Source organism: Pezoporus wallicus, unplaced genomic scaffold (assembly GCF_028554395.1).
Source record: "Pezoporus wallicus isolate ANWC-B61680 ecotype Strahan unplaced genomic scaffold, APGP_CSIRO_Pwel_v1 contig_5767, whole genome shotgun sequence".
In the NCBI taxonomy this organism is placed as follows: Eukaryota; Metazoa; Chordata; class Aves; order Psittaciformes; family Psittacidae; genus Pezoporus; species Pezoporus wallicus.
In genome coordinates this window covers 3,298,713-3,535,149 of record NW_026640599.1, presented here as the reverse complement: position 1 = coordinate 3,535,149, position 236,437 = coordinate 3,298,713, and the positions used below count along the sequence as shown (strand labels likewise).

The window sequence follows — 236,437 nt, the reverse complement described above, 5'->3', positions numbered from 1 at the left end:
TTGCATATATTTAGACAAACAGGAAGTATTATTAAGGAAGTGTCCCGAGTTATGCTGTAAATTCTTACAAATGCAAGACCGATTGAGGAAAATAGGATGAATCTTTGATGACATACAAAAATGTTTATTCACAATCGATAGCAAAAGCTATAACCAAACCATCCTTTCTTATTAGAATCCAGATGCTGCTTTCCTGCTTCTCTCCATGGAGATGATGAAACAGGAACGCTTTGTCTTTCTGTTCTTACGAAGTCAGTGCTCCGTATTGGTGTTACTTGGAAATCTCTCAGGATGAATAAATTTAGTAGGAATAAGTGTAGAGCTCTCACCAGTCTTGGAGCCTGAATAAGTCATTAGCCAGTTTCAAGGCTGAGTTACCATGAAGTTATGAATGCTTTCATGTATTTTTAACTGTGCCAGAAGAAACATGTAGCATTAACCAAAAAGTGACAAATTTTAACTAGGTGTGGGAATAGACATCATTCTGTCCAGTTACAAAGCAGCTATTTGGTACAGGGGCAGGAAAATATGAGTTTGTATAAAGCACCTGCACTGGTGCCGGTTCTCATGCGCACAGAATTGCTGTAGCCCTAGGTCCTGACAGTCTTTTATCTGTCTGTGGAATTCAAAAGCTCTGCAGATCATGCTGAGGGTTGGGTTGGTGCATGTGGGTACCACTTTCCTTAAAAGTGCTTCCACTGGCCCACATTTTCCTGCTTCCCTGAAAGCAGAAGTAAAGGCAAGCCAGCTCCCAAATTTCTTCAGCTCTACTTCCCTGGCCTTTCTCATGGGAGCAACAGCAAGGCCACAAGTGGTCCTTGACTGCACATCTTGTGTGGCAATAGAATTAGGCTACTAGTCAGGCTCCTCTACCTGGGGGATCTGACTTCACAGAGAGAGAGGTTAACCTAGCACCACTAGCAAGGCTTGGACATTTTTCAAGCAGCTTCATCAGCTTCTGCTATAGTCAGGAAATGCATGGGAATCTGCTGCAGGACACAGTGTGAAGATGACACATCCTCTAAAGGCATGTCCAAAAGGATCAGAAAGAAAATTTTAAATGGCATTCATCCTCATGAGAAGGTTTGCATAAGAAGGCTGGGATACATCTTTCCGTGTTTCCATGAAGGCATGGAAAGCTGCCTCCTTATGGCTCAGGTTTGGTAGCATTTATGGACCGGCAAGCCTCTCAGTTAATTTTGAAGAGTGTTGTGTTTTTCTCCCCACTCTCTTAGAAGTCTGACAAATGGGAAGAAAAAGTTATCATATTCCACTGCATGAAGGCTCATATCACTGGTCTTCATTGTCAAAAGGAAGACAATGCAAAAAGAAGCAGCCAAACTTGTGTGTGTAAAATTGTTATTTGTTACAACTGACGTATCTGACGTCTCTGACAGATGTTGTAATACTAGCAGAAACAAAGTGGAAGATTTATCATGACTGGAACTCTGATAATGAAAAATAAAACTAGAAGTTGAAGACAGAAATAAAATAATTAGGGAATGCACCTAGGAAGGCAAAACCAGAAAGGATTGCTACCATGAAGAAATGAATCTGGTAGAAGCTCATCTGGAAGACTGCATATTCTGGTCTACCATTAAGAAAGGTAATATTCATTAACACAGGATCAGAAAAAGGATCATTATAAGGGAAAGCCAAAGGAGAGCCTAGGTTAGAAGGAGAGATGTATATGTGGTTTAGTTAGTCTGGCTATTGATGGCTGAATGGAGATAATGTTGTTGTGTCTGTAAGTATATGATTAGGTGTAGCACCAGGAAAGGAGCATAACAGTTTGTAAGTAAAAGTCAATACTGATACAAGAATAAATGTCAACCTGTTTAATGGACAGTTAGGTCTGTAGAAATAAAGACGGTTACTTCAGAGAGTGGAAAGAGTTAAAAAGGAGCCTGCTGTTTCTGAGACAAAGCTTTGTGGGTGAGATTAATCGTATTTCAATCTAAATGCACAAATATTAGTTGACTAGGCTAAACATATTTTCTGTGCATCTTCTATAACAAATGGGAAGCAAATAGCATCTCCAAATATTTATCGCAGATACTCTAGCAACCTAATTTGTAGCAGGAAGGATCCCATTCCATGATCGATCTTTCATCATTAGCCGTATGAGGAGTCGCAAACAGCTGACATGTACTCAATATCTGCCTTTTAGATACCTAAAGGCAGATCAAGAGACTACCACACTATGTATGTAGCATATGGGATGTCAACATTTTTATAGTGGTGATTATAGAGTAAATCCATTTCTTTGGATATAATACATAAATTTATAGACTGTTTCTGACTCAAAAACCTTGCTGTGCTGCAGCAAGCAGGCAATTTTTCTTTGGCCTCAGTGAAGTCTACATTGTGCTTCTTAAATATGAACAAGGCAAAATATTGTAAGTCAAAGTCATACTAAATGTAGATATCTCCTGTAACCAAAGACTGTTCTAGCCCCTTAGCCCTTGTTTTTATAAAGCAAGTAATTTATAATAATGCTTCAGTAATATGGTCATCCAAGCAAAATCAACAAATAAAAATGCATCTGTTTGACCACAGAACAAACCACCTTGGAGCTTATACATGCTTGTATGCAGTCTGTTGCACTGATGGTGTGCACAAGTATTTTAGACTCCAAACTGGGTTGCTTATCCAATGCTGCAGAATGCTGTGTATTAATAGTTGGTGTTGTTCTAGCATTATTCCTAAAATTTGTTTTAATAGATGTCACAATCAGATCTGCTCTGGCATTTCTGCAATTCAACATGTAACTGTAAGATTGTATCAAAGCTAGAATTGTTTGAAACCTGTTGACATGGCGGCATCATTCATTCCTCACGATAGTAAGCATGTATCAGTATGATAGACTGAATACAAGTATTAAACTCTCAGTGCCTGTGCCAAGCAGATATTTTTATGGCATCAAGAGGTCCTCAGCATAGTTCTCTTCTAGTGGTAAAGTAGCCAATAATTTTAAGTAAAAAGGAATGTATAAGAGAGAGCTAAGAAGTGCTGGCTCTTTAACACTCAAGTCAAATGCTAAGGTCAAAAGTACTGCTTTTACTATGTAATTTATTTGCATGTTCTGCAAAGGAAATAGGGTTGGTTCTCTGAAGCATAACTGAGAGTCTTTTTGATATTCGTGGCAGATTGTTTTGGATGGCTACCATCCAGAAAATCATAATGGTGAGAAAAAAATACTCTGTGGACAGATGTAAATATCCCTTTTTCCAGGGCTTTATCTTAGACCCACCTCTTTACACTGTATAGGTTACTTTCAGAGGTTTCTTTTTATCTGTTTCTAAACAGCATGAGTATTTATCTAATGATTCTGTGGTGAGGTGTGATTCATCCTTCAGGTTAATAGACTGCACAGATGAAAATACCCTTCACATGCAAAGTATTGTTAACTGCTTGTGTTTCATAAAAGGGAAGGAAATTACTCAGGCTGGAGAAATGTTATAGTAAAGATTATCGGTGCTCTTCAGCTGACAGAAAAAGAATTGCTCAAATAAAAGGTGAGAGTTTCTGCAGGAAGCACTTTCTGATGGGAAAAGGATTAGAGGTCCAGGAAGAATAACTAAGGAAAACTGGCAGAAAATCACCCAAACTAGGCAAATATTTTGGAAATGGCTTGGCAAAGAGGGATTTAATAGGGTTCAAGTCACAGTAAAAATTAGAATATGGACAGGACTGACACAGTCTTCCGTGCTTTGGAGGGACCAATCTCAGGATTTCTATTCGCAGGGAGTATGGAATAACTTGTGAAACTGCACTAGCCTGTCTTGCTTAGGGGTCTCGAGAGTTGGAAGCAGCAGCAGCAAATAAAGGAACTGAAATACAAGTCAAGAAAGAAGGAACTAGGAACAGTTCCTTTTCTACTCATTATTAAAAAAATAGATTTGAAACATCCAACAGCAGGAAACAACACAACATGAAAAACTTTTGTAAAACAACAGTCTTTTTTCTTATCTTTGTGATTTGTAATATCAATGGCTATTAAACTGGAGACAGCTTTTAAACTGTAATTTATTTTCACTGGTTATGGGAACTTGCTTCATTACTTTTGTTAGTTTTCACTCCTTCATTTCTGCTGCCTAAATCAGTCAGCCAACGACAAAGAATTTATAAGCCATGGGCCCTCACAATATCATGGCAGGAACATTTTTCCAGCTGCAGCTGACCCTACCAAAGTTTTTGGTAAATGATGTAACTAAGCAGGTACTGTGTCCCTGTGAGGCCTGTAGGTTTGGGAGCTTAGTGGGTTGATCTGGCAAACGTAAGGCTGATTTGTCTTTTATACAGAATCAGGCACTGATTAAATGGTTAAAAGCGACGATGGATGGTTTTGTGCTGAATTGCTGGAACGGAATGTGTCTGAAGGGTGATGAGGACGTTTGATGCTGGGTGATGAAGAAGTTTTGCCAAGATTGGTGAGGTTGTACTATCAACAATGTTAATGAAATGTAACTACAGTCACTGTAATCCTAAAGGATTTTGACAAAATCTCTGGAAAGTTATTGTTTTCTGAATGGTGTTAAAATATGGAATTTATGTAAGTATAAATGAATTGATGCTTAGTTATTGGAATAAGATATTGCAGATGTATTGTGGGATATACATAAATGAATGTGTAATCTAGATTATTTGAGTTATAAAACATGGTGCTTTAGCCATCTGTTGGTGATTTTCTTCTATCAGGCTAAGGAAACTGCAGATATGACAAGAATCAACTTATTAGTAAGTTTTGGATTGTATGAATGTGTCTTGCTTTTCTAATAAAGAATGTTAACTCTACCTCTTAATTTCTGCTGAAGTAAACCTGTCACTTTCAGTAACTATTTTAATTTGGTCAAAATCAGCAAAAGTAAGAGTGGCAGTTAAGACTTATCTGATCTCAATTTAGGATAATGGTCAACAGACTAGTAATTTGTTTATGAATCACTGTCTCAATAGGGAATTCCCACTGAAGGGAAATCACATGCTATATGCAGCTGGAGGCAGCTTCCCAGAAATTTATCCCAGTGATAGCCATGAGGAGAACGGTGAAAGCTCTAGTGAGGAAAAACTTGAGGTCAACACAAGTAGATTTGCCTGAGTTTTTTATGACCAAGGATAGAAGCCTTCGTGGCAAGGGGAAGGGAAGGACTCCCAGCCTCACACCCTCACATGGAATCAAGGTGACTTCCTGAAACCAGGCCACTCTTCCCTGCTCACACAAGCTTTCTCCTTACATGATTTCACAGGAGGTGACACAGTTTTGGAGCAAAATCATATTGTCGTATAGAACTATTGAAGTCAAGGATAATAACAGCAAAGCTAAACTTGGAGAGGTGCACAAGTAAGGGAAAGAACAAAGAGGGTCTTTACTGGGATTAATAAACTGTGGTCAAGATGAGTAAAATGAAGTTCAGATTATTTTTTTCTCTCCCTCATAATCAACATAGTTTTGGGATTATTTCTGACTCACAAATTCCAGACAGTAATGTTAAAAAAAAAGTTTAATTTCACTTTTAGCTGAAAGATGGCTTTTCATCACATTCCTGCAGCCTTGCCTTAGAAATACCCTATCCGAACTTGTTCAGAACTGCTTTGCGAGCTCATGCTAGAAGAATCACACCTATTAAGTCACCTTTTATTACTGAAAATGAAAATTATATAAAGTATATGAGCCAACTACAATACAAGATTTTATAAACTCAACACTTCCTCCTGGCAAAGGCATGACATGCTACGTAGTTAATCATTCCTGGAATTAGCATGTTTTATAATCGTTTTAGTCAAGGGACACTCTCAGTGAATTCAGTGCGCCTGCAACTATTGCAGTCCTGTGATGGTGTTCCATCAACTCTCTCAGGCAGGCTAGGCCATGTCCAAGTGCTGGGAATGCTGAATCCCAGTGTGAAGAGCACATCCTTGCCCTTCTCAGAGTAGGTGTGGAACCTCATTACGATGTTGTGTCATATCAGCACAGATAAAGAGGTTTAACTGCACACATGGGCCTACTGAATGAGCTTAACTGAAGCTAATTCTGACACCAAGAGCCATAAACATCCAAATACAGCAGTTAAGCAACATTTCAGTCTCTGGGCTTGAAGACTGATACCACATCCCCTACAGGGTTTTTTTTAATATTTTTTTTTAGTTTAAAAGTCTTAGGTGATTCTGGTTTTCCCCACAAATTATGTTTTTGGAGTTTTGACATGATTTGTATTGCTTCCTTATTGCTTCCAAAATTCCTATAATTGTGGATTATTTTCAATGGATCTACATTGCTGCTACTACAAAAGCAGGGCTGAAAATGCATACAAAATTTGGTGCAAAACTTCAGCAGCTGTTCAGAGCAAAAGAATAAAAACAATCATCTTTCAAGTCTTCAAACCCCGATATAGTGCTTGCCTTTCTCATGACACCATGGCAGTGTTGAATACCATACCATCACAGTCACTGCAATCCCTGTAGACTCTTCAGGAGAGCTACTTCCAGTCTGTCTTCACCTTGTCAGGACCATGTGTGTTTTTAATCCCACCTTGCCAGGATCATGTTTGTTTTCAGTCCTGTGCTGCAATGAATTTACAGTCTGGCTTTGTTTCAGCTGCAAATGTAATAAATATATCCTCTGTTCCATCTCTTTTGGGTGTCTGAGACCTAACCAAAAAGCCTTCAGCCTGAGACAGACCCTCTCTTCCTCTGAGGAAGTGCCACTGTTATGACAATGAACTTAATGATAGCTACTCTCTGAGCAGGGTTTTTCTAATGACTCTTAGACCTGTTTCTGATAGTTTCAGTCTGATAACATTTCCCTTGTTTGTTTCTAAGATTGTCAAGGGGGCAGTGCTAGAAGCTTCACTAAGTACTAACTCTGTGACAAGTACTGCCTCTCATCTCTTCCCAGATCTGCTTACCCTACTGTAGAAGGAAATAAGATTTGTCAGATATATTTGTTCTTGACAAATGCATGTTAACTGCTACTCATTTTAAAGCTATTTTCTTGGTACTTACCAATTTATTTTACATGAACCGGCACACAGAGAGCTGACAATGACAACTGTTATCCTAAAAAAAAATATGATTCTTTTTCAAAAACCAGGTGTTTTCTCCAGCTTTATATACAATATAAAACAAAGAAACAAACCATTTAAGAGCAGATGAAAGAGGAAACAGATATTCTATGAGATACATAGCTCAAAATGAAGACATCTAAATGCCAACATGGAAGTGACTAGTGCCTAAGCATAGGCGTCTAATGCCATTTGAGGAACTCCAGGACAAGGGAGATGGGGGCTAGCAGATGTGCCACAGGATCTGTAGGAGACATGACTTCACCAGAGCAGCAAGCAATGTACTCCAGACACATAAACCAGCCCATAGTTAACAACTGAGTCATTCCTTGGTTAAACTATATTAATTGACCTTAATTTTGTCATTTTAATTTGTAATGGAATCTCTGCTCATTCAGTTTTATGTTACTGCTGAAGTTTGACCGCCTGGTTTTGGTAGGTTCTCTTGGGTATACATCTTGAGAGTCAGGCTAAAAGAAAAAAAAAAAAAAACAAAAAAACAAAACACAACAAAAAAAAACCCCAGAAATTTCATTTTATTTATTTCCTGTCCTTTTAGAATACAGTTATTTTTACGTACAATGGGAAGGAGGAGAAGAATCTTTTTCCTTTGCTATATCCTCCTCATAGCAGACTTATCAGTAGCTCTACTTAACTGCCTTTGTGAGAGTAATTACAGTGAGTCAGAAGCATTCCCAGCACTGCTGGTTGCATTTGAATTACTGGTGCTCTCTCAAGTTTTGAAAAAATGCAGAAAGGAAAGAAAGGGGATTCACATACCCATCTGAGTTTAGAAAAGTCCTTAGTGGATACAACAAATCACTAGCCTAATCTAGGAAGAAAAGAAAACATGAAAAGACATCTCATACCTTTGGGAGTCTTTGACAGCACTGTGTTGCAAATGGAGAATCTTACAATGAGAATATGCACAAGGAAAAAGAAAGAGCTGTGGTTATTTTTACTTTCACAGAAGAATCTAACAGGCCCCTTCTCACACTTAAAGAAGTATAAACCGGAAGGCACAAATTCCTCCATCTACGTTGTGTGATTTATTAAAGGCCAGATCTTTATTAGCGCGATGGCTGGAGGTGCACAGAGGTTTGGTACGGCCTCACGCTGCTCTCCTCCACACGAGCTGCAGAGGGGGAGACTGATTTGTGTTCGCTAGGGGACAGGGCGCTCCGCGTGAGAAAAGCAAAATGCTCTTTGTGCACCCCGAACAGAAGCCACTTCCGCGCTCAGGATGCAGCTGCCAGACCTGGCTGGCTGGCTGGCCTGGCTGCTTACAGCCTGGAGAGCCCTGCGGGGGGACATCTTCTGCAGCACTACCGCCAGGGTGTCAGCCCCGGCCCGGGGCTCCTGCTCACCTCCATGCACTCTGACGGCTCTCACAGCTTGGGGCTTGCCTCCCACGTGCCGTGCACGTGTGGGGATCGAGACTAATGACGGCTGCACGTTGCCTTCAGCATTAGCAGGGAGACCATCTGTGCGGCAAGGGCCAATTACACCCGTAATTATGTTCTCTCTCAGGTACGTCCACTTTGGCGAATACCCAGCTGTTAAGCTGACCATATACAAGTCAGTTGTGGTCTGGAAGCCGCAGATTTTTGCTAATGTTGGACTTTCCCAAGTTAACGTACAATGTTAGGAGGCAAAGTGGAAGAAGTGAATTGCTTTGTTGCAACGTAATTCCCATGCTAGCTGAGCCATGTACTTTTCCAGCTGAGGCAGGCTTACAGATGACACTCCCAGAGCGTGGGTCTTCTCTAACTGTTTGTGCACCCATGCTTCCATTAACATCTCATCCATCGACATAAGTGAAATACAAGCTAAGTCTTCACAAAATGGATTTGAAACAAAAACATTTTTAAGTGTCCTGGCAACAAGACATAACAACTTTTTTTCCAAATATGCTTCTTTTAAAAAACCCACAAATTTGTAGCCTCACATTTTTTCCAGAGTTATATCAGTGAATGGAATCCAACTTCCCATCTGCTATGGAGATGTCTTTTCTTGTGTCTTAACAGGAAAAAAAAAAAAAAAATTTAAGAAAAAATACAGTTAGAAAGTTCAAATTATTTTTTTTTTCAGGATCAATTTTAATTTTAATTTAATATCAGAAACTGAAGAGGCACGTGTATGCTGTGATTCCTGATCAGTCAATAGCTATAACATGTCAAGCAATCTTTAATGTGCTCCACTTGCTAAGAATCTCATCATTTTCACTGTGAAGCTGCTTAAATTGCAGAAGGCTCCTCTTCTTTCTTTTCAGTGTCCACAGGCCAGAGGCTGCCAGGTTAGCACTTCATACTTTGTGAAGTGCTCGGCAGTAGGATGAGTTGTGTCTGTGAGGAGAAGGTGCTTGCAGAGCCTTGGTAAGGGTCTTAAGCCATCTGAGGAACACTTTTATTCCAGTCTACTAGTAAATCAGGGCATAGATTCCGTAAATAAATGTGTATATATTCACACTATGTATTACCTACCTGTGCTATTTTGCCTAAATAAATGAAAATTTCATGCGGATGGATACCTAGCCTGTGCAAAGGCTTAAGGAAGGACTATATGCAGTTTTTGAGTACGCAGCATGTATTTATCGGCTAGTAAGTACTCATACGCTCACCGGCGAAGCTGTGCTGGCCCTGCAGCCACCTGTCAGGCAGGGAAGTGCCATCCCTCATTGCATGGCTGAAGCTTTAGCTTGCTCAGTTGCACCATCTGCCTCTCTGCTTACCACATCCACACAGTTTCACAGCCTTCTTTAGCTTTAGCTTAGGAGAGTGCTCATGGACCCCCCCCAGCAGCACTTCTGCAGGAGCAGCACAAAGCCAGGCTCATGGCAGAGCCTCACAGAGCTGGCCCTGGTCTTATATTACCCTTGGCATTAAAACACACTTTAATTTGTTGATTCACACCAGTACCTTCCAGTGTAAGCATGTCTCCTAAGCATGCACTCAGGGTGGGTTTAAAGATTTCAGTAGATGGAGAGTTTTTATATTAAAATTGTTCTAGCCATGAATAATGATTTTAAAAAGTAAATCTTACCATAATTCCACTTCTAATTAACCTAGTGTTAGCTTTACGTGAAAAAACCACAATTCAAGATTTCAACAAATCAAAAATCCCGTTTTGAGAAATAGGCGTACCTGAAACAGTGGAGGTGGAAAACTTCTTAGAAGAATAATGGTTTTAGAACTTGGCATTATACTTATGCTTGCTTGGAGAGAAAACCAAAAGAAGCATTTTGGAGAAAATTATCTTTTCCCCCTCCTGTTTAAACCATCAGATAATTCAATAAACAGAAGAGTGCCTCTCTCTGCTTCTCATATTCTCAATTTTAATCTCAGATATAAAAAGCTAGTCCATTGTTAAAACATCTTCTGTGAAAGGGAAATCTAATAGCCTTTGCTGTATATACACCAGGTGATTTTCCTTAACAAGTGCTGTTGATAGAGTGATGTTTAATCTTTGATGGTAATATCTAGGATGTACTGAAGTGCAATAAAAACACTTTCCAGACAGAAATAATATAATCCCAGGATTATAAAATCTATGGATGAACCATATGGTTCTGTACAATGGCATTAAATCATGGAATCATAGAATGGTTTGGGTTAGAAGATCATCTAGTTCCAACCCCCTGCCATGGGCGGGGACACCTTCCACTAGACCAGGTTGCCCAAAGCCCCATCCAGCCTGGCCTTGAACACTGCCAGGGATGGGGCAGCCACAGCTTCTCTGGGCAACCAGTGCCAGCACCTCAGCACCCTCGTAGTGAAGAACTTCTTCCGTATATATAATTTAAATCCACCCTCTTTCAGTTTAAAGCGATTAGCCCTTGTCCTATTACTACACGTACCTGTAAAAAGTCCCTCTCCAGGTTTCCTGTAGGCCATCTTCAGGTACTGGAAGCTGCTGTGAGGTCTCCCCACAGCCTTCTCTTCCCCAGGCTGAACAAGCCAAACTCTCTCAGCCTGTCTGCACAGGAGAGGTGCTCCAGCCCTCTGATCATCTTTGTGGCCCTCCTCTGGACTTGTTCCAACAGGCCCATGTCCCTCTTGTGTTGGGAGCCCCAGAGCTGAATGCAGGACTCCAGGTGTGGTCTCACAAGAGTGGAGTAGAGGGGGAAAATCACCTCCCTTGACCTGCTGGTTATGCTTCTTTTGATGCAGCCCAGCATACGGTTGGCTTTCTGGGCTGCAAGTGCACACTGCTGGGTCACTTTTAGCTTCTGATCAACCAACACCCCCAAGACTTACTCCTCAGGGCTGTTCTCAATTAAATACTGACTAGTAGTGCCAGGGAAATTTAGCTAATGTTGTAAGTTTGGTCTCTTATGTGGGAAAAATCCAGAGGGTTTAATAGCTTTATTTAGTAGCAAGATTTTGTTCCTACATATCAGGTCAGCAATAAATTCTTACATTACTACTGTTATAAAACAGTAACAGAAACCTGAAGCTGTATTCTCTAGGAAGGGTCAGTGATTCACTTTCCTCAGTGCTGCACAATGACGGTAGGAAGCACCAGATTTAAACAAAAAATTAGGAAGAACTGTCATCTAAACTAGTACTACACAGTTGCAATTTAATGTACCACTATTGAGAAAATAATTTGATTAGTATTATCAAAGTGGATTCTCACAGAAAGCCAAATTTGGGGGGCAAAAAAATGTTATTGAAATACACTGAAAATTCTGCATGAGCTGAAAACGAAGTGGAAGAGTGAAAGGAAGAAAAGGCCAGAGGCAGAAGGTAGAGTGATTTGCACTCTATCTCATGTGACATTCTTGATCAGGCATCTAACTTGTTCATAATTTTAAAAATCCTATCTCAATCTAGTATTATTTTTAATCGTTATCCCGCAAGGCCATAAATGTCTGTGGTTCCGTCTTATGCCCTGAAAAAAAGCAGGAAAATCACTAGATTTCACAACATAAAACTCTAAATAACAGAACCCCAGATTAAAAAAACATCTCATTTGGTTTAGGGCCTTTGCTTAGGACATCTTTGTGTCTCTGTAAGACCTAGCTCATTGTTACCACTGAAGAGTAAAATCCAAGTTTCAAACCAGCCATGGCCACAAACTGGAACCCAGGAGAAAGTTAAGCTAAAGGGTGGCTCCAGTATGCCTCTGTGTTCCAAAACACGAAACATGCCTTATTTGCACCTCTTGGCAATAGCAAAGTGTGTTACAGAATTCACAGGAAGGCATTAAGCATGTTGTAGCCAGGGAAGTTTTAAAATGAACTGGGATTAATCCTGCCTACCAATTAAAAGCTAATCATTTAGCCTAAACTTTTAGCTTTCTGCTATAGCCAAGGGAGAAGGACAGACACTTCTAAAGAGTGATTATTCCACCCTCTAGTGAATACCCAGGGTGGGATGAATCACCTTTCATAAATGTCTGTAAGACCGCAGAATGGAGAACTAGTGTAGATGATTAGCTAAATGCACAACTTTATTTTAGGTCGTCTTAAACTCAATGACATTAGTTTCATCAGTGGTGATTAAAATAAGGCATTTTTTCACTGCTAGCATAAGTTGTCCAGGCAATTGTCAAATGCATCCACTTCCATCCATTTTGTAACTGGAGTGTGGTATTTCAGGTAGTTCATTCTTCCAGGTAGCATTATAGTCTGAGTCAGCGGCTTTTCCTCCAGATGCTGATTCCCCCTAGAGGGAAAAGCAATTTTACAATATTTTTGGCTACACCAGAGAATTATCAGCCTCCTGTGGGCTTGACATGACATAACGTCCCATCACAATCCTAAATATTATCTTTATTTTTTTAAAACATTAAAAAAAAAAAAGAACATTGGGCTAGAAAGACTATTGCCTGCCAGGAGTCATGGACTTTAGTTAAGAAGGAATAATTAAAACCATGGTAATGCAAATTACTCCAGGTGGGACTCTTGAACTTACACTTTGCAGTTCTGGCGCTGCAGAGAGCCAAACAATAGGAGATTTAAGATGTCAATACTAAATTATATTATATAGCACCTTGAGGATAAATTCAGCCCAATTATGAGGCATGGTGGCAGATTGTCACATGCTTTTCATTCTCTGCCTTTCCCAGGTTGGATATAAGAAAATGGGTGATGTGGCTTTTCTAACTTCCCTATACTTTTTGAAACGATGGCAGTTTTCTGGGAGCTTGACAAGCTGGCTTCTTTGAAGAAGGTGTTGATAATTTCCATTAGCAGCAGACAGGAGTTTTGCCGCTGGCTTTCACCAGCTAGGGATAGTACAAATCTGCTTTGTAAGAGACAGCTCACATAATCCTAGGGGCTTCTAGGGTTTCGTTGTGTTTGATTGAGTTTCATTATACTGGGGTAGTGAGGTGGTTAATACCTACCAGACCAACTGAAAGTTCTGCCCCTGTGAGTTCCTGTCGCATTTAGTTTATTTCTTCTGCAAAGTAAGATGAGAGTTCTTTGCAACAGGCTAGTCTCAGGTTTAATTAAAAAATATTCAGTCTTTGAATGTCAGCTGTAACTGGCCTTTACTGATTACTGGTCCCACTATGCTTAAGGAGAAGTGAAAATACAGATAATAGATACAGTTAGATAAAGATAGATAGATAGATAGATAGATAGATAGATAGATAGATAGATAGATAGATAGACACATTCACACGCATGGTGCCAAAAATCTGTTTTTCTGAAGGGAAAAAATCATTTAGCTAGCCTGTTAACTAAGCAGCTAGCCACTGCATGTGCACAAAAAGGAATCAGTGTTCCCAGCAAAAGCTGTGGTCACCCAAGGAGCCGAGATCTCCCCGTTTTGTGGTGAGTTATATAGCAAGGCAATACCAAGAATGGCAAGGCCTCTGTTGGCCCTGCCTGGGGTCTTGCAGTTGGTGTGTGACTATCCTTCTTGATAATTTTAGCTGACTATCATTTATCTTTTATTATTGTAGGAGTTGTTACATTCTGCTAGTGAGACAAACCACAGGGCACAAGAAAGTAAAAGAAATCCACCTTGTGCTCAGGACCAAGAGGCATTTCTCTCTACAGTGTATCAAATCTAAATCTAGCTGCTCTCAGCAATGGCTACCCTTCATTGTTACCCCACGGCTCTTCACAGCTTTGGTTGGGATTTTGTATAATTATGTTGTAAATCTGTCATCATTGTCCCTTCTAATTTTGAATTACTTTTCATCTGACAACATGTCTAAGGAAGTGTATATCATGGACCTTTTTTTCAGTACCAGATGAAAGGCAGATGAATTCTTTTTCTTAGTTACCACTCATATCTCTCTTCCTCCTCAGAACGTCACAAACATTCTTTCTTCATCTTTCTGCTGTATTTTTTCCTGCTGTATTTTTTCTCCAAATCTCATAGGACTCCCTTTTCCATGATCATTTGAAGTCTTGACTTCTTTTTCTTCCTCAGATGGTCTTGCAGATGGGGGCCTCCATCCACAGAGGAGGGAGTCTTCCACTGCTGCTGCTAACTGCTCCTCCACATGCCACCATGGGGCTCAGTCTCCAATGAGGAGCTGCCTTTGCTAGCTGCACACGTTCTTCATAGCTTGCTCAGGCTCCATGTAGGTTATCTGACAAATCCCTCTCCATAAAAAATTCCGAGTATTTATAGCACACCATCACATATTTTATGCATGCTTACAGAGAAATGAACTCAAGCTAACCTGTTGAAGCATTGCTCATAGTTTTGTCCTTGCTCTTCTGTCTATATATATAATATATAAAGAATTGATTAATAATGTAGTTATACTGAAAATACTTTTGCATACATAAATAAACTATTAAATAAATGAAATTACACACACACACATACACACATGTATGCCCATGCACATGGGGAACCATTCAATAAGACAGGCATTCAGCACATGACAATGTGAGAGGTGTTGCCACAATGCCTGAAATCCCAGAAGACAAATTTTCCAGGCTCAGGAGCTTAAAGAGAAGAAACTGCAACTAGAGATGACTTGCTCTACCAATAAGGACACTTGGCTTTTGCAAGTGGAACTAGGCTAGAAATTTGCCAGGACTAGTAGCTGGTTGTTTCTTGCTACGTGCTATAATGGTGTACAAGTAGTGTAATGGTGAGACAGTAAGTGTTAGCAATCCAGCCACCACTGAAATATTCTTGAAAAATCTCTAGGATTTTCAGGTTTGTGAAACTTTGTGAACTTTTTTTTTTTTTTTAAATTATTTTGAGACTTTTCCTGGAAGACTCCTTCCACATCTAAGAAAAAAATGTTATGTTTTCTGAGCTGTTTTTGGGGTAAAAACTTAATTAGCAACAGAACAAAAGAAACAGATGCACAGTCACATCAATGTGCTACAAAAAACTTACCTGTGAAGTTTAACTGTGAAAACTATATACAGCAAATCAAACACAGAATTAGCAATTGTCTGTCATGTTTTCCAGACCAGAATGGGTGTTAATTACTGAATCGTATATCCAATTTTGTGCTGAATTTTTCAAGTGTGGGATTCTGAGATTTCCAGAGACGTCTGTATCCTCTCAGAGAGACTGGTATTGTGTTTCTGAAGCAAATTTCTTTCAGCACTTCTGCACCTTTAAAAGTCATTGACAAAAAGTAATATCTCTGAGACATACTGCTGAACTGTGGTCCAGTCCAATTAGTAATTTCCTTGTCTGTGAATGACTGTTCCCTCTACACTCTTTATAAATTGTGTAGCTCAGCCTGGCTTTCAAATGACCTCAGAGCCTTTAAAAAATCTTGGTGACAGAGCTGGACACACTGCAGTCATAGAAATACGCCTCAGTAAAAGAAAAATTTTATTGACCTTTTGAATATTCAGGAATGCATTGCAACAGTGCATGACTTAAATTATGTAAAACTTGACATACAATTAAATGTCCTTTAAGCCTTCTTATTGGGAGTCTGCATCAGAGTTCAAACCAAAACTAGTATGTCAATGCATTTATTGTCTGCCAGGAACATAACATATGCTTTTGTCAGGTTAGGGGACCAACAGCTAAGGAATTAATTGTTAGAATGGTGAAAGATTATTTATCCATGATGTGATGGACCTAATTTAAGAGTCTGAACTGTCAGAGAAGGAAAGTATGTTAGAAGTCTCATTTTTATTATTTCAGTGAGTCATTCTGGATTCACACCAGGCTTCAGTTTTTCACGTTCTAAGCCTGATATGAAGATCCCATTACAACTGTAATAAAGCGTCTCTTATAGTCCATTAAAACTTGCACTTATTTTTGTGGTCTTCCCTTCAACACATCCTTTAGCATATGTTGTCTCAAACTGACCATTTGTTTAGCATATAACCAGGTGGATTTATATTTTTAGGCTAGTTGTTGTGGAGAAGTGAGGATCTTGAGTGACATTCTTAGTATTTTCTTCAGGTTTGCCTAGCTGAGCAGCTGCCTTTGGCATCACTTCTACAGTTGTCATCCAAGAAACTCCATGAGTTGGGATGAGATTTGGGTCTTACTCTATAACCACCCTTTCCATGCCACATGCTGATCAAGCTTTTTTCAGTTGTAAGCTCTGCGAGTGTCAGTCAGCCTTGGGGCTCTGTCCTGAGCCCTTCAGATCTTTCATTAAATTTAAGTCTCCTTGAAGCATTGATTGTGTCATATGGCTTTCATTATCATAAGCACGCTGATGATATTCAGATTTGTGGTTCACGTTAACCTTTCCTACTGAGGTCAGTAACAGTATCTCTGAGCATCTAACAGCTGTCTCCCTGTGCATGTCTCATAATTTTTTAACATTAGACACAGGCAGTAGAAGGCTCTGTTAATTGTGTCTGACAGTTTCTATTCTTCTTTTGGTTTGCTTTTCACGGAATCTGCTCAATACCTTTAGCTGGGAACTTGGGTTTTACTCCTGACAATAATTTGTCATTTACAGCTCTTATTTTTTATTTCACCAGAAAAAAAATGTTGTTACTTAACACCTCACAGATTTGCCTGCATTTAATCATTGCATCAATAAAAACATCCGTCTGTACACTTGTGGTTTTGTGTTTAGAGTTTGCCTTTACTCAAAAACATATTGGTTGTGTCAACATATGCATATTCTTCTGCTTTTAGCATCTCTCCTTATCCTGCTGACATCTCTTGTTATACTGGATCTGCCAAGGCCAGTGGGCTCAGTGACAATGCATATGACCTTGGGCACAGTGCCCCCCTAGTGCACAGGGCACATATCTTCTAGGCTGGAGCATGTTTGGCCAGGTTGGAGTATGGGCAAAGAAGCCAGTCAGAGACAAACATTTTAGTCATTTAACTAAATTGCCTCTGTAGGCATGAAAGAAGAGCACATGGTCTGCTCCTTGCTTCTCAGTAGGGGCTTTTGCTCTTGAGCAGAGTATTAAATAAAACAGTACAGTCATTCTCCAGTGGTCCTTGAAGTGATTAGAGGAATACTGTTTTGTGTCCGGCCAGCAGCTCCTCTCCTGAGGAGGGCAAGTAAGAAGTTTTAGTTCAAACAGATCAGTAGAGGGAATACGCATGTGGTTTTCCCGTATCAAAGGTTAAAAAAAAATAAAGAAAGAAGTATTAAGTTTTTTATTTAGTGGCTACTGAGAAGTGACAGAGATGGTTTTAGTTTTCTGTTTGTGCTCAAATAGGTGCCAGTTGTCCTGCCAGAGATGAGATAAAATGTTGTTCTCATCTGGGCAAAGACCAGTTTGTACTTTTTTCATTTAAAAAGCACGACCAACAGAAGTATTACCTTCATCCTGTAATGAATAAAATCAACGAATTACAAAGACTTTGAAGTCTCGAAGGCCTGGAGATGGAGTGTATTGGTCTATATAGTCAGGTACCTGTGAATAATGGTGAGTATCAGGAAAATGGTATGTGAAATTTTTTTGGTGTCACGTGACTTGGATGTCCTTGACAATAGTGAGACCCAAGAGAGATACAGGAAGGAAATTTGCCTCATGGTAACGGACATAGTAAATTCTTTACAGTCAATACTGTGCTGCTTTCCACCTACTCAGCTCTCTAAGACACAGCTCAACTCTCAACTCAGTGTCATCCCTCTCCAAGCAGCTTTCCAACAGGGAATGAGGGAAAACATAAAGTCCGATATGTTCTAAGAGCAGTGTGCTTACACAGGCACAAAAACTAGCCCTGAACTGAGTAGGTAGCAGAGTACTGTCTGGGGAAGTATGTCAGAAAAGCATGACAAAAATCAGTGCTTGATCTATTCTCTGAAATCTTAAAGTTGTGTCAGATTTGATAGCATCAGGACTGCCACACTCTCAGGCTTCCTGCTGCCTACTTGCACCAGCAGCACCCACAGAGGTGACTTGCTGCCTCTTCAGTTCATGTAGAGAGGGTGGTACGCAGCAGTGCTACCCTCCAGGAGGCAGGCTATCAGTGAGAAATATCCCTGGGAACATTTGGTTGGGCAGATTTGCTTCTTCCTTCTAAGCAAGTGGACACCTCTGCCACGCACCCTCACTTGAAGCTTAAGGCAGGACATTGCTTTCCCAAATAAACTCAGAGGTAATTGCAGCACTGGGGATTTTCACCTTCACATGCATCCACTTTCAGTGTAGGAGCAAGGGTTATCTGCTTATTTGAAACTGGGATTTGAACCTCGGTGTGTCACCAGAGTGCCCCAGCTCCTATGTTATTCAGAGGCAAATGTCTCCTATTACAACTAGGCATTTGTTATAAGCAGTCGTTATCCCATGAAGCAATATGATAAAAGTGTCTTGCCGACCAGGCAGTGATAAATCTTACTTTTTATGCCTTCACCTGCTCAATAAACATGAAATAATTCTGACATTTAGAATCAAAAAAGAGCATTAAAAAATAAGTATTCCACTTTACTCCACAAAGAAATGTTTCATTTTTTATGTATTTATAATTATACAACTGGGAATCAAAAGAAGCTAAGGCAGTATTCCATGTTCAGCAAGATATTTTGTGGATGAGGACAGAAGAGGAAATTTGGGGAAAACCATGATATATATTTCTCTTCTATTGTGATATCCTCTTATTTAGTTGGAAATAAGTTTGGTTTCTCCACTTCAAGAATGGCATATGGCACCGTGAATCTTCATCTGAAAAAGACTGTTTCAACATGACCTGTGGCAGATGGAATGAAAGTCATTACAAGCTGAAGGAATGGAATCAGAAATATTTTTAACAATATTATGCTGCAGAAAAAAATAATTTTTAACAAGTCTAATACTTTCTGGGGGAGCAGCGCAAAGATTTGGGAGAACTGCGTGGGAAGTTTGATGGACAGTTAATTGGAGGAACAGGTAAGGATAATGGGTTTATATTCTAATTTTATAGCATTACTTAAAGCATTACTAGCAGCAATCTGGAGAAAAATAAAAGAACAGAGAAAAGATTACAACACTGATTATGAAATTAGAAACCCCAGAAGAAACTTTCGCTGAATTTAAATGCCTCTACCTCATGCAGCTAGATCATTTGCAGACATTGTCGATGGCTGCTATAGTTACTTTTTTTCCTATGCTTTTGGGCAGACTTTACCTTGTTTCCCAGATATCTTAAAAGAATTTATGTATGTTTGGCAAGTAGAAAGATCATATGAAGGCATAATAAAAACAGTCACATTGAATGAATCTATGAATACAGATTCTGAGGTAAAAAAGTACAAACGACTCTTCCCATTTATTTTCGTATCTTCTGCATATTTCACTGATGAAGGTGTTACTAATACCTCAGTGCTGGACACATCTATTAGCTTGAATCCTGTGAGGATTTTCCCTGCTTAGACTGCTTACAAACAGTTTCTAGGGCAATTTTCTCTGTCAAAATATTTAAGTCCTTTTCACTAAACTATAAATAGTTTTTGCATTTCTTCCTTTCTAAGGTCATTCCCATATGGGAATACCCAGTAAGAGCAAGAGCAAACAGTTCCTGGGGACTATCTGGAAATAAATGTACGTCCAAATTCTCCCTGGAGCAGAGTGGTTTGAAGATGTTTGTTGAGAAAGCCCTTAAAATGCAGTTGTAAAATTTCCTAATCCCAGTCCCATTTCTCATTATGGCCAATAAAACTTTTAGGAAAAACTAGTGTATAAGCAAAAGCATATAAATATATAGACCAAAATATGCTATTGCACTCTTCTGCGAAAGAGCTGTCTCTGTAAAACATGAGTTTATACAGCCTTTACTTCCCATATTAACTATGTACAGGTACCCTACCTGCTCCAAACAGCTAGGGGTTTTGAACAACAATCTGATAGAGAAAAAAAAACAAATACTCCTTTTGCCATGTCTCTGCGGTGTGTCTCAATGCTCATTGCTCATAAATGGGTTCTTGAAGGATTGTAAAGAGTATACCAACACAAGACCCTTGCAATGAACTGCTGAAGACAGGATAGTATTCTTCGTTGCATTTTTACTACCTTCATTATACGGCAGTGCATCACTGGCACATGTATAACCTTGAGCATCACAATAAGCTTACTTAGAAGGCAAAATGAAATTAATTCTGGTCATGGGAATATTGGTGTAATCTAAAATGTCATCGCCACCATTCCTATTGCAAGAAATTTTTGCTAAAAAGAACAATGTATGGCCCAGACTAGAGTTCATATATTTCCACATTTCTTTGCTTCTGATAATATTTTTCTTAGACATTTTTACTCTAGCAAAATTTTAAAGAGTTATTCTTGCCACTTCACTAAGCCTAAGTTCCACTTTACTAAAGATAAATTAGAAAAAGAAATCTAAAATACATGGTCTAAAATGTTACATACATAAAAAATGTGAAGTTAGAAAAATAATAAGCTAACCCTGAAGAGGTTTTATTTCTATAAAAATAGGCACATAAAAACATTTAAATTCAAGTTAAACCAGAAGTAGTTAGGGCTAGTTTAGCCATTCTCATAAGACTGACAAATCTTACATATGGGAATTATAAATTTGGTAAAGAAAGGAATGACTAACTGAAACCTAATTTGTTTCATTTGACTTGACCATATAAATGAGAACTACATTTTTCCCACCTTGACTACTATAATATTTTTTGTAAAAGTTGTTACTCAAAGTTATCTTTGTTTGCTCATGTAAGCAAGCTTGTATTGGAAATTTTCCTTTTAGCATCTTTTGTCTATGCAGGGGCAGATCCACAAAAACCCACCAAGAATTCCAAAATGTGATGTGAAACTGAAAAAAAAAACCAACAAAACCCCCCAAAAATAGAAGAAAAAGAAGAAGGAAAAGAAAAAAAGAAAAAGAAAAAAGAGAAAGAAAAAGAAAAAGAAAAAAAGAGAAGAAAAAGAAAAAGATAAACCCCATGGTTTTTGTGCATTCCAGGACCACTCAGAAAATGATCTGTGGTACCAGAACCACAGATGATGTGGGGCCAATATCAGTAAAGACCTAAAGCATATAGAAGTTGCATAAGGTGTTGCAAATTTGTTGAATGCTTGATTTTCAGACCATGAACTGAACAGTAGAGTGAAGACTTGGAATGTCTTCTCACTGCATGAGTCAAGCAAGATACTCCAGCAGAGCTTTCCAGAGAAACCCATGCACTGAGGAAGCTGAATATTCTCTTCCAATCTAGCAGAAACAGTCATTTCATTTACACAACAAGTCTTTGTGAGGTGGCTCATTTTGACGAGGTGTCCATACGAGTGTCACCACAGAGGGCACAGCTCCATTGAGGAGCAGAGCCTTGAAGCAGAGGACTGGCAGAATGTTCCTCAGCTGGGACATTCCTCCAATTGCCATTGAAAAGTGCCTAGGCAGGAGTGGGTGTTTTATGCACTACATGTGGATCAGACACACATATACAAAGATTTTTTGCTGTGCAAAGACACTTACAAAGCCCAGGTATCCAACTAGAACAATTCAATCTTTTTTGAACTCTGCACTGCCTTGCCTGCTTGATGTGTTTTAATATGTTAGAAAATTTTTCACTAACCCTTGCAAACACCAGTCTTTTGCTGTGTTCACATATACCTTGGAGATGTAATGTCATTTTGGCATTGCTCAGCCTCCCCTTAAAAACACTCTACCCAATCCAAAATATAGCGACTATAAAATGTTGTGATACCTTTCTTTTTGTAGTCATACTGATTTCTGTTAACAGTACCTAATGTACTTTTATTTTCCAGTTGCGTTTAACCAATGGCTTGCGATTAACAAACTCTAGGGCTTAAGGGGTTCTTTTTGTTTGTTTGTTTTTTCCTGATAATTTCCAGATGTTCCCCATGGTGATTTGTTCTGTGGTGCATGAATTCCATCTGTTCCTTCCTATACATCAACTGTATGTTATTTCACATCTGTATCACATTGTGATTCAGAGGGTTTGAATTAGTACCTTTTATTTGCTGTACCGCCTATTTATCATAATTTCTGCATTTGCAGATTGTCTCTTCAACTTGTCTGAATTACTTATTGCAACAAATAATAAATAATTCATGAAAATCTATTAGGCACTTTTCTATACACTTCAGTGTACTTCTAAATTCTTACTTGAAACTCCTTGCAGAAATCTAATCCTGACCTTAACAGATTTCCAAAGATAGTGGGTATTTGAAAGGTGATAATTATTAAAGACACTTAGGGTAACATTAATACCTAGATATGACAAACACAGAGCCATATAGAATATGACATAGAATATAGACCTCCATTTACTTATTGCAAAATAAGACAAATTAATACTCAATTTACTGCTGAAAAGCCAGGAGATCTCTGAAATTTGTGAGTAGCACTGGGAAGTACGAGTTCATGAGCAGGACATTTTATTTATCTTCAGTAAATACTGTGTTTGGAGGGAAACCCTCTGCTTGGGTTAGACTTCAGTTAGAAGTTAGACTCCAACAGTCAGGCAGCAGTTGCAACATGTGCTAAAACTGACACCTTGATAAAGTTTATTAATCATAAGAAACACCAGCTGGGAAGAGTTCCTTAGTAATGGATCACTCTGCATGGAACTAAATATGTGAGAGGACTTTTGCCTTTGTGCATTATCCTGTTTAGAAGAAAAGTATCCCCACTGGATAAAATGTCAACAGCATTTTAGTTGACATAGCAGTAGCAAACCTTTACAGAGCTTACCAAAACCCAGAATCAACAGGCGTGTTTTTATCTATCTCCGTCCAACTCTTTCAACTTATTAATTACTTTAATCCTTGCAATTATTATAGAAGTATTTATGTTACAGTTTTCTCATGTTAAATATGATTTTAGGATGGCTGCCTACACCTGAGAAAATTTCTTCTCAAAAAAAGCATTTCTAAACAGATTATTGATTCATTCTTCTCATGTCCAGAACCCCCCACGAGACTGGGCAGCAACAAGCTGAGATGCGGGGGGTCAGTTTGGTTATGCAGGGTAGCAGCCTAGAGAAAGCATTTTGATGACTGTAGTATGTCTGGTATGAGATAGGATGTCTATATCATGGAAATTTTCTTGAAATTTTAAAGTTAGCTTTCAAATTTCCCACACAAATCCTTGGACTTGTAAAGAATGTAAAGCTTTCCTTTTAAAATTAACTTAGCTGGTTAAACTCAGTCAGAACTACGATCAATAAAGGATAAGCAAGTACTGACTGAAATTACGTATGTAAGGATGTGAGGTGGTTGACTGGGGCTAAGAGACAAAGATTGCATTCAAACCTCTAGAATGCTCCCAGGTAATTACCTTTTACCAATTTTAATGCATTTACTTCATTCAATGCCTTTGTCCTCATCAGCAAGATGTCAGCTTTGCTATATTGTTTTCCATACAGGCTAATAGATTTTGTAATACAAAGTGTGAATCGGTAGTAGTGGCTGAAGGAAATCCTGCCTCATGCTCCAGCACAAGTCTTTGTGCAGCTGTTCTGAACTCAAAAAAACCCAATACCCAAGCATACCCTAAAGACCTGCCAGAAATTATGTTAAACTGATTGGCTCCCTAATGGATTTCACAGTCTATCCATTCAAGAAGCTGCGCAGGTGAACTTAAGATCCTAATGGGAATACCTGTAGCCAGTATTGGTGCCAGTGACATTATGTTGTGGAACCACAGGTCCTGCACGTTCCTGAGGGCAAAACTTCTCATTGACATACCCTGGGTTTTTATGTTCCTTTTTGAAAGCTTTAAGTCATGTCCTCATACTTTCTTTGTCATTCTCACTGCTTTAGGAAATAATATTCAAGAATTAACCTCTTAGATTTTGTGTGTTACTTGTTATTCAGTTAAACAGATCAGACCCACCTCTTCATTGACCTGGTATTTCCGTCAGTGTTGTTAGTGCTCCAGTACTGGTATTTTAATGTATCTCTGAACTGCATGGTATCAGAATGACATAAGGAATTTTACATTTATACTTTTTAAAACTTCAGGTTTTTACCGTCTCCCCAATGAATATTAATCTCATGTCCAGAAGGTCATCTAGAAGTTTCTCTCTGTTCAGTGCAATCTATTGGTACTAAACATAGTCTTCTCTATTCAAGGGATTTCTCAAACACACTGGTTTGCACACTGCTAATGCAGTAAAGACCAAACATTTGGATTGTATATGTGAATGTGATTTCTATGGCCTATGTTAGTAACTTGGATTTACTAGCATATTACTGGTATGGTCATCCAGAATTCCATTTTGCTTGAATAATTTTTAATTTGCATTTAAAGCAACCTACTGAGTTGTTATTGTTTCTGACCATAGTGTATAATCTCTGTTTTGGGCACTCACAAATAGTTGAAATATGTAAAGACCCCCCCCCCCCCCCCCCCCAAAAAAAAAAAAAAAAAAAAAAAAAGCCAACAAAACCAACAAAAAAGCCAACAAAATTACAGAAAAGGAAAGGAAAAGGAGGGGAGGGGAGGGGAGGGGAGGGGAGAGGAGAGGAGAGGAGAGGAGAGGAGGGGAGGGGAGGGGAGGGGAGGGGAGGGGAGGGGAGGAAGGGAAGGGAAGGGAAGGGAAGGGAAGGGAAGGGAAGGGAAGGGAAGGGAAGGGGAAGGGAAAGGGAAAAGGAAAAGGAAAGGGAAAAGGAAAGGAAAGGGGAAAGGAAAAGGGAAAGGGAAAGGAAAGAGGAAAGGAAAGAGAAAAGGAAAAAGGAAAGGAAAAAGGAAAGGAAAAGGGAAGGGAAAGGGAAGGAAAAGGGAAGGGAAAGGAAAGGAAAAGGAAAAAAGAAAAGAAACTGGTGGATGTATTGTTTACCCCAAAACATTGAGCGTAAATCCCCAAATATTCACATAAGTTTTGAGAAGCTTACTTCTTCATTATTATTTATTATATTTGTTCTATTATTGTTGCTTTATTGTATTCAGCTTCATCATTACGTCTTGTGTTCCCTCAACCTAATAAGGTATAAAGCCTTATTTATTCCTTCTTACCCTTTGCTGTGGAGAGATTTCATCAGCGGAAACCCAATACAGCCATTCCTGTCAATTTACAACAGAAATCCTTTTCCTTCCTTCCTTCCTGCCTTCCTGCCTTCCTTCCTTCCTGCCTTCCTGCCTTCCTCCCTCCCTCCCTCCCTCTGTTTGTTGCTTTTTTATGTAAACTGTTTAGAAAGGCAACTGAGATTAGGCTGCTCCTTCTATCAGTAGGCATTGCTTTCCCAGAGTGACAGCCTAATTTCCTCCTTTTCTCCTGCCACCCTTGCACCCTGCTAGCACTGTAGTGGGAACTGGAGAGTTCACCATTAGCATCCTGAAAAGTTTTACCTACATCTTCATTTGTATGCATTTGCAAGTGAAAAATAGAGGAATTAAATAAATGCATGGGGTATGGAATGGGGCTTTACTGCTTCAAGTGCTGGAAATCAAACCTTCTGTGACAAGATTGTAACGTTTAGGGCTCTAACACAAATACAGGTGTTTTGCAAAATGTAAAGAACTATGTAATGGCAATATTTTCAAAAGTATGAGTTTAAAACCGGTTTAGAGGATATTTTTATCAGAGGACTGAAATCGCCTTTTCTGGGGGAAAATCTGAGGTAGTACACAGCAGTCTGACAAACTGGCACACTGTGGCTCTTCCACCCAGCATCACACAATTTAGTTTGGTTTCTATATCTACATCAGAACGTCAAACTGTGAGTTTTCAAAACTGGGCTAATACAGGAACATCAAAGAGAGAGAAGGGGATATGACCAAGTGCACCGCTACTGGTTTTGTCAGCACTGGGTCATTAGATGCCCATTATCAGGTCCTTGCTCAGCTGTGAAATGTGCTGCAGGGAGGAATGGCCTAACTGAGCTAAAAGGCATCTCACCAGTTTCCCTTCAGGGCATGTTCTGCTCCATGAATCCTGCCACAGAGGATGGTCTTGGAGGGGTCTTGCCCTGTCCTGGCATGTAATACAGCCTGCAAGAGCACTTTCTTTTGTTACTGGGTGATCGCTGTAGGAAAGTAAATAATAAATGACGTTTTGATTTCAGCTGTTGCCTCACTCCAGTGAAGTTCTTGGTCATACTCAGATGGGTCAGAAGGAGATTCTGAACCAAAATTAGGTATTCTCCTTTTCCTAAAAGCTAAAGCTAAAAAGTTTCAGCCAATTGCTAACTTCTTTTACATTTTATTCCCCCAAGCTCACTTTTAGCAAATCACAATCTTATTCTCATATTGATTATGCCCTTGGCACAAAGCTCCGTTTCAAGTTCACAGTAAATTGTAGCACTGATCTCATTGATGGCTTGGCTTTGCGAGCGAAGATTTGGGAAGGGCTTTAACCAGGCTTACTATAAGCACGATGGCCAAGGGCATGTCGGATATGCAAATCTGGGTGGAAAAAGGTGCTTAAGCAATCAGGGAGTGTCTGACCAGGACCGTCATCTCCTGAGTAATCTCGAGCTACCCACAACTGAAAGCCCTTACCTTATGCGTTGATGTCATACCCTTTTCTGATACACAGCATTAAAACTGTATGTATCTGATATCAACCAGATACATGCTTCTTACGTTCTGTGACCATACCATGGTTAGAAATCCCTTGAAGAACTGCTGGTTTGATAACATTTTTATTCAAACTGTGTGAGATCTTCCTGACAGCAAAATACTTCACAGTTGAGTTAGGATGAGCCTGGACTAGTACTAAAATGTAGGTGACATTCAGTATTTTTACAGTAAAATCCACAGAAATCTTATCTGAAGTACAGAGGAAAATTAATTAGCACAGCAATTTAATTTAGTACAGCAGTACGTGCTGATTTCTTTTATTTGCTTTCTGGCACCTAGATACTATAGGTAAGTAAAGACACACTACTCAGTCTAAACTGTCCAGCTACCCAAGTACCAGAGAGTTGGAATAATATTTTTTAAATCTATGTCTTACAGAGAGAGGTGGGGATGGTATTTGCCTGCAGCAAGCAGATTTTCCCCATGTGTTTTGTGTAAAAAAAAATTGAAACAAAGAGGTTCCTTTCAATTTTCCGCTATGGTTCCTACTTTTAAGGATTCAAAGTATGGTCCAGAGGCAGTCACAAAATTAGCTTGGGTGCCTTTATTTAAAAAGCCAAAAAACAAACAACAACACCCTTCCCTCTTCCCAGTTTTCGGAGGGTGGAAAAACAGTTCTTGTCCTGAAATTGTTTTAAAGGGTAGAACCATTCTTTCTTTACAAAGAGATTACTATAGCTTGGCAAAAGCAATAACCAAAGGTAGGATCCTGTCTCTAGACCTCTGGGCAGCTTCTGGAGTGAGACCTTCTCATGCAGGAGAATTTGCATCTACCTGCTGAGATTTTCTTTAAATGACAGTAAGAGACTGTAGAGGAGCATGACTGGCTGATTCAATCTCTAGGAAACCTGTATAAGAGTATAAAAGCAAAAGGATTTGGTATTGAAATGGGGTTCTGTTACAATTACCCAGGAATTTAATGCATTGCTAATACAAGCCCACCAAGTATTTAACTTACAACAGGTGGGCAATGAAAGCAGAACAGCCTGGCATATTATTACATAGAAGTCTTCTTAAGTTCAGTGAGTTGAATCCTCTCTGGACCCACATTTGTTCTCATTAAAAGTTAAAGATATTCCTTTGAACTCAGGAGATGTTATCCAAACCAATACAAAAGGAAGAGCTGATACGCTAGAATAACAATATACAATGCAGATGGCATTTTTCTTATCTCCCCTTTGTTGTTTTCCTGTAAGCTTTTCATATAGGTTCCCCCTGTAATCAATGAAGAGAGGGTGAGGTTTGTCTGCAGAAAGGTTCATTCCACACTGAATAAACAGATAAGGCAAGGGTCTCTGGAAGCATCTCTCTCTGCTCACGAAGGAGGGAGTTGAGACAACCAGCTTAAACACAGGGCTTAGCCAGAAATTTAGTTCCAGATTCAGACTCTTGTGTTCCTGTTACAATTAACGGAAATCGACAGATCCATTCAGCTGCCCTGGCTTAGCACGTAGAGCCTTTTAAGATGCTGTAGGTAAGATACTTTGGCTGCCTACTGGCTGCCTGTCCATCATAGCCTGGGTCTCTCATAAGGCCTGACCCATATTTGCCAAACCTAAGTAGATCTTCCTGACATCTTGAGTCCTCTGAAATGGCCAATTTTTAGGCCAACCTTATTTAGGCAACTGAATTTAGCCTCTAGTAACCACAGTAAGCAAAAGGGGAGATTCAATTACCCAGACTTTGTCAGATAGTGCCAAATGAGATGCCCAAGGTCAACCAAGACCTTCACTGCTTGGGGCTGGCAGATCTGGCCTCTGACATTTTGCAGCAGCAGCTGCAGCCATGCAGAATAATTGAAAATGCCTAAACAGAGAAAATGTTTACCATCTCAAAAGGCCTGTTCAGGTATTTAATTGAACTTTCTGCCTCCCTGGATCTAAAAAGCTATTCAGTTGGATAAAAGTTGGTGAAAATTCTAGATACTGGGTTCAACTTGCTGTAATACCTTACATCCAGAAGGTAGGGAGGACATGTAAGGTGTTTGAATATTTGGTTTTGATCTGTAAATTCATTAATTTTAGATGAAGCCCACTGCAGTTGCTTTATGTAGATGAAGTTATATATAAACCTTTGCTGATCTGGCAGTGATTGCTAAGATTAGAATTTGCAAAGTACACGTTTCTACTGCCAATTATAAAAAGAATACCTCACAAAATATGCACATTATTTAACATTATTTTACTTGCTAGCACTGATAGTTATGGTTTGTCAGCATTTCCCTTTACCTTTTGTGAATCTGACTCTTCTCAGTGAGTTTTAGAGCACTGGAATAGTTTCTTTTCACTTAAGTTACACCCTGCTTTCCCTGTCATCTGCCTAAATACATTTTTAACCAAACATTATAAATCAGGGAAAATATTTTTAACCTCAGGCAGGTTAGGTCCTCTAGACACATTGTTGGCATGCTATATATAACAATTTGGGCTAGAAACAGAAATTTGGCATCACAGTTTTAGTTCTTCTTGAAGTCTGGATTAGGTTGAACAACCTTTTTAGAAGTTGTAATCAAGGCTAAGTCAAAACTTTCTTTTCTCACTTAGGTATAAACTATTTGGAGGATAGATTAATTTTATTTTTTTTTTCCAAAAGCCAGAGTTATTAGTTTGAAACTCTAAACATTCAAACTGTTATCACTTATTAGAAACAGTTCTGGCAACTTGAGACCATTTTTTCATTTCATTTCATTGGGTAATTTCTGGTTCCACTTTTACTTCCTTACATGATAGTGTCTTACATGTATACAGACATGCTTGTGTGGTGCTAATCAATTATTGGTTACCAGGTTAGCAGTTCTATGAAAAAAGATTATTATAGATGTTGGAAAGGGAAAACAAGAAAATTATGTGAAGTGCTTGTAGGTACAAGGAAAAGGTCTAGAATGTAAGTACGAGTCATATACCACAGCCATAATTATGACTTTGCTTCCAGGGTTGTAGAAACAAGCATCTCAGATCTCTTGCTCTTGGATGAATTGAGGTCCTGACTATCTTCCCTCATTAGGATGTATAGCAGATGTGACATGCTAACTTAATTGTTGCAGTGGACGCACAGAAATATGACATGGGGAAGCGTGTTTTTCATTTTAGAATCATAGAATAGTTAGGGTTGGAAAGGACCTTAAGATCATCTAGTTCCAACCCCCCTGCCATGGGCAGGGACACCTCACGCTAAACCATATCACCCAAGGCCTCGTCCAACCTGGTCTTGAACACTGCCAGGGATGCAGCATTCACAGCTTCCTTGGGCAACCCATTCCAGTGCCTCACCACCCTAAGAGGAAAGAATTTCCTCCTTATATCCAATCTAAACTTCCCCTGTTTAAGTTTTAACCCGTTACCCCTTATCCTATCACTACAGTCCCTAATGAAGAGTCCCTCACCAGCATCCCTATAGGCCCCCTGTATTTTCACATATAATGTTCTAACTGGACCAAAATAATTACCTCTAGAACTTTTACTCTGAATGCCACTTTTTTCTTTCCTTTTCTAATTCTCACTGCGTGGTTTTGGCAAATGACCAAGATGATACAACTTTACACCTGACTAATAAAATGAAACTGACCCAGAAAGGACTTAATATCCACAGCTACATAATATTGTGTCTTTGCTTAGATAGACAAAAAGCATTCCCGTGGAACCCGAAGACATTTGTTGCTGCAGTTGTTTCAACAATGGATGAGAAGGAAAGTCTCAATGCTTACTGAAGTCCTAAAGGAAGTCCATATGAGAATTGCTGATCTCCTTGGAAAGGATGTGACTGCAAGTTCTGGGAAGTGACTCCCTGTTTGTGGTTTCCAGTGGCTGGGGTCACAGTTCCTCAATGCCAGATGCTCTCTCTCTGTGCTGCCTCTTTGGACCCCATCACCTCCCAGCATTCCCCTCAGCTGTCTTCTGCATCCAGCTCGCTGCGGGAAACTGCTGGCAACTTGCATTTTAGAGGCACCAGGCTGCTACAGAACAGATAACTCTTTGTGAACTGGACTTTTTTTTTGTGCTGAAAAGATGATACTCTTTGCAGTAAAAATACACTTCCTATCTGCAAAGGCAGTCATGTTCCCCAAATGGGATAAATGGTGGCTCGCCCATTTACTTAAGTGTTGCTTTGATTCTTCACTGGTTGGAAGGGACAGAAACTTTGCAGAAGAACCATGCTGTCTGCTGAGTAGATTAGTAATTTTGCAGCTGAATCTATCCTTCTCCCCAGTATATGTATTTATTGTCTGTGATATGCAACTGTATCACCTCTTGCTGAAGATCTTGAATAGTTTGTAAGAGTCTAGTTACTTCAGCTTAATGCATGTAGGACTAAAACACATAAGTTTTCAATTACTATATGCCATATTCTTGCATGCATCATTTTTGTCTTCTAGAAAGCTGTTTTCATAATATGGAGGGAAAGGTATCCAACCAAAATCACTACATTCTGCAGCTAGTGAATCTAATGAGAATTACACCTTCTCTATCAAATCTTAAATTCCCATGAAAAGTTCGTAGCAAGTATTACCTCTTATATTCTAGACTACCTTAAAACAGATATTACTTTCTTTCTGACTCCTGGGGAATTTTCATAAGCACTCTTGGCTGAATCCTATTTTCCTTATTCTGAGATTTAGTCTGGGTCTTACTGAAATTACCAGGAATGTTTCAATGAGTAAGGCAGGAAATATTTTATGCTATCCCCACAAACTATGCGATAGGGAAATTTGTCAGCCAGGCTTTCCAGGAATGATTGCATTGATTTATCTTCAGCACGGTATGTCTCAACAAGATTTCTTCAAACACTTCATTCTTAAAGCTATTTCCCTTTAAGATACTCTTGACATCTGCAGCTTTTATAGCTTGAAGCACTAGAAGGTTGCTCCTCAGATGGTCATTACTTCACAAACAGTCGTGGTTTTGACAGTCATGGGCTATGCACTGCAGAATCCCAAATATCTGCATCGCAGACTGGAATTCTTCTTTCAGAGAATAATTCTCCTGACTTTCTCCAATGCTTTCTTGTTTTATTTTGTTAGTTTCTTGTTATACTTTCTGGAGCCAAAAGGGGGCTCTTTATCCCTTCCCGTGAGCTTCCTCCATGTCAGGCTTGTGAATGTGTTCTCTCCTCTGCCTATCCTCCCAAAATCTTCTCTACCATGCAGTTGGCTACAAGCGGAGGATAAAGAACAGCAATATCCCCTAGGGCCCTTAACTCCAGGGTAAATCTGGCATGGCAGCAGTAGTTACTGCTTGCCCAGGAGAGCTGCAGTGGGACAGATAAGGCATGTGGACTCTGGTGAGAGCCTCCACAGAAGCCACGAGGCTCCACAAAAGTGGAGCTCTAAGCACCAAGAGGGAAACGCCTGGGATACGTTCCATGCAGACTAACCAGCAAACAAGGAGGTATCCTGATTCTACTGCAAGTACAGCATTTTTTTCCATTACAGACCTAATAGCTTGAAATTATTCCCATTTAATCTGGAGCCTCCTCTATTAAGACCACAGTGGCATTCATTCTGAGCTGTGAAGGGAAAACTTCTGAAAGCTGAGGCTTGGCAGCTTTGTCTGGAAAAGCTTCGCTGCTGCCATAATGCCCTGGGAGAATGACAAAGAAAATTTAGGCTGCTAAAAATTAAAAGGATGAATAGTGTAAACAAGCTGATTAAATCCTGTAACCTCTCCAACTTCATGGCTCTAGGGTGGCTTACGTCCTGCTAAAATGGATGGATTCTGCAAGCCGGGAGAAGGAAATCAGAGTTGGCTAACAGAAAAAAAAAAACCCACAACCAAGCAGTGCGCGGTATAGGAAGACACAGATAGCTAAAGAGAAATTGCTATTTTATTTTATCCATCTGGTCTACCCTTGTCATGATCTGCCTCATTATTTCATGGGGTAGGATATGCTAAGTGCCTACAGACAAGGCTTTACAGAATGCAGGTAATTTTTTCTACCTAGTTATCTGATCCTGTTTAAATCAGGTTTGAAAGACACCATGACCAGAGCACTTTCCAGGGCAGTTGTGTCTATCCACAGCTAAAATACGTTAAGATCTAATACAACAAAATTCCTATTCTGTCCTATTTCAAAATTCCTGAGATACGAAGTGTCCTTAAATTAAGAGTATGAAAGATAAAACTTATTGACAGCCATTCCTTTATAACACAGCCTTATTTTCACACAGATTAATGAGTATGACTGCACATAGTAAGGTAGGACAGAGAGATTAAATATAAACTATTAAACGTGCTGCAGGTGGTCATTTTTATGTGTGTGAATTTGAAGAGGCATGGGACAGTTTACATCTCTGTCATTTACCAAAAGTTTTGTAAGGTTGGGAAGCTTTATCTTTCCTATGTCCAAAAAGAACCTAGACAATTTCAATCCCATGAAGTTTGTACCCACTTTGTCTGCAGCTGGGCCCATAGATACAGATGAGCTGTCTTTGGCATTACCGTTAACATGCTTGATAACCCCTGTGGAGGGTAATATAAGGAAACTCATGGCCTCAGTTTCCCAAGGGATGCCTGAGGTTAAGATTTGCTGTCCACTGCAGAACGTGTGAGCCAGTAAGGGTGTGGATGAGCAGCTGGCACTGCTGTCTCAAGTAAGAAGTACAGGTGATGGGAAGTCATATTCTGAGCATGCCAAAATGAAGTATGTGTACCCATGGTAGTGGGATAAGACACAGAAAAATTCCCTTTTCCTCAGGAAAGTGTGGGGAAAACCATCACTGAAAGAAATCTGTGCAAGTCTTCAGCTGGTAATGTCATTAGCAGAGGAAGAGGTCAGATAGAGTAGAAATGTACTGACAGATCTACACCTACACAGTCAACACACTTGTAGAGAGACACACCAGCTCTGGAGAACTGCACACTTTGCTGTGAAAAAGGATGATGAAGTTACCACTCTGGAAGTCTTGGATCAGAGCAGAACAGGATGTAATGAACTGAAATGTCACATGAAATTATCAGTCTTGTTTATTCTCTCTCATATCATGGATACAGCTAGTGTCCCATGCAAGGAATTCCAGCCAGGCAGAGAACAACTGAGAAGGGTTGAAATACTACCCTTGAAATAAGAACCAAAGCAATAGAGGGACTTCAATGAGTTCAGTCCCCTGCCATTTCTGGCAGTCACATCATGTAACTCCATAGGTTTATAAGTGATCAAGCTCTATTTTACAGCTAATTAGATTTTTTTTTTCCTTAATGCCTCCAAGTAGAAAGCTATTCCAGATTCTTCACTGTAATAATGTGTTGAAGTCTTCTAATTATCAGAGTAAGCTTCTTTATGGCCAGGTTATATTACTTCCTTAACCTAAATAACACTTTCTTCACCATGGGATTTCCTTTGTTAATATATTCATGGAGACTAACCATAGCCCCTTTAGGCATTAGTGGGCACCTAAACAAACCAAGTTGCTTACTTTCTTATTATTTACATATGATATCCTTAACAAGTAGAAGTGGGAGAGGGAGAGATGGGAATCTGGGGACACAAGCTGCATTAAACTTGATATGAGTCAGAGGGTTAAACCTCTGCTTATCACTCAAAAAGGAAGCATCTCTGAGTTTCCTCCCTTTCTAAACATGTGGAAGAGTTAAATAGCACAGACAAAACTCCAATTGACTGAATTACACTAGATGCCTAGATGTTGCTGTTCATATAAATTAAAAATGACCCAGCTAATGTTACCATCATTGTAAACTCATGGGAATGAGTTTTCATACATCTAATGTACTTTCTCTCATTGATTTCTTATTCTGGTTTATCTGATCTTCATTTGTGTGTAATAATAGAGGGAAGAAAAACCTGAACTGCTTTTCCTATTCAATGTTTAAAGTGTTTGTAGAATTTCAAGCACGTAAGAGATGATACCATATTATTAATATGTGCTTTTATAAATTCTTTGAAAACTAACATAAGTGGCACTCAGTTTAGACATCATTTACATAGAGACAACCTTTTACATAACAAAATACAGTGAATGGAATCTGGAATGAAATAAAATCAAATTAGAAGTACAATATGAGATTGCAATAGCCAGAATAGGTGAACACTGGGACTGGTTATTTAGAATAATGAAAGTTTCTACAGCAGCAGCTATTTTAAAATCAAGACAGCATACTTTTGTACATGTGTTGCTTTACAAAAGAAATTAATTTAGTGAGGTATTTAGGTTATACTAAGTGTTCATAGTAATCCAATTTGTTCAAAATTATTGGATGTATTGTAGGATTATTCAAACTGTTCTAGGCTAGAGGTGTAAAAAATGAGGTAACTCCACTGAAGTGAAGCTAAGAAGCTGGAATGGCAACAAACAAAAAAGCTTATACACAAATAGAAAATAGTGATGCTTCATTTTAATGACTGATTCCTATTATGATTAGCAATTTCTTCCAGAATAATTAATACAACAGTTAAGGTTTTCGGTGTTATGGGTAGCTAGGGAAACCAATAAGACTTGCAAGGACAGGTCCAATTAATGCTTAAAGGAGAAATTCCTGGAATTGAAAATCCTTGTGAAACCTCTCTACAGGTGTCAAGGACGCTGGAAGAAGCTGATTGTAAGCTTTCCACTACACAAATTTTGAACAAAATGCCAATGATGTGACAGGTTTATATTGAGTATAAACATGCCCCAGTACACCAGACCTGCCCTTTCATGTTCAGCATGAACAAAGTGTTGCCATATTGTAAGCCAGAAATTCCGAGAAAATATATGGTGATATTAAGCAGATGCTGAGCTTCAGTCACCAAAACATACAGTTGTAGAAATGCTGTTTGGAGAAAGCCTCTGGAGTCATCTAGCCCAAAGAGCTGGGCTACTGCCAGTCCTCAGCCTTGGCATTGTCTTGCCACATCTTGAAATCCTCTTGAGAGGGAGATCCCACAATACCTTTGGGCACCTGTTCCAGCACTGCACTGCCCTTCTGCATTTTTCATACATCCTGACTTCCAGAGTTTCCTAACACCCAAACTGAACTCCTATTCCATGGGCATTGCCCTCTGCTTTACTTTAAACTGAGAGGGTGTGGGTCCACCATCTTTGTAGCAATCTTTCCTTAGCAGAATTACCCCTTTGTCAAGTTTTGACCTCGTTTACTCTTCACTTATACTCATATAACTTTTTCTATCTCTTTATTGCCTCACATTCATTAATTATATTTCTTGACACTCCTATATTTCAAATTCTGTGGCCATTTTAGTAATCTTTAATGGGGAAAAGCATAGCATTTCCCCTTACCTTGTGACGTTTCTAATACGTAATTCTCAGTTCTACTTGACTCACGAAGCATTTGAGGGACCAACTCAAAGTTCACTGAAATCTTATCTCAAAAACAGTGATCTGATTTCAGCTTCAGGTGAGTAATTCTGACCTTCTTGAAACTATTGACCATACCAGAAGTAAAAGTAGAATAAGACTGAAGAGCAGCAAGGTTCCCCTCATGTAGCTTGAGGCTTAGCAACATCAAACTGATGCAAGGGTAGTGATTTCACTCCTCTGTCCAAGTAGATGTGATCCAGGACTTCCTTATTGCTTAACAAGGGGGCAAAATATAAGGAATTTTCTTTTTAATGTAACGGCGATGGAGTTTTTGACGATAAGTATCAACTAGTTTCATGTTTCTGCAAGATGGGGAGAGAAGAGCATAAGACAAATTTTTACTAAGTGCTACTCCATATACAAGGTACATTCTTTTGAAGTGTCAATGCTCTTTTAGAGCATCTGTTCTTCAAAGGAAAAAACGCCAACTGGTTTGAATAGGAAGCCTTAAGCCCTAAGCATAATAGATGAAGAATGTGAATGTCTTTTGATGTAACCAGAAGTCTTTGATGTATTTATAAAATCTTGCAACTCATCTTGTATTTTCAGCCAGTTAATATATGGATTAAAACAATTAGTTATAACTAACACATTTTACAATGTTTTTAAGCTGTTCTTCTGGGTCTTCCCTTTTCTTCCTTCACTGCTGACATGCTTGCTACTTCTGGAAGCCATATCACTGGTCTCTATAGTCAAAGGCAGATGTGTTAATACAGAAATGCTTAATGACCCAAATAAACCTTCCTTAGCACAAATGGAAATTAAAAGCAGAGTGTGTGTTGGATGAGGGAAACCAGGCTGCTGCTATGCGGCTGGTTTCACTTATTTACAGAGTTGACAGTTCCCTTGCTTAGCAGAGCAAGAGCCAAACTGTACTTTCATTTCATGACACAATATTATAATCCACACTAAATCCACTGAGGTCAGCAAATTTATTCTAAATTCATCTCTTGGGGAGCAGTGTTTGGCCTTCACTAGGACAGGATTTCATTTGCCGCCTTGGAAGATAAATGTGTTGGAAATATTTAAGAAAAATCTAAATTGAAGCTCTGTAGAGGTAGCAGTGTTATCAAAATCATCTTATTCCTTTTCAGTGACTGTCTTCTATGAAATAAAAAAAACTCTTCCTCTGGGTCTGGGGAATTTTTTCTGACCAGCACTCTCCACTGCTGCTGTCCTGCATTCTGAGAGTAATAGCATCCCTGAAGCCCTACTTTAATAGCTCCAGACCTGTCTGGTGCTTCTAGTTCATAGAAAAGATGTTGCCCTTAGAAAATATCAAGAGCTCTTTTGGCTTTGTGGCCACTCGTGACTTTATTTTTCACAATAAAATCAACTGTTTTCAAATCAGCAAAGTGTAATTTTATGTGCTGAGAAAGTGTTCATATCTCCTCTGCTATAATGAATGTGTCCCAGGGCTATGGTATCTATCTACCCTTTCAAACTGCCTGCTTAATTTCCCGTGCAGCAGCCCAGCACCTGCTGCTCGTTTCACCACAGGGACTTATCATGAATTTTTCTAATAATATTCATGCATCTGTCCTGCACACTTTCTTATGTGAACATCTCTATTACTTTCCTTCAGTCAACCTACCTTTGTTTCTATGACCTTTCCTTTATGAAGAACTAGGGACTTTGTGGTATGGGGGTTTATCATACAAGTGCCACCTGGTCTTCAAAGCTGTCCACATGCCTGAATGGCAGATGTGATATACCAAACCCATAAATAGGACAGAAAGTCTTTTGGTCTTCAGTTCATGTATTTTATACTTTTAAAGATTTTCCATGTAAAACCATGATTTTAGGGAATGTAGGGAATAATGTCAACAAAATGCACCTTCTGCTTCGTATCTCTTCTGCCTTACTGTCCTCCCATCACTTCTTTTTTTGCAGGTCAGTGCAACTTCTCCAGCTGAATTACTGTCAGTCATTACTGCTGTTACTAAGTAATGCTTCTGCTCATTGCTTGATTTATTGCTTTGTTAGAATTCCACAGGTAATGTCACTGTTTTTTTCCCCATCAATGCACTGGACAATATGGGGGCAGGATTCAGCCTGAGATTAAGACAGGTGAATTGAGGTGCCTGTGTTTGAGTTACAGAAGAAAATCAGTTTCTAAACTCAACCTGAAGGTAGGTGCTTAATGTCAACAGAGGCACGCCAGGACATCCAGCATACCCATAAAGAACTGTCAGGCATGGCACAGAAGTCCTGTGTCTGGAGACCAGGTCCAAGCAGAAGGCCTTATAAGCATCTAAAATGATGCCTAAACCGTCTACCATCAGGCAACTGCAAGCCTGTTGCTAATACCACCTTTTTTTCACATGTCCAAATCTTGAACTGAATCCTGCCTTATGTTATACAAGAGGGGTTAATCCAGCATGCTTATTCAGGCAAGAACTGCTCTGCTGGTGAATGGGCTTTTTCCTGAACAAGGCCAGTTGGGTTGGGTTTCTAAGTATGTGTGTGATAACATTTGATTACGTACTTGAAATATTCCATTTTGTTTTGAATAGCCTCTGTTATAGCCACTTTTGGTTTGACAATTTTGAAAGTTTTTCTTTTCCATTCTTACACAGTAACCTTCAATTTTTGCTTCCTAAGTCTAGCATATAGGTTTCTCATTATTTCCCTTTTAATTGCTCCCAGATACATCACAGGCCACATCTGCACTCTTGTTGAATAGCTGTCATGAACAACAGATTTTGCCCAGCACTTTTTGCATTTTCACATATTTTCTGTGGAAATTTTGCAACATTATGGGGCAGATCTGGCTGTGATGATCATAGAACCAGCACAACTCATAACCAGTGTGAGAAGGGCAGTTTCACAGATTTGAGTAGTGCATGATGATCCAGCTGATGCTTTTCAGACCTGAACCATATTCTTATTGCAGCTGGCCTGTTGCCTTTAGACCACATTAGAAAAGGGGTTACTCTGGAACAGCCTCATTCAAACTGTTCAGATCCCCCATCCTCTTCCTCCTCAGCAAGACCAGGAGTGTTGTGGATTGTCACAGGAGCTCCTGCTCTGGAGTCTCTGCCTGACTTCAAGGCACTCGGGGCTAATCAGCTACACTGACGGATAAGGTCCTAATACTTCAGATTGTCTCTGGGAAAGTTTTATTCACTTTTGACCTTACAAAGATGAATTAATCATAGCCTTTGACTTCTGATTTTGACCAGGAATCCTCCCCCCTGGATTAAGGAAAAAAAAATTAAAAATCCCAGATGCTTGGTTTTAATAAAAGTGACTTATCTTCTCTTGGATTTTTTTATGAATGTGACTTTCCTGGTTTTGCAAACTCCTCAAATCTTCTGTTGGTGTCCTATCTACATACATCATGTGGATGAGTAGAAGATGACAGGAAGAAAAACTACAGTGCTTCACCAAAGCTGCATTATATTTCATCTTCTCCAGAGACATAATGCCTTGAAAGAATGAGTAATGCAGTGGACTGAAAGGAAAAGCTACCCAGCGGAATTGAATGAATTTATGAGAAATAGACAAATATCAACATGAAGAAGAGGACTGAAAAGAGAATAAGGCATGGAATCAAGAGAAGACAGATCAGTGAATCCCATCTTCAACCTTTAAACATGATCTTTTCCCCCTTTAAATAAAAATAAAAAGCTAGAAAGGAAAATTCTGGAGGCCTCCTTTAAGAAGCTTAAAAAAGAAGTTAATCAAATGGCAGGAAATATGAAAGTTCAAATGAGGAGTAAAGGCTTGGAAAAGACTTTTCGAATAACCGAGTCTGATCCTCTGCCATTTCAGATGATCCTTCTGATAAACTGAGCAACCACCCTTAAATTAGCTGAGCTTTTAGTCCATTCACTCCTAAAGGGAGGTCACTGCAGAGTTGCTGATTTTCTACCTTTATTTGTCCAGATTAAAGCGAACCAGTGAATTCTTTTGTCAGCATTATTAATTGACTCCAATGTCCTCTAATATTCACCCCGTATGAATTACTAATGCATGCAAACTTTTTCTAAAAGCAAGTAGTTTTAAATTGCTCCTTTATGAATACTTGATGATCATAAAATTTAAGTAGTAAGCATTTTCTTGTGTGTAATACATGCACCAAAGATTAAGATTATGATGATGTTATAATAAGATTTTAGAAGAATGTTTAATAAGACTCCTGATGAAGAAATCATGCCATAACCCACAAAAGGAAGAGATACAATCAAACAATGCATATTTCTGGAAACTGAAGAGCATGGATGATGCAGGCTAAGATGGGTGACAGTTTCCAGCACCCATTTTAGCTTAAATTTCCCCTGTGGCCTTGGAATATCTTTTGCGAACCTGTGCTGTGCTGTCCCCATGTTCCCTAAAATGGGGATAGCAGCATGTCACAGAGTCACCATGACAGCAAAGGGTTTCAGATCCTGTGTTCGTCATATTTTAAATAGACTGGCAACAGGTGTTCATAATGAAAGCATTGCAGCCTTAATTCTTATATGAGACAGACATATGTTTCATATACATTACATAAAGTGTATGTCATATTTCATATAACAGCAGACTGCAGTATATTAAAGCTTCTTTATTATAATGAGTTACTCTATGATCTCATATAAATTCAATCTGTGAAACATTTTCAGTGACTATAATGTTTGTAGAAGTACTTGTACCATATGAACTGCAGTTCATGCTACCTAGCAAAGAGCATGTAGCATCCTATTCACATCATGGCACATAAACACATTAATAAACAGAAAATTCTTGTAGTGGGAACCTAGAATTAATTTAATACTGGTTGTGAGAGCCTGAACTGTTAAATAACCCAGAATATTTATATCATTTGCACATTAGAATGGGCTGCTTGCTCATTCCTGCAAAATGCATTTAACCAAATAAACACGTGAGTGGAAAAGAGGAAAACCTTTCATTTCCCGTAATTAAGGGAAAGTAAAAAGATTTAATTACCACAATCAATCATAGAAAAATTTAAATAAAAATAAGATGATCCAGGGCAAAATTTTCCTATGTTCATGCAAAGGAACACCTGACTTGGCCGGGAGTTTCATAGATTGCATCAGCTGCTTTTCGTGTTTGCACCTTTCACAGTCAGTAAAGAGAAGCGGATCTTCTGGGCAGGACTCACGGCATTTTAGATGCAGCTTTAGAGTGGAAAGAGTCGTGCCTAGTTCTGACCACTGGCTATAAGGTGAGATTAGACATTCAGATAAGAGGTAGATATACGCCCACATTTACAGCAGGATTCAGTTGCCTGAAGGTAGGCATGCAGGGTTGTTTTAGGCACTGTTGGGTGTCTCACCTACATCCTGCTGCTCCAGCCAGACACAGGTTTCCTAGCTGGCCTGTGTCACGCCTACTGTTACTGTGCACGTACCGTGGATAAACTGTGTCATCCAACACAAAACTGTGTGCTTGTGTTTAGGCAATTAAATGGCCTTCAAAGGTTCATGGCATAACCGTCCAAGGAGCATATAAAATGTGAACAAAAAGCATAGGAGAAAGTTTGGGGGGAAGGGAAGGAGAAGGGAGAAAATGAACAACTTCGAAAGTACCATATGCACTAAGCATATGCAAAAGGATTTCCTGGATACTTAAAAGCCTCAGTGATTTAACATGTCCTACATCTGGAAGTCCAAATCTATATGCTGATTAACCTAGACTACAGTTTTAGCTCTTTAAATAAAAAAACAGGCGTTTACCAAAATAAGTGGGAAAATTCTTGCAGTCTAATTGTAAACTTTGACCACTCACAGGAAGAATAAGCTATTTTTAATGTTTTATAGAAAAAGGAAGGCAAATCTAGAATGTGTTGAACTGAAACACATGGTAATATTAGGCTTTGCCTAAAGGAGTAATTATTACAGAAAACAAATTGTTATGACTGCTTTTTCCTACATTGGATATGAAAGTTCTCTTATTGAATGGGTATGACACAGTTACATTTGAAATTGTCTTTGTATGGGAAAAAAATCTTAGTATCTTTAAATCCCTATGCCATGTAGATGAATTTTTGGGGAGGTTGATTTTTGCAGGAAGAGGAAAGTTGCTTATTGAGCTGCATAATGAAAATACTAGCACATGCACTTAGTGAAATAAGATAAAGGCTATCTTCATATAACGTTTCTATTAAAGACTTAGGCACTTGGCAGGTGAAGCAAAGAATTTAAAGGATTTGTCTTATCAAGGTCTTTCAATTGCTGCTTCTCCATTGTCGTGGTTTAACCCTAGCCGGCAACTAAGTACCACACAACCACTCACTCACCTCCCACCTTCTCCCATGGGACAGGGAGGAGAATTGGACAAAATGTAAAACCTATGGGTTGAGATAAGAACAGTTTAATAAGTAAAATAAAGCATAATATAGCACTACTATTAATAGTAATAATAATGGAAAGGAAAATATCAATCCACCCCCCCCCCCCCCCCCCCCCCCCCCCAGTTTATATACTGGTCATGCTGTGCTGTGGTATGGAATACCCTTCTGGCTAGTTTGGGTCTGGTGTCCTGTCTCTGTTTCTTCCCAGGTTCTTGTGCCCCTCCTCACTGGCAGAACATGAGAGATTGAGAAGTCCTTGATCAGGGTAAGCTTTACTCAGCAACAACTAAAACAGTTATCAGCATTGTTCTCAGACTAAAGCCAAAACACAGCACTTCACCAGTTACTAGGAAGAAAATTAACTCTATCCTAGCTGATATCCATTTAGCCACATGGGTATAGAGCATTAAAAGCACTGATCTTCTGTGGTAATGAAACTTGTCCCAGTGGCTTTGCACAGTTTACCTTCAGGCAGCTGACTAACCTTCAGAAGTCACCTGACTCTCTCCAGTGATTAAACAAGGATGTATGTTTCAGTGTGAAGTACTCTGAATCATGTGTAAGGTAGACGTCTAAAACCATCTTCTCACAAGTGTCCTGAAGCTTTATATACCTTTTTTCCACCTTGTCCTACCCTGGGTTCATGGTCAGCAATGGCATTTTCCTTCATTGATTTATTCAGTCTGTTTGTTGTCACATTTGATTCTGGTTTCTACAACATTCTGTGGCAATAAGTTTCACTTTTCTTAGTAAGTACTGTGTGAAGTAAATAACTGTTTTGACCTAGGCAAAATCAAGGTGTGATAAAACTTGCCTACAGCCCTCCTTATGCTCCTCCTTGCCTTCAAGACTTAAAAAAAATAAATGTCAGAATTTTTACGTTGCTTTTTGAGAGCTCTTAAAGTGACTAGGTAAAAGCACGGTGATTTTTTTTCCTAAAATCTCTAAGAATTGGACAATATTGGAACCTCACAAGGCTGAAGTAACCTATTTTTAACTGTCTACAGCCTGTGTGAAAAGTAAGCCCGTTGAGTTGCAGACAGTCTTCTTATTACAAGGGTATACAGTGCCTACCACAAGGGAGACATAACTCCTGGCTCTTCCTCTGTGGCTTTTTTATTCTCCCTGAGCAAATATGTTCTTGTCAGCGCTGCATCTATGGTTTGGCTGAGTGTGACAGGATAGCTTCTGTATTTTTTCATTGGTTGGCCATTTGTGTTGAAATTAGCATTTGTCTAGTCATCTGAGACAGTGTCAACATCTGGAAAATGTTAGTACATTGGGGACGTTGAGTTTGTACTTTTCCTCATAGCATTGCCTGCATGCCTTAATATGAACTATTTTAGTTGCATTTTTAATATGAATTTACTGAATGTGGAGTAGATTGATAATGATTCTATTTTATGATTTTAAATATCCATATGTACAACAATATTTTAAAGAACATGCTTTCCAAGAGTTTATTTCACCTACTGTTTCAATTATGGCTATGAAATAATTCTCCAAATGGATAGTTATAAACATTGCGGGTGTTTGGAGGAAGTTTTTTGTGGCTGACTGCAAGAATCAGGAAAGCTGCAATACTTTACTCAAAAAATATGTTCAGACCTAAGATGCCTACTTGACAGGGAAGGTTTTCTGGATTGGATCTCTCTGATGCATCTCATGAGCATTTTCTACAAAGGTCCTAGGTGGAATTTTACATCATTATTTCATGTTTTTATGGGTTGATTTAATAATTTCTGTACAAATACAGTTTATTTTTTTTAATGGGTACTGGCCCCAGTTTCTTAGCTTTTTTTTTAAAGAGAATTTAAATATTAATTGTTAAGATACCTTTATCATAGATGATCTTTCATGCTTAGAGTATTAAAAAGCTATTGGCAAATTTTATGTTTGTATAGTACATCATATCAAATGAGTCAGTTACCATCTCCGTGCTGGAGTTTTCTCACCTATCAAACTAGGGACAATAATCCCTACTGATCTCATTACACGATATGACGTACAGGTCTCTAAATACATAAAATATAATGTGTGATTGTCAGTCATTACTATTAAAAATGCAATGGTTTGAAGTAGATCACTTCTCACATTATATCTTTTCAGAATGTGATTTTATTGATATTAAATATATACTTCTCTGCCTCTGAACTTAACTGCGCATAGCACTGAATTGTTATTGAAGAGAACTAAATTGTCTTAAACTAGAAGGAACTCTGGTTTTGAAAGTGAACAAGTGAATTTAATTAATGACCTGACATAGAAAAATAAAGGAGGCTGCAAATACTCTGGTGCATTACCCCTCTTCAAATTGCTTTAAAACCTCATTTTATGCAATCTTCAGAGAAATGCACCGAAGTCTTTCATAAAAGGCTCTGTATGCTCGGGGTAAACACTCTCATCACATGCTAAAGGCCCTTTGTCTTAAGACAGCAGTACATTTTTTAAATCAAGCAGCTGACTAATAAAAGAAAGAGTACAAGAGTCCATAAACCCTTTTCTTTTTTTCCAGGGCTTTTTTTTTTCCAGTTCATTCTAGCTCCAGGCCTTAAACAACAGAGTTTCAGTTGTTTGTAAGTGCCTGTGATTCATAACACTTGTTTTTAATTAAGAGAATTTCTGCTTTGATTAGGTTTTTCGAATACAGTGTGAGTGTGGGCATGTAGCGCTCCTAAACTTCCTCCGGAAGCTGTCCCACCATGCTGCCTGGCTGGAGGAATCCCTGTTAAGTTCACATACAGCAGTGTATTGCTATCACAGGAAAGGAACTTGCTCATGACCTGCTGAGTGGAAATCTCTCTGCATCTCCTTCCATCCAATTAGCCAAACCGAAACAAACTTTTGGATGTGCTGCTTACAAAAAAAGTTCCTTCCACAGAGCTCTATGCAGACAATAAGCTCAGAGAACCTTTACAAGCACTCCTTCCTTTTGTAACGCTACCACCTGCCTGACAGTGAAGTGATCCTCAGGACCCGTGCCTTCTCAAACCTGTACAGCTTTGGGTCTTTCCAGGTTGTGGGACATGTATGTCTCAAGTCCTACACAATATGTTTACGGTGGATTTTAGGGCATATTGGAAAAGGAAGAGAACAAAATACCTCTTCCTAATGTTTCATAAAAAAAAAAAAAAGAAAAGAAAAAAGAAGAAAATAGGTAACAAAATAAGAGGAAGACCAAATACCTTAAAGAAGCTAAATTCTGAAGAAGCAAAAAGAAAAGAATGGTTCAGTGATGTGAAAAAGAAGCTTCTGGAGTCTGATTTTATATCAGAGCTTTAGTAAAAGGTGAGATCTTGGGACAAATGAACAGATGCCAATCTCAGGTGAAGAAGTAACATAAGGCTGCAACGCAGAGTGGGCATTCAATAATCCATTTGCAATCAGAAGACCATTTAGGAGGCTAGAGAGGAGGTGATACTGAGTATGTCTCTCTTGTCTGCTGAAGGCATTTGTGCAGGTAACAAATAAACAAGCAAATGTGCTCATAGAATAGTGGAGAAATACCTTACGTGACATAAGACAACCTATCTGTCTAAGTAGGCATGGTGGGTTTGCATTGGGCGGGGTATCTACAGCTCATTGGGATGGCCTGTCTGCATGTTATTTGTAAGATAGTCCCATGGAGAGGAAGTGGAGCAAATTCTTAGCAAAGCTGCTTTGGAGAGGTCTTTTTTTGAGCCTTTATAGCTTGTTGGAAGCTGTTTGAAATATGAAGTCTGCAATTTAATAGTGTGTCCCTTTGTCAGAAAGTGGAGAAAAGAATTAAACCCAGATAGATATAAGTGCATATATTTGTAAGGAAACAGATCAAGTAGCTACTAATTCCCACAGAAATCAGATAAAGGGAAGTACAAAGTAGGAGAAATAAGGGAGAAGAAAAGGAACTAATCTGGAAGGAAAACAAGGGTGAGAGAAAAATAGAAGACAATGATAGTCATGTATGCATTGATTAACACTGTTTAAAGTCAGACTAGTATTTTTTTTTGTCAGGCATGCAGGTAAGTTACTTTGGTTAAGTTACTTTGTTTTTTCTATTAGGTTTTCATCCAAAATGCCGATAGTTTACATGTTGCCTGAAGTTGAAGAGAGCTGCACAGGGTAATGGGCTAAATAGGCAGCCAGACTTTTGGGACTTAAATAAATTCCTTGTCTTTCCGTGCAAACAGGTTAGTATTACTTTTATGATTTTTTTTCTAAATAAAGGAAAATATTTCAATCCTTGAGTTTATGCACTTAAAGAAGAACACATGACTTCACCAGGCATTAAACTAGTAAATATTAACTATTTTAAGAAATCATTACTAAGAGCTCTCTGTCTTAGCTGAATGAGCAGCTGCCTTTAATAGCTTAAAACCTGCCTGGAAAGTCTGCAGTGTATATGTATTTAAGAGGGATATGAAGAGGTAAGAAGAAGTACTCATGAAAAAACATTCTGAATAAATATCCAGCACCCACGGTCAGGCCAAAATGCAGAATAAAAACAAATATTGCAAATATTTCCTAATGTAAAATGTTTCGTTTGAGTTCTGATCTAAAAGGTATAAAAAGTATACAGTCTGTTTAAAGCTGAGACTGCAATACAGACAACCGCATTACCCTCAGAACCACCACCACCATAAAACAGAACATTCAGTGAGATACGTAGTTCAATCTAACTTGGTGTACTTAAAAATGCAAAAATGAAAATAAAAAAAAACAACCCAACAACCCTCACCCAAACCTAAGCAAACTACTTTAAATATTTTACACTGATTTTTTCCTAAGATAGTGAAAGGCAATAAGACTATATGATATTACAAATCAATACAGACTGGTTTTATGCATTCCTTCCACTCCTAATCTTATTCTAAAATATCAGAATGAACTATCCCAGGCTTCAGGAACATTAAATCCCCAGGACACTGGTGATTCCAAGAAGAGAGTAAGAGTTGATCATAAAAATCAATGCCAATAGTCTGGTTTTTGTTATTAACTACTAGCAGCAGTACATCCTCACCTTCCCTCATTTCTGCACCCACCCACATATTAGTTGAGAAAGAAGTAGTCAAACTGATGTTAAGATTTTAAACAGCTTTGCGCTCTCTTTCTCCTTTTCCTGTAGCCTAAGAGATCCTAGTCTCACACTGGAACCTGGCAAAAAAGAAACTAATTTTATTTTAGACATATCCCTTTTAACTTTAATTTTTATTACTACTGCAGTCTCCCATAGTCTCAGTGCAATTGATGCTAGCAGCATCTCAGCTGTCTTGCCCTGGCCCTGAAAGGCACTAATGGGGTTACTGTGGGACTCTGCTTCTCTCATTTTGTCAAAGCAAGTGTCTAGGAGCTGCAGTGCTGAAATTTTGGTGCTGTCAGAAAGGAGCCTGTCACAAGTGCCCCATGGCTCCCACAGCCTTTTGAACACACCCTGTCAAATCCACGTATATTTTCTCCCACTGTTAGTTGTACCATGAGTCCTGTTGGTTACAAGACATATTTTTGCAGGGTTTTGCAGAATAAACATAATGTCTAGACACAAGTTGTCTCACTCATTTTTATTCTGGCTCACGACAAGTTTAAGTATATACTAGACATATATGTTACATGCTCTTTGCTCTTATCATCCTACTTTATTTTTTAACTCTTCATGTCAGTGTCTCTTATTTACACCTGAGTAATGACTTTACTGAATGAAGCAGCAAAAGGGACATAGGACATAGGTGCTGCTGTCATATGATTTGGTAGCCACTCAGAGTCCCTTGTCCCACCCACAGTACAATACTCTCCACTTCCATGCTCATTTTAATGACACCAGTCACCAGTGCTCTGCAGGCTTTCCTTCCCAAAGCAGCTTGGCTCAGCCTCCAACAGCAGAGAACTCACGCTTCTAGGCTGTGGTAATACCCCAGACCTGAGATGTCTGGAAAAAAAAAAAAAATTATGGAGAAAAAGACTACCTCATTCCTCTTTTCCATCTCTAGGGATGAGAGAATTTATTCCTGTCTTTTTGTTTCCTTGCTTAACTTTGAGAGGGAGAATGTGTGGATGATGGGGAGATTGTCTCACAATGTCTGAAGGAAGCAAAGTACCTCAGACTTGGAGGAAAGAGAAGAAGGAGATCTTATAAAAGATAAAGCAAAGTGCCTTTAGTCACCATTTGCCTTCTATCCCTTCCATGCTTTATCTCCCCAGAACACAGTACTGTTTTCTCCAGGTGCAGGGGACAAGCTATTATTAGATGCTGTAAAACATTGCCTGAGTCCTCCATGTTTATCTTTAGTTGTCCAGTTATCTTTCCTGATTGCAGAAACATGACTCTGTTTCTTTCCCTGCTGCTTGTAAAGAATTTCCCAGGCTGTTATGTCCTTCTTCCTGTAATCAAGGTTGAGCTTGGTTGCTACAACTGATTCCATGGATCATTAACAAATAGAGCTGCAAAATTTCTAATGTGACACTGTTGAGCCTTCGTAAGTATTCAGTCTGAAGTACTGAAAGATAGTATTTCTTTGGTGGTGGAGCTGCCTGTGTTATAGTTGTACGTGAAATTGCATGGTCAATGCATCTATCAGAGATGGATATTTTTCTTTATAGTTTGAAAAAATAATGTTAAGCCTAATACAATATTTAAGGAAGTTTAAGCCAATTGCAAAAAGTACTGGTGTCTAAATACGCTCCATCTTATATTAAAGTTGAAAGTAATCCCATAGTTGCTGCTTTTTTGCTTCTTTTTCTTTTTGTATGGCCTATGTACAAAACATAAATGTAACCCAATCCACAGAGTATTTAAATATTAATGTCAGCCCCTGAAAATGAGATGCTGAGTCTCAAAAACCTAAGCCAAACACTTTTGGTCATTGGATTAAAATAAAGAAGAAAAAGAACTCTGCAATTATAGGTCATGTCCAATTACCTAGAAGGTCAAACAAAAAACTATTGAGAGAAACTTGTAGGCAGAGAGGGTTGTTGCAGAAGGAATCTCACTTAATGGAGCCCTTCAGCACAAATGTGTGAGGCTGTTTGAGATAACCATGGAGTGTTTGATAAGAAATGTTAATATGCTTTTGCTCTGAGCTACTTCTCCAGCTCTTCACCAGTTTACAATGGAGCCAGTCCCCCTGCATGAAAGCTTTGACAGTTTTGCCAGAAATTGCACCCTTTTGGATGTCCCCTGCAGCCTACCTGTCTGTTCCCTCAGGATTTGAAAGCTGCATAGCACAGAGGCCTCTGTTGCTTTAAATGTTTTCTTCCCATTAATCCTCTCTGAAATAGTGTTCCTGACCAGCTAAAGGATTAAAGCTGAAGAAAACCAGAGACTACCAGCTTTGTCCCTGATGCTAACCAGAGGATTTCTCCAATCAGCAGCACTTATGATCAGCCAAGAAACATGAATTTCCAACATCAAATATGTTATGGGGTCTTACATACTGAAGGCTCAGAATTAGACCCCAGTAACATGTGAGGCATTTTTCACTAGTTACAGTGGAGTTAACACAAACTTCTTCTAACAGTGAATGGGCTCGAGTCTTTAGCACAGTCCTTTGAAAATTACCTCTTTTGTCTCGTGTGATACCTAATGAGATGGGATGCTGAGCCATGGAAGACATCTGAGAGGATGGTAAATCAGAGCTGTATGTGCATGGGGTCTGTAGACCGTTCTGTAATGTTTCCAAGGGGTTGCCAGAGATATGTGAGGACAGAGCTTCCCTGTTCGGGGGGGGGGGGAGATGAATGGAGGGAAGAGAAAGACCTTTCAATAAAATACATTTTGTAAAGCTTTAATTTAGAACAACACCTATGAGAATCTGGACAATTTTCATTCTAATTTTTGTTCTTTATCAGATTTAATTTCCATTATCCTTTATTTTCTTATTCCTCAGTAGAAAATGAATCCCTTCATGGGGTGTTCTTAGAAGAAAAATGACCTTGACCAGTTGAGTAGAGGGGCACGAAGTGCTCAAATGCAATTCTCCAGAGACACCACTGCTACCTCAGATCTTTTACATTCTTCAGTACCAGATATACAATTTTTAATAAGAACTTTCAACTGATATAAACAATCAACATTCTGCTTTTACAAATATACAGCTTAAAAATTATGTTCTTCTTTATTTCTTGTGGAATAACATCTTTTAAGGAAACTTCCACCTCCTATTGTAGTATTTCCTTTTCATCTCACTATCCTACAAATTGTTCCTTCAAATTGTCAGAAATACCTGGCCACAGCATAGCTGCATAATTCATATATGATCCTTTGAGAGTAATAGAACTGGATTGCTCTGGGCAGTTGTGTACTCTGAGGAAGTGAGTGCGAGGTGGAATGAAGCAGAAGTGTCTATTTCTGGTTGTTCATGTGGGAAAATAAAATGAGTGCAAAGTTGACAAGACACCTGAGTGCATCTGATTTATCAAGACTCTGCTTGCCATCAGGTAGCTTCCCCATCAGTCAGTTTTGCCTGCTCTTACAGGGTTGCCATCTCATTAATTTTAACAGGGTTGCTTGCTTGGCTTTGGGGGTCAGCACTGATTAAAATTGTTTCAGACTGTTGCTGATAAACTGGAGCCCAGCTGTAATCCTAATGAGAGGTCAAGAAAGCTCGTGAATCAGATCCTACTAGTTTTGGACAATTGGGCCAAAAATAGTCAGAAGAGGAGGGAGTGCACCTAATAAGCTCTTACAAGTGACCTAATAAAGAAGTTACAAAGGAGCAGCAGAAATACAGAGTCATATATATAAAAATCATAATCAGAGGTATTAGTCATGAGGCCTAAAGTACCAGTACTGGCCATTGAATTACGAAGCTTTATTCCAAGATGACTCCTCTGTCCTTCTTTCTCTCTTTTTGTGATACAAGCATAGCACTGGATAATTACACCTCAGGTAAACATCCCAGGCTCACTTTGCAGTCAACAGAAAGATATTCTTCTAAGTGCAATTCATCATTTTGTAAAATCTCAAATAAACTCAATGAATCACACCACAGAGGTTTTCTCTGTTGACTGCAAAGAAGCTTAAGACAATTCGGTAATATCAGGTGCAGGTATCTTCATTGTTACTATCCAGAGACAGGAGAGATGAATCTCACTGAAATATACTGTACTTGTGAAGATACCCTGCTTTTATTAATGGAAAGTACCAGACTCAAGGAATGTGTTAGTGTATTAAAGACATAAACAGGCAGAAAAGCTTTATGATAACTGGTGATATAGCCCATACTGCTAGTGCTGGCCAGAAACTGAAGAGCTCTTTCACGGAAAATTTTGTTTTTCCTAAACTTCCTGTAAAATAAACAATCCCAGCCTAATTAGTCATAGCAATACCATATGTGCAAAGAGGGTGCCTGGTCTGAACAATGCACCTTTTGATGGTCAACCAGTTAGAAGTCCAGACCAAACTACTTCAGAAAATGTATCTTGTATTTGTTTTCAAATACTTACCAAAAACAAAGACTTTCAGACAAAGACTTTCAGACCTCAACATACCACATTTTTGAATTATTTTTTTAATGGGAGCATTTCCAAATAGTTCAGCGGACAGAATATATCTCAGCTCCAGAAAGCAGCTGGAAGCAGCTGTTGAAAACTGTCCATGAGGGATGTAGCTGGGCATTTAAGGATGACACATTTCACCCTAGGTTAATTAAATAAAAAAATCAGTGTTTGACTTTGTTTATTATGCTTATTCTATATTCCATTGCTGAGCTGTCAAAGTCTGTCTTCCTATCCTAAAGCTGTGCTACTTGTCTTAACTATCCATTTTTGGAACTGACAACCTGTCCCTCGAAGTCTCTCTCTATACAAAGTTAGGTGAGATGAATTAAAATTTAAAATGCCATGCAATAGTTTGAAAACTCAGAATGGTACATTCAACCTAATTAAATCTAGCAGTGTGAAATAATTTATCTAGCTTTGACTTCACCCTCTTTTGTTTCAGTCACACTATTTTCTGTTCTTCCAGTAGACACCAAGTACCACAGCGAGGTTTGGAACAAGAAGCAATTTTGGCACTATAAATAGATACATTTCCCAAGCAAAGATATTTTGACTCTGATATCAAGAACAAGCGGTCAAGGAGAGGAGAGTAGGGCAAATGGGAAAGCCATCCTGCAAACACATAGTGAAATCATAGTAGCTATGCTTTACATTCCTTGAGGTTGCCAGTGTCTGATGTTCATGTGGGAAAGTGATATTTAACCTGATAAAAAAATCAGTTTCTATAGCACTGATCTAAGCTGTAGCAATGCTGGAAGACACAGGCAGCATGATGAGGCATAGTGAATGGAGACAATTTCCTTTATACGCAGGTTCTCATGGTTTGCTATGATAGATTGTATCATTTTAGTACATCTGGGTTGTTCGTCCATATTTTTGTCCATTGCCAAAGAAGAAATATTTCATAAATAAATCCCTGCTCCTTAACATTTAATTCCAGTAGCTCAAAGTGACATTGGCAGCCTGGTAGAAACTCCAGCACCAGACTTCCTCAGTTCATCTTTCACATCCTTTCTTTTGACAGGTTTATAATTTCTAGCTATCATATATGCACACAGCCAAAGTAAACACAGGTGATAAGGTCTTATTCATGCCCTGTTCTAGACACCTTTTCAGCATGCCCGCATTTTTGCTTTGGACTCCTTTCTCCTCTCAGCCAGAGAGAACTCCAGGTCACAGTAAACACACACAAGATCTTGCTTCAAAGTTTTCCCTAGATCTGCTGTGTATCCATGTGAGGTTGCTCATGGTTCTGGTATCAAGTTTCCTGCTGCAGTGTTTGGCTGCTGTTCAGCAGACAGCATTTATTCCAACTTTCTTTTTTCCCCCCTTATTTCTTTCACATCAGAATTTATATTTGAGAGAGCTGCCTTCTAGCACATTGTAGTGCAGTGGAAATCCTGATCAGCCCTTTAACAACTTCTGGTCAGGGTTGTTTCTTGTTGTTTGGTTGTTGGTTTTTTTTCTTTCCTCTTTTAACATGATACTGAAAAAGAACATCCCAGACTTCCCTGCATGGTTTTCTGAAACACTCGCTGGCACTGAAAACATGATACTGATTCCAGCCACTATTGTAATATCTTTGATCTGCAATTGGGACTACTCCAATAAAAACATTTTCAGTGCATGATGCACTGTATTTCTTTTTCATCTGGTCTGTTTCATTTGAATACTTTTCTCTCTGTACATTGCTTTTAACTCTTTAATATTACTATTTTAAATGTTATGCTCTAACCAGTCCATATTGATTTTTCTCTGCTTCTTAACACAGTCATATAAAACAAGAAATAGTATGAAAAAATTATTGGAAACACATCAACAAAACTCATTTGAGATAATAAAAAAAAAAAAGTAGCCTAAGTCTCTTGAGACTTCATTTAGAAATATATAAGGTACACGTGCTTTTAAGTAATGAATGTTATGTTCTAAACCAACACATTGCTGTAGCAAGAAGTTTTAGTGCAGGACAGAAGTGTTTCAGTAACAAGCATGATGAAACAGAGTAAGGACGTAAGGATTTGCTTCCAGTAGTTTCAGGGCAGGCATAGCAGCAAAACTGCATTCTAAATGCCAGAATAAATATTCCATGCTCAGAGACCATACCCAGTGTATGCAACACCAACCTATCAGTTACACCAGCCATTTGTTACTGCATTTGGATTACAGGTTTTAAAATGAGATGGCAATCACATATTACTGTCAAGTTATCAAGGAACAAGTCAGGGACAAAAAAAAAACTTATAGGAGAATAGGTAGATTTTTTGAAAGAAAAATTACATAAACAATTCAGGAGCACAAAATGCAATGATTTATGTCTTCTTGCCATGATGCATTTTCACTTCAACAACAGATTTCTTTCTGAAGGCTTCCAACAAAGGGTGACAAGTTTACATATGTAATCAAATATCAAGGATAAAATAAGACATTTGGGGAAATGTTGAAGTGCCTTATACCAGGAAAGAAAACTTGTTTCTAGCAACTTGATTTTGTACTCCTAAATGAGGTAAGCATATTATAACATTCCAGTTATTTTCTAAACCCGTTCATCTTTTTGCAGACATCAATGCATTTTTTCCACACTACGCTAGGAATTCAGTCAACAGGACACTCAAATGTGATTTATCTGACCAGATGTAGACGTTTACATCTGCGTTGGTCATCTGGCAGTACTACCTAGCAAGGACTGGTAACTGGTGAAGTATGTCTGGAAATAGGTTCCTCCCGTTTCCTTCATAAGATGTATTTCTATGCCTGCTTCAAGAGCGGAATCCTAGGAGAACCTCTTTGTTTTCTCTGGCTGTGAAAAGGAGTACAGGTGAGCAACCCAATTGTGAGCGATTTTATGGTAGACAGGCAGGATGTCTGTCTGAGAGTCAGTTCCAGAAAACACACTACCCATATCATACCACAGAAGCACAATCAGTCCTCATTTCCTGATAAGACAGGAGCCTTTCATCCGTATCTTTTATCAATCTAAAGCAGGGGTGATGAGCTCATGACAGAGTGTACTCCAGCTAACAAATCTCATTCAAACAAAGGACACTGTTTCAGTGTGGAGGGTAAAAGCAGTGCTAATTTCACAGGGCCAAGGGCAGGATAAACCAATACATTATTGATATCAAACCTGCATTCAAAACTATGATCCTTATTTTCTCCCTTTCTGGCAAGAGCTGCACACTTGACCAAAACCCTCAAACATAATAGGCCACCATTTTGTTCTGGTTTTGTTTGCCTTTTTTATTAAAGATATAGTAGTATCAAACAAATCCCAGTAGATAAGGGATTTTTTTTTTTTGCCTTCTGGGACATTTTTAATATTCCCAGCTTCCCTGTGGTTAAAAGGTGTTTCAGCCGCACTCACTGGCATGTCTGCATCCTCTCTGTTAGTATTCCCAAAAGTGATGCCTTTTAAGCTTTTTTCCCTACTTTAACACATTTGACAGCTCTGTCTCCATTTCAGCCTCAGTGCATTATCAAGGCTGCCTTGTGCAACACAGTTAACTTCTGTCTGGTTTGGGGATATTTCCTGGGTAAAACATAAGATGATTTGTCATTCAGGCTGTGCTGCAAATTGGAAGCCTTATTATACCTGGCAGCAGCTGAAGAGAGCTGCTATGAGGAGGGAAGAGCTGCCTGCTGTCCCAGGCTGGCTGGGGCTGGACAGAGCAACTCAGGGGCTGGTTGTACTCCTCCAGGGTTGTGGTGATCACATCACACAGGGTTCCTGTGCCCACTGCCCCTCTGCTCTTTAACGTCATGTAGTGCAACATATTATGTTAGGATTCCCTTTTGAACAAGGCAGGGAGAACTGGGAAGTACTCCGGGCGGTTTTCTTTTCAAGAAGGCACCCTTCTTTCAAACTCAGTCAGTCCCAGATTTCTGTGGGTATGATTCACTTGCTAGGTCCTTGTTTGAAGGTAATCATTTTGTCCTTTTACAAAGCAGGCATGAATAATGAAAGTACAAATTCTTAATTTTCTAATATAGCAAAGTGGTTACAAATATAATGCCATTCCAAACAGCAGCTCCAATTCTTTTCACCCAATGCTTTTTCTTCACTGTCCATACTATAGGAATGAAATTCATACTCTGAAAAATATGCTTACTCATATACATATTTGTGGGAAAATGCATATATCAGTACGTCCCCGAGCAGCATCTTTACAATACGCAGTGAAGCAACTGGGAAATTGCTATTAGTCTTGCATATCTCTTCTGGAATACATTTACTTCTTCGTGCATGATTGCTTTTATATGTACTGCTTGTGATCTTGACTTTGTTTTAATTAATTTATTCACTGTTCAGAAAACATTCAGATATTACCACCTGGCTCAATCTTAATTTAAATATGTAAAATAGAATAAAGACAAACAGAACAAAATAGAATAGAATGAACATGTCACTGTAATTAATATAGGATATTCTAGCATTCATTACATTTTAAAGTACATAGTGCATTTCACTCACCCTTATTTTAACTTTTCTCAGCAATCATAATGGCCATTTTCTTTAAAAAAGTCTTGCATATTGGATGACTTCAAAACATTTATAAGTAGTGTGAATTATCATGAGATCTCTCAGAAATTGTGATAGTTGGCATTGCTATTTAGAGTACCAAGATTTAACTAATTTTTTGCTAATCTAATTGACTATTTTAAGAAGTAAGACTTCCTCAGCCGTCTTTGTCTATTTGGAGCAAGATGAATAATTTATTTTTAATGGTTTATACCAAACTTGTCTAAATATGTTTAAATAAAGATATTTCTTTGGAAGAAGTAGTCTTCATTCCCAAATCCTTTGTCTGGAAGGCTGAGTGTGATGACGCTGGGTAACAGAGTTTTTGCAAACACTGAAGGAGTAAGATTTTGGTGTTCTTGATATGGGTGCCTATAAACTGGAGTCTTTGCTTGGCTGATTTTGTCTGATCAGGCTTTGTCTGTATGGTCTGTCTGCATTCAGTAGAGTGAAATAATCACCTCCAGGCACATCCTATCATGGCAGCTGAAGTGTCCTCTCGGGGTGCCTACGTGTCTCCATAGAGGGTACCTTGATGAACACTGAGAATAGATAGACAGCTTTTACAGAGGAAAAAGAATTAGACGAGATGAATCCCTCCTAATTGATCATGAGGGGAACGAGCCCTGCCCCCTTCCTGAGCCAGTGAAACCTGCTACAATAACTCATCCGGGCTTTAAACAGTCAAAGTGCTGGCAATCCTGCATTCCTCAGTACATGATGTGGAGAGCTTCAAAGGGAGCTTGTTCTTCACTCAGACTTCAGCAAAAATACCAGGTCAAAGGTTGAGGGTTTGTAAACTAATAACCCCCAGATGACAGGACTGGAGCCCTTACCAAAATTCTTTCCCTCCTTTTTTTTTTCCCCCTCATTTCTTTTCTTTATGGGGACTATGTCTAAAAATGGTCAAAGGAAGAGAATTTTTAACACAAGCAGCAACTCTCTAAGGGTAAGGAGAGAAAGAATACACACACATTTTCACACATGCATTTTAAAAAGGAATATGCATGAGTGTAGAAGAGGCTTATGGTACTACTCACTGAAGACTGCATTAGCCTTTGCAGGAATGTCAATTTTTATTGTTTTCTGTCTGTCCTCTTTTAGTTGTCTTGGAGCCACCTGAATTGTGCACTAAAGAGGAAGAACAGGAATTCAGTTGATATTCCAACACTTTTTTGATAAATGAACGATTAAAATATACACAAAACAAAACAGATCCTCAATGCAAATTTCAGTACCCAGTCTGTACACAAGTCTGCTTTTCTAACACAAGACATAGAAGTTTCCTATGGAAGACTTTGTACACAAGGAATACAAGTGGGAAGTTTGCATCAACCTGAAGTGCTGAAATAGTCTTTAGGAGAGCAATTTCCAGCCAAAGGCATCTGTTGTTTCTCAGCCAGCAATCCTAACCTGTGCAAGATCAAAAGTTTATCACCAGGAAGTTTTGTCCAGCCCAAGCTCCCACAGCTCAAGCACACCAGTCTCTGAAGAAACATGAAACAAAGCAGCTCAGTTTTTCACCCATCTCTCCCTCACTACTTGGTCTGTGAAAGAACTTATTTACTGGGGTTTCTATACATGTAAATAGGTAATCAAGACATTTACAGCTACATTGATGGAAAGAAAGTGAAGCAAGCTGTGTGAACAGCAATGCTTTCCCAATGTACAACCTCTTCAACACATGCAAGGTGCTGCAGAGCAGAGCAGGAGAGGATGACAGCCACTCCAGCAGCTACTGATATGGGGAGGTATGAAATTTCCTAACTGCCCAGAGACAGAGGTTAAAGAGATTGGACTACATTAAGGCCTGAGAAAAAAAAATTGAATTTTTCACACAGTCGGTCTTTGACTCCTACCACAGGGTTTTTTTGGACCATTTGATGTTAAGAGATAAGGTCAGATCTGATGACAGTCACTCTGCATACGGGACTCAGCAAATCTGCTGCCAGGCTGTCTTGCAGCTAGAAATGTGGGTAACAGAATGAATATAACTGCATCAATTTGAAGGTTAGATGCCCTGTCTGAGCTGGTTATCCATGCTCTACTTATAACTACAGAGGTGAAGAAGAAAAAAAGAATTTTGTTAGCAGCTCTTCTCATGCCATCTGGGAATTATTAATTTGCAAACCTTCATCCTTTGAATTTGTACTAAAGTCTGAGTGGGAAATAGCTGCTTTGAAGCTCTTCTCAACTCCGTGTGCTATGACAACCAGATCTCTATAACTCAGTCTGTCTGAAGCAAACATGAATTACTGCAGCAGGCTTTTCCAGCTCAGGACAGGTTATTTATGTTCATACTGCCTGCACCAAGTGGGAGCCATCTTCATTTGTCAAAAGGAAGAGCTGGTTTAACCTTTCAGACTTTGCTTAAAGAAATGCTAGAAACATTAAAGGGCAGCTCAGCTACCTCTCTTGGACACCTGTTTTAGGACCTGTTGAACTGCCCTCAAGTTGCAGCTCTCCCTCTTTCCCTCTTTGCAGTGACCACAAGCAGCTATCAGGGAGCCAGCCCAGAAGAGGTACCTTCTCCAAGGACTCCAATGAGCTACTCAAAGAAAATGACGAAGAGGTGTGGAAGAGGAAGACAAGAACAGTGGCCATAAAGCTAAAGAGTAAAGGGGTTATGGCACGTAGTGCTTCACAGATGGAAAAATAAGCTGTTTATCCATTCGTTTAGTCGCATACAACTGTTTCCTACACAGTGCTGCTGTTTTTTCTGATGGGGACTTTGCTCTCCACAAAAACACTTCAATTTTTCAGAGAAATAGCTTTGTCTGCAATTTTTCTTTTGTCTTTGTGAGCAGAAACCAGCAGAAGTTGAAGGTATAGCCACAGAATGGTGGCCCCTGACCACGTATTCTACATCCAGCGTAGCCAGTGTGCTTTTCCAAAGAAGAGCAAATTTTTCATACAGCAAATACACGTTACACTCTGTATGGCTTATCTTAGCCAAAAATACATGACAGAGGCATGACCTGAGAAAAGAAAGTAAAGGCTTAGTATTACAAAATCAACAGAAGTCATGGGCAAAAAAAAAGTAAGCAATTTATTACTAGTCTTTTTAGTCTTCTATTACTAGTCTTATTACTGTCATATACTATTATAATCTATTACTAGTCTTTTTACTATCATTCTACCAGTTAGAAAACCAGCCATTCAACCCGTTGGTTGTAAGAAAGCAGGGGAGTTTAATTGTAGGGAAAAAAACAGTCGATCTTTTACTGAAATCTAAAGGATCAAGGAAATCATGGCATTGAGCCTGGCCTTAATAACCTTCAATGACATATGAACCCTAATTTTCTTCAATAGAAAGGTATTTATTCTTCAAGAACTATTTTTTTCTCTTGGACAGGTGTTTGACTACTGTAGAACACATAAGACACACAAGCAGCCTTCAAGTCATTTTTTTATAAAGCATGTGATGTCTAGATTCAGAAGAAAATTTATAGAACTGAAAGACCCTGAATATACATTTTTAAAATGTTTTTAAGAATTTTCTAACCCTTCTGTGGTAAATTCAGTGAATAATTAAAAAGTATTTTAAGTTGGTATAACTGGCTTCTATGGAAATAATGAAATTTGCAGCTCTAAAAGTATAAAACTACATTGCCCTTTAATTTAAGCATACCCAATATTTTATAGATCTCTGACCTTTAGTTCTTTTTTCTAGTCTATCTGTCCCAATTTTTCCTTGTCTATTTTTTTTTTTTCTCACTGGCTTATCTGTGAGGAAAATCCCTGCTGTTGTTAAATCCAAGTACAGTTGAAAAAAACAGACCTTTGAATTTTCCCACAGCATTTCCGCTTCTACATTTCCTAGATGATGGATGAGGACTGGTTTGAGTCCAGGAGCTTTCCTGCGCACTATGCCATGAAAATGTGGAGGTGAAACAAACCAGGAGAAATCTCAGCTTGGTTTTGTTGGTTATGACCTATGTTTCCTTCTTGTACTCCCATTGTATACACAAAAGTTTTGCCATTAAATTCTATTCTCGCGTGCACTCTGCGAGCCATACTGAAGTCAGCTGAAACTGAAATATCTCTATGAATACATGCAAAATTAAAAGCTGTCTTTTGAGCATCTATAGACAGAACCAGTTCTTCTGAGAGAGGCTAACACACACTTTATCACATGTATGATGCTGGGAAAGGTTAGAAAAAGCCCAGGGAATAAATGTTAGCCTTGCCATTAGCTCTCTCTTCTGTTGTTCCTAGAATCATCCTATATAGGGGCACCCTCATGCAGTTAACTAATAAAAAGGTTTTTTTTGTTGTTGTTTTTTTTTTTTTTTTTTGTCAGGAAACAGTGCTTCATTCAGCCTTGGGACCCCAGCACAAGAAAGACATGGACTTGTTAGAGTGGGTGCAGAGATGGGCCATGAAAATAGTCCGAAGGCTGGAGCGCCTCTGCTATGACAACAGGCTGAAAGAGTCGGGGTTATTCAGCCTAGAGGAGAGAAGGCTCCAAGGACACCTTATTGTGGCCTTTCAATACTTAAATGGGGCTTATAAGAAAGATGGAAACAAACTTCTTAGGCTCTTTTTAGTAAGGCCAGTTGTAATAGGACAAGGGTTAATGGATTTAAATTTAAAGAGTGCAAACTTAGATTGCACACTCTTTACTGTGAGGGTTGATGAAGCACTGGAACAGGTCACCCAGAGAAGTCATGGATGCCCCATTATTGGGGCTGTTCAAGATCAATTTGGATGGGGCTTTGAGCAACCTGATCTAGTGAAAGGTGTCCTTGCCCATAGCAGAGGATTTGGACTAGATCATCTTTAAAAGTCCCTTACATCTCTTGCCTTTTTACATTTGTGCCAGTTTCGTGCCAGTATCCTGGTTTCATTTTATTAATCTTTCTTTCCCCTTTTTTTAATTCTCTCCCTGCCCAAACAAAAATTCTTTAACCTACTATACAATGGAACTATTAGAAAATATGATTCTCCAATTCCTATTTGGATGGAAAACAAACCAAACCTCACAAATGGTCAGAAGAGTGGGAAAGACTTTCCTTTGCAGTTTTGTTGCTGAAGTTACGTTTGATATAATGGTGAAATCTTGATTCAGTGACACCTGTACCAAAAAATTCAACTGATTTTAGCTGAAGCTGCTCTCACATTGTATCTTACATTTGCTGAATATCCAAAAATATGATTCTCTACCATCAAAAGATAAGAGAGACTTCTCATCAGTATTAATCTAGATATCACTATTTCAACTTTGATCTGGAGGTCCTACAAAAGCAAAAAACTTCCTCTCTGTTCGGTAAATTATAGCTAGCCTAGCTAGCCTGCTATAACTAGGGATATTTCTTCTGAACTGCAGAACAAAACCAGTGTCCTTGATGCTGAAAAACTGTAGAGCAGCATGGGTTTGTGTGCATCTGGATGAATTTTATTATACATTTAAGAGATCTTGTTACATCTCTAAAGCCAAAGAAGATACAAACACCAGAGTCTCTTTAAAGACATCAATCTTGGTACTCTACCTGACAGTGCCAACCATATGATTAATTATATAGGTGTGTCAAGTGACTTGCAGTAATGTTAAGTGATCAGAGTAAAAACTTGCTGAATTTCAACCAGCTGGAAATGGCTGCAGGCTGGCCTGCTGATTTGGTTGGATTCTAGTATAAAATCAAAAGGTATGTGAGTGAGTGTTTGAAGATTCCCAATGGTTACAAATTGTAATATGCCAAAGGGAGCGTGAATGACTCACAGGTATTTTGTGAAGAATTTGATGCAGCAAACTTAAAACCCTTATGATGAATTTATAACTGCATTTTTTTTCAGTACTACCTCCTGCTATAAAAAGGTGCAGAAATTATTTCATCTCTCTCTTGCTAGAAGAAAGGCCTACATGAACAGGGTAATTTTAAACTCCAGGAAAATAAAAGGCAGCACAAAGAAAGGGAAAAATGTTTTCTAATTATAGTCTTTTAATGAATGACTTGAAACAACTTATTTAAGCAGATAGTACACTCTTAAAGTCCAAAAACATTAGCTAATTGTATTGATCTCTTTCCTGTTGTAGTAAACCACTACCAGCTTCACATAAACTGACTATAGTTTGACCATCTCTGTGACAATACCTTTTCAAACCAAATCTTTGGAAGCTAAGTTCTACTGCTGCTCATTACTGCCTTAAATTCCACTGGAAAAATGACATCATACTCTCACATAGGCAATCATCAATGTTTACTCCAGGGACCTTTGACTTTGAAGAGAACTAAATGATATGGTTGTTTGCATGCATAATATCCTAATATTTGCACAGACTATATATATTTGCACAGGGCTGTCTTTATACAGGTTCCTGGCTGAAGTGGCTACCTAAAAACAAACTCCCTTATGAAAGCTACACAATCATGTCAGCTGAAAAGATGCTGGGTGAAATATGTCAGGCAGAGGCTTTTTGGATCTGAGCTGGTTTCAGAGGGCCAGCTGCCTCAAAACAGGGGCATCTTGGTCTTGCTGTACTTCTCCGTGCAAATGCACCCAAGGGCTGCAAAGAGACGTGTTTGAAGGCATCTCTGAACACAGTCCTAAGTAATGTGTTCTAGGTGACCTTGCTTGGGCAGGGAGGTTGACCTAGATGACCATTTTGTGATCCTGTGTATCTCAGCTGTGTGTCAGCTTTTGTGTCTTCAGGCAGATGGAAAGGCTGCAGTAGGAAGGGGTATGGGCTGGTGTATACTCCTGCACCCCATTCTCACCTGGAACTGGGGTGCTGCCAGTTTAGAATTAGCCTCTATGTTTTTACTGGAAGCTGAAATCCAGGCTTACATAGAAACACATTCGGGACTGGCCAGGGCCTCGGCAGCAGTGGCTCCAGAGTGCCTCTGGTGCGTGCTGATGGAGTGGGGCATGCAGGCATAAGGGATGCCAGAGCCTCCCCGCTCTATCCTCCCAGCCCAGTGGATGCTCAGCTGGTGCTGAGCAAAGAAATGAGCACAGAGGACTTAACAGGAGGTGACCTCAGGGAGGTATATTGAGGCAGTATGATGGCACACTGCAGTGGGGAGCTTTCCTCCTCTCCCCATGCTGTGCACACCAGCTGCCTGGCTGTGCTCCTCAGGAACAGAGATGCATCATCTTGAACTCATTAAAATTGTCCTTGCCTCTTACAGCTTTTTTTCTTAGCACAAACAAACTGTGTTTTCCCTTCCTTCATCTACAAAACAAGGGTGGTATCCAGCAATCTGGTAACCCCTCAAGATATTTATTTTAATACACTGGCCTTTCACTTTTTAACATTAGAGAGTCCTCTGGGGGACAAGAAAACCTTAAGAGTGAAATTCAAAGGGACATGGAAATGTTTTGGTTTGAATTCATTAAATACCTTACATGTGTGAAAGACTTCTTCACTAGTTTTTCTAGTAAGGCCAACACGACACGTTGTATTCTGAAACTCAGTTTGATCCAAAACATTTCTCCTGTTAAAAATGTCCAGCTGAGTAGCAGGCAGAGGGATGACCTCTCTGCCCCAAGACTCAATACCTAGCAGGGAGGGCTCTATTTTTGTGAGGGAGAAAAGGAAAATGCTGTGGGGAAGTAGCAACCATCAGGATATGTCTAACCTGTTCCATGGGCAATTCTGCAAATACCCCTTCAGCTCCCCAAATGCAGAGAGCTGTGCTGGCTCTAGGGCAGACGTGGGTCCTGCAGGAAGTGTTTCTGCCCTGAGACCTCTCCTCCATAATGCTGGTACCGCTTTAGTGTTAAAAACTGCAGCCTTCAGAAATTAAAGCTGTAACTGTTCCTTCCCAGCTATGAATGCTTCAGCTAATGGCTTTGGCAGGAGCAGGTGCCCAATTAGTCAAATAAAGAGTGGCCACTCACCCCTGCATACAGCACAGATACCCAGAGCAGGGATGAAGAAATCCAAGGGACTTGACACAGTTTTAAGAAGTAGTTTTGAAGAAATGTAAGTACATCCATAAAATCCCCAGTGGATTCTCTTCTTCAGTGAATAAATTCAGATGCCACTTGTCTCCTGTTAAAGCTTTATATGGTTTCTGTCACACAGAAAGGCTGCTGAGATATTTCTTTTTAAAATGTGGCATTAAGAAATCACAGTCAAAAGCACGTTGGTGGCTTTTCTGTCTGGCTGCTGAATGGCTTAGAAAGTATGCAGTTCTATTGTTAGGGAGGAAATGGTTTTATGGATTAAAATTCAAATTATAAGGTAAACAATTTCACATAATTCTTTACAGCAAAAGATGATTTTTCCCTTCAGCGCAGGTTACTGTTTTCACAACAGGCTGATGAAAGAGGCCCTCGCTACTTTTTTTTCCTGTATAAGCTGCATAGGGTCTCTCAGCTGAAGTAATAAGACACAGAAAAGCAGCATGAGTGCATATAGAGAGAAGGGAGAGGTAAAGCCAGAGAAATTAGCTTCTGATAGTCAAATGTCCCAGCTGGAATTAGATTATGCCACTTGTGAGTATTTCATAGTTACCAGCTGAAAGACATCTAGTCAAGCAATTAAAGCCAATCAGTGGAAGACCTGAGTGTTTTGCTTCTCAGCCAGCTAAAATAAGCTATGAGTTGTATTAACATTTTAGGGGATAAAAAAATAAAAACAAGATACTTCTTCCTACTGGCAACAGGAAGGAAATGTGGGTACAATTTCACCAGGAAGCATGTGTTGGTGAGTGGTAATTACCTTCACTGGTTAAGGGAATGGCTCAGGGTCTCCTGTCAGAGGCGATACGCGAAGGGAGGGTGGGCATGCATCTCTGTTATCCTGGTCTGTGAGGGGGTATCAGGAAAAAAACCCTCTTCCCACCTGACTAAAGCATGTTGGAGGATGTTTGGCTAGTTTAGAAGTCCTTCCCCTGAATCCCATCTCTAAGCTAATCTCTCACTGATGTCAAAGGCAATAGTTCAAAAGAGAGGAAGCAGGAAAACTTGCTCCCGGCCCAAACTGTGCAGGGACCTCAAGCTTCCCCTCCAGCTTATGGAGGAAGGAAGGAGGCCGGAAGTTGGGAAATGTTAAAAAAACAACAAAAAAAGGAAGAAGAGGACAACTGAAAGCAAGGGGCTTCCTCCTAAACCTGTTGTCCCTGGCCAGAACCGCTTTGCTGTCCTGCAGGGGGCTCACGAGGAAACGCACTAGCACCAGAAACAACCGGCTGATGCACTGATAAAGAAGATCTCTGCTGGTGCTGCCAGGAAAAAGCGGCGGGTCGTAGTAGTAGGGGACTCCGCTTTGAAAGGGACAGAAGCACTCGTCTGCCGGCCTGACCCCGTCTCAAGGGAGGTGTGTTGCCTACCAGGGGGACGGATGAGGGATGTGGCAGAGAGGCTGCCTGCTCTAGTAAGTCCCACGGACTATTACCCACTCCTGGTGATACATGTGGGTGCTAGGGATATAGATAGTAGCAGCCTGGGGAACATAAAGAAGGACTACAGAGCCCTGGGGGAGGTGGTTAGGGGCTCTGGAGCTCAGATAGTCTTTTCATCAATTCTCCAGGATACAGGGGAGGACCTGAAAAAAGCTAGGAGGATTAGCCAGGTCAATAACTGGTTAAAAGGCTGGTGTCATAGTCAGGGGTTTGCGTGTCTTGAACATGGGACCCAAGCTTGTAGGCCAGGTCTAGTGGGGGCTGGTGGAGCTGCTCTACGAGAGCAGTTTTGGTAGAAGGCTTGCCAGACTGGTCAAGGACGCTTTAAACTAGATGTGTTGGAGGAGGGGGGCATCATTCCATCCCAACACACCCAGTCAGTTGCCAGAACCTATAATAAATGCTCAGAGCAATGTAGAAATATCCCATCCACTCCAGCCAACGAGCCAGCTTCATTTGGAGCTCGGCTCAGATGCCTCTACACAAACACACGTAGCATGGGGAACAAACAAGAGGAATTAGAGATGTGGGCATGTCTACAGGAGTATGATATAATAGGCATCACAGAAACATGGTGGGATGGCTCCTACGACTGGAGTGAGTGTTGGAATGGAAGGTTACAGGCTCTTTAGAAAAGACAGGACCAGCAGGTGGGGAGGGGGAGTTGCCCTTTATGCTAGGGATAGGCTGGAGAGTATGGAACTCTGTCTGGGGACAGGTGAGCAGTCCACAGAGAGTTTGTGGGTCAGGGTTAAAGGGAATATAGCTATGGGAGACATTCCTGTGGGGATCTGTTACAGACCACCTGACAAAGGAGAACATGCAGATGAAGCATCCATAGACAGATAGGAAAAGCCTCACGCTCACAGGCCCTTGTCCTCATGGGGGACTTCAACCACCCTGACATCTGTTGGAGGGATGATACAGCCCGGCACAAGCGATCCTGGAGGTTCCTTGATTGTGTGGAAGACAACTTCCTTCTGCAAGTAATAGAGGAGCCGACAAGGAGAGGTATCATGCTTGACCTCGTGCTCACCAACAGGGAAGGGCTGGTGATACTTCAGGGCAGCCTTGGATGCAGCAATCATGAGATGCTCGAATTTGAGATCCTGAGGACAGTGAGAAGAGCGTGCAGCAAGCTCACTGCCCTGGACTTCAAAAGAGCAGACTTTGGCCTTGTCGTGGTTTAAACCCAGTCAGGTAATTCGTTCGCTCACTTCCCCCCCTTTCTTGCCCTCCCCCTGCTCCCGGAGGGACGGAGAGGAGAATCGAAAAGAATGCAACTCCCACGGGTTGAGATAAGAACAGTTTAGTAACTAAGGTATAACACAAATCACTACTGCTACCACCAATGATAATAATGATAAAGGAAATAACAAGGGAAGAGAATACAACACCTCAGCACCAGCAGACCGATAACTTGCCCCCCCTCAGCCCGACCAAGCACTGACCGATACCTCCTCCAACCCTGCAGTCTCACAGCCCTTCTGGCTAACTCCCAGTTACATCCTGGGCATGACGTGCTGTGGTATGGAATACCTCTTTGGTCAGTTTGGGTCAGGTGTCCTGTCTCTGCTTCCTCCCGGCTTCCCCTCCTCCCTGGCAGAGCATGAGGCTCACAAAGTCCTTGGCCAAACCAAAACATCGCTATCAGCTCTGTTCCCAGGCCGAAAGTCAAAACACAGCACTGCACCAGCTACCAAGAAGGAGAAAAATGACTGCTACTGCTGAACCCAGGACAGGCCTCTTCAGGAACCTGCTTAGTAAGGTTCCATGGGATACAGCCCTAGAGGGCAGGGGGGGCCAAGATTCTTGGTTGATATTCAAGGATCACCTGCTACAAGCTCAGGAGTGTTGCATCCCAACTAGAAGGAAGTGCAGCAGGAGGGCCAGGAGACCTCCTTGGATGGATAAGGAGCTGCTGAGGAAAATTCAAATAAAAAAAGAGGCTTATAAAAGGTGGAAGCAAGGGCAGGCAGCCTGGGAAGAGTACAGGGATGTTGTCCGGGAAGCTAGGGACCAGGTTAGGAAAGCTAAGGCCCAGTTAGAATTAAACTTGGCTAGGGATGTTAAGGATAACAGGAAGGGATTTTATAGATACGTAGCGAATAAAAAACAGACTAGGGACAATGTAGTCCCCCTCAGGAAGCTGTCAGGAGAACTGGCTACCCTGGATTTGGAGAAGGCTGAGGTTCTTAATGACTTCTTTGCCTTGGTTTTCCCTGGCAAAGGCTCTGACTGCCCCACCCAAGTCTTGGAAGGCAAATGCAGGGACTGTGAGAATGAAGACCTTAGGCCCACTGTAGGAGATCTGGTTTAAGACCATCTTAAAAACCTGAGTGTACACAAGTCCATGGGTCCTGATGAGATCCATCCACGGGTCCTGAAGGAGCTGGCAAATGAAGTTGCTAAGCCACTGGCCATCATATTTGAGAAATCATGGCAGTCAGGTGAGGTTCCCGACGATTGGAAAAAGGGAAATATAACCCCCATTTTCAAGAAGGGGAAAATGGATGACCCAGGGAATTACAGACCAGTCAGTCTCACCTCTGTGCCTGGCAAAATCTTGGAGTAGATTCTCCTGGAAGGCATGCTAAGGCACATGAAAAACAACAAGGTGCTTGGTGACAGCCAGCATGGCTTCACTAAGGGGAAATCCTGCCTGACCAATTTGGTGGCCTTCTATGATGGGGCTACAGAATTGAGGGACAGGGGTAGAGCAGTTGATGTCATCTACCTGGACTTGTGCAAAGCGTTCGACACTGTCCCACACGACATCCTTGTCTCTAAATTGGAGAGACATCAATTTGATGGATGGACCACTCAGTGGATAAAGAACTGGCTGGCTGGCCACACACAAAGAGTTGTGGTCAATGGCTCAATGTCCGGTAGGAGACCAGTAATGAGTGGTGTCCCTCAGGGATCGGTGTTGGGACCGGTCTTGTTCAATATCCTTGTCACTGACATGGACAGTGGGATTGAGTGCGCCCTCAGCAAGTTTGCCGATGGCGCCAAGCTGTGTGGTTCGGTTGATACCCTGGAGGGAAGGAATGCCATCCAGAGGGACCTTGGCATGCTTGTGAGGTGGGCTGATGCCAACCTCATGAAGTTTAACCAGGACAAGTCTGACCCAACACCTGGGTCGGAGCAATCCCAGGCACAGCTACAAGTTGAGCAGAGAAGAGATTCAGAGCAGCCCTGCAGAGAAGGACTTGGGGGTGCTGGTTGATCAGAAAATGAACATGAGCCGGCTTCAGTGTGCGCTCCCAGCCCAGAAAGCCAACCATATCCTGGGCTGCATCAAGAGGAGCATGACCAGCAGGTCGAAGGAGATGATCCTGCCACTCTCCTCTGCTCTTATGAGACCTCACTTGGAGTATTTGTGCAGTTCTGAAGTCCTTAATATAAAAAGGACATGGAACTGTTGGAACAAGTCCAGAGGAGGGCCACGAGGATGATCAGTGGCCTGGAGCACCTCCCTTATGAAGACAGGCTGAGAAAGTTGGGGCTGTTCAGCCTGGAGAAGAGAAGGCTGCATGGAGACCTCATAGCAGCCTTCCAGTATCTGAAGGGGGCCTATAGGGATGCTGGGGAGGGACTCTTCATTAGGGACTGTAGTGACAGGACAAGGGGTAACGGGTTAAAACTTAAAAAGGGGAAGTTTAGATTGGATATAAGGAGGAAATTCTTTCCTCTTAGGGTGGTGAGGCACTGGAATAGGTTGCCCAGGGAGGTTGTGAATGCTCCATCCCTGGCGGTGTTCAAGGCCAGGTTGGACAAAGCCTTGGGTGACATGATTTAGTGTGAGGTGTCCCTGCCCATGGCAGGGGGGTTGGAACTAGATGATCTGAAGGTCCTTTCCAGCCCTAATTATTCTATGATTCTATGAAAGAGGCAACAGAATCAGAGCTTCATGCTGCAACCCAGCCTGTTTTTCTCCGCCCCTGCTTTTCTTCGGATGTGATGCTGGGGCCATAGGGCAGATTGCTTGCATTAAAGAGCAGAAACAAACTTGTTTCCTGTTCACAGGCACATCAGGAAAAACTAAACCTAATACTCGTTTTCTAGAACAGCATTAAGTTCTATGAAGAAATGAATTGTTCAGCTGGCCTCTTAATCTAGATGACAGTTTTATTACAATTAAAATATTACCTCTAGTAGGCCCTTTGTTTGCATTTGACAGATTTTATTGTGTTTATATAGGCTAATGAAGCAGAATGAAATTATGCAGCTTATATTAAATTTAAATGACTGATTTATTGTATTTAAAACCCAAAATTTATCATGCATGTTTTTTAATGCCACACAAACTACATTAGTTCACTGCTGGTTTCTATTCTACTGTGGTGATTTGCCCAATTGAATAAGGTTTTGTGAGCGCACTAAAATAAAGTGTATTAATGTTTGAATAGTTAAAACAGAAAAGACTATCTTTAAGCATTTCAGAAGGGTAAAAATGTTGTGACGCCAGGTCGCGCCTGTGCTTCAGATCAGTGAATCTAATTTCATGGGTTACTATCATGATTTCACTGAAGGGCTTTAATTTGAGCCTTTGCCAAATGTGCTCGATTTCCCACACACTTATTTTTGTTATTGAGCTTTCTTTTTACTTATTTTTATTGATCTAGAAAACTCTGTTATTCACAATTGACTATTCAGCTCAAATAGTCCCTACTGCATCCAGTATTCAATAGAAAGAAACAATGAGGATGCAGGTTTCCATGTAATGACTGAGCAGATTACTATAAATCTGAATGCAACCTGATTCATGTTCATCTTAATATTTCCTGATGATGGAACTCCTCTCACTTTACTTTAGATTTCTGTCCCATAGAGGCTTGCAGCCCATCTTGTTACTCCCTGTTTTCTCCTTTCATTAGCAGAGAGAATTAGATATATGGTGAGATTTACTGGATACGTATTTTAGATGTTGACTTTAGGATGAGGTGGGTTGTGCTGTAATGCTTCTATTCTTTTCCTTATAGAGGAAGCCAAAGGTGATTACTTCAGATATAGAAAATCTCTATTTTAGTCTGTTTAGTCAGATTAATCCCATGACTAATATCTGAAATATTGCTAAGATATATTCCAATCACAGTGAATACTGGTACTTATTATTGTCAATACAAGCATAAATGAAGGGCTTGGGATAAAGCGTTTTGTAAATCAATCTCCAAAACAAATGACTGGAATTACTGCTATTAGTGAATTCCACTAATAGAATCAGATAATTCTAGGAAGCTTTAAGTAGACCAAGAAGTGCTATTTAAGAGTAGCAATTTTACTGAAAACTTGACTTTCATGGAATAAATTAATTTCATATAACCAGTTTGAATCAGATAACAAATTTTGGCTAAAGGAACTACATAAGAAGAATTTCAGATCATTTTTCTTCTTTAACAACAGTGTTTGGTGAACTCATGACATCACTGATTTATTTTCCTTTGTAGTATAACTATATCTTCAGCTTGGCTTTCCACTTTGGCTATTAGCTCATTCACATATATTGTTTCATACGTAATACTATGGGGAAAGAAAGATATTGGGGCTGATTTTCTGCTAAGTTATTAAAAAGGTATGAACAAGTGAACAACTTAAATTATTTCTGTGATTAAATGTATTGTGTAACAATAGAGATATTTGTGGGCATGAGTAAATTGGACCTAGGAGTCAGCTTTAGTTTCTGTACCTATGTTCACGATGATGAATCTCTGCCCTTGTCCTTCAGCTCCCAGCTGTCCTTATGCAGGGTCTGTAGCATATGGATTTGTCTTGCCTGGTGGTGACACCCACCAGTTTCATCAGCAGAAAGCTTTGTGTAATCTCTAGGACTCAACTATGCCGATACCAGTTTCTGTTCAGGTTAAGCAAAGATTCAGTAACTTGCGTTTGTTCGTGGTACCTATTTGAACTGTAGAAAAGTATGCCTAAGCAGGAAACAAGGTAGAAATAGGCTTCTGGCAAATCGTTCTGACTTCTTGCTAACTCCTCATTCAGCCATGGAAAATGTGTAGGTTCACAGACTTTTTAAGTACCTGTAGTGCACAGGGATTTGGCAGCTGCCATGCATCCGAGGTAGGGAATCACAGTGAACAGTATCTTCTTTAAAATATTAAGACTGATTCTGAAATACTTAGGTTTTATATCTGATATGAGGAGCAGCTGTGTCTGGTCATACAAGTTCAGTATGAATTTTCCTCTGCGTGACTCACTTGAGGAAATAACACTTCTCCCCCACTGAATTTCCAGTGAGAAATGTTAATGCACCAAGTTAGGACACACACAACCCAATATTGAAAAATACAGCTGCTTTAATATACCATAGTTATCCTCTCTAAAATCAAGGTGTCAGGTTATGGCCCATCCTGCAACAAAGGGCCTAGACCAAAGTCCCATATGTTGCCCCTTTCATAGAATCATAGGGTGGTTTGTGTTGGGAGGGACCTTAAAGATCATCTAGTTCTAACACCCGTGCTATGGGCAGGGACACCTTCCACTAGACCAGGTTGCTTAGAGTTTCTAGACTGAGGATGGATTTGTGTCTCTAAGACAAACCCAGGATCCTGCCCATGAAATGCATGAAGAGCCAGAAGGCCTCTCAATCCTGGATAGCTCATTAGTGAATAATATGGGTTGCCATGGGAGACTCTCTTATTTTTATTTTTTTTTTAAGGAAAAGAAAACAAAAAAAGACTAATATGTCTTTGCGTGGGGGAACAACATCTTCCTCCCTAGAGCAGCATCACATATTTCTTACTGTCTGATTTGTCTGACTTCTGTCGTTTTTGCGCTGCATAAATCATAGTGATGCAATAAGCCTTAGAAGCAAAGTTGTTCCTGTGTGCTAGTGACGTGCTTGCCCACTTCACACTGTTAAATAATGTCTAGTTAAACTGTTGTATTTTGCAGCAGATAATTTGTTGTAAAACAAGCATCAGTTTGCAAAAAATGAAAAAGTTCTTTCTGGGAGCTTGTGTGACTATCTGCCAATGAAGAGTCTTGTTTTTGAGTATGGATCAGCTATGAGCTGGATATGATCTCCTTAAAATTGTTGAAGCTGTTCAGAGTTAGAGTCATGAAGAAGTCTATAGAGATGTTTGATGCTGTAAAAATTGCATGGCCAGACTGAACTGGGATAGGATTTTGGTGCTTTCTTTAATAATTTCCTAGTGTCTTACAAAAAATTAAATTTTTATGCAACTTTACAAATGGAAATATGTGATCATCTGCTGCTTTCCCTCTCATTTTTGTGACATGATGAGTGACTCATTGCTTTTCATTCTGGAAGTGTTGGGTGCAAGTTGGACAAGACAGCTTCACAGAGGGCCCGAGGACCTTAGAGGACTGTCTTTACTCCAAACTAACAGGACAAAGCCCTAAAGGTTTTAAATCTTTATTGACAGCTCATGCTGTTAGAGATTCCATACTTTCATTTTTCTCATTTTCATGAAGTTATTTGAATTAGGAAAATAAGACATTTTATTCTGGGGTTTACAGGCAGAAATCTGTATGTTGGTGTATTTAGTCAGCCTGTTACAACCATTGAGGCTGTACAGTCCAGGCTGTATATGGTAAGGCTATAATGGAGCAGAAATGAATATGCCAAAAACATAGTCAGCCCCTGCAGTTGCCAGAAAAGGTGTTAATATTTTCCTCTGTTCTAGTAGAAGCTCATTGGGATATGCAAAACTTGTTCATTAAGCACCACTGCAGAGTGACAGATGCTGACATATATAATTTGACAGCTGCAAATACCGGGTACTAGAAAGTGTCATTTCCCATAAGTATAAAATAATGGGTCATTATTCCCTGACAGATTAAAAACCAAGTACTATGAATAAATGAATCAGTAATCCTGCGTACTTTAAAAGAAAAATAGAACATTCTTTTTCTTCTTCCAGAAATAAAGGTACTTTCCTTTGTTCTCCTCTCACCTGTGTGCATTGCCACCAACTGCCAACCCACTGAGGAGGTGGAGCAGAGGAGGGAGTTGATTACATGATCTACTTAAGGCATTTAAGACCTTCATGTTTCCAGATGAGAAATGCAGGCTTCTAGATAGCCAGTGCAGAAAACTGCACATACATCCAGCAGACAGTTCAGAGGAGAGGCTTACAGTCTTTCGGGTTGCAAGAGGGTTCCAGGAGTGCAGGTGCCCAGGCTAGGTGCCTGACATGAAGGATGTGAATATTTGCCTCTCAGGGGTTATCTTTCTTGCTTTGTGCTGACCGATAGGACTCATGCTGTTACATGGTCCTATAAGAGGGCCTCAGCTGTGATGGCTTCTTGCCTTTAATTCTGCGCCTACGTTTCTACTGCTGGAGCACTGACAGCAGTGAGTCTCCTCAGGCAAACAGGTAACAGTGGGGGAACCCCTGAGATTTCAGAAGGAACTGTTAGAGATATTTGTCTTCCTCAGAACAGTGGGGAAATCTGTTCACTGGCTGAAAGTGAAGTGCATGAAGGGAGCAGGGATGGATCACACTCAACAGATCTGCTGCTAGGGTTGTTGCGCTTGCTGGGCTTGCCAAGTGGATGCATGTCTGTGGGAGCTGCAGTGATGCTCAGCCTGATGCAGCCTGAGTCCTAAAACAAGCCATAAGTTCCCAAAATGAATGCACTTAATGTATTTAACAGGAATCTAGTTGGCAGGTAATTGGTTTCCAGTGCCTGTCTGTACTTACCAGCCTTGCACCTACAAGTATGGGTACTCTGCAGTTAATAGTTAAAACATGGCTATGATGTATCTTCTTTCCTCCATTCTATCTGGTTATCAAACCCATCATCACTATAATATTATATTGCACTATATGTTGCTGAGACTAAAGGTTGCTCTCCAGCTGAGGCAGGGGATATTGTCCAATCACAATAACTCCATTGTTATCATGGAAAGGAGCATGGCAAAAGCTATGGCAATGCCATTGAGTCATCAGAGAAGTCACTTAAAAAGAGGATATCCTCTGACATCCAGTTAGTAGGCTCTGACAACCCTTTCCAGCAGCTCTGCAAGAGCCAAGCAGCTCTTTGCTGCTTGAGAAAAGGGCTCTTTGGTGACTTTTGGGACAATGTTTTCTTTTGTGCATCAGGTGCTTTCAAAAAGAAGCATTATTTATTAATTTATTTCATCTTCTTTAAATCTGTATGCCTCAGATGTAGCTCAGGATAGGGCCATTACATCTGTCAAGTTTAAGCTTTTGTATAATGGAGACCCCACAGAATTTCGCTCTAATTCCTGCATTAGGGACTTGCTCTTTTTTTCGTATCAGCACAATCACTCACATAAAAGACAAATGAAATAATGTCTTCACCTGTTACTCACTGAATCTATGTTGGTAAGGTTTTTAATGGAATACTTGGAGCTTTTTAATGAATTCTAAAATGTGACATTCATTATACTGCCAGAGCAGTATAGAGATTTAAATGTTTTGGCAAATCATGCCATGTTTGAGGTATGTTCTTTGTGTTGATTTTTAATAAATTATGCTTGCTACTGTCTTTTTGTGTAGCAGATTAATTAGAAGCATGATAAAACCAACTGGGAAAACAACATTGAATTTAATGGGTGGATTTCCATAATTTTGGGGGTTTGAGACATTTTTTTCATGCTTTCTACACTTAGCACAGTAGCCTTCTGGTCTGTGTCTGGGCTCTTAGGAGCTATAATCCTATAAAGAATAATTAGATGGAAGTTAAAAACAGCATGACTGGACTGAACAAATATGCATGATTACAAATGAGTTTTTATCAGTGAGAGTGAAAGAAAGTGAATATAGATCAAATGTTCTGATTTTAATACCTCATTACTCAGAGATCATAAATATTTATATAAGGGATGGATTAAAGAGAACTCTTCCCCTCCCCCCAACCCAGTTGTTTCGTCTCCCATATTTAACAATTGACAGCAGTTCAGAGAATTGCAGGATTTGTTGAGGTTTCCCCATGTTTCATTTCTAGAAAAGTTTATCTTCAGGATGAACTGGTTAAAGGGAACATTTCTGGGTGCCTCACACCAGTATTTGTGCATGCAGCCTCGTGCTATCCATGGCATAAGATGCTGTCTTCTAGCATCAGTTTTGTTCAAAGATAGACACTTGGACTTTTGGCTGACAGTGGGGTATACGCTCCGCTTCAAGAACATACCTTCAAAGTCTTTGAAGACAAGAAGCACTTAGAAAAGTTTGCAGATACGAGATTACAGACAATGCTGTGCAGCCAGCATTGCAGAGATGAAATCCAGTGTCTTAAGCTCCACACTAATCAAGTCAAATATTAAAGAGCTGTTAACATTGCTATTGACAATTACATAGGGAAGGTCCAGACTTCTATGCAGTTATATGTGGGATACGTGTAGTTATGGTAACATTGATTAACTTCCAGAGAATATAGGTAATATTTTGTCTTTAATTCGTATATCATATAGAGTTTAATGCATTTTACAACTCCAAGGGCCAAGATTTAAAGGGGGAAGAAACAAAAAAAGGCAAACCAGAATGTAAATTTAAAAGCTTTTATTGAGGGACCTGGGATGCATGCCTACATATTGTCATTTTCTGCATTTAGTTCTAGGCGTTGATAACTGAAATTCCCCCTTGGTACAGCAGTTGGCTGTAGTAACAAATGTCCGTCTCCTTAGTATTTATTGGCAGCCTAGTTTGCTTTTGTGTGTACAGAGTAGAAAAGGAGCTTTAAAGCCAGTAGCTCAGGATGTGTGGTGCATGGAGCGCTAGTAAAGTGGTTAAGGCACTGCTGGCAGCAGGAGTCTGCAAAGAAACCATCATATCAGAATGAAAACAGCTGTCTGCCAGCACCATAAACTTTAGGAAATGTTGTGGATGATTAGTTGCTGCTCCTAATGTGTGAAAGTTGGCCTGTCTGCATACAGGCAAAATAAACTCCCTTTTGCTTCTTGCCACTCATACATAGAAATCACAGGACATGAATGGGATTGATTATATGCCATAAAAGCCAGGAAGTTCAGGTTTAGAGTGAAAACCATGGCAATGACAGTCTCTTTCTATTTGGATGTCATTGCTTGAAAAGCTAAGGTGAAATGAAAAGGAACAGGAAAGAAACCTCAGATGGGAATGGGACAAAAAAAAAAGGGAAAAAGCAACTTGATCAGGAAGGAACATTCAGACTTATAATATAAGGCACCTGGCCTCTCTGAAACTTTTGGGGTTTTAAGCAAACCTTAGTGGTCCTGGAACAATAGCATGAGAATGGTCCAGAAAACACACATTCTGCTGAGTGCCACATAGTCTTTTTCCCCAGAGACAGACATCCTTCCCATTTCCACCATCTCAGCTAGCCAGAATATTCTGAATAAACACCACTTCAACAATAGCAAAAAAGAATCTGGATTGATTGCAAAGAAGAGACTATAAAAGTGGGTTTTATTGTGAAACCCTTCGGTTACATTTATTTGGGATAAATGGTTTTAAAGGCCATTTCAAAATTGAATCAACTGTGACTGTAAATCTGGGAATTTAATATGGATTAAAATTATCCCTTTTTTGTGCTGCAAGGCAGTTTGAGTGTTTTCTTTCTATGAGGGATTTCTCTCCCTGAATTGATTATGAAATAGATGTGAAAACCAAGGGCAGAAGGTGGGACTACTTAATATTTTTCTTTTATATACCTTTGAGTCTTCTGCTTTAAGCAATCATAACAAAGATAAATATTTATATAGCACCTGCCAGTCTATGGCTTAAAAGCACTTAACACACTCTAATATATACTATTGCACAGAAATATAAAGAACTTCTAGGGCTAAAGGTAATTCTAGCTGATAGCGATGCTGAAAAACAGAAAGTAAGAAGAGTTTGCTTTCAACTAGTAACAAGTCAAACTAGGAATTGACTAGAAGAGCAAAGCTCAGACTTCCACTGCTGCAAAATTTGTCAGCAGGCATTTCAAAGCCTGATTTTGCTTATCTTTCATAAGCGGTCTCTAAATCTTAGGCCCCGAAAAGTAAACAGATGGTTTAGTAATTACTCTAACAAAGGACAAGATTTCATTCCCCCAATTTAGTAAGATACGGCCTTAGAAGAAATGGTAAGATCTGACTGTAAAGCGCCTGCAAGGGGTTAAGAGGGGCTGTAGAAATGACTGATGTTTTTGCCTAAGTAATAAAACTGAATTCTGGAGTAGGGGGAGACCGCAATATTTTTGAGTGCTTTTTCCTCACAAAAATGTCACAAAAAGATTTTCTTTCATTCAGCATGATTCACTTCATTGTATTTGGAAGAAAAGTAAAGGAAATGAAGACTTCTACTCTCAGAAATGCCATTTTCGTTTTTTAATGCTAGTCAGCAGCCCAGTCATTTAGGTGTCATCCTCAGGAGAATTCCAGGACTAGCAGATGATATACTTTATTTTTTTCTATCCTTCCTGGTTAACATTGAATAAGTAATTACAATTCACTAGAGAAAGCTAGGGAGCAGTAGAACCATAGGCCTTAGATAAAAGTCCTAGAGGTGATTCCAGAAAGTCACTCTAACCTGCAAAATGCATATTTGGTATTTGTGGAAAGTAGGACACCTCCAAGAGGAAGGCATGAAAGAGCCCTGCCTCCAGATGCCCTGGCTCACAGGACAGGTTTATTTCCTAAACATAAGCAAACTGCTAACTTTTACACATGTAATCTTAATTATAACAGAATTTAAGACTTTTTTTTCTTTTAAGCCAATTAGATTTTTTCTGCTTACTGGGGAATCTATTTTAAGAATCAAATTAAATATCCCAAATGACTGTGTATACATAGCACAAATATGCTAAATTTAACCTTTGAAGTAGCTCTTAGATCTTTCAGTTCCAAAATGAAATCAACTGAAATTAAAATGAAATCCAATTGCTCTGGCAATAAAGAGGCATACCTGTATTTCATTCTTAGCAGAGTATCAGCCCATAGCATTAAGAGTACCTGTTTTGTAATAAGTAATTTTGTCCCCTACGACTTCAAATGAGATTTCACAAAATCTCAGGCTGGAATGCCCTAAGCCCTCATTTTCTGCTTCCTGCTCAGTGCTCTAAGTAAGATGTGGGGGACAGCACCAGAAGGATTTCTACAAGTTCTCAGACATTTTTCCCAAGAGAAACTAAGCAAGTTCTCTGAGGCTTTGCTCAGGTATATGACCCCAAGGGACAGGAGAATCCTGTGACCTCCAGCACAGGAAAGAGGTGAGATTTCAAGGTCTTCTCTTTTTTTTTTTTCAGAAGTTAACATCAGTTTTTGCCTGCTCTGTGTGGTAGCTACAATGAAACCTCTTCCTTAGCACTTAATTCTTATTACACTTTGAAAAGGGTATTTAAGCACCTAACTTGGGGTCGTAAATTGCACAGAAGCCTAGAAGTTACATATGGTGATTCTGCCCACCAAGGAGTCTATACTCTTTTCAAGATCTGTCCAGATGCTTTACAGGGCAGGCCTTTTACTTAATTCTCTAGTGGTGTTTACATATGTTTTAGGATTGTCATTGCAAAGTAAGAGATTTGCATGCTCCATGGGCTTCTGTGCATTCCCTACACAGATTTTCTTATACTGGGGGAAATGCTTGTGCAGATAGGAATGATGGTAAAGAAAGTGGAGAAGAAAAATATCAGGACAGAAGAACAAAATTGCATTTCTTATAGCTTCAGCAGCTTGGCCATATTTTCTTCCTAAAAACGACTTTGAAATGGCAAGAGAATTCCTTCTTCCAACTCTTCACGTGACATAAATGCATAATTGATGAAAATGTATTGGTTACATGAAAGCCTGACAGAAACCACCAGGAAAGCATTGCAGATTATTTTTTCCTCATTTTGCCATTATGTTTTTACAGATGTAATATGGTTTAAGAAGCCAAAGCAGACAGTCATGCTTTAGCCTTGCCAAATAGTCCGAACCAAAAGGTTTCTTTCTCTCCTTTCACTTTCTTTCCTGAGCATCAGTATATCAAGCTGAAAAAAAAAAAAAAAGCTTTTATCTAAGAAAATTTATGAGAAAAACTATGCGTTTAGAGCAAAAAATTAAACAGCTGTGATTCCTGCACGAATCAGAAGTCAGTGGACAGCATGCCCTGTCAGCCTGCTCATGGCTTGTGGCACCGATGCTGTGGCAGGCCACCTAGAGGGCTTCCCAGCCTGAGCCCACAGGAGCCATTGAATTAAACCCCTGCTCATTAGTCTGACACTGATTAACAAATATTGCTGAATATAGAGCTTGGATCAGTGGATCACAAAATACGCCGAGTAGTTGGTGCAGCAGCAGCAGGAGATGGTGGAGCCTTTACCCCAGCGTATTGAAGGGGTGCCTGAAATTTCACCTGCTGATCCAGGGGCAGCACAGAGTACCCATGCCCTACGGCTGCTTAGTTCTTTTCATGTGCACAAGGAGCTGGGCCTCTCTGAAGTGCCCTCTGGTACTTGAATACCCTTACAATTTGTAAGATCTTCTCTTTGAAGCTTATAGAAAAATCTACATGCAGTGATAACTGTGGGAACCTTTTGGCATTGCAGGAAAGGTGTGAGGATAGACAGTGGCTGATGGCTGTGATAAACAGCCCTTCCTGCTCAGTGCAGATGGAGCTGTGGTAGATGTAATAATGGATTTGATTTTCCATTGATCTGAGAAAGGCAGACCACGTGCATCTGTAAGAAAATATGCTAACTGCAAATCCTGGTATGGTTGTGTAGTGTGATGCAATTAGTCATTGAATACTCCTTCCCTGACAAGCTGTGAGTTTAGTAGGAAGGAGCAGTGGGAAGAAAATGTTCAGCCAGACCTTCTGAGGACCAGGTGAAAAGTCAGTCCCAAAAGAGAGGATCCTCGGCCAAGTATCACAGTTCTTCACTTTTTTTCCTTTGCATTCCTGTTCTCGGAGCCCTACAGCGCCAGGACAATGGAGATGGGAGGAGGTGGTGGCAGTGGCAGCCTCCACCTGTACTGGGGGAGAGCTGTCTGTCCTGCAGTTCCAACTCCTCTTTGCATGTCACTCTAGGTAGAGAAGAGTACCTGGCATTTCTCTATGTGGGGTTTGGTGTGCTGGTGGTTTGTGGGAAAGGAGTGGTGCAGATTGGGCTTTGCTGGAGGGTCTTTGTGCTGGGAAACACAGGAATGAGCACGTCAATGTATTGCTGAGGAGTATACGGTATGAAGGCACTACCCCGACAGAGGCAGGAGCGGAAAGGGGCAATTGATTGTTTCTTTTCCCTTACCTTGTGACAATAGTGAGTTGCAATTCTCTGTTTAAGAAAGAGTAACCTTCTGTAAGGAGTGGGAAGAAAGTGCTCACCCTTTTCAGAGCCATATCATGTGATCCACAGAAAAGCAGCTTCCGTACTAGTCCATGAGGGGCTGGCCACATTTATTCTACCTCTAATTAAATTACCGCTTCAGTTAGTTAATGGAGTAAATAAATAACATGATGAAACAGGTGCTTAAATATAGGACAGAGATTAAAACTCATTAATTATTACCAATCCAAATGATGATTGGTCTCAAGCAGTGACTGCATAGAAGAATAAATATCCTGGTCAATGACAAATGCATGTTAGATGTTCTGTCCTTCACCTTATTTTGTTGGGTTTTTCAGCCATTTGACCATCTGAATATTCTGTGCTAGTGAAATACCTTAAGGAATCAGAAACTGTGAACCAACTGTTTAGAAGTCTGGAAACCAGGATTTCAAAAGTGAGGAATTTTATATGGACTTTGCCCATTCTGGTCTTGTAACTGTACAGAGCCTGCATCCCAACACTCAGAATAGGGAGCTGAGACATTTCCAAAGAGAAGTCTACAAATGCTTGAAGGACAAAGGTCCTGGCTTGCCTGAAAGTCAAACACAGCAGCACTTAGCAAAGAAGGAGCTGCACTGGGTAAGCGGGCTGTGCTTACAGCAGGAGGTCAGGCGTCCACTCAACACCTTGAAGGCCTCTATTGGGAGGATTAGGGCATTTGCTTAATGCTATAATTGGGTTCCATCCCTACCACATCCCAACAGCCTCTAATCATGAGGCTACTGTTAAAAAGGCTGGTGATGGTATCTCTTTTACTTTTTTTTTTTTTCCCTGGATTTCAAGAGTCTGGTTGCTCCCTTTAACTCATGCAGAAATTTTGGTGCCTAATTGTAATCTAATCTGAGAGGTGAGTAAAATTTGTCTCCAGGAAAAATGTAACTTTGGCAATGATCTAAATATATTTTATAAATCATAAGGCTTCATAATAGGGAAATAACTTTTCAAGTTACCTGGTGGAAGTAGGCAGCTACATTTCATCTCACTTTTTAATTTTTTGGAATTGTCCTTTCCCATGGCACAATTATCACAGCCACTCATGTCTGCTTTTATCAAAGGATAAACTCACAGCTAGCATTTGATGCGCTTGCCCTGCAGCACTCAAATTGTGTGCGGCACAGTCACAGTCTGTTCTCACTAGAAACTGTTGAAAGAGCTTACTTTCGAAGGGGTAAAAAGTTATCTTTTAGAATACATTAGGAAAGAAAAACAATAACATTGATTGTACTTGGTAGATATGATTTTACCTTTACTTTAGGCATTACTTCCTCCTAGTGATGAAACTAGTCAGCAAACACATCACAGGGGGTGGTTTTCCTGAGAGTTAGATGCACCATGGATGTAACTTTGAGGAAACAAAGCAACTCTCCTTAGCTAATATAGTCAACTGTCTAGTTTCCTAAGCAATCTGTACATTTTTTCCATGCCCTTTTCTGAATCTTTGTGGATTAAAAAAGGCTGGTTAATCTGTAGGGTATGTGCTCTATAATCACAGCTGGCCCACACAGACATTGCTCTGAATGCTGTGCAAGCCAGGAATGGACCGCAGGGGCTTTGCAAATCCCCACAAAGAGCCGCGCACTGATTGTTCAAGCTGCAGCATCATTTCTCAAATGAAACACAGCTGAAGTGCCAAATACTGACTCTCCCCAGTCTGGCTGTTACATATGGTAGTGTCTTCCTAACCGCTTAACTGCTGTAGCTGGGGAAAGCACTGCATCTGTAGGAACACTCAGATTGTTTTGACCCTGAGCATACAAGATAATTCTGAGCATAGCAAGGGTTGAAATCATTAACTGTGTTCAAACTGTGCTTATAATGTGCTCAAACTGAGCATATTAGTTATGCTCAGAATGCAAGAAAGATTAAAGGGGGGATGCAGACATGACCAAATGCTGCAGCTACAGATCAGCAATTTCTGTCTCATTCTGCCTAAGAGCTCGTAACTGCTTCAGGATGCATTTCTCAGTCATGTCCCTGCTCTTGATTGCCTTCACTGTGAAGCCACTGATTAGGACGATGAACACATATAGACTGAACTTTAGTTTCTGCATGCCTGATGCCTCCTGGCTTTTCAGTGGCTGCATTAAGTCATGTTAGGGCCATGGCTGGAGGCCTGAGGATTCCAGTACCCAGTTCTGAAATGAGTAACCATAACCCTAACTTAAAATAGGATATTGCTGATATATCAATTCTGTCAAACTTGTTCTCTGAAGCATGTCTTGAAACCTGTAATGCTCCTTTAGGATAAACCATTAATTAATGTCTCATTTGCACAAAGCCCCAGTCTCTTTCTACTTGGTTAGTACATTAGTCAGGTTTAAGCCCATATTCTTTGCTAGTACCTAAAAGCTAGCTTCTGACAGAGATTTAAAGGATGTTTCATGCAATTAAAGGGACATAATTGAACTTGCCATTTTCAGTATTTGAGCTTAGCTGTGAACTAAAGTGCAACTGAAAACTTTATACAAAACCTGAAATCATCAGGGCGTTGCAATACCTAGCTTAAAAGATCTTTCATGATTATCTTAAACAGAACAATCCAGCAGGAGAATTTTTTTTTTTTCCTTAATAAAGGATTTATGAAGCTTAAGGGGGGGGGGAAAGGAGGGGGGGGAAGCAAAAAAAACCCCAACATTTCTCTCTGAAAATTAGACAGCCAACTGTCAAGGCTGATTCTTTGAAGTCTACTGCATAAACTTTCCTAACTTCCTACTTAGTATTAGCTAACCCATAACTCAATTAGATATCCTAAACCATTCATCAGGCTTGAGTTATTCCTATAGCTGGGACAAGGAAACATCAAATTCGTACAGAGACATTAACTGAAATACTTCTCCAATTGATAAGATCTTCACAAAATGTTTCCAGTCCTGTAAGTCAGTTTTATTTAAAAAATAGAGTCCAAACATTGTTTTTCAATAAGGTGCAACATAGATACTCTTTTCTACAATAAAAACCAAAAAAGCCAGCTGAAAACAGAGCAATACTGTATTCATATTCTCATTCCAACACGGAGTCAGTGGGTCTCCTGCAATTCTTAAACATTTTTTTTTCTGCTTCATCAAAGCATAAGTATTAATAATCAGTATTACTGTGACAGCCAAAGGGTCTGGCTCTGGCTAGTATAATCCACATTTTGTACTTTTACAATAAACTTTCTGGTACAGATTGCTTCAAATACACATCAGAAACTGAATGTAACAGAACATAGTTCATGCAAAACAAAGGTACAATACTGAACTTGCATCATTCAGAGATTTTTATTTTCTTGTTTAGCCTGACATCTTTGAAGTCCAACTGCTTGAATATGAGGATTGAGCTGAGGTTGCATAAAGTGAGCACTATGTACTGAAGTACTTACGTAACTCTAAGATTGATCAGGCTACGTGACTATCTTGAGCTCTACAAATTCAAATAAATACTTAAGGCTGAGATCTATGTCTCTTGGAGTCTAGTCAGCAACTTCTGAGACGTATTTGGGAATACAGATGGAAAAAAGTGACTGATAATGGGCTTGTTATGTGGAAATACATTGAAACATTACATCATAACTGCATTTTCTGAGAAAAGCATGTTATTAATTTGTATTAGGAGTGTTCCCTATTCAGATACTCATACTAAGAGCAATGAAGACTGTAGTATGGAGGAGGCTTTCTAATTAGCAAAGTCTGTCCAGTTTCAAAGCCCTCCGAGGTCATCCTAGCATCACCTCAGCCTTGATAATGCTGAGCAGCTGAAGTTAGCAATGACTATGCCATTTCTGGAAATCAAAATATCTGTCCCTGCTCTAAAGGGGCCAAATGTTTTTTGAACAGACATTGGAACAAGGAGCAGAATTACACATCCAAAGCTTTTTTCCTTGACCCATTAGATATTTAAACCATCTCATCTAAAGAGGAATACAATTGATAGAAAAGAGCTATATACCTATTTACCTGCCTTCTGCTTGGATAGGAGTCCCAGGGTCAAACTGCACCCACAGTAAGTGCAGAAATCTCAATTCCCTCTGTTGTTTCTTACAAACCACTATGATGGCTTTATGGATCCTGTTCTTATGCCCTGAGGGCTCCTCATATACAGTCTAATGAGACAAGGCAACAGGCTATTGCAGGGTTTAATGTTGGTTTTAGTGGATCAGGTGTCTGGGTGTTAATGGGAATTAACCACACAAGTTTATGCCTATGCATAGCCACAGACTGAGCTTAAGCTGATAAGTAAATGCCCAAGTTAAGTTTGTATTCAGGGCTCGTTTAACCTCAGCTAAGTGACTCCAGGTCTTTTTTTCTGGAAATAACAATTTTTTTCAGTGTTAATAAAACATCCTGGCTCCTGTTAGCAAACATTGCCCTCAGTACTGTGAATGCTTTTCAGAATTAGCTCTGCTATGGACTACGTTATAATGCCACATGGACTGAAATTTCCTTCACTAACAGAGAAGGTTTTAGACCATTTTAAGACCACTTCTTTCTCCTAACACATAGGAAGCCTTGAGTTTGACTTCAAATAGCAGATGAATTCACTTCCCAATTTACCTCTCTTGGCTTATGAGCAAAAGAGGTATTTAGAAGTGTTCAAGTAGGAAGTGTATGCCCTCTTGTCTTCTATGTAAACATAAAGGAAGATTGAGAAGTGTTCATCGAACATGTATGTCTTAACATCAAGAGCTAGAAAAGTGAAAAGTAGAACACAGTTTCTGCTTTAATTTCAGAACAAGACTGCTCTCAAAGACTGATATTTATAGCAATCTAAATCTAAAGATTGCTATTTATCTCAGCCCAAATCCCTTACATTTTAGTGGTTCTGGGTAGAAACTGACATTTGTACTAAGCTCTCCTTGGGTTTAGATGTAGAAATGAACTGATTTTATTTCATTATGGCATCTGTTCAAATGAGGAAATCCAATGTTTATGAGCTTGACTGTTGACTAGGTTGGTTTTTACGAGTTTGAATGATGACAGCTTCACAGAAAAATATAAGAAACAACAACATTTTGTTGTATTTCCTATTTTCAGAAGGAAAGGGTTGCTTAGTTCTGTAATTTACATAGTTTTAACAATATCCCTTTAATAATACATTGTACTGCAGATGTTCAGTTAACAAAAAGTATGCACTGAAATATTTATGGGCTTTGGCCAGAGCTATGTATATTTATGTCAGTCTGTTGTGAATGCTATTGTTAAATGGAGTACTTAGCAGATTAAAATTATCCCATTACTTCCATTTCTTTTACTTAAACAATTTGGGCCATACTTTGTGTGAATGCAGTGGGACATGCCAGAAGGAAGCAGGGTTACTGGAGATAAGAGGTGGAATTTGCGACATGAACCTTCAGCCATCTAACCTAGGCTACACCTGGCTAGTTGTCTCAGTTCAGGCACACAATTATCATGCACACTGCCCACAAGTTGGATCGACAGTCTGCCTTTTGTCTGGAGTAAGAAACAGGCTCTTCTGGCATGAGAGGTCTCCACTCACCTCTTTCCATGAAGACCATCTGGATGCAATGGATGTGAGCTACCAGTATCTGTATGGATTTGAATAAAAATAACTGAAGTCTTAGATGTCTAAATGAAGGGACCAGACTCTCAGAGGGTCTGGAGGGGATTCAGGGCACCTAAGTTAAAATGCAACCTCTCTCCAAGCTTTAAGCTTATAAAGAAAACACTGGGCAGTGTGGATTATGTGTTACTGAGAGTACTGGTATTCTGTTACCGATAGCAGTATTGACCAAAGTGCTAGTGTATTAACACAGAAAATGCTGGTTCTGTGCATCTCACATAGAACCTGAACAAGGGTTTAGGGCAATTTACCATTTTTACCTGAATGACTTGGAGGTTCCTACCACGGGCTGTTAAATCTTGTGTTCTTGGTGCAAACAGATCAGTAGTTAAAGCTTTGCTATTGTCGTTTGAATTCTCAGGCCCTTTGATCTTATCCAGGGGTAGTGTTACGGGGAGGGCTTCCATAGTCCTGTGACTGGCAGATGCATAAAAAGTAGATCTGCTACAGAATAACTTAAATTAACTTCAGCAATCTCTTGACAGGTAGAGACAAATGCCAAGAAATAGTGGTGACGAAAAGAGAATAAATGGAGAATGAGGAATCAATGCAGAACTTCATTAGTTTGTGAAAAATGATGACGTACACAAGGGGAGACAGATGGGAGATCTCATGTCTTGTCATTAACATTGATGAGAGATGGATGCCAGTCTCCCTTTAATGCCTTTGAAAATTCCTCCATGGGTGTCTATGTTTTTTCCTGTTGCCACAGCAAGCCACATAATACTAAATATTATAGTACCTGTATGCAAAATTGCATAGAGAAATAATAAATCCTTACAAATAAGTCACATTTCAACATTAATAAAGGGAGGTTGATTGACATAAATGATAAACTGTATAAAATTCAAGGACTAAAGCAGGGAGCAGGGGACACTGCATTTTAAAGTGAATTGAAGTGTGCTCTTGCTCCGTTACCGCCAGTCTCGATTCACTTAACTTTTACAAAAATAAATGAAGATGACAAAATTTTTCATTTAAAATATGACAACTTTTTCCCTCACGAAAATGGTATAATTCAATAGCATATAAATAGCCATGACTTCAGTAACAAAAACGACTGAGATTGCTCATACACACTCTTTAGTTTGGAACACAGATCTTTATACCTCTTACATAGCTTATACACAGACAATGTCTTGCAAGTCTTCACACCTGCCTCAAGAGTTACACTGAACACTGATGCATCCCACTGGTGCTCCTGGCTCTTTGTCTCTAAGCACTACATCATTTACTTACACCCACCAATGCTCCAATTGAGCTGTTGGGAATCTCATTAAGGAAACACAGCTTGATGTCTGCAGCTGTTCAGAGTTTCTAAACTGCCTTCCTCATTAAATAAGTGCCATCCTGCATACGCTCCCACTGACAGAGGCATGTTGGGCCATTCTTCATACACATTACATTTTCTCTTCAAACAAAACGAAACACCAAACATAGCCTTTGTGTTAATCTAGAAGGGATTCCTTTGGGGTTACTTTCTTCTTCCCTTACCAGTCTAGTTAAACATGATAGATTCAGGGTCCTGGTTTGCCATTTGAGCCATATGTCTTAATACATCCTTTTTAGTTATGATACCCAGCAGCCTCCTAGAAGAGAAAAAGAAAGGAAAGGTCAACAATCATCTCATATATCATCCTTTTTTTTTTTTTTCCCTGTTCAACTGCAGGGACGTTTTGTAAGTAAGAGCTTCCATATAGCACTGTCCGTCTCATCCATTCCCCAGTGATTATCTTTTGTAAAAAGCATTCTCACCTCATGTATTTTTACACCAGTCATGATCATTAAGTGAAATACTTCGGGTTGTTACCTTTTCTTATTGGGAACATGACTGAGTGAGGAGCTACAACTACTGATACTTTGTACAACAAAATAATGAGTTTCCTTAGGCACAGGCTGCTGAGGACTAACAGCACAAAACCAAGGCACCAGTGCACTGAGCTAGGGCATGGGGTTTAGTAACACATGAGCTAAGATAAAGCACAGGCTTACTTTCATAAACGCTCTCTGGCAGCATAATTCCTTCAAATCTGAGTGATAATTTCTCATTTATGTGAACCTAAATGAATTACATATATATATCTGTCAAGAAAAATAAGGCCTGTGGGTTGTCTAGCCCCAAGAGTCAAAAATTCCCTAAGCTCCAGCATTCAAGGGCTTTCATTTCCAGTTTTTAAAGGCCACAAGGCACTGAATTTTGCAACTATGTAATAGTTATTATTTTTCCACCTTTCATTTCATGAAAGTGCTAGAACTCAAGATCAAAATTTCCAAATGCAAGCACCTGGAATCAGCACCAACCTTTGTCCTGAAAATGGCACCTATCTTCTTAATACTGAGGACACTGCATCGACATAACAGCTGATATGCAGTATTTTGAGTAAAAAAAAAAAAAAAAAAGGGAGGGGGGGGCTTTTTGCAGAAGACTAAATTTTAGTGTTCTGCATTTAAAAATTTTTGCTCTGTTTTTGCTACCCTGTTGTAAAGTTTCTTCTTACTACTAGATCCTGGGATGAGCAATGATCCCAAAATAGCTCAAATCCCACTGGAATAATGGGGTGCTATTTCTGGTGCTCACAGTGCAGCTTTTTACTCTCCTAATTTTATGTTTGCCCTCACTTCTTCAGCTGGTTTTTGTGGACTTTTGGTTTATATGCCTTTCCGGTTTCCATTAAAGAAAGCTGAACAGATCAATTTTCTTCCACTGACATCATTTTCACAGTCTTCACAAGCATCTAATCTAGAAACATGTGTTTAGAAACATACACATTCTTTGCAAACAATTGCCAGGTCTGCCTCTGTTGAAAACTGAACAATAGTGGAAGCCAAAACAGTTTCTTTTGTATTTATCATTACCTTATCTGAATGACAATACACTAAGGATTTCAGAGAAATAATCATAATGAAACCTAACACCCAGCAAGTGCCATTTTGCTTCTGAATCCTTATTCTTCTAGTCAAGAAACAGACAAAATCAAAATAGTCACTTGATTGTCTCAAAGGTGCCAGTTAATTAGCTACTGTCTATACTTGGCCTTAACCAGGAAAAACAGTGGGTTTAGAATCACAGAATCAGGTAGGTTGGAAAAGGCCTTTAAGATCATCAGGTCCAAACTTTACCCCAGTATTGCCAAGTTCACCATTAAACCACGTAACTAAGCACCACATCTACACGGTTTTTGAACTCTTCCAGGGACAGTGATTCCAGCACTTCCCTGGGAGGCCTGTTCCAATGCCTGATTACTCTCCCTGTGAAGAAATTTTTCCTAATATCCAATCTAAACCTCACCTTGAGGCCATTTCCTTTTGTCCTAACACTTAGAACTTGGGAGATAGCCACCTCCTTGTTCCATCCTTTTTTCAGGTAGCTGTAGAGAGCAATAAGGTCCCTCCTGAGCCTTCTCTGCTTCAGACTAGAAAACCCCAATTCCCTCAGCTGTTCCTCATAAGTCTTGTGCTAAGAAAATCTCCCCACATTCTCTAAGCATGCTTGACTCAGCATCTACTCACCCACTGCGAGTGACAAGACACTGCCGGAGCCCGAGTTTCCGGAAAATATCTACCACGGTCTCCATTGGTGTATGGTCAGTGACAGTGAAGGGGCTCAAATTGAGAATACGCCGCAGCTTCAGTGGATGGGGACTGTTGGGTGGTAGTTCGGGGGGGTCTTCAGTGAAGTACACAATGGAGTTGCTCACCACCCCATCCTGACGCTGTCTTGCATTCTCTGTACAATAGAAAGTTCAAGGCAGAGAGTGAGTTAGGTTTGATAACAAAACAAAAAAATACCCTTCTTTGGAAAGCAAAGATGGTAAATGCTTTTTGTCTTTAATGTATTGAGATCCCAGAAGTTCGGGTTACTCAGCAAACTTGAGTTTCCTTGAGACATTGTACCCTTGAAGCAATCATGAGTGATATTTTTAAAAACGCATATTTTTTCTTGGTTAGGATAATATTTTTCTGAATAAATATGCAGCTCATTGCATTCACAAACATCAGTAATCCAGTTTCTGTCAAACTCAAACGATTATAATGTCATTTCCTCCATTGTGACAATCACAACGGAAGCTTCTATTATATGCCTGAAGGAAGGGTGTCAGCAGCTGTGTATGGTCCCAGCTGGCTTGAAGCAGTTTGTTTGTTCCCAGACATTCTCAGTGGAGTTGGGAAAATCTGGGCATGGTGAATGGATTTATGAACACAAAGCTAGGGAAAGACCAATTCACATCCCAGGGATGTGGGTTGGTATGGGTGTTGTTCTAGGCCAGCAAATCTCTCTGGCATGCTGGGGGGAATTTTATGGGTTTGCACTTAATTCCTTAAGTAGTGTTTGCATATCTACATTTTAATAGGGCAGAAAAAAATAGCATCTTACTTAAAAGAAAATAGTAAAGGGAGGAGCAATATATACCAACAAATGAGTCTGATACATTTTTTCTTCGATGGTACATATTTGACAAATTCCGAAAGTTCAAAAGCTACCACTCATACTTTGATCAAGCTGTGAAGTGAAATTCACACTACATCTGGAGTTTACATCAACAAAATAAGCCTTTTAGTTAAAAGTATGCTCCAAGAAGAATTCTTAGCATCAAAGGGGTTTATTTTCTTTGTATTTTTTACCTGATTTCTACTTTATACAACAGGACACAAAAAATATATGAGATGGATTTCCAAATGATAGACAACTTCTCTGTCCCCGAATAAGCATATTATGTTTGGCTCTAAGGGTTTAACTCTGCCTTCTTTTTCCCTTTTTTTTTTTTTTATAAATTCTTGGAAATGGTTAGAAGAATTATCTTTGATTAATATAGGTTGCTCCTGTTCTTGAGAGGTACAGCAAATCAGACATACTCAACCCATGTGTATATGTTCTTGGAGAGCATGGCCATCAATCAAAGCGTAGAAACCTGCTCCTGTGACTTGTAATGTGTAGACAGTAATGGTTTCCAACATATTCCAGCTGCATTTTTTTTTCCCTTTAATGATCATTGTCTTGTAATATTTCTGGAACTGGAGCAGTGCTGGCTCAAACCTAATATCAGTACAGTATATGATTTTCAGCCTTCTCACCCCACATATTACAAGGCCTATTGCAATTTATAGGAATGATGCTAACTCTGTCTCGTTTTGTTTCATACATCTAATTTCAAGTGTGAATATGCCTGCATAGCTCTTTGATATATGATCTGTGCTAAGAGGTAACATTAATCAAACTGAACATTATTTCCACCCTTTGATAAAAAACCTTGACAGCTAGGTATTTCCTTTCCAAAGCAGCACCCAAAGCAATAGGCCCAAGCATTTCAGTTACCACATTGCTGTTCCCAAGGCAGCAATGACCCTGGACAACAGTGATTAGCCAAAGCCATGACTTCACTCTTCAAAGTCAAACATCTCTCTGGAGAAATCTGAATGATGTAGTACTACTGAGCAAATTCTGTGGCATCAGGAAAACGGTGGACTTTGTATGCAGTCTCACAGGATGGGAGAGTTAGAGTAAAAGGGAAGAACAGATCATTTTTGCAGTCAGCAGGTAAGAAAAACCGACATAGCTTAACAGAAAGGCAAAGAAAATGGATGATGATGTCTGTTTTTACAAAGTAATCTATGCAGAAGGCTTTTGTCATAGCTAGACAGTGAATTAGTTCTCTGAAGAGCAAAACGGCCTCTCATACCCAGGAGTTCACAGTTCACAGCCTATGTTAACTACATTGCTCTCTCAGCTCCACATTGGGAAATGTACATTGTACAGGCCACCTGGCTTGTGTCCAAGACTCTGACTTTTGTACAATGCCTCTTATGCTGGCCAAATTTAAGAGCAGTTCTACAGGGTCAAATACACACCTTTGTAAGACTGTAAAGTAGGTGCCATCTTAAATGTAGGCACCTGTTCTCAGAGGGTGACTGTGCTGACCTGACCTGCATACCTGCTCAACAAGGACCAGTGGAAGGACGCAGTCCTCCTCAAGATGCTTCTGAGCAATTGGAAGTGGCATTGCTGTTCACTTTACAGGAACCGGATGCATTCCTAGAGCATGCTTAGCCCTCCACCCAGTAAGAAAAAAAATACATAGGTGTAAATCATGAGGAAGAGCAGTGTTTGAACAGGTATTGGATGTGAGACTCCATAGCTGTTGCCTTCATCCAAGAAGTCAGTTGTGTGAAGAAAGTGGAGTACTTCTGCAGAGTATTCCCTGGGCCACCACACTGCTGATGCACAATGTATTGGTCCAGAGAAAGAAGCTGAAGCTTCTTGGTTGAAAGCACATCTCCATGTAGCGTCATGCATTGTCATACTAGTTCAAACTGAGAAGGCATTTTGCGGGGCATAATGCACTGAAAGAAGCGATACTGTTGTGGGCTTTTCAGAAGATCTCATTCCCTGGCTACAGTGCTGCACAAAAGGGGCTCCTACTGTTCACAGACATCCCTCCAATATCTCTGGATGCTGTCAGGCTGAGCAGGAGATATGAACCTGAGCCGAAGATAAGAACCTGAGCAGGAGATAAGAACCTGAACAGGAGAATAAAAAATGCTTTCCCATATGTGAAGTTTACCTCTTGGTAAGTAATTTTATAGTTTATGAAGACCTAGTGTACGGCTCCATGAACACAACTATGAAGCAGGCTGAGGTGAAGGTCTGCCACACATTAGCTACTCTGTGGTAATGAGCAGCAACGACTTCTGCAATAAATGCAAAGCAACTTTGGCCTTCAAGTGAGAGAGGATTAGCTATCAAAAAGTTGCTAGCATGGTACAGAACTAATGTTTTGCCCTGCCCTGAACGGAAAACATGTACTATGTCTTTTGGGAAAGTGAAACCAAATCCAGATTTTAAATCACAAAGACACAAACCATACTGGAAAGATTAACTGTTTATCACAGAGTCAGCACAGAATGACATCAGGAGCTGTCATACTCAGCCAAAGAGAAAAAGGGTCACCAAAGGTCCCTGACAGCTGGGGATTTTAGGAAAACTAATGTATGCAGAGAAGGTTTTGATTTTTTAAATCTCAGTTCTGCCTTAGATCTTATGAATGTTCTTAATTAGAGCTGATCAGGAAACAGTACCTTTTCCTCTGGAAAATGTGGATGCCAAAGAAAGTTTTCGAACAGGAAAGTGTTTTGATCTAAAATATTTGCTGAGTTTATTTTTAACTGATTTCTTTGTTATCAGTACATAGCTAGATACTTTCACACATCTCCTAGCAAGCCCATTCAGCCATGTTGCTATTTATGACCTGAATCAAAAGATTCAGTTGCCCAAACTTCTCCAACTTCCTTCAGACAGCATCTGATCTTTTTGCTTTTAAAGTGAGGGCTCTGCATCTTCACTCCATGCAATTTTCCCACCAATCTACAGTACACCAGTACACTGATATTCTACTCACTTATCGCAAGAATCAGCTCTCGTCTCTGTGCAAACCCAATAAGTCTCTCTGAGTCTTTCGAAACCACTACTGGAAAGCCATTGTAGTCAGTCTCCTTGATTAGTGTCTCAACATCCTCCACTGTCATGCTGTCCTGTGTCAGAACAGAGAGAGGAGCTTCACCGCGCCTTGGTCTCATGACATCAGTTGCCAGGGTTCGGTGGGTGAATTCATCCTTCACATCCAGAAATGGGTAGCCATTCAGATGAATGTGAGCTTCATAGATCCCTTCTTTCCCAAAGGCGTCTGCCACCCACTTGCTTGTGACAGCTGCAGCCATAAGAGGTACGATGTACTCCAGGCCTCCAGTTAGTTCAAACATAATCACCACCAGAGAGACTGTCATTCGAGTAACACCACCTGCCAATAAGGAAAGCAGTCAAGTTTCCCTCAGTGTTCTTGAAGTATACATACTATGCAACTCATTTACATTTTTTAGTCTTACACTCACAAAGGCATGAGATTATTCATGCTGAGTACTTTCCCTTATACTTTATGAAGTATTTTGGGCTTATTTCACTGAAGAAAGAGAACATTAATCTACTGCAATTTTCATCAAAAAGATTGAGTGAACTTGCTCAAGCCAAAGATGATAACACTGAAAAGCAAATAATGAATGCTAAAAGACTGAGCTAACAAACTAGAAAGCATGCTAAAAAAAAAAATCAGCTATATTGGATACTTGAGAAACTGAAACTGAATCCTGCCATTAGCCCTCTGAAGTAACTCCAAGAATCAGCTGAGTACCATGAGGGGGTCAGGTAGGAGCACTGGGAGGTGGACTTCATATTGATTAACCGATCGCGTTCATACTGGAGTGAAAGCTAAGCATTATCTTTGGGTATGACACAGTTACAAAATCCTGTGTAAGGGTAGTTTAGGGCCACTGCAAGAGCTATGTTACAGCTTAAACCCTAGCTTTTGATACGAGTATAATACACAGTTTGAACTGCATACAACTTGTTCTGAGGCCATATAGGCATGCAGCTGGAGACAGGCTTGTAGCTGTATTTTTCAACCTAGTCTTTATGTATTAATTTCATAAGCAAGCTCCTTACTCCTTCAGTTTACATTAAAGGATAAAAATAATCACATAACTGCAGACAAGTGCGTGTATATCACTGAATTATTAGGTAACATTTCTTTGCCTCTGTTCAAAAGGTAAATGTAATAAATCTACTATTTTTAGGCCTCAAAATACAGCACCATTTTAGATGAGAGAAATCAGAAACAGGTCATTAAAAGATGCTTTTAATCTAGCAGCATACAGGAAAATTAAATTGTTGATTATTTAATGTGATGATCCGGATATGACTTTCATCTGGGGAATGCCTTAAACTTCTGACTCTGAAAAGCTGAGAGCAGATACTAGAGTAAGGAGCATTTAATACTTACTCTGTATCTCTTACTTGAAGAGAGACAGATCTTGAGCTTAAGAATGAGCAGTGACCATTCCATTAAGGTCACTGCACCTCGATTTGGAACTTTTAAAAGAGAAAGTGATTGCTAACTAGAAGATCAAATGCAATACAAGACAAAAATTTTTGTGCATCATTTGTTTTATGGACAAGGGGAAGTGTTTTAGTGGTTTTGACAGTAAGATTCATCCTAGCTATTTAATGTGCCTGCAGTGCTGTAGGTGTTCACATCAAAAGGGGTGATCCAGGTTGCCTTTATAATCTCTGGAGGAAAACAGGCATTTTTGAGGCCAAAAATCTTTTCATCTGCTAATTTGCCTGGTTTTAGATGTCTGTTGCCAGATAATAGTGATCATTCCAGCATCTCATTTTTCTGTTTTGCCTGTGAAGGGTATCAACACAGCTAGCTCAGATGCTGACATCTACATTACAGACATTAAATTTAGACAAGCAAATCCCACCTTTCCTTTCTTCCTCTATAATTGACTGCACAAGTGATCCTGCTTTTCAAATATGAGACTCCAAGACTGATTTTTTTCTAGCTTTTCCCTGAATATATCTTCCATTTCAAACCTATCCAATAATATTAATCATGTCTTATACTTTCCCACTATTATTTCATCATCTGATGATTGTGTCAACAGCAACAAACAGAGGAGGCAGAACATGCAAGTACAGAAGGGGAAAAGTATGATCAGGCAAAAACATGTTCAAATGATATGCTTGTAACATTCCTGTTGCATCTAAGACCAGAAATTTGATATGTCAGGTATTATCCAATGATCTTGCTTTAATAGTTAACAGATCATTCCTGTTACATTCAATAAATCCCATCGATTGGATGTAATCAGATATTGGCCTATGGTTAAAACTAAACCAGGATACAGCTCAGTTGGCCATATGTGACACACAGCCAAAATAAGACCCATAATTTTTACCTCTTTGTAGCTTAAAATTTGGCCAGAACTGGGAAGTTTGTTTCTTGCACTGAGAGAGAGCACAGTCTAAACATGGAAGTAGCTTTAGTCCAGCTACAGTGGATTTCACTACATCAAAAGGGCAAGAACAACAAAAATCCAACAAACCAACTCCAGAACAAACCAAACCAAACAAACAAAAAAGCAAAAATACTCTTCCTTGAAAACCTGTCTCCTAACTTCAATTTTTCTCTTAATTTCTATATGTTTTTTGGCAGGAGGTATTTTTTACAAGGAGTAGGCGTTGGTAACTACAAGCCTCTGTTGTTAACTACCTGGCAGATTCCTAGAGAGACCACTCTAGAGAAAGCTGCCCATGCTTTAGCCAATCACATCTTGATTTCAACCTCTAATACGTGCAGAAATGCCAGCATAGCATAATAGTTTTTTAACACAGACACAAAGCCCTCATAAACAATTTGTAGGTCCCCAAACTTCAGTGTTATTCATGCATGATCAGCAGGTACTGTACCCAAGCAAGCTGCAGCTCCCACCATAGCGTAAAGTCCTGGTGTGACACAGTCTGCCCCAGGTCTGCACCAGTTCCTGAAGATGATCCAGTCATGATGGTGATATGCCAGCTGCTCTACTCCAATCCCAACCATCCTGCCAGCCATGGCTCCAACAGCCATACTGGGAATGAAAAGGCCTGAAGGGATCTTGAATAAAACACAGACACATAAGCACGTTGACAAAAATGACTAGTAATTTACTTATTGATCAAACAATTAATCATTAGTGGTAAGAGAACCCCATTTCCGTATTGAGTGTTAGCTCAGAAAGCCATAGCCTTATAGCAGCCTACAGTGATGTTCCCTGTGGTCCAAGTCTGGTTTCTGCAGTGACTAAGTTTGTGTGGCTACATGTGTATTAACAATGCTAATGCTTTTTTTTTATTTTTATGTAATTTTGAATCCTACCTGCTGCATTACAGTGAATTTGATAGCTAAATGGTATTTCTGAATAATAGTCTGCTTTTAAAGTCAAGATGCTCTTGCTTTTGCCTTTGTTGCTTTCTCAGCAGGAAGATGGGAGCTGCTGATGTTCTGTTCATGGGCTTGAGAATTAGCTTAACTGAAAATCACATCTTGGTTTCACCCCCTCTACCACATGGAGTACTTTATAGTTTTATTACTACTCTTTCAGGCTAAATCAGACCAGATTTTAAATTAAATGTCAAATGCAGAATAAAAATTCACAGAAAGGACACTGATTGGCCAGGGGCAGCTATTTCTTCATCTCAGTTTGCTACAGATTTTCCAGGAAGCTCTATGAATCATTACCTTGCTGTGGCAAGGGTTTGCATGGAGTTTTTACTGGTTTTAGAGTTGAAAAGTGGTTATATGTTTTTAATTCTGAAAATATGCCTTGAGCTTCCTAGAGAATTAAACCAAACCTCAGTAAGGCCCCGAGGCCTGAGGGCTGATAACAGCAAGCACTATCTCCCCCACCGTATAGTGTTAATTTGGTTGATACAGTTGGATTGAGTCTTCTACATTTGGTGGGTAAAGATATTTAGTCTGTTCTTTTGCACAGTAGCTGAAACTGTCAATTGCTTCTAACAACTTTTAAATATATAGAGTAAACAAAGAACCACAGATTAAACAAAGAACCAAACTCAGACGCTTTTAAACAAACAAACAAGCAAAACAACTGATTGCCAGACATAAATCAGTTTCTGCAGTGAAGGGCATCTCATTCCAAGTCCTCCTCCAGAAATATATCTATCTGCAACATCCAAGTGCTCTTAAACTCCTATTTGCTCCCCCTGCTCAAGAAATCAGCAGGACTTACTTAGTCACTGGTCCTGAGTGACCTTCTACCATTCAGTAGTTCTTGTCTTTAGATGGAGAAAAACACAAAAGAAAAGCAAGACTCCAACAATTTCCTATTATATTTCAAGTAAAAGACCTTCTAAAAGATGGATCTTCATTTCAAGCACAGTGTTTAAGAAAAAGATGAGATGCTTCAGCTTGGAGTGTGATATAAACTACAGTGTACAATTTAGGAAAACTTCCCATTGTCTGCTGCAATCAGATCAAGAACTAAATGCACAGATAATGGGAACCACAGGCAGACAGATATGTATTTTATATGGACTCTAGAATTCAGACATATAAAACTCACCACTAACAGTTTTGTATATACTGAAACCTTGAATAAATTGTTCTTGGATCTTTCATCACCCATTTATGGGGAGGAGGAGAAGGAAAAGGTTGCAGACTCAGAATAATGAAATCATACATCCATACATGCCACTCATTCCCTCTTTTTTTCAAGCTATGGTGTTTTAAAAGATAAAAAAAAAATAGAGCTTTTCAGCTACTTTTATATTTTTCTGAGATTTTAGATGTGTAAATCAGTAAATTTAAAGCTATCGTTTCCCCGAGCATAGCTACCTTGAGGCACATTAACACATTAATTCAACAAGACAAACAGCAGTGTAAATAACTCATATTCCCAAGAGAACTGAAAGACTGCTGCAGTGGGAATCATTTTGAATTTGCCTATTGGCAATAATGGATTTAAATTCCCACACAGATTTCTGTTTCACTTAATAAAACTGCAGATGACTAGAAAGTGAAAAAGCGGGCTCATCCCTCTGCTGCAACAGGGGCCCATAAGGCAAGGTAGATGAACCAACAGATATCTCATCAACACTTGCATGGCTACGTGTAGGTCAGAGGTGCAAAAGCCCTGCCAGATAGACCACAGCTGCTGATGACAACCCATCTGCGCCTTGTGCTCATGACAGCTTCTGTGCCTGTCCCCAGTTTACCTTCATGCCGAAAGTGAATATTGTGATAACAATTTTAAACACCAAGGCCAAGGCGAGCTGCCACATGGCAGTGTAGACTCCAGGGCCAGCAGGTCTGTCAGGAATGTCATCCACTGGCCGGGTCATGTTTGGGTCATTGATGTAGTCGCAGAGCTGGGAGGACTCCAGTGCACCGCAGTCATTGAAGAGCTCCGAGATCAGCTCACTGGTGCTCCTCCGCGTGTAGGGGTTGGGATAGGCAATGATGGCAGTGATAGCCGTTATCACTATGACCTCCAGGACTGGGTATTTCCCAAGTCTGGTGGTCTTTCTCCTCCTGCACCAGGCAATGTTGCATCGAATAAAGAGGGTCCCCCAGAGGCCGCCGAAGACACCAAGCAAGATGAAGGGGAAGAGCTCGGCCATGTACCAGGGGGTGTGGTACTCCACGTAGAACAAGACCAGCCGGCTGTTTCCAAAAGGATTGATGGACCTCAGCGTGAAGGCAGCCACGAGAGCAGCAAAAAATGACCTCCAGAGAGTTTTCAGAGGAAAGTAGTAACTGACCTAAAACCAAGCAGAGACCGTAAACACTTCATGAATGTGACAGAGAATGTTTGCTTTAATTACTATCACCACATGTTTCATCTGTGGCTCTACATCTGACTTTACTGGAAGCACTAGTCCTTACCACAGCCAGAATGTTTTCACAGAGGTATGAGAAAAGGCATTTTTAGATTTCAGGTAGGGAGCAGCAATCAGTTAAAAATCAATAAACCAAAATCCAAAGTTACTGGCTAGAGATGGTAAGAAGGATGCTCGACAGCTCAGCCCATGTGCCAGCTAAAGAAACCTCAGCACACGGATACATTTCCAAATTGATTCATTTCATTTGTTTCCAGAAAGCCAATGCTGCTGCTTTACTCAAATTAGGCTAGAATATCTGGTTATTTCTTATTACTAGAAATCAAAGATAATTTTTGCTTCAGAAGAAAAATGGGCATGTAAGTGATTGAAAAATAAAGAGGAGTCTTAGAAAAAGGTATCAAATGAAAATATATTTATTGAAACAAGCAAACTGCTGGGTCTCACCTCTTCCAGACTAAAAAGCACACCTCCAATTGGAGCACCAAAGGCAACAGAAACTCCTGCGGCGGCTGCAGCTGAAAGCACCTGCAAGGCAAATATTTACATACAAGGCATGAGTCCTTTGAAACACCAAGTATTTGGAGAGGGAAATTAGAGATGATGGGAGTCAACCTCACCTCTCTTCTCTTTCCTTCGTTCTTGCTGTACTTTGAGAAAAGGCTGCTGAAGAAGTTTCCACAACAGCAGGCCACGTGGACTAACGGCCCCTCTTTCCCAAGGCTGAGGCCTGAAGATACCACCAGAACCAAGGTGACTGTTTTGATTAAAAGTGTCCACTTTCCCAGGTAGCCCCTAATAATGAACCCACTCAAGATGGTTTTTATCTGGAAAGCAGGAAGAACATGTTGAAGAACTTAAGAAACCTTTTCTACTCTGAACTTGCAAATGGAGTTAAAATTCCAGCGGAGTTAAAATAAAGAAATTGCAGACTGCTTGAAAAGAGACAGTGAGGGAGAGAAAGTAACCGTAGGTAGGGCAACTTTCCCACAGCGATATTTGAGCAGGGGTTAAGCAGACCACACTTTTACTCTTGTTACGGGTGGTCCCCCGCTTTGGTAAGGAGTCTCGCAGAGATCAATAGAAATATGAAACTCTTGCGTATCTCCTTGGCTTACAGATCAGAGTTAAGCTAGACTCAACTTTAACAAAGCCGAAAAAGAAGCAAATAAACAACCACAGACTTTTCCCAGTTAAAACAAGAGAAAAAAAAGTTCTCAGTATTTGGAATGGCCATGCCATAAAAACATGCAAATGTTATGAAATAAGAAAGTCCAGGAGATCTTATTTTTACAGATTTCCTCTTAATTTTGCATATGAATGGCTAGAATGCAGCACAATGTACATGCATGACACACAGGCTCCAAGGTGGGATTTGGGTTTGGACTGTAGCCCTGGAAACAGGCTGAAACTGAGCATCACCTCACATGAGATATTTATCACTTGGAAACTAGATTTACAGTTAACCATGAAAACTTTTTAAAACCACTTATATATCAATAATATATATATCAAATACATAAGAAACACATACATGTGAGTAATTTGAAACATGGAAATTATTTAAATATTTCAAATTATTGGGGAGGGGATGTCCTAATTGACCATGAAATATTTGAATGGTTCTCCTAGAGATTAAAAAAAAAAGAAAAGAAAGCCAAGATTCCTAAAATTTGGGCTGTTGATTCTGTCTGCCAGATTCTTACTAATCCCAGTGATCCTATAGCACTTCTAACAGAAGACTTCTCTGATTGAAAAAATCTTGAGTAGTTATGTTGCTTGAATTACAGGATTCCTCATTTTAACAGCTTAAATATGGGCCGACACTCAGTATGTAAAATATTGAAAAGCAAGTAAGATTTTTGGCTGCCATAATGCTGGCACAACAGCATAACATTGTCTACAAGGACGCAATTTGCAGAAGATGAAAGCCAGACACTTTTCAGGCATCCCAAATGATTGGCATCTTGCATCTTCAGCAGCTTAGGAAACCTCTTCATTTTATTTTGGTTTCGTTTAAAGCCTAGACTAGAAAATGACTGAGTTTGTAACTGGGCCAAGTAATTTAACCCAAAGAAAATTCTGTAGAATCTTATGGTGAGTATGTGTCTCAGCCACAAAAATTTGGAGCCCATAAAGTGATGACTGGGAGCTGCTGATTTTTAATTCAGGCTCTGGCAGTGAGGTATGATGTGCATTAACCTGTCACAGCAGCATTTGAACTTCTTATACAATGAACGATTTTGATAAGCACCATAAAGGCATGTTAGAGGAATGAAAGCAGATGAGACAGAAAGGCAATCTTCTTGTTCCTATACTATCTCACAGGACAGTTCTGAAATCAGAAAAGGTGTCAAATTATTATTTCTTTGGTTTGTTTGGTATTTCAATACCTACCCACAAAGAGAAACTCACCTCTGGGATTCCAGAGCCACAGGCATAGGGTGCAAACACTCTGACCAGGGAGACTGCCAGGAAAGCAAAACATAGAGCCCACATAATGTATAGAAAATAGTTTAGAATGTAAGCACTTGCACCCTAGAAAAATAACAGTAACAAACATTGTTAGACAAATGCAGGATGGTAAAACTCACACTTCTACTAGGGATTATGATGGCATGGAACCTGGTCTTTTCATTTATATGATAGCTGTTGCTTTTCCTCAGGAAGGAGAAATTATTTCATACAGTTCAACAATTCTATTACTCATGGAAAGAAGCAGCATTCTAATACATACTTAGACAGGTCCATACAGTCCGTTTGCAAGGGACCCAAGCACCTTAAAAATATCTTTCAAGGACTTAAAAATTAAGCCAACCACAAAAAGTTGCAAAATGTCAAACAAGTCTGTCATAAGGGCAAAAATAATTAGTGATAAAAAAAGCACCTAATGATGGAAGCTGCTGTGTTCATCCAATGATGGATGACAGGGATACATCTTTTTCTGAGGGCTGGTATTAAAAGGCTACCTCTCCATGCAGATGCTGATCTTTTAAAACGACACCCCTGTGTATATCAGTAGCTAGTTCACAAATGGTAAGGGTAAAACCATACATTAATCCTTTCCTTCTACATGATGCTATCTATGATAGGGTTGAAAAATGTTTACAAACGCAATAGCTTGGCAGATACAATCCAGACACATCTCAGCCATTTTTGCCCTGATATTTTAAAAACATTCTAGTCAATAATAAAACCTGTCTTCAAACTAAATAGCTTTACTTCACTGACAAAATAGAAATGCCAATAATAATTAGCGTCAGTTGACTGTGCAGTGCCATAGTGAAGGCATAGTCAATAGTGACCTTCAAGCTTTCTACCTGTCTCTAGTGGCCAAGTCAAAACCGTTGTTAAAATCTGGCTTAGAACCCCTTCCTATTCACAAGCATAATTTTTTCGATTAATTTCAAGCACTCTACCTACACATACAACACAGAATCTAGTCAGAGGCATCAAACTGACACACATTAAACCTTTTTAAGGAGATTAAGCCTTCAAACAATCTCCTCTAGCAACATGACACTACAGAATAAAAACCAAGATGAACTTCAGTGCATGAATTGGTACGAATCCTTCACCTTTAACTGAACTCTTCCTACCGGATGCAATCCCAGCTGCTCAAGAACATGGGGGCCCCTATCTTTGCTCTGCAGAACAGCAGCCTGGATATCAACATTATGATAAATCGAGCAGGAAAACAAGCATTAATCACTTGTATTGTGTCTTCAGTTAACAGAGCTGACAAAACACAGTTCCCAGTCATAAAAAATCTAGAGCTGAGAAGACTCCCCTGTTTGCAAACTTGCAAGGAATCAACTTTTAACATGGATGCTTGCTGGCCTCATTTTCCAGGTCTCTGTCCATGTGAAAAGGCAGTAAGAGAACCATTGCTCTTATCCTCATGGATTTCTTTGGAAGAACGACAATTTGTTAAGGTCCTCTTGTGCTTGCTGAAGCAGGCTTTGCTGATAACAGCAGAATAACAGCAGCAATACAGTGCCATTCTCCAATGCCCTGAGACTGAGCAGTCATGGATCCCATGCTTACAGTGACTGACATCTGTCTGTAGTAACCATGGATCTTTGTTGCTACAGCTGAAGACAGTCTTGTCTTCATGAATGTCTTCTCCTAGTGCTTTCAATTACAAACAGCTATGACAATATTTACTCTTCCTGTAGAGAAAACTCTGGACATGTTGCCCCAGGGCAAAATTCTCCTGTCAGTGTGAACTGGAGTAACTCCAAAGAAGACCAACGCCGTTAGAACAATTTGATCCTACAACATTGAGTGAAAGCTGCAGTTTTGCTTCTAAACTCACTGGAGTCAAATTAACTTTGTTTCTTTTTACTACTTCTTCTTTCACATCTGATGAATACTGCGTCAACGTATTACTGCAGTCAACACATACACCTAGTGCACTGTGGCAGGACCCCACAAGAGTCTACATGGTGAGTTCAGTCCTATCCACTGGGACAACTCTCACTGTTACATTTTCCAGATACCTGGCATTCTGCAGGTCCAACTGCAGCAGTTTATAATGATTAATAATAATGAAAAAACACAAACCTTTGGGAAGTGAAGTAATAGTAACTCGGTATAGCAAATGGCTCATTTCTCATTCATTTACATGCCATTCATTACTAAGGCCCTGAATCAGTCCTAGGAATGTACATGGGAATCAGAGACCAAAAAAAGCTCACCAGTAAAGATGATCCCGCCAAGATCTTTTCCACTCTGCTAGTGGCTCGAAGGATTTACCCTGGCAGCAACAGTAACAGAGCAAGTACAGGAACTGAGAAAAACGTTGTGTTTTAGTTTGCAAGACCAAGCAGTATTTCAGATCTGGCGTCAGTCCAGTTCAGGTACAAATGGAACACAACTGAAAACAACCCTCCCAAACTCAGAATGCTGAAATAAACCACATCCCTCAGGATGCTATCCAATGTTTGTTTCCTCCAGAGACCCAAAGCTCTACTGTAACTCGGCTGGGGAATCTCACAGTTTGCAGACGCCCTCCTGTGGACATTACATCAATGTGTCTCCTCCGGGCTCTCAAGACTGAGAGATTCAAGGCTGCAAAACTGGATTCCAGGTATAAAGGGGCTTCCCTGTCTTGCAGGTCTCAGCTTCATGACAGGAGATCCAGAAGCCCTGAGATGGGAATCCAGTCTGTCGCCGGACACAGCATCACGAGACATGGAAGACTTGGGGTCCTTTCCTTTACCCTGGATAGCTGTAAGGCACCAGAAATGTGGTCCTCAATTCTAGTGAAGCTAAGGTTGGGACCTAGCTGAATCTGCAGAACAGGGGAAGGTCCAGGTCACCAGATACTTGCCAGAGATCTACCTAAAGTGGGTGGCACCTGATGTGCTTTAACACATCCTCTCCTCCAGTGAATTTGAGGGTTTGAAACAGTCTTGCATCAAAAAAAAAACCCACTTCACCTGCTCCTTGAAAGCAGTTTAGGAACAGAGAGATGAAGTATATAATTCACCTACAAACAGCGATCAGGGAAGAAAACTTAGCCTGGTATGTATCTGATGTGCTATTATGTTTTCCATAATAATCTACATCAAGACTCTGCTTTGGGCTCATTTTATAGGACTAAAATTAAAACATTTTTCAAGAGATACCATAGAACATGTCACAATTCTCAGTCAGAACATATGTACATGGTTTATCATAGCCATAAATTGTCTAAATCACATGGAAGAACTGATCTAAGTCTTAGTCCTCTGAATGTCAGTTTCTTTGGCTATGATGAGAAGACATTTCTGACCAAAGTACCCTTAAGGATACTGTTCCAAAGCACATTTGTCTAAAATGTGCTCCAAATTAGTCCTTCTGTCCACTGCTGTTTTATAAGGGCTGTTATGCAAATGTCAGGCACAAAGTGAAGCAATAAAAAAACAAACAAACAAACAAAACCCCCCAAACCCACCACCAACAAAAAACAAAAAACAAAAAAAACAACAACAACAACAAAAAAAAAAAACAACAAAACCCCCAAAAACCAAACCACCAAAACAAAACAAACTCGTAAAATTATCCTGAATCTCAGTCAAATTCAGTGTATTTTGATCCCTCCTCAAGTCCTCTACAGCTACAGGAATAATGCAAAACTTTCCCAAATCCTAAGACTTTTGCTACCAAACAGAATTTTTACTTTCCATATTTACATTTTTGTTGGGCTTTGCCTGTGATTTCAGTGTAACAGCAATAGACAGCTTTATTATTAATATTTATAGCATTCATTGGGCCATGGCAGCCAAAACCCCACAGAACTCAGAGGCCCATTTGTTTTGAGAAAGAGCCTAAAACTAAGCCAAGATGAACCCTTTTTTTCATCATGACTAGGGCATGAGAAGCTCAGTGTGAACACAGTAAAGTTTCACAGTGCCCTCCTAGCTGATACCTTCCCTATAGGCCACAGCATACAACAGTCATGATTGCTGATTTTAAGTAGTAGCCAAAAGCAATAAATTTTCTGCAAGATATGCTCTGTTTTTATATTCCAGCTTTTCATAGTAACAGCATGTCAAACACATGCACAGGATTTCCAAATCCCATAACAATTTTAACAGTCTCCTCTTTTTCCCCTTCCCACGTATTTTTGTCCTCTTAAATTACAACATCATCCCCAGCCCTGCAACTTTATACCAGGGTAATATTTCTTCAGTGTGACAGACACAACCACGCAAACCATCTGCTGATGAAGACTAGCGCGAACCTAGCAAACCTCTGGCAAAGGGAAGCTTGGCGCTGTGGACTGGCAACAGTGCAGAGACTTTTGCCTGCATTAAATGGTGGAAATATTCAGGAAGAGTGAGCACCCCACTATGGCTTTTCAGAACTATGGAAACTGGGCTATACATATTCACAGAAGCCGCTTGTACTGTAAACCCAAACCAGCACTGAAGGAAAAGTGAATGACAAACTTGTATGATGATGAAGGTGCCCTCATTCTGCAGCACCAGACTACCTCCACACAAGGGGAAGACCTGAGACAACCTCTCCACGTCATCCATTTTTTAATTGCCTGGCTGGAGATTATCTATGCCACAGAAGTACATATTTTCCTCTCCTATTATTGACCAAACTGCACTACCAGATATTTTTTAAAAGCCACATTACATACTTAAGCCAGTTCTCTTCAAAGTCACATTCATCCCACCTCCATGTCATATTCAATTTTTGTTACGCAGATCTTACACAGCTCACACTACTACTCACAGCATTTGAATACATAAAAACCATCTGCAACCCCAAACATTTCCTCTTAAATGTATTTGTCAGGGATCACCATTTTTGTCCCATAAAGTTGTGTTTAAAAGACAAAAATTGGACAGCAGCTCAGGTCCCCTGGTGATTATGAGTGTTATGAAACACTTTTGGTTCAATACTGATAAAAAGAGTGATCTTGCAGTTTTCCATTATACACAACACTGGAACAATAAGACCTCTTCCAAGTTAAGCACATAATGGCTGTGGAAATGTCTTTTTTTGCAGCGTACTTGGTTCATTACTTTCTCTTTCAGAGCAGCTCTCTGGAGAGAACATCAGGAAGTAAGAAAAAAGGCATTGCTGGACTGCTGTGACCACAACCTAATCAGGTCTCCCATACCTCAGACTGGCTTACAAGAAGTTCAGACCATTTCTGCCACTGGGGACATTTGTCCCTGTCATCAAATGTCGTTTCATTAGACGTCCAGCAGCACTGCTCGTGGCTGTACCAGAAGGCAGACAGGCAGACACCCTCCTTCAGGTCTGTCATCCAATCCACAGCTAAATCTATCACTCCGGCTAATGTGCCTGGGAAAAGAAATGCAGAAAAAGAAACTGGCATTAAAAAATATCAAGTTGCAAGGAAAATAAATCTAATTATAACAACAGCCAAAAAAAAACCAACCCCACAACTATGATTTGGGGAAGCAGCTGCAATGTAAGCATGAATATACCAAAGAACAGAGGGCAACAACGTGTGCAAAGAAACAGCCAGCTTGTTGTCTGACCTTCAATACTCTCTCATTAGCTTTTTATTTTAAACGTTATCATTTCCATATTTACTGACTGCCAAGTAGAGAAGGCATAACTGATATAGAGCCTGATCCTGCAGTCTGTCCCAGGTAGGGGTACCATTTGACTGAGATAAGGAGGACTTCATCCTGAGCTGCAGGTCTCAAACCGCATTCCGTATTTCAGGTATAGGGGAGGAGGAGGATACATTATGTTTTCCTATAGCTTTGCTACAACATTTTAGAAGGAAGATTTCAGCGCAGAAACAATATAGATTCTGACTTATGAACTTAACGGAATCGGGCTCCCCATACGTACATTCACTAGCAATCCGAGAACGCAGAATAAAATTGCCCTTCAAATCCTCCGTGTAGCTAGCAGATTCCTTGCAGATTTCCCCAGCATATACAGAGCTACAGTGACACCCGGTGGTCAGCGGACACACACACGGAAAACTTGCCGGGGCCAGACACAAGAAAAGAAAATCCTGTTTTTCTGGGGCGTTTCCACCAGCGGTAATTCCCAGCCCCCGGGATCAGATGTGTCCTCCCGAAACCAGCACCAGCAGGAAGGGGAAGGCTGGGAGCGACCAGAACACAGAACGGCAGACCTGTGTTCGGTCCGCGTGTCCAGAGGCTCTGGAAAGCATTAAGCCACCAACTGATTGAAGAGTCCTTTAGTATTTTCCACACCCCTCTCATATACAGTGGAAAGTAGAAGTCATCATTATTTTTGCACGTCATTTTAAATACAATTTCAGGAAACCAGTAATAGATTTGGAAGAGTTTACTGGGGCTAAACCACTGAAAAACAATGCATTGGCAAATGCAAAATGGTTTAACGTTTCCAAAACTTTTAGCTTTGTGGCTCCTGCTAAAATGCAATTACATGAAGCAGTGGTGGGGCTGCTCCCCTTTATCCTAGCAGCTGGGGCACACAGGTGGGTTCAGGAGCCAGTTTATTTGACCTGGAACTAAAGTTTTCTGAGTTTCATTTCTGTGCAGGAGGAAAAGAAAACCATTTCAAATAATTCAGGTACATGTAACTTGTCTTTTATTCTATAGGACAGAAAACAAACTAGTGTTCGCAGAGGCTTACATCTAAGTAAATATTCTCACCCCCTTAAGAAGGATCCTTGTCCCCACACTGAGCAGCAACGTGACTAGGTAACAGTGAAGTCTTTTTGTTGTGTGGGAATACTCTGAAGAATTAAGATATACACTAGACAAGGCCAACAAAAAAGGCTGCAGAAGGGAGTAATGATGTCTGTACCAATTATTTTCTTTCGTGAAGACCTTGCCTTTCTCTTGCTTACTCGCTTCCATTTTCCCAAGTTTCTATGGAAACAATGAACCATATTCTTAGATGATGATAAATCACTGTGTCGCTGGTAATGTCAGTGTGCACAGCTTACTGAGCTTTGCAGCAAGCTCTACGTTCTCTTCCAGTTTTCTGAAAGTTTCAGGAAACTGTACAAAGAATCGTCATCCCCTGGACATAAGCACCAAATGCTGTGCCTCTTGCATCTCTCCATGGACCTTTATCATCCTCTGTAGTTGACCCAATCTTCAAAGCTCACATCACACTTAACCAGGCAACTGAGTACTAATGCTTCATAGAGTGCAAAGAAGGTGCAAAGGCAGGTAGGCTTTTGACCATTTTTCCCCAATAAAGTTAACATACAGAGTGAGGAACAAGAATTCAGTTCTCAAATATAACAAGCTCACATGCACTCCAGTACCTCTAGGAAAATGTACTTAATTTTGCAGGTGATCTAATCCCTTCTGCCAAATGCTTTCGGATCCACATAAGGAGGAAAATGTGACATGCAATTTACTACACATGCTTTACAGAGAAGAATAATGAGAAGGGAGAGCCACCATTTACAATATAATAGTGCAACAGTGAACCTTCACAAGACACATGACCAGGACTAGAGTTTTCAAAGTTCTGAGTCATCGCAACTTTAAATGAAATTAATGGGAGTTGCAGACTGTTCAGCACCTCAGAAAGTCAAGCCCTTAGTTCCTTGTGCTTATCATGACTATCTAGACTCAATAAAGCATAAGTTTAACTCCGTACTTCTCCCACTAAAGGAACTGAACTTGCTCCCCCTTCTATGTAACCTGCCTGGAATGAAAAACAACAGAGCACTCCAAAGTTAGGAAATGCTGAACTTCATTTTAGATATGAGCCTTTTGCATCTCTCCTTTTCCTTTAGTTTATGCTTATCCTTGGCCAATACTTATCCTTTACAATGCCCTAATAAGAATGCTAAAACTTTGCTTTGAAAACATAGTTTTCCTGATGCACCTGTGCCAGAAAATAGCATCACCCAAGTGGCACAGCACTGAATTGCAAAGGGGATTATTTGCGCTGTCAGCTCCAGAACATTTCAGCATTAGTATGATAGTACTTTATGTCACACAGTTTAGAAAACACAGGCTCTTTTGGTGATCTATATATAGCATATAGTTCAGTTGGCTAGTAATAATTGTTAGGTGGAGGGATGTCCACTGGTCTGCTGGCAGGATGGCCACAGTAGAAACTCAGAATTCCTTACAGATGAAAAATACCTTAAAAATTTGGCACCTACACCTAAAATTTTTAGGTTAATTTCCCCATAAGTTGCTTTGTACTTCTCCAGAAAGAATAAACTCTCTGTCAAAGACCGCCCCAGGTAGTGCTCAGCATCTTTTTCTGGCACATAGTGTAAGCACTTTTCATACAATCTCCACACCAAACAGCATTTGTGAGTGTTACTGCTCTTTTCCCCTTCCTGAAATGAGCAAGCTCTGGCTCCTAAGACATCATTTCCAGAAGCTCCTTAGTGCCTTTCCAGCCACTTGACAGAGTTACACACCATATTCTCCCTCCACGTGTCTCTGAAAGAGCCTGGGTTCTAGCTGTGTCGGTCTGCAGCAGCACCCACTCAAGCTAATTTATGTGTCCACAGTCACTCGTGAAACTTTGCTCTGAGCCCAAATGGCTGCTGCTTCATTTTCAATATACGTTGGTGTTACTCAAAACATACAGATACAGCTCCCCTTAGAGCAGCAGTAGCTTCTGCCTGTGCAGCAGGACAAGAGGGACCATGGAGGAGCCAGTCTGGTCCATGCAACCCCATGGAACCACACATGGCAGGCCATCTTCTCTGAGCAGGTGGTATTTCAAGTACAGAAGGAAACAATATGAAGTGCCTCTTGACCAACCCACCAAACTCATTTACTCCCTCCTCAAACCTGCTTAAGAAACCTCGTCCATGCACCAGTAACACACACACACACACACACACACACACACACACACACACCCTGCTCATCAAAGGTGTGTTTACACCTCGCTGAGGCTGGGATGGTGACTCTCCATCTTTGCCTTGCCCCAGAAACACTGAAAGCACAGAATGCTAAGCAGAAAAAGTCTACAGGGCTCATCCCAGATCAGGAGCATGCAGGTGATTTTTGTTCTCTAGCCGATTCACAAGTCCTTGTCCTTTTAGTCTAAAAACAGACTAAATTGATTTGACTCTGAGACAAACCACATTGCTCTGCATTTGTAACTGAAAACGTTGCAAAAGCTAACGTATCTTAGCTGCAGCTTGCCCTCAACCATCATTCCCAAGCTGGATGTATTTTAGGGCAGCGCTAGGGCTTTCCAGAGGTCAGCTTTCAACAACCTTGAGGATTTCAGCATGAGATTTCATTGCAAACTTGAACTGAAACAAAGCTTCTGGAGTATTTTTACTAAAATGGAAGTGTGTGAGTGTATACCAACTTCACTGTATGAGTGAGGGGATTACTGACAAGCTTGCAAGAGGTGACTAGAGCTGTCAAGGGCTTGCTCTAACTTTATTTCAAGCATAATTCTCCATCCCAGATAAAGCTAATCCTGGCCTTCAGGCAGAATTTAGCAGTTCTGGTAGTACATAGTCTATATCGGATTCTCTTCCGATCCCACCCTCCTATCAAAGCTTTTGTGCAAAAAAATATCTCTATAGATATAATATTATATATAATATATATTATTATATATAATTATATACGGTATATTATATATGATATATATGATATATATAATATAAATAACATAATTTACCAAAAATGACACTTCAGCAACATTTTCTCAAGAACATCCCCAGTACTTCTGAGGCTCCTGATCAACTGTAATAAATGTATTAACTTGACAGCTGGTAAGCAGGAGATTCACACCATGTGTGAAACTTCCCATCATACTTTTACCAAGCAGCATGATACAAGAGCACTCTGACATCACTGAAAAAGCATAAGAAATGGCAGTTGTTTCGGCTTGGTTAGAGAAGTGCAGCTTTCCAAGTTGGAAGATGTGCTAAACTGAGCAGAAAACAGGAGAAGTTTGGGAAATTAATGAATTTGCCATTTGAGTTTAAGCAGGCTGTTAAATGTGTAATGTCTGTCTGGCCTGGAAGCAGATCTGAAACTGAGACTGAAACTGTATTTTCCCTTCGTACACATATAAAGAAGACAACCCAGTGGATATTGCAATTTAGTAAGCTCCCCTTTGAGTGCTTACAACCAACATTTTCCCCACATCACATCTAGTTGCAGAATTAAAGTAAGTGAAGACAAAAGAAAAATCCTAACAATGAAATTGGTTTTGGTGCATCTAAGATTCAGAAAGTCAAAGTAGCCCACCGAGTGTAAAGCAATCAGATGCATGTTTCCAGAAGCAATAGAAAAATCCCTCTACAGGTACATAACATTTTTTCTAGGTCAGCTATCCTCAGAAGACTTTGCAAGTGGGTATTTTTATTAAGGATTATAACTGCATGCGTGCATAGATGCCTTTTTAGCTTGAAACATCAGTGGAGAGACACTGAAGTAAAAAGAGAAGCAGACGCCACTATAGCAAACTTGGGTGAGATGGTTCTGAGCATAACACACACGTACCTGCCAGTAGTCCTATGAGAAGCATTACAACCCATCCTGACCAAGCATCCAGCAAACTCTTGATGAACTCCCATATGGATTCCTTACTTTTGCTTGTAATCTGAAATTAAAACATAGACACGTTGCCAATACAGGCCAACACAGCTTTCGTATATAGTGTTTAAAACAAAAAATATTCAGCCTCCTAGAAGGTCTGCACAATTTCTCTACTCAATCATTTTTCAGCTAAGCTCTGCTGATTAAGTTGCCAGAAGCCCTTTCCTATTTACAAACTAAAGACGTGCCACATCCATACTTTTCGAAGTGTTCCTCCAGTCATAGAAGAAGGTAGGAAGCAGTAACTTTGTAGAACTGCTTGTTTTTCTTGCCACCAGGATGGCTGTAACGCAGGGGCTGAAACACATCAAGGCCTGACAGCTTTACCTTTCTGTGGCGATCAGTGTCACGCGATTTCTCCCGCAGCCAGTCAATGGTGTGGAAATCTTCGTAAGTTCCAACGTCGGGGAAAGGCTCATCCAGAAAATCCATCAGGTTGCCAGAACCATTCATGTCGCCTGCATTGACCATATTAGGGTCTGTACGTAGAGAGAAAAACAAGTACGTCAGTAGGTCCATGCAGATTCGCTGGATCTTTCAGAACCAAGTTCTCCAAAATACCTCCACAAACCACAGTCAAGAGAGCCTGAGTCAGCAGTCCTGGTGGGCACTTACTGAAATCCATACATTGCCACTAGAAAAAGTGTTTTGCTGAAGACTACTTCAGTAGCTGAGCAAACCCTTAAAAGCACACACAAAAATCACAGGATCCAAGTGCAGGAATATCAGCTTTCCTGAAAACAGAGCCCCAAACCCCAGAGTGGTTCTGGGCTTCTTCTGCCCATCCTCACCCCATGCTGGAGGAAGTGCCCTGCCTGCAGGGAGATCACCGAGTATGCAAGCCCACCATTTCAGAAAACAAATACAGTAGAATCCACCATTCATCCTGAACTGCAGATTTTACATGGCAACATTAGTCATAGCACTGTGGTGCTGTCTAGTATTGCATGCTCAAAGCTCCCTGCACTGATCCACTTTCCTTCCACTGCTCAGAAGGCAAAGCTCAATATGTTAATCATATGTATTATAAGATATTGAAACAGAGAAACACAGATGCCCATTGTTCTGCAGCCCTGGAAACTATACCTCGTTCATGCAGTCCACTTAAGCAAGCATGAAGTTAGCTCATAACCACTGTATCTCTCTTTCCCACAGCAAGCTCAGCAGCATCTGGCTAGGTGCAAAAATGACCGTTATCTCCTTTAGAGGTCAGGTCCCAAAGCAGTCACTAACATGACAAGCTCCAGAAATGGCTGACATCATTCCCAATGAGAAGAGCCCTTAGTAGCACGAGAAACTACTAAACAAAGTAGCTTAGGCAGACAGGGTTGGATTCATCTAACTCTGGCCATCTGAACATTTGGTACTTGGGCTGTAAGAGCAACCTACGCTGCCTCTAGAAGCAAAGATATGTGTAAGGGTGTGTGGCAGGAGAGTGCTTGCTCTTTCAAAGGTAAGGTGAAGGACCTTTTTTTAATGTAACACGGGATAAGAAGCAAATAAAGAAGCCTGAATAAGAACATGGAGGTACACAAATTTGGCACAAATAATAAGGGAAGCAGAGATGGGAACGAAACCTGGTCAGTCACACTCACTGATGAGGGCATGTGGCAGTGTGAGAATGTCTATTCCAGCAAGGTTGTCTGATTGTGGACCTTGTCAGTTGGGAAACTATGGGAAAATCAGGGAAAACTGGAAACAAAATACAGAGGCACAGACCTGACAAAGCAAGCATGGAGACCATAACAAGAAACAAACCTCACCACGCACACCAACTGAAGAGCTATTAATGGTGTGTGTGCCTCTGGGATACATTTTCAGGTTTGCTATTGGTTGAACCTGCACATGAGAAAGTGGCAGTTGTGTCCCTCAGTGTGCAGAGACCCTGGGTCCATGGTGTGGACAGGCTGTGGACAGGGACAGGCTGGGCAGGAGGGTCCTGGGATGAAGGAAGCAGCCGTGTGCTTCTACATCACTTAACAAAGTGTTGCTCTAGAAAGTGATTAATTCCATCCATCATAAAATAGGTGCTTGGGAAAGGGAGTCTTCCAGAGAGTACCTAGGTTTGTAACCTGAAATGGCAAGCCAAAAAAAAAAAACCCAGCTAACAGGGGATTATAAGAAAAAAAACAAAGAAAAAAAAAAAGGAAAGCACATGAAAACATACATACAAAAAAAAGAAAATGAGGACAGGTACAGACTTCAGGGGGTTTATAGAACTGACCCTGCAGAGCCTGTAGGGCCTTGGCAGAAACAAGGTAACTTTTGCACGTCACTGATGAGGCTAGCATAGTACTAACAACTACTACAGGTATGGAAACAGGGATTTCAGGAGTAAAGAATTTGGATCTTTGGATCTGTGAGGAAACTTCCCAATTCTGTAATTGGAAGAGGCAGATAAGCTTTTAACCAACTGTCCATACACCCTGCTGTTCTGCTTGGCCCTCTTTATTTACTGTCATTTCCCCCCTCTTCTATCCATTCTCAACTGCTTTACTTGAATCCTTTCCATTTATATTTTTCCCTGGTGGGGATTCTAGGAATATAACAAGCGTGACTACTCAGCTTTGTCATGTCTGCTCTTTGCACTCCACCAGCTAGGACTTCTTGGATGACAGACAATGTGCTTGCATAAGCAGCTGAAGAAAGCATTCTTATAGGCAGCCAGCAGGTCACCACTATAATGCTGTAGAAGCCGTTTCAAGTGAGGAAATCAAGTAATCTCCAAGCATCATGGTGTGTTTGTCTCAAAGAGAATCAAGCAAAGGAGTTGCAGCCCGGGGAAGGAAACCAAATGCAGAGCAGGTATTCCAGGCAGCACTGCTGAGGACAAGTAAGCTTCCAGGACTGAAGCAATTTAAAAAAACCATCAGTTTAGAGGAGTGACAATTGAGAATAGCAGAACTTCAGTGAACAGATGAGAGCAGGCTCCTACACGTGCTAAGGAAAATGAGAGTCTGAAGGTGGGATGCTGTGGCTGACACTAGGGAGCTGAAGTTGCAAGTGGACCTTGAGCTCAGTGTCTTGTAAACCATGACCGGGGACTGGAATGGGAAGCTGAAATGAGGTGAAAGGATTAGACCATGCCATTGTTTTGTAACGCTGTGACATTTTTGCAGATCATTTACTTCATCCAACTCTTCCCATACAGCAAAGAAGGACCTGTAATAAAGATGCAGTTCAGACTGCTTGCCTGCACGATGCAGCCCACCTGCTACAGAAACAAACCTCTGGGAACTCTTGTGCTGAATGTGTTGGCAAGTTTTCCTTAATACTACAAGAAGATTACCCAACATGTGAGTTATATCACATAAAAAATAGCTTTTTAAGTATGTTGTCGATGCCCAGCACATGACAGTATTGTGATGGATAATACCAGGCCAGACCACAAGTATGTAGGATAATTATAATCTCAGCCTGAATCTACCCCAAAAATACGTGCTACACAACATGTCCAGGGAGAGAAAAATGTGCTAGAGACCACAGGGCATGGAAGACTAAGAAAACAAACACACTTTGAACTCTAGGTAGCTCACCAATACATGGGAACTGCACTTAGCTGGATGGTTATCAGCCTTAAAGTTCACTTCAGGTACTACCCTTCTGAAAGGAAAGATGTGGTATCAGATTATGCAAAAGCCAATTTTAGTAATAAAACCTAGCTGCAGCACTTTTGAACTGAATACTACAGAGTTCCTACCTACATCCTAGCACCAAGCGCCTTAAGTATCACTTTCTATTCTGCGTTTATTTATCTCCCTTTACTTTGGCACCTGAAGTAATCTCCAGAGTTCATTTCAGGATAAACTGACCTGACCTCTTTCTTAGAGATGCTTGCAGAGATGTTTCCAGTTACACCAGCAGAACTGAAGCCTTTACACAAATAACTCAGTTGCAGATATTTTAATTTAATATACATAAGTTAAGGCAAATTAATTTCCTCCAAAGAGGTGTACTTCAGCAATCCACTCTGATGATGGCAAGAGTATGAGCATTTCTGGTGCAAACTGTCTCATCTACCCTCAGAAATCTGACTCTGGACACTAAAATCTAGACTCCTTTCACAGCAGATGAGGAAGTAAACTGTTCACGTGCAATTTATCTGATGTGTTTCAGATATTTACATTAGAATGAGATAAACTCTTTCTCATGAGTGCCAATTTCTGCTTACTAATTACAAGGAGATATCAGAGGTAGACATCCACTTCTCCTCAAATGAGCTCAACACTACCAATTTGAAAGAAAACATTGCAACACCATTACATGCAGAATTGGTAACAAATGCAACTCATAGTCACGCCTAATACCTGAGTATCTAAGAGATTTGGATAATGACAGACCTTATTTACACAGAAATGTGTTGAATCTTGCTGAGTAAGAGTTTGACATATGTATTTTGTCCCTTTGTCGTTCTATGTCTTAGACGTCCTTGCTATCTTTTCCACTACTTTTCCAGAAGCTGATGCAACACAATTTGTGCAAGGGTGAACATTTCCTGCTTAGTTCCCCATTCTTTTCCTAATAATTCCTGGCATTCCATCAGCTTTTCCTTGGGCAGACCTCCAACATTTTCACTGAGCAGTCTGCTATGACTCCAGGCTATGCTCCATAAGAGGAAGTGGCCAGTTTGGAGCCCATTATTCTGTGGTCCCTTAGGGACCTTTTCCCCATTGCTTTAATGACTTTAAATAACATCTGCCATTTTATTCCCTGCAATACAGTAGAGAGCCTCCCTCGGCTCTTAACAGCGAGATCTCATTTTTACTGACTAGCTTAATATATCTACAATCAAATATTTTTGTCAACGCTCTGCCTTAATAATTGTAAACAGGTTCTTGCTGGAAATTGAAAGAGGAAACAAAGAAATCTGACTATGTTATCTGCTCAATTCAGAGGGTTCTGGTTTCTGATTTAGCAGATTTCTCTGGAATTAGACCCATGCCAGACTACTGCAGTCCTGTAGATGGAGCAAGGCCTTGTCAGGGATCAGTTTACAAACAGAGAGGTGACAGAGTCAGACTAGCAATTGTGCCTCTTGACAGGGACTTTTCTGGCTGCCACATAACCCTAGATACCATCCAGAAACCTCAGGCCAGGTCAACCTGATGTTCAGTCCCTGATCTCCCAGCTAGCCATGCTTGGTGGAGGTGTCAAAAGAGCAAGTCTATAGCCCATGAAGCTTGATGAGTGTATAAAGCCAGATAATTATTAATTAAGGAATCCCTGAAGCCTCCTATGTACAGAAAGTGAATTGAGAGGTTAGCGCAAACAACCTACAGAAACCAGGGTGTGAACACAGCGAGCTGCCAGACAGGCTGTGACACACTAGCAAGCACAGCAGGTGCTGCATAGACTGCGGGTCTCTTCTGTTACATTTACTCACTTTGGGTTATTTTGAAAGAACCAAAAGTAGTAGCATTATCATATCTAAGGCCATGGGGATTTTTTTCAGGTCTCGCAGTGAGTAAACCCATCATGTGATTGGGACCAGCTGTATGATACACTGCAGCTTGGAGTGAGGTATTGTAGAAGAGCAATAAATTACTTTTACAATGGAAACACTGAGAATCTCTCAGCTTTATAGCACTGTTACAGCATGTGCAAATGCAAAAGCCACAGCTTGAATAGCTCTGCTGGTGAACTGACATTCTAGGTATTATGTTGACTGACTGATAGGATCTGAAATGTGTTTGACATGGCAAGCACAGACCAAAACATCCCCTGGTTCAAAAGAAGCTGAAAAGTATACCGATGGGAAACAACTAGTTGAACAGTCATCAAAAGAAAAGTTTTGGCCCTCGTCAATTGCTAGTAGACATGCTAGTTCCATGCTACGCTCTCCTCATCCTGTTTTCTGTTTTAATTGGACACATTGCACTGAGGCAGGCAGTACAGTTTTTAATGCAATTCCAGCAAGTTTCAAGTTTCTTTCAACAGATCACAGTTACTGAATTATCTCAACACTTCAAATGCTTCTAGCAGATGAACGTTTACCTACATGCTTTCATGTGTATGCTGCTTTCTTTGAAGACAGTAGTGGGTGGGTTGCTCTGTGAAAAATAATGGTTGCAGGCAGCAAAACATACCTCTGCAGTGACCCTTCTGCTGCAGCATGAGGAAAAAGTGAACTTGGCAAGAGGCTGGGGGAAGAAAGCAGAAGCCTAAAGGCCAGTTGCAAGTTCCTCAGTTCACATTTGTTTGGAGTGACTTTTCCACGGCATCTGAAGTATCACCTGTTCCATCTCTTCCACATATGGCGCGAGGTGGCCAACACTCAAAAGCAGAATACAGTGCATCTCAGGACTTTTCTATGCTCTGGTACCAATATACATACAATGATAAAACAGGGGAGATCCTAGTACAGACACAGTGCTTTTAAAGTGATTCATGGTCATTTCAATCCTGCCTCCATCAGAGTTGAGCACGCCACTGATCTGAATGGTTGGTCAGGTTTAGCTGTGCTCATACAGCATGACATGACAGCAGGTACTGCACAAACTCAGGAGCATGGGGTGGGGGCTGTGCAAATCCCTGGGATTTGTTTTCCAAACAAAGCAATCTACTCGTTTACATTATAATTTATGATAATCACAAGACCCCATTGTGCTGACAGATAATTTGCCACTCTCTACGCCCATAATACTTGTATTGACCATTTCTAGTAGTGTATTCTCAAAACAGCCAAGCATGGTACCCCAGCCTCATGGCCATTAACTGCACAACATGATCTGCCAAGCAAAGGCGCTTTCTCTTGAAAGCTAGATGCTCTGCCAGCATCCATCCACCCCCCAGTCCAAAGAGACTTAGACCTACTGGCAAAGACGGATGCAGAGCACTCTCCACCCAGCCCTCAAATCCAGGCAGTTAGGAGGTCAATGAGCTGAAGACATCAGTGTTCAGAAAGAGCCATAAGAGGATAAGGCTGAGGAAAAGTTTTTAGAGCTGAGCATGGTTATACCACAGGTCTTTGGCACCACCCAGCCTGAGAAAATCAGCCTCATAGATCAGGAAGTCAGCAAGCAAGATTATTAATGGGGTCACCTGGAAAGACATGAATGAAAATTACAGGGAGATGGTTAGGAATCTCTGTTTTTTGAGGAGGGGTTGGAGAAGAAGGCCTGTTTAGCCTGAAGCCTGGAAGGCCAAGGGATGTGGTTGCAACTCCTCTTCCACCACCCACCATGTAGAAGATGGTGCAGAAACAGTGATGTGACATTGCACCCTACAGTATAGAGTCAGGTAAATGGCTATGAAGCATTCTTCTAAGCAAGTAAGATGCTGTTGGTTGGTACTTTTACAAGGAAGATCTCTTCAGTAAAAGCAAGCAGGCGGAATCACTGGCAAGTTAAACAGGTGGTTTTCTGCAGGGTGAAAATCACCTGTAGGCAATTTAAAACTATTCACCTTAGGAGCCTCATCCTGAACAAGCAGATTGATTTATTGACCTTCTGTCTTAATGATGGTGTTAAAAAACACGTTAAAGTGGCCTCAGTTCAGAACAAAGATCAGACTCCATTAAGAATAAGAAAATGCTGAACTCAGTTACAGGCCTTTTTTGGAAACATATTATGGCACATAAAAAGTGAAGAATAGTTAAATTGGGAAAATACAGGGGGAATGAGGGGTATTGAAATTGGCAAATGCCTTTCCTACAATTCAGGGCTGAATCGCACAGCCTCCATACACAGCCACGTAGCACTGCAAACTCGGTCTCCCACCACACAAGTGCAGGCAGGCTGCAGTATCAGAAACAGTACTGTAAAATATTGCAGCATTTTACTGTATGGCCCCCACCACACATTAAGGAGTCTCCTGCTCTGACAGCGCAGGGAAGCTGAATACAGTCACATCTTTGATGTGCAGCCTTACCCTGAGTAACCTCTATGGAAAAACTTATGAAGCCACAGCAGAGCTCAAAAAAACACATGGCACCAGATCACAGGGGAGAGGGCCTGGGAGAGAAGGGGAAGGCAGGAGGGAACATCTGGGATAAATGGCAGAAAACTGAGGCACAAAGGGCTCCTCCAGACCAAACCACAGCCTTCAACCACCAGATGTGCTCCTGGGGTGAGCACAAAAGAGATGGGTAACAAGGCTGGCCAGGAGCGCAGGCAGGCATGGGGGGACACGGAGTGCACCAGTGTACCCCAGGAGCTGATGACCAGCTATCAGGTCTTCCCACACCTTTGGCTACAGCCTCCTTCTTCTCTCCACCTGGGAAGCCCTTGGATCACTACACTTCTCTTCCTCCAAGGAGGTGAACCTCACCCTGGTATCCTGCTCCCTGCTCCTTCTCAGGATGACTCTCTCTTTAGAAACCAATTTGTTTTGGTATGAAATACCATGTGTCTGATCTCGAGTTTTCTTGGAAAGTCTGAGCAAAATTAGTTCAGCTGCTGACTTATGTCAGAAAGGGAAAGGGGGGGGGGGGGGGGGGGGGGGGGGGAATATCCCAGCTCCTTCCCCGTAAGCTCCAAGTGGAATTTTTGCACTCACATAACTAAAAATTGGCTCCTTATGAAAAAAAAAAAAGTTAACTCACATCTCTGTTTCCAGCGAGTCTTAAAGGTTCCTCCAATAAATTTGATTTTTAGCTCAGATGCTGGGGCTATGGAAAAAGCAGGAGGGAAGCGTTGCTGGCTCTGGCACATCCATCTGGGTTTTTCCAACTAAGCTGAAACATCTCTATTAAAGGATGCCCCTCTGCTAACAGCCCATCAGCTTGGGCAGCTGAGTCCCCTGGGTCTGCATCGACCCCACGCACCCTTGCTTCTTGAAGGAAACAAGATTTGGTTAGATAAAATTCAGAAAGCCTTCAGGATGTGGGGTGAGAAACTAAGCTTCAGAAGACAGGACAGACTGGAGATCAGGGTACCAGTGTAGCACACACAGAGTTTCTATTCTTGATTTCCCTCTAGTGCCCTTCCTCACAAAAAAGAGGGAATATCTTTCCTGGAGCAGCTGGATTTACTGCCACAGAGCATCATGGGGCTGAAGGCTCAGGGGTGCTGTACAGTTTTCCTCCTCACACAGCCAAGCTTTGAAGCACCAGGTTTGGATTTCCAGTGCTGCCATTTGTCTCCTCACTCAGAAAGTGGTAGGATTAAAGAGCAGGAAAAACATTTCTTGAACTGCAGAAAAAGGCAAATACCTCTAGAGAGAACAGACCAGCACTATCAAAAGGGAAATACCCTGGTATACAGATATCCCTAAGAAGCTTTCCCCTTAAATGGGATGTTCAATGGCATCAAATGCATCTCTTGCTGAAAACATTTTAAGCCTCTAGCTTAGCTTGAAATAACAGTAATAAACCTGCAGCAAAAAAGCCATTAACCTGTTCTACCATGTCACTTCCCATGATCTGAGTGGAGACAGTAAGCCATTTTCACATAGATGGAGGATGTTTTCCTGTTCACAAGGCACTGGTTTTCACTGCTGCATTTGATGCCGATGGGCTGTGCAGTAACAGATGAGTTACTTCATACCACTGAGAGGAAGCTCTCCCACCTGCAAGATAGGGAAATCTTTTCCTTGGGGTGATGCTTGAGAGCGAGATGTTAGAAGTGGTTTAGCAATAGCATCTCACAGTAACCCTGACAGTTTCTCTTTTGACATTAATGACTGGGGGGGGGGGGGGGCATGGGTGTGCCTGTTTGGTTCTGCTGGACTACAGATAAGAAATCTGAGAAACCCCAGTACCTGGTGTGTATGTATGCACACGCAAATTAGACTTCTGCTCCACAACCTGATCCCATTTCACTACATGGAAGAATCAACACTCTTGGAACTCTGCAAGCTGCAGCCTGGTGGCAAAAGCACACAGGAAAAGGACCACTACAGATGGGCACTATGACTGTTTGAGGGTTATGCTCCATGCTAGGAGTTTGTCAGACCTGAGGGAGGCTCATGCAACACAACACTGATCACCAACACACACAAGATGGCCCGGATGGACCCCTGCACAAGCACTAAGCTGTAGTAATGATCCTCCTCACTTTCCCTTCCAGTCCAGCCAACAATGGCTTCACAATGAAGCATCTCCCAGACCTAGGAGGTTACAGCACTCTGGAGAGCCCTGGTTTGCTCCAGGAGGATGGGAAGGACCCAACCCCATGGCAAACACTCCTCTCCAACACCATCCCCTTCTCCTCTTCCAGTCCTCATTTAAAAGCCACCAGCCACTACCTCTGAAATGGTTCCACCTTCACAGGGGCTGAGCACCCATACAGCCACATGTTGAACTCAGGACATGGCACCCCGGTGCTGCCAGGCAGACAGCCCTTCAGGTGGGGATGTTTCCAGGGTCTAAATAATACTAAATGTATAATTTATACTAAATATACTAAACAATGGTTAAAAGACTTAAGACCTTAATTTCTGAGCTGCCCCAGCATACCTTTCAGGCTTGCACCTTGTCTTTTGTTGGCACAAAGATGCCTTACTCAGATCAGGAGACCAGGAGAACCACCACCCAGCACATACTTCCGTAAGGCATCCAACTATGATCTGGGATTGGCAGGGTAGGGGGGGAAGCACACTGCGCTTGTAGAACTTGCATGTGGCGTCCCTGCTGTGTGCTTTGCATGGGCAAAGAGCCAAGCCTTGTGTGCCTGGTGAGCCAGAGGACAGCTCTACTCACATCCAGTGCTGAAGAGAATTGATCCAGCCTTGACTTCAGAGGAAGGCAGGAGAAGATATTTGGCATGGGCACCGTTAGGTGGCAGCCCCACTGCCACCTAATACAAGATGTGTATTTCTATCACTTTGAGGCTCAATCTTGGGGGGGGGACACTCAAAAAACTAAAACATAACCCGAAAGGTTCTGCTGGAGAAAAACAAAATTGAAAACTATTTTTCTTTTCAGTTCTGAAGAACTGATGTTCTTTCTTACTTCATTTTGATAATTCATTATATACTTTTGTTTTTTTTTCCCACCCTTATGTTCTGACACTACTGCATACCTGTTCCCTGGAAACCAGAATTAGTATCACAGAATCATAGAGTGGTTTGGGTTAAAAAGGGCTTAAAGATCATCCAGTTCCAGCCCCCTCTGCCATGGGCAGGGACACCGCACACTAGACGAAGCTGCTCAAAGCTCCATTCAACCTGGTCTTGAACACTGCAGGGATGGGGCAGCCACAGCTTCTCTGGGCAACCAGTGCCAGCGCCTCACCACCCTCACAGTAAAGAACTTCTTTCTAATGTCTCATCTAAATCTCCACTCTGTCAGTTTAAAGCCACTCCTCTTTGTTCTTTCACTAAATGCCCTTAGAAAAGTCCCTCTCCAGATCTCTTGTAGGCCTGCTTTAGGTACTAGAAGGCTGGAATCAGGCCTCCTGGAGCCTTCTCTTCTCCAGGCTGAACAAACCCAACTCCCTCAGGCTGTCAATTCATTTCTCACTAGGATGTACAACCTCCTTCAGCACAGGAGATCCAAAATCCTCCCCCTTGAGTGCTCACTGAGACCCTAGACCTGCCAAATTTACGGATTTTTCCAAGAGTGGGAACAATTCATTTGAACAAAGAATAGGATTTTCAAGAATAAAAACAACTTCCTGCAGGCTAGGTGCGAAAAGTCACCTGACTCTCTGCCTGATGAAGCTGAGGCTGAGTCATCCTCTGTTCTCTAGCAAAGGCACAGAATTACCTACTGGAATGCTTAGAAAAGAAGGAAAAAAAGGTACTATTTTATTTCTCTGACTACTATGAGCTCAAAAATTGATTTGGCTTCTTGCATTCTAACATCTGTAATTAGAGTAATTTTAAAGTAATAGAATATTTTTAAAACCCCTAAAATACATTTAAAAAGCAATACAGGAAAGAAACCCAAAACCCACCACAGAAGAGTCACCATTTTTACTCCACAAACATATATGTCTTCACATATGTGTACAGAGTATATAATTAACACCCACACCAGGAAAAGACAAGCGACTCCGGCCTTTGCTTATATAAATACCAACAGTTCAAAAAAGCAGTTCAGCATGGGATTTTCAGCCTTTTGGAGACTGGCATTTTGTGTAAGAAGTAAAAATGTACTTCTCATCTCGCATGTTCCTTTTGGAAAAGGATTTTTCATTCTTACATTGGACATGCAAAACCTACCTTGCACTACAGCAAATTATGCAGGAAACCTGCTGGACTAGGTACTTTCAAACAGCGTCAGCAAAAATTAACAATGGAGGAAAAACCTCTTTCCCCAAATACAAGTTAATCCTCATTCCTTTATGAGCTTAAACACATTTATCTGTACAACAACTTTCTTCAGGCATCCAGGAAAAAGAAAAGGCAGGGAATGCAAGCAGAACAGTATCGCTGCACTCTCTCTGCACGACCGGCTGATGATGGCTGCTCACACAGAGAATTCAGCAGGCATCCGAAGGGGCCATACCACACCAAACAGGGACAAAGGGCCTTCTTCGGCTTGAAAGCTCCATCTGGCAGCATTTCTGCTGGAGATGTCAGCTGGCAGCTCAGCACAGAGCCAGCGGCAGCCTCTGCACCTGCGAACCCTCTGCTTGCACAGGACCTTCTCTGTTTTCTGTCAGCAGAAACTCTGCCTCACAGAGCTGGGGCTTGAGCACAGCAATAGGAGAAAAGCAAGCGGCAAATCACACTTTCCGCAGCATTGTGTTGCTTACCTGCGATGCAACATCATTTAGCCCAGTCCCCAAGATTCTAATAGCATCCTTCCTTGGGTGGTATGGCTGCAGAAGCGGTGATGTCATGGGGAGGAAGCAGTAACAAGCATGTGACTGTATCCTCCCTCTATAGGGTATCTGATAGGAGACGCAGCCACAGGCAGCCGGACCAGTCTGTAATCCTGCAGGATTAAACTCCAAGCCTCTTTACCCTGCCCTCCCTGTTCGGTCACCCTCAGAACACAGGCTGCTTCCCCCCGCCCCTAACCTGAGCTAATTATTTTTAAAAGGGTTTGTGGATTGTTCTGCTGGAGCGACAACGATCACATTTTTCACAAGGAAAAAGCACAGTAAGCGTGCTGTGTGCAACCCAGGAATTATTCCTGTTGACACTGCAGCAACACCCAGGCATCAGATTTTCTTTCATCTGTACGAAATATGTAATCGCAGCAGCTTGGAAACAAGACAAACCATGACTTCACCATCCCTTGCATTTTTCCTTCTCCCAGTGCTTCATTTCAAGCTTATCCAGACTGACTTCCCTCCATCTTCTGCATCATATTCAAGCTTCACAAGCTTAACTCAAAGGTTTAATTTCTGTTATTCACTTCGCCCCACCATCTACCCATCACTTCACTTGCAGCCTTCTGCCTTTATTTTCAATGCAGCTGTCACGGCTTAAAAGATCCTCTCCTATATGCCACAGCCTTACTTTTCAAAACTTATGCAGAAGTTTTCCCATCGAATATTTAAAAACAAGGACATCCCAAAATGTTTTAATAAAATAAAAAAATAATAAAAAATAATAATTAAAAAAAACACCACAAAAAAAAAACCAAAACAAAACCCAGGCAATTAGCCTGATCCCCATTTTGGTTAACTGAATATTACATCTCAGAAGCATATTTTTGGAGGATTTTGTGGGTTGTTGAATTTTTTTTATACTCTACAACATATGTGAGTTCTGCAAGAAACTATTTCTAAACTTCTGATGTACAAATTTTGCCCAAGCCACTAGGACAGCATTCCGCAAGGCAGACTTTATAACTGTACTTTGTGAAGATCATGTACATGTTTGTAACTGTGCAGTGTGTTTTATTTCAGGACATTCACCTTCCCACTCATTTTCCCATATTTGGAGCAGTCTGGTTTTACCCTTCAGGACATCCAGGCACATGCTTTGCATTACTAAGGAGATGCAACGGCTAGGAAGGGGGAGACCTTGCACAAGCACCCATGAAAATATCCCTGGGTGACTGAAGGCACACGCATGACTTCCACTCACTCCAGAGGTTGAGGAATGCAGTTCTGAAGACCTTTTTGCCCCACTGTGTCTGAGCAGATATTTATGGGTGCACTAAGAAGGCAGCCTAGCCCAGCAAAACAAAACAGTTGATTCGGGGTATCCAAAACAGAATGGCTACACAGCTTGCCCAAATCCCGTCTGCAAGCTTAAGACCTCCTGTACAGAGGCAACACACTGGATTTTATTGTGACATCTGAACACTGAGCTTGCTTCACCTGAAGTTCCCATACCTTTCTGGAGTGAGGAACATGCCTTCAGGGAAAAGATCTGATCTGGAGATGACAGTTCCTCACCACTCAGAGCTGTAAAGAGCCCCAGGCCTATTACAATAACCATGAAGTGTGGAAAAGTGACAGAAGTCCTAACTCCCTGCCAGTGACTGTTCTTCGTGCCCATTAAAATCAGTATTAATAGGCCAAGTGAATTCTGGGGCAGAAGTTAAACAACCACTGAGCACTTAGATTTTCTTGATAATGTGTCTGCAATTTTCCTTAATCAGTTTATGAGAGGAAAACATGGAAAACAGCAAGCAGCATTTAACTGGTCAGACACAAACACCTGAACCTGGAACTTCTGTGCCACAAAACACACATGTAACAAAAACACCATGCCCAAGGCATAGAACAGCAATTTTAGCACTAACCAAATGAGCACAGAGGTTTCAATTCCCAATTTTTCTCCTGGATAGACTTCCCTAAATTAATTTCCTAATTTTTCCTTGTCTATTGCCAGAGCTGACCCCATTGAGTCTCCTGCTAAACGCATATTCTTACTTGGATTGTCTAACTGAAAACAAATTAAAGGGACAGAATACCTAATTCTCTATAGAAAATGTGATTCTGCAACCTAGATATGCATGTTAAAATTTAAGACATTATTAGAAATCACAGGAAACCAGAAACAGCTCCTAAGAAGTTTTTAACTCCAAGAATACTGAGATTTTCCAAAGATCAAGCAAATCACTTAACTGACATTTAGAGATTCCAAAACCAATCAACTTTACTGTTTGGTATTTTCTTCTAATGATACCCAGACAACTGCACGGTCTCAGGACAAAGATAACACTCTTCACATGATCTTTTGGAAAAGATTGTTCTTGCTTTTGCTAGCCCGTAAGTTCTCAAATCTTTGTAAATACATTTTTCCTCCTCTCAAAGTTGTATGACTATAATTAAAAAGGAGACTGGAGTCAAAATGAGCTGCAAAGTGCCCTCTTCCCTAAGAATTCCAACTTCAGTTTTGCATTCAGTGAAAACAAAATACACAGTTCATCTAATTAAAAAAGAAAAAAACATTGCTCCTTTTATACAGCACTTACCTTTAAGTCTTGCAAAGCGCTTACAAGAACTGCTGAAAAAAATACACGTAAGACTTCATTCTCATAACAGAAACCCCACAATGACGTACCCATTATAGCTTTTGTTGTTGATCCTGATGGTAGCGAGACAGGGACGATTGGTATTCCAAACTACTATTTCTAGCTGACTGTTTAAAAATAACCTAAACTCTGTCATACCCTTAACGCCTTGCAAACACTGTGCAGAGGCAGGAGTCGCATGTCCGTACTGCAATTTTGCCTGTGCTCCTGCAGCTTAGGGTTGTAGAGAGCAACTGGGAAACTTGCCTTTCTGTAATTACAAAGGTTTAACATCTCCAGCTGCAGTAAAGTTCAGCCTAAAAAAATTAACCAGTATTCTTTTCCGTGGCTTCCACTTTGGAATTAGTCATAGGTAAGATATTAGAGAAATAATGTCAACTTACTTCCAGTACAAACCTACAAATTCTAGGTAGGTAAAGAAGACAGTTCAACCTGTTGTAAGTGGGGCTACATATGAATTCCAGGAATATTCAACTCTGAGCCTCTGATACAGCTGTCAGCTCATCACAAGCGATAAGCACACGGAAAAACATACCTGCCATTCCTTACACTCTGCATCCCTTTCAGGTCTTCAGTGTAACCTCTCTAGGATCTCTGATTTCACATATTTCCTCTTTTATTTGAAAATTCATTACATTAACCTAAATGACAGTTATTCAAAATACAAAATTTCTTTACAAAAGCATCATGAATGTGGCAAGTATAAACTATTCAAAAAACGTCTTATACTTTGACATATAACAAAAATCTGTTTCCGTTTATGGCAAATTATTTTATTTTGTAGAAGAAATACTTTCAAATAATACAAAAATGACACAATCATACAGAACTGTGACAAAACCAAGAGAGATGAATACTGAATATGATAACTCATTACCACATCAAGACAGAACTCATAACAGCAGTCAGAACCACAGACCCACAAGATACACTGACAACATCTCACAGCGGTCATTATTTAAATACACCAGCTGAAACCCCTGCCAGAGAGGCCACCAGATATTGCCCCTTAGTTATACAGGTACAGACTAATTTAGGGAGGAAGAGAGATCCCTATGCTAACCCTGCTCAAAGTGGGCCTTAATGTGACCAGGATATTCCAGGATATGTGTCCAGTGAAGTCCTCAACCCTTCCGTGGACAAAGAGCTCCACCTCCCTGGGCAATCTCTTCCAGTATCTGACCACCCTCAAGGGACGCATGGTGGTGGCTGTTCTTAATATACAGCAAGTACTTCTGCAAGTGTCCCTGCATGGTAACTTTTGATAAACACTACTATGTAGGGCCTCCACTGAAAATGAGATGTGAAATTCTGACAAACTGTTCAAGGAATGAGCACTGAAAAGCTTGCTGTCCCTAGACTTTCACCCAAACACTATAAATTTCTTACATGATTTGTTTTTTATCTGCATAGTTTCTGAGTATGTCTAGTTGTGCCCAAGGAACCCAATATACGCCCACTGAAGTTTACTGGCAAAAACAGACTTCAGGATGGTTAGCCTGATAAATGCTAAATATACTCTAATTTTACGTATATTGCTATACGATCTAATCACCTGATGACTGCAATGATTATAGGCCATACTAGGAAACAGGAAATACTACCTTTAAGGTCTGTGGTAATCATCCTCATTGATTAATGATTTAGGTTTACAATCTTTTCCCCTATTACTTTTTGCCTCAGCTTAAAACAAGTAAAAACAACTCAGTTTCACTTTCAGGTTTTCCTGATCTTTGACAGGTAACAGAGTATAAGCTCTTGAATCCCACAGAAAACACTTACTTACAAAATACTTGAAAATATTCTGGTTGGTTCTGGTAAGTACATTTAGGCTTTGGCTGTTGTTGCTTTCATTTCCTGACACACAAAAATCTGGAACCAATTCAACCTTGACTTTAATAAAGAGAGAGCGGGATCTTCCTTTTAGGAGATTCCAGCAAGCTGCAAAACCAGTCTTGTGTTGGGCACCTCTCTTTATGTAATTAGAAAAATATGAGGAACTCTATTATAGTAGCTTAGTAAAGAAGTATTTTTACATACTTGCAGGATGCAAGGACACAAAACTGGCATTCTCGGGAATTTAGGGTGACAGTCTGTCACTAAAATGGTCACAAGTAAAAATATTTCCTACTGGATTTTGGCTGGTCCAACTAGCAATCAAGTGAGCTGTACCTTCCAGAATTATACACCTTCCTCCTGGAAAGTGTCACTGTTCAAAAGAACTTGCATGCAGTAACCCAAAAACACATCCTTCAGGATGAACACGTGTTTAAGCGCCCTTCCTTAAAGCAGCTGCTTTCTGGAATCAGCACATATGTATTTCCTGAATCAGCTCATAACCTTTAAAATTGAGAAATTATAATCATATTCCTTTAGCGGCCTTTCCACACAGCTAGCTCACATTACTCTTTTAACTCCCTTTCCATTAAACAGCAAGACAAAGACTTGTCACCCTTTTCCTTCCTCCGTTTAAACTGAGAATCTAGTTAAGAATATAAAGATACTTTAGACACAACTGAAATGAAAACAATCCATTAGTGCACGGTAAGAACATGCAAATGAATTCTGCAATGCTTAACATCACTTCTAATCAGTGTTAAAGACATTGCAGGTGATAATATTTTGCTATAACACAGACAGTGCTAAAGGATACAATGTACATAATAAGCTACAGATAAAAAGCTGAAAAAGTGACAATTTTAGAACATAGTATTTTCATTTCAGGTATCAGAAACAAAACCAGCTCAATGGTTCCATTCTACTGTATGACAAATACTGAAGAACAAAATTTCAGTCTTAAAATACATCTTAAAGTAGGTATTTTCCTTCAAGGAAAAAAGGCACTATAAATAAATTACACTACAGTGAATTTGCCTGAACTCACTTTGTTTCTGTCTTCCAGCCTTCAAGTCAAATAAAACAGCATAAAAACTGTACACGCTCTTAACAGGGTAGTCGATCTTTTATAAAATAAGTTGCCTTCAGAGATGTCAGTTTCACAACAAGGAAAAACCAAGCCTTGTTGCAGTCGCTATTATAAAATATATATGTATATATATTTATATATATGGTTTTGTTTACTTTTACTTTTTTTACTTTTTTTATTTTTTACAAAATGTGTATATTAGCTTTTGCACAATTTTTTTAAGAAACTTGGCTAATCTAATAACTTCATTAAAATAAAAGCGATAAATACTTCATGTTTACAATGCAACATGTCATACATCGTCAGCTGGCAGAGGAGGTATGTTAATCCTTGGTCTTGTAAAAAAAGCTATCTTCTCCCTGTGATCAAAACAAGATAAAAAGGAAGCAAGTCAAATATATGCCTACATTTTTCTACCCTCAGGAACATGGCTTCTTTACTCTAGTTAATGGTTTCTATTTGTTTCTTACATAATGAACTAATGGGTTATTTGAGTACAAGAAACATACAAAAACTACTGAACCTCACCGTATACTTCTGGCAACATTCTGTTGAACACAACTGCTACTTTTGAAAATTAGGTGGAAGCTTTATACAACTCATCTAACATCTGTCACAGCTGACTGTAAAAAGCTTTCACAGGACAAGCCCTGAATAAACCCCTTCTGCAATGCAAAGTTCATTTTGTAATGATGCCTACCAAAAAAAAAAAAAAAGAGGGGAAAAAAAAAAGAAGAATGGCATTCAGGCGTCTTTTTGCTTCTTTACTGAGCGAACAGTAGATGCTGCAAAGCAAGTGTCACAAGAAATAGATGCATGAATAAAAAGGGCAAGAATTTAAACAAGAAATACAGCTCTTGCTTCATTATCTACATTTCATTTTATTCAGTTCCACACCTTTTTATATCTCAGTAGACAAACTACCAAACATATCAGAAACATAAGATGTAAAAGCTATCCTAAAATTTCTATTCCTCTTACTTCCTTCCCCACCTTTGTGAAAAAGCCTTTCCTATAATTCAGCGGGGCGGGGGGAAAGTACATTAAAGGACAGAGAGCATTTTCATTTCACTTAAGTATTCCCTAGGAAAAAAATAATCTAAAAATCTAAACACTGGATGAAATAGTAACATGATGTAACATGGTAGCTGTCCTTCACATCTATGCTGCACTAATATTTTATTACTCTCAATCTTCCAGTAAGGATTATAAAAAATTTGATGCTTAAGTAATAAAGTCTTCCTGTGAAATGGATATTGTTCATCAATGCCACTTCTACACAAAATAAAGTCATAAAATACAACCCCAAACATAAAGCTAAGAGAAAACACATACTCTGTAAACGCACATGAAATAGGAAAAAAAGTCCAAAGAAAAGGCTTCTTGAGAGAAAGCTGGAATATCACTCATTTTTAGGGAGAGAGTGCTACCAGTAATATATATATATATATGCATCACATTAAACAAAATATGCTCACAGGCTTGCATTGAAGAACTGACAAATCATGTGAACTTAATAGTGACTAGGCTAAGTTGAAAGAATCACCTAAGCTATGGTTGCACTTGAAGACTTTCTTTTTTTATTTATATCTCATGTGTTTTAGAATCATAACACTGCAATTTTACCTTACCTTTGGCTCTTTGCACTACAAATAATCCAAAGGAAACTCGTGTCCAAATCAATATAGGGTTAAAAATTAATAGCTATATAGAAGACACACAGAATTTAAGCTTAATGCTTCAGAGAGCTTTAACCTCTCGAACGAAATGTTGCTTTGCTATTTCAGTACACATTACCACTTACCTAAAAGTCTGCACCTGAATAGGCTCCTTCTGATTTTGCCCACGCAACTGGTATATTTCCTTTGATGCTTTCTTCAGCATCTTTTCAGCTGCTTGCTCTTGGTGATGTTCAAATTTGGTCTGTCTGGTCTGAAAATAAAAATATAATGGTTAAAATGATCATGTGAATAAATAAAACACAAGAATTAATATCCAGGCTAAAATAATGAATTTTTTGCCCACTCACCATAGTAAACCCACACAAATACATTGTCTGAAATAGCTGATCTATAAATTCAAAATGCTGACAGTGTTGTTTCATTTCCTAATGCTCTTCAGACATACATGTATTAAATTTCTGAAATTTACTGCTAATAGATCTGCCAAACCAGACCTCAGAATAAATTTAGGCTCACTCTTCCTCTCTGATAATCCAATGACAAATTCTGTTTGTTGTGCAGTTTTTGTCACTTTTTGCCTATAACTTCTTTCTCCAACAGGGAAAAAAAAAAACAACAAAAAAACATCACATACTTAGGGAACATTCCAAATACCTGTAAATATTAAAGATCTAATTAGCAATTACTTCTTTCAAAGATCAGAAGGAAATTATTAAAGTTCCAATAATAAATATCTAAAAAAAACCCCAAACTGAAACAAAAAGTGTCATTGACAAAGAGTGTCATTCTCCAGTAACTGTCCTGAAATAAATACACAGTTTGGTAATAATTGATGCAATTGTTACTAGTATTGTGCTAACTTCAAGACTATATAAGCAACATACATTGTTTGAAGTTCTGTAAAAACAGCTCTTTAGACATCTTGTCTCTATTAAGCAATTTTGAAATCAGAAGTTTATGAACATGCTGAGTGCTCATCTCGTGTTATCATACCTGCCTTTCTGCTTCCTTCAACAAGTTTCGGAATCGCTCATCCCGAAGGACCCAGTGGGGCAGATCTGTCTGCCCTCTGAGTTGGGCATCTTCCAGACGCTGTCTCAACTCTCTTAAAACGCATATCTCCTCATTCAGCTGTCTCTGTCTAGTTCTGGATGCCTGGAGATCCAGCTCCAGGTCTAAGGATGTCCTTGCCATAAGCTCAGCCAAAGATGATCTGCAGGACTGTTGAGTTATTAGGATTCAAATAAAATGCACAATATATTACTCTCAACATGGTCTATCTTTAGCTATATAGAACATACATTTTCAGTACACTTCACACACAAAGGCTTTCTTGACACAAAGTTTTGATGACATTATTTACATCCCACAGTGAAATTCAGCTTACTAGCTGTAGGGCTTTTCTGTACCATACATAAACTTTTTCAACTAATGTTCCTATTACTTCCTTTTTTTGGCTTATAACTATTTAACTAATTTATGATTACGAACTAACTTTTCATGCTACGATGACACAAGGGATACAATATGAAAAACTCAAATGGAGTCATGATGTCAGAAAATATTGTACTGAGCAAGATTCCCCTTTTAGAGGGCTTTATTCAATACTTATTTTAAGGTACCTTCTGAATCAAAACTGGAGGCACGGTTGTCTACTTGCCTACCCCAGCAAGAAATTCTGCTGACCAGACTAAACTGCATGCAGTTTTTATACACGGCATTAATGCTTTACCTGCCCTTCTCTGCCCTCTCATTCAGCAGTGTGCAGGGTGACATGGAGGCAAGAGAACAAATTAACTTATTCATTCCTGAATAATTAGGCCTCAAATACTATAGCTTGCTAGGCTGCATGGAAGGGGAGCTGAATGTTTTGCATCACATTGACACGCAGTTCTCTCAGCATGCACCCTGCATCATAAAATTAGATTTTAAAGTAACAGGCTTTACATCTAAATCAATATTAATTCAGTCCCCATTAAACTAATTTTTGTTTGCCTCTTTTTCTCCTCCTCAATAATTGTTCACAACTATATTTCACTCTCTATGTTTCCGCTTAAAAAACCCAAACCAAATCCAAAAAGGTACCCCTCCCCTTATTACATTACAGGAGCCTTATACATGTCTGAAAAACTGCAAAATGTACCTGCAGACAACTAAAGCTCAGCTAGAAAAGTACCACTGCTCTAGCAACTTCGTGAAAAGCAAAAACAAGTTTCCAAAGTATACCTGCTTATACCGTAGAGTACGCCTCTCCAATGTGTTCCGGACAAAAGGGGATTTCCTTGGCAGAGTTGAACTGTCACTGTCACTGCGATACAGCTGATTAAAAAAGATATTGAAAAGATATGGCTTACGAGGTCATCTACATTAAGAAATTTGTATTTTTTTTTCTTCTGCTTGTGAGATTTTTTTTTTAATTCATTGGAACTGTCTTGTTTTAAGCAACTGGTTTTTTCAGCTTTACTGAAAATATAATAGTGCTCATGCTGTATAGTTACAATAATTTAAGAAAGTTTAAAAACCATCAATGTTTTACAGCTAAGTTTCATCAAACATTCTATTACATATTCAGGACAATGTGACCTAAAAAAAAAAAAAAAAAAATACAACAACAGGGGAGAGAGCAGTTAAAGGCACTTATATTTCTTCTTAAAGCACTTACGATCGTGGCACAAACAACAGCCTTCTACTTTTTCCCTCATCTCTGATTTTAAGTAAATTCAGATTAAGTGAGGATGTTTAACAATCTTTTCCTTCTTGCACTACCTTTCTTCTGGTGTGTGAGGGTGCTTTACTCAGATTCTCTACATAACAAACAGATATGGAATCCAGAAACCCAACTGAAGAATATGAAGGGTGCACTGCATGCAATGCAAATAAGAAAGCAAAAATTGGTTTAGGAACATGAATAAAAGCTAAAAATCATTACTGTGCCTTTAAACTCAAGCTCTCAAAAGCTTATGAACAAGCACAAATAAAGCTATGTGCATTCCACCAATATTGCAAATTTGCATTGATCTGCAATACCGTGAACCAGCTGCTTATAGGCCTTTTGCCATTGAACACAGCAATCAGCTAACATAAGCTTAGAAACTGTTGTGCTGATCAATTACTTGAACCAATGCAGCTCGGAATCCAAGATCCCACTGTAACAGGCACCCTATGACTGACATTCATGTCAGCAACTAGTCGTAACAGTATTCACGCAATAACCCTAAGATGATGCATTCAGTCCCCTATCCCAAAATCTTACATACCTGAAAGTCAAATGTGGCTTCTAAGCCAACTGTTTATACATTAGACAGCACTGTACCTCTATAAAATCAATCACTCTAGCTTAACATCTAAGGTTGTCAGGGAAAGAGCTTATTATCTTATTTGCCACAGATTCTTAGTTTAAATGAAGTAAATTCAGGTTTAAACTCTTAAAAAGAATCAGGGAACCTCCTCCCCACTGCAGTATTTAAATGCAATGAAAGATTATTCATTAGTATTAAAAAGCAGCATATGTTCCTTATAAATGTAAGATAAGAAATTATCAAAAAAAGTACAAAATACTTGTGTGGAGGCCCTTTCTCTCTCCTTCTTTTTAAGCCTTACTCACCCTGCAAACATATTGACTTCGTGCTCCAGGCGAGAAGGTCTGGGAACGAACAATAGTGCTGCTGCGAACAAAAGCAGAACCCCGTGGCCTGCGGCTAGTTCTCTCTTTTGGAAGAATAGCAACTTCTTCAGGAAACAGATCCTCAGTGTTAGTTTCCTTATCCACCTAAAATTTCAATGAAGGAAAAATTATTATTTCTTCCTTATTTTTTCTCTCTCACCAAAAACAATCAGGTATTTCAACAATATCAAAAGTAAACAATTTGCCCTGCTAGGTTCAAGCTTTAATGACCACTGAGAACTGAGGATGAATCACATTATTTTTAAAAACAGTTCTAAAACTAGGCCATTCAAAAGTATAAGAATACCTTTCAGAAGCCTTTGCTACAACAGTAAAAATTATCAGATGCATTTGTAACGTGAATCATAGATGCAAACTGTAAGGACTGCATCTAGAATTAGCAACTGGGCATTAACCAAGCCACCACCGGATCTCCAGCCTCAACAGAAGAAAACAGAGCCACCTTTCTATAAGCAAGGTGACTTCTGAAGGAAACAGCCACCTTAAAACTGGAGGAAGTCAAATGACAGAATCACAGAATGGTTTGGGTCAAAAGGCACTTAAAGATCATCTAGTTCCAACCTCCCCTGCCATGGGCAGGGACACTTCTCACTAGGCCAGGCTACCCAAAGCCACCTCCAACCTGGCCTTGAACACCTCCAGGGTTGGGGCCAGCCACAGCTCCTCTGGGCCACCTGTTCCAGTGCCTCGCCATTCTCATAGTGAAGAATTTCTTCCTAGCATCTAATCTACCCTCTTTCAGATTAAAAGCCATTCCCCCTTGCACTATTATTACATGCCCTTGTAAAAAGTCCTTCTCCAGCTTTCTTGTAGACCCCTTTAGGTAGTGGAAGGATAAGGAAAAGAAACTCAACAAAAAGGATCTGAGAGACTGTTGAAACAAAGATAAAAGAACACTAAAATATTCAGAAATACAGACAACATATGCTACTCTAGCAAAGCTTCCAAATAAGATAATTCACTCTTCGACAGGAGGTGTAATCTCCCCTAAAGGCAATACAAACGGCCTATGTTCCTCTGCTTCAATGGAAATATGCTGATTTCAGCTTGTTTGGGATTAGTTTCAATGTCTCATCTCTTGAATACAAAAGATTTTAAATACATCACTGTCAGCGCAATTGTTCTGAAAATTTCAGCTGTATTTACTGTAACACTGAAATGGCAATGCAAGTCATAAAGCAGTAAGCTTCTTTCTTCACAATTCCTTCAAATTTTCTTATTTTTAAGAGCACTGGAATTCAATCATATCATCTTCTGTTAAAATTTCATGTCAACGCAGACATTGATGCAAATGTGTATTTACAGATTAAAGACCACAGTAAAATTAGCTTGCTTTTGATATAAAAAAACTAATTCTGCCAGAAATAATTAGAAAGCAAATAAAATACCCCCAGCCCTAAAGAGCATACTTCAACAACTTTAAAGGCACACCACTGCGATGAAGCCATGCTCATATAACGTTTCTGATTGTTTTCTGTCTTGATCAATTCAGACTCAAACTCAAGGAGCAGCAGTAACACACTCTGTGTGCGCCAGCCAGTGTGGCATTGTCTTCTCTCATTACCTTTAGTGGCAGAGGCTGCATTTTTCCAGAACTGTACTGGCCTGCTTGAGCTGCAAACGTGTGTCCAGCTAACGAATCCCCGCAAAATGGCTCTGGATAAGGAGGACTAGTCTGGGTACAATTACTGCATCCACTGTCAACAGATTCTGCTTGCCAACTCCTAAAATCAGAACATCACAAGAGTGTTGTAGGTATTAAAACATGCAGTTACACATCATGTTTATATATTTCATTATCCAGGACAGTTTAAGAGTATTATTTCTCCAACAAAAATACAGAATTTTCAAAGGGAGAACATACCCCACTTGCATTTCTGTAGATGCAGACAAGCAAACGCATTTCATGCCAAAAAAAACACCAAACAAACCCCAAAACCCCAAAAAAACATGTTCCCTAATTTTCTAAAAGTCTATGCTCTGGTCTTCATAAAAAAGAAAATAGTAACAGAAAGAACAACACAACTCATGTAACAAACTAGGAGTATTATTAAATGGTGAAACAGCATTGTAACAAACCCTGAAATAGCAAAGAGCTGTGCTGCATGCTCTCTCTGTAAGCACTGCAATGCATATATTTGCCATTTTCCAATGTCCACACAAAATTTTATTTTTTAGTACAGTGCTGTTACAAACCCATTACAGTTGCCTCCTTAGCAAAGTTTGTTTGACATTAATGTTTTCCCACTCCCCAAATTCCAAGTCCTCTAAATTCAGGCAGCTACTTAAAGATGGTTTTCTTCTGTTTGCACATGATCACATAATAATAGAATTTTATACTCTTAACACTAACCAGAAGCAGATCTCTGAATAAGGACCTGTGGTTTCTCCTGCTGTATTTCAGACTATACCCACAACCTAAATATAATTCGGATGTTTGGTGAGGTATTTAAACTATTTTTACCTTTCTGATATGGCTTCTGCCTGGTCTTCCTTTCTTTCCATCTCCAGGATTTCCTCCTCTGTGTACTCCAGTTTCACTCTCTCTTCTGCTAACTCTCTCTCAACTGCTTCCAGCTGAGCAGTGGTCCTGGCTAAAAGGGCTGTCACTGCATCCTGAAAAGTAAAAGAGACTTCAAATAAAACTGAGCAAAGTAATGTATTTAATGTATACCACTGAGAGAAACCAAAACAAAACCATGGCCTTTTTTTTTTCAAGAAACATACAAGTAAACAAAATCTGTCCTGAATATTAATGATCAAAAAGTATGTGGTGGTCCATGTGTGCAATTTGTCAGAGAAACCAGGCAGAGTTTATCTCTCTGTGCATCATCCAGCAAGCTAGGTCACAAGACACCTCTGGAGGTCACCTAGTCTGATGTCCTGCCCAAAGCAGGGACAGCTTCATAGCTACATCCAGTTGCCCTGGGCCCAGCCAAGGGCTGAAAATATCTCCAAGGATGGAAACTGTACAGCCTTTCTTGACAACCTCTTGAAGTGCAGTGGCAGAAATTTTTAACAGATTTTAGTTATTTAGACTGGAACTGTGCATACAAACATATACAGAATACAATTTCAGTCACCTGTCCAGACACGATCTAGCTTTTAATGATTAAAATCCAGTTCTTGCCACAAGAGCCAAATTAAGGTACCACCTTCTGTGTACCTCAAAAACAAGCTGCACCTGAGATTAGATCACAACCACTCACTAAGCAGGTCAAAGTAAACGTATCACTTTTTTCAGAGCCATACTGTTTTAACTGTAGTTACATTTCCAGAAGACCGGGGAATACTTTCTTCACACTGGTTTTTGTTCTTTGCTCTCTGGGGGTCTGAACCAGTGAAGATCTGAACAGTATACCAGTGAAGCTGCATCTCACCAGAACTCTCTGCATCAGTCATGTTTATCTGAGCAATGCCCTGTAAAAAACAAGAATCATTGACCACAATAAGGCAAACATACTCTTGAAATGAGAAGGTGTCTATCTTGCGGTATATTTTAATTATAGTGTAAACCCTCCACTTTATAAAACTTTAACAGCATCTCTTAAAAAGATACAGTTTTTTCTGTTGTGTTATCATATCTAAGATACTGAATTTCTTGGCTCTTGACAACTCCCAGGAAGGATAAGAGTAGATATTAAATTTTTTTAAGTTGAAATATAAAATTTCCATGACTGATGTAGATATGATTGTTAATATTTTATTAAACAACCTTCTTAATTACATATCTGATTTCAAATTAATATTACTTCAACAGCATTACTTGAATCTGTGTTCCTCTGAGAGACCTATCTTCTGAGATACCCTTCCATTCTCTGGTCCTCAGAGTCATCTTCCAGAGGGGAAAAAGAAAATATGTTTTTCTTCCTGTATATCGTAAGGTAGTCAAATAGGCCATAAAGACATTTTTCTACCTTCCAAGCCACCCTTACATCTCCCTTACATCCTTACATTCAGGTGAAAACAGGTTCAATGGAGGCTTCCAACTAAAAGTATTCCTACATTAAAGAATCCCTACTCCATCTGACAACAGTCATGTAGGAAATTTCTGTGTGGTGACCTAAATGAAAAACAACTGTGAGCAAATCCATGCTCTTTTTTTTTTTTTTTTAATCCATTCACTAGTTGGACCAAAACAAACAGCTGGATGTAATGATTCTAATTGTAAAGGCAGTAGGAAACGCATGCAGAAAACTCTGCTCGACTTTAAGTAGGTAAAGAAACAGTTAATTAGAAAAGAATAACAACAAAAATCTTTGTATTGTTTTTCCAAGATTTTTGTTCCCTGGGGCTCTGTTTAAACAGAGGTATAAAGGACAATGGAGAAAAGTTTCCGGAAGCAGCAAAATAATGCGTATCACAATACAACATGTTACTGAGATACTGGAGGTTACAGAGATGCCTTTCATATATATAACAGAGATGTCTTCTAATTATCTACTTGCTTTGACACAGGGTAATAAAGAAACATGTCAAATAAGTTACACTTATTGCATCAGAGCTGGGAAAGACATGCCCAGTCTAGTTTCAGAGGAAGAAGGTAAAGCTATTTTCCTGTCATCAATACTGGAAAAAACATATATTGACTTTTAGGATGTCCGACACTGCCCTACAGATTGCATTTATTAAGCAGTTAAGAAGGCCAAAGAAGCTGTTACTACAAAGTGAATCACTAAATGGGGAGAAAATCACCAACAAACCCTATTAAGACTAGTGAATATTTCACCTCCACCTCAACATCTGGAGCTCACTCAGAAGGATGAAGGCATCCAGATGGGTCTGCTAGCTGCCTGTCACATGACTGTTCTGATGTGTTAACAACTTGGATGGTGGAATAAGTGAAACTATTTATGAATCTCTCGGTGATGTCAAACAGAAGAATTGTGAAATTTATGAGGAAAAGATCAGAATTTAAAATTATGTTAAAAAAAAACAAACTGAAAAAAGAAAAGTTACAGTCTAGAAGAATTCAAATAAATTAAGACACAGGGAAGAACTGGTTTGTCAGGGCTGTAAAAGATGAGAAACTGAGAGTGAAACAGCAATGTCATGTGATTACAGGAAAGGCAATCACGTTTCTTTGACATGAGCCATATATGCTAATCACGGAAAATAACAACTCCCTTATTCTCAACATTGATGAGGCCAACAGGGAAGAAATAAGCCAACTTAATGAAGCACAGTTTCAGAAAGCTGTAAGAAAACAGAAAAAGATCTTTCAGCAAGGCAGGGCATGTGAATAAAAGTTTGAGGGAATGGAAAGACAATTCCACAAGTTTAGTAGACTTAGTTCTCTATGTAAGTGAAGTTCAGAACTCTTTGCCAGAATTATTTTATTTTATTTTTCCCATTCCTTGTTATGTACAAATATTTCTGTAACTTAGGATAAAGTTCAACCTGGCTTCTGCATTTAGGAAAGCATTAAACTGGCACAATCTAATTGAAAAGAAAGCAGTCATCAAGAGCTTCAGAGATGTATGGATGACTAAATAGATGGAATCTCAGTGGAAGAGACTTTGAAAGACAGAGACCATCATGGCAGTTCCAGAGAGATGTAACAAATGATTTTGCAATTTGAGAAAATGCTGATTTACATAATAAATTTATAGCAAGAGGGCAACAACCTATTGTTTAAATATGTACTTCAATGTACCTACCTTAAGAACCATTGCATCGCTTCTCTCTTAAGTAGCATTGTTAACTTACTCCTAGAGTATGTTACCACCTACCGTGAACAAAGACATTTCTGACAAAACTACACTAAGAAAGAGAAAAAAAATCCTACCGACACAACCTGAAGACCTATATTTTTTCTGCTAATTCAGTAGAAGCAGTTAAAATAAAAGCACCCTCGAATTAGATGCACTTGTGTCAATATAAGGATGCTTTACAGTGAAATAGCTGTTTTGCTTCCCAGAGGAAGAGGATATACCAGGGTAAAGCATTTTACACCAATATATCCAGCTTGTTCTTGAGATGCTATCTGTATCATTACGACGTAGTGTAAAAAAGACAAAACTTCTTACTGCATACAAGACCTTAAGTCCGCTTTTGCCAATGTTAAGGCCAGTGTTTATATAAGACACTACCTAGTTTTAAACATGGACTAACAAACACGCATTCTTGACCAGATTTGCTCAAATAAACACTTATTCTCCACAGTCCAGCATGACAGTGAGATGCCTGTACCTCTTAATTACTTTGATAGGCTTAAAATAAAAAAACCAACAAAGCATTTCACTAACCCTTTCAAACCCCTCACTGAAATGGCAGCCCATTCACTTCAAAATAGCCACATCATCCCCAAGACACATTTATTCAAGCACATTTATATTTGCAATAGCTAAATGAAGCTAACAACACATCTAAAGTTAATACAGTTAATATGTGTAACCTATTTAAACAATTGCCACATTTATTTGAATGTATCTAAATCAGATATATCTCAATCAGTTTCAAGCGAAAGGCTGGTCTAACAGAAACGCTCTTGGACCACTATTATCCAGTAACAAAGTTACCATTGATACAACAGCAGTCTTCTTTGCCTGCGGTTACAGCCATATAGCATGAACGGGTTTATATTTGTTACCTTTTTATTAGGAAATTTTTTAATAATACTGATTCATCATGTGTTACAGCCATGCAGAAATGGAAGTCTTGAGCACAGTGTAGTCTAAAAGCTGTCAGATAAAGGTTTTGGGGAAAGGTTTCATTTTTTACATAATGCTTTCCCTTCTTGCACCAAAATTTGGCAATGGCAGACTTTTCAACTTTCCCCACAGCTGGCATTTGTAAAAAAATGCATGAAATAAAAAGTTTACTCCTTATTTACTACATGCCACAGCAATGAATGTAAGCCTTATATCCATTTTCAACATGCCTCTGCAATGTACGACATTTAAGCAGTAGGAAAGTAAATGCTCCAACCCTCAACCTCTGCTAGTTCTGCCAACCACTTCCAAAACTTTATGCCAACCTAAATGTGCGTATTTCAACTTTCTAAAATTCCCACCTTTTTTGTTAACAGAACTATACTTACATTTGTGAACAAACAGACACATTAACATGTACACCAGCAATCCTTACAAAGAAAGTCTTCACTTTCTGTTTTTAATCTTAAAATTACTCTTCAAGTAACTTTAATTTCCCATACCAAATGGTTTTTAAGAAAAAGGACCACTTACCAATAATTCTTCTTGTTGCTGATGGTCAACTGAACAGATATACAGCTGCAGTGATTTTAATTTCAAAACACTTGAATGCACGGGGATTTGGAAAACTTCATTAAATATTAACGGAGTTTGGAATTCCAAAGCTCTAGAGCAGTAAGTGGTTGGTGTGCCTGACTCAAGTGGTGGCAAATAAACTCTCACATGACTGGGAACAGCAAAATAGACAAATAGCGTAATTCAGACAAAGAAAGCTATTTTGCATTTCTCAAAATCAAGCTAAGCAAAAACATCAATGCAACTTCTACTTTCAAGAATCAGCTCTGGGATCTCCTCATTACAGGAATTTATTTTGTATTCTTAACACGGACAATCTGCAAAGCTGGTTTGGAAATGCTCCCTTTTTTTTTTTTATTTTTTTTTTATTATTTGGTTCTTCAGGAGAGGCACCAAGTAGCACTTGAGATGCCTTGAGGTATCCAAGGCATCTACACTGGGCTAGCAAATACGACACAGGATCTATGGGAGAGCTACAGCCTTCCCCTGAGCAGCAGCAGCTGGAGGCCAGGTGCTAAGCTATGCTATTTCAAACGGAAACACATGCCAACATTTAGGCTATTGAATTGCTCCATAAGTGTCACTGACCCATTTCTTCCTTCCACCCACTAAGCATACCTTCCTCTCCCTCCCCTTAAGAAACTCAGCACAAAAGGATGGCAAAAGAAAGCTGCTATCACTGCATCCATCTGCCATCCTAAAAAAACCACCAAAGTTAAATATATGGTACCATCTCATTTCAGACTCCAAAACACCTAAAAACCAAAACAAACAAAATATACAACCATTTTAATCTGATAGAAGGCAGCAGAGCTACTTGAGAAGTGTTCCTATGTTCTCCCTGCTGCTTTTCTAGCACCTGCAATAACCTGCTTTTTGCAACAGCTTCCTACAACTGTGTTGTGCACTAGATTAGAAAACTTGTCTGAGCTACCAAAAACCTTCCCAAAACCTCAAGATTAAAAAAAAAAAAAAGTCAAACAAACCCAACCCAGCTCAGAGGCTCTCTCAAGTTGTCTACACTGCTGCATCAGTCAGCCAAACAGTTTCACATGCTGTAAAAAGGGAATGATCCAACTCCTCTGCTGCAGGTAACCTCCTCCCTGCTGCCCCCAACAACTGATTCAATGAATATACAGCTGCGTGGAGGAGTTCATTAAACTAGCTAAGAGCTTTTTCTTGTTTTGTAAGATAAAGCTTTTTGAATACTCAAATCAGCTGATCTGCGCTACAGCCATGCACTTTTTTTTATTCCAGCCCAGGTAGTTAACTAAGAAGGATGGGTAGTTAACTAAGAAGGATGAACGGCCTTTTTGAGAGTCATTTAGATGCCCAACTGCTTGATTACAAGCTCCAACAAACCCTCTAGAGAGATTTTTTTTCTTTGGTGACTCCACTTTCTTCAGATGATGCTTCTTTCTTTTCCTAATCACAAGGCAACATGGCTGAGTATAGCTCAACACTTTTTTCCCCTATCACGTGCCCTTGCACTCACACTGAAAACAAAGCAAAAGACCAACACTAATGCACTAACCTACAGGAAGAATTTCTACCTGAAGTTTTCAGCATTAAAAAGGTTAAGCATTCTCAAAGATCAACTCATTCAGTGAGATGTATGTCAATCTAACAAATCCCACAGAATGACTTATTTTACAATACAATGTTATCATACTTCCATTTTCCATAGTTTATAAACAACCTCTCCCAGAGATAAAGATCAACAATTTTCATGTGTTGAATTTCTTTAAAATATGTTAAGATACGTATCAGTAGATAAAATGGTGTTTTATGGCAACATTACCATTGTTTAAGAAACATATATTAGAATAAACTACGCAATGTTCTACATAATGTGACATGGAATTTGAAAAAAAAAAAGCACAAGCTGCTATAGGCTAAAAAGAAAAATCACTGATTCTCAGCTAGTATTTATGCTAAAATTATATTCAGAGGGTGTTCCACAGATAATTCAAGGCCAGCTGTAATGGCCACAAATGTCTGCAAACTTTCCTGTGCATAATAAACATGTAAGAACATGGGTCATTAGAGACTATGCTTGTTATCTGACCATTATGAAAGAGGTTCTATAAAAGGGACACTGTGTCCATAAAATTAACCTTTCCCTCATGTAAACTACGACATGCTGTCTTCTCCAGAAATGGCTTAATTCTGCATGAAAGCAAACAAACCTATGGTATTTATGACCGTAAATACCATAGGAGGCACAAAACGAGCAATGATCAGATGTCAGGTGAAATTTAAACTTACATTTTACAGTTTTCTTTAACAACTAGACTAGTAAAGTTCTTCAGCTGCAATACATGGACTAACAGACATTCGCTTGCACTGTCATGCCTGGAAAATAAATTTCCTGTGTTAGTCACCAAGCATCAATATTTTGCTTAACAGCTAGAGATAATAAACTAAAAATTTTAAGAATGTAAAAGCACCTTTGCTGTTAAATCTCTTACACAAATCAGTTTAAATCAAAAACAATTACACATATCACACTCTGATAACAGAACATTATTATTAGCTACAGTAAGGAGCTTATCAGAACTAAGAGAATTAAACATTATCCAATTTGAAAAGAACAACAATCCTTACTGTAACTCTTGATAGTGAACAGGTTTTATAAAATACATTCCTTGGTTTCAACAGTTACACCATATGTATATACGTGTGTGTACACAAAATGTGTAATAACATATCAATTCCACTAGACAAAATCAGTGTGTTATTTTCATGGGTTAATGAAATTAAATAAAACCCTCTACTCTTTCACACAAATTTTGAAATGGAACTAACAAACCTGGTTGAGATTTGAAAACTGCCAAGCTTGGAAATTAATTTTCCAACACTTACGAGAGTCCAGAGGGATGTTAAAGATACAACATCCTGCCACGCACTGCTATGATCTGTCTGTCCTCATGCTACTCCTAGTACCAACAACAGTATGCCCTAAGCACAGGATTTCAAAGCTGTATTTGGGAACTGTAATTGTATCTGTGTCTTCACCTGTGACTTTTGTAAGGTAATCCTCCTTTACCTGGAATAAAGAGATCTTGCTCAAAGAGACATATCCCTATATACATGTTCATACTAATGGCCCAGAGAATGAAAAGAAATCCTACTGAAAGAAGTAATGAAGGCTCTTTTACCAGCCAACACTGAAAAGAAACTAAATGAACTGTGGTTAAGTCACCAGCATTGAAGTGGCCTGTGACTGACTAACCTGTACATCCACTAAACTTGGCTGCCAGTTCAGAAGCTTCTTAAAACTATCGACTGCAGTTTAGTTTATTAAAAAGTTAAAAAACAAAGCCAAGAATCCTGAGTTGTCAGGGAGAAAGAGAAGTAAATACTCACAGAAATCCAACATGTATTTGTGGTTCTTCATTACTGGCAGCATCACCATAAACAGGCTCTTCCAGATCTTCATTTCTGCAGGAACAGAAAGTACAGTTAAACTACATACTGACCTAAGCTGTTAAAACATAATGAAACAAACAATTATTTTGTGATGTGTGGATATAAGCAATTGTTCGGCAATACGGGATGGACTGGTAATATAGAAAGAATTGAAATATCTATTTACAAACACACACAGAAGTAGCAATTCATTATTTTAAAAAATGAGGGTTTAGAATATGTCTTTCAAAACATTTAGGTTACTTTAATATTTATCCTGTCTTCCATTTCTCTTTAGCATCCTCAAAACCTTTTCTTCTCAGTTATTGTTTATTGTGTTAAAACAACTGTCTAAAGCAACAATCATCAATTCCATCCTTCAATCATTTGGTCAACCTACACATTTTCAGATTTTTAGCACTTCATGAATTTCTTCCTTGCATTTCTACTTTTATCACATACTACAAGGAATTGTAAGTCACACTGTGTATAATTTTATTTTTTTTATAAATGGTTGAAAGAAAATTACCGATTCATAACTAATAAGCTGAGAAAACTATCTTTCAAGGCAGAAGTGTATGGTGTTAAAATGTTAGAGGCAACAAAGCAAAAGGCACTTGGCACTTGAAAAGATGACAGTGAAACTGCATGTAAAAAGCTACTTTAAACGTGCAACCTAATATTTTTAGGTTACTAAGAATAAGCAATTTTAAAAGCCTATTCAGAAATTCACAACAAATTCTTTTGGACCATATAGTAGAACAGGAATATTTCCACCTTACTATGCATTTATACACCTGACCTTTTGCTTAAAGCTTCAAACACGCCACTGTCACTAGCCAGTGAATGATCTGAGAGGCATGCTGAAACTCGCCTGGCTCTCCTCTCCGATCTTCTACCACTGTCTCCTCGCAGAGTTACAGCTGTCGTGAAGAAAAGACAACATGAGCTCAAGGCAACCTCTTAAAAATTAAACAAGAAACATTTATTGCATCAAAACTGGTGGCAAAACAGCACAAACGCAGTTCATTGTTTTTCTCATCCAACTTAAAAACCTAAAATACAATTGACTGGAGATGTTATGTGGGACAATTAAGGAAGGAAGTTTGTGGCTAATTCCTCTCTGACAAGACTTAGTGTAAACCAATTGCATTGTTACTAAATGCTTTTCTAGTAAAATAATCCCTCCTGAAGGAAGACTTACATTAATTCAACATATATACACATGATATCCTAAACTTTTAACATTTACCTACTGAATGTACAATAGACTGAAAACAAACACAGAGACTAATTCTTTCAAGAAGTTATCAGATAACACAATGTGAGGTTTTGTTCTCATTTGTTTCCTAATAGAAAGTCTCAAAGCACATTGTTTATACCATCACATAATAGCAGCTTTTATTTACAGTCTGAGAGGCATTATCAAAAAGAACCAGTGCTTTCCAACTCACTCAGACCACTGTTCTTTCAAATTCTTCGTGAAAACTAGCTGGGAGAGGAGAAAGCAATATTCAACCCCCTCTTTCACCCTTCCCTGAATCACCAGCAACACCATAAATAGCTAACTCAGCAATCATTTTCATGTTTAAGCGTAGTAACAAAAATGATGTGTAACATCAGGTTTTGCACAGGCAAGTAGGTATAGCAGCTACCAATCCTTTAACGTACATGCACAAATAGTAATGCTCAAGAATTGGTTAGGTAGGGTTTTGATCCTTCAATGATAGCTTCTAACTTGAAATTGTTTTCCTTCAAATCCCAGAGAGAACCATTAAATGGAGTTGTGGAAGACCAGTTTCTTCACTGTGCAGTGAAGAGCTTTCACCAATTTGCCCTTCTTTTGCTTAAGGCTCAATGATTATCCTCAAAGCAGAAAAGCAGTGTCAGAGATGTCAATTTAAAAATGGAGAAAGCATCTTACTTGCTTCTACTCAAGCTCAGAAACTCAAACAGCATGGAAGCATTCACAGTCTCAGCAGACAGCATTTGGAGTGACAGTAGCACAGGGCACACCACACTGGACACAAGCACCAGCTGACATTTATAGCTTACTGCCCCCAACTAAGAATGAGACACGTCTTACTCAAAGTAAAAACTTGTCAAATACCTCTGTTACACACTATCTTAAGGCACCAAAAATCAAATGCTAGTACCTAACCAGTAAGTTTCCTTCAGCAGAAGGCCAGCCCATGGCCTGAGGTCCACCTGCAGAGCCTAGCTGAGGTACCGACAGTGAGCAAACCCCCTGCATGGGACCCATCTCACCGTGCACCTAAGCACCACCAGGACAGGACATCAGGGCTTGAAGCCTGATATAAATTCCCCCCAGATTAACACAACCATGCCACTGCTCTCAACAGAAGTGTGTGGGTAGATTAGATTTAACCCACCGTGGAACTGGCAGACAGGATGCAGCCCTACAGACCTCCCCTCCAAATTCAATGAAGGATTTAGTCAGCTTCAGCTATGCAAGAAATTAATCTGCTGACCAGGAACAGCCCAATCTGCATTTGTTTCTGTGCCTGGAGAAAGAAACATCCTCCCCACCCCTCCAATTACAGCATCCCACCCTTACTGTACACCACACATCCTGCAGTACTACTTGTGTCATGCTTACCACATAGGAGAGCCAAGTTCAAGCTAGCTCACAGAAAGCAAAGAAACTGTATTTGGTGAGCCCACCTCTGAGTTCTGTCACTAGTATTTATGCAGAATAAAAAGTAGCACTCTTAGAGACATATCTTAATGTGGAAGTTTCCCAATAACTTTACATCACTGGAAAGAGGCTGAACTTCACAAAATTGATTTAAGTTTTGTATGAAAGTGCCTCCATTATTTCTGTACTAATTTCAACAAGTTACAGTAGGATGACTGCTTTTTTGTAAATAGGCCTCTGGCTCACCCCTCTCTGTGAACACTTTGTATAGATTTAATGGATGAAAGACCTCCAGGGCTCTCTCCTTTGGAGGTTCATGTTCTTAATTTGCCTGGAAAGAAAAATTGATCTGAAGCACCAATATAAACTCATGAAAAACTGGCATGTTACAACAATGTTGTAACTTGACAACAATTTGCTCACTGCCTAGAGGCCATGCAAGCATTTGATAACATCTGGGCAATCCCAGTGAATTTGGGAGAGATGCAAACACCAAAACATGCTCTTGACATAAAATTAAAAAAAAAAGAAAAAAAGAAGTGTCAGCAGGAAAAACTGGTCAAGAAATACCAGATCTTATTTTAAACAGAACAAGGTACACCGCATGTTGCAGACCTTCCAATGCCTGAAGCTGAAGAACTGTTCAAAAATAAAGTTTCTATTATAGACAATTACCTGTCATTTCCTTATTTAAGTAACAAAATCAGCGAACGATATATATGAATTTCCAGAACTACTAGGTGCCAAACCTTGACAAGTATCAGACAGCCCCAATTAAAAGAATGTTCTCAGGTATCATTAGCTAAAAAGTGAACTTCAAAGGAAATGCTGATGTCCAAGATTTCATTAGCTAAATAACACATAAGCATGTTTCACAAGCTTAGAAGATTACAAATACCACACATCAGCTCAAAATGCACTGCTACAAGAGTCAAACACTCATAAAAACTGAATCAGAGACACAAAGAGACCTTACCTACTGTGATGCTGTCAGACATTATTATAATATAACAAAGCTAAAGGTCACAGAACACTTTTTCCAGGAATTTAACTACAGGCATGAATGTATTGTTTAGTTGTCATAGCAAAAAACTTAAGTATGCCATAATGATTAAACAGATACAGCTCTTTAGATACACAATGTCAAACAAAATCAAATGTAGCAAAATCTCCTGTTTCTTCACATGCAACTCAAAACCCCACCAAGACCCCAAAAAACCAACACCACACAGAAAACCACACTGGAATTACAGGCAAAAACAGCACAGTAAGTAGTAATTCAGGTTCACTTACAGTGAATTTTTCTCTTGTGCCGCATGAGAAACAAGACAAAATGAAAAGTACACAATGATAAATCATCTTTTAGGTTTATGGCAATATTTTGCAAACAATAGATTATTTAGGCATTAAAGGAAACAAGCACTTGAAAGACTATTTTAGGATAGAAAGTAAGAGATAGTGAAGATATTAAGCCCAGTATTTTAATAACATGTTTCCTCCCACTCCCAGCTTTATAAATATGATGGATTTACTCTCCCAGGCATATTCATTCCATTCACACTTGTTAACATGTTTCACAGCATGTCCAAGATAGACTTAAAACGACAGATCAGCAACTGAATATCAAAACTGCAGGTCCTGAAGATCTCCTTGAACTTGCCCAAGTGTTGCTTCAGTGAGAAGTATGCGCAGTTTATTCAGTCTCAATCCTCCAGGCACCCAGAATTTGCAACTATTCCCTCATTTTGTTTCTAGTGAAGGAACAGGCAAAAAAGATCTCATTACTGTTTTCCAGCATCGCGTTATACTACCAGGCCATTGGGGGGCAGCAGCAAAGCACACTGCCCAGTACCTTAGTGAAAACCAGAACCCCTCAACACCCGGGGGTTCCCAAACTGGGATAGACAAGCTTGATGCTCTATCAAATTCTTCAAAACCAAGAGTACAAACTCAGAATTATTTCGAAATTCCATCTGCTACTTGCACACAACTATATTACAATTGCAAACCCACCAGCTAATGAGTGTGGAGCTCAATATAGTCATGACTCCAGCCAAAAATCAGAAATATTTCTGAAATTGTTTCAAACTGAAGAAAAACCAAACAAGAAACAAACAAACAAGCAAAAAGAAAAAAAAACAACCAAACAAAAACCAAACCAAAACCAACCAACCATGAAAAGACACGACAGCCTGGATCCCTTTTAACCATACATTCTTCCTCAAAAAGGAACACAAAGCTCTCTGTTGTACACAGTGAAAAGTCTAACCCCTGACTAGGAGCTGGACACCACAGCAGTGACAGCAGGTAGCTGTTCTGCCAGAAGCTGTCAAAGAAATGTGAAATGTATAAAATGTGACAGAGAAGGGAGAAAAGGAAAAACCAAAGCAGGAACTTGACTCTCATCCTGTTTCAGACCAGGCCTTCACTTCTAGGAAACACGTACGAGCTATAAATGAACTACTACATATTTTCATTTACCACAATGGGTGAAGACATGCTGTGGTCTGACCTGAGGTTTAAAGAAAGCCTCAGGAAGCTTCTTCATGGCACTAATTTAAGCACAAGCTTACATGCTGGTCTCTGGAATTCTGTTTATTTTGGTCTGAAAGCTACAATATGGGCACTAGAAATGTTTACATCTAGAAAATACAAATTCTGCAGCAGTATGTTCTGGCAATGCCAGCTGCATTAAGGAAAGCAGGTGAGTCTAGACTCAAATGCTGTTTGAGCAATAAAAGCTTTTTAGCATATTGGTGAAGTTTTGTTTTCAAAAACACAAAGCTGAAAGCTGTCAGTGCTCCTTCTCGTTATCACTTGACATAAGATTTTGGTAGGATAATACGATACCTTTGTGGTTATATTTCACATTACTCCTGACATGCTAAGTCCTGAATGCAACATTATACACAATTAAGAACACAGAATTCTGGGTATAAAAATGGGATGGAAATTATAATCTTCAATATTAAAAATATACTCATAAAAGCCCTTCTCTACTAGTATGGTCTTATTAGAAATATGAGTAAGCCAACACACAAAAACTTCATCATGGAGGAATACTCGTTTTCGCTTTAACAGCAGTTCTTAATTTGATGGACTAAAACAGGAAAAGAAATGTCATGTGCCTTTATGATCAGGATTTTAAATGTTTGTTTTGTTTTCTAAAAAGGAAACTTTTTTTAAAAGTTTCCTTTTTTGATCTTTCTAATTTACATTTCTCAACTGTAGTGCCTCAGAAGCTTCCACCAATACAAACTAAAGCAAGTCTAACAACTTCACAGCCAAGCAGAAAAAGAAAACTCCACAGTATGTGTGCTGTGGTAACTGCACACATTGCTCCTCTACAATCATACAGCTCAGGTTCTCTGAGACAGCCACTCAAGCAGACATTGATTTTCGCACACACCCCCTGTCAAGGATGCTCCGTGGCTGACAAAGAACTCTATTCAGAAGTACAGTGCACCATGCACTCATGACCACCATGCAGCCACCTTCTGCTCCATTGCAGAACTTAAGACATGTGAACCTGGTCTGGGTTTGAATTCAGCATGGAGTGAGCCAGCCTTCAAGCACTGTCAGCAGCATCACCTCATGCCTGGTCTTGTGTTTGGCTTTTCGGGGGGGGGGGGGGGGGGGTGGGGTGGGGGTGGGTGTGGGGGTGGGTGTGGTAGTTGGTAAACAACAAGTTCTTGGTTTTGAGTGATTAGTGGTTCATAGTATAGCAAGCCAAACTGAGAAACAATCTCTACTACGCCAATATGCTTAGGTCTGTGTAACATTTCCTATGATGATGTGACAAAATAGTATGTCCAGAAACTCACCTCCACCAGTTTGGACAGCAGTCAGCTGTGGTCCCATTTCTTGCAACACTTCATTGTCCACAGGGTAAGTGGACGTCTGAGATGAGCTCGTTCCTTGTGTATCATCATCGCCCAACACTGTGGTCTGAGCCCTGAGCATTTCCAGGGCTCCTATGCTCGCCATCTCCTCAAAACCTTCTGACATCTGAGCCAAGGGAGAATCTCGAGATGCAGAAAGAAACGGGGTATCCAGAGGCGAGCTTGGAGGGGACAACGATGACAAGGAGGACCGTGATGACAGGGATGCCAAGGACTGTGGGGTATCCAGAGACCTCCGGTGCTTATTGAAATTCGAGTGTCCAATGGGATCAGCGTATGGCACATCCTTTGTGAGAGACTCGAAGGGAATTATGTCAAAGCGTAGATGCTGCCCATAGTCTGTAACGCTGTCTGATTTGTCATACTGCGGAAGGCCATAGATGTCTGTGAAGCTGACCGAGCTGAGGGAGCCTCTGCTGGAGGCCAGGGATCCTCGACTGGAGGCCAGGGATCCCCTGCTGCTGCCAGAGGACATTGTGAGAGTGCTAGCTGACAGACTACAGCAGGCAAAGAAAGAGAAAACAGAAAAGGCCCTTTCAAACATAATCACATACACCAGCTCAGACATAAAAATGTCAATCCAGATTACACAAGGAATTTTACATGTATTCAGTACAGCAACACAGAGACATGATTTGGTATTTTAAAGTCTAGCTCTTGTCTCTTGCCCTGGTCTCCAGCACAGCCACGACTGGAACACTGCAAGTGACAGGCACATTAGGACCAAGTGCCTGAAGACAAATGGTTCAACAAGACAAGCGTACTCTTTCTTCCAGCACGTAAGCAGCCATAATTTGGCAGAAGAGAGGCCAGAGCAGGATCTGGATCGGTGTAAATAAATTCCCCTCAATGTAAAGAGGGGAAGGGTAGATTACCATGATCCAGCTTGAATTTGTATTAATGATGGGTAATAAACACACCAGGCAGAAAAAGCGTGAAGGGATTTGGAAAGTCCTAACAAACTGCTGTGTAAGCCTCACCCTCACAGGTTTTTCCAGCGCAAAATAAAAAAGATTTTACAATGAATCGTATTCCAGTTCCTCTTACCAATCAGACAGTTAGGGAGAGAAGAATACAAGTGACAGTGAGAGATGAAGTGAGACACAGCAGGAACTGAGCTTTTGATGCTGGCATGATGTTGAGCTGGGGAATCCCCAAGAGCTGAATCTAAAAAGGCAGCTACAAGCTTGAATATGCAAAATATTCTGGGCTTCTGTGTGGGTCTTAGCACGCCTGTGTATTTAAATGGCAAAACTTTGTCAACTCATAAGGGATCAAGACCCCTTCCTTTGGACAATATTAAAATCTCACAGAACTTAAAAGAACATTATCTTCATATTAGGAAAACTGTGACAATATTATGAAGGCATTTAAGTATGTATCTTTTCAGAAAAATAAGGTAACATAAAATTCCCACATAATAATGTAGCCCAAATAGTCGTCCCTATTACTAGTTATAAAACTCCATCCAAGTCATTACACTCCATAGACCAAACTATAAATTCAGTAAAAAATAAATTTACTTGGCATACATATGTAAAAGTATTAAAAGGTAAACTTTATAGACTATTAATATTCTTCTCTGCTGCAGTTAAAACTTCAAAATCTCCTGGTTTTACATAACTCACCTTTTTAACTGGGAGTGTAAATATGAGGTTAAACGTGTAGCTTCTTCTAGCTGCATAAGCAAACAATTTCTCTTTTCCTGTAACAGTATCCTGCAATTCAATAGATACATATTACTATTTTTCTTCAATACAGCAGTGCTCAAGAAGTGCGAGGAGCTTTCCAAGTACAGAAAAGTATCACTGCACTGCAGTTTCGAATATAAAAGTAAGTCTTGCTACTTAATGAAAAGTTTTAATTCACCCAGCTCATATGTAGCTATGGTAATTTCAGCAAGAACACAAGAACCAAGACTCCAGCAGAATTCCCAGACAAGAAAAGTAACTGAAGCACAGTGTAGGAGTCATGATGTTGAAAATACATCACAGCAATTAGCAAAATTATAAAGTCCTAGGTAAAAAACCCGATCAGTCTACAATGATTTTTTTTCCATTGCATCAACCCGACTGTGCCAGTAAAATACAGAGAACTACTATGCCTTTCGTTGCCTTGGCAGGAAAGAAATATTCCAAACAGCCCTAATATCCAAGCTAATTAGTGTCAAATTTCAAAGATAAAATGGAAAATTTTTGGAGGACTTCTGTTAAGCAGTAGCCATAAAACTCAACTTTAAGTTCTAATTCTAGGTGTTTCAAGTACATTTTTATATAATTAAGTTGGTGATACAGTTTGAATGCTAAGCTATGGCAAAAATATCCGAGACTTATTTTTTTGCCCATTCTAATAGCAAGCATCTGAATTATTCCATACCAGTGCCCCAACACAAATGGAACGTACCTTCAATGCTGTCAGTCTCAGACAGCTACATGATACCTTAAATTTTGTATTTTGAGAATCTTAAAACTTCAAAGAATAGATTTTATGTATTGTTATCACATTTATTCATTTGTTCATGGTGCTTTGTTTTTCCAAGCCAAATCACTAAACTTCAGAATAAAATCAGGGTGCTAAACATGTTCTGTATTTTACATCATTTGTACATTCAGGAAAGTTACTCCTCCAGCCCTGCTTTCATAAGCTGGCTGGAAACTAGGATTCTGATAGAAAGTTTGGAGAGAACAGACCAAACTTATCTCAATCCTTTAAGACCTTCCTCAACTGCAAAGATAGCTGTTAGAATTCAACACCTTAATGGCCAGGATTTAAAAAATAAAAATAAAAGTCAACAAAAAAAGAAGAAAAAGAGTCCTTCTGGATAAAAAAACAGCAGCATTAATGTCAATAAACTTTGGATGCTTAAGATGTGAAAAAATCACGTCTCTATCAGCAGTAAAAACATAAATCTTTCAACTTCTTTGGCCTCCAACTTCTACAATTCATGTGCTAGCAAGGGGCTGTAGTGCTACACTCCAACAATCCCACCACCCTCTGGGGAGCTCCATTCACTGCAACCACACAGCAGAAGCTGCACACCCGACAGCGTTCAAGCGTGAAACTTTTCTCCTGCTTCTGTGGACCCCAGACCAGGTTAATCAACTGGTGCAAGGAAGGCTGCAGCTCAACTATGTAAACTTACGTGATAAAGACACTGCATGCAGGAACCAAAAAGACAAATGGATTCAAGAAACTTAATCGATTCAAAACTTAGGAAACTACACTCCACAGTCATCAGTGCTGTAGGTACCTGTGCTGAGGGGCAAGAGATGCCTCCAACTAAGGCTGCCAACATCTTAAACCAAAAAAACAAAAAGCAACAGAAAAACAAAACCCAAAACCGAAACAAAACCCAACCTCTGTCATACAGATTTTAAGTTAGTTCTGATCTGCACGTAACTCAGTTCCTGTAAAATTCAGAAACAGAGCAGACCCAACAATTATTTAAAGAGGAAGCTTCTTTTTATTTCACAATTTGGAGAAAGTAGAAAAAGAAAAGCAGAACTAGGAATGGGTTTGGTTATTCCTGAACCTAAGACAAACAAATAAATGGGCCACTAATAGTTAAGCTTTCCTCCAATTTGTTATGCAAAAATAGATTGCCCTTCAATATTATTCTAACTTCTGCTCAACTTTTTGCTAACATTTGAAATATCAAGTATCATACTGGAACGCTGGTTTCCACAGCATGAACTACATGGAAAAATAGCCTGGCTTTCTTGCCAACATAGCATGCGCTACCTAACATGAGAACCCAAAACCAACAAATAAAACTTACTACACTGCAGTGTAAAGTGAACTCCCTTTTCTGTCAGTTTAAGCTGGAAAGCCAATGTAACGATATTGCAAAAACTGCAAAATACAGAACACTGAACTATAGGTTGGCTGGGAATTTTCTATTGCCTGAATTTACTGTCTGAAGTAAGACTTTTCAAAGGAACTGAAGTTCTCAAAATCTGTGTATGCAAGGCACTTCCAAATACTGTAAAAGTGTCTTAATTATGTAAATATTAACCTTTACAGAAATCATATTAAAGCTTGTTCACGTAGTTTTCCTCAAGTGTCAAACTGGGTTTTTATCACTGTTTAAGAGAAGCAAGTCTAGGAAACAAGAACAAGTCTTCAGTGCTTTCACTGGAAGTGGTTTATAGTAACGATAAGAGGTTAAGAGGCTTTGTCCATTTCTCTGGCTACAGGAAAAACTGGGCAACTTTGAAATAAACACATTGTTTCCATTAGTAAGTTTGGGGGGTTGTTTTTACATGTAACTTGACATTTAATTTAAGTTTTCAAGAATGACTCTGTTCACTGTGCTCTCTGAATGTCAGAGTTGGGATGTGCTCCCACTGCTGAGACTGCAAATTAAAAGGAAAAATTGTATACAAAAGGTAGTAAAATCATCATTTAACTTTCCTGTTATAAGGCACAAATCAAATATAGGAAAAGGATCTTTGTTCTGATGTTTTTGGAGATGAATATTACTCCACTGAAAACAAGAGGAAATGTTGCGCTCTACAGTTATTGTTATTCATGTCTCTATTATCAGACAACATCACTCAGACTTTTTCCAAGCATCTTTTGTGACTCTATTCTGATCTCTTCTTCCTATTCAGAAGACAGACGAATGAAAGGAAAACTAACTAGTCATTACCACTCTAACTCTCCTTCAGACATCTTCAAGACAGTCAGAATTAAATGCCAGTCAGAAGCAGCCTCTTCCTTTCTTGAAAGGAACTTACTCCAGAAACATTCTGTTGTTTTTTCTTAAACACAGTGAAATTCCCTACTCTTTCTTTTGAAACTACTTACATGGATCTTAAAATAGATAAGAAAACAATTCAAGTTCCCAGACCTTTCCGTGGCCCCATGAGCAGACGTTGCTCGAGCTCGCTGAATTTCATCCTCCAAGCGTCTTTTTTCTTCCTCCAAACGTGCAATGTCTTCTGGGGATCGTCTCTGCTGACTGATGAGCTGCAGCTCCTGAAGAAGAGCCTCCTTCTCTTTGATGAGCTGAAGACGGTCCCTGTCCGCTTCAGCCATTCCTGGCCAAGACTCATTATCTAGCAAGGCCAGCTGCTGTTGTATATTCGAAACTCTAAAAGATAAATGTGGTTCAAAAAGCAGAAGAAACAAAGATGAAGACAATTAAGAGGAAAAATACCAAAAGGTGAAGCCTGTTGACTTATGCGACTTTTCTTCTTCTAAATTTCAAACCAAGAAAATTTAGAGGGGTTTGGAAGAGTTATTTCTTTCTGCATTTTGGGGTGGGTTTTGTTTTGGGTATTTTTAAAATATTAAAGAACTGTAAGTTTGCCTGTACAACTGAAGAAGTTGACCATCCTTTCCTTCCTCATTTTTCCACTATCAAATCTTAACTTGGGATTTCAAAAGTTCAGGGGATGAAGGGGAGATGTTTTTCTAGTGACAACAGGTCTGTATATTCATGTCCTACCTAACAGAGGAATGATTCAAGGGGCTGAAAATATTAGGCAGCAACTGACAGCAGAATGTTAAGAGTAAATAAGCTGTTAGTAAGCAAAATAAGTCTGGAAGAAAGGATCTACTGCAAAATATAAGTGGCTTTAGACAGATCCATCATCAAATCAAGCAATAAATAAGCTAACTTTATTTTGTAGTAGGTTTTATAGTCGAAAGTAGTCTCCTACATCCTGCATCTCAGGAAGGTGAACCCACACACAAAACAACGGTTGCAAAAATAAGACATTTTAAGAAAATGTTCTGCTACAAACAAATTTTGAACTCTTATAAATATTACAAAGAATATTGAAGCTAGAAATTTCACAAGTATTTCTTTCGGGAAATTCTAAACATAAGCATTAAGAGGGAGAACAATTCTGCTAGGTATTTATGCTTGCTTTACAATGGGCAATTCAGACACTTTAGAATGTTACAGTTAAAATAAACAGTAAATAAGAGAACATCTAGCTATCTGATTTTTGAATATCTGAAACTAAAGAACTGTGCAGTTATGCAGTTGTACACCTCAGTTTCATCTTCACTTTGAAATGGTAGCATTCAAAGCACCATAAGAGATTATCACCTGATAGACAGATAGATAGATAAATAGATACATAAAAGCACATTTAAAGCCAGATGGATAGATAGATAGATAGACAGATAGAGAAAAGCACATTTAAAGCCAGATAGATAGACAGATAGATAGATAGATAAAAGCACACTTAAAGCCAACCTTAAAGGTGGAATATCATTCATTCCTTTGGTAAAGTAATCTTTTTTGTTTTCCAATATATATGGTAAGAAAGAAAATAACAAAGTAAGGTAAAAGCATATAACAAGCAAAACAGATCTGCAGAAGATCCACAGTGTGATAACGCGTTTAAGGATAAAAGAAACAGCATAAACATGACAAAGGTAAGGTTTTCACCATCTAAAAATAAAACCTCATGCAATGTTTATTTTATACTGACATCTGGAAAGTATTTGGCCATCTTATTATCAGGGGAAGGGAAATAACGTATCAGTATAAATCATTTTGCAATGAGTGCATTCATATACAAATAGGAATTTCATTGTGAATTTTGTCCAAGGGGTTTTCCCCCCTTAGATTTCATTTACAGCAACTAAAGAACTTGGGTATTATGTTACATTTTAGTCTAAAGCAGAATACTTTGTCAAGCCCTTCAATACCATTTCCTCCTCCTTGCATTAATAACCAACTTCCTGCCAATAGCTGCTGAAAGCACCATTGTGAATTGATATACATAGTCTACGTATTTCATGCCTCAGCTATTGTGCATGAAGTCCAGATGCAGCTTCCTGAAGAACACCTCGCCCCATTGACAAGACATCAGGGCCAGGAAAAGTGAGCATTCAGGACCCCTCCTCTCCCTTGCCCAGGCTGCTACGCTGTTAAAGATCCAGTAAACACTCCTGAAGGCACATACGACTTGATTTTCAAGTGTTCAGTGCCAAACGAAACAAATGGGGACTCGAGATTCTTTCAACAGAATTACAGAATTCATCTACAACTGAGTTATCATAGCTTGGCAGGCAAGTGTGAATCAGATGACCCCTGGCAATGTGTATGAATGACCATGTTCATAAGCTCTTACATGGCTTGTGGATGAAAGAAGTTGAGATGTATCTGGTAAAGTCAGTGGGTTATATGACAACTGGTAGGGGTAACCCTCTTCTTCATTTTAACACAATTGTTTTGCTAGCTATCTTTCTAATGCAGGGTGAGCTGGTTAAGAAGCTGACCATAGAAGCAAATAAATGCTAATGCAGGCAACAGGGAAGACAGAAGTACCAGCAGGAAAGAGGAGATGGGACCCCCTCTGTCAGTGCTATTTAACCACTGAATCCGCTCTTGTATCGAAAGTGGTAAAACACCACTCTCGATACAAGAGGTTTTAATCTAGACTCCTGAGCTTGCTGAGAACACATTACTCCCTTTTAGTATGACATTCCAGTTTAAGGTTTGGTTTTTGCCTCTCAATTTCTGTTATGATGATGCTTTGAAAATAAGAAGTCATCGTACAGTAACTTAGTTATACTTCATTAAAGGGAAAAATACTGCTGTGGATTTCCCTGACACTCAGCATTTCAGCTAGTTCTTCTTGTCTCTGTGTTTGTCCTGTAAGAAAAGAAAAAGACATTGCTAACCACCACATAATACAGGAATCTGCTGGGAAGGGAATCACAATAAATGGATTAAAAAAAAAAAAGGGGGGGCAATTTCACTATGCTTATCCATGCCAGATTTTATACCTAAACCACACCAGACATTCTCACTGATGGTATATTATAAAAAAGTATTTCTTTCGTGTTTTCAGACTCAGTGCATATATTCAGCTACCTTAACCACTCAGATAAATCAACGACTTGGCATTGACTGCAATTTTAACATAAAAAAAAACAAACAAATTAAGATGCTTTAACAAGCCTCTGATTTTAAAATACATTTTTCCTTCCTTTTGGGTATTTTTTAAGATAGTACTTTTTAAGTGTAGTCAATGTAAAAGGGTAATTTTATCTGGCCTAATGCCAGATCCTGAGGTGCCTAGTCCCTAGTGGGGAAAAAACAGTTAATTTTGAGCCATCAACATTCCAGGCATTTTGCCCATTCCCATCCTTGCATAACAAGTGCTGAGGAGCTTGCATTCCATGCTCGAGTAGGTGGTATCAAATGACTGGTTTCCTAGGTAGGCTGACCAACTTGCTGCTTATTTCAGTATTTAAAAATTTAAAATAGAGATGAATGTAACAGGCCCTGTTAAGCAGAAAAGCAGGAGGGCCACAGATGGGATGACAAAGGTTTAACCTGGGGATCTTAAGTAAACTTGGATTAGAAATGGCAAACATGCTCTGAAATGCCCATACTAATAATGTAGCTAGAATGATTCCTAGCCCAGGATAACGCAGACATCGTATGAGGGTAGAAATCAGTACAGCCAGTAGTTTGCTACACAAACTACACCATGGGGGTAAAAACACATGTATTTGCAGAATTTACAGCATATCTGAATTGTTATGTATCTACACAGACAAAACAAAATTATACTGCTAAGCTCGAAAACACTTCTGTTTTAAAGAGGTTATTAAAACAGCATGAGAAGCGAGATTAAAATAAAAATCACTTTTTGTGAGATGGAGGATGTTTGATTTACAATTACAATTAACCCCATGTTTAGACCATTACTTAGATTATGAACTAGACAGGTGTCCTGACGACAAAAATACTCCAAAGCAATACTAAAGTCCTAACTCATGCTCATAAAAGGGACAAATTTCGAGTATCCTACAGCTGCCACTTCGCAACCTACAAGCTCTGGTCTTTCTAGCTTTAACAAGCTCTTCCAACTTACTTTGTTTCAGCTTTCTAAGGAAAAAATCCCAACACAGTAATCCCCTGCATGTAAATGCCTAGATTTTTGCGTGACATATCAGACCACTCTATAGCTCAGGCCTTTGTTACGTGAAACAAAAGGGAAGACTGGTGAAGATACAATGAAAATTCAATTATAATCTGGAGGAGAACAGTGGCCAAATCACACAAATATGCAGATACGATCAACAAAAGTCAGCCCAGCTTACTCCTTTCCTTAGGCTTATAATGGGCTTATAACTGGAGCAAGTTCTCTGCCACTTCAGGTACCAGGGAACTTAGCCCATATGCAATACCTAGAGAAGGTGGCTGTGGTACTGAAGGCACATAATGAAGGGTGTAAGGACTCAGTAACTTCTGGTATTTGTAGACCTTCTTGAAAGTGAATTATGATTTATATCCAAAGAGGGGAAGGCTAGAGAAAGGGTAACAAAGAAATGGAAAGAACAAGAAACTGGGGAACTTGGCCAAACGCTCACAAAATTTCTTCACTGTGTCTACTTTGGCTGTGCCTGCACGTATGTGCCACTGTGGCTTTGGCAGACAATGTGATTATGCTCTGTAGAATATCCAGCCTTCTTGGCAGCCTGATTCAGTAACAAGGAGGTCTTAAATTGGCTTAAGACACTCATGAAACCCTTACAGCCCACTGGCATTCTGCAGATGAAATTTGGTATTCACCTTCAGGAAAATTGCAAAGCCTGCTAAAACCGATGGAGGACAGAAATTAGTATTTGCCCCAATTCCCAGGAAAACTGGTATAATAAAAACTTTAAAGATAGTTCAAGAGCATGGCTCAGCTCCGTTTATAGCTCAAAGAGCTTTTCTGTGCTTAAAACTGACACTGGGAGATTTAGGTTTAGCTGACATGCCTGAGCCAGATATTTATGTGGTATCAGACAAATTACTTCATCCCTAAATCAGATTTTCAGATTAGTTGAGTAGAATAAAGCACTAGAAATTAGGCAATTACACCTTGAAATCTGCCTACACCAGATGAACTTTAACAGGAAAATACTTGACTATGTTGCTATCAATAGCCAACCAAGGTGTATTTTGTCAGTACAAACACAAATTGCACTCCCAAGCTTCTGCTTGTGCTACTCCTTTTAAAGCCCAACTGAAAATGAATTTTGACAATCAGACAGCAAATTTGCAACAAATATTCAGCAACTATACCAAAAAGAAAGAAGTAACAGTCTTAAAGGGGATGTAGAAACATGAAGCATAGCTGAGGAGGAAGCTCTTCCAAGGCCAAAATAAATTTGTTGATGGTCACTGTATGATTTCAACAACTGAACTGAAAACTAGTATGTCTGAATTAAGATTTACAGAAGGCATATACAAATTACCTCTTCAGCACCCAAATTAGACAAGCTGGTTGAAGATGCATGGATATATTAGTTCACTGAAGTCAGCTACCATCAGACTGGCAAATAACATAATCACAGTTAAAAAATTAGGTGCTTCTTTTTGGAGGGATCATTTTTCATCTATTGATTAATATACTTCACAGGATATGAGGCACCACAGCAATGACATTTCAGGATCATTTGCTAATATACTTCATGTAGGAATTATACTGAACTGGACAACTTAAGCACTATCAAAGAAAAACAATTTGCTTTTGACTTCCCTTTCTATGAAACAGTCTATTCAGAGAAGTGCTGGAAGGGTACACTTTCCAGTGTGCAAATGCTTTCATGAGAGGTGGGCTCACTCAAATAGCAACTGAAACTAAAACCGCTATTTATCCAGCCAGCTTGGGGCTGCTCAAAAAGACCGTCCTCCCTCCTTCTTGCTTCTCTGGAGGGCCACACTGACAGATCTGAGAGGAGAAATTTCATGGAAATAAGGTACAGTTTATTTAAAAATAATGGGGGCAGGGAGGGGAAGAGAGGAGTAAAGAACAGAAGAAAAGTGATTGAGCCTCTCAGCAGCATGACTGGTAAATTAAATAGCAGAATTGATGTGCCTCCCTCCCAGAGCCTGGATCAGACACAGGAGAAAGGACATGATCTTCCCCAGCATGCTGAAAATGTCAGAACCCACAGCTCACAACATCTGAAATACCCACGGGAAAAATTAAATTGCAAATTATCCAACTTCCTTCCAGTGGGAAACTAAAGGGGGAAAAAAAATAGCTATGTGAACATCTCAATTTATGCAAAGTCCAAACCACTCAGCAGTTAAGAGATTTTTGAAGGAGGATTAAAATCAAATTATCTTTTATGAGGGAGGAGAAAGATTCTGGGATCATAAACCAACTTTCCTACTATCCCTGGGTCTCATCTCCTGAATTCCTCAAGATCATTCAAAAATCCCAACACTGCATTTTCTTGCTCACACTCCATATACAGAGAACATACTTTTATTTTTAAGAACTTCTTTACTACATACATCAAACATTCTGCTCGTATCTAGAGCTGTATGATCTTTTGGTTAGATGCACAAGAGTGACTAAAATATGACACACTGCCCTTTATTTTGAGGGGCTTTTTTCCTTTAAAGTAAAAGGACATACTTTTCTCCTACAGTGTATTTTAAAAGTCTCCCATTAAAACTTAGAAATAAGACAGTTTGTCTGTTGTACTTATTTGCTATACGTTTCCATACCCCATTTGACGAGCAAGTAGTCCTAATATACTGCTTTACAGTTAAGACTTACTGTAGAATTTTAATTTTCTACTGTGTAGATTTTAATCCATCGCAGCACATTCTGTCACCCACACTGTGCAGTAACAGTAGATATTTCACCAGCCAAGGGAGAACGAACACAAAGATATTTAGTAGAGACAAAAGCCCTACAGAAATGCCAGCAAGCTAAGGGGAAGGAATGCATGATAAATGAAGAATGCAACCACAGAGATAACTGGTAGGGGCAATGAGCTTTGTGCAGTTCCACTCAGAAGCCGAAAGCTGATTACTTCCGTACAACATACTGGGCAGAATAAGGCTACCATTTTAAAGCAACTAACATGCTTTTGCTAAATAACAGACCATTGTCAGAACTGTTATCCTGGGACACCAAAACTACCCTTACTGCAATTACTATTCTCTAGTTGGAAGGTTAGTTACCCAGATTTTCTACACTTAATTAACATCAAATCCCAGCTCACTTCTGATGCTCAAAAATACTGCATTCCACGCACAAACAAATGTTCAGTTTTTCCAGCTAAGAAATGCTGCTACTAGAAACCCACCTCTCAGAAAACCAACCACACCCCCCAAAAAAGCCCTACCACTCCATCTTTTCCCTGCAATAACACATGAGAGGAGAATTGCTTTGAAAAACACAAAGAAAAGTTATGTCAGAAAACCAAACTAAAACCACTTAATACAATCTTTACAGCACCAGTGGCTCTGTTAAACTAAAAAGTACAAAACTAAATTCTATCCTTCTTCCTTCGGCAACTATCATGAACCCCTAAACTATCACTGGGCTATGAAGTGCTAAGCATCGTGCTTGTGTCCAAACAGGACAATGACAGATTTTTGTTTTGCCCTTTTTTTGCCCAATTACTTAATCTTTACTGGGTAACAGTCACTGGTATTCACATGCAGTATTTAACAACACAGACTTTCAGTCCAGTTACAAATCCTGACAATTTAGCTGGGTATTTCTAACATACTTGCATCCATTTAATTTACATTTTTTCTTCTTTCTTTTTTTTTTTTAATTAAGCCTGTATTGCATCCAAATGTGAGTACATTTTCCAGGAAGAACAAAATAGTGAATTGCCTATAAAGCTTTCACTCCCTGCCAAGCCATATGACAGCATTATGATATCCCTCAAAGAAAAAAAACATATCATGAGAAAAAGGAGGCAAAAGTTTAGAAATTTTTATAACCCTTGTTATGTGACATAAAAAGTCAGCAAAATAGACAAAGTTGAAAAGGAAAAAAAAAAATAAACCCGAAGTTTTTCAAAGTCGACCATACATAATCTTTTAAGTGTTGGGCAATTTTAATAAGAGAATGTTCTATCAACACAAATTAAAATAATCCTAAATGCACAGAATTACTGCATTCAAGTCATCAGCTGTATCTACACTACTAAATAAGAACAAATTGCTTTTACAAAGCCATTAAAATACACTGCAAGACTGACATCAACAAAAGAAATACTTAGCATAAGCAATTAGATTCAAGTGAGGAATTAACCTAATTCAAGTAATTTTTTTTTAATCAGATTCTTTTTCATTCTCATAATTTATTTTTTTGTGTACCCTTCTGTTCAGCTCTGAATATCTTCATTTATCTCACAAGAGGTTCTGCATCTTCTTTCCACTGAGTTCACAGCTTCAGTACACTGAACTTAGAACACAGGTATGCAAAGCTTCATATGTACTGACAGACCAGGCTGATATATGGAAATTTAAAAACTGTTTATGCTGAGGTTTAAGAAGAGGAGGAAGATGTAAAACAGTTCAATTAAACTAGTGCAATTTTGTTTATACAAAGTGTAGAATGGGGTTGACATTTAGCTTTATCTCTGCAAACAAATTTAATGATCTTGTGATAAAGGCTTATGTTTATCTAAGCTTTTATTATCTGTGAACCACTCAATAGTAAGCAAATTAGTCTTCTTAAAGACATTTCAGCTAGGAGGCTGGTTCCAATTCTACTTTGAAAATTTTAAATCACAAGAGTAAAAATGAAAAACAACAAATTTATCTTTAATTACCTTTTCTTGGCCTCTTCATACTGCCAGTTCAGTCTTACTCTGTCTACAAGTCTTGTTTTGTCATCAAACCCAAACTTTTGCAGATTTGAAGAGCAAAGAGAGAGGGGAAAAGAGAGGAAGAAATAAGAATTTAAAAACACTCTCACAATAAAGAAAGGTATAAATTAACTCTAACTCACTAGACTCACTAAAAAATCCCCAATGTTTTAAGTAATAACGTACTAAAAATCAATTTTATGCTTTAGAAATACAAAACTAGTTTATTGCTAAACATACATAAGATAAATGAGCCCTTTCAATAAATTACAATCCCAGAAATCAAGGGTTATCAAACTGAATCATTAATGAATGGTCCAAGCTTTTCAACTTTATCTGAGCCTAAAATAAAAGAGTATTTGAAATATTTTATTACTTGATACAACTATTTTATGGACTTTAATTAGAAGTAATTCAGATTAACTTTCCCTGTACTGTGATGTGTTACCCAGCACTTAGATCATTAGTGTGTTTTAAACACTATTACAAAAGCATCACCTGAACCAGTTGTAGAACGTGCTTTTATACAAAAACTCCTATTGTATTCAGTCCAGTTTGTACAGCAACTTCTTTCCTTCTTAGAGCATCAGCAGTTCCCCTCTTCAGAAGTCTGTATATGGTCCAATAGGTTAATCCCAAATCCCTACTTAACTGCATTGCTGTATCTCTGGATTTCGCATCTAACTGCTGCTTCTGTCGTCTTCATCATCACATTTGAAAAAAATCCACCTCTTTTTTTTCTCATATTCCACTACTGATAATTCAGAGAAACCATTAATGTAACTGCTTCATGTTATCTTCCTGACAAAAAAAACTATGCCTGATAAACACAATTTTCAGACTACACTTGACTTGTCTTGGATTGCATTCAATATGTACTATGAATGGGAAAATGCTGCTAAGCTCCTTTTGGTTTTGGAATTCAATAATCACACCCACCACCAGTTGAAAAATGACATCCCAAAGGTACCATCTACCTAACACACTGAAAGATGGCCTAGTGCTAGCCAAATTTTCATAGATGCTTTAGGAGCATATATTCTTAAAAACACAGATTTCCTTTTTTTGCAGAGGCCCTCTGGAGATATGCAACTTGGCAACTAGTCAGCAAGTGAAAGAAGAGGAGAAATGGGATGATAAAAAGTCTCCAATTAGAAGTTACACAGCTCAACAGAAATTTCTAACTAAATGTGGAGTAACATCCAAACTATAGTACCAACAAACTACAAACAGGTTGTCTGTCTTCTCGCTTTGTTTTTAATGTTATCTACAGAAGTAAGAATTTTATTCATGAAGAACAGCTAGGCTGCCATAGTACCAGTGCAAGCCAAATTTTTATTATCTGAAATACATAATTCTGTTCACACAGAACTACTTCCAGGGAACGTTAACAAGCTCCTCTCAAATACTATATTTAATGGCATATTTGAGCATAAAGATATGACAGAAGAGAATTTTTAAGAAAAATACTTTGAGACTCTAACCAATACTTCTCGTCTCAGAGAAAAGGAACATAGGTCTACCTTACATCTTTAATGTACATAAACAAAGATGACAAGCATGATAAAATCAAGATTTTAAAAATCAAATGAAGAGCACCAAAACCCATCTATAACTACTACCAGAATACTAACATCTCACACTGTTGAACAACCACGTCTCAACTTCAAGCTGGCTAAAGTGCTTTCTTCCTTCCTGCATCATTACACGCATCAGTAGGTCAGAGCTAGTGACATGAAAGGAAGAGGTCGGTGGACACCTCAGCAGGAGCTGTTACTTAAGAGATGAACCTGAGGTCACCAAAGAAGGTGATGACATGAGAAGTGCTCTGCTGGGCTGGCTGAGTCCGGAAGTTGATTCTACCTGTCACTACCTGCGAGCACATTGCTACGCCTTGGTGTCATGCTCAAGTAGCAGAACCACAAAACCCACCACCACTCAGGGTGCCACTCACGTGCTCTGTAAACAATAGCAAACACAACTCCCTCACTGCTAATACTGCTTTGGATTTTTTGTTCTGGTACAGCCAACACCTCTTAAAACAAAACAGGAAGTAGCGATGTACGTATCACTATAGTACAAAAGCAACTTCATTTCTACAGCAAATGTCTCCATAGGAATGCATACCTCTCCAGTGATGTCAGTCTGAGAACAAGCATCGCAGTGCTGCTGAGGTAAACAGGAGTCACTGATAGAACTAGAATTGTGCTGGAGATCCTGCAGGGAATCTGTAATACAACAGCTATTCCTGAATCCATCTGTTAACTTGGCCAGGCTCTATGGGAGAAGAGATTTAAAAAGAAAAAAATTAAAAAAATTAAAAAATTAGATGAACTGATTTTTATAATTCTTTTATTAATAGAGGAAAAAACAACCAACCAACCTATTTTAGAAATATGACAGGTAGCTTGTCTATCAGAGCTATTTACACGAAGTAAAAGTTACTGTACCGTTACTAACATGTAGAAGCTTTGCTTTGAAATAAACCTCTCATTTTAAAAGATGCATCTAACAGTAACCAGATTTTAAGTTATTTCTTTTATAACTATGACCATTTCAGCTTTTGTATGTCTTACAGTTCTTTAAATCTGGCAGCTGTCAACTTTCAGGTTAGCTGATAAGGAAGATAAATGTGATACATCTGCCCTTTTGCCATCTTGTGCACAGGTTACATTCCTTAGCCACTACTGCTATCATATCCAAATTGATGAATACCTGGTATTGATTGTATTTTTATGACAGATGATTTCACCCTTGTACTCTCTCATCCAAGGTTCACATAATTACAGATATTTTCCACTTTGGGTTATGCAAGGGACATCTCCAAGTTGCCTAAAGATACAAACTGTGAGGGTAGAAACCTCAAGCAGTCTTTAAGGGGGAAGGGGAGTAAGACATAATTACACAAAGTAACAACCGTTTGATGATACAAGCTTAGCTGACAGGCTGGTAATATTCCTTTAAAAAAGAATAAAATTGTTAATATCACTTTTATTTTATGATTGTGCATTCTTCACTTTTTCAAAACTTACAGAGAGTCACAATAACAAAACCACCATGCAGGCTGCTGTTTATAACCATTATGCTTCAAAACAACTTTTTTTTTTCCTAATTTAAAAAATTAAATTCTGGCCCCTCACCAGCAGATAAAGGACAATCAAATTATGTGAACTTGTGTTTCAATTTATAAATCATAACATAAACCATTTGTTTCTAAAAATACATGTAAAAATTCTCAAAACTGCTTACTCCAGTAAGCAACAGAATCTGAGACAAACCTGCACTGCACTGGAAAAAGGCTGCCCCTCAGGAACCTCAGTGGCTCTAACAACTGATGATCTGCAACAAGCCACAGTTATTGTCCATATCCAATTACCAGGAGATTTCTCAGTGTTCGAAGTGCAGTTCAAAAAATACAAGACATTAATGCTGTCTTTTCTTACAACAAATCAAACTAATGGAGCCAAGAAGACAAATTGTGTAACAGCAACTGTTTGTGGCTCAGAGGAACAGCATGGTCACCTTGAAGACAGAGGCATCTGGTTTTGGAGCCTAAGAAGCATCCCTAGGAATTGCAGCAGGCCTGAAACTAGTCAGAAAAAGCAGCTTTTTCTGGTAGCCTCCATTTCTGTTCTACACAGTCCATCCCTTTGTTCTCATTATATACCAGCTGCTCCTTCAGGCCTACCTCCACTAATGATGAAAAAGAAGAATATCCAGCCTGGTGCCGGATGAGCAAAGGAGAAAGGCAGAGAGAGATATAGGTACAATGATATGCCAGGCAGCATGTACTGCTCCCTCCTTATACTCTGTGTGATGGTACTACAAGGTCTGAGTGGGGCTGGGATTTTGTGCTCAGCACTAGCAGTGATAGAAGACATGCTAGACATGCCAGCAGTGGGACAAGGCTACCACTACGTGCCTCCAGAACCTCAATTTGTCTTGGGTCCCCCCAAAAAAGCCAATTCTTCTACCACCTCCCAAATGAACTGTACCATCTTAGTATGAAGGACAAACAAAATAGTTCCTCCTCAGTCCCGAGACAGCTATTTCAAATTATATTGTCAAGAAGTCTCCAGCTAGTGTCCCTTTATCCTCCAAGACTTGTTGCAAAAAGAACTGCTCTATGACATGGCAAAAAGAAAACCAGAGTGTCTTCCACATTATGAAAATTAAAAATTGCAGACTCCTGCTTAACTCCCTTCTTCAAAACTCACTGAAGAAATTTTTATGAAGGTGGTGAGACAGTGGCACAGGTTGGCCCAGGGAAGCTGTGAATGCCCCATCCCTGTCAGTGTCAAAACTAGATGATCTTTAAGGTTTCCTCCAAACCAGGCTATTCTACTATTCTGTGATATGATTCTATGAATCACTGACAGGTTTGTAACATAGAAATAATAGTTTCAAATCATAGCTACACAAACATCAAACATTTCCTCTTTTACCCAGTAAAGCAGAGCCTGTCACAAGAACAAAAAGCAGAATTCAGAAAGCAAAGTTTCTCCCAGATAGGTTATGGCCTGTCTGTCACCTTTGGCTAACGCATACTGTTACAGGCATATGAAACACCAAAGGTCCCGATGCCAGAACTTCAGTCTAAACTTCTGCCTGTATTTCAGCTACTTCACACACTCCTGGTGTCCTCCTGACGCCTTGAGCATCTCCTTGGCAGATAATGAAGGGCTGTTTGGCTGCTGGCCAGGCTTCCTATCTGGGCACAGTTGCTGAACCCTGGATTTAACTACTTTAAAATTACACAGCATTTGACAGGTGGCAATCACCAAGTAGCATCACCTTAACTTGCAACTACGTGCATAAGTGACTATGCTCTAGAGTAAGCACATACATTTTGAGTTCTTCTATTTGGATGAGTGAAAGCACAGCCTCCAGCAATCCTAACATGGAAAATTACAACCTTAGTTCACACACTTTTAGACAGAAACAATTTACATTACTGCTAGGAGTAATATCCTCCCCAGTTATATGGAAGAATCCATCTTGCATCTGGAGTTTATGGATTATTTATGGCAATCCCACAGAAACTGTCAAACCAGCCTATTGTACGGATGTAAAGTTCTAGGCACACCAGCCCAGACCTACTCAGAAAGGGGGAAATGAGCACTGCCATTTCATCATTGCCTGTTACTATCTGATTTGGGAGCTCTCTGCCACACACAATTTCAGTGCAGTTCCCACATAACCTATTTAGCCTGTTGAATTAATAAAGAAAAAGTTTTTTAGAAAACGAACAAACAAAACCACAAAAAACCTCCAGTGCTAAGGATAAAAGACAAGATTTTAAAAGCAGAAACAGAAGTGTGAAAGGGATATGGGGGAGTAAGGGGGGGAAGGAGGGGAAGAGACACACACATGCTGCTTTTAGGAACCTGACCATGCAACTTGATTATTCAACTTCATATGGAAAGTTTGCCCACTTTTTTTGAGCAGTGATACCGCCACTTGTCTTTATTTGCAACTACAGCACCCAGTTTGACCACCCTCTCCTTCCCTTGTCGGTCTTCTCTCCCACACAACTCAATCCAATTATCATATTTCTCTGACAGCTACAATTTTCCAAGCACCTACACAAGACTGAGTCACTTTCACTATGTTTAGTTCTGTTGCTCACACTGGCCAGATTTAAATTAAGAAATAGTAAGAAATTGTCTATTTCCTTTCTCAGAAATAAATCCCCATCTGTTTACACAATACTTCTAACTCCTCTATAAACAGCTTTCAAAACGAAAAGGTTCTCATAAGAAAGCTTGTCTTACCAACTATAGCTTTAAAGCGTAGAATTTCTGAGGGCAAAACAATTTTAAAATTCATAGGAGATTAAAAATCACATTCTGATCTTATTAGGAAGATAATTAAAATAGACTTGCACTTATTTGACAAAGCTAAATAAACCTGTAACAATAATCATCAATTAATTATAAAAAGGAAAAGCCCAGAAAAGTTTGGTGACAACAAAACCAGTATTTTGGTCAAAAATTTAAAAACTGTCAGGCAAAAAGCTGGCTATTTTTCCAGAGCACAGTAAGTTGGCAGAAATACACATTTTTTACAACTGCAAATCTTGTGAACTATTAAATATGGCATTTAATCCCTTATTACAATTGCAACAAAACATGCAGAACTGTTTTGCACACTAGGCCTGTGTGGAACAACTATTTTCTAGATTCTCCTGGACTGTATGTTTATTACTGGATGCTATCACAACTGAGTATCACCAATTACAAAAAGGACACATCCTAGATTGATATTTTCTGTATGCCACACAGATCCATGAGAAACAATTGCAACACCTTTCATTTTTGCTTACAGAATCATAGAATAGTCAGGGTTGGAAAGGACCTTAAGATCATCTAGTTCCAACCCCCTGCCATGGGCAGAGACACCTCACGCTAAATCATAGCCCCCAAGGCTTTGTCCAACTTGGCCTTGAACACCACCAGGGATGGAACATTCACAACCTCCCTGGGCAACCCATTCCAGTGCCTCACCACCCTCACAGGAAAGAATTTCCTCCTTATATCCAATCTAAACTTCCCCTGTTTAAGTTTTAACCCGTTACCCCTTGTCCTGTCACTACAGTCCCTAATGAAGAGTCCCTCCCCAGCATCCCCATAGGCACCCTTCAGATACTGGAAGGCTGCTCTGAGGTCTCCACACAGCCTTCTCTTCTCCAGGCTGAACAGCCCCAACTTTCTCAGCCTATCTTCATACGGGAGGTGCTCCAGTCCCCTGATCATCCTCGTGGCCCTTCTCTGGACTTGTTCCAACAGTTCCATGCCCTTTTTATATTAAGGACACCAGAACTGCACACAATACTCCAAGTGAGGTCTCATGAGAGCAGAGTAGAAGGGCAGGATCATCTCCTTCGACCTGCTGGTCACGTTCCTTTTGATGCAGCCCAGGATACGGTTGGCTTTCTGGGCTGCGAGCACACACTGAAGCCGGCTCATGTTCATTTTCTCATCAACCAGCACCCCCAAGTCCTTCTCCTCAGGGCTTCTCTGAATCTCTTCTTTGCCCAACCTGTAGCTGTGCCTGCGATTGCTCCAACCCAGGTGTAGGACCTTGCACTTGGCATGGTTAAACTTCATGAGGTTGGCATCAGCCCACCTCACAAGTGTGTCAAGGTCCCTCTGGATGGCATTCCTTCCCTCCAGCGTATCAACTGAACCACACAGCTTGGTGTCATCGGCAAACTTGCTGAGGGCGCACTCAATCCCACTGTCCATGCCACTGACGATGTTGAACAAGACCGGTCCCAACACCAATCCCTGAGGGACACCACTCATTACTGGTCTCCAGCGGGACATTGAGCCATTGACCACAACTCTTTGCGTGCGGCCATCCAGCCAGTTCTTTATCCACCAAGTGGTCCATCCATCAAATCGATGTCTCTCCAATTTAGAGACAAGGATGTCGTGTAGGACAGTATCGAACTCTTTGCACAAGTCCAGGTAGATAACATCAACTCCTCTACCCCTGTCCGTCAGTTCCATAGCCCCATCATAGAAGGCCACCAAATTGATCAGTCAGGATTTCCCCTTAGTGAAGCCATGCTGGCTGTCACCAAGCACCTTGTTGTTTTTCATGTGCCTTAGCATGCCTTCCAGGAGAATCTGCTCCAAGATTTTGCCAGGCACAGAGGTGAGACTGACTGGTCTGTAATTCCCCGGGGCATCCATTTTCCCCTTCTTGAAAATGGGGATTATATTTCCCTTTTTCCAGTCTTCAGGAACTTCACCTGCTTCTGCCTCTTGCAATCTCCACATTCTGGTGCTGCCAGCATTGCCCAGTTCTCAGTGCTAAGTTTCATCCTAGACTTCTAAGTTCTTCAATACTGTATTTAAAGAAACTGCAAGGGCACTTAGTGTTGGTTTATCGCATGACTTCAAGGCATCTCAAAGTTTACAGCTCTATTTAGTGCCACAGAGGAATTTAAATGTAAGGAAAAGTGGGAAGGGGGGTAAATCTACTAGGGGTGTCAAAACAAGGTGAGTAGTTAAGCTGCTCCAAGATCACACACTCATCTTCAAATTACTAGTTACTTTGCTAAAATGTGTGTTACTGCATCCATGAAGAACTGCCTTTCTAAATCATTTCTTGCTAGCCAGGCACATGGAAGACCAAGAATTGCTTTAAAACTTGGCCAACACAAAATATCAAATATCTTAAAATATGTCAATGCAGAAACTCTTCAAAGTGAATTAAGCAGTTTTTCTACTTGAACAATGATTTGTGGTCCATCAGCTGACCTTTGCGTAACGCTTTGGAGACTGCGTAATTGTGTAACTATGGATGTTACACATTTTTATTATATGCAAATTACATAGTACTCATTTAACAATAATAAAATAATAAAAAACCCAACACCAGAACAGTACTGTGGAGAAAAATTGAAGAAAGTATTTGAATGGCAATATTAATTTAGTATGGTCCCTAAAATTTAGGTAACAAAGATGCCTTTTACCATATAGTAGTTTAAGAGTAGATGAAGAGAATTGTCCTTGTCACACACTCTATCTGCAGCATATTTGGGTAAGTCTACACTGAAGTCCCTGAAGTGGCAGATGCTCGTGGCTCTTTGATCAAGCTCCCATCACATTAATAACACAGACACAGCAACTGAAAGCTTGAAGCAGGATGCAGAATCCATTCAGAAGTTACATCGCTTCCCGGGCATGTATCTTCCCTTGCTTCCTGCGCTCCAATTCATGAAATAATTCAAAGCTTGCATTTATGGTTTCTGTAGATGTTGTGTTTAATCATACCCTTTGAGGGTTTTGTGAGAAAATAAAAATCAACGTATGTCTTGATATGGGTACTTAAGAGGAATGCTCAGGGCAAAAGCAGGAAAACTGCTAAACTGTGGCATAGTGACAGAGATCTAATTTTGTGAAATGCTCATAACACTCAAAATGTGGTAGACAAATTGGTAAACATTTTAGCACATGAATTATTAGTCCTACTTCATTATAGGTAATATAAAAAAAAAACACTAAACAGAATGAAAAACAAATACTGTAAAACTAGAAGGTATTTTTTCTAATGCAGCATAATTACTCCATAGCAGTCTTTGATGCAATCAGCAGCAACAGAAAGCTGTATTTAACAAAAGACACTGATCTAAATATAAGGATATTACAGTATCTGAGACAAGAAAATAAAACTGCTTTTGAAGTCTTGTGTTCACAGTATAGGCAATGACTACTGACCTCTTTAGAGCTGCCTGCTATTGGTAATGATTATCAAACAGAAAAATCAGTTTAGGCCACCTCACTTGCTTATTTAAACTTGGTAACCCTAACAGAATCATGAACAAGAAAACAGAGGTAGCTTATTATTTTTTAGCAGCTATTTATTCAGTTATGTAGTTCTTACCTGCATAAGGTCCTGCCTTTCTTTTTCACCTGTGCATATAGCTTTCTTTATGGTTCGAAGCTCACTCATGATAGCTTGTGCTTCATCCAGTCTATAATTTGTATGAGCACTTGACATCTTACGATCAATCCTGTTGAAAATATTAAGACAAAGTCAGGAATTTTTACGTATTTAGGAAGCATGTAGACGTTTTACAATCTCGTTTATTCATGTACCACTTTATTTCCAGGAATAAATGATACTCTGCTTGGAATTAGCACAGTATTCTGTGCCAAGTACACTCTAAAGACAAAGCAATGCATTTATCTACCCAGGTTCTGCAGAACCAACAAATTTTCTGGTTTTAATGTCCTAATACACAGCTTACAGGCAATGTCTGTGGACCATTTCATGCAACAGAAGTAAAATCAACCTAAAACTAACCTACATGGTAGTAACTCGAAAGAGAAAGATACTAGCAGTCTAGCTGTCATATTTTCCATGCACCACTACACGCTCCAGCATCTTCTCCACGACTTCTACCTGATCTTGCCTAAAAGTTTCTAAAAAAGGCATTTCATTTCTTGGAAAGAAATTTTTAAACTCCTAAACTTTTATTGCAGATGCTTTCCTGCCATTATGGGCATCTTTGAGTACCTTTTCTAAAGACATCTTTGTCCCACACTAAGGAACATCACATGGTACCATCCCGGAAGATTCCAAATGTAAACTCTGCAAGGAGCAAGAGTGCTACACTACTACCTCAGGCTGAAGTAGTGCTCACGTTTCCACCTTGACACAACAATCTCTCATCTTAAGCGGCATATGCACTGAGTTTTCAACTTTTTTCCCAACAGTTTGCAATAATAAAGGACAACAGATTGGGATGCAGAAGCCCCGTCCAATGCGGCATCTCAATAATTTGCTTTGATTTTAGACAACGAACAAGACCAGAGACTACAGAACTTACTAGAACCATGATCTGGTCATGGATTTATAACAAACAGCTATGAGATTTTAACTGGCTACCAAGAGCAATTAGAGAAAATTCTGTTGAATTCCTGTTAAAATGCCCCCATTTTCCTGGAAAGCGCACATATAGAAAAAAGGGGGTATGATATATAATGGTCCCTAAGCCAATGCTAAGTATTAACAACTCCAGGAAAAAGGGTCTCTGCTTTATAAAATACAACACAAAACACACATCAGTCCTTACACAGGACATCGGTTTATGAAAAGATGTAGTAGAAGAGAGTATGCTATGCATTAATGACAAGAATACCTAAACTCTATTTAAAATATTAAGAATAACTAAAAGTTTCAAGGTAGGTATTATGTTAAGCTACAAGCATCAATCATACTCACCAGCATGTTCTGCCAGTGAAATTCCACTTGCAGCAAATTATTTGCTTCAAAATTAAAATATGAAGATGAAAACTCAAAAGGCTTGAATAAAAATGTGTGGCTTAATTATACAACTCATAATATTTAGGAAAAAAAGTAGGTTGTTTTTTTTTCTGACAGTTCCTGCTTTTGGAGACAACACAAAATAAGTCTGAACAGCAAGCTTTTCACTTACATGCAATTTTCCCCATGTTGCATAAGAAAATATATAAGCCTTTACAGATTTTTATTCAAAAAACAAAAGAGGACTTAAGTGTCACATAGATGCAAGTTGGATTTTTGTTTGGTTGGGTTTGGTTTTAAGATATTTATTTAAGTCTTCACTAATTTTTAATTAAAATCCTGAAAATATTAGATAAAACCATGATAAAACAACTAATCCAATGCACTAAAAGTTACATGAAAAAGCTAATGTGATTTTCTCTGAAGTTTACCTTAATGCTAAGAACATAGATTCCACCCAAACATTAGACCCAAAAATGCCTCCTACACAACTGCTCATTATACTGCTTGCCAGGTCCAAGGTGGCATTTCAGGAAAAGGAAATTATTTAATTTCAACCATATTTTTGTCCAGTTACCCAAAGATTCATGTACTGGTATTTGTTTAAGAAAAGAATCAGAAAAATTTCTACTGCTCAAGTATTTGAGCTTAAATCAGTCTCGCTGTCAACCCAAAGTGACTTAAGTATCTTAGACAAATATCTGTTATTTATTGTTTGTTAATTTTATTTCCTCCTTTCATTAAGCTCTAGTTTTGAAAGCCACAAGGTGAACAGGAATCTTCCATTTTATTACAAGAACAGGATACAAATACAGATTAGATGTTTGTATGAACAGAAAGAACACTCAGATAATACACAAAACTATGAATAAAGTATACATTTTCTGAAGGAAAACTACCAATACACTTGCAATAGTTTCAGTCATGTAGGGCAGTTTCCATGGTCCTCTCTTTTCTTCCACACGCTTTCAACAACGCAAGACTCTCCCCATCCTCACCAAAGCACAGATCTGTAGCTAATATTTAATTGTAAAGCTTTTGTTGGGTCTCGTATCCTCTAAACTAGTTTGCAGCTACAAATTGTTTAGTCATTCCTAACTCCCTGTCTCTCCCAACTTCCCAGTGTTCACTCCACTTCCATGGCCAACTGGCCAAGTTTTCATTTCCTTTGTTGCTAAATGCCTCCTTCCTCCAGAATTCCTGCCAGCACACAGAACGGTCACTGAAAACACAGGGGAGGAGGAACTGCTCCTCGTTCTCAGTCCCTGGCGCCAGGTCAGAGGAAGGAATTTGTTCCAGGAAAGGCTCATCTTTAACCCTGTAACTGGACTGCAACAGGATCAGCCGCACCTTGGGGAAAAGGCGCCTGTGGATTCCACACAGGGTGGAATCTTTGCAGGCTTTAAACAATGAGCTCTAGAAAGTCTCCAATGGGCAACGGCAGACCGCGATGTCCGAAGGCTTATCACAACATTGCCAAATTTGGATGAAACTGTAGAAAACACAGTCCTAATAAAAAGCTGCAGCACTATGAAGTTTGAAATTCTGATTGTACGGGAGTTGTAGAGGTATTTAAAAAAACCTCAATCCTTTCACACACACACACACACACACCCCCACACACACCCCCCTTCTCCCTAGTTGTTTTGTGGTTTTTAGTTTTTTTTTTAATTCTCAAAGATGGCTTAGCCATTTGACTAAAATTAAAAAGGACAGAAAACAAAATACAGTCCAAGGCAGACACTGCATGCAGAAAATGTCAATGCAAGTGATTTGCATTTAACAAAGGCATCTGAATAAGACAGTGACATAAAATGATGAAAATACTGAGCAACCTAACTACCCTTCACATATAATTTGTCTCTTCTCTGAAAGCTAGAGCCAGCAGAGGTTGCACACAGAGTCATTCGGCAGCAGGTTCTGATACCTGCTCATAACCCATTCTAGTCACGCTTTAAAAGCAAACATTCAACCAAATGGAAAGCCCAAAGTGTGACAGCTCCAAAAAAAAAACCAAATAGGACACATACTATTCTCAGTCTGGCAGTAACTGAAGATTTGACCTAGCACAAGAAGCAGGAAAAGTTATGCTGACCAAAAAATTTAGAAAAGGTAAGAAAAGGGAGAAATGTCTGAAATACAAGAAACTTGGAAAAGAAAAATAAAAGCAGCGGGTTGGGGGGATATCAGCATTTTTGTTTTAAAGCAGAAGCTGTTTCTTTTCAGACAATATACTTACTTTGTGGATATGTAAAAGAGAAAATACTTCAGCTTTGGTACTTGACTTGAGTGACCCTTCTCTCCTCACAAATACAAGGGGCAGGGGAGAGAACACTCAGGGACAATCTAGAGCACAGTTAGGCTTTTAGTCCAATTTGTATCCTGCGTACAGAAAGAGGCTACAAAAACTTCGCTCTTCATTTGTTACTGTGAGTACTCTGCAAAGTGGCAAATTGTTCCAAAGAAATCATGGATCTCACCAGAAAGGCAATTAAAATATTACTTGAAAACATAAAAAGCAAACAAATCCACCAGCCTCTGGTTCAAGCAAAGTCACTGCACTTGACTTTGAAGGAAGAAACACTGACAGAAATTCACTGCAATGCCAGGTAACACACCAGCAAAATGTTCTCCCCAACTTCAGCCAGCAACAACAAATGGCCTAGTACACCAATGGGACAGAGAGTGACCATAGTTAACAGCAGCAATGAGCAGCACCAAAGCTCTGAGTTGTCATGCTGGAACTTTTAAACGAAATTATTAGAGTGACCACTGACTAATCAGGTATGCTTTTAATTAATTCTTCTTTTGAATGTCTCTCCTATACACCCATCCTGGAGTACGAGCAACTTCACTTGGGCTAAAAGCCAAGACTAACATTTGTACTCTTAATCATTTCCAGACTTCACTTTTCAAAAAGTTGCACTACTTTGTTGGACTATCTTAAATGAATTAGATTAATTAAAACAATCTTGAGTTTCAAATGGCCTTCAACTACTTCAATAATCCTGTTTGAGTGGTTAGTCCTTTTATAAAACAACTGAACCTATACCCTTAAAATAACCCAATAAACCAGAAGGAAACCAAATACAGAAAGTAGAAAAGGGAAGACAATCCTTACTCACTTAAAGAAAATATGATTAAGACTCTTAAGACTAAAATGCTTTTGTTCTGTTACTGCTTACATATGTGGGCCTCCATCCTAAAACACTGACTACACTTAGATTACTTAAAATAGTTATTGATGAAATATACTGAGTGCTTCGTTTTACTAATTTTCAGCTAATATCATACATTAACAACTCCACCAACTAGCTGTAAAGGCTTCAGGAAGTCAGTAAAAACGTATTTATGCCTGAAAATGATTACATTGTATCTGCCAATATGAAGGATTTTAGCTGAACAAGTATACTTTGCTGAATCTTTTAAAATGCATTATAAATCAGAAGAACCTTGTAAGCTTAAAAAAAAAACCCAAACAAACCAACCCACCAAAGGATATGAAGTGCATGCACTACTCACCCTTCTTTAAAAGCAAAATCTGAGTGTCACTCTTTATACCATTTTGTTAACACGATACCAAACAAAACTGAAGTTGGAAAATAAGTAACCTAATTTCTCCAGGATCCCTGGAACTTTGCCAGAATTACTGAAACAAAAGTGCGCGTCCATGCTTTGTAGCACCAACACAATAAAACCAAAGCTTCAGAGTTTTTCCATGGATGCTGTACTTATGCTACAAAATACATTAGACATGCAACAGTTCCAATGTTTTCAGGAAGCGCCTGCGTTAAGCAGTTCATTCACATACATGCTGGAAAAAAAGGCCAAGATTTCTAAATGCACGGCCACATGTCCAAGGCAAATCCACAAGCTGTTCAACACACGGTCTAGCCCCTAGCCTTGTTGAACAGATCTGGAAGTCACAACAACCTGTGTTTACCTGCCATCTTTTCCATGGCCTGGTACCTCTCTCCCTATCCCACTGGGCATCCTGCGTACTTGCTACGTGTGTAGGTGACTAAGCAGTGCACAGATGGAAGTCACTCAGTTCCCATCTGATGGTCTGCAGGAAAAGTGGCAAGGAGAGGGTCACCACAACAGTTCACACTTTTGCCACCACTGAACACAGAGGAAACAGAGCACAAGCTGCCTAAAAGCCCTGGGAACAATGGCAAATTGCCCAGAGCTGCCTTTCCTCACAGGGAGGAGACAAGGATTCACATTTACATGCACTCATGCAACAAAAAAAATTAAATGTCTCACAGACCATCAGATTTACAGTACACACAAATCAGCTACACTGTGCAGAAATGAGACAACCTGACCATCATATAAAAGGAAGAAGCAGTGTTGTGGTGCACAGACTACCCTGAGGAATATTTGTGCCCAGCCAGAAAGCCTTGGTACTGTTCACAGGAAAACTACTCTTACTGTATGGTGCTTCAGGCTGTACATATCTCAAAAAAAACTTTCTTTTAAAATATTTTTTAAATCTAATTCCACTTCAGCATCTTCAGGAACAGTCACAGGACAGGGGCTATAAAAACTGTTATTGCATGTGGATCCATAAGGTCTCCAACTACTTCTGTCCAACCATCCTTCCATCATTTCACACGGTTTTCCCCCTGAATCACTTATCACAGCAAAAACTCTGAATCAAAGCAATTAAGAGATGTCAACCATTTGGGTTGTTTGTTTTTTTTTTTTGGCAATACTTTTCTAAGAAATTATTCCAAGGTGAACAAAGAAAAAAAAGTCCTCCCACAAACTCTTAACTTACTCTTGCAGAGTTTCCACTCCTTTTTCCTTATATTGCAGCTCCTGCTTCATCTGTGCCAATTCTCGTTTCAGCCTAGAAAGCTAAAGATAACAAAATAAAGTAATAAAATGTAACAGAAACTTTCATAATAAAAAAAATTATTTTTCAAATACAAAATATTAGGTTACTTTAAAAAATTGGAAGTGATAATCTAAGTTCTCTTTTTTGCTTTAAAATTTGCATTAAAATAACAGAAGACTTTCTGTTCATGAGTCTTAAGTCTTCAGTTCATAATATCATAAGACCCAATCAAACAGCGGTCACAACATTCAGTCTGCAAAGTATCAATTTCCTCATCTATTTTCTTTGTTTCCTTTCTCCAATAGCCTATGCCAACAACCAGCAAGTTTCAATCCATATAGTTTCTCTTCTCCCCATATAGCTGACAGGCACCTCTCAACTGTCTTCAACTCTTTAGACAACGTAAAAAAACCCTGAACATACAATGCTGTTAATTTTTCTATCTGGGAAAACAAAAACCACTGGCAACAAAACTGGCTTCTCTCCCAGAAATGGCTGTCTGATTTTCTACATTATTTTCATATTGCCCTCCCCACTCAATCTCCCTGCCAATTACTTTAATCCAACCAGTGAGCATAAATCAGAAGTGACAAAGCAGAGATGTCTCCAAAACATTAATTTTATGGGTTTAGGAAAACAATTGCCTAAGTAGGTTGGGCTGACTTAGAAGACTGCTATAAGCACTAGGAATGATCTGCAAAGAAATAGCTTCTTGCCCTCCAAAACTTACAGATAACTGAGAGCAATGGGGGGAGGAGGATGAAAGGGACTACAAACAAATGGGGGGGAATGAAGGTGTTTTCAGTGTGTACCAGGTGAGGCATGAGACTGAACTGAGAGCCCAAAGAAAGGCAGGCATGGAAGGAAAAACCTCTATCTTCTCAAACTATCAAACTTGGTACCTTTTCTAAAACTAATCCAGAGTGCTCTTAGATTTTCACATGTATGCCAATAAAGAACAAAACCATTACTAAAAAAAGGAGTAAAAAAAAAAAATAAAATCTGTCCATATCCAGGCATAAATTTATTTTGTCAGCTCTATTCCAAGAGTGAGGGGCATGGCACCAGACCCCAAAATGCTCCTAAAACCTCACCAGCTCTTTCAACACTCTCCAAAAGTAAAATGAAAAAATACATCGCTAGTATCACACACACAAACACTTTTCAGTGCATATTTTATTCTATTACCTGAAGCAACTCAATGCCTGCGCACACATTCAATTGAACAAGTTATCCTATGCATTTAGAAGATTGTTTTGTTTTAAAATTCAGGAAAAGAGAAATAACTGTTTAAGTGAAGATTTTGTTTATTTCTTTAAATACTATTTAAATAAATAAGGTTCATTTTCTCGTTTAGAGTATGCTGGCATTTAGAGTATGTAAACCAAGCAAACACTAGTCAGCATGTAGTAAACAGACGCAGATAGAATAAATGCCTTTGAAGGGTGGTGAACAGGATTTACTTTCAGAGGCACTCATGTGAAAAGTGGTCACTACAACAAAAATGGAACACTATCCTGCAAAGATAAGTGTTTTTTATTTATTTTGTGAGCCAAGTGCCTGGAATGCTAAATCCCATTTTATCCTTTAATAAAAAGAAACATACCATTTGGAAACAGGTTCTAGAGTTTGACATTATAAACTGCTTTTTAGAACTGTTCTATCAACTTGCTTGAAACTAATACGCAGACTTCTTTGCTAAAGCAGCATGGGAGAAATTCAAGAAACCTATTCAGCCAAGAAGTACCAAAAGCATGATTCTAGCATTTTTTTTTTAAAAAGGAGCATTTTTATTACAGAACTGCCTGTCATCGTCAAAATGCTTGCACTCCCCTCATAGAGGAGCCCTGGCCAAATCACCTAAAAACGTCTATCTGGCCAACATGTCTACCAAATCGTGAGCAGCTTTCCAAATGGCTAAATCTAGAATTCAGTGACATCCATAGAAGACCACTGAAAAAGGGCAAATGGGAAACTATGAAGGCAGTGGGCTTGAACTGTACTTAATCAAGGAAGAATTTGGCTACAGAGCATTTACTAGCTGTCTCCGTTCTAAAAGCCTAGCTGAGCTTGCCTCTGACATCTGTGACAAAAATCTTTATGCTTTTAACACTGAAAAAGCATTACTTTCCAAGTTACTGAAATGTAGTAAATATAGATTCGTTTTAACAGAACAGCAGGGCAGAGTAGGAAAGCAGTTTTACAGTATTCTGTTCTAAAAATGTACACCCAGTGTAAATGATAGCGTAAAGAAAAACACACAGATCCCTTCCTTCCCCATGCCCAATTCATATTTCTACAAAATGAAAAAAATTACTCACTCTGTCACGACGGCTGGCTATTTCTGCTTTGATCTGATATGGGTCATACTTGGTATTAGCTGAAAATCCAGAGAATGCTAAACAGATAGAAAACAGCATTTTACATTATTTTTTTTTACTTCTTTAATACAAATGTTAAGATGTGTCACTATTTAATAGACCACTGCATTCATTCTTTGTGTCACAAGTCACTAGATTTTAAAATAATCCTCTGCGCTTAAAGTACAACTGAAGAATTACATTTGGTGTGCCTCAACTATATTTTTTTTGTTGTTCTGAAAAACAGAAATCTTATATAGGAGCACTGTATACTGCCTAAAAGCAACTAGCTTCCATGACAGGATTTACCGATGCAAGCAAAACAATTTTTTAATTGTTTCCTAGGTATGTTGAATTAACAGTGTGATAGGGACTGAAGTAAAAAAAGAAAACACAAAAACTATTGTCAGAACAAAATTCAATCAGCTACAGAGAGAAGCTGCCTCCTAAAGCAACAACACAGGGAACCAACAATACAGATCAACCTCTAGCAAGTGAGCTCTTAACACTGCACATCTGGAGTCAGGCAATGATTTCAAGATGCAGCATTAGAAGCTGAAGCCTAGACAGATGAAGTAAAGGTCCTACAGAATAGACTGGGCAAGACCAACCATGATTTATTGAGAGAGCCATTTACAGCAGCGCTGGCCCACTGAAAAATGCCCGTTATGCGAAGGGATGGTGTTGTGCTGTTAGACCTACCATCCTTTTGCAGAGCTGAAGGCTGCTGTTTTGAAACCCATATCTGCTTGCACTGAACCTTTTGACTCTCCAAAGACTACTGCAATGCCAAGGTCATGTCAAGCATGCAGGAACTTGCCAAAATGTGTAGTCATGCCTGGACTAATTCTCTAAATCCAGGATTTTCTCTGGATTTTTTAAACAGTGCTGATCACAACTGAGTCACAAAACTGCTGCACTGGCACCTCCCTGCCAACCCACGACCGCTGAGCTCACGCCACCTCCCACTTATGAGCAGACAACACTGACTCAATGGCAGCACCCATAAGCAAAATGGAAATTGTGAAGTTTTAGTTCTTGTCACACAACAAACTGAAACAACTAGTGGTGGAGGCAGAATCGGCAATATGAGCACCTAATTCTGGCCGTCTAATTGCACTTGAATTAGGAGCCTAGGATTTCTGTACAATAAATTGAAAAGCAAGCATTCCAGAGTGAAGTGAAGTTGAATTAAGAAAATAAGTGGAGAAGCTCTGGGAAATCTTGAGTTGACAGCATGATTAATCACCAAAGGGATTTTATTTTTTAATAGCTCATCTGATTAATCAGCCCATACCATTTTCTCACAACAGATGCATATGACCTTAAACCAATATAAAATATATTAACACATCCGTAGAAAATTAAAGTATTTTTGTCACCTCAAAACAAGTGAAAGGTTTTAAGTGATTTTACAGTATCTAATTATCAATTCCACAGCAATACCTAAAAAATCAGAGGACTGGGAAACCTAAAAGTTAACTGACACAGCATTTGCATACGTGTTACAGAGAACCTCCATTTTTTCAGTCATATTTTGCTGCTGTTTCAAGCAACTTGTTTTTCCAAGAGTTTAAAAAGATGAGAAACAGGTTATGGTTTTTTAGTATCGCCATCAACAGTTTCTCTCTGCATGTTCACCTGAAGTAATTTAACAAAATATCCCACTGAACAATTGCAAATTTTCAAAATACCAAAAGCCCAAGCTCCTAGAAAAGTACTCTAATACATGTGTATCCAGATCTTATAATCCACGGAAATAAAATTATCTCATTACCTTTTATCTTATTCCAACTCCTTAACCAGTAGTTAAACACTCTGTTTAAACAAGACTTTCTTTTTTTAAATTCCTTTCTTAGTAAGGAAAAAAAATAAATCTTTCTTAATAACTCTTAAGAAACTTGAATGTAACAGGGAGTAATAAGACTAGTCACAACTGTTCAGTTATGTCACAAAATGAATCACACAATTCTTGTATTTAAAACTAAACAAAAAGGTGAGATAATCCCTGTTCAAGAGTAAAGGAATACTTGGTCAAGACCATCTGGGACACCTCAACCCTAGAAAACATCTTTTATTCAGAATTTTGGCATACCTATGAATTACCTTTGATTCATAAATACCACTGGATCAGCAGCTAAGCACTTCTACCCAGATGCCTGCTTTAATCCTCCTCTCCACAGTCAGGTTTTTGAACATTTTCAGAAAGGGCTAAGGAGAGCTTCCCATATTTATGAAGTACTTAGCATTTATCAGCAAAGCCTTCAGTTAAACAATTGCTGTACACACGATGACCACTGAAAAGCCACCAGAGCACTGAAACCCTACACTTCCACGTGGCTGATGGGTTTATCCATTTGACGCACTTTGAACTAGATTGTTTTGACTTTTCAGCAAAGACACCTTTTGCTCTTGCACCAGCCAACAGCCATGACAGCAGTGCAACAACTTCAGATTTTAGTAAAAGTCCATCATCTACTTTCAAGCTACCAGAGATATCTGAAGAATGAAAAGGGCAGGAAATCAAGGCTCTACAACCTACACCACCAGCACTAGAATCACAGGCTGAGAGTCAAGAATGAGGTGCATTAATGAAACTCTGCTTCCTACTTTGTGGTCAGAGATACTCTTGACCACACCTTGTCCCTAACTCTTTATAGTCAATAAATCAACCACGGATCCACAGAGGGCTTCCCCTACGATGATGGTGCCCCCCCTTGTCAGAGTGGAATAATCTATGAATTTAGGAGGGCAAGTATGTGACTGACAAGCAACAATCAGTCCTGTCTTTGTTGCCTTATGTGAATCATTATTACACCTGGCTCTGCGATGGCTACAGATGGCAGCTGGTATATACCCCTGTTTAATGTTGATAAAAAGGCATATTCTAATAGATCTAACAGGAAATGGAATTCTCTGAATAACAGTCAAAGGATAGCACCTCACTTTTGTAGTCAGAATCTTCCTTCAGAGGAGAACCAAGTGATAGAAACACTTCACATACTTTCTTACACCACATGTTGTACAAGGCAGGCGGGCAAATCAAAAAAAGGCTAGCAAACTCACAGCTGGCATAAGAACGGCTGTCATCCTCACACATTTTGTGCAATTGTTGATATTCTTCTTGGGCCAGCTCAAAACGCTGCTGCTTTATTTGGTAAATCTCCTTCTTGGCATTGAGTGCCTCCTGGGCAACAATTAAGTATTCCTTTAGCATGCGTTCCTGCTCCCTCCTCCATTGCTCCCTTGGGTCCTCAATTTGTGTGAGCTCTAAGGAGAAAAGCATTTAAAAAAAAAAAAAAAGTAAGATGCTGCATACCACAAAGTATAAATTATTTGGTTAGAGCCTGTTCACAACTAGCATACCTAACACTACAGTGCTCAAAATCAATCCAGCCTGGACAAGAAAAAAGAAGGATGCAGAGTGGAAGAACAGGAAAATCCCTTTCAAGTATAAAAGACATTTAAATTTTATTATTTTCCATACAAACTAGTGCAAACCCAACAAAAACAGTGTTTTGACTTTTACTGTCCCTTGTACCCAGCCTGAAAATTCTAAAAACAACCCAAAAACCCAGAACCATGTAGGAGGGTGAAAGGTATCACAGTATCACAGTATGTTAGAGATTGGAAGGGACCTCGAAAGATCATCTAGTCCAATCCCCCTGCCGGAGCAGGAACACCTAGATAATGTTACACAGGAATGTGTCCAGGCGGGTTTTGAATGTCTCCAGGGAAGGAGACTCCACAACCTCCCTGGGCAGCCTGTTCCAGTGTTCCGTCACCCTCACTGAGAAGAAGTTTCTTCTCAAGTTTAAGTGAAACCTCTTGTGTTCCAGTTTGTACCCATTACCCCTTGTCCTATCATTGTTTGCCACTGAGGTACCTCAATGCTTAACTCGTAACTCTACAAATGGTTGTAACAACCTTAAGATACTACATACAACTTCACAAGTACAACATCCTGAAGGGTCAGTGACTACACCTGTGTAATTAAGAATAATGTAATTCAACAGAAATGAGTATTTTAATCTCAAATCCACAAAAACATTTCAACTGCTTCTTTTTTGTCTTAAGAAACAGCACTCTCATGCTCTGTCTTTCCAGGGTTTAGAACAGCCTGCATTCAAACACAAATCAAAAACAGGTTTCCAGCACAAAATCTTTCCCATATATACAGATTTTCAAAGTTATAACCATACAGCAATCTCCTTGCAGCTGCAATGAAGACTTTTAAGGAGGACACATGCATTAATACACTAAAAAAAAAGTATCAGCTCATTTTTGCAGTGCTGCTCGAGCTAGCAAATGTTTTACATAAGGACGTCCATGTAAAGTTTCATGTTTAAGTGAATTTCTGCTGCTTGAGGCTCTATTGGTAAGAAGTTGCTGCAGGTGTAATGTCAATGTTCAAAGTAGTGGCAGAACCTGCAGCACAGTCCGGAGTTAAGTAATCTTCCCAAACTTCGCTTCTCACAAGAGATGAAAACTAGTTATATTTTGGATTAATCTTGTGAACATAATTCAGTATGTTGGCATCAGTGATGATACAGGAAACTGTAAAAGATTGAGTGCAACAGATCAGTGTCACCCTACTGTCAAGGTCATGCTAACAGCTCTACCAGTTAAGAGCCATCTGAAATGTACATAAACAAAAAACAAAGTTCATCTGTGAAGGGTACTTCCAGATTTGTCTATTAGGTTCCTAATAACCTTGTCTCTCAACAGCTGTAACTTTTATCTCCCCACAACTTCTCACATTTTAAAGGTATAAAGATCGTGCCTACAGTTCTGCAATTTCTCCCCATATCCCTGTATCTCCCCAATATATCCCCATAACCCTTGATTCCCAGCAGCACTTTCTGGCTCCAGTGCCCCCAGACTACCTCTGCAGCCCAGGACAGGATGTGCTGTGGCTTGTTCCAATCTCTTAAATCCTTCCCTGCCTGCAGAGCAAGCAGAAGAAAGTAAGAATTCACACTGCAGCCCATCCTTTACTGAGAACGTGATAATTTGCAATGCTATCTCATCTGTCCATAAGCATTCCTGAAATTTGTATAAATTTAATATTCCTAAACTGCTAATCCCCTATGGAAACTATGCAGAGATTAATAAATATTTATGAGTCAGGAGAGTTGGAACCCAGGAAGTGTCTCTTTTTAAATAGGAAATTAACAGTTCTAATCTCAACAGACACCAAGGCTGAAATGTTATGTTGTATCACATACTAAGCTTCTAAGGACCTGTACTACAGGGCACAGTGTCTCTTATGAAATTATTTCAGAAGCTTCTCAAGAGCTAGAAGCATTCTTCTGAGGCACAAAACTTCTTCAGTACAGTAGTGACACTCTTTTCTGATTTATAAAGTACAGAGGCTTCACTTTGCCCTGGATTTCCACACAAGCTTGCCATGTAACAACGAAACTAAAGCTATGTTGTATGACAAAATTCAGTTCCTTGATTTCTTTATAACTAACTAAGAAATAAAAAATAAATACAACAATTCAAGAACAGCCCCAGACAAATGCAGAGAATATATTATTTCCTCGCTGGGGAATGCCCAACTGGTTAAAGGAGACTTCAAAGTCTCCCAAGATTCTGAGGAGGAGGGAAAGGAATTCTGCGGTTGGCAGCCGCCAAGGTTTTTAAGCAACGGCTGGACAAGAGCCAAGAGCAGCTTAGTAAGGGTGTCAACAAAGTACTGAATTTACAGAACAAGATGGAGATCAGGGTTGGAAGCACCACTGAGATTTACAGAAGATTCCTCTGTTCCTGGGGGTTTTCAATATAAATGGAAAGTTATTGCCTAGAAATCTTTTTATTACTTTCTGGGTAAACAAACATAGTGAGAGGCTTAGAAAAATCAGATGTATTAATGTTTTCTTTTAAAAGGTGCAAGGGCAAAAAGCTTGAGATGGTGCACAAAGCATGAGAGGTTCCTAGTAAGCCTAACTTTAGAAAAGACTCGCTTTGAATTATCCCTTGCATTTTTTCTCAGTGTTTCTTGAAAGAAAGCACTTCTGTTTTGTCAGTTAACACAGAACTCCAAGGCTGTATGAAGCATTTAATCCGGTCAGCCACAAAAGGCAGTCTGAATGTTTTCACATGGAAGTTGCCATTCCAAGTATTGTAGAAATAGTTCAGAACACAAAGGACTCATTTCAGAAAAACATCTTTTTCAGTCCCTAACCCATACCTGCCAGTTGCCTGACACCATCTCACAATACACATGGTTATCTACTCATTAGTTCTTACTTCTACAAAGGAGGTTAATGCAGTCTCGATTGGTACCTTTGTTGTCCACAGTTTAAAATTGGACCTATTACCCTACTAATTTTTGAATAATGATTACCCAGCTATAATATCAACTGTGTCTTCCCTCTGAATGTAAAACTTGCTTGTATACGCAAGCACTGTATTAGCCTAAGGGTGACAAACCCATTTTGCTGTGACGGCTGAATTACCATTTAGGATAATATCTGTGGGCTGCGAGTAATTAGTTATCATGAAAGAGACAAATTTTGCAACCTTGTTAATTGCAGAATGATTCCTTTCACTCAGTTCAGCAATGGCCCTATGAAATTTCTATACCTCTGTTCATATATTACCTTTATTTAATTCCTAATACAATTACCTTTGCTTTCCCAGACTCATTTATATTAATCTTCTCTTTTTGTGCGTTCCTACTGAGCATTTGAGAATTCAGCTCTCCCTGCAAAAGGCAATCTTCTACAGTTTTTACTCTCAACTGCACAGAAAAAAATGCCAGCCAGATCTGACATGCCTAAAATGATTAACATCCTTTCTGTAAGTTCTAACTTGACGTCTGCAGTAAAGCAGCTAATAACAAAGTCTGAAAAGCAAAAGTTGAGTGATTTCATTTGCACACGACGCTGACTGCCTTTCCTATCAAAGATGCCTATCAGGAAGGATGTTTCAGTAGGTTTTTTAGTTACAGCATTGCGATGGGAGTTCATGTTCTGTTCTGTATCTATAGGGACTCCTAATGCCTTTTTCAAAGTTCAAGAAAAAGAGTTGCCAGTATCCTCATTTAGGTTTTTTTGTTTGGGGAGTTGTTGGGTTTTGGGTTTTTTTACTATGTACATTCACACACATGTACATATGTTGGCACAAGTGCACTCCATTACTGTACTCTGATGTAAACTTCACTTTTTATTAAGCTTCAACGTTAACTAAAGTTACCATGACAGTTTAAACAGCAATCATTAAGCTACTACTTCTTCTAAACAGAGTTACTGTAAGAATTAGCTAACAGTCTGTATTTATTGCCTTTCAACTGTCTCAGCTATCCTTGCGATCAGTACATTAATAGTTCTTTAAAGTTTATTATTTCATTTGTGATCTTTGTTAATTTCACAACAAATAAAGTACCTATGCGCTCAAACTATATTATGGGAACATTTGTTATTCTGTCAGGGCTTTTTTAAAATAAGTAATTGTGAAACCACAATGCACAAGGAATTCCAATGATGGCAGGAAGCCAAAAGCTATTTCTTCACTTTTTAACTGACCAGATTTCAAGTAGATAGTATTGAGGTTGTTTCTGCAGATTATACTATTTACTTACCACTGCTGTGATAGCCCATATAACTACTTTTTTCTTTTCTCCTTCCCTGCCATCTGCCAACTCCCACGATATTGAAAGCATCCACTCATTGATGATAAGAATGATAGCAGCACAACAGTAACAGCAGCAGTAGTACAAAGTTGTAAAGATAAGACATTTTTTCCTAAGTGGAACTGGCAAATGTGCCAGACAATGGTGATACAAAGCTCAGCAATAGTTCAAAAGGGAAAATGTTGGAAATTTCTCCCTCTTAGTTTCCAAAAAGGGCATCTATTGTTGTTTCAAGAGCACTTTGTACTGTATCAAAGCATAAAATATACATTGCTTAAGAGACTGTGAGATTACTGTATTTCATGGTACTCCTAATTAAAAATCAGCACTTTTCTCTCATAATGTATTTTGGTTTTCAACACTGAAGACTGAAACATGGATGAATAGAAAAATAGGAAATATAAGAGCATAGCATGAAAATCTTCTTGACAGAGGACAAAAAGCAACAACAATATTACTGATACTCCACAGTACGATAAAACAAAACAAAAAAGTTACACTGTTGTAACTCAATCATAGGTTGTAAAATTAATTACAAACGGAAGGATTATGCCCCCATTTCAAAGATGAGAAAACAGATACCACAAGAAATTACTTGCATACATTTTCTTGCTGTAGCATGAGGTGCATAAATGGTATTGGAAACAGAGTTAGTGCCATCAGGAAAGATCAGCTTGCTAGGATTCCTCAAAATAATCATACATCTACTTACGATTTATGTGGTCCATATAATAAACTCCAATCTGTTGATCGTAAACAGTCTCCCATCCTAAAGGAAGCTCATCACCGACACAGTCAGCAAATGTCAATGGCTTTGTAATCCTGTAAAAATAAAAATAACACAAATAAATACAAAAGGTATAGAGTTTACAGTGTAACAAATGTTATTACATGTTCTGAAGACACCTCCATCATTTGATCACAAACTAGTTATGCTGCTAAGGAATGTGGTTATAATTACAAGCATACAGTTTCAAAATAAAATTTCATTTAAATATGCTGACAGATACTCCCCAAACAGGTAAGACAAGCTTCTCCCTTCAAGTTTCTACGTTTAACAGTTTAATTACAATGGCATGCAGTCCTGCCAGTTTTTCTCACATACTGCAAAGAACACAAACATGAAGCTGGAGTTCACCACTGCTAAAAATCACTAGACACTTTAAGGTGTCAAAGCAGTATAGTGGTTTGTCCTTAAAAAAAAAATAATTTTTTATATATATATATATATATACAGAGAGAGAGACAGAGAATTTAAGAAAACAGTATATAATAGATTTCTCCTCTTTTCAAGTATATATTTCTCACTATTAATGATATTCTCTTGGTCCAGATACATCCAAATTATTTCCTCTAAACAAACTTCTCTCAAGAATTCTGAAGCCATTAGAGCAGAAATAGTAACTAATAAGTAACAGCATTACTATCTAGCAGCTTAAAATATCACACCCCTTGCTAGGCAAACACTTGAAAGACCAGTGGGTAACAGAAAACCAAAACAGCAATTTCAATATTAACAGGAATATTGAGAGTACCAGGTTATAAATCCTACAGAAAGACTCTAAACCAATGCTGTTCTAGAACATCAAGTTATATGGAAAACTATGAAGAACAAATGACACAAATAAAAAAAGCTTTAATATTCAGTTAAATCACATTTATTTCCCAAAACACTATTTCAATCATTGCTTAACCCTCAAGACAATGTCTTCCTCTAAAAGCCGCCATAAAATTCCTTTCCTGAGAAGCTATTAATATAGTAATGTCACAAGGGATATAGATAAAACAACTTCAATATTTATTTGGTGAAGCATTTCTAATACCTAGAATGACAACAACTTTGCAAAGATTAAATACATGCATTAGAGACTGACAAATCCTGCATAACCTATGGCATAATACTGTTCATCTTAAAATGGAAATTCTGTTCATATGCTATAATACCCAATAAAGGTTTCCTGACACCACATTTGGACTATGCTTACAAATACACTGCGGAACAGAGACTGAACTTCAGCTGATAACACTTGTACATAACAACAAATTGGTCTGAACTGAAACATGTCTGCCTTTGAACCAGAAGTTCTTCACCACACCAAAGCAAAACCAGACAGAAGAACCCAACAGTAAAGACCTCAAATGATGGAAATACTACTATGGCTACGTTCTAGGTATTCCAATGGGCCAGTAAGCACTTCATTCAACCACTAACAAAAAGCACATGACTTCACACACAGCAAAGAGAGAAACTGCATTTAACCTGCCTCCTAAAACTATTTTTGCATTCTCAAGATTAGTGTTTGACAGTAACTGTAGTAGAATAAAAACATTTATCCTCACTCACAAAATGTAATGTTTTAACAGCTCTGTACAGCAATATGAAGATCAAGTTGTTTAGGTCAAATAACAGCTTGATCATATGGTATGGATTCTCAAACATGTATAGACAGTTTAATAAGATGAAGATACACCACTATTTAAAGGAAAATTTTTCTATTAGTGACAAATACTTAGTTTACATCATGTAATCATGCAAATCCAAAGCTGCTGTATATTCAAGAAAGAAAATGTTACCATGGACTGGCATTCACCTAGCAGTCAGGGAGACCGAAATACTGCCAAAATACTTCCAATCTCCCTGGAATTCAGTCAAACATTAAAAATATAATGTGCATCATTTTTTCTTAAAGTCTTACGGTTTTGTTCTGAAGACATCATGCTTACAATTTCTCAAAGTAGTCTAGACATTGATTCCTAAATTACCACGCCATAGACAAGATTTTCTTTGGAATGAGTTATAAGACATGCCTGCCTCTTATTAACATACCCTCACCCTTTATTCATAAATCCTGCACATGATACTCTAACCTTTCACACTACAAGAACTTTAATTCAACGCTCTCTGTGATCCCACCAGGGCTCAGACTTCCAGAACAAGGACAATGCTTGCTTTCTGGAAAAGGAAGACTGAAGAAAGCAAACACATCTGGTCTAACCGGTTTCATTCCAATGTTATAAAGCATGCATGAAGAGTTTAATTGCTGCTATTGAAGAAAGCTTGTAAGAAAAAAAACACATAAAAAGCTTTCTTCCAGATATTCAGACCATTATGAACTTGATGTTGCTCATTTTAAACTATATTCAAAGTTGCTCCAAACTGGATTGCCTTCAGACAAAGCATGTTACACTGATTCTCAAGTCACTCACATTTGTATTTATGTATCTTGAACCTTCTTCATTCAGTTCACCTAGGTCAAAACATGCAAAACTTAAACTAAGATCTGGAAGTTTCTCAGTGTTTTGCACTGGTTTAACTAAGTCAACTGAAAAAATGCATTTCTTGTTTAACCAGCACAACTCAAAGAAGTTTCTTTTTCATTTTTATTTTGCAGTTAAGGAAAACTAAGGGTTTCCAGAATACAAAGTCAAAATGGAACAAATGCAGATATGGATATTGGAGGTCAACCACAAATTACAGCAGCAGACTGCTGAAACTAAGTATCTCCTGGAAATACTGCTTTACCCTCTGTTTTGCTCTGTTGGGGGGTTTAATTAGCTTAAGCACTGCAAAACAGGACAGGTTTTTTCTGCTTCTATATAAAGATCTGTACAAAGTACAGGCACATCTGTTAAAACATTTCAAAGTATTACATAAAGAAAAAAGCCCAAACTTTTTTGAAGCATTATAAACACAAAGACAGAATAAAAATGCTTCCATCTTTAATTAAATAAAAAACAAGTCTGCCCAGAACTATGCTATTTATAGTGTAAAGAGTAACTAAAGCACTTTATCTGTCACCAGTGACCACCTCTTGTCCCCACGACAACTGGTGGACTCTAATAACAAGGTTCTGGACTTCAGCTGAAGACAGAATTCCTCTGGGACCAGTTTACAACTTTAACTGCCTGTGGCCACTGGATCTACAGCTCAAGTACAAGTCCTCGAGGGCCAATTTCTTATGTATCTGAAAAGCCAACCCTAACTTCACATTAACTGATTTGCTGATTCTTCATTGCCTTCAAGTCTTTATCCTCTCCAAAATTAATGATGCTGTTCAGTCATTAGGCACCCAAACTTTTGTGACACTGAAACCCTTCAAAAGCAAATAAAAGAGCACATAAGAAAGCTTCTGTAACTCAAATCCTGCACACCAAACTGAGAAAAAATACCTTTGATCACTGTCACACACCTTGGATCTATCACCCCTAGCTCTGCCCAAATGTTTTTGTTAAGAACAGATGGAAGTGTGATATTTGCATGCAGTAAAACAGACATATCTGAAAATCCAAGTTTTATTAATATTTCCTCCTCATCAATTATCAAGCTAAATAGTTAGAATACAGAAATCAAACTACAAATTAAAACTGAAGAGCTGAATAAACTAAGAGGTGCTTTTCCTCCTTATTTCATATATTTATCCACTATCCATACACAGAAGGATGCCAGAATATATTACTACAGCTTTCTGAATATGCAGCACGAACAGATATTTCTTGAACGCATCGGTTCATGGCTGAGTCTAGGTGGGTAGCAAAGACAGCAAAAGGCAATGGCTAGATACCATTTTAGATACGTAACTGCACAACTACTCTCAGCTTTAGTGTATTTTGTCAACAGAATCCAATTTCACACATACCATCCCACCCCCCGAAATACTCAGCCTTAAAATAGTGAAGGATTGCTGCTGGATTCAAGCAAAAGGCATTCTTCAACTCTCCAAAACACAGCTTGACTGATAGCATGGAGCAGAAATTTTATTGTCATGGATTTTCAAGAACAGAATCAGTTCACTAAAAACACAAGGCACAGAAAATATTAGATAAGATCCTCAGTCTTCCCACTGCCTGATGCCACATCAGAAGGCCCTGACTGCTTGAAACCTCTAGGTCTAATTGAGCAAAACTTCCCCTGGGAGGAAATAAATTAAAACAAACAGAGTCTGTTTTTATAAGATCTTGACCAGAAAATCAAAAAGGTGTTTCCAAAGTAGAAACACCACTGCAAACTCAAACAGTGCCTGGATGTCATCTCTCAGACAATGCCTGGATGCCTAAATTACATCCAGGGTCACTTTATCTTCCAAAATGGGCCTGGATTAAGAGGAAAGCACTAACCATGAATGCAGGGGGGGGGGGGGGAAGAAAAAAAAAAGAAAAAAAAAAAACAAAACCAACCCCAGAAGTAGTGAAGAAAAGCCACCATGTGTCGGGGAGACAGAGGGAAGAATGCAAGAACAGGAACTGCTAATTGCAGTTCCACCTGAACACAACTTTTTACTGTGAGGGTGACTGAGCATTGGAATAGGTTGCTCAGAAAGGTTGCTGAGTCTCCTTCCCCAAGACATTCATGAGCTGCTGGGACACAGTCCTGAGCAATGTGCTCTAGGTGACCCTGCTTGTTCAGGCGACCTCCTGTGGTCTATTCCAGCCTCAACTAATCTGTGATTCTAACCTCTGTGAGACTCAAAGAGGGTCTGTGGTCACCCATCTGTGCTGCGACTCCTCAGAAGCCCTAATCCCTCCAGCTGCTCCAAGCAGGCTGCCCCGACGACAGCACCTTCATCCTTGGCAGCCACTGCCTCCCACCCCACCAAGCATGGCAGGGACACAGCAAGTACATGCTGCCCATCTGTCAAAGCAAGGATCTTCCTCCATGGCTCAGAAATGGCCACACACCAACTAGACACACAGAGCGTCATGCCGTGGCAGCACACATCAGCCAGGCATGGGCTGATTGCAGCTAATGCCATCTGGAACTCCCGGATAGCAGCACTGTGGAGTACACCACTGTTTTCTTCACTGCCCATCCTCTACCATGGACTCAGCTCTCCTCAAGTAGCCAAGTCATAAAAACAAGCTGGATTTTGAAATAAGGTTTGGCAAGTTACATACTGACTGCTCAGTGAAAAGTATAACAAAGTTCACCAAACCACATGTATCTTTTCAAGATAAAAATACATTATAACTTTTTCTTAATTTAAATGATATATGTTGGAACAAGTCCAGAGAAGGGCCACGAGGATGATCAGGGGACTGGAGCACCTCCCGTATGAAGACAGGCTGAGAAAGTTGGGGCTGTTCAGCCTGGAGAAGAGAAGGCTGCATGGAGACCTCAGAGCAGCCTTCCAGTACCTGAAGGGGGCCTACAAGGATGCTGGAGAGGGACTCTTCATTAGGGACTGTAGTGACAGGACAAGGGGTAACGGGTTAAAACTTAAACAGGGGAAGTTTAGATTGGATATAAGGAGGAAATTCTTTACTGTAAGGGTGGTGACGCACTAGAATGGGTTGCTCAGGGAGGTTGTGAATGCTCCATCCCTGGCGGTGTTCAAGGGCAGGTTGGGCAAAGCCTTGCGTGACATGATTTAGTGTGAGGTGTCCCTGCCCATGGAAGGGAGGTTGGAACTAGAAGATCTTAAGGTCCTTTCCAACCCTAACTATTCTATGATTCTATATCTTTGTTTTACTGCATAATCTAACGTCAAGTTCTGAATAAAATAGCTTACTGAACCTCTACTCAATCCTTCATTACAATAAATCCACAATACAGATGGCCGGAGAGAAACTTGCACAAATGAGATTCTGTGCTCAGGACAAAGCCTTAAAGAAGGTAACTTGTATTCAGAGTTATTACTGGGATACATTTCCCTTAGAAATAAAATGCTACCCTAAAGCAAGGAAATAACAGTACCAGCTCTTCTAAAGGTCACTTGTAATACAGTCCTTTTAAGACTGCACTGTATTTTGCAGCAATTTTTATTCTTTTTTTTTTAACAGCTGCAAATAAGCACATGAAAGAGTGCAAACAGTGTCAAATCAGTGCAATTTCTTTTACAGTAATATAAGCCAACAGAACATAAATTAATGTGCAAAACAGAAAGCACAGGATGGCATTGCTCATGACAGTAATTGACATCTTTACTGTGAGGGTGACCAAGCGGAGTCAAAAATGTGTCTTTAACACATGGTATTATAAACCTGGACAAGCTATGCTGAGACAGCTGACAAGCATGTCACTCCCACAAATACTTGTTTGTCGATCACCACCTCCTGAGCCATGGTTTGCCACTGTTTACAGTAGGGCAAACAAGGTGGTGGCAGTTCCTTTTAAGACCACTCTGTAAGCTAGAGTGCTTCAGGAGCTGGTTAAAAAGCAGCTCTAATATCTGTGAAACACGGCAGCATAGGCAGTAACCTCATCATCTACCCTATTCCTCAGTCTGTAACTGCCTTTGTTTTATAGCCACCTGAGATTAAGTAGGTCAAGAAATGTAAGTGGTATCAGCTACCTACCTCTGTTGTGACCTCATGCTCAGGAAAAACATTCTGGGAAAAGGGAAAATAACATTATAAAATCTCAGCAGATTGATCAGAATGCACAAGTGCTCTATTTGGGCACCCAAAACCTGAATGGAATCATTTTGCTTCCTACAAAACATTTCAGATCATCACATTCTGTGTTGTGCACTACACTTAATTAACTGACCCCAAAACAAGAAGAATTCACTTTTTCATGCTAGGCAGTGCCTTTATACTTTTAAAAATCTCATTAACACTTTTCTGATGGACAGGGTATCATACACATATATGAAAACTGTTTATCATACACAACATATGTGCTGCTACATGTAACACTAATAGGGCAGGTAGCCATGAAAAAACCCTGACAATTACATTTTGTGCTACAGAATGTATGTGAAGCTACATGTAAAAGGCATAAACTTATATGATCTCTTGACTTAGAAGAAGTAACGAAAGTTTATATTGCCTACAAACACCACCACGAAATGGACCTGAGAGCACCATCTAGCCTCCTTTCACTATTCTAGAAACAATAATCATTTTCTAACAAGCAACAACAGAGAAATAATATACTTCTGTTTTTATCCTTTACCATACTCCCAAACCAAAAAAGGCCAAGAAACATTGGCTTAGTATGTTGAAACTTAAAACGGTATGTCCAGTTGCAGCCCTCACATAACTTGTCTGGCTGCTCAAAAACTGCTGAAACAATTCTACACAAACAGCCAAGTCTTCCAAGCAGCTATCCGTTTCTTAACACCGGCTATGATCCATATCCAAATTCAGAGAAGAAATATTATGGGAAATTCTTGCTGAAAATATACCCACATTTCATCAAGACAACTGTAATTTCTCCCTCAAAAAATCAGTTGGGTTAAAAGTCAGTGCTTTTAAGAAAACTGCTTTTCTCTTTTTTTTTTTTTAAACAAAGCATAAACAAAAAAATGGGGCAGCAGGGTTAAGTAAGACTGTCCATGAGCTCTTTAAAACATATTTTGTTTTTCTGCGTATACACAGACAGCCCAAAGTTATACACAACTGCACCAAGGCATGAACCAGAGCCTACAATCGGTGGCAGGGCAGAGGCAATGGCTGGAGGGGCTGGCTGAAGGAAGGCAGTCTGGACAGCAGGTGACATGACATCTAGACCAGAAAACAGATAGCTTTTAAATATGGCAGCTGACAGTAAGCCATAAAAAGAGGACAGCAGAAATATGCGGCAGGTAAGACAATATAAGGGGGGGAAACTAGGAGACCACATTTCTAGTAAACTGGTGTCAAATTGGACCTTTGCACTGAGTATGTTCTTAGCTAGAAAGAGTAACAAGCAAGATATTTATGACTTTTCTTTTGCCAATCCTAATAAAGCTTTCTCTGTTACTCAAAATGTCTAAATATTTACAAGATCTTCTCAAGGACTTGCATATTGAGAAGAGACTTAAAAAAAAAAAGAAAAGAAAAAAACAAAACCAAAAAACCCCACACTAAAAGATAAGGAAAATTTAATGGGGAACTTCAGAATCTGAGAAGCAGGCTCTTCCACCTGTGAAAGAAGCCTGATTACACCTGTCCAGACACAGCATGGCTTTGGCTGGGCCAGTAAAGCAGTGCTCTAACTTCAATGTTTCTAACTGCTTCAGTAATTTCTGTCGTAACAGTGTTTTCCAACTGCATGCTATTGGTCATTAAGGTCCCAGCTGGTAAAGGCCAGCCCTGCAGCTGTTTATTTCTTCCATCCTGCAAACCACAGTTCTGCAACATTCTGCAGAAAAGCATGTCACACAGCTGTCGGATTTCTACATCCTCAGTACGTATTAAAACCTATTTATACGTTCTGTTCAGTCTAACAAACTGCTTGGCAGTTTTATCCCTAGTTTTGCAATGAGTCTTCTGGTTTGAGAACTCAAATTTCTGACTAGCTTGGCCACAACTGTTCCTATCAGTGAACTAAATCATTGTGGAAAAGTCACTGGAAAAGAGATGAATTCCTACACCCTTACACAGAGGACTATGTATGTGCTTGTGTGTTAGCATACGCATACACATAAAATCATTCTCTTCTGACTGCTGGTCACAACTTCTGTATGCAAATACCAGTAAAGGAGGAAACACCTGTACTTTCCTAATGAAAGTCATCTGAGCAAGGGTGAAAAGGTACATCTGCGAGACCTTAAAAGCAAGTTCTTGGTCATAAGCACATGAACAAGAATAATGTGAGGAATTCAAAGCAGGAAGAAAACTAAGCAGACAGGAAAAGGGGGGTCCCCAACAGAGAACAAGGAATAAAAATGGGGCATAAAACTCCAAAATCCATGAAGATGAAGATAGAAGGAGGCATCAGAAGAAGCTTTACATCTCAATCAAAAGTAACTAAAATGGTCTTAAACACTGCAGAACACTACCATGCTGTGGAATATTTCTTGCAGACTCCTGCAAGATGACTTCGGGCTTATATAAGAAAGATAAGTCATCCCCCTCCCTAAATTTATCATTCTTCTTTACCAACTAGCCATATTGGAAATAACGACAAATATATATGTGTGTATGCACATGTGTGCATATACGTATGTACATACATACACACGTATGCAAATTATCTGTCCAAATACCATTTAAGGTCTCAAATGACAGAGGCTGAACTTAAACATTCTTCAATTAAGAGAGCACTGTAAAACGCTTTTGTGAACACTTTAAATCACTTCAGAAAAGTCTTAGTCCGTAAAACTGAGTATCTTACGTTAAATGGTAATCTTTGGGCTGACTAGAAGACAAGTTGCTGAAGACGAACAGAAGTTAACAGCAGAATCTTGAGTTATATACACAATTATATCCTGATGCGGTCTACAACTGCTTATTAACCAAAGAAAACTCATACACTGAGAAGGCCCATCATGCCAGAATGCATGACAACTAACATAATGCTAAAGGGATTTTATACTTTTGTAGTCTGGGACACACAGTGTTTTAGAATACTCTGTAGCCAAACTATACTTAAATACTAGTGTTCCCCTAGAGGTAAAGTTAAATTTAATGAGATTAGGAACAAACACATCTGTCACGTCTGAGCGCGCAAGCAAGCTCAGCACTGTCATCAGTGAAAATCTAAGTAATTTGATGTTTTAAAATATTTTAAGCCCAAATCCTCCAAAAGCTTACTACACTTGGAGTACAGTCAATTAAATTTTACTGAGATTTATTTCATTAAACTATTTCCCCCAATAAGTATTAATCAATGAAACTAATATAAGAGAAAACTCAAAAGTTACCAGACACCATTTCTAGAAAAATAAAGCAAAAACTGACAAACAATGGGAGGAAAAAGCAAATGCAACAGGACTGAGTATAAAACAATGGTTGGAAAAATATATATTCAAGAGACCATTCTTTTCAAGTCTTGGAACAAAGCGATGTGTAGATAAGTGCCAGAAGAATATGCATACCATGACTTCACATACATCCTATTAAAAACAAATTCTGAGGTAAAAAGTAAACAAATGCCTCACACTCTGAAAAGTCTAGACTGCCAGTTAATATTAGGAATTCAAGAGTTTCTCATTTAACCTCTCAGAACAGCTTTTCTCCTTTTCTTCCAGTCCACTTTAAAAGTGTTACACTTGTCCTGTATTTTTTCTAAAAGTACCATGTGACATTTCTGAAAACTGTTCAATTATGACATTCCTGGAAGTTTTATGGACTTTTGTGCCATTTTCTGTGTAATGTCTTCTAGCATGCCACTGCTCTGCCTGTACAGCTGAAAAATTTTGCCTTGGAAAAGGTCACAGCCCTGAGCCCAAACCCCCTTCTTTGAAGTGAGTGCCCAGAGGTACAGAGGGAAAACTGCAGCCAGTGAGAGCATTCCACTGTGCTCCAGCAGACCCCAGCCCAAACTTAAACCACAATTCCGTAAGGCCAGCTTTCCAGACTGCTTCTCAAGTTTCTGAACTCCATTAATAAAGCAATACTTGATGTGGGAATAAAGGAGTGCAACTAATGTGACACACACAATCCAAGGGCACTGTTTCAATCACTTGCCTGAAGAGTTACTAAGCTCAACTTAGCTGTAAGCAACTGAAGTGGAAATATGTTGACAGGATCTTTGATGCTTTTTGTTTCAGAGTCCATTTCTTGCAAGTGGTGATCTATGGCAGTCACCTCATTATTTAAGATTTTTCCTCTCTTCCAGGACTTAAGAGACCCTTAGACAAGTACATAAGGGTACATGCTTCAGCTGCCTAGAAGTGGTGATGGACAAGTCACTAGTGCCTACTGTATACATTAGTATTCACATATAGATACCCTCAATCTACCCACTTATTTAAAAGCTCTCTATTTTAACTGGTATTAAAAAAACAGTTAATGCTTACCTTTATGGTATTAAAAGTGGTCTAAAAATAAAACCATTAAAGAAAACTGTGCTTTAAATGTGTCCTTTATTTTCCAAACATTTTCAGGAGATCTAACAAAAGGAACTGTATCTCCCTAAAATGTTTGCTTCTTTTATACCACTAGAGCAACAACCCCCTGCTAAGTAAAGTAATTTCTTCAAAGGCCAGTAACTACCTAAGGAAAAAAAAAAAAAAACAATGGTTCTACAATGATTTGCAGCCCTGCTACATGTTCTTCTCCATAGCTCACTCTTTGCCTTCACTGTAAAATTACAGATATAGCTGACAAATTATTTACACTGTTTTTACATGCTAGTTTATGTAATTTCTAAGCTTTCAATTTTTCAGTATTTGCAACCTATCATACACAAACACAAATTCACGTAAGCTACAAATACACAGTGTTAATAAAGGTATTGGGGAGAAGATTCTTTAAAATACATACTCTTACAATTACTTCCACACTCCAGGCTGATACTGTTGCCAGCCAGTAATTTTCAAGGTTTTGGGAAAACTTAGCCCCTCTTTTCCCAATACCTAATTATCCCAGTATAATTACAGCTCCCCAAATACACTTGCCTACTGCAGCCTTCCTTAATGCTGACCTTGCAAACTAATACAGTCTATCACCCAATGAATATCATCAATTTAGTAATATATCCTAAAGAAAAAAGACAGTTCTACAGATTTATGTTCATCTGAAATCCTTTAAGGAGTTGAAGGTATGAAGTTTGATGCTATTACTTCTATGGTTGCCAGCAGTTGTGCAATATATTATATTTAAGCTTCAGACTAGACCAATAAAGTACTTCCAAGTAAGTAATACAAGGAATTACTCATGAGTTCATTGCCATGGTTTTCCCAAAATACAGAATAGAAAATACTTTGTCAAAAATCCAGAAGAATCCAGCCAGATAATGTACTTTTTATGAATAGTATTAGTGTAATAAGCAAAACAAATACATCTTAAGACAACCTGCTCAAACCCAATATTAAAAAAATACTTAGAGCTAACACAAAAATTTATTTTCAGTAGAATAAACTGAATTAAGGAGTAAGGCAACACAAGTAATGTATATTTTCAGTACAAAAATTATAGAACTAAAAAAAAAAAAGGAAAGTAAGAAATAATTAATAGGAGATAAAACACAATTACAGCAGACACACCATGCCATGAAACCTACACTGATCTTAACTTGAACATAACCAAGCACCCACAGGTAACAAGTACCCATTCACTAAAATAAGAATGGAAATCAGATTAAATTTATAATAACATACTAAAGAGACTTCAGTAGTACATGGCCTCCTCTTCTTCCCCCCCATCTCCCATGACAGAGAAGGTTAAAAATAGAGGCTTCCGTTTCCTTAGATTATTTCGCTTTTAACTTTTCTAGAGCACTGAAATTAGCTACTTTGCCGGCTTCCTACATTTGTGTTGGAAAAGGAGTGTTAAAAACACACTTCCATTTACAGCAACTCAGGAAACAGACTTCTGTGGCTTGCATTATTATTATAATTTGCACATGACAAATCCCTCTGGAAGTTGTAGGTATCACTTCCAAAGATCCCCTTTGGACATCAATTACCCAAAGGCCCTTTGCACCACGCAGTAACATATTTTGCGGGTAATCTTGCATACTTTCCTATATTTATGCATTCCTTACAGTTAGCAAATACAGATATTTCCAGTGCACAGCATTCAGTCTCCCATTTCCAAGAGCAGATTCAGCACTAGGAAAGAGCACTTAAGAGCCGCAAAAAGCTAGCTTCAGCTGCCTCTCTCTCTGCCCTAAGCCTTCAAGGAAGTCTGAGCTGCAGAAAGCCTCTAACTTCCACCATGGCAGCACAAACAGGACCTAGCTGTCCAGGTCCATATATTAAGGTCAGAAGGAACCACTGTCATCATCTAACTGACCTCCTGCACAATACAGGCCACAAAACTTAAGCTGGTAATTCTTGCATCTAGCCTAACATCTCGTGGTTGATCTAGAGCATATTTTCCATAGTGCTCAGAGCAGTGTTTGTTTATACTGACAAAGACATACCTTGCAGAGTAAGTATCTGAACTCTTTATCTGGAAGTATTGCGTATCAACAAACAAAAGTAGCAGGTATCCAAATATTGCTGTTATGTGAAGTTGCATTATCTACACATTACTATAATGCACTGCCACCCGTTCATTAGGAAGCCTGGTATGGTTTCTTAGGCATTGCCTCACTAGGCAATTTTTTGATTGCTTCTAATTCTGCTAGACTTAAGTCCTTCTGGCTTAAGTTCTCCCTCCGAAGGGTGTGCCCCATTCTCATCTCTTGTGAGAACTTGCAATTAAAACAGCTCCGACATTTGAAACAATGAAGCAAAGGAAAAAATGCTGTCCCTCCCCACCCCTGTGCTGGAATTCCTACAGCAGGCTCCCAGATAATCTCAGTGTTACTAACACAGAGCCCTGATTTTATTTTACTTTTATTTTAGTTTTCCCACTATCACCATGGAAGAACTTTCAAATCTGGTGAAGGCACAGGGGAATGGAAGAAGGGGAATACTGTTGCACATGCTCAGTATAACTGTGAAGTACAGAAGCCCTGCTCTATGCAGATTCAATCTCCACTGAACATTAGACACTTTCTCAGGACCTCTCCTGGCTACACACCCACCCAACCCCAGTGTGCCAGGACATCCTGAGGCTCGATTCAGCTACACAGAGCAGCTCCAGGAAAACAACTGCAGCACAACCCTGCTCCTTGTATTCCAGGAAAAGAGACTAGGAAGCCAGTTTCTCCTTTCAGTCACAATGCAATTTGTGGTAGCACCTGAGCAACGCGAAGGAAAAAGAAGGGAGCAGGCACATCACAATGCAGAAGGATGAGCAGCATGGGAACCAAGGGCTGGTCAAAGAGAAGGCAGCAATCAGAAAACGATAAATTTTGATGATTTATGATGTAGGAAGGCAGACAAAGGAGGAGGACAAGCACAAGGAGAAGAACTAATAGCAGAGCTGAAGCAGAAGGAACTCACTGGGGGCAGTGTGAAGAGACCACAGCCTAACCAGCAGGATGGGGAAAGACGGGGTGGGACTAGCCAATGATGCTGCCCTCTGCATCCCTCAGCTCTGACACTCTGAACATGGCTCTGTTCTCCCTGTACGCTCCACTCCAACCATATGATAAACTCCACCTGCAGTTTTGTATGAAAGTTTGTATGAGAGTAACAAGTACTCTCAAAATGGAGAGATCCCTGTTATCCTCAAATGTATCCCCTTCTGCTGCCCTAAAGTGCACAATTCCATCATTTCATAGCACTGCTACTTCTCACACTCATCTGCTCATACAGTAAGCTAGTAGCAGGCATGCTTTAAACTCACCAGGACGGCAAATAAAAAAAAAAAAGTAATGGGGAAGGGGGGAAGTAGTAATTTGAGGGGTTTCCCCTGGTTACTGAATGGAAGTTACTGAAGTTTAGTTAGGTAGCAGGTCAGCAAAAAAGGCAACATGAAGGAGCCGGGAAGTGAGCAGCATCTCCTACTATTTGTAAAAACCTATTAATCCATTTGCAGTGTACTACAGGTACACTAAGCCTCACTCGTGGTGGCAGGGGGACACTGAAAAAACCCACCCTAACAAAACCAGAATGCAGCCACATAAATATGATTTTGCAATCATAACAATGCAGACCTTCATTCTGGTGGTTTAGAATGAGCCTATATTTGGATACGCAACTTTAATAAACATGAAAAAACCTTGCATATGCATCATAGAAGTATCTCAGTTAGGAAGAGTACATTTAAGCACCAGGATCCACATTTTAAAGTGCCATCTAAATTCTGGGGGGAAGACCAAAGCCTAGTTAAAAAGTCTGATACTTTTCTGAGAAAGTCGAGTATACAGCAAATGAAAACCCAAAACCTCAAAAGCACCTTTGAATATTCACTGCTAGACAATGGCACTGTTGCTCCTACAGTAATCCCTACATGAACACTTCCTTCATTGCTCATGAAAAGGCCTAACAACATAGAAACCTCAGATAGATATTTAGAAACCACCTGATTAACCCATCTACCTGTTAAGATTGGTTAAAAATAAACAACACACAGGAGGAACTACTCAGGAAATAATTAGACAGACATGAAGGAAATGAACTACTGAAAAACATGTAATGACTGACTGACCAACCAACCATTGAAAGAAAGGTGAGCAAAGGGAGACACCTACTCTGTTTTCATAGAATCACAGAATAGTTAGGGTTGGAAAGGACCTTAAGATCATTAAGTTCCAACCCCCCTGCCGTGGGCAGAGACATCTCATGCTAAACAACAGCCCCCAACGCTTCATCCAACCTCACCTGGAACATTGCCAGGGATGGAGCATTCACAACCTCCCTGAGCAACCCATTCCAGTGCCTCACCACCCTAACAGGAAAGAGTTTCCTCCTTATATCCAATCTAAACTTCCCCTGTTTAAGTTTTAACCCGTTACCCCTTGTCCTGTCACTACAGTCCCTAATGAAGAGTCCCTCTCCAGCATCCCTATAGGCACCCTTCAGATACTGGAAGACTGCTATGAGGTCTCCACGCAGCCTTTTCTTCTCCAGGCTGAACAGCCCCAACTTTCTCAGCCTGTCTTCATACAGGAGGTGCTCCAGTCCTCTGATCATCCTCGTGGCCCTCCTCAGGACTTGTTCCAACAGTTCCATGTCCTTTTTATGTTGAGGACACCAGAACTGCACACAATACTCCAGGTGAGGTCTCATGAGCAGAGCAGAGGGGCAGGATCACCTCCTTCGACCTGCTGGTCACGCTCCTTTTGATGCAGCCCAGGGTATGGTTGGCTGCGAGCACACACTGAAGCCTGCTCATGTTCATTTTCTCATCAACCAACACCCCCAAGTCCTTCTCCACAGGGCTGCTCTGAATCTGAATCTCTTCTCTGCTCAACCTGCAGCTGTGCCTGCAATTGCTCCAACCCAGGTGTAGGACCTTGCACTTGGCATGGTTAAACTTCATAAGGTTGGCATCAGCCCACCTCACAAGCGTGTCAAGGTTCCTCTGAATGGCATTCCTTCCCTCCAGGGTATCAACCAAACCACACAGCTTGGTGTCATCGGCAAACTTGCTGAGGGCACACTCAATCCCACTGTCCATGTCAGTGACAAGGATATTGAACAAGACCAGTCCCAACACCGATCCCTGAGGGACACCACTCATAACTGGTCTCCAGCGGGACATTGAGCCATTGACCACAACTCTTTGTGTGTGGCCATCCAGCCAGCTCTTTATCCACCAAGCGGTCCATCCATCAAATTGATGCCTCTCCAATTTAGAGACAAGGATGTCGTGTGGGACAGTGTCAAACGCTTTGCACAAGTCCAAGTAGATGATGTCAGCTGCTCTACCCCTGTCCATCAGTTCCATAGCCCCATCATAGAAGGCCACCAAAATGGTCAGGCAGGATTTCCCCTTAGTGAAGCCATGCTGGCTGTCACCAAGCACCTTGTTGTTTTTCATGTGCCTTAGCATGCCTTCCAGGAGAATCTGCTCCAAGATTCTGACAGGCACAGAGGTGAGACTGACTGGTCTGTAATTCCCCGGGTCATCCATTTTCCCCTTCTTGAAAATGGGGGTTATACTTCCTTTTTTCCAATCATCGGGAACTTCACCTGACTGCCATGATTTCTCAAATATGATGGATGGTGGATTAGCAACTTCATTCACCAGCTCCTTCAGGACCCGCGGATGGATTTCATCAGGACCCATGGACTTGTGCATGTTCAGATTTTTAAGATGGTCTCGAACCAAATCCTCTCCCACAGTGGGCCCAAGGTCTTCATTCTCACAGTCCCTGCATCTGCCTTCCAAGACTTGGGTGGTGTGGTCAGAGCCTTTGCCAGTGAAGACCAAGGCAAAGAAGTCATTAAGAACCTCAGCCTTCTCCAAATCCAGGGTAGCCAGCTCTCCTGACAGCTTCCGGAGAGGGCCCATGTTGTCCCTAGTCTGTCTTTTATTTGCAGTGTACCTATAGAATCCCTATAGATTATAAATCTATATAGAATAATATAAACCCTATAGAATATAAAGCCAATTTTAATTCTAACTGGGCCTTAGCTTTCCTAACTTGGTCCCTAGCTTCCCAGACAACATCCCTGTATTCTTTCCAGGCTGCCTGCCCTTGCTTCCACCTTTTATAAGCCTCTTTTTTCCTTCAAATTTTCCTCAGCAGCTCCTTATCCATCCAAGGAGGTCTCCTGGCCCTCCTGCTGCACTTCCTTCTAGTTGGGATGCAACACTCCTGAGCTTGTAGCAGGTGATCCTTGAATATCAACCAATAGTCTTGGACACCCCTGCCCTCTAGGGCTGTATCCCATGGAACCTTCCTAAGCAGGTTCCTGAAGAGGCCAAAGTCTGCTCTCTTGAAGTCCAGGGCAGTGAGCTTGCTGCATGCTCTTCTCACTGTCCTGAGGATCTTGAATTCGAGCATCTCATGATCGCTGCAACCAAGGGTGCCCTGGAGTGTCACATTTCCAACGAGCCCTTCCCTGTTGGTGAGCACAAGGTCAAGCATGGCACCTCTCCTTGTTGGCTCCTCTATTACTTGCAGAAGGAAGTTGTCTTCCACACAGTCAAGGAACCTCCTGGATTGCTTGTGCTGGGCCGTACCGTCCCTCCAACAGATGTCAGGGTGGTTGAAGTCCCCCATGAGGACAAGGACCTGTGAGCGTGAGGCTGTTCCTATCGGTCTATGGAGCGCTTCATCCACAGAGTCCTCTTGATCAGGTGGTCTGTAACAGATCCCCACAGTAATGTCTCCCATCGGTGTTCTCCCTTTAACCCTGACCCACAAACTCTGTTAACTGATCACGTGTCCCAGAGTTCCATACTCTCCAGCCTATCCCTAACATAAAGGGCAACTCCCCCTCCCTGCCTGCTGGTCCTGTCTTTCCTAAAGAGCCTGTAACCTTCCATTCCAACACTCCAGTCATAGGAGCCATCCCACCATGTTTCTGTGATGCCTATTATACCACCATAGACATGCCCACATCTCTAATTCCTCTTGTTTGTTCCCCATGCTACGGGTGTTTGTATAGAGGCATCTGAGCCGAGCTCCAAATGAAGCGGGCTCATTGGCTGGAGCGGCTGAAATATCTCTACATTGCTCCGAGCATTTATTTTTGAGAGAGTTATTGAGAGTTTTGAGACATACCCTCAAAAATATGGTCACAAAAGCCTACTTTTTTATAGTAACTGCAATTAAAATCCCACCCAGCTTCTGTTCTCTAAATAAGATCATGTTGATCTTTAATGCAGACAGCACTCACATGCAACAACAGAGAAACCACAAAGACATCAGAAATGCAGATTAAATGAACTGCAGGAGAAGAAGTAGAGAAGGAAGGAGAACATCTGCATTTCCAAGAGGCCTGTCTGGTGCTGAGTAACAAGCAGGTTGGACAAATGCATTCAGAACAGAATTGAGGCTTTAAGTCTGACACATTAGAAATCTAAACTCTTCTCAGTTCTAGCCGAAGGGATATAATGTTCCCTTTACTAAACTACAGAAAATTACCTGCCCACAGAAATGATACGAAGCCCTGTTCGTGTAACTACTCCCTGCATTTCACAGCCCATTGTGTTACCAACAGAGGAAGCATCTAAATTTTAGCTGAACTCCAATTTACCTGCTTTAATCAAAATTATTTTGGGTTGAGATACAAATGCCAGTGGGACCCTCTCAGACTTTAAGTGAGGATGGCAGATAGAACTGTCTCCTGAACTTAGGAGCTGATCAGCAAAATTTGAGGCAGGCAGCAACCTTCTCCCAGCTACTTCCAGTTACTGAAAGATCTACCAATTCAATCTCTGAGTACCTGAAAGAAAAAAAAAAATCCACAGTTCTCAGAAGTGTTGTAAGCCTGCTTGCTTAGTTGGGTTGATGAGCAATGCTTCAGGAGGTCCAGTAAAAAGGAGGACATGAAGGAGACTGAACCACAACTACTATTCCACACAGCAGATGCCTAATGTGTGCTAAATACTCTGTGACTAAACTCTGTTTAAGAGACCAGGACTTTAAAACCTTACCACCAGCTTCTCAAAGGCTATTAGGAAACCTGAGTGACCTGAAAGGGAAACTATGCCGTACAGAAAGGCAGGACAGCATGCAAGCATGACAGGAAATTACCAGAAAAATGTTGTAATGACTCTTAAGCACTTACTCTGCTCCACGCATTTTCACGTTGTATCATTTTCTAAAGACATTTTACTATTACCCATTAAGCAAGAAGACAGCCTCTCATAAGACAGCTGTGGAAAAAGAAACAGGAGTACTCTCTCTTTTCTCCCCCATCTTGTTTTAGGCCACAACTGAATTACTGATCTGAAGAAGAGATTTCCTCAACGTTTCCTAGACCACCACTGCTGCCAGGAAAGCCTGTTTTCTGCCATCACCCTTCATCTAGCCTCCTTTTGCAGGTCTTACTTCCCCATAAGTGAACCCAGATGTTACATACATCGCCACTCTCAGCTCTTCCCAGTGTTAAATCCACAGGATTCTTATTCACAGGGTTTGGATTTTCTTATTTCATTTTGCTGCAGCACCACAACAAGGAATTACTGAAGATGGAAGCTATCAGGAAAGCAAAAGTCTTCAGTCCATCCCTTCCCTACTCATCATCATAGTTGCAAGCCTGATCCTAAATTTTTAACATCCTCACGAACTTGCTTGACAATTCTGTCCTCAAATTCTAATTAGAATACAATAAGGATACCACAGGTTAAATAAATTATCATATTGCATAAAATCTATTCCTCCCAAATTAAAAAGATCAAAATCACCATTTAGCAGCACTGCTTTTCAGCCTATCCGATCATCCTCAATCTCTTTTCAGAACTGCTTTTTGATGTAAGGAGCCTCAACGCACACCCAGTTAAACACTTCTGCTGTGCTATATTTTAATGGAAGACTAAGGTGTACAGATATGACTGGTCTAGACCCCCTCTTTCCCTTTAGCTATATATTGAGCAATACATCTTACTCAGAATGAGTTAATGCTTCTTATTCCTGCAAAAGTTAGTTTCATGGAGATGATTAATTTTTCCTAACTCCTCTTAGCAAAGAAGCAGTAATAAACACCAGTCAAGTCTCAAGTGAAACTCTGATTTGGGGAAGAACACCAATCCCACCCAACCTCCACCCCCACCCCCCTAAAAAAAAAAAAACACATAAAAAACAAACCCCAAACTCTCTAAACCAGAAGGAAACATGCTAGACGGCATATCAACTACCCAAGACATCTCTTAAACCACACTGCTTTCTGAAGTGGCACTACAGCAGTGCTAAGGGCATATGTCCATGGACGCAAGCACATTTCTGATTGAATAATCTGTACTTCTCAAAATTCCAGCAAATGCATAAAAAGGGCCCTATTCAGCATTTACTTTTTCCCAGAAAATGAATGCTGACAGAGGCAAAGAACAGGATGGCATCATTGTTGCCATAACCTAAATCCAGAACACTTAAAAGTATAACACACAATTTATTGACAATTGAGCCAAAATGATTTCACAATGTAACATTTTATGCTATCCAAGAAGTATAAAAGTAAATAACAAAAAATGTTTAAAGAGCTCTTGTATATGGACTGTAATTGCTTTTAGAAGGAAAACAAATTACACAAATGCTATTTTCAGTAGGCGCCTGTATAACACATGGTTTAATTTAACAGGTATTAAAGACACTGAAAGCATGGACAAGTTCTTCTGGCAGTTTTTACCATCCAACAAACTTAAATGTTGAGAAAAAAAAAATAAAATCATTGTCTTCAGAGATTCAAGATCAATTTTATTTTTATTTCTTGCTTCCTTCAAAGGCAGCCATGAAAATGAACTCACCTTGCCCTCAGTAAACAGCTCATCCTCATGTATTTTGTACAAGCCCGGTCCATTCTGCCATTGTTTTGAACCTACACCACTTCGATCTCCAATTTCCAAAACAAGTGAACTACAAAAGCATTCTCAAACACATCTTCCAGACCAGACACTTGCTTCCCCATACACACACACACATGTTAATGGCAAAATTACTCTGATCCCTTTACATTACTGTTTATCACAAGCTTTTTGTGAATTTTGACTGCACAAAATATATAGCTATCTGCACAATGACAAAAATACTTTCTTTGTACTGGCTCCATCTTTCTTTCCTGGAAGCACACAGATGCCTTCTTGCAGCCCCCCAGAGCTGGGGGCAGCCAGTTCCTCTGCATGGAGGGCCAGCTTCAGCAGCACCTCTATGACCACAACACCGCCATCATCGCACTGCGTCACGGCACCTGTTTCTTGAGTATGTTTCAGTGCTCAGGAGTGGGATTCAGCTCCCGCCTCAGGAGCTGGCACAGGAGCAGCACATGCTGACAGCTTCATGATGCAGTGTTGTGGAGGAGAAACTGGAGGGTTACTTGATACTCATTTACCAATACAGCTTTTCCTATCACAGGCTCTTCACAAAAACAACAGCTACACACATCTTATTAATTTCCAAAATATTCTGATGACCTTATGGCTACTACTTTCCCCAAACAAAGCCACAACAGGCTAAGCTGCCAACCATGTGTACTGTGACAGACACCTATTACTCACCCCCATCAAACTAATACAAAGATTTTTAACTCGAGCCACATAGCTAAAAGACACCACTGAACACATGAAAGTACACCTGCAGAAAATCAAAAACATCTACGTTTGTCATATTGTGCTTGGCAAGCACAACGGCAGTATGAATATGAAAATAATAAACCCCAACAATTTCAATGCTAAAGAACGTCATACCTACTGCCTTTGATAGCAAGGTATAAAGGGGAAGAAGAAAAGTGTGAGAGAGACCACACCGTTCCACCTTCAAATCTAGCTTTCTCACTGCTACATTTCTGCCTCGTATCATCAGCAAATCTTTATTTCAAATATCTATGCAAAGGAATACAGGATCCATTAACTGAGGTCTTCTGCCTTTGGAAGGCTGTACCTGGAAGTGTCAAAGTATTACCAATTTTAGGAAGGGCTTTACAAAGGAAAAGCATAAACGTTAGCAAAGAAAGCCAAAAATAAGGGAACTGAATCTTTCCATTACTCTTGGTTTATTTGTAGTCATACAATCACATTATTCATTCAGAATCAGAACACCACCATAAAGTTAAGAAACACCATAATTAGTACCCACCTGAACACCAGATACAATGCATGTAAAAGTAACAGCACACAAAAAAACACCCATGTAGCAGAGCAGAGCACTGAATCCCAATCTCCTAAATTTCCACTTAACACTTTCTTCTTCTGGAAAGGCATAATTAAAATAGGGAAACAACATTTTAGGACTGGCATTTCACAACAACTAGAAGAGGTCAGAAAAGACATGACAGTAATAGAGCTGGGAGACAAGGCAACAAATGTAAAGCAGGATTTCAGAAAAATGGGAAGAAAAACTTAAAGGCACTTTTCCATTTCTTTCAAGTATTTGAAAAGAGTAATTGAATTGTCTACTTTGAAGACTGAGCTTATCCTTCCAAGTAGCTATTGTGTTTGGATTATATTAGAAATCTTCCTGAAGTCATGGCTTTATTTCAAAGATCTGTGCTTAAGATAACTTTATTACATACAAAATGCTATACTACTGCAAATCAACAGGTAAGAAATGTTAACAATCCATTTAACTAACACTGTTGATACACCTTATGATAATACATGTTTTATGTGTTTATAAATGCAACCCTATGAGAAATAACTAATGCCTACAACTTGCACAAAATTAACTGATCTCCAAAGAGAGCAACATTACAGTAAAAGGTACTGTAAATAAATACAGTAAATTAATTACTTCACACAAGCATTTCTAGAGTTTGTCTACACAGGATGTTACCTGCAGAACCACAGCAGCTCTGCACTGGCTCTCATGCATATAGCTTGCAGCTACTTCAGTGCAGCAGGGAGCTCCATCTAATATAACCTAGCCTGCACAGGGCTTGTTAGCTCAGGTTCAATGATGAATTAACCACAGCCACCTGGCTCCCAACCAGCTCAAAGCACAAGCCGAATTTGCAACATAGCATTTAGACACAACTGAGAGCGTCTCATAATGAAATTGCTTACTCACCTTATTCACCTCACTTACTTCATTCAGTGGAATAAACTACTCACCCAGATTGCTACATGAAAAGCATTCACATGGAAGATCAAGGGTCTTGTTTATTCACACCCAAGATTACTGAACTCCAGCTTTTCCAGGTAGAAAAATTTATGCTTAATAAGGTCAAAACCAAAGTGAACAACCTTTGCTGACAGCAAAGCCAATGGCACCCACTACCCTTGACAGTATTTCATGCAGTGAATCTCCGATCCTTACAAACAAAAGATGCTTGCTAACAGCTCCAGGAGGTACATTAATAGCAAGTATTTCACTGATAAATCTTCTGGATCCCTACTTAGGATTGCACTCTTTGCTCATGCATGCTGGAAACAAAACCTAAAAGCCAGGCAGTGTACCAAAGGCAACACAGCCCAATAGCTACACTGGAAGCTTAGATATCTGTCTACTGCTTTGCTTCACGTGTAGAGCAATAGCGCATCCATTGCACATACACCACAGAACAATCATAGTCCAAGCCTGTACCATAACATCTGGCACAGTCATCTCAAAACATATTTTTATTATTTAATAGATAAAAAAAACATCTGTTTTTTAGGAATTGGCTACTAGAAAATAAGAAACAACACTGGCAATTAAAAAAAAAATACCAAAGGCTTGTAGTGCCACCTCCTATAAAAATACGGAGATGCGATTTTATTAATAACAATATTAACTAGCAGACCTAAGTCTACTTGTTTTTTGTGCTATTGATGAGTTGCAAATTTTAGGAAAACCCCTGAGATAATTCAAACACCTTTAAAAGCTTGTGAAAGTAGAAGCAAGAAGTCCATGTTTACACCTAACCAGGTATCAGAAAACCTGCTCAGAAGCAAGTGGATGCAGATACCCCAAATGCAAGGCAAAAAACATGTCCGTCAGAACTTTCACCTTCCTAGACACCAAAGTCAATCAGCTGTATGACGTAAACCCACAGAAAATCAGACTTCACCAGTTCCAGTACTCATGGAACTACCTGATTTCTATAAATGGTAACATTTTCCACATAACATCTCCTGCAAGCTTCTGTAGCACACCAAACTCGGTACCCTGCAAGGCATCTCCCTGCCCTGCCCTAGACATTCACATGCAAGCTGCTCAAATGTTTTCCCTTCCAAATGTTATTTTCTTTAAAAATACATTAAATATTTCCTCTAAAAATCCACAGCTAGTCCTATTTATGTGACTACTTGCTGGGTGGAACAAAGTTAGATGCTAAGCTGGAAATACCATAACAGCTGAGTATTTTAACTGGCAACACCCTTGTAATGACATGCCTCTGTGTCATATCAGCTCCACAACCTTACAAATCTGACATCTCTCAGCTTGAAAAATTCATTTAGCAGGTTTCTTAGAATTTCACATGCACATGCTCACACATTCTTGCATTAAAAATACCCAAGAGCGTTGTATGAAGTGTATACTCACGAGCTTGATGCTTGTCAGTAATAACCTCAGCAGCCAACTGAGGCAGCTTAATACACAATCCCTCCAAAACTAGCTAAAATTTTTGTGCCACACCATAATACAATTTCTATTACAGTAATTTTTCTGTAAAATAAAAAAAAAAACAATATATGACTTCCACTTTGGATTTAACACTGGAATTTTATCTCTTTCTAGATAAAAATCAACAGCTTTATTACCTGTGCTGTTCTTTGATACAGGTGTGCATTATTTATAGATTAATAATGTTATACAAGGAACTTACCCTAAATCAACATAAACTGTACAATAAAGATGCACCTAACACTGCTAGGCTTGGGGGACTTTTTTTCCTCAAATTTGAAAGCAAACATATAGCAATACGTATAAAGGCTATGCTACTTTTTCCTTACCACAGGCACTAGATGCACTGACAAAAGGTAGGTTTGTTCCGAATTTGAGTATTTCCAGGTAGTTTGTTTCTTCATTTTTTTATCTTGAATTTTGCTGAGTTTATTTTGTTTCATTTTATAAATGCAACAAGGGGGTGGGAAAAGGGGAGAACTGAGGTAATGCTGAATTCAATAAACCAGCAGATATCAGCATCTTGATTAAAAATATTTCTCCTGATTGAAAGCAACCCATCCATGAGACTCAAAGAAAAAGTCTGGAGATGTGCCAGTTCATACAATAACTATGTTTATTTCTCTTAATAAATATTTAAGAAACATGGCTTGTGGTATTTGATATAACTGAGCCCGTGGTTAAAAGACCTCTCTCCATGACATAAGCAAATACAGTCTATCCTCTTTATTTGTCTGACTTCTCTTTGGCATTCAATGCTAATCTACTTTTAGGTCAGGAAAAAGACTGTGATCTATCATTTTAAACAAACCATTGTAGTAAAACGTGAACAGGAAATTCCTAACTACACTGTTCAAAGAACAATGATTAGAAAAACAACACTAGCTCACGAAGTACAAGGAGCCTATGAACTGCCACAGCACAGTCTGCATGGAGAATTGGGACATATAAAAATAAAACACACACGGTCACCATGCTCATTTTTATTTCCCCACTGCACCCACCCCATCCCTAACTCAGTCCTCCCCACCAGGGCCAGGGTCCTTTGGACTTTGCCAAGGGAGAAACCTTCTGATCTGAAGGGGGAAGGGTGCAGCTCTGTCTGATACCTTGGAAATATCCGGCCTGCGGGAGTTAGTGCAGGCATGCCATTCATTCCACAACGTATAAATGTCCTCTTTAGAGCCTCATCTAAGCAGCAGTTTCATCTGGATTTTGAGGCACAGGTCTGGCTTGTTTTTCAATAAGCTGCAAGCTATTTTTACTATTAAGAAAAAAAAAAATCCAACCAACCCAACATTTTAAAAGCATGCCTGCTACCATACAGAGAGTATATAAAATGAGTAAAATGTGGACTCGAGGAAAAGCTCCTACACTAGCATTCTACTCATAGCAGATTTCCCACTCCTAAAAAAACAAACAAACCACCAAAAACTAAACCCCCAGAAAGCCACTAAAACTCATTTATTTTAAATTCTATCAGATGCAGTACCTTAAAATGTTCAGAAATTCCTTAACCAAAGTGTTCTGACAACTACTTGGAAATTATTCTTTTAATAGTCCAGACATCTGACCATGTTCACTAATAGGGAGGAACAACCCCGATGTATTCCTAACTTGAGACAGAAATCACAGTAAAGGGGAACTATTTCACTTTGAATGCAATGTACTAACATTACACATTTTTTCTTTACAGAAGACATATCCTTAGAGTATCTGGATACAGGGATTAGTATTAAAATCTTCATTCACTTTGGAAAATAAGCTTCAGAGCACATACATAAAAATCTAAAAGGCCACAGACAGAAAAATGAACATATAATCTCGAAAGACTTGTATTTTAAAGAACACTATTCATGGACTGGAGGGTGGGGAAAAAAATCCACAGCCAGGACATTAGTTTTGGGGTGTTCCTAATGGAACTGGAGTTCTGAACACCAGTTAATTTATTTTTTAAAGAGGACAGAAAAGTCCTTTATAAATGTCCCACAGACTCTACACATAAGGGAAACAGAAGAAACCTACGGTTATGATTAATGTAAAAAATAAACATGATTTTCTTTATCAACTGACTTCAGAAAGAATAAAACAAGCATGCAAAGAACTGTAGGCAAACGGTCAGTCATATGTGCAAAACTTCAAAACCCCAGATGTTCACATACCATACATCATTACACAATTTATTACAGTAAGTTTTAACAGTAAAATGATGCAGCTGCATTTTAAAACAACAAAACATTTTAAAATTTCTGAACCCCTGACATGTAAGGTGTTAGAAGAAAAAAAAAAGACCCAACAACAAAACAAAACAAACAAAAACAGCATTATCCATATCCTTTTTCAGATACTACGTCCAAAAGAATCGGGTAATGGCCAAAAAGTTTCACATACATGAGAAATGAGGAAAAGAGAAATAAGCTTGAACTCAAGGATCCAAATCAAGTCCTGGTCAATAGTAATGAAAATGTATTACCACTTCAGAGTTGTTTGGCAGATACTGTGAAACAGAACAGAGGACACAGCTCACCCTTAGCAGGCAGATACCCAGAGAGCAAGATCAGCTACATCATCACTGTTACTGAGCAAAAGCCTTGAACAGGAACAGACAGATCTACAAGATTACTCCCAGAAGTAATTTACCTAACATGATATTACAGCAGACTGGTACAAAAGAATTCACTCTGTACCTGAAACAAGCTCTACATACAAGGAACTTGATATTACATCAGTGGATGGGAGTTTACAAAAATGGACTGTTTTCCATAGCCACTGTAGCTTTACCAGGTCTGTCAGATTTCCAGAATATTGTGACAAAATTGATGAATACTTGTTTAAAAAACAAACAAACCACAAAAAAAAAAACACAAAAAAACAAGGAAACAAAAAACAGAAAAAAAAACATATCTTCATCAATATGAACTATCTAGTGTTTTGCTTTTATTAAGTCATGGAAGGACTATTTCATGGCTGAACATGAAAACCAGCTTACATCTAAGTTTAATGAAATGTTCAAGTTGCTTTTTAAATGCCCTTCTGTGAAAACTTAAGACTTCGTTTTCTAAGCACAACACACTCCGAGAAAACAAAATGTTGGGATATCAAACTTCGTGCCAGAATTCCCACAAGCTGTTTCTGAAAATGTATTAAAAATTAAAGTAGTTGATAATTCTCTAAGATGCCCTTGAATCCTAGACACCCTAAGTACAGATTCAGTACATAGAATTCTGAGTAGCATTTAGAACTAATGATATGAAATGCTACAGTGCTTCTACACAAAAAACTAATCATGGATCAGCACACCTTCCACAGATCATTTCCCACAAGCATTCCTCACCTCCAACTTTCCAGACTGTAAAGCTGGAATAATGTTTACCTACAAAAGCACTGAGGCTATAGCTGTAAGAAATATTGCAGATAGTAAGTCACTTGAAATTTCAGATGGTTAAATGACATTTTACAAAACATTAATGTGTTCTTTACTACATGTTTGTGTTTGTATTTCATAGTCTAAAAGGGCTTTTGCTCTGAAAGCCACCTATCACATTTAACTGAGGAAATTTATAATACTTCTCCAAAACTTCATATAAGCACATATGGAAAACTACTAAAAAAAAAAAACAAAACAACCAGGAATTTGTAAAGCAGTTTATTTTACAATAAGAAAATAACTTCTTGAATTGGAAATACAGTGTCTTCATCCCACAGTCAATCAGAATCCGAAAGTCAGCACATGATACATATCTTGACATTTTACACCAAAAAGCAGGCTAAAGGGAAAGATTTGTTTGAAAGCAAGAATTAAGGGGTTTATTTCACAATTCCTTGGGAAAAAAAAAATGTAGCTATACCCTATTAAAGACCAAAACCAACCCACACAAACAGCAACAAAAAAATCCCAATTTACCACTTTAACATTGCTTAAGACAAGTATGCAGAGTTTAGCAGTTAATTTTTTTCCCTCAACACCATCATCTTCTTCCTGAATAGAAAGCACTTAACTAACACACTTCAAGAACTGTAATGAGGCTTCACAATGCACAACAATTCAAAGGGACTTAGCTGAAATGGCTGTTCATTAAGATCAAAGAAAATCCTTCTTAAATTCAGTGCATTACATGGTGTTATGAAAAATCAAGTTTAGATGCATCAGTACACAAGACTCTCAAAGTGCAGAGAACTATTAAAACACAAGGCAAAAGGAAGGATCAGGCCAAGCCCTCTGACCTCTCGCTCTGTCTCTGTGCATGTTGCTCTCTGACTAAGGCAAAAAGCTTAAGATAGCAGTTATTTCTTGGACTTCTAAATAAGTATAGTGTAGCTACTTTTGATTGATACAGGTAACTAAAGAGTCACTTTATTTCTGAAGTCCTAGATGTAAATTAGTATATTAAGATCCTGGACCATGCGTGCATTAAGCTGCAGTTTCCAAGGGTTGAGAACTGTGTGAAATCAGAAAGTTTTCACAACAGATCTTCCTCTTGATGACATGAGATTTCCTCCCAAAGTTCCCCTAGAGCCAACATAAATTTACGGCTAACCAGTCCAGATGCAAAATACAGCTGATGCAAAAATACCTGACCATTTTTAATTAAAAAACTTTTACTTCTCTTTTGGGGAAAGAGTTTTTTTAAGCCTCTGTAAAACATGAAGAGTTAGTCAGAACAATGTCTTTTGCCATGCAGACAAGATAGAAGCTCAAATCAAACTGTGATAAGGAGGCTACAATGGATTATCAAAGTACTTCTAAAAGAAGAATCCATTGTATGAAGCATCATCAAACGAAGAAAACTGGAAGCTCACACGTGTAGGTATGATTACAGAAGGACTGGATTTGATTACTCAAGAGGAATCTCAAGACATGGGAGAAATTAAACCATCATTTCAAAGGAGAGCATTTTTAACCATCTTTCTGCAAGCTGGTACTAGCAAATGTTTTTCTATTCTGTAATTCAATCGGCTCAGCTGAGCAGCTACATTAAACATAGAAGTAGAATTCAAACACCTGTGCAGAACCCTAAGCACACGGTGCCTATTTATCATAAATCTCAATACACCCATAACCACAAGAGCACTGCTAGGTTTCCCCTTGAATAAACTATGAGCTGGCAAAAAAAGCAAAGATAAGACATCTCAAACCAACACAAAGTAACATACACTTCTTCTTATTAAACGCCATCACTCAGGACACAAATACAGCTGGAAATAAGCATGTGAACATGCAATATGAACATACATGTTCTGTAACTGAATTTTGACAAATTATTGCATTTCAGGTCTCTACATGCATTTCCAATTATTTTATTATTACTATATAAATGAGAGGTCAGTTACACCTTCTCTAGCTCATAATGGATAATTATCAGGTTAATGAGTTAGTCTCTAACACTGCAATTGCTGACTATTTAGATGCTATTAAAATTGATCTATGATCCAACAGCCATGATGGTCATTAAATCAACTTTAATTGGATTCTACAGTTCACTTTTTATGAAGTTTGGGTTTCAGGGATTTTTATCTATGTGACATACCACATCTTTAGTACTATGAGTCTTAGTCTTATCCAAAAGATGCTGTCTGGAAAAAGCAGAAGACACTCAAGCGTTTAAGCAGTAACTTCCAAACACATGCAATACTTTCTCCATCTATAATTACCCCTATATTGAAAAAAAAGATTAAAAAAAAAAAAATCTCAACCACCACAATGACAGTTTACTTTTTATTCTGAAATTCTTTTAAGCATGCATGGAATTGCTGTTCAAATCAAGTAACTTTAGACTGGCTCCTCTTCTGAGAAGCGTGTCACTATTTGTTTATGTTATAGAATTAGATAATTATGCAGTACATCAGCTGCCTTTCCAAACATGGATAGGCCACTTTCTAAGAACACGCTGTGCATTAAGGTTTTTTAAAAGTCTTATTTTTAGCCATTTAAACTGTAATCCAAGATTAAATAAATGAATTTTGAAATATTATGCATTTTCAGCTTTGATACCAAACTTTGCATTTTGCCATAAAGAATCCTAATCACTGTGTGTGTAAAAGGAGCTTCAGCCTAAGTAAAATATAAATCAAAACAGTTTCAACAAGATTCTCCATAGATATTTCATCTTGAAAATAACTCTTTCAGAAAGCTATGAAAGATAGGCTTTGATTCTCCATTGCTGATTCAAGGATGTTAATATTACCGTACTTTATTTTTGTCCCATTGCCAGTTAGATACACTGAAATAGAAAAATCTTTGAAAACAAAAATAAAAAACCTAGTTGCTTCAGTTTCAATATTTGCTAATTCAGCCCTTGATGGCAATCAGCTCCTTCAGCCAAAAGAGCTAACAGTACAGCACAGAACTGTCTCCATCCTGCAAACCACAGGGAGGCCACCAAGTTCATCACTGGATGCAAGAGTCTTTCCTACTCCAGCAAATGCACAAAAAGGCAGAGAAACAAACTGAGAAAGCCTTCAGCTTGTTTGATCATGCAACATGTACCTAGAGCAAGCCTCACCAGGAGGCTGGCTGTATTAAATGGCTGACTCAAATGACTGAACAGGCCACCAGAAGTGACAGATCAAGTCTTGCCATGCTTTTAGCACACCCTAATTGTACCAAGTCCAAATTAATTTTCCTATCTGAAACAGAAACAAGAAATGACCAAGACCCTTCTAGCATGACAGAACAAAGATTACATCTCCATGCCCTCACCATTAGTTAAGAATCAAGGGATTTATCTCCATGAAATAGGCTTGGGATTGGTAGCAAGGAAAAAAAAATACAGCATCAGAGTCCCTGCTCCTCTCCATAATCAGAGACAAAAATCTTGATGATCCAATTCAAATATTACAGCCTTCTCCTCTACCACCTGGCAATTTCAACCTTGACCCATTCACATCTTTAGAAGACTTCACAGTCCCACTGCCACAATCTTTTAATGAGTTGTAGCTCCAAACACTGGTGACAAAGCCACCTTCAAAGTCCCCCCAGTGGCTGCTTTGTGGTTTTTGTTACTACCTTGACATGTCTTTTCACGTTCCACCCTTCCCCAGTTACACGCTACTGCTTCTACACCCAACTGAGATCCTGCTTGGAAGTGCTCCACTGTCAAGATCTTCCCCACATCTGACTTATATTTAGCTCCCTCTCACACGCACCTCCAAGGTACCACACTGCTGATACTTTCCCCAGTCTGGTCCCACATCCAATTTCCTCATGCACCAACTTCGTTCCCTGCCAGCGATGGCAATGCTCACCAATGACTTCACCAAATATTTCATGAGTGTTTCCAACCTGCTGCTGATGCCCCAAACTCAGTAGACAAATTGGTTCCTGCTGCTTGTAGCCCTCTCACTTCTTAACAGTAATTTCAGTGCTGCTACTCAGCTGAAAAACTGACACCTATTTAATTGACTTCTGTTTACTTTTATACATCCATTTGGTGTCTGAAAAGTGAATCTTTCCTTTTTAAACATAACTAGAGTATTGTTTAGAAATGTGTTTTACTGTGGGGGTATCTTAAAAATCAGTAGTCAAGACTGCCATTCACAAAGAGGATTTACTCAAAGAGGTTTCTAAACCAACTCATCGCTTTTGCCTAATCCAGTTCCTTACTGAATTAAACTTAATTGACATAAGCCACTTAAATACCCATCTGCCCTAAAGGTTAAGTCAGCTTAGGGAACTAAAGCGGCTGACAACTACCCTCCCCAAAAAGAGAAAAATAAAATACTTCATAGGAGTTATTTTGCCAATTTGTCTTACTGTAAGGTAAGTAAACACTGGTACCCATGCAAAAGAGGGATGAGACCATGCAGCTGGTGGGGAAGACACTGCTACTTTTGGCAGCAACTAACCAGTAGCTCAAGGGTGCTATATTGTGAAACCTAGCTGAGTGTGCAGGCTGCTCTGCCAGAACAGGCAGAGAAGTAGGAAAAGCACCTAGAGCATGTTTTCTTTAGCTAGCTTCTTTCAACCAGAAACAAGTTGAAGATTACTTAAAAGCTGCAATACTGGCTGGCTTTCCCGGTGAATGTGAACTGTCACATCTGCAGCAGATAAGATATTCAGGAAGTTCTATTTTTAAGTGTAGGCATAAAAAGTATTAGTTTTACTTTGTTTCACCAAAAGATCAACTAAATAATTCTGTCTGGCCTCACATACAACTTTACAAAGCTCTACCTTCCAGTAAAAACCACAAAATTATAAATGAACATTACATTTAACAGGCACTTCTGTGAAGCTTGTTAACAGGACTCTGCTATAGATAAGTTTTTAATTTTTTTTTACTGCCTACAAGTCATTTGTTCTTATGTTTGCACAGTGCTGTCACTGTATTTACATTCACTAAAAGCACTAAGTTGTTATCTCTCAAACTAAACTTATCACTAGAATCCAAGCCGAAATAGCAGTTTTTTCTCCAGACAGTAGAACTTAAAACCCAGCCCTAGTCTTGTGACATTTCAAATCTTGCACTCTCATATGTGCAGATTATAGATCCTGAAAAGCAGACACTTCCCATACACACACCCTTTAGAAGACAGATTAATACAAATACCCTATTTTCTTTTAACAAGAAAATTGTTGCTGCTTAATGATAATAAATACAACCATTATGCTTATACTGACTCAGATATAAGTTGATTTATACATGCAAGAAACAGGAAAGTACCTTTCCAACAGTTTAGAGTACTGTGAACACAGATCACAGTTTCTCAGTTTGTAAGACCCAACTCATACATGAGGCAGTCAAGAGAACCCTTCAAGCAAAAGCCCTCAGAACATCTGCCACTGCATTGCTGTAACACACTGAAGACACAAATGCTAATTTAAACCTTTCTAGCATGCACACAAATACAATAAGGCAGGTGTCTGCATTTCTTATCTAATTCCTGAAAATACTTCCATTTAGGGATAAAAACTACACACACAAAAACCTCCTTCACCCTTAACAAAACAGTAAGCAGCTTAACAGCAGTTTTTGTTAATGAGTTACAGTGGCTGAATAGCTGTTTTGATCTTTAGCATACATGCATTAGGTCTTGCAGCTTTTATGCTACCTAAGCTAGATTTTCAAAATACGTGTTTTTTAACCAGTAAAGATCAATTAAATAAATCATAATTCACTACTATTGTACTATAAGGAAAACCTTTCACCTTTAGGAAGAAAGAGCGGACGTCTCCCACCTCTGCCTTCTGAGACTCTGAAAAAATACTAGAAACATTTTTAATCCTCAATGTAGCACTCATTTTTAACAATGTTTAATAGCAAGAAAATGTGAATGCTCACTTCATACAGGCATTGCTTTTTCCCAAGCAACATGTATCTGACACTGAATTAAAAGCTACTGTTTAAAAAACATTTCAGAGAGCTAGAGTCAAGGGGATTTTAGAATTATTTGCCATTCACTTGTAATCAGAATCTATCAATCAAATGAAAGACTAAGCTTGAAAAACATGCCCAATTCCAACTAACATTAATTCCAGGAAGCTTGCACCTACATTCATTTTTAATCACAAACATTTTAATGGGATTTACTCACAATATAAAGATAAATATCTGCCTGTTTGAAGATACTGGCCAGGATGGAAAAAAAAAAACAAACCAAACCAGGAATGCATCTCCCTCCTGAAATCAGAGAAGTAGATTTATCATGACATACATACATGTGAAACTTTCAAAACAAATGTCAGCTACAGCATGCCTTTAAAAATGTTACTGAATTATTCTGATCAAGAACTAAAGTACAAATATGTGAAGAATACCCAAGGAGGCTTAGGGCACCACAGCCCGTTCTCAATACCATGTGCTGCAGCAAGTATTCCCAGTCACAAGCCAGGAAAGCAGTCGCACAGCTGCATAGCTTTCCCATTCACACTGTGTCTTGCAGCCAGGCTTGACATTTACACTGAAAATTCAAAACATCTGGATTTCAAGTACTACTTTATGTGTAATACTTTTAACATAAAGTTTATCAAGTCCACTGTATTCACTGCTAACTTGAGGTAATCAAATGATGCAACTGCAGTGACCCAGATGCCTCAAGTGACAGAGATAATGTGGATCTTCCTCCTTGCTGTGTTAAGAGAAACAACCAGAAAGGCGCTCCACTTTCTAATGAAAGAATGGCTGCTCTGCCAATCCTTAGAAGATATATTTAGCTATATATATTACATATAGGTCAAGTAATATATCATGCAATGCAGGCAGTAAAAATAGATGGACATAGACAATGGGACTCCAAGCAATAGCTGACTTGCATCAGGCAAAAAAATTTGAACTACATAATTTCATCTAGAGAACTAAAGGAGTGGAAGAACTACTCTGAAATTTAATACCTCTTACTATTAAAAACATATCATATTTCTGCTTCCAACTTCTGACTATCAGATACTATTACATATCTACTAAACAAAAAGCTCTAAGTCTCCAGTATCATCTCTTTTTATGATCAAACCACTTCCAAAACACCTCTTTAACTGAATAAATTCAGCTCTTTTGCTCTCATGGGAGAGCATGTTTTCCAGATCCAAACTCATTCAATTATTTTTTTTTCTTTACATTCATCTCTATCTCTTGTAAGCTTGGCACCAACAGCCTAGAGACCCAGTCTATAAAATCATGACCAAAATTAGTGGAGTTCTGCTTCCCTTTAAACATTTTCAAACCATCACTTCCAAGAACAGATTTGCGACCTATAGGTTACGTTTTATGCCTTACATTAACAGTCTGCACCACAGTCAAATAAAGTACATGATGTAAATCTGTACAGTCATTGTAATGTTTTCAGAGGGAATATTAAAAGAACGATCAACAATCACTTTGTTTTCTTCCCATTCCACAAATAGCATTAGTTCAAAACAAAATTATCAGTTGATAATCAAAATACAGCAAAAAGTAGACATGAAAAGTCTGAAAACACATACGAACTTGATGCAAACTTTCAAAAATGGCAGGGGTACTAACTACCCTGTTGCCTTCGTCTTTTTCATGCTTTGCAATGGAAGTATTTAAATTCTAATACCAAATGACACTAATTGCAACTCTCAGTGCAGGGGTTTAAGCCAGGTCCAGAAAAATGCTGCTTGTGAAAAATCTTCTTCTGATTGTCTCTGGGTTGCTGAGTAATGTCAACTGGCCAGACACATTCCTATATGCTAAGGAGATATTTTCGTGCATGGACAAAGCGGTCACTGCATTTCTAACCGTATCATGCACTGGTGTGCCAAAAGATCCTTTGCCTCACTAGAGAGGCACATATTCCAATTTGGGAAAAAAAAAATACAACTGATTCTTATCACCTCATAGCCCTCTGATCTGGCCTCAGAATTGCTCCTCTCCACGTATCAAATAAGGCAAGAAGATATATGAAAAAGTAGTTTGTGACTAAAAAAGTAGTTAATCAATTAAGTCTGGAATTTTCTAGCTTTGAATATCTGACATGAATATTCCCTCAATTTAAGTTTCTTACTTGCAATCTTCTATTCCTTTATAAAACCAAACTGAGAAAATAGAAATCACATTGGGCAGCACTACACACACCAGCACTTGGGTTTGAACACTTCGCTTTGCTCCTTGCCATAACAGAGGAAACAACAGTAGTAATAGTCTTTGTCCTACCCGACAGAGAGAAGAGGCAAATTGGGTAATAGAGACATTTGCCAAACACAAATAAATGATGAGAATAAGGAGTCCTGAAATTGTTCAGCAAGAAGCAGACAGCACTTTTGGACCTTTCTGGCCATTACTCCCTTGAGCATTTCTATTCTGCACCCTAATAACATAGATACCTGCCTCATGACTTTCCCAAGCTGACTCTTTGTTTCAAGCCCATTAGCCTTTCCTGCTTATTTTCATTCTCTACAATTCTGATTTTTTTTCATCAATCTTCATCAATTTCATCATTTTTTTTTCATCAACCCAGTACATCTTACACTTCCTGACCCACATCCTTACATTTCACATGTAGTTCTTGTATTTCACCTTCCACTCATCTTCCCTTCTTCACCTAGACTTTGTATGCTGCCCTACATGCGTATTTTCCAACTCTGAAGATTCCTCATCCAAACTCTGTGCTCTTTCTTTTCCCTCAGGGTTCCATGTACAGCCAAGAAAAGAGTTGACACCCTCACACCCTGAACTCTCACCAGACCAGTTTCTTCTTACCTGTTTTTCCCTGCCCTACTGGTTTTCAGTCCAGTTCCCCTACTTTTTTCTTCCCAGGCTTTAGGTACCATCCTCCTTCTCCCTACCCACAGCTCCTGACTGCTTTGCTTTCCATACCTAACAAAGACTTCCACACAGCCCCTTACGCCCCGTCCAACTCCAAGGCCAACCCCGCTTGTTACCATTCTGCTTGTTCCAACCGACCTCCTCTACAAGGCCAGAGTTTTTTTCCTGTGCACAAATTACGCACCTTTTAGGTCTTGGAATTAAGATACTGATGAGGACACAGGACAGAAAACCTCTCAGATTACAATTAACATACCAGCAGCCCAGTTTGCAGGAAGTTCCTGTAAAAGCAGATGCTAAAATTTAAGTACTTACCTAGCTCATACCAATTTTTCATATCGTCCCAAACTGACCCAAACGGGTGATTTCTCCATGCAGAAACACTCCTACACTTCACAAGTTTAAAATCTTCATTTCAAAGCAAGATGATTCAAACTTTCAAACAAGGAAACCCACATTAGGAAGCTGGAGGAAACACTCCCTCTCCCCTAGAGTTGTTCCAAAAAAACAACAGTGTATTTTAGCTGAAGCTTCCACATACAACAAATCTAACAAGACTCACCAGTTTAGAAAGCTTTTGCCAAATACCAACAGTTTTGGCTAGGCTCTAATCACTTGAAAACACAGTCTTGTAACAAACAGCCACAGTAATAAAATCCTTGGTGCCACAAGGATCATCAACATCAACCACAAACATCATCAGTCTTTTATAAGACCATTAACAACACCCAGTTATTGACGAGAATCTCAAATAGCAAGTATTCTGCAAATGCAAGATAAAAAACTCCGTTTGCTGCCTTAAGATCTTACAATCTATTAAGATACAAGACAACTAAGAGATGAAAATATGCAGTGAATGGCTCCATTTTGAGATTTACAGGATCTGCTAGACAATCATATGCAATCTATTCATTACACACAATCCACACAGATCAACACAGTATCTTCCCCAACCTAACCACTGATTTGATACCAGGTACTTCTCAAATCTGCCAATTTTATCACACACCTGCTATTCTCCCTCTTTTTTTCTTCATTTATTCCACTTTTTTATACCAAAATTCATAAAAGGTGTACTTCTGAGTCCTTCAGCCCTTCTCGCTCTGCTCTTACCTGACTTACCTTCCCTGCCCTCATTACCTTCTCTTTCACAAACTCCAAAATCCTTTACAGAGCAGATTTCTCTTTTCTCAACTTCTCAAATTAGTATTTCCTTCTCTTCTTGGCTTCAACTGGAAAAACACGGGGGAGGGGGGGGGGCAGGAAGCGGGAGATTTTTGTTTTGTTTTTTAATCAAATAACTGCTTCAAATTAAACTCGCTAACCAAACTATACAAAAGGCTGAGAATTCTCAAGGGGAAATGCTGAAAAGAAAAACAAACTACTAAGTGCAAGCCACAGGGAAAGATGAGCCTGTGAGGATGCCTATGAGACTACTGCCCATAGGAAAGCTTTGAGGTACTGATTCTCAGTCTTGATGAGGTGCAGCATGGCCTAAGGTCCCACAGTTTTGTCCATTTCCTCCTGGATAGAAACAAGACCACACAAACAGGGGGCTGATCTCTGTCACCCTACATCAAACTCAAAATGCTGAGCTACCTATCATACAAGTAGATTATTCTGCCCTCCACTTTTTCAACTTCTTTTTCTTGGGGGGGGGGGGGGGGGGGGGAATCTTCAGTATCATTTCCTGCTGCTCTGACCTTCCTTTCCCAAACTTTGTCAGAACACAACTAACCTGATCCTTTCCTACTTTGCTGCTGCCCATGGGAATGCAAATAGTTGGAATGAAAGCCAACTATTTCATTCCAAATAATGGAATGAAAGCCAAAAAGGCTGGTCACTTTCTACTATGCAGAAGAACACAGGCATCCTTGACCTTTTTCAAGGCCAGGCTGGACAGGGATTTGAGCAACCTGGTCTAGTGGCATAGCAGGTAGGTTGGATCCCTTTCAACACTAACCATTCTATGATTCTATCTCACTTAAGTAACACCACCAGCCTGTTCTCAACCCGAGATTAACTGCAATCATATAACTGGCTCCTGCTATTTGAATTCTGCAGAAACTGCTGATAGTTCTCATGAAAACACAATTTTCTATCTGCCTCAATGTAAACATCTCAATCTCTGCTCTACAGCCTGTTGTTACCCAATGTGAAAAATAAATCTAAGTTTAAACATTGGTGTGAAATATTTAAGCAGATTTTCAAGCATTGTGGGGCATGTCAATTATTTCTTCAAAGCATGAAGTCATAATTTTATTAATACTATTGAAGTTGAATGGAAACGAGCTTTTAAACACTGTAGTAAATGGCTTTTTCATTATTGTCTGTATACAAGATATTCCAGAAGACAAAAACCACATAACCTCTGAAATTTAATGGAAAGGATGACATGTAGAGAAGCCACAGACAGGCTGTTATGTCACTGGTTACCTTTAGAACAGCACATTACAAGTAAACTAACAACACTGCTACGCATTTTAATGTAGAAAAATGTGCTATCTAAAACACAACAAATATTTAATGCATCAGCAAAAGAATATGTGCATACATAATAATTCTAAATAATGTGACAAAGAATCTTGATCTGGTAGGTAAACATTTAGACCATTTAAACAGTTATGTATAATTGTGCAAGATGACAGGAATCTCTCAAATTACTAGTCTTTAACCCAGGCTGCGCTCAAATGCTTCTGTGGCCTTCTTAACATTCCAGGCATACTTCTGGCAAGGTAGCTCTGGCTGAGGTTCAAACTGTCCTTGTCCAACTTTCACTTACTATAAAAACATTGTTTAATATAGAAAAGCATACACAGAGACATATGTTTCTTATTTCGCAGACACCTAGAATACTGACACTTGTGTTCACTAACTCCGCGTGGAAATTTTTATGCGAACGCTTCCAAGCAAGGTTGTATTTACCAGGCAGCAGCCCATGCTTCCATCACTTTTAAGCTAGGACGCTTGACTATTGGTTATAACTCCATTCTACCGAAAAACATGAAACCTGCCCAAATTTATTCGCACTAATCAAAATGAACAGGCCTAATTCAAACTCACCACACACCGCCAGGCCTGAGAGATGTGAAAATGCTATCCGAAAACAGCACAGCAGACAGCTAATTTGCAACAGACCACGTATTTGTCAAATTAACTGCAGGAATTTACCGGCTTGCTTACCTCCACGCAGTGTTATCTTTTATGAGGAGGTAATCTACCAAATTACTTCAGCATGCCTCCAGCCTGCTGCTGCCAATTAGTTCAGCACGGCTAATAAATCAGGATGCCCAAGATACTGGATTACAGTGGAGCTAGTCCAGTATCTGAAGACTATAAACAGAAGCAGTACGGTCCAGCCTCCCTGTCTCCCCCCGCACAGAGATAGAGCTTGGTCTGAGCACCCACCATGGGCAAAAAGTGCCGTAATTCCCTTATTTTCTTGCTGTGATCTAACATTAACGCCACCGGCAAACCCGACCGCCACTGGGGCAGGGGTTCTGCACCTCAGGTCTTCACAGGCACCGACCGAGAAGGGCCAATGTGACAGGGTCCCGTACCACCCCCTCCCCTCCATCCCGGCCCGGCTTCCCGCTCCGGACGTGGGGAGGTGAGGCGGAGCGCCCCGCCGCCAGCGGCACCGGCGGCCCCGCCGCCCACACCCTCCCTTGCGGCCACGGACGGGGGAAGGAAAATGTCGCCGATGGGCCCGGCCCTGCCGCACAAGGGGAGAGGGCGCGCGGTAAAACGGACGGGGAGGCCTCGGAAAGGCCTCACCTCGCGCCTTCTCCGGCAGCGGGACCGGCGCCCGGCGGCATGAACCGGGCTCGGGACCTCCTTCCCCCGCGATCTCCCTCGTCCCCCGGCGGCTCCCGCCCCTTACCTGTCGCGGGGGTCGATCCACGAGGTCTGCCGGGTGTTATGGTCAATGTAAAAGACTCGCCCGTCGAAGTCCCTCGCTTCCTCCCAGCCGGCGGGCAGCGGTAGCTCCGAGCTTTCCCGGCCCCGCTGCCCGACCGCCGGCGGCCCGCCGCCCTGTCCCGCCGCCACTTGCTGCTGCTGCTGCCGCCGCCGCCGCCCGCCGCTCAACCACGGCATGGCCGCTCCGCCGCCGGGCCGCCACCGCCGCCGCCCAGCTCCAGCCGAAACCCGTTCTCCGCCCGCCGCCGCCGGGGCAGCACCCGTCCCGTCCGGGCCGCGGCCGCCCGCCGCCTCCTCCTCCTCTTCCTCCTCCAGCACTAGCAGACGGCCCCGCAAGGAGCGGGACTCGGGCGGCTCCGGCTGCTCTGCACCGGGCTCATCCTCCCTCACTCCAGCCCCGCTCCGCGCCGGGACCAGCCCCGCCGCGCTCCCTAACCCCGCCCGAGACCTACCCCGCGCTGCCGCGGCTCCCAGCCCACGAGCTCGGCCCGCCGGCCCGAGCGCCCCCGCCCCGCCGTCGCCTCCCCCCGCTCCCGCCCGGCGCCGGCCACGGACGGTCTTCCCTCCCTCCCTTCGCCAGGGCCCGGGCCCGGACCCCGCCTCCGCCCCGCCCGGCTGTTCCCACGCCGCGGAGGGCCGGACCGAGGAAAGGGGCCGGGGAGGGTGGACCCTCCTGGTCTGGCTTGGCCTGGCCCGCGGGGCAGGAGGGAAGCGGCGGGGCCCGGCGAGGCGGCCGCACCCCGCGCCGCGGAAGCCGGGCCCAGACCCAGACACGTCAGCTACGGAGAGAGGACGGCAGTCCTCCGCCCTGGGCGCGGGCCGGGGGAAGGCAGCTGAGGCCCCCGCCGGGGTCCGTCCTGTCCCGATCCGAGGCCTGTGCTCTGCCACGGCCCGCTTGGGACTGCAAAAGGGAGCCATGCCCAGGCCTCTTTGGGTCAGGCATCCCGCAATGCCCACCCGAAAAGCCTCGGGAGTGCTGAGCAATCTGGACGTGTACAGGGATGTGGGGAGGGAACAGGGGTCTGCTGGAGAGCCATTAATGATGATAGAGGAGAAGTGGAGAAGTGTTAGATACCGTGAGTCACAGAAATCATGGTGTATCGATGCTTGGGTAATGGATGCTGGAAAATCACACACAACCTTATCCTGCAGAGCAGAAAGCAGCTGTGTCTGGTTTGACCTGAGCCTGCTGGAGACCCCAAAGCAGAGTTCCAGCTACCCATCTACAATTAAATTCCCCAAAACTTCATTAGAACAGCACTAAAGTTGGCCTGTGGTACTCTGTGCCTTTCCAGGACACTGACTTCAGCTAAACCTCCTTAAAATCAGGAAATAAAGAGTTAAGGTAATGCTGTCTAAACTTCTGAAAACTAGGAAAGGAGTTAATATATTCTCAACCTTAACTCAGCCCCCTGAAATTGGCAATACCCTGCCAGGGATTATACTGCATTTTCAGTCATGTTCCACTTGCATTCAACATTTTAAATTACAGCTCTATGATCATTAATTGCTGCAGTGTGGTTATAAATGCGGGAAATTAGAGGACTTCTGCTCCTGGCTTCTTAGGCCTTTCCCTCTCTCCCTCTCTCTTCCTTCCACCCCTAAACCGCTAGTTATCAAAGAATAGAGCAGTGCATGGGAGAAGCAGTGTAGATAATAGGACAGATCAGGCGTTTTACCTATGTTTCATAGGTTATTTCAATAATAGTAGACTGGAATCTTCCTACCAACTCTATAGTGAGTAATGAGGTGTGATAGAGGAGTAGTATGTGGGTTTAGTGATGAAAAAGGAACACAGTGTACAAAACTGAGGGCAATGGTGAAGTAGATTAGGAGTACAGTAAAGGTGTAAAATTTATCAAATGTGAGGTTTTAGATCTGGTCTTCAAAATCACAACAGCTTATGTTTAGATCAGCTC

General features: G+C 39.7%; 2 protein-coding genes across 6 annotated transcripts; both read right to left on the bottom strand.

Moving 5' to 3' along the window:
• Nucleotides 1–87,681: 87,681 nt before the first annotated feature.
• Nucleotides 87,682–128,417, bottom strand: CLCN4 (chloride voltage-gated channel 4). Of its 3 annotated transcripts, none has more exons than XM_057419504.1 (12): nt 128,335–128,417; nt 113,308–113,459; nt 112,885–112,984; nt 107,568–107,755; nt 102,359–102,481; nt 100,564–100,770; nt 100,391–100,471; nt 99,320–99,865; nt 97,013–97,199; nt 94,107–94,505; nt 90,223–90,439; nt 87,682–88,301 (listed from the first exon to the last, which is right to left on the bottom strand). In XM_057419504.1, the coding sequence occupies exons 1-12, from the start codon at nt 128,336–128,338 to the stop codon at nt 88,211–88,213; spliced, it is 2,295 nt and encodes a 764-aa protein (XP_057275487.1). In that variant the 5' UTR covers nt 128,339–128,417; the 3' UTR covers nt 87,682–88,210. The 3 variants fall into 3 exon arrangements, with proteins under 3 accessions (XP_057275487.1, XP_057275489.1, XP_057275488.1); XM_057419506.1 differs by lacking the exon at nt 128,335–128,417 and adding an exon at nt 128,246–128,269; XM_057419505.1 differs by lacking the exon at nt 128,335–128,417 and adding an exon at nt 125,622–125,765.
• A 639-nt stretch (nt 128,418–129,056) lies between these two features.
• WWC3 (WWC family member 3) lies at nt 129,057–235,044 on the bottom strand. 3 transcript variants are annotated; one of them, XM_057419445.1, is made up of 23 exons: nt 234,481–235,044; nt 193,729–193,838; nt 188,444–188,647; nt 185,339–185,415; nt 182,958–183,037; nt 176,789–176,918; nt 169,520–169,669; nt 167,357–167,430; nt 158,652–158,894; nt 155,428–155,517; nt 153,722–154,296; nt 148,041–148,161; nt 147,197–147,271; nt 146,096–146,182; nt 143,786–143,978; nt 139,851–140,018; nt 139,063–139,214; nt 138,163–138,322; nt 136,518–136,682; nt 135,140–135,232; nt 133,907–134,134; nt 133,036–133,163; nt 129,057–131,590 (listed from the first exon to the last, which is right to left on the bottom strand). In XM_057419445.1, exons 1-23 carry the CDS (start codon nt 234,693–234,695, stop codon nt 131,524–131,526), a joined length of 3,585 nt encoding a protein of 1,194 aa, XP_057275428.1. In that variant the 5' UTR covers nt 234,696–235,044; the 3' UTR covers nt 129,057–131,523. The 3 variants fall into 3 exon arrangements, with proteins under 3 accessions (XP_057275428.1, XP_057275427.1, XP_057275430.1); XM_057419444.1 differs by having other exon boundaries at nt 133,907–134,137; nt 234,481–234,820; XM_057419447.1 differs by lacking the exons at nt 182,958–183,037; nt 185,339–185,415; nt 188,444–188,647; nt 193,729–193,838; nt 234,481–235,044 and adding an exon at nt 182,118–182,227 and having other exon boundaries at nt 133,907–134,137.
• Nucleotides 235,045–236,437: the final 1,393 nt, after the last annotated feature.

Excerpts from the sequence above, each read along its gene's own strand:
- CLCN4 (XM_057419504.1), bottom strand. Across the intron at positions 100,771-102,358 it reads GTGGCTCTGGAATCCCAGAG|ATAAAAACCATCTTGAGTGG; the intron begins GTGAGTTTCTCT and ends CCTGCTTTCCAG. Across the intron at positions 94,506-97,012 it reads GGGAGCTGCAGCTTGCTTGG|GTGGTGTTACTCGAATGACA; the intron begins GTACAGTACCTG and ends CCTTATTGGCAG.
- WWC3 (XM_057419444.1), bottom strand. The coding sequence starts at position 234,695 with ATGCCGTGGTTGAGCGGCGGGCGGCGGCGGCGGCAGCAGCAGCAGCAA. Across the intron at positions 139,215-139,850 it reads ATGTAACTACAGTTAAAACA|GATGCAGTGACAGCCCTTTT; the intron begins GTATGGCTCTGA and ends TTTACTTTTCAG. Across the intron at positions 134,138-135,139 it reads GTACTCTACGGTATAAGCAG|CAGTCCTGCAGATCATCTTT; the intron begins GTATACTTTGGA and ends CTAATAACTCAA.